General features: G+C 42.0%; 4 protein-coding genes across 11 annotated transcripts; 3 read left to right on the forward strand and 1 right to left on the reverse strand.

Moving 5' to 3' along the window:
* Positions 1 to 20,021: 20,021 nt before the first annotated feature.
* LOC132379428 (inorganic pyrophosphatase-like) lies at positions 20,022 to 65,872 on the forward strand. Its single transcript, XM_059947283.1, has 11 exons — positions 20,022 to 20,179; positions 20,872 to 20,936; positions 22,481 to 22,534; positions 28,761 to 28,880; positions 30,025 to 30,111; positions 35,824 to 35,950; positions 42,599 to 42,726; positions 43,624 to 43,709; positions 55,195 to 55,264; positions 64,348 to 64,387; positions 65,503 to 65,872. The coding sequence occupies exons 1-11, from the start codon at positions 20,122 to 20,124 to the stop codon at positions 65,532 to 65,534; spliced, it is 867 nt and encodes a 288-aa protein (XP_059803266.1). The 5' UTR covers positions 20,022 to 20,121; the 3' UTR covers positions 65,535 to 65,872.
* Positions 65,873 to 69,805: 3,933 nt separating this feature from the next.
* Positions 69,806 to 134,693, reverse strand: slc25a16 (solute carrier family 25 member 16). 7 transcript variants are annotated; one of them, XM_059947281.1, is made up of 14 exons: positions 134,591 to 134,693; positions 120,129 to 120,213; positions 118,638 to 118,751; positions 116,891 to 116,983; positions 108,940 to 109,063; positions 106,151 to 106,268; positions 101,511 to 101,683; positions 96,244 to 96,377; positions 92,616 to 92,679; positions 89,661 to 89,782; positions 84,604 to 84,670; positions 84,028 to 84,190; positions 78,950 to 79,018; positions 69,806 to 70,855 (listed from the first exon to the last, which is right to left on the reverse strand). In XM_059947281.1, the coding sequence occupies exons 8-14, from the start codon at positions 96,304 to 96,306 to the stop codon at positions 70,699 to 70,701; spliced, it is 705 nt and encodes a 234-aa protein (XP_059803264.1). In that variant the 5' UTR covers positions 96,307 to 96,377; positions 101,511 to 101,683; positions 106,151 to 106,268; positions 108,940 to 109,063; positions 116,891 to 116,983; positions 118,638 to 118,751; positions 120,129 to 120,213; positions 134,591 to 134,693; the 3' UTR covers positions 69,806 to 70,698. The 7 variants fall into 7 exon arrangements, with proteins under 7 accessions (XP_059803264.1, XP_059803262.1, XP_059803261.1 ...); XM_059947279.1 differs by lacking the exons at positions 106,151 to 106,268; positions 108,940 to 109,063; XM_059947278.1 differs by lacking the exons at positions 101,511 to 101,683; positions 106,151 to 106,268.
* On the forward strand, positions 110,003 to 116,619 carry LOC132379800 (uncharacterized). Its single transcript, XM_059948084.1, has 3 exons — positions 110,003 to 110,073; positions 110,352 to 111,607; positions 116,596 to 116,619. The coding sequence occupies exons 2-3, from the start codon at positions 110,519 to 110,521 to the stop codon at positions 116,617 to 116,619; spliced, it is 1,113 nt and encodes a 370-aa protein (XP_059804067.1). The 5' UTR covers positions 110,003 to 110,073; positions 110,352 to 110,518.
* Positions 134,694 to 134,787: 94 nt separating the features above from the next.
* eif4e1c (eukaryotic translation initiation factor 4E family member 1c) lies at positions 134,788 to 211,076 on the forward strand. Of its 2 annotated transcripts, none has more exons than XM_059947284.1 (7): positions 134,788 to 134,988; positions 177,195 to 177,295; positions 182,225 to 182,320; positions 190,233 to 190,296; positions 198,624 to 198,737; positions 205,596 to 205,732; positions 209,468 to 211,076. In XM_059947284.1, exons 1-7 carry the CDS (start codon positions 134,941 to 134,943, stop codon positions 209,580 to 209,582), a joined length of 675 nt encoding a protein of 224 aa, XP_059803267.1. In that variant the 5' UTR covers positions 134,788 to 134,940; the 3' UTR covers positions 209,583 to 211,076. The 2 variants fall into 2 exon arrangements, with proteins under 2 accessions (XP_059803267.1, XP_059803268.1); XM_059947285.1 differs by lacking the exon at positions 134,788 to 134,988 and adding an exon at positions 173,456 to 173,596 and having other exon boundaries at positions 209,468 to 211,075.
* The last annotated feature ends 10,201 nt before the right edge of the window (positions 211,077 to 221,277 follow it).

The following is a 221,277-nucleotide window of genomic DNA, read 5'->3' on the forward strand; positions in this document are numbered from 1 at the left end:
AATATGACGGGAACGCACAAGGGAATTGTGGCTTTTCTGCAGAAATCACTGGACAGAAAGCTGCTGATTTTTCACTGCATCTTGCACCAAGAGGCACTGTGCGCTCAAACATTTCCTCCGGAATGCACAGAAGTAATGGATGTTGTCATTCAGATTGTCAATAAAATAATGGCAAAAAGTTTAAATCACCGTCAATTCCGTTTGTTACTGGACGAGCTGGAAAGCGCATATTCTGATCTCCTGCTGCACAACAAAGTCCGGTGGCTGTCCAGAGGGGAGGTGCTGAAACGCTTTGTCGCGTGTCTGGAAGAAGTGAAAACTTTCCTGGGCAGCAAAGGGCTGGAAAAGCTACACTTCATGGTAGACACGACAGTGCACCTGAACACGCTGAATACAGCTCTTCAGGGGAAAGGACGTACAGCCCTACACATGTTGGAGGATGTTTTGGCATTCGAGCGCAAGTTGACAGTGCTTGCCAGAGATTGACAGAAAGGCACTTTGTCTCACTTCCCCAATTTGAGAGAGTTCAAACAAGGTCACGACATGATAAGTTCGGAGTATTTACATTCTGCAATCATCGCAATGCAAACATCGTTTGGGAAACGCTTCTGTGAGTTCAGAGAGGAAAAAAAACACATTATCCTTCCCGGTCACTCCCCCAAGCATCGATTCATCTCTACTGAATACGACTGCATTGGCAGGTGTGAGTAAACCTGATCTTGAGATGGAACTGGCCGAAATAGCCGACAAAGACATATGGGTGTCCCAAGTTTAGACGCTTGACAGCAGACCTTGAAGATGTTGCCCGTCAGAAGGCCGTTCTTGCTCAGAATCACAAATGGAGTGATATTGAAAACCTCCCTAAACCGGACAAACTTGTGTTCGAAACATGGAATGCTATCCCTGACATTTATGTAAACATTAAAAAGTATGCGCTTGGAGTCCTGTCGATCTTTGGATCCACATATGTATGTGAGCAGGTGTTCTCCAACATGAACTTTATTAAAAACAAACATCGTGCACACCTCACAGATGACAGCTTGCGATCCTGTGTAAAGATGAAGGTGACGTCATACAGCCCTGATGTGCAGATGCTGTGCGCTGAGGTCCAGGAGCAGAAATCCCATTAACCAAGTATGATACATATTTTAATTGCCTATTATTTTAGGAATATTCATATTTTTTCATTGTTTAGTGAAATAGTCCTTTTATTTTTCAGGTTGACAGCTGGCTGATGTTATTTTTGGTTTGCTGCTGGCGGAAAATTTAAGTTCAGCGTTTTTCATAAATACAAGAAGAACTCAAATAGACATTGAGTATTTTACTTAAAAGTAACCTTCAACCCAACGTCTTTTTTTCGGAGTTCAAAATGTTTTTGTTGCATGCAGAAATGTAATTTCGTTTTCTCTGCAGGAGTTCATCAATTTCATAAATGCAACACATTATAGTGTTTATACATAGCATAAAGGCAAAAAAAACGTTGTATGCAGTGTTATTTCATTTTAAATGTCAAACGGGTTTTGCGGCTCCCAGTGTTTTCTTTTCTGTGGGAAACGGGTCCATATGGCTCTTTCAGTGGTAAAGGTTGCTGACCCCTGCCCTAGACGAACACGAGCTGGGAGAGCCTGAGGATCACACAATCTACTGAAATACATTCAGCAATACCCCTCCTATCTATGATAGAAGTTTTCCTCTCATTCCGAAACTTGGAACAGGCCATCATAAGGGGGCCTGAGGGGATATTGGTGTGCATCATTGCAGACGAAATCGATGGAGGCAGAGTATAGGTCAACAGGAGCCCAAGAGCGCTCCAAGCCATGATGGGAGGTAGGAATAGGAACAAAGGAATCGAGTTTACTGAGGAGGGCAGAATTCTGTTGAGAGGCTGACCAGGCGGTCCTGGAATCAGAAATAAAATCACCTGGCACTCTTAACAGCTGCCTGTACACCAACTCAGCCACAGACGACTGCAATTCCTCCTTTGGAGCGACCCTGAGCCCCAGCAGGACCCGGCAAGGGAGACGATTAGGGCAACACTCATCCTTCAGGAAAACCTCAGAGCAGTGTTTAAGGAGTGGTGAAACTGCTGGCATAAGCCATTGGACTGTAGGTGATACGCCATTGTGTGACGTAGCTTAACGCCAAGGTTCTGGGCCATGGTCTGATGAGTATTGGGGAGCGTGGTCAAAGAAGATATCAGATGGGGTGCCAAACCGAGCAACCCAGGTGGTGATGAACGCCTGAGCCACGTCTGTGGCAATTGTCGATGCTAGGGGGACAACCTCTGGCCAGTTGATGGTCCAGTACTCCGTGGGAAGGAGGTGCATGACATTGTGGGACAGGGAAAGTCGAACCATCACTCAGGGACCTCAAATGATGCCAAGGGTACCCAAACATAATGGTTCATTATCACCCACTAACACTCAACGCAGGCTTCATTCCAATCACACATGTCCTTTCTAAGGCCGTGCCACACAAAGGTGCAAGCATTTTCTGTGAAGCTTTCCGGCCCAGGTGCGAGAGGCCGTGAATGGAGTTAAAACCAGTCACCTCCAGAAACTGGTTGAGATATCGCACAGGAGAGAAACCCCAGCTTCTCCATACTTAATGTCAGCCACCATAGGCCTGTGACTGCTGTTCAGAGGGCCTGGACCACTGGGTCAGTAGCTTTGTCGGTTGCCGTGCCGACATAGTCAACCCCTATGGGTATGGCCTCAGCAGCTGGCCATTAGAGGCAAGCAGTCTTGACATTATTTTTCCCCTTGATATGTTGTATATCAGTTGTGAACTCTGATATGTAGGCCAGGTAGCATTGTTGCTATGCAGACCAAGGGTCTGATGTTTTGGCCATCGCGTGCATGAAGGGTTTGTGGTCAATGAACACTGTGAAATGGCAACCCTCTTAAAGGAAACAGAAATAGCAGACAGCCAGATAGATACCTAGAAGCTGACAATCAAACATGCCTTACTTCCTTTCGGGGGGGAGGTTGGAGCTGCCAGCTTAATAAGGCGGGCGGCTGCCACACTTCTCCAACCAATTGTTCATGCACAGCACCCTCAGCATGGTCTGAAGCATCAGCAGTAATGGCTATAGGTGTGTTGGGAGCGAGAGCAGGAGTTGCATCATTTTGGAAAGAGCAAACACGAGGAAATCTGCGGATGCTGGAAATTCAAACAATACACACAAAATGCTGGTGGAACACAGCAGGCCAGGCAGCATCTATAAGGAGAAGCACTGTAGACGTTTCGGGCCAAGACCCTTCGTCAGGACTTTCACTTTCGAAAGAGCTCGTTTGGTGTCATCAAATGCTCTGGCCATGTCCACTGACCAGTCAAGCACATGATAAGGGTATACCCTATACAGGGGAAGCACAAGTTCAGCAGCTTGCAGAATGAAGCAGTGATAGAAATTCACCATGCTTAAAAACTCCTGTAGTTTTTTAGTAGTGTAGGGTGGTGGGAAATCTATAATCGCAGCTACATTTGATAGGAGGGGTTTTGCACCTCCTGTGGCAATGTGGTGGCTGAGAAAGTCAATGGTTAACAGCCCAAGCTGGCATTTAACAGGATTAATAATCAACCTGTGTTGAATTAAATGCTCCAAAAGCATGTAGCGATGTGATATGTGTTCAGATTTGGATGCACTGGTGACAAGTATGTCATCCAGGTAAACAAAGAAAATCTAAGTCTTTTAATACAGAGTCCATCAGGCATTGGAAAGTCTGGGTTGCAGTTTTTAGCCCAAACGGCACACACAGAAATGCAAAAGGGCCAAACAGGGTTATTAGAGCCATTTTGGGAATGTCCTCCGAGCACGCAGTCACCTGATGGTAGCTCCTAACTAACTCAACTTTAGAAAAAATCAACTTTCTGGCTAAATGTGCCAAAAAGTCTTGAATATGAGGGATCAGGTAACAATTAGGCATGATGACCTTGTTAAGGTGCCTGTAATCATCACATGGGTGACAATCACCATCATACTTGGGGAACCTGTGGAGGGGTGAAGGCCAAGGACAATTTGACCAGCAATCAAAGCCAAGTCTTTCCTTGTTGGGGGAACTTTGCCTTCGCAGTTGCCAGCTTTTCAGGGTCCTGTCTATGCACACAGGCATGGGCTGGTGGCCAGTTGTGGAGATGTGATGCTCAACCCCATGATTTGCAATTGTAGTTGAGAATGTGGATTTGGTGAGGTTTGGGAATTCACCCAGCAGTCGAGTGAACTCACATGTGGTGGTGCCTGTGCTTGATAGAGCCATTGCCACTTTGCCTTCTGCCAGTCAGCCAGTCTTCTGTCCACGTGTCTTTTCTGTAACACGACAGGCTCTGAACTTGCTGCCTCGTGCAGCAGTTTGTCAAAAGTCTTCTGAAATGCCAAGAAAGCAACATCTTTCTTTTCAATCTTTTTATTATTATTATTAATACCAACATAATAAGATTGATACATGGATAATGGGATTACAAACATACACATTTCAACTGAACATGAAAGAATACATAAGCAATAGTTACAGTACAAATGAGTCTTCCCAAATCATGGATGATACAAGTAACAAATAAACAAGGCAAACCTAGGTATATCATAATATATATTAAAAAAACAGAAAAAAGAAAAAGAAAAAAATTATGCAAGAAAAACTAATCTAACAATCTAATAACTAATAAGGAAAAAAACAAAAAAAGAAAAAAGGGAAAAAAATGAAAAAAGGGCTGTTTATAATATCTAACAAAAATACAAAATCATCAGTGTCATCAACTCCGATCCTCTCAATATATGTAAAATCAAAACTGGATAAGCAAATAGGCTTGGAACAGGGTCACATTACATCATATGAAAATATTGAATAAATGGTCTCCATATCTTTTCAAATTTAATAGAAGTATCAAATACAATACTACTAATTTTTTCTAAATTTAGACATAACATAGTTTGAGAAAACCAATGAAATACAGTAGGAGGATTAATTTCTTTCCAATTTAACAAAATAGATCTTCTAGCCATTAATGTAAGAAATGCAATCATTTGACAAGCAGAAGAGGATAATGGACTGAGTCCATCATTGGTAAACCAAAAATTGCAGTAATAGGATGAGGTTGTAAATCAATGTTCAATACCGTGGAAATAATATCAAAAATGTCTTTCCAATATTTTTTCAAAAGCGGACAAGACCAGAACATATGAGTTAAAGACGCTATCTCAGAATGACATCTGTCACAAATAGGATTTATATAGGAATAAAAATGAGCCAATTTATCCTTGGACATATGAGCCCTATGCACAACCTTAAACTGTACTAATGAATGTTTAGCACATATAGATGATGAATTAACTATTTGAAGAATTTTATCCCAATTCTCAATAGGGATAGTAAGGTTAAGTTCTCTTTCCCAATCATTTTTAATCTTATAGAAGGGCTCTGAATTATATTGTATATCTTCATTATTATATATCTTCATAATTATATTGTAAAGTTTTGATATTAGCCCTTTCTGAGAAGGATTTCATTCAAACAAATTCTCCAAAATACCTGAAGACACAAGATTTGGAAAGGTAGGAAGTACAGTATTTAAGAAATTCCTAATCTGTAAATATCTAAAAAAATGAAATCTAGGCAAATTATATTTATTAGATAATTGTTCAAAAGACATAAAACAATTATCCAAAAATAAATCAGAAAATCGTAGTAATCCTTTAGTCTTTCAAGCTGAAGAAGCTTGGTCTATAATAGAAGGATAAAAAAAGCAATTGGATACAATAGGAATATTTAAAACAAACTGAGTCAACCCAAAAAATTTCCGAAATTGAAACCATATATGTAAAGTATGTATACGTAAGTAGAAAGAGCAAAGGGAAGAGAAGACCCTAAAATAAAACCCAATGAAAATCCTTGTACAGATTTAATTTCCAGGTTCACCCAATGAGAAGAAAGCAACATCTACCGTCATTATCTACTCCTTTGTCTGTCTTGCCTGTTAATTCTTCAAAGATTTTATGTGTTGTATATCATGGTGCTGAGTGTTTTGGAATTAAATACTTGGTTGTGCAACTTAAATCTAAGGACATATATCCAAATGAATAACAAAACAACCACATAGTCAAAATGAGCTTTTCCAATACAATGCAAAATGCATACATTGGTAGTTTTTCCAAAAACACTATGTGGGAACATGCTTTAAACAGCTGTATTTTAAGTATTATATGGTGCTGAATGGTTTGGAATTATAGACTTGGTTGTTTGAGATGAGAGATCCAAAAGAGCAACCCCACTGCAAAATGCAAACATCGTCACTTTCTTCAAAAACACTGTGTGGCATCTTTTTTTAAAAAAAAAGGTATCTCTATTTTATGCATCTCATGGTGTTCTGTGTTTAGGAATCATCTATTTGATTGCGCAGCTTAAGTCTTAGAAGGAAGATCCAGTATGTTTTACAGGCAGCTAACCAGAAAAGGCTGCAACACCATGTGAGGTTGAATATCTTCAGAAAATCCAAGTAAGCAACATTCACTGACTCCTTTGTCCATCCTGCCTGTTATTTCTTCAAATAATTCTAACAGATTTGTCAGGCAAGATTTTCCCTTAAGCAAACCATGTTCACTTTAGCCTGTTTCATCTTGTGCCTTTGAGTACCCTAAACCCTCATCCTTGGTAATGGACAGTAACATTTTGCCAATCATAAACAAAGAAGTACAAGATCATAGCAAGGTAATGAGGTCTAGAGTCCATCTTATCAGACACAAGGTCAGTTCAATTGTCCGATATCAGAAGACGTCCTTGACCCTGGTGGTATGTGCATTAGCATTTTCTGCATGATGGTTGAGGGAGGGGCGAAAAGAGAAAATCCAGGGTGGCTGTGGTTTTTGATTATGCTGGCCACTTTACTGAGGCAGGGCGAAATATGTGGAGTGGAGGGTGGTTCCTGTGAGATGCTGAGCTGTGCCCAATCTCCCCGCAATTTCTTAAAGTCACATGCAGAGCAGTTGCCATACCAAACCATTAGGCATCCAGTCAGAATGCTTTCTATGGTGCATTGATTAGAATTGGTAAGGGTTGATAGGAACATGCCAAATTTCTTCAGCCTCCAGTAGAGTAGAGGCACTGAGAGCTTTTTGGGCCATGACAGCAAAGTGGTTGGACCAGGGGAGGCCATTAACGAAGTTCATGTCTAGGAACTTGAAGCTCTCAGTTCTCTCAACTCAACTCCTTTGATGTACACAGGAGCTAGCAAGCTCTTAAATGAAAAATTCTCATAATGCTGCAATAACTGTACAATAACTCTCAATGATTCTGCAATAGCTAAACTTGGGCATGCAAGCCGTAATTTCCAAACTTGCAATTGGCAGAACTGTGGCCTGCAAACAAGGCAGTGACATAAGCAGATTGGTGGAATGGGCAAAGGTGTGAATTGTAACTAATTGAATTAAAGATGAAGATAAGTGAGATGCAGTTTGGTAGTGTGAGTGAGGACAGCCAATATAGAATGAAGGATACTGTTTTAAAAGAGTACAGAACTTAATGGGCAACACGCAAAAAAATGCTGGAGGAAATCAGCAGATCAGGCAGCAACTGTGGACAGAAATGAACAGATGATGTTTTGGGCTGAGCTCCTTTATGATGCTGACTTCATTTCCCTGCCAGACCTGCTGAGTTTCTCCAGCACTTTGTGTATGTTGCTCCATCTTTTCACCATCTGCAGAATCCCTTGAGTTTTTGCAAGGCTAAAGAGACCAGAATTATGCAGGGCAGGTTGAGAAAGCAATTATTAAGATATACATAATTCAGGGCTTTATTGTTTGGGACATAGAAAATACCCCAAACTCGTGGTTTGAAAGAAAGTAGACAACTTTGCAATATGGTTGAGCGGAACTAAATAGAGTTAAGGTTTACAACAAGATGACTATTTCTGAGTGATTCAGAATCTTCTTTTACGTAAAGCCAGACCGGAAGAGGCAAGAATCCAGCAGGTCTTCTGACTGTCCCAGTTGCCACAGAATGGCTATCATTACAATGAGGCAGTGTAGGAGTGTAGAGGTGAGACTTTGGCTAGACAGGCTAAAGTGAGGAGACACGGTGAGTGGGTGTGTAGGGAAGATTCAGTTACTTACAGGTTAATCAGTGACCTTTGTCAGAGTAGATGAAATAGCAGTCATGGAAGAGGAATGCTCCTGCCGGAAGGAACCCCACCGCCTCCCTGAAGAATGTATCTCTAGGAAGTGCTTTCATCTGCAGCTCCTGACAAGACTGGCTGAAAGAACCGGAAATGGACTTGGTTGAACTCAGGATCATCTGTGATTTGGAGGATTTCATAGATAAGAGCTTTAGTGAGGTGGTCACAGCTCAGATCACAACTACAGATAGTTGGGTGATCGGCAGGAGAAGTGGGGATATCAGGCAGACAGACAAGGGTTTCCCCCTCACTAACAGGTTGTATGCTGTCGGAGAGAGGGTTACATCTGACGGGTCAGCACCAGTAGCAGGGTGTAGTTGCATGAGGGACAGGACTAGGAGCTAAATGTTCCTGGATTTCGTTATTTTAGGCATGGTAGAGAGTAGGTCGGTTGGTGGGGTGGAGATACTTCTCAACCAAAGGAGGTGTAAGGTGCGCCTTCCCTCCACTATCCTGCAGGTCACCCTTGGGCAAGGTGTAGCACCTGTTTAGCCCCACCAGTCAGAGTCACATGTAGCCATGGGAGCAGGAGGTGGATGGTTGTATGAACTGCTGGTGCATATCACAGTTCCTGATGCCAGGCAGACGATCTCCCTCCACCTCACCAGGGATAGGGTTCCTCTTATCCTCATCTACCTCCCCAGTAGCCTCTGTGTCCAGCACATATTTCTCCGTAACTTCTGCCATATCCAACGGGATCCCACCTCCAAGCACATTTTTCCCTCTCCCCCAATTTCCGCTTTCCGCAGGGATCGCTCCCTGTGCAACTCCCTTGTCCATTCATCCCTCCCCACTGATCTCTCTCCTGGTACTTATCCTTGCAAGCAGAACAAGTGCCACACCTGCCCCTATGCCTCCTCCCTCACTATCATCCGGGTCACAAACAGTCCTTCTAGGTGAGGCAACACTTCACCTGTGAGTCTGTTGGGGTCATATACTTGGTCCGGTGGCCTCCTGTATATCGGTGAGACTTGATGTAGTTCAAGAGATTGATTCACTGAGTGCCTATGCTCCATCTGCCAGAAAAAGCGGGATCTCCCAGTGGCTAGCCACTTCAATTCTTCTTCCCATTCCCATTTCGATATGTCAGTCCATGACCTCCTTTACTTCTTAAGGATTCGGTGGTAGGTCACCCTCGTCAGTCCCAAAACAAAGGTCAATGGGCAACCTCAGCTCGAGCCCTAACATCAGATAATATGGCGAGTACCCAGTAGCTTCATTTTGTGTACAGTAGTAACAGTGAACCAGATGTGCAATATGTTGACTCCACCGACTTCTTGCTGATCTCCAGGGTCCCGGGCATGTCTAGCAAGGTCTGATTAAACCCCTCAGGCTGGGGATCACCCTGCTGGTGATAGGGCGTGGTCCTCGACTTCTCAACTCCAAGCATGCCCAGTAACTCATAAATGAGTCTGCTCTCGAAGTCCCGTCCCTGGTCACCATGTATCCACCTGGGGAGGCCATAATAAATGAAATACTTCTCCCATAACACTTTTGCCTCTGTAGTCGCCCTCTGATTCTTGGTAGGAAAAGCCTGAACATATCCGGTGCTGTGGTCCGTGATGACTAAGACATTCGCCTTGTTGCTGGCATCGGATTCTATGGACAGGGAATCCATACACACCAGGTCCAGGGGCCCCACGCTCTGCAAATGGGACAAAGGAGCTGCCTGCGTAGACAGTGTCTTCTGCTGTAAACATTAAATGCATGACTTGCAGTATTCTTCAACCTCCAACTTCATTTGGGGCCAGTAAAACTGGTCTCTGAGCAATCCATAGATCTTGTCCACCCCCAAATGTCCAGAATCATCATGAAGTGACTTCAACGCCATCCTCTGATACTTCTCAGTCAGAACCAGCTGGCAACGCCGAGGTCGGTCTGGGGTGACGTGACCCGGTATAAGATCTGGTTCTTCAACTCCAAGGCCATTCTTTCAGTAATGGAGGCACTGAAACATGTTTCGACTTCTCTGCCTGAGCCACATCTCCCTTGTCAACCACGGACCAAATAGCGTCAATGCCCGGATCATCTCGCTGAGCAGCTGCCACCTCCCCAGAACTCAATTCCGGTAACAGGTTTCTCTTCAGAGCAGTCAGGTTACAGTAAACATGGGGTATGGCATCATCAGAAGCCCCCAATTGATCCACTGTTCAATCCGGCCTCTCCTTTTCCTCTGCCTACACGGTGATGGCAAACTGACACATGGCCTTCGCCCCGGGGCAGGAACGCTCTCCCACTCCTCATCCCTGACCAGTCCCTCATGCCCCCGTCAGGACAAAGCATCAGCATCAATGTTCCTGCTTCCCAGCCAGTACTTCAGGCTGAAATCATAGGCAGACAACGCTGCCAACCACCCATGGCCTGTGGCATCTAGTTTCACCGAGGTCAGGATATAAGTTAGTGGGTTGTTGTCTGTCCTCAACTCAAACTTGGCCCCGTAGAGATAGTCACTCAGCTTATCCACCACCGCCCATTTCAATGCCAGGAATTCCAATTTGTGTGTGGGATAGTTTCTTTTGGAGGACGACGAACTCTGGCTGACAACGCCATGAGCCTCAATCCAGTGCCCTGATCCTGATACAGGACTGGATTGGACCAGATTTTAAATTTTAAATTTTAAATTTTAAATTCCAATACTAAACCCTCTCGGCTGGCATCTGTGTGGAGCACATGGGGCTCCACAAAAGACAGCACGGGCGCCTGCATCAGCAATTCCTTCAGTGAATGAAAAGCCTCCTCATCCCACCTCTGTCCAAAGGGCTCCAACAGTTTTAGATATTCTCCACCCTCCTGCCCTTTCTCCCCCCTCCCTTTCTTCCCCAAGGGAGGGTAACCGCACAGAAGCTGATTCAAGGGGTGACTCACTTTGGCATAGCCCTTCACGAATCTCTGATAATAACCACAGAACCCAAGGAACGAGCACAGAGCGCTCACCGTCCGGGCCCTTGGCCACGTGGTCACCACTTCTATCTTAGCCAGGTCTGTAGCTACTCCATTCCATGAGACTATGTGTCCGACATAGCTATCAGATGTTTGGCAGAACTGGCACTTGTTCAGGGCAAGTTTTAACCCTTCTGCTTTCAGGCAGACGAGCACCGTCAGTTTCCTCGCTTCATGTTCTTTCAAGGTGGATCCAAATACTATGAGGTCATCCAAATACAACAAGACCTCAAGCAAGTTCATTTCCCCCACCGTCTTCTCCATGACCCACTGGAAGGTTGCAGGGGCTCACAAAATGCTCTGGGGCATCCTTTTGAACTGGAAGAATCCCAGGGGACATATAAATGCCGTCTTCTCTTTGTCGGCCTCCCTCATCGGGATCTGGTAATATCCACTCCTCAAACCCAGCACACTAAACCACTTTGCACCACTCAGACAGGCCAGCACGTCTTTGTATACTGGTCTTTGTATACTGCGCCTGTTCAGAGCCCTATAGTCCACGCACATGCTTACCTTCTTCTTCCGGGCCACTACTATTGGGAACGCATAGGGGCTTTGAGACTCACTGATGATCCCAGCTTCCTTCAACTTACACAAATGCCGCCGCACGTCATCCATGTCTGCGGGGCCAGTCGCCGTGATCTCTCTTTGAATGGGGTGTCCTCGGTCTCCCGGATAGTGTGACGAGTGCTCTTGGGACAACCCACATCAAACTTGTCAGTGGAAAAGACACCTTCCAGCTTCAACATTTTCTCTACTAACCTCCTTTTCCAGCCTGGCGACACCAGGGAGCCCCGAAGTTGAACGACTCAGCGGTCAACTTTCCCCCCTTTTCCAATAGTTTCTCCCCGGGGCCTCTAGACATTACTGTCCCCAGGAACAAATGCATCAGGGGCATCCCCCGCTTGAAGATGACCTCCCTCTTCGTACTGTTCCTGACGATCACTACCATCCTACTCAACTGTACAACCAAGGGCTGCAATTCGCGCCTCGCCAGTACCCCAGCAGGAAATCCCAACTCCCCCTCATGGTTTTCTGGAGCGTACACTAAGAGGGCTTCGCCCTCAGGCACTCTGGAAAATTTGGGGGTTCCCATCACTCTCGCTACTTCCCCGGGCCGTATCACCGTTGGCTTTGACTGGGTGAACCACACAGTCCCTCATTTAAGTTCGGTATCTGGTCCAATGCAGCCACACACTCCCTCAAAAGCAGCTCAAAACACTCAGTGCACGGACAATTTCCCCAAAAAGCTCTCACCTGCCTTCTCCTTGCAGGCCCCCATGAGACTCCTCACCAGAATTGAAACGCCGCCCGTCTGAACAGCACCACTGTATCAAGAACCTCGGACACTCCTGTGGTGAACTACATATACCTGTCTGGACACGCCCCCCCCCCCCCCCCCTGCTGACTGCTCCTGTGGCTCCTCCCACAGACCCCGGTATAAAGGCGATCAAGGCCTGAGCCCGGCCTCTCTGTCTCCATGATGAAGTATGGTGGTCACTCACTGCTTGTTCCTTCTCCCAGTCAATAAAAGCCAATATCTCGCCTTTACGTCTCAGAGTGAGTTATTGATGGTGCATCAACTCCCACATCGGCCTCCGAGAACTCCTGTTTCACTGACAAACAACCGTCGTATGAATAATCACCTGCACTGATACCCCAAATCTCCAGTGCCCTGAATGGTGTCAAGGGTAAATGCTTCAGATACCAGTTGTAAAATGAACAGTACAGTAACTTGACCTGTGACCTGGTGTCGTATGGCTTTAGCATATATTCCCTCTATTCATAGCAACATACTGGAGCGTGGTTGCACTAAGCCTTCAGGAATAGGGTCTTCTGCTTTCGGGAGTTCCTTGGTACAATGCTGGAAACGTGTTCCCCCAAAGACACCAGGCTATTCCCTCACCAGGTCTCCTCTAAGTTTCCTGACACCTTTCCCTGCTTAGAAACCCGGGGGGCTCGCTCTCCGAGGGGCTTCCGGCTGCTCACATTCCTACTGGAAATGTCTCTCTTCCCCACAGTTATGGCACACACTACCGGCTGCCCCTCTTCTTGTGGAACCCTGGCCACCTGCAGCCCTCTGCACGGACCATCCCCTGGGGGGGCCCTCTCTACCAATCCTATCATACAGAGGGTCCACACCCGCCGTGAACCCCTGGGACATCTCAGCTCTCAGCTCTGCCACCATCTCCTTTACCATTTCCCGGGTGGGTCAGCCCCAGTCACTTCACCACAAAGGGTAAATACCGAGGACAGTACCCTGCTGATGGGTTCCTCTCGCGCTCCCAACGTGTTCTCCTCCCACACCTCTCTGATCAGCTGAACAAATGAGAGAGGGGGCGCATTTTACAGAACTGTCGGAGACCCTAAGCAATCATGTTCTGGGGCAGGGCGCCCTTGGCTATCTAGTCCATTGTTAAATTACCCACCTCAGCTGCCCGAATGACCACCTGCCCCCCCCCCTGGTGCCACATACAATTTAGCCGTTTCCCTTGCCGAAAAATGTACGTAGAAAGCTTCTCCCCTTCTCCTGTTCTGAACCTCCCCCCCATGAGATCCAGTGGGCTCCCTGTCGTACCAAAAGCTCTCTCTAATGCATCTAGATACTCAGCAAGGGGAGCAGAGGGCTGGTTATCTGTCACAGTTCTTACTACATCAGCCACCAACCCCCTCAAACTTTCAATGAATCTCTGTTGCTTTTCGTCATCAGAGCACTGCCACTCATCTAACAACTGAGAGGTCTGCTCCACCCAGGTCTCATACTCCTCTCCCCCTTGGGGGTGGGCGTTATTCCAGAGAAAATCCTTAGCTTCCGGCGGGTCCCTCTGCCTGTGCACTGGGCCACTTATTCACCAGGGAGGTAAGGGCTGATGCCAACTCAGAACCCTCACTCCTCACTGGGGGACGGGGACTAATTAAACTTTCCAAATCCCACCACTCTTTCCCCTCACTCCTCAGAAACAAGAGAACCCCGTCTTTGAAATCTGCGCCCCCAACTGCGGGCAACTCAGCTTGTGACCCAGACTGCTGGGCTCCCTTCTCCTCCTCCCTGACACTATGGACAGGCTATGGCCTCGCCTCACCTGGGTCACCGATAGAAGCTGGCAGTCCCACCACCGTTATGTCAGTACTGGTCTAAATTAAAACAAGGTCTGAGCCCACCATTTTATCAAACCTTCACGCTACGGTTTCAACTTTGCCAACAGCTTTAACCATACTCAAAAATCAAATTAACAATTCATCCAGGGTACGAATATCCACCCCACTCAACAAGCACGCATTAATTACTGGCAACCCCAAGGAGGCACGCCACTGCTCTACCCCAGCAGCGTGCATACCAGCACAGATTTAAACAGGGCAATCACACAGCAACCAATGGAATCAATCCCTGATGAGTCCCCACAAGCGTACCCCTCAGGCTCGCCCAGCTCGTGTTCATCTAGGGCAGGGGTCAGTAGCCTTTACCACTGAAAGAGCCATATGGACCCGCTTCCCACAGAAAAGAAAACACTGGGAGCCACAAAACCCGTTTGACATTTAAAATGAAATAACACTGCATACAACGGTTTTTTTGCCTTTATGCTATGTATAAACAAACTATAATGTTTTGCATTTATGAAATCAATGAACTCCTGCAGAGCAAATGAAATTACATTTCTGCATGCAACAAAAACATTTTGAACTCCGAAAAAAAGATGTTGGGTTGAAGGTTACTACATCATTAGCCTACCTTGGATCGAAAAATTTAAAAAAATCGCGCACTGGCGAGTGTCAGGCATTGGCAGTGGTGACGTATATTAATAGCGATAAAAACACGTTGTAGCAGTGTGCTACACGCAGCGCTAAAATAACGACACGGAGTGGGTAAACTGCAGTCAAAGATAACTTTATTCGAACTAAACAGCCTTGCTTTTAAGCCTCTCTCAACCTGCCCCCCCCCCCTTGGGCGCGGATGCTCCAAAAGACACATACTCACAAACCCCCGTAGGCTATCTCTCTTAGCCGGAATGGTGGCTAATTGTGAGCCGGTTCGGATGTGCCAGGAAATGGGTCGCCACAACGTTTTATTTAGATTGTACAAGATCACCATAATCTGCAAATTTAGAATTACATTTCAAAAACTAACAAACTAGCATAAAATACATTTTAATTAAATACTCATTTATTTTCCAAAGCCACAGGGAGCCGCAGCACAGAGTTGAAAGAGTCGCATGCGGCTCCAGAGCCGCGGGTTGCCGACCCCTGATCTAGGGAAACAGCCTTCGGCCCTGCCAAACTGAGAAGTCACATTTCTGTGGATGCTGTGTAATGTACCCCAGTTACAAACCCACAAGTTAAAATATCAGACAGTACACCATATGCAATTAAATGATTGAACTCTATTAATCTGAATATAGGGTTAATAATGAAAATTTTAAAAAGGGCCCAAGTCAAGTCAAAGTCACGTTGGAGCTCACTCAGTAGTCCTTCTTCCGCCATCGGTCTCCTCTGTGTGTCGCCGACCTTCGGACCCTCAGATCCCAGTCCACTCCGTCCGGTGGTCCACCAGCTCTCTCCACACGTGTCTTCCCTCTTCATCTCCCCACACGTGTCTTCCCTCTTCATCTCTCCTTGACAAAACACTGCAAAAAAACATCTTTCCAGATTCACAAGACACTGCAACAATCTCTCATTGACTAAGATGCATCCTGTTACCTCCAGTCATAACCCAAACATTGCTGCTACAGAGAAACCATTATATCAGGAGTGAACATTACAAAGAAGCCATTATATTAGCAGTGAAACTTTACAGCGCGTTACAATTGCTTTAAGCCGGTCCACCAAGAGTTGGAGAATTCCACTACCATGCCCTTGACGTCACGCCATGACCATGAGCATGTCAGTACACCTCTGGACCAGCCAGGACACCTGCTGTATCTCCACCCATGGAACACAGGACCTGAGTCTGGCATCTTGTCCGAGTTCCAGACAGGCTCATTATTCCAGTTTCAGTGAATTCTTGGGAGGGGCCGAGCAGGGTAATGTGAGGTGTAGGCTCATATGCTTAACTCACAACCACCAACATTGAGTTGGGATTCCATTTAAGAGACTGATGGTGTAATGACAGGAATTGTTTAGTGAGCTACAGTATGTTCTGTGTTTGAAGGACAATAAGGGAGGTGTTACTGTTTCCCTTAAACTTACAACACCTCTGTTGTTTTATCTGCAAAAACCTACACTTTATTTTATTCCTGTTTTCACTGATTTATGGCACCAATGGTAAAGCAAATACTTCTACCAGACAGTTCTTCCTCTCTAACCTTTTTCCTAGCTCCCTAAACTCTGTCTGGGGCATCTTCTCATAATTTTGTAAATGGTTTTTAAACCTCTGCTTAAACCATAAGAGAGGTAGGAGACAGGGAGAGGGAGAAGGAGAGGGAGAGGGAAAAGGAGAGGGAGAGAGAGAAGGGGCGGGAGAGGAAGAAGAAGAGGGGCAGAGGGGGAGGGGTGGAGGAGGAGAAAGGAAGGAGCAGGAGAGGGAGAGTGAAGGAGAGAGAATGAATTTGACTGAGGCTTTGACTGTGGAGGAGGAAGTTTGGTGAGGTGGGAGAAGCAAAGAAGAGTAACGACAGATGAGAGAACTGGGGAGGGTGAGGAAATGTGAAGAGCGTGTAAGATGGGAGGAAATGTGATTGCAATATTAAACTGTATGGAGGCTGAGAAGAGAGAGAGAGGATACTCAAAAGAGCTGAGAGGGAGGAGCGGGTAGGGAGCGGGGAAATGGGCAAAGGGAGGAGGACAAAGACGTGGAAGAAGGTCTGTGAGAACTGGGAAACAAACGTGTGTTATGGAGGGTCAGGAAGGATTGTGGAAGGAACAAAATATGGTTTTTGAGAAGGAAGAACTGTGGTCAAACTCTTGAAGAAGTGTCAGAGTAAGAATTCTAGGCATATGGATGGATAAAAAGCTGACGTGGAAGCATCATATCAGTGAAAAATATTGATAAATGTAAAGGAGCATTAAATATTCTCAGGTGTCTAAGTGGGTATTCTTGGGTTGCTACAAGGAAATCTTTGTTGACCATTTATTTTTGTTTGATTAAATCTGCGCTTGACAGATCTGTATGGGTTATGGATCAGCTTCATCTTCAACTTTAAAATGATCGGACGTGATACAAGCACAGGCTTTAAGCTGGTGTTGTGGTGCAGTAAGGTCATCCCCCTGCTTCGATTTTACTGGTTGAAATGGGGCAATTACCCTTACAATTGTGGAGGCTGAAGTTGATGATCACATATTGGATTAATTTGAGGGGCAAGGAAATGACCATCCTGTTGGAGGACTGTTGGGAACATCACAAGAAGTGTGATTTTAGTTTTGGGTGGCTGGGTTCTTATCACACTAGGATTAGGGTTTTGTTGGAGTATGCAATCTGTCCCACTGTAGCTTTCTCAGTAACCCCACCTTGGTTTTTGCAATGGTTTTGGTTGATTTTAGGTTACATGTTTTAATAAAGTCTAAGGATTCTGTTACACCTGAGAGTATGTTGTCCATCAATATATTAAGGCAAATTATTATGATATGTTAACTATTGTTACTGATGGATCAAAAGATAATTTAAGTGGGAATGTTGGTGTGGCTGCTTTGTGCCTGAATTACAGGTAACAATAAAGAATCATCTTACTAACCATTTATCAGTATACACAGCTGATTTGGCTGCCGTCATTTTGGGCACAGTGAGTGGAGGAAATTTGCCCTTGCAAAGTTGTAATTTGTTCAGTTTCCTTTTCATTTTGATGAGTCTTAAAACAGGCCGTTCTAGCAGTAGGTCAGATTTACTGTCGTAAACTCACCAAACTTTATTTCATATTCAAAGTATTGGTTTACATGCCTTCTTCTGATGGGTCCTTGCACATAGAGGTGCTGAAGGTAATGAGTGGGTTGATTGTTTAGCTAACAAAGCTGTTAAAACTTCAACAGTGGATTTATTTCTTCCACTAGCAAATCAGAAGTGAAGGGGTTGGTAGTATTAAGAATTATGGAGTTTAGGTAAGACGTGGGATAATGGGCATAAAGGGGAGACAGCTTTAAAGAATACATAAAACTGTTGGGTTTATGAGAAAAGGGTGTAAAACAAGGGAAGTATATTGACTCAACTTAGAATTGGGCATACTATGCTTAATTAGTCCTTATAGCTTGTTGGAAAATATCATTCTGGGTTGCGTAGGTATTGTCATCATCATTATTAAGCATATATTATTACCGTTTGAAGCATATAAGGTTGAAAGAAATCAAGCACAGGCTTCATTACAATCTTTTGGGATTAATAATTTTCATTTTAAAACTTTATTAAGTTATGGGTGTGACTTTAATTCACAGTATCGCCTTTCGCTACCTAAATAGGGCCTTTTGGGGTAATTTTGTTTTCATTTGAAATAGAAGGAGTAAATGTTCTATTTCCCAATTCTCTACACCACACTCTAATAATGTACTTTTAAGTTGGACTGCCAACTGCCATTAAAAGGCAAAAGAACAGTGAGGAGGTAGCGGGTTGAGACCTCTGTAAGCCTGTTCATCATTCTTAACATGGACCGCCCAACAGTGCGGCAGACGATTTTTTAAAAACTTTTTTTTATTTTTATTGAACACAAACAAAAACAGAAACACTAAACATTTGCTAACAAAGCCAGGGAATCACGCATAAGCAGCAACAAATATATAACTATTAACTTTAAGTATACAAATAAACAAGAAAATCCACTTTAAATACTGTTGGACAGAAGGAACTATATCTAAATGGAGTCACAAAACAGAAACATTTACAGAGATAACCCGAAACGTTGACAGATTTGTACAGTCTTTACAACTTTCTGGTTATGGGAAGTTTTCAGAGTATTTGAAGTCTGACGTAAAAAATATAAATGAAGGTTTCTTATTGCTGTATTTGCATTTATGGATATAAAAATTGCTGTAAATTAACAAAAGATTTATGATAAAGAAATGATCCCTATGAGATTTGGTATTATTAGTAAACCCAAATAAGACATTTTCAAAACAAAAAGTAAAATCCACATTAATATATTGATCTATAAATTGACAAACATCAACCCAAAATGTTTTAACATATTCACAGTCCCAGAACAGATGAAATAAATCCTCTGGATATAAACCACAAAAAGAACAGTTAGTTTCAATATCATAATTAAACCTTGCCAAATAAACATTGGTTGGATAATATCTATGTATAATTTTAAATGTAATTTCTCTAATTTTATTCCTCAATAAAAATTTATTAAGCCCCAAATATTCCTCCACCTCAGATTCCCAAGCGACTATTCCAAAAACTAACAGCCGTAGGAATAGAAGTAATGTCTTTTTGAAACAAACTTCTAATACCTTTATTATTTTTTTAAAAAGGACGGAGGAAATCAAATCTTTCCTACAGCTGTACTGGATGGATGCAAGTTGGGTAATTCAGCTACCAAATATGATGTTACACCAGAGGGAATTGCATCCATAACAACAGCAAATTCTTTTGGAGTCACAGGAAATTCAAAGGTGGATAAAAACTCAGTATAACTCAATGAATTAAATAACTGTTTAACTAACAAAATATTATTATCAAACCAATCTTTATAAAACAAAGATTTATTCTGATGAGCTGTGTTGTGGTTATACCAAATAAAGTAACTATGTAGAGAAAAATTGTGTTTGTAAATCAAAGACCAAGCTAAAAGTATCAGTTTATGAAATTGAAACACACGGACGATGCCAGCGCGGCGCCGGTGACGTCAGCAGAAGTGGGCGGTGTCGCCGGAAGTGGGCGGAGTCTGTGGGAAGCGGGCGGTGTCGCCGGAAGTGGGCGGAGTCTGTGGGAAGTGGGCGGTGACGGCGGAAGTGGGCGGAGTCGGTGGGAAGTGGGTGGTGTCGCCGGAAGTGGGCGGAGTCTATGGGAAGTGGGCGGTGTCGGCGGAAGTGAGCACAAAACCCAACGGTGAGCGCAGAGCGGATCGGAGCGGAGCGGAGACGTGAGCCGGCGCCATGTACCGGGTGGAGGAACGGGGCGGAGAGTACACCAGCTCCTACAAGCTGTATTTCCGTAGGTTTTGTAAAGCTGGGACACGGGGGATGGGAGGACGGAGCGGGGCCGGCTTGTGGAAGGAGGGTCATTGCCACGTACCGCGTGTACGAGTGTACATCAGCCCCTGCTGGCTGTATCTCAAACAAGGCGATGAGGGAATTGAGCCCATCAGGCAGCATCTATGGTGATGAAAATAGTCGCGCTGAGGCCCTTCATTGGGACTCGGCGCGAAATGTCGAATGTTTCCATCTCCATAAATGCTACCTGAACTGTGCTTCCCTCCAGCGTTTTGTACGTGTCATTCCGGATTTTGTGTGTATGGCAGACTATATATACCTCCGTAGGGTTGTAATGCAGCGCTCCGCTACACCTGCCCACTTTGGGCATCCATTGATGTTCAGCTGTGTGCAAGGGGACAGGGATGAGAGGGCGATTGAGGCACATGGGAACTGGGGGAGGGGAATGGAGAAGGCGCGAAGTGGGACGTGGAAGTTGGGAGGAGGACGGGTCGGTGCAGGGGGTGGGAGGGGGAGATTGGGAAGGAGGAGAGGAGCTAAGGGGAAGGGGGAAAAAGTGATGGAAGTGGGAGTCGAAGCAGGTTAGGGGTGAGAAACAGGTGAGTTGGAGAAAGGGGGGTATTTGGAGGCTGAGTGGTAAGGGGAAGAGGGACGGGAGCGGTCACTTACGATTCTGTGTTCTGTTATTTATAGGCAATGCTCAGGGTCAGATGATTTCTCCTTTCCATGATATCCCACTTTGGGCTTCAGAGTCACAGGTAGGACACCTGTGTGTTTTTGCTCATCTCTCCGTGTGTGTTCCTCTTCATCTGTCAAGTGTCACTTCGTGATGAACTCTGATTTTGCTTGGAAGGCAGGGTCTTCATTTTAGCTGGGTCTAAATCCTGATTCTCATGCCCCTACTACGTGGTGGGGGGTGCACGAGGCTTTAGGCTCAAGTAAAATAAGCATTACACTCAAGACTGGGTGTTATTTTCTGGCAGATATATCTTTCCTTCTCTGGACTTTTTATGGCAGACTTCTCAACATTGGCTTTTTTTGCCATGCTAACTATCACTGTTGGAGTAGAAATTTCCTAAATATTAAGAGTGAAGGTAGTACATCAGTTGTCCACTATTGATTCCATCCCTTTCTTGGCCCTTGATCCCTTCTCAAACACGCATTGTCTTCTGACAGTGATATAAACCTGCAGTTTAGGTCTCTTTATTTCAAAGCTTTCTAATGATATTTCACCTGTTGAGACTTCTAAAAGCAAAGATTATCCATTTGCTTCTCCACTGAGACCTTCCAGATGTTAAGCTCAAGCTAGAACAGGACGTGAAAGATGGTGTTGGCAGGAGATGAGTTGCAGGTTTATGATCTGATTCTATTTTTGTATTTTTTCTTATGAAATAGAAGGCCATGACAGAACAATCCCATTCCTTCACTGAAACCTAATTCTTTGTGCCCGTTATTTATTTAGCAATACAGCCCCTTCCTGCCCTTTGAGCCATGCCACCCAGCTGCCCTGTTGCATGATCATGGTACAACTTACAATGTCCAACTAATCTACGAATAGTGGGTCTTTGGGCTGTGGGAGGAAACCAGAGCACCAGAGAAGACCCACGCAAAGTATGAGGAGGAGGTACAAAGAGGATGCTGGGATTGAAGTTCAACACCCCAAGCTGTAACAGCGTTACGCTAACTGCTACGCTCCCCTTCATTATTTTTCCCTGTCATTTAGTGCCCCCTGATTTTTTCCCCCCACTTAGCACATACACCAAATAACCATCAGGTCTTTGAAATGTGACAGTAAAACTGAGCATGTGGGTGAGGTCCAGGGAGAATGGGAAAACTCCACAGACTGGACTGGATGTCACTGACTTTATACGTATAAAGACAGGCTACATTTGGCTTGAATACTGGCGACAAAGTTAACAGCTGCTTTTTTTTTATGGGCTGCAAGCCTTAAATATGCCACAGGGAGAGGAGGGGAAAGTTTAGTTCTTGGATTTTCCCAATCATGTTATAAGAACTTAAGAAATAGGCCATCTGGTCCATTGAGCCTGCTCTGCCATTCAATAAGATCGTGGCTGGTCTAGCCATGGATTCATCTCCACCTACCTGCCTTTTCCCCATAACCTTTAATTCCCTTGCTTCGATGTTTGATCATTACTAATCTTAAATACAGTCTGTTATTGAATTATTGCTGCAATTACTCTGATGACCTTTCATATGTGTATAAGGGCGTGTATGCGCTGGCAGGCCAAACGATAGGAATCTGATAGTGTTCATTAATGCGTAAATGTGAATTCACTTGCAGAATGTGTTTAACATGGTTGTGGAGGTTCCTCGCTGGACCAATGCAAAGATGGAGGTAATTCTTATTTCTGTCTATTAATAACTTCATTGTTAAATGATTTGTTACTTGCTTTCAATTTTAGTTATTTCTTAAAAGTTTCCAACATATTGAATAGATTATTTTTAAAAAGTTTGTCAAATGTGTTGCAAAAATTGATAATCTGGGTTTCAGCTTCATGGCAATCAGTAGCACACACCTTTTATTGGACATAAAAATGGGATCTTTTGTTACACTTGTACATTGACCTTGACTCAGTACACCTGTTGCCTTAATTGATCATTACGGAACAGTGATTAGGTTTTGATTATTGAAGTTGACTCACGCCACTTTCTGTCTGATGTAGTGAGATTTATATTCAGTTATTTTCTCCTGCGTTGATTGATGAGCTGAGTTGATTTGATGCCTTGGCACTCAAAATTGCGGGATTACGTATAAATCCTCTTTAACAGGTTGCATCAAAAAGTCATTGATTCAAATAAGATTTAAGAGGATTTGTGGATCTGCAATATTTAGTGGTAAGATATTGGGCTAGAATGTGTGACTTGTTGGCTGGCCCCTGACTATTGTAACTGTTAATGTTTGCTGTTAGATCTTACTGTAAGGTAGATTTTAAAGTCACTTGCCAAAGCTAACAACTGACTAGTTGCCAATGAAGCTGGGGGCACCTTGCCCTGTGGCTGGGAAATGAATCTGAGTTGTAAATGGTGACATGTGTAATACATTTGAACTTTGGCTTTTGCATTGGTTGGTAGCTTCGATCCCTGAGAAGCAGCAGGTAGGAAGGAGCAGGGGCTCTAATAGCACAGAGGTGTGATTCAAAAAAGATTGATGTAAAATCTTTTCCTGGAAACACAATATAATTGATTACACTTAAGGGAAAGTGAAAGGTTTTGATTCTATGTTGTTATTATGTTGATTAGTTGTTCTCGCTACTGATAAAGTCTCATGCTATTAAAGCATTAGAATACTGTATTCCTCACTGCATATTGCATCTACTGTAATGTGCTTGTTTCTAAGCAGCTATTATTATACTTCTCACTCTTATGGTTAATCTGCTCACCCGTGAGTCTAAAGTGAAGAGATTAACTGTAGGACTGTAAGATAGAGGAGCAGAATTAAGCCATTTGACCCATCCAGTCTGCTCAGCCATTTGGTCGTGGCTGATCCATTTCTCCCTCAGCCCAGTCTCCTGATTTCTCCCTATATATCTTCATGCCCTGGCTAATCAAGACACTATCAATCTGTAACTTAAATCTACTCAATGAATTAGGTTCCACAGCCACCTGTGGCTATGAATTCCACAGATTCACCACTCTGACTAAAGAGATTCGTCCTCATCTCCGTTTTAAATGGATGCCCCTCTATGCTGTGGCTGTGTTCTCTGGTCTTAGACTATCCCACCATAGGAAGCACCCTCTGTATTGAGGCCTTTCACATTCGATAGGCTTCAATGAGATCTCCATTCTTCTGAATTTCAGTGTGTACAGGCCCAGAGCCATCAATGATCATCTCATTCCCAGAATCACTTTTGTGAACCTCCTTTGAACCGTCTCCAATGTTAGCATGCCCCTTCTTCGATAAGTAGCTCAAAACTGAGAATCAAATGGGGCTGCCCCAGTGCCTTAACGTTATATCCTTTTATGTTCTAGACCTCTCAAAATGAATGCTGACATTGCATTTTCTTCCTCACCACTGACTCAATCTGCAAATTAACCTTTAGAGAATCCTGAACAAGGACTCCCAAGTCCCTTTGTACCTGGGATTTTTGAATTTCCTCTCCATTTAGAAAATAGTCTGTGCTTTTAATTATTCTATCAAGGTGCATGACCATAGACACACTGTCTTCCATCTGTTACTACTTCACCTATTCTCCTAATCTTAGTCCTTCTCTAGCCCCTCTGCTTTATCAACACTACCTGCCCCTCCAAATATCTTCATATTGTCTACAAATTTGTCCACAAAGCCATCAGTTACATCATCTAGATCATTGACATCATCATCAGGTGCCCTGCCCAGTTTGAGATTTGACTACCATAGCCACACACTCCTGTTTCGGGTCAAGTGGATCAATTCATTGGTATTCATTTCCAGTTCTCTGGCTGCTGTCTCCATCATTTGTCTTTGCCTTCCTTGCTTTCTTCCCTTCAATCTTTCCCATAACTACTATGCATTCTAACTCCTCTTTCCTAATCACATGTCCAATGAAGTTACGTTGCCTTTTCATCATCTCATACATTATTTCTCTTTTTGTGCTTGCACTGTTCATGACATCCTCATTAGATATTCGTTTCATCCATGATATTCTTTGCATCTTCCTCAAAAACCATATCTCCACTGCTTCAATTCGTTTCTTCATATTACTAGATATTGTCCAACATTCTGAGCCATATAACATAACTGAATAAACGTAACAACTCTGAGGTTGGTTGTCATGCCTAGTTTAGTGTTGGTCAGTATACTCTTCATTCTTGTAAAGGTGTCTTTGCCATCCCTGTTCTTTTGATGTCCATGTCGCACCTGCCATCTGATGTCACCCGCTTCCTAATTAGCAAAAATTCTGTACTTGGTTTATGCTTTCCCCGTTTATTCTCAGCCTGCATATAGGATTCCCTTTCTTTTTGGATATCAGGATACATTCTGTCTTTTTGCAATTGATAGATAGACCCATTTTTGCACTTCCTTCAACAACTATATCAATTGTTTTATAGATAGATACTTTATTCATCCCCAAGGGGAAATTCAACATTTTTCCAGTCCCATACACTTATTGTAGCAAAACTAATTACATACTCAGTATAAATATGATATGCATCTAAAATCACCCTCCCAAAAAGCATTAATAAATAGCTTTTTAAAAAGTTCTTAAATAGTTTACTAAAGTGCATTGAGTGGTAACTTAAGCTCAGTCCTAACCCCGGCACTTAACTTGTCTTGCCCCTGGTGGTTGAATTGTAGAGCCGAATGGCGTTGGGGAGTAATGATCTCTTCATCCTGTCTGAGGAGCATTGCATTGACAGCAACCTGCCGCAGAAGCTGCTTCTCTGTCTCTGGATGGTGCTGTGCAGAGGATGTTCAGGGTTTTCCATGATTGACCGTAGCCTACTCAGCGCCCTCCGCTCTGCCACCGATGTCATACTCTCCAGTTCTGTGCCCACGACAGAGCCCGCCTTCCTTACCAGCTTATTAAGACGTGAGGCGTCCCTCTTCTTAATGCTGCCTCCCCAGCACGCCACCACAAAGAAGAGGGCGCTCTCCACAACTGACCGATAGAACATCTTCAGCATCGCACTACAAACATTGAATGACGCCAGCCTTCTGAGGAAGTACAGTCGACTCTGTGCTTTCCTGCACAGGGCATCTGTGTTGGCAGTCCAGTCTAGCTTCTCGTCTAACTGCACTCCCAGATACTTGTAGGTCTTAACCTGCTCCACACATTCTCCATTAATGATCACTGGCTCCATATGAGGCCTAGGTCTCCTAAAGTCCACCACCATCTCCTTGGTCTTGGTGATATTGAGACGCAGGTAGTTTGAGTTGCACCATATCACAAAGTCCTGTATCAGTTTCCTATACTCTTCCTCCTGACCATTCCTGACACACCCCACTATGGCCGTGTCATCAGCGAACTTCTGCACATGGCAGGACTCCGAGTTATATTGGAAGTCTGATGTGTACAGGGTGAACAGGACCAGAGAGAGCACGGATCGAGAGTTCTTCCTCCATACTTGCAATTAACACAGTGTTATCCGCATGTCTGAAACTATTGATGTTTTCACCGCCAACTTTGATTCCCAAGATGTTTCTTATTTTTTGTAAATTGTTTCACTGTACACATTAAACAAATCAGGGGAGAAGACACACCCTTGTGCCTTTCTTGATTTTCGTAAACTGACTCACTTCCCCATCTATTCTTACAGTGGAAGTTTGTTCCCAGTACAGATTTCTGATTAGGCGGAGGTCTTTTGAACCTAGTTTCCTGTAATATTTCAAATAACTTCTTGTGCTTCTCTTTATCAAATGCTCTTGTGTAGTCAATAAAACAAACAAATCTTTTTGCACTTGATAGTATCCTTAACATCAATATAACGTTAAAAAAAGCGGCCCCACCACTGAAACACCACTAGTCATTGGCAGCCAACCAGAAAAGGGTCCCTTTATTCCCAGTCTTTGCCTCCTGCCAATCATCCAACACTCTAGCCATCTAATATCTTCCTGTAAAACCACGGGGTCTCAACTTTTTAAGCAGCCATGTGTGTCAAACCCTTTTTGAAAATCCAATTACACATCATCCACCAATTCTCCTTTGTCTATCCTACTTGTTGTTTCTTCCAGGAATTCTAACGGATTTGTTAGACAAGATTTTCCCTTAAGGAAATCATGCTGACTTCGGCCTATTTTTAAAGTGCATAATATTTATAAGATGCATGTAATCCAATGTACCTGCATGTGGTCTACATCCTTCCATTCCCTGTCTGTATAAATGCCTCGGAGCATGCTGATATATCTGCTTCCACTAACTATCCGGGCAGTGTGTTCCAGTCATAACTATCTGTTTAAAACAAAGATCATGCCATGTAAATGTCCTAATCTTTCCCTTCTCACCTTAAATCTATGCCTTCTAATTCTGGAGATTTCTGCCCTGTTGGAATGATTCCATCTACCCTGTCAATGCATCTCATCATTCTGTCAGGTTGCTCCTCAGCCTCCAAAGCTCTGGAGTAAACAATTCAAATATGTTGGTCCTCTCCTCCTATACTTCCTAATGCAGGTGTTACAAGGATTACCTCTTGTAATAATGATCAGAGTGACTCAGAGACTGTCTGTAATTAGCCACAAGTATCTTTATTGTCTAAACTAACGAGTATGTAAATTCATACACTGTGTACCTGTGTGCACACCTGCTAGGTATCCCTGATTCTTGGATAGTCAAAGAGTAGAAAAGGTAATACCCAGGTAATAAAGGAGCCTATGTTGACTAGGCATTCCTTGTAATCCTAATTCACTCTCTCCATGTGATCCATCGCTCACCCTTGTACCTGTGATGCTTATTCTTCGAAGTGTCTGCTTTTATATTCATTCCATACCAATTCAAGTGTGCATTTCAGTGTTATTGGCTGTTACATCATCCGAATGACCTTCAACACCTTTTTGGTAGCTCTGTTCCAAGCCAGCATCCATTTATTGCCCTTCTTTCACAAATGACAACTAGTAATTTATGGCTCTTTGCTCTCAATCAATAACCAACTCGAATCACTTATATGCAACCAAAGAACACCGTACAAATAAATTCTTATTTGGAAATGATCTCGAATCCAGCTGATTACGTGGAGCTTCATTGTGTCTACTTTACAGTACTAATCAAGCCAAGCAACTTCATTTTTCTATATGAAAGACACAGAGCTGTTCCACAAAATCCTTTTTGACCTCTTGGTAAGATCAAAGACAATTGGTCTGTGTGCTTCCACTCTCATTGATTCATTGGAATTCACTCAATTTTAGACTGTAATTTTTTCTGGCCAACACAGACAACATCCTGGTAAAGAACTGCTACAGGCTCTGCAAAACCTCTACATCCTTCCTGTAATGCAACGCCCATGCTCTAAATGTGAGCTAACCAAAGTTTTGTACGGCTGCAACATGTACTTCCTGACTTTAATTCTTAAGATTAGTGTCGTAGAAACACTAACTAAGAACACCAGAGTGACTTCGAGTTTCGTTTTAAGAGGTCATTAACATGATATCATGGAGAGTCTACAGCAGTCTCCACCACCACCAGAACTCTGAATTCTAGGTTATACAGAGCTCATTTATACTGCAAGACTAACAACTTCACATAACTTTGTTTGGCATCCCATAGTCAGTACAAGATCAATAATTTAAAACACGTCAATTATCTCTCAATGCGAGTCTAACAGTTCTTCCTGCTTCCTGTTATCAGGGCTCATAATTTACCCTAGAGGCATCCTCCCTCCTGGTTCCAGGGGCCTAGTATCTTATTAATTGGAATTCCTGGTACTGTGCTTATCATGCAAGCTTATTCTCAATACGTATCAGCAGTCTTAAGCCCAGCTGCTCCAGGGTGGTCACGTATCCCATCAGACACTAGTTTTAAACATTTCTGCCGCAATTAGATACAAGATTAAATTCTGTGGCTATTGATCATTGATTCCCCATAGAATTGCCTTTGTACTTTCAATTTCCTTAAAAGGGCAATGAAATTTAACTGAATTTTTGCTTTCAGATTGCAACAAAGGAACCATTGAATCCAATCAAACAAGATGTTAAAAAGGGGAAAATGCGATTCGTGGCAAATATTTTCCCCTATAAAGGATATATTTGGAACTATGGGGCTCTTCCACAGGTAAATGTGAAATTATTTTCTGTATATTTTACTTAATTCTCATGAGTCCACAATTTGCTTTAAGGTTCTGTCTTGTTGCAGATTACCCACTTTGATTTGAATTCTGTTTTAGAGTAGCTCGATCAGAAAATTGCTTATGTACTGCAAGGGTGAAAGCTGAATTAATTTTGAGAAGGTTAAGTGAATATTGCTGTATTAAAATAAAGTCAATTTGGGCAAGCAATTAAAGTTCCCTGACTCAATCGCATATCATCCCTGAGGTCTGACACGGTCGTTCTGTCAAAAACCTCAAAGAAGGTGGACGTGGTAGAACTTGCCATTCCTTGGAAAGACCCGAGGTGTTTGAACATAAGAAAGCCAAGTACCAGGAGCTGGTAGAGCAGTGACTCTGCTGGAAGGCACAGTGTGAGCCAAAGGAAGTGAGATGTAGAAGCTTTGTGAGCTGCTCGCTGTGTAGAACCTACTCTCTCCTTGGCGTTATGAGGGCTGCAAAGAAATCTATCAGGACCCTCACAGAGGCTGCTGAGTGAGCAATGGATCTAGAGGTGTGACCCATGGATCACAAGCCCGGGCCTGATCAAACCTGGCTGTGCCACCTGGATGAGTATATGTGACAATGAAAGACCCAAAACACCTGTTAACTCCAGGTTACATCACTGATAATGTGGCCCAATGCATCCTAGCGTGTATGTCAGCATTATTCTTTGTGAATACTGATGTGATTGTGCTTGTGTTATTGGTGATTGTTCTTCCACTGGTGAAAATTTATTTCTTCTTTAGTCATTCTTCCCCTCGTTACAGTTTTATAGAACCATTTTTGTTCACCTTCAGAGACCCCTGTTGTGTACTTCTGCAGGATCTGATGAAGAGTCTGGATCAGAAATGTCAACTGTTTATCCCCTCCCATAGATGCTGCCTGACTTGCTGAGTTCCTCCAGCATTTTGTATGCGTTGCCCAGGATTTCCTGCATTTGCAGAATCTCTTGTCTTGGGGTTAAATTAATTACTGGACAGGATAAGTAAATGGTCTGAAAGGAGTAATATGGTCAGAGGAAATTGTTGAGCTGTGTGAATGTTATAAACTATGATCAGTTAAGCCAGTAGTCCTGTATCTGTAACTCTCACTTTGCTTTTCTTTCTCCAGACATGGGAAGACCCTAACCATATTGATGACTTGACTCGATGTCGTGGAGACAATGATCCTATTGATGTCTGTGAAATTGGGACCAAAGTATGGCAGTTGTCTGGTGTTTGCGAATTACCTTCTGTTGTCTTTGTGGTTTTTCTCTACCGTCATTCCCATGTGTCTTTTTGATTCTGAGTGTTTTCCTTGACCGTTCTAAAGGGTACAGCATATTTTAGTCTTTGCTGTCTGTCTTTGATGCCCACTCCTCCAAACTTTTGGGGCAAAGTAATTAGATGGCAATCAGTCATAAAGCAACACTGCACAGATGTGGGTTCTTTGGCACAATTAGTCCAAGCTGCCCAGGATTCCCCCCCCAGCTAATCTAATTATATTAAGTTCAGACCAATCCATGTGCCTACGCAAGTGCTTCTTCAGTGCTGCCACCTCTGGCTGCTTCATCCATATACTGGTGTGAAAAAGTTGCTTCTCAGCTCCCTCTTAAATTTTTCCCTCACACCCCCTTTAACGCCTAGTTTTGGACCACTACCCTGGAGAAAATATTTGCCACCCACCATGCCTCCCATAATTTTAAACATTTCTAAGGTGTTACCCTTCATTCTGCTACATTCCAGGGGATAACACCTTGCTTGGCCAATTTCTCCCTGTATCTCAGGCCCTCTAGCCTTAACATCATCTTCTTTAGCTTCACTGCACTCTTTCCAGTTTAACCACATCTTCCCTATAACACAATGACCAAAGCTGGTCATAGCACAATTTGATTTTCCAAAATACATCACCTCGCAGTTATCTGTATTGAAATCCATTTTCCATTCCTTGGTTTCCTAACTGATAACAATTCCTCTGTAATCTGTGATGACCTTTACTATCAACGACACCTAATTTTGTCATCTGCCAGTTTACTTTTCCAGCATTGTGTATTCCCATCCAAATTATTTATATAAATAATGAATAACAAGGCAGGAACCTACAGGTAGATCTGAGGTTTTTGAGTTTGATTCTGCCAGTTAATGTTGGATACAGAGAGACAGTTCAGTGTAAGTCTGTGGGCAACAGGATGTAATCTTAGGCCACACCTTCACATTATTTACCTTCAGTATTAGCATTGGTTTAGGGACAGAGGGAATTTTCCACACTTTGATCATAAAATTACGCATGACCTAATTAGCTCAGGAAGGAAGTAATTGAAAATGTGAATTAGCAGTTCTGATGCTAGATAATGTTACAATTTTATAAATAGAAAATTTGTATTTGTTTACTTTTTTATATTTGATTCAGTTTTTCCTTGCTTTCCATTTATCTTTGCATTATTCTGTTTCCATCCTCTCTCTACAAAGAGTTGACACTAATCTCCTTCACAGCTAAAAGATAACATTAGAAGTGAGAGAAAAATCTTGGTGATTAAGGACGATGGACAGAGTCCAGAAGACATGCCAGTATATAGAACATAGAACAGTACAGCTCAAGAACAAGCCCTTCAGCCCACAATGTTGTTGTTCGTAAGCCCAGCATCCATACTGAGTATAGGCTGCCAACAGCAGCTCACCAGAGTCTTCTGTCCTGGGCCGATAGAAGGTTGATTGCCCATGTGGCTTCCACTTTTAACATATAACAATGCATCTTCTAGGCGAAGATTCTTCCTCTCCAAAGATGAGGTCTTTGGAGCCTCTGTTGGTGGTTCTGTAGTTCTGGGTTTTTGTGGGATGGTCCCTTTGTCCCCTTGTCCAGCCCTCCTTTCACAGTTGGGCTTGGGGGGTGGAGTTCCACAGTGTTGTGCTGAAACAATTAAATTAGTTATTGAAAAGTAACTAAACTAATTCCTTCTACCTATGCAATATCCATCTGCTTTCATTTCCCACATGTTTGTGTGCCTATCTAAGCACCTCTTAAAAGTCCCTAATATATCTGCCCCATAGAAACATCAGGATTTTATTTGGCGGGGAGGCCTACCACCCCACGCAGCACATTCCAGGCACCAAAAAAAACTTGCTTCTCACATCTCCTTTGGGTGTACTCTCCCACACTTTAAATACGTGTCCTCTGGTATTAGATATTTCAACTCTGGGGGAAAAAGATACTATTTGTGCCTGCCATAATCTTAACCTCAATCAGACATCCCCTATCCTTGGCTGCTCCAGAGAAAACAACCCAACCTTTATTTTTATTAGCATATACCTTCTAATCTAGGCAACATCCTGGTAAACCTCTTCTGCACCCTCTCCAAAGCCTTGAGATCCTTTCCAAAACTATATAATATTCCAAATGTAGTCTAACTAGAGTTTTATAAAACTGCAACATAACTTTATGACTTTTGGGCTCAGTGCCCCGACTACTCAAAGCAAGCATGCCATATGGGTCTTTAACCATCCTATCAACCTGTGTAGCCACTTCTAGGAAGCTATGAACTTGGACCCCAAGATCCCTCTACTCATCAGGTCTTTGCCTTAACAGTGTACTGTCTCTTTACATTTGACCTAACAAGATGTAACACTTCACACTTGCTGGGTTAAACTCTTTATCTGCCATATCTACAATTGATCTATGTATCGCTGTATCCTTTGCCAGACTAAAGCCACCAATTTTAATATCACCTGCAAATTTACTAACCCACCCATCTACATTTTCATCCAGGTCATTTATATACATCAAGAGCATCAGAGGCCACAGTACCCATCTATACTCATCCCAAGTACACACACTTGTGTTCATAATTTTCTGTGCTTATCATTCAGATATTCTTGTGCCACCACTTTCAAGAAATATGTTCCAAACTTCACTGATGGAGAAAGCCTTGCTGAAATCTGCTTGTGAAACACAATTAACTGATCTGAAAGCAGACGCTGGGGCAGCTACTGGGTATTGTGATAGTGTGGTAAACCATGGATTGCTGTTCATATTGACACTATTGACAATAGACAATAGGTGCAGAAGTAGACCATTCGGCCCTTCGAGCCTGCACTGCCATTTTGAGATCATGGCTGATCATCTACTATCAATACCTGGTTCCTGCCTTGTCCCCATATCCCTTGATTTCCCTATCCATAAGATACCTATCTAGCTCCTTCTTGAAAGCATCCAGAGAATTGGCCTCCACTGCCTTCTGAGGCAGTGCATTCCAGACCCCCACAACTCTCTGGGAGAAGACGCTTGTCCTAAATGACCTACCCCTTATTCTCAAACCATGCCCTCTGGTACTGGACTCTGGAATATATTTCCTGCCTCTATCTTGTCCAATCCCTTAATAATCTTATATGTTTCAATCAGATCCCCTCTCAATCTCCTTAATTCTAGCGTGTACAAGCCCAGTCTCTCTAACCTCTCTGCGTAAGACAGTCCAGACATCCCGAAAATTAACCTCGTGAATCTACGCTGCACTTCCTCTATAGCCAGGATGTCCTTCCTTAACCCTGGAGACCAAAACTGTACACAATACTCCAGGTGTGGTCTCACCAGGGCCCTGTACAAATGCAAGAGGATTTCCTTGCTCTTGTACTCAATTCCCTTTGTAATAACGGCCAACATTCCATTAGCCTTCTTCACTGCCTGCTGCACTTGCTCATTCACCTTCAGTGTCCGATGAACAAGGACTCCTAGATCTCTCTGTATTTCTCCCTTGCCTAACTCTACACCATTCAGATAATAATCTGCCTTCCTGTTCTTACTCCCAAAGTAGATAACCTCACACTTATTCACATTAAAAGTCATCTGCCAAGTATCTGCCCACTCACCCAGCCTATCCAAGTCACCCTGAATTCTCCTAACATCCTCATCACATGTGACACTGCCACCCAGCTTAGTATCATCAGCAAATTTGTTGATGTTATTCTCAATGCCTTCATCTAAATCATTGATGTAAATCATAAACAGCTGTGGTCCCGATACCGAGCCCCGTGGCACCCCACGTCACCACCTGCCATTCCGAGAAACACCCATTCACTGCTACCTATCTGCTTTCTATCTGCCAACCAGTTTTCTATCCATGTCAATGTCTTCTCTCCCCCCCCCCCCCCCCCAATGCCATTAGGTTTGATTTTACCTACCAATCTCCTATGTGGGACCTTATCAAATGCCTTCTGAAAATCGAGGTACACTACATCCACTGGATCTCCCTTGTCTAACTTCCTGGTTACATCCTCGAAAAACTCGAATAGATTAGTCAAGCATGATTTACCCTTGGTAAATCCATGCTAGCTTGGCCCAATCCTATCAGTGCTATCTAGATATGCCACTATTTCATCTTTAATAATGGACTCTAGCATCTTCCCCACTACTGATGTTAGGCTGACAGGTCGATAGTTCTCTGTTTTCTCCCTCCCTCCTTTCTTAAAAAGTGGGATAACATTAGCCATTCTCCAATCCTCAGGAACTGATCCGGAATCTAAGGAACATTGGAAAATGATTGCCAATGCATCCGCAATTTCCAGGGCCACCTCCCTAGGATGCAGACCATCTGGACCTGGGGATTTGTCAGCCTTCAGTCCCATCAGTCTACTCATCACCGTTTCCTTCCTAATGTCAATCTGTTTCATTTCCTCTGTTACCCTATGTCCTTGGCCCATCCATACATCTGGGAGATTGCTTATGTCTTCCTTAGTGAAGACAGATCTAAAGTACTTATTAAATTATTCTGCCATTTCTCTGTTTCCCATAACAATTTCACCCAATTCATTCTTCAAGGGCCCAACATTGTTCTTAACTATTCACATACCTAAAAAAGCTTTTGTTATTCTTCTTTATATTCCTGGCTAGCTTGAGTTCATACCTCATTTTTTCTCCCCGTATTGCCTTTTTAGTTAAGTTCTGTTCCTTAAAAATTTCCCAATCATCTGTCCTCCCACTCACCTTAGCTCTGTCATACTCTCATGTAGGACTGTAAGACATAGGAGCTGAATTAGGCTATTAAGCCCATTGAGTCTGCTCTGCCATTCCATCATGGCTGGTTTATTATTTGTCTCAACCCCATTCTCCTGCCTTCTCCCCATACAGTAACCTTTGATGCCCTGACTAATCAAAAACCTGTCAACTGCTGCTTTAACTATACCCAATGACTTGGTGTCCACAGCTCTCTGTGGCAATGATTTCCACAGGCTAAAGCAATTTCTCTTGACCTTAGTTCTGAAGGGACGTCCCTGTATTCTGAGGCTATGCCTCTCTCGTCCTGGACTCCCCAACTATCGAAAAATCCTCTCCATGCCCATTCTGTCTGGGCCTCTCGGTATTTGATAGGTTTTAATGAAATTCCTTCCTCATTCTTCTGAGCTCCAGCAAATACAGGCTGAGAACCATCAAACACTCCTCAGACGTTAACCCTGTTGTTCTCAGGATCATTCTCGTGAACTTCCAAATACCTTGAGGTTAGAAAGTAATTCTGAAATAAGAGATTGGTGTGCTGTGATTTTTTTGTCAAATCATCTTCCAAAGGCAATTGTCTGAATATTCTGCTGATCAGTTTAGTCCTTCCATCATTTGTTAGAGATGATGAGTCCAATCAGACTATACTCTGATACTTACATACCCAGATATTGTACACCCATTCCGTAGCAATCATTGTGGCCCTAATAAAATGTGGGATGATCCTCCAAGCACATGTAGATTGATTTTTGAATAGAGATTAAAAAATTGAAAAATTAGAAGCAACAGCTTACAAATGAGCATGGAATGAGGTAAAACTGCCATGATTTCTGAAATCTTCACAATTTATATTGAGTATATTTTAGCCGCATGAAAAAAAATGTTGACAGTGAAATGTTCTGGATGTAGCTTATAACAGTTTTAAGATTTTTTTAAATTTGGTTTCAGGTGTGTAAAAGAGGTGAGGTTATCCAGGTAAAAGTTCTGGGTATCCTGGCAATGATTGATGAAGGTGAAACTGACTGGAAGATTATTGCAATTAATACTGAAGATGCTGATGCAGATAAATTTAATAGTAAGTGTTTACAGACTTTAACTTGTGCATATTCATTTACTTAAATTCGGTTCAGAAATTTTTATATACCTTGTGTCCAAGGGAACTTAGCACAGTAAATCAGTTGTAAAATATTTCAAACAAAGGCTATATTTTCCTACACAACAATGAGTATTACAAAAGGTGAAATTGGGATGAATTGTTGGCCATGATTTTTGGGGACTGGTAGAATAGCTCAAAGTTTGAGGGATCGCACACTAAGAATAGTCAAAGAACACTACAGCACAAAAAATGCTTCTTCAGTCCATCTGGTCCATTTCGAACCATTAATCTGTCAAGTTCCATTGAACTGCACCTGGACCATAGCCCTCAGCACCCCTCCCATCCATGTACCAATCCAAATTTCTCTTGTATGTTGAAATCAAACCTGCTTTCACCACTTGTGCTGGCAGCTCATTCCACACACTCACCAACCTCTGAGTGCAGAAGTTCCCCTTAAATTTTGCATCTTCCACCCGTAACTTCTGACCTATAGTTGTAGTCTTACCCAACCTCAGTGAAAAAAGCTTCTTTGCATTTACCTTATTTATACCTCTCATAATTTTGTATACCTCTATCACATCTCCTCTCAATCTTATGCATTCTAGGGAATAACGTCCTAACTTGCAATCTTTCTTCATAATTCAGGTCCTCAAATCCTGGCAGCATACTCGTTATTTGCACTTTTTCAATCTTCCCTGTAGATGGGTGACAATACTGCAAATTAGGCCTCACCAACTTCTTAAACTACTTCAACATAATATCCCAACCCCTGTACTCAGTAGATTGATTTATGAAAGCCAGTGTGCCAAAAGCTTTCTTTAGGATACTATCTACCTGTGAAACCACTTTAAAGGAATTGTAGATCTGTATTCCCAGATCCCTCTGTTTTACTGAACTTTCAGTACCATAAAACTCACTGTGTAAGACCTAACCAGGTTTGTCCTCTCAAAGTGCAACACCTCACACTTGTCTGTATTAAATTCCATCTGCCATTTCTCAGCATTTTTTTCTTGTTGGTCCAGATCCTGCTGCAAGCTTTGAAAGTCTTCCTTGCTGTCCACTACACCCCCTAATTTCAGTGTCCAGTTCAGCATGTTATCATCTACATCATTAATATAGATGTCAAACGACATGGGACCCACATCACTAGTCAGAGAGACAGCCATCGACAACTACTCACTGGCTTCTGCAAATCCAATGTCTAATCCAATTTACTACCTCATCTTGAATGCCAAGCGACTGAATCTTCATGACCAACCTCCCACTTGGGACATTGTCAAAGGCCTTACTAAAGTCCATGTAGATCAGATCCATTGCCTTGCCTTCATTAACATTCCTGGTAGCTTCCTCAAATAACTAAGCTTGGTTAGACATTACTGGCCATTCACAAAGCCATGTTGACTTTCCCTAATCAGTCCTATCTACTTGTATATCTGATCTCTTAGAATACCTTCCAGTAACTTTCCCATTACTGATATTAGGCTCATTGGCCTATAATTTCCTGGCTTATTCTTAGAGCCTTTCTTAGAACAACAACTATCCTCCAATCCTCTAGCACTTCATCTTTGGCTATGGATATTCTAGATATCTCTGCTGGGGCCCCTTCAATTTCTGCACTAGTCTCCCACAGGATTGTCAGGCCCTAGTAATTTATCCATCCTAACTTGCCTCAAGTCTGCAAATACTTCCCTCTCTAATCTACATAGAGTTCATTGCCTGACAACTGTAGACTCTGTGTCTGTCTTCCAAGTAAACACAGATGCAAAAAAAAATTAAGATTACTACCATTTCTTTTGGCTTCGTACATAGATTATCACTGATCTTCCAGAGGACCAATTTTGTCCCTTATCTCTCAAAAACCTAAGTTCCTTAAACCTTTTATCCTTGCCTTTTATTCTTTTATTCTGACAGGAACATACAGCCTCTACTCTCAAAATTTTGAAGGCTTTCCATATACCAAGTACACCTTTTCCAGAGGACAACCTGACCAATCCACACTTATCAATTTTGATGGTATCAGAAAGCCAGATCCTTTCTGATACCATTAAAATTGCCCTTACTTCAATTTAGAATATCAACCCCAGGACTGGACCAGACCTATTCTTTTCCATAGTGTTCCCCTAAACAAAATTCTGTCACCTGCCCTGTCTCATTCCCTAATAGGTGATCTAGTATCGCGCTCTCTCTAGTTGGGACTTTTTTGTAGTTATTAAGGAAACTTTCTTGAATGTTTTTGACAAACCTTAAATTAAAAAAGAAATAAGGGGTAAACCATTAAGACTGAGTTGAGGAATTTCTTCACAGCATGCTATGAACCTGTTTAAATCTCTTACACAGAAAGTGGTTAAAGCCCAATGATTAAAATCTTTCAAGAAGTTTTGGGTATTTTATGGGTTAGAGGTAGGAGCTTGGTACAGGGCACTGAATTTGGATGATCAGCCATGATATTGAATAGTAAGATTCAACAGGGATGCCTAATCCTATGGTTCCTATTTTTCTATACATTGTTACTTCTTTTTATGCTGTATGTAAATGATTTAGATGATGGAATAGATGGCTTTGTTACCAAGTTTGCAGATGATATGAAGATTGGTGGAGGGGCAGGTAGTGTTGAGGAAATGGGTAGGATGCAGAAGAACTTGGATATATTAGGAGAATGGGCAAGAAAGTGGGAAATGAAGTATGTTGGAAAATGGATGGTCATGCACTTGAAGAAATAAATGTGCAGACTATTTTCTAAATGGGGAGAAAATCCAAGAATGTGAGACACACAGGGACTTGGGAATCCTTGTGCAGAACACCCTAGGGTTAACTTGCAGGTTGAGTCGGTGGTGAGGAAGGCAAATGCAATGTTGGCATTCATTTCAAAAGGTCTAGAATACAGGAGCAGGGATGTGATGCTGAGGCTTTATAAGACACTGGTGAGTCCTCACCTTGAATATTGTGAACAGTTTTGGACTCCTCATCTTAGAAGAGATGTGCTGGAATTGGAGAGGGTCCAGTGGAGGTTCACAATGATAATTCTAGCAATGAACGGGTTATCATACAAGGAGTGTTTGATGGCTCTGAGTCTGTACACACTGGAATTTAGAAGGATGAGGGGGATCTCAAATGTTGAAAAGCCTAGACAGAATAGATGTGGAAGGGATGTTTCCCATTGTGGGAGAGTCAAGGACAAGAGGGCACAGACTCAGGACAGAGGAGCACTCTTTCAAAACAGAGATGCGGAGAAATTTCTTTAGCCAGAGGGTAGTGAACTTGTTGCTACGTGCAGCTGTGGAGGCCAGGTCATTGGGTGTATTTAAGGCAGAGATTGATGGTTTCTTGATTGGACGTGGCATCAAAGGTTAAGGGGAGAAGGCTAGGGAATGGGGTTGAGAAGGTTGGGGGGGGGAAGAAGGATCAGCCATGATTGAATGACGGAGCAGACTCGATGGGCCAAATGGCCTAATTCTGCTCATATGTCTTATGGTTTCATATTCAGATCTACGTTGCTGCAAAGGCCAGCCTTTATTACTCATCTAATTATAATTGAAGGCTGTGGCTGGAAGTCTTCTAAAAAGAATATTTTCACAGTACTGACAGACGGAGAGTTTCAGGGTTAGATGCAGTAACCAAAAATAAGTACTTTAAGTGGATGCTTCAAGACTTGGAATGCCATCACCTGCAGATTTTCCTTTGTATTTGTTCACTCCTCGGTGAAAGAAGTCATCCGTTTGCAATGCTGTCAGTGGGGTTGAGCAAGTATCTTCAATTCAAGTTTAATTGTCATTCAACCATACGTAAATACAGCCAAATGGGACAGCATTTTCATTGCAAATAATATTCCAACCAGTGGTGGTGGGAATAAATATTTTGTGTAGTTGACTTCCCAACATGTCCCTGAGATGTGGGAAAAAACTGGAGCACGAGAGAGTGCCCCAGAGTCGGGTCTCTGACGTCGTGAGGCACTGGCACTACCTGCTACATTACCATGTGCCGCAGTTTTATTGTTCCTTATTTTAGGGTGCTTTTTTATTTTCTCTACTAAGCTGCATCACTTGAACTTTATTAATTTGCCTCTAAACTACTTCAAACTTGTTTAAACTGTTGCATATTTCCATAAAATGGTTGTTATCATCTTAAGACTTTGATGTGCCAAATGGCAGTGAACTTGTCCCATATAACTTGGACTCTGTACTTGTTAAGTACAGAGATTACTGATTCCATCTAACAACACATCTAAAAGTTTGGAAATTGCTTACAAAAATATTATTTCATTCCCAAAGAGGAACAGATTCAGGTTTTCCTGAACAATTTAGCATATAGTTGTAACACATTTGTGGTTTTACAGGGTCCTTCCCTTGTACAAGAAGTTGCATCTTGTGGCGGCCACCACTTCCTAGACCCACATCTGTACTGAAACCTGAAAATACCCACTTTCAGGAATCAAAGCGACTTGTACAACAACAAAAAAGCCAACTTTTAGTTAGCTGTTCTCTCACTATCACTTAATGACACAATGGGAAGTACTTGGAAATTAGCGTAGAATGTGCTGTTTGCAACACTGTCTCCCCATAACCATATAACCATATAACAATCACAGCACGGAAACAGGCCATCTTGGCCCTCCTAGTCCGTGCCGAACCCTTAATCTCACCTAGTCCCACCTACCCGCACTCAGCCCATAACCCTCCACTCCTTTCCTGTCCATATACCTATCCAATTTTACCTTAAATGACACAACTGAACTGGCCTCTACTACTTCTACAGGAAGCTCATTCCACACAGCTATCACTTTGAGTAAAGAAATACCCCCTCGTGTTTCCCTTAAACTTCTGCCCCCTAACTCTCAAATCATGTCCTCTAGTTTGAATCTCCCCTACTCTCAATGGAAACAGCCTGTTCACGTCAACTCTATCTATCCCTCTCAAAATTTTAAATACCTCGATCAAATCCCCCCTCAACCTTCTACGCTCCAATGAATAGAGACCTAACTTGTTCAACCTTTCTCTGTAACTTAATTGCTGAAACCCAGGTAACATCCTAGTAAATCGTCTCTGCACTCTCTCTAATTTATTGATATCTTTCCTATAATTCGGTGACCAGAACTGCACACAATATTCCAAATTTGGCCTTACCAATGCCTTGTACAACTTTAGCATTACATCCCAACTTCTGTACTCAATGCTTTGATTTATAAAGGCCAGCGTTCCAAAAGCCCTCTTCACCACCCTATCTACATGAGACTCCACTTTCAGGGAACTATGCACAGTTATTCCTAGATCTCTCTGTTCCTCTGCATTCCTCAATGCCCTACCATTTACTCTGTATGTTCTATTTGGATTATTCCTGCCAAAATGTAGAACCTCACACTTCTCAGCATTAAACTCCATCTGCCAACGTTCAGCCCATTCTTCTAACCGGCATAAATCTCCCTGCAAGCTTTGAAAATCCACCTCATTATCCACAACACCTCCTACCTTAGTATCATCGGCATACTTACTAATCCAATTTACCACCCCATCATCCAGATCATTTATGTATATTACAAACAACATTGGGCCCAAAACAGATCCCTGAGGCACCCCGCTAGTCACCGGCCTCCATCCCGATAAACAATTATCCACCACTACTCTCTGGCATCTCCCACCTAGCCACTGTTGAATCCATTTTATTACTCCAGCATTAATACCTAACGACTGAACCTTCTTAACTAACCTTCCATGTGGAACTTTGTCAAAGGCTTTGCTGAAGTCCATATAGACTACATCCACTGCCTTACCCTCGTCAACATTCCTCGTAACTTCTTCAAAAAATTCAATAAGGTTTGTCAAACATGACCTACCACGCACAAATCCATGCTGGCTACTTCTAATCAGATCCCGTCTATCCAGATAATTATAAATACTATCTCTAAGAATACTTTCCATTAATTTACCCACCACTGATGTCAAACTGACAGGTCTATAATTGCTAGGCTTCCTTCTAGAACCCTTTTTAAACAATGGAACCACATGAGCAATACGCCAATCCTCCGGCACAATCCCCGTTTCTAATGACATATTAAAGATCTCCGTCAGAGCTCTTGCTATTTCTACACAAACTTCCCTCAAGGTCCTGGGGAATATCCTGTCAGGACCGGAGATTTATCCACTTTTAAATTTCTTAAAAGCGCCAGTACCTCCACCTCTTTAATTGTCATAGGTTCCATAACTTCCTTACTTGTTTCCCACACCTTAGACAATTCAATATCCTTCTCCTTAGTGAACACCGAAGAGAAGAAATCATTCAAAATCTCTCCCATCTCCTTCGGTTCCACACATAGCTGACCACTCTGATTCTCTAAGGGGCCAATTTTATCCCTCACTATCCTCTTGCTTTTAATATAATTTAATACAGTTTTTAGCCAGTAATTACAGCAAAGGCTTCCTGTTGCAGTGGGGCATTTTTTAGAATCCTGTTTTATCACCTGAAAATTTGCACATCGTTCCACCTCTTCCCTGCTGTCTTATTCACAGTAGTTATCCTTACAAGAAATAGTAAAGCATTTTATTTTAATTCGATGTATTTTGTTCTCAGAACCCAGAAATATCCAAATTGCCATCTTTTTTGAATTTTCTGACTGATTTTTGTGATTATTCCTAGATATTGATGATGTGAGAAGGCTAAAGCCAGGCTATCTGGAGGCCACCGTTGACTGGTTCAAGCGATACAAGGTGCCTGATGGAAAACCCGAAAACCAGTTTGCATTCAATGGTGAATTCAAGGATAAGGTATTGTGTCAAACAGTGCATTTCACTCTGTTTCCGTATACATGTTATAAATAAAGCTAATTTTTTCTTTTATCTTTTAGTACTATTTTGAGTTAGCGCAATTTCCTGTGGTCTTTGCAGTCATTTAGCAATCTATGGCTTTCTTTCTATAAATCTTATGTATGTATTTGTTTTACTTTTGTCTTATCATTAACAATATTTACTCCTCTCCAGCCTGATGAGACCGCCTTTACTGGTGTGTATAATCAAATGGAGTTTCCTTTTCACTCAGTGATCCTTCCTGTGTGCTAATTTGGTAGTTCCCTATACTTATTAGTTAACTCTTGCATTCTTTTGCAACACACTAAATGCTGGAGCATGTCAGCACATAAGGAAGCATCTATGGGGGAAACAGAGTCAGAATTTCAGGGCGAGATGGGTTTTCTGTCAATTGAGCCTCATTAAGTTGTCATTGGAACTCATTGACATGATGCTATAAGTGATATTCCCTTTGTCTCCTCCATCCTATTGACATTTTCTCTGAAATTTCAAACTAATTTGTTTTTTCTATCCTAGTCACAGTGCTCCTTCCCAATTTTCTGATGCAAACGTTTACATTTCCCTTTCAGCAGTCAGATTTGTTAACTTCCCAGCGTTCATGTTTCTACTTATTCTCCAGCATCTTTATTTTAATTTTCATCACTATTCCAGAGTTGTTCTTGTACCTTCAGTAAACTCAAGGTCATCTGCCTTTAACATCTTTTAATTACCATTCACTGTGAATCTAAAGGGCAATGCCCCTTCAATGTTTGTAAGTAACGATATTTTAATCTGCACATAACCGCTCTGTGGCTTGATTGAAATTACTTTTTAAGTAAGTGTGTTAAAATTTATTAATGTAAGGATATCTACTTTCAGGACTTTGCCATTAAAGTGATCAAAGACACACACACATTTTGGGAAGCTTTGATAAAGAAAACATCCTCTGATGGAGAAATTAACTGGTAAATATCTTAATGATTAGTGATCAAATCTAAAGAATTAAATATGGGTTTGCTTATCATCAATCATTTTAAAGTGGCCTGACAGTGAAATACTGTGTGGGATGTGAGTATGTGTGACTCTATTGAGTCTGTGCATCAGTCTGTCTTCCATGTTAGAAATAGTTATTCTGGAATTACCATCATTGGATCTGGTGGATTGGTGATGTTGGATCTTTAAGTGCATCTGAGGAGTTGGTGAACTTGGACTGTAGGTTCATACGTTCCTTTCCACTCAGCAATCCCTCCAGCGAGCTATTTTTGCTAGTCCCATTTAATTGCTCCTGAGATAACTCTCACATTCTTTTGCAACATACAAATGCTGAAGCAACACAGCAAGACAGACGACATCTATGGAGGGATGCTTTTGGGGAAACAGAGAGGTGAATTAGGGTTTAGGGGTAGGGATGTAGGGGAATTAGAGATCAGGGCAGAGTCCAGGCCCCCCAATCCATGATATGTACATGTGATGGTGTATATTTGTGTACAGAAGTTGAGCCAGCAGCAAGGACTCAGGCTGGTTGGTGCCCCAGTCAGTGAGTCACCAGTAGGTTCTGGGATTCTAGGATTGGAGTTCCTTGCCACAGGAGGCATGAGGCCCAGTAACTCATAGGTACTTGAGCTGGCAAGACCAGAGTTAGAGGCCTAGTGTTCGGAGTTCCATGATGGGCGAGTCCTGGAGTTCAGGTTCTTATCCAGGGTCTGCATTCGTTATTTTCAAGGGATATTAGAAATTTGGTTCAGAAAAAGAGGAATGTCTACAATAGATATAGGCAGCATGGAGTAAAGGAATTGCTCAAGGAATATAAAGAATGTAAAAGGAATCTTAAGAAAGAGATTAGAAAAGCTAAAAGAAGATACGAGTTTGGTTTGGCAAATAAGGTGAAAGTAAATCCGAAAGGTTTCTACAGTTATATTAAAAGCAAGAGGATAGTGAGGGATAAAATTGGCCCCTTAGAGAATCAGAGTGGTCAGCTATGTGTGGAACCGAAGGAGATGGGAGAGATTTTGAATGATTTCTTCTCTTCGGTGTTCACTAAGGAGAAGGATATTGAATTGTCTGAGGTGTGGGAAACAAGTAAGGAAGTTATGGAACCTATGACAATTAAAGAGGTGGAGGTACTGGCGCTTTTAAGAAATTTAAAAGTGGATAAATCTCCGGGTCCTGACAGGATATTCCCCAGGACCTTGAGGGAAGTTTGTGTAGAAATAGCAAGAGCTCTGACGGAGATCTTTAATATGTCATTAGAAATGGGGATTGTGCCGGAGGATTGGCGTATTGCTCATGTGGTTCCATTGTTTAAAAAGGGTTCTAGAAGGAAGCCTAGCAATTATAGACCTGTCAGTTTGACATCAGTGGTGGGTAAATTAATGGAAAGTATTCTTAGAGATAGTATTTATAATTATCTGGATAGACGGGATCTGATTAGAAGTAGCCAGCATGGATTTGTGCGTGGTAGGTCATGTTTGACAAACCTTATTGAATTTTTTGAAGAAGTTACGAGGAATGTTGACGAGGGTAAGGCAGTGGATGTAGTCTATATGTACTTCAGCAAAGCCTTTGACAAAGTTCCACATGGAAGGTTAGTTAAGAAGGTTCAGTCGTTAGGTATTAATGCTGGAGTAATAAAATGGATTCAACAGTGGCTAGGTGGGAGATGCCAGAGAGTAGTGGTGGATAATTGTTTATCGGGATGGAGGCCGGTGACTAGCGGGGTGCCTCAGGGATCTGTTTTGGGCCCAATGTTGTTTGTAATATACATAAATGATCTGGATGATGGGGTGGTAAATTGGATTAGTAAGTATGCCGATGATACTAAGGTAGGAGGTGTTGTGGATAATGAGGTGGATTTTCAAAGCTTGCAGGGAGATTTATGCCGGTTAGAAGAATGGGCTGAATGTTGGCAGATGGAGTTTAATGCTGAGAAGTGTGAGGTTCTACATTTTGGCAGGAATAATCCAAATAGAACATACAGAGTAAATGGTAGGGCATTGAGGAATGCAGAGGAACAGAGAGATCTAGGAATAACTGTGCATAGTTCCCTGAAAGTGGAGTCTCATGTAGATAGGGTGGTGAAGAGGGCTTTTGGAACGCTGGCCTTTATAAATCAAAGCATTGAGTACAGAAGTTGGGATGTAATGCTAAAGTTGTACAAGGCATTGGTAAGGCCAAATTTGGAATATTGTGTGCAGTTCTGGTCACCAAATTATAGGAAAGATATCAATAAATTAGAGAGAGTGCAGAGATGATTTACTAGGATGTTACCTGGGTTTCAGCAATTAAGTTACAGAGAAAGGTTGAACAAGTTAGGTCTCTATTCATTGGAGCGTAGAAGGTTGAGGGGGGATTTGATCGAGGTATTTAAAATTTTGAGAGGGATAGATAGAGTTGACGTGAACAGGCTGTTTCCATTGAGAGTAGGGGAGATTCAAACTAGAGGACATGATTTGAGAGTTAGGGGGCAGAAGTTTAAGGGAAACACGAGGGGGGTATTTCTTTACTCAAAGAGTGATAGCTGTGTGGAATGAGCTTCCTGTAGAAGTAGTAGAGGCCAGTTCAGTTGTGTCATTTAAGGTAAAATTGGATAGGTATATGGACAGGAAAGTAGTGGAGGGTTATGGACTGAGTGCGGGTAGGTGGGACTAGGTGAGATCAAGAGTTCAGCACGGACTAGGAGGGCCGAGATGGCCTGTTTCCGTGCTGTGATTGTTATATGGTTATATTATATATGGTTATTTTAGCACGTCCTGGTATCAATGCCAAAAATTAAGACCAGAAGTTGATTCGAAGGTCGAGGCCTGATGGCCAAAGCCCTGAATCCACTGGAGTCCAAAGATTGCTGTCCTGGGGTTGCAGGACTGTGTGTGGGTGGAAAGAAGAATCTGGCTTGTTTTGCTGTTGTTGTTTTATTGTTTATTGTGTTCTGTGTTGTTCTGCTGACTATTGTGTTGTAATGTGTGGTGACACATATGGGCTGCCTCCAGCACATCCTTGGATGTGTTGTTAACACACATTATGCATTTCATCATATGTTTGTGTACATGTGATGTATAAATCTGAATCTGAAAATAATGTAGGAGTTGTGAGTTGCTGAGCTGGAAGTTGTGAATGGCAGGTCAGTCGTGTTCTCCGCCTCCAGCAAGGGGGGAGGGAGGGAAAAAACTAAATCTTAATTAGTGGGATTTCACTGATGTCACCTTACGAACCCTAACCCGTGCATTTTTGGAACGTGGCAGGAAGCCAAAGCACCCATTGAAACCCACACAGTCACGGGGAGAACGTACAAACTCCTGGATGATGGCAGAATTGAACCTGGATCACTGGTGCTATAATAGTGTTACACAAACTGTTGTTACCATGCCACCCCTAAGTGCATGTGGAAGGCACGTTCGCAAACATTTATATGCAGTAAAGTAATTAAGATAAATGCTGGGACCGGGTGTGAGTGTAGGGAAGTCCTGCCCCATCTGTATGTGGTATTGATGAGACAATACCCAAAGGCATTATGGTAATGTGCATTTAGCAAGTTAATCTGTAAAGGACTGGCACATTACACGAACTCAGTGATAGCACTACTATTTGCAGACCATAGAAGATACTGGTAAACCGTTTTTCAGACTAGAGGTCTGCTGTTAAAGTGTTGGGACCTTAGTTTTGATCCCTATATTAATAACCTGAACTTGGGTATACCTGCAAGATGTAATTTCTAAATTTGCCCATGGCTATATGATGAACTAAGGAGAGGATTGTGATAGACTGTAGCTAGATGGTGGAATGGGCAGATAAATGGTATCAAGTGTATTGATATTTCAGTGGAACAAAGGAAATTACAGTGGTATGAGAGAGGAACTGGCTCAAGTTGATTGGAAAAGTAAGCTAAATGGAGGGACGGTAGAGCAGAATTGGATGAAATTCCTACAAAAAGTAAGGAAAGTGCAGGAAAAATATATGCCAAGAAAAAAGAAAATCATGAATGGAAAAATGGCACAAATGTGGCTAACGAGAGAGGTAAGGCTAAAATAAAAGCAAAAGAGACAGTGTACAAGGAAGCAAAAATTAGCTGGGAAACTGAGGACTGGACGACTTTTAAAAACTTACAGAAGGAAACTAAGAAAGTCATTAGGAAAGAAAAGATGAATTATGAAAGAAAGTTGGCAATTAACATAAAAAAGGATACTAAGAGTTTTTTAAATATATGAAGAGTAAAAGAGTGAAACTGGTAGATATAGGACTGATTAAAAATGATGCTGGAGAAATTTATAATGGGTAACAGAGAGATGGCAGAGGAACTAAATGAGTATTTTGCATCAGACTTCACAGTGAAAGACATTAGCAACATGTCTGATAGCCAGAGGTCTCAGGGAATAGAACTAGGTACAGTCAAGATTACTAGAGAGAAAGTACTTGGGAAGCTAAATGGACTAAGATAGATAAGTCTCCCGGACCAGATGAGGTGCTCCCATGGGTTCTGAAGGAGGTGGCTTTGGAGATTGTGGAGGCATTAGAAATAATCTTCTAGGAATCAATAGACTCTGGCATGGTTCCAGAGTACTGTAATGTCACAAATGTAGTTCCACTGTTTAAGAAAGGAGGAAGGCAGCAAAAAGAAAATTACAGACCTATTAGTCTGACATCAGTAGTTGGAAAGTTATTGGAGTTGATCCTCAAGGACAAGATTATGAAATACCTCGAGATGCATGACAAGATAGGCCCAAGCCAGCATGGTTTCATAAAGGGAAGATCCTGCCTCACCAACCTATTGGAATTTTTTGAGGTAATCTCAAGTAAGATTGACAAGGGAGAGGCTGTGGATGTTGTGTTTTTGGATTTACAAAAGGCCTTCAATAAGGTGCCGCATAAGAGGCACCTTAATAAGATGAGAGCCCATGGAATTACAAGAAAGATATCGGAACGGGTGGAGCATTGACTGACAGGCAGAAAGCAAAGGGCAGGAATAAAGGGATCCTATTCTGGTTGGTTGTCAGGGGTCGGTGTTGGGGCTGCTTTTTACACTGTATATCGATGATTTAGATTATAGACTATAGTTGCAGAAGTAGACCATTCGGCCCTTCGAGCCTGCACCGCCATTTTGAGATTATGGCTGATCAACTACTATCAATACCCGGTTCCTGCCTTGTCCCCATATCCCTTGATTCCCCTATCCATAAGATACTTATCTAGCTCCTTCTTGAAAACATCCAGAGAATTGGCCTCCACTGCCTTCTGAGGCAGTGCATTTCAGACCCCCACAACTCTCTGGGAGAAGTTTTTCCTTAACTCTTGTCCTAAATGACCTACCCCTTATTCTCAAACCATGCCCTCTGGTACTGGACTCTGGAACATATTTCCTGCCTCTATCTTGTCCAATCCCTTAATAATCTTATATGTTTCAATCAGATCCCCTCTCAATCTCCTTAATTCTAGCGTGTACAAGCCCAGTCTCTCTCACCTCTCTGCGAAAGACAGTCCAGACATCCCGAAAATTAACCTCGTGAATCTACGCTGCACTTCCTCTATAGCCAGGATGTCCGTCCTTAACCCTGGAGACCAAAACTGTACACAATACTCCAGGTGTGGTCTCACCAGGGCCCTGTACAAATGCAAGAGGATTTCCTTGCTCTTGTACTCAATTCCCTTTGTAATAAAGGCTAACATTCCATTAGCCTTCTTCACTGCCTGCTGCACTTGCTCATTCACCTTCAGTGACTGATGAACAAGGACTCCTAGATCTCTTTGTATTTCTCCCTTACCTAACTCTACACCGTTCAGATAATAATCTGCCTTCCTGTTCTTACTCCCAAAGTAGATAACCTCACACTTATTCACATTAAACGTCATCTGCCAAGTATCTGTCCACTCACCCAGCCTATCCAAGTCACCCTGAATTCTCCTAACATCCTCATCACATGTGACACTGCCACCCAGCTTAGTATCATCAGCAAATTTGCTGATGTTATTTTCAATGCCTTCATCCAAATCGTTGACGTAAATTGTAAACAGCTGTGGTCCTAATACTGAGCCCTGTGGCACCACACTAGTCACCACCTGCCATTCCGAGAAACACCCATTCACCGCTACCCTTTGCTTTCTATCTGCCAACCAGTTTTCTATCCATGTCAATGTCTTCCCCCCGATGCCCTGAGCTTTGATTTTACCCACCAATCTCCTATGTGGGACCTTATCAAATGCCTTCTGAAAATCGAGGTACACTACATCCACTGGATCTCCCCCGTCTAACTTCCTGGTTACATCCTCGCAAAACTCCAACAGATTAGTCACGCATGATTTACTCTTGGTAAATCCATGCTGGCTCGGCCCAATCCTATCACTGCTATCTAGATATGCCACTATTTCATCCTTAATAATGGACTCCAGCATGTTCCCCACCAACGATGTCAGGCTGACAGGTCGATAGTTCCCTGTTTTCTCCCTCCTTCCTTTCTTAAAAAGTGGGATAATATTAGCCATTCTCCAATCCTCAGGAACTGATCCTGAATCTAAGGAACATTGGAAAATGATTACCAATGCATCCGCAATTTTCAGAGCCACCTCCTTTAGTACCCTAGGATGCAGACCATCTGGACCTGGGGATTTGTCAGCCTTCAGTCCCATCAGTCTTCTCATCACCGTTTCCTTCCTAATGTCAATCTGTTTCATTTCCTCTGTTACCCTATGTCCTTGGCCATCCAAACATCTGGGAATTGCTTGTGTCTTCCTTAGTGAAAACAGATCTAAAGTACTCATTAAATTCTTCTGCCACTTCTCTGTTTCCCATAACAATTTCACCCAATTCATTCTTCAAGGGCCCTTTTGCTATCTTCCTTTATATTCCTGGCTAGCTTGCGTTTGTGCCTCATTTTTTCTCCCCATATTGTCTTTTTAGTTAAGTTCTGTTGTTCCTTAAAAACTTCCCAATCATCTGTCCTCCCACTCACCTTAGCTCTGTCATACTTCCTTTTTTTTTAATGCTATGCAATCTCTGACTTCCTTTGTCAACCACTGTGGCCCCCCCCCCCTTTAAATCCTTCCTTCTCTGGGGGATGAACTGATTTTGCACCTTGTGCATTATTCCCAAGAATATCTGCCATTGCTGTTCCACTGTCTTTTCTGCTCGGCTATCCGTCCAGTCAACTTTGGCTAGCTCCTCCCTCGTGGCTCCATAGTTTCCCCTGTTCAACTGCAACACCGACACCTCTGAGCTGCCCTTATCCTTCTCAAATTGCAGATAAAAACTTATCATATTATGATCACTACCTCCTAATGGCTCCTTTACTGCAAGATAGCTTATCAAATCCTGTTCATTAAATCCAGAATAGTCTTGTCCCTTGTCGGCTCTCATACAAGCTGTTCCAAGAATGCACTCTACAAACTCCCTATCCTGTGGTCCAGCACCAACCTGATTCTCCCAGTTCACCTGCATGTTGAAATCCCCCATAACTACTGCAACATTACCTTTGCCACATGCCAATGTTAACTCCCTATTCAACTTGCACCCAATATCCATGCTACTGTTTGGTGGCCTGTAGACACCACCCATTTGGGTCCTTTTGACCTTACTGTTCTTCAATTCTATCCACACAGACTCTACTTCTCCTGACCCTATGTCCCTCCTTGCAAAGGACTGAATCTCATTCCTCACCAACAGGGCCACCCCACCCCCTCTGCCCACATTTCTATCCCTATGATAGCACGTATACCCTTGTACATTCATTTCCCAGGTCTGATCTCCCTGCAGCCATGTTTCTGTTATCCCAACAATATTATAGTTACCCATTCGCACCTGAGCTTCAAGCTCATCCGTCTTATTTCTGACACTTTGTGCATTCAGATATAGAATTTTTAGCCCATTTCTCCTCTGTTTGAATCGCTGCCTATTGTGCTTAACCCAGCTCCCCGAACTCCCATCGGGCTATATGCCCCTAGAATTTTGTTGTCCTTCCTAAATTTACTTATTCTTTCAACACATTTAACTCCATGTTCCATCAGACCATCCCTCTGTACATGTGTCCTCCTTATCACTTGTTTCGCCTCGCCTTTCTCTACTACACACTTAATTTTCCAGAACCATGTAGTCCCCACCTGTCCTTTATTCTTCCTCTCGCTATCCTCTCTCACATTCTGGATCATTCTGGATCCCCGCCCCCTGCAAATTTAGTTTAACCCCCCCCAAGAAGCACTAGCAAACTTCCCTGCAAGAATGTTAGTACCGCTCCAGTTCAGGTGTAAACCGTCTCTTCGGAACAGATCCCACCTTCCCTGGAACAGAGCCCAATTATCTACAAACCTGAAGCCCTTCCTCCTGCACCATCCTCTCAGCCACGTATTAATCTTTATAATCTTTCTGTTCCTTGCCTCACTCAGACGTGGCACAGGTAGCAATCCTGAGATTGTTACCCTGGAGGTCCTGCTCTTCAGCTTCGCACCTAACTCCCTGAACTCCCTACGCAGGACCCCCTCACTCATCCTACCCACGTCATTGGTCCCTACATGGACCACGACATCTGGATTCTTGCCCTCCCTCTCGAGAATAACCTGCACCCGATCTGAGATGTCTCAGACCCCGGCACCAGGGAAGCAACATACCATCTAAGACTCCCGATCTTCCCCACAAAATCTCCTATCCACCCCCCTGACTATAGAATCTCCTATCACTCCCGCTCTTTTCTCTTCCCTCCTCCCATTCCTAGTCGAGGGTCCAACCTCAGTGCCAGAGACAGGACCACTGCAACTTGTTCCTGGTAGGTCATCCCCACCAACAGTATCCAAAACAGCATACTTATTGTTGATGGGAACGGCCACAGGGGTGCTCCACTCTCTCTGTCTGCTCCCCCTGCCTCTCTTGACTGTCACCCATGTGCTTACCTCCTGATAACTCTTACCTATCTCTGCCTCTGCCTCCCGAATGATCCATAGTTCATCCAGCTCCTGCTCCAATTCCCTAACTCGGTCTGATAGGAGCTGCAGCTGGATGCATCAATTGCAGGTGTGGTCATCAGGGACAACTGTGTTGACCCTGACCTCCCACATACTGCATACGGAGCACACCACTGCTCTAACTGTCTCCCCCATTACCTGATCCTCGATTAGTCAGAATAAATGAAAAACGGGCTTCTTGCCGAAGTCCTCTTGCGCCGATTATGGATTAAATGGTTTTGTGGCTAAATTTGCGGATGACACCAAGATAGGTGGAGGAGCAGGAAGTGTTGAAGAAATGGAAAGGTTGCAGAGAGTCTTGGTCAGTTTAGGAGAGTGGGCAAAGAAATGGCAGATGAGATACAATGTTGAGAAATGTACAGTTGTACATTTTGGAAGAAGAAACAATCAGGCAGATTATTTAGATGGGGAGAAAATTCAAAAATCGAAAGTGCAAGGGGACTTGGGGGTCCTCGTGCAGGATACCCCAAAGGTTAACCACCAGGTTGGATTGGCAGTAAGGAAAGCGAATGCTATGTTGGCATTCATTTCAAGAGGAATAGTGTATAAGAGTGAGGAGGTGTTGATGAGGCTCTATGGGGCACTGGTGAGACCTCAATTGGAATACTGTGTGCATTTTTGGGCCCCCTATCTTAGAAGGGATGTACAGATGTTGGAGAGAGTTCAGAGAAGATTTACGAGGATGTTTCTTGAAATGCAGGGGCTAACATATGAGGAGTGTTTGTCGGCTCTTGGACTGTATTCATTATAGAAGAATGAGAGGTGATCTCATAGAAACATTTCATATGTTGAAAGGGTTGGATAGAGTAAATGTGGAAAGGCTGTTTCCCTTGGTGGGTGAGTCGTGGACAAGAGGCCACAGTCTTAGAATTAGAGGGTACCCATTTAAAACAGATGAGAAATTTTTTTAACCAGAGGGTCGTGGATTTATGGAATTCATTGCCACATACAGCTGTGGAGGCCGAATCATTGAGGGTGTTTAAGGAGGAGATTGGTAGGTATTGAGGGATACGGGGAAAAAGCCGGAAATTGGAACTAGACGGGAGAATAGTTTAGCTCATGGTGGAGTGGCGGAGCAGACTCGATGGGCTGAATGGCCTACTTCTGCTCCTTTGTCTAGTGATCTTGTGAAATGGCCAATCTAGTTTAATGTGGAGAAAGTTAAATATTACACTTTATTTCTCCCTCTTCTGTTTACCAATGCTAAGAAAAGGGTTTTTTTTTCCTAAAATGTTTGAGGAAAAAGACCTGGGAGTTTGTGAGAACATTTCATTGAAGTTGGTAGGGCAGGTTAAGAAAGTGGTTTGGAAAGTGTGTAATTCTGGGCTTTGTCAAAAGGCATATATAAAATGTGTGGGGAGGGCACGTTAGTCTTTGCAGAACACTGCTCTGTCCACAACCTGGGTATTATATTTGATTCTGGTCTTTACATTGTAACAAGGGTACAAAGGCAATAGGGAGGGTCCAGAAATTATTTATGAGAATGGTACATCTTGGAGGGTTAGCTGAGAGGCTGCACGCCACCCAACGGGCCACAGGGCCCAGAGCATGGGGTGACGGACTGCGTTCCACCCAACGCAGAGTTCGTTTTCTCTTTAAGGCCAAGGGGTGATTTGATGAAGAGTACGTAAAATGATGTGTCCAGATGGAGCGGGAGTTTGCTGCTTTTTGCAGAGGAATAAGGGCAAGAATTGATTTGTATAATTGTAAAGGGAAAGAAAGCCACGGGGAACATAGAGTGCATTATAGATGTGCCGGAGATTGTCTCCTGTGGCCTTCAAGGCAGAACTGGATAATGCATGAAGAAAATTAATTTCATAATCCATCTCTATCAGATTGATAGATCAATCTTATCCACCCATCTTTGTCCTATCTTTACAAATTTTCTTTGAGTTTATAGATCCTTGAATGTGGCAATACTTGATTAATTTGCTTAGGAAGGCATAAGGGATGTTGTTTTTTATTGTGTACTGAATACAAGAGCAGAGGTTGTCCCCCAACTTTATAGAACCTCCGTTTCATCTCAGCTGGAGTACTCTGTGCAGTTCTGCTCACCGTGCTGTGGGAAGGCTGGAGGTTCACTGGGCTGTTGCCTGGCATGGAGCAGTTCAGCTATGAGGATAGAGTGGAGAAGCTAGGTGTGGTTTCTCTGAAATGGAGGATTAAGCTGTATAATATTGAGTGTTATGGCTAGAGTAGTCTGCAAAATAAATTTTCCCTTTATCAGAGGTGAATAAAGCTAGAGGAAATAAGGGTAAGAAATTTAGAGGGGATCTTTGCCGTCCAGAAAGTGGTGAGTACTTGGACTGTACTGCCCAAGAGTCAGTGATTGTATTTGAGAAGTGTCTAGACAAACACTTGAATTTTCTAAGCTTAGAAGGCTATGGGTGAAGTGCTGGAAAATGGGATCGATACAGATTCAGCCTACTGGTCAGCATGTATGTGGTGGGGCTGAATTGTGAGTGACTGCTGTAAACTTTGTTCTGCTTACCAGATTCTCATTTCTCTTCCTAGTACAAACACAACTGTATCTGGAAGTCCCTTCATGTGTTCTGAAACAGATGCTACTGCTCGTATAGAAAATGTAAGTATACTGTTCAAAGCGATAATCTCCTGTTTGCTCTTGGATGTATACTGTTGAGAGGTACCTTGTAAACCCTATTGTATTGTATCCCTGTATCTCTGCCTCTTTACCTCCCTCTGCAACTGGTTATTTAGGAGACTAGTCAGTACAGATCTGAAATAACACTTCCTTCCGCGCTGACAATCAAGGCAAGCACACCTCAAGCATGTGTGCTTAACCTGTTACTCTACTCTCAGTCCTCAGTGAGGGATCAGCAATGAAAAGAGAAGGCAGCTTCAAGTTCCTGAGTGTTGACATCTGTGAAGATTTGTTCTGGACCTAACATAATAGCCTTCTTTGTTATTGCATCAATATTTCATTATAAATCTGAGGAGATTTGGTATGTCACCAAAAATTATGGCAAATTTCCATGGATGAGCCATGGAGATCATTCTGACTGATCACATCACCTTCCAGTATTGAGGCACCAATGCACAGGCTCAGAAAAATGCTGTGGATAGTTGTAAGTTCCATCATAGACACAAGCATTTCCAGCATCAGGGACATTTTCAAAAGGCAATGCCCCATAAAGGCAGCAGCCATCATAAGGACCCTTCACCATCCAGTACATGACCGCTTCTCTTTCCCTACTTACACACTCGATTCCCCTTAAATATTTCACCTTTTCCTTCACCCCATAATTTCAGCCAAACTCAGTGGAAAAGGCCAATCTATATCCCTCATAATTTTGTATACCTCCATCAAATCTCCACTAATTCTCATGTGGTACAGATAATAAATGTCCTAATCTATTCAAACTTCAGGTCCACAAGTCCCAGTAATAACATTGCAAATCTCTGTACTTTCAGTTGTATTAATCTTCCTTATAGGTAGGTGACCAGAACTGCACTTTTCACCAATACTTATACAATTTCAACATGCCAGTTCCTGCACTCAGTACTTAGATTTATGAAGACCAGTGTTTCAAAACCTTTCTAAACGACCATCTTCTCGTGACATCACTTTCACAGAACTGTGAATCTGTTCCCAGATCCCTTTGTTCTATTGCACAGGGAATGGGTATGGACTGTAAGTCCTACCCTAGTTTATACATTATTATCCTGGTCTTGATATAGATGACAAAAAAACAACAGACCCAGCACCAGTCCCTGCATCAGACCACTAATCACAGGCCTCCAGTCAGAGAGGCAACCATTACTACCACTCTCTGGCTTCTCCCACGAAGCCAATGGCCAATTCAGTTTACTTCTTCAACTGGATTGCCAGAGTGACTGAACTTTCTTGACCAACTTCCCATATCAGATCTTGTCAAAGGCCTTGCTAAAGTCCACGTAGGCAAAATCCACTGCCTTTATCAACTTTCCTGGTAACTTCCTCAAAAAAATATTAGATTGGTTAGACATGACCTACTATGTAAAAAGCTATGTTGCCTATCCCTAATCAGTCTCTATCAATCCAAATACTTGTATATATGCTTCCTTATAATACCTTCCAATAATTTATCCACTACTGATGTCAGACTCACTGGCCTATAATTTCCTGGCTTTGACCTTTTTTTGAATGACGGGGCAACGTTAATTAACCTCCGATCCTCTGGCACCTCACCTGTGGTTAAGGACATTTTAAATACTTCTACCTGGGTCCCTGCAATTTCTGTACTAGCCTCCCACAAGGTCCAAGGGTACAACTTAATCAAGCCCTGGTGACTTATCCACTGTAATTTGCCTCTGTTCTATTCACTTTGTGTCCATTTCCTGAGTAAATATAGATGCAAAAAATCCATTTAAGATCTTCCCGTCTCTTTTACCTTCATGCATAAAATGAACATGCTGATCTTCAAGTGGATCAATTTTGCAATTCTTTTGCTTTTAATATACCTGTGGAAACTCTTAGGATTCTTCTTTAGTGTGTCTGCTGGAGAAACCCCATGCCCATTAGCCCTCCTGATTTCCATTGTAAGTGTTCTCTTGTATTTCTTATACTCAAGTACCTCATTTGTTCCTAGCTGTCCATACCCATAGTACACCACCTCCTCCTTAGCCAGGGCCTCAATATCCCTCGAAAACCAAGGTTCCTAAACCTGTTATCCTTGCCTTCTTTTCTGACAGGAACATACAAGCTCGGTATTCTCAGAATTTCAGTTTTGAAGGCCTCCCACTTACCACACACACCTTTGTCGGAAAGCAACCTATCCCACTGCACACTTGTCAGGCCCTTTCTGATACCCGAGGACCAGTCCTATCCTCCATAAATATTGAAATTATATGGTATTTATAATTACCTCAAAACTAATGATCACTACATACAAAGTGTATGTTAAACTATATTATCTTACAGTTTCTGGCCTCACTAACACTTAGCTTGGGTAGCAATCCTGAGATCACCACCCTGGATGTCCTATTCTCTAACTTAGCACCTAATTCCCTGAACACACTCCGCAGGACATCATCACCTTTCCTGCCTGTGTCATTGTTAGCGATGTGAACCACAACCTCTGATTGCTGAACATCCTGCTTAATGCTACAGACTCAATCTGAGATGTCTCTGACCATGGCACCTGGAAGGCAACAAATCATTTGGGAATCTCAGTATTGCCCACAGAAACTCTTCCTTGTTCCCCCATCACTACTGCTTCCCTCCTCTTCTCCCTTCCCTTGTGATTCAGCCTCAATGCCAGAGAACTGACCTGTTGCTTTCCTCTGCTCGGTCACCCTTAATAATAGCCAAAGTGATGTACTCGCTATTGATGTACTAGCTGCCTATTACCTGCCCGTCTCCTGACGATCATGCAGTTACCTGTGTCATGCACTTTATGTGTAACTACCTCCCTGTATACTTTCAATCAGCCTTCCAAATGATCCAGAGTTCATCCAGCTTCAGCTCTCTAACGCGGTCTGTAAGAAGCTGTAGCTGGATGCAGTTCCCTGTAGTATGTACTGCCATAAAACATCAATCTCATGATGTATGTTAGTGACAATAAACCTAACTATGAATGTACCCAATGCAGAACAAGAGGCAGCTATTTGACATTTCAGTCAGAAGGTTTTGACATGAAAGGCCAGCACATATTGTGCAGTGTCAGTGAAGATCACTCAACATTGCTTCAGATTTAGTTATGGAGTGGAAATCACTGATGGAGCAACCGAAGATCAGGCCCAAAATAGTGTCTTGATGAACTTTAACAGTATCCTAGGGTTCAAATACGGTATGTACCTTCGGTAACCAACTTTTGTAAGAGGAATAAACTCACCTGGGCAAGTTTCTTTACATTGACTTCAATCTTAATAGTGTTCTCTCATGCTAAGTACATAGGATGCCTTTCACCTTTTGAAGTTCAGCTATTTCACACACATCTTGACATCAAGATGGTATTGACTTAAGTGTGGTTATAAAGTTGTAAAGCTGAAATTTGTGAGAATCAATAATTCTCTTCAGAATCAAATTTATGACAGAAGTGATCGGAACCTCAGGAGGTGGTGGAGACAAATGATCTTCTTGCCATTTCTAGATAACAATGATTATAAATATCAAACCATACCTTTAGTACTTGCATGTTTGGCTTCTCTAACACAGGTTTGAGATGTTAATGAAATTTCTGTGTAATTGTCCAACATCGCTTACAACGGGAAGTGGCTGACTATGGAGATTTATCCAATTGACCTGAGGAATGCTTAGTCATTTTAACACTCATTGCTGTTGTGCATTCATATAGTCTTGAGTTGCAGCTTCAAAATAGTGCTTTGTGGCGACCCACTAACCAGCGCACTCGAACCGGCTCACAAAGTGGCGCGCGCTGGCATTGAGGCCGGTTCCAAAAAGGGCGCCAAGTCTGCTTCACCAACAAGGGGAAAAGCCCGTGCGCGGGACGGGACTGTAAATACAGTATTCCCGCCCGGGGAGGGCGGGATCAGGAAGGCTTTAAAGCGAGGCCGCGAAGTTTGAATAAATCTCTTTTGCAACTGCAGTTCACCGACTCCATGTCGTTATTGCAGCGCTGCGTGTAGCACACCGCTACAATTGGTGACTCTGACGGCCCAAACAATATTTGGGCCGAAGATGAACGACGCCACATCTGTTCATGCAGTTTCGTTAAAACTGTCAAGCAAAATTTTGGACACTGCGATCTCACCTATGGTTCCAGCAAGCAGAAGCCCAGTTCCACATTCAGCAGATAACCTCGGATGCCACACGTTACTACTACGTGGTGAGCTCCCTGGACCAGGAAACAGCGGCCCAGGTTGAGGAGTTCATACAGTCACCCCCAGTGGATGGCAAATACACAGAATTCAAAGCCCTGCTCATAAGGACTTTAGGGCTCTCACGGTGCGAGCGAGCTGCCCGCTTACAGCAACCGGATGGTTTGGGGGACAGGCCACCGTCGGCTTTGATGAACGAGATGCTCTCCCTGGCCGGAGGTCACAAGCCCTGCCTCATGTTTGAGCAGGCATTCCTGGAGCAGCTGCCTGAAGACATACGCCTGCTGCTGTCCGACGCGGATTTCAGCGACCCCCAGAAAGTGGTGGCCCGGGCGCACGTGCTGTGGAAAGCCAAGAAGGAGAGTGGGGTGTCCGTCGCACAGATCACCAGGGCACGCTCCCAGCAGCAAACCAGACCAGGCCCAGCCACAGAGCCTGCTAACCCCAGAGGCAGGGGTGAGGAGGCCAATGAACGGTGGTGCTTCTACCACCAGCGGGGGTGTCACCGCATTCACGGACCACAAACCTCTTACCTTTGCGTTCACGAAAGCATCAGACCCCTGGTCGTCCCGCCAGCACCGCCATCTGTCCTATATCTCCGAATACATGACGGATGTCCGGCATGTCTCATGAAAGGACAATGTCGTGGCGGACGCACTCTCCCGCCCTAACATCCAAGCCCTGTCCCAGGGGGTAGACTATGAAGCACTGGCGGAGGCGCAGCAGGCAGATGAGGAGATCCATAGCTACAGGTCTGCAGTCTCCAGTTTGCAGCTCCAGGGCCTCCCCGTAGGCTCAGGTGAGAGGACCCTACTCTGATGTCGCCACTGGCCAACCCCGCCCTGTCGTTCCGGCAGCTTGGTGGCGGCGCATTTTCGACTCCATCCACAACTTAGCGCACCCCTCCATCAGGACAACCGTCTGGATGGTGGCCAACAGGTTCATTTGGCACGGACTCCGCAAGCAGGTCAGTGAATGGGCCGAAACGTGCATGCACTGCCAGACAGCCAAGGTGCAGCGGCACACCAAAGCTCTGCCGCAGCAATTCCACCCCACCTACCGGCGTTTCGACCACATTCATGTGGATATCATGGGCCCCTGCCAGTGTCACGAGGAGCGCGGCACCTCCTGACTATTGTGGACCGGTTCACAAGATGGCCAGAGGCGGTCCCGCTCACCGACACCACCTCTGAATCTTGTGCCTGGGCACTGATTGCCACCTGGGTATCTCACTTTGGTGTACCGGCCCACATTACCTCTGACAGAGGCGCCCAGTTCACCTCCAGCCTGTGGTCAGCTATAGCCAGCCTTATGGGGACACAGCTGCACCACACCACTGCCTACCACCCACAGTCGAACGGCCTAGTGGAGCGTTTCCACCGTCACCTGAAGTTGGATCTCATGGCCCGCCTCAAGGGGCCTAACTGGATGGACGAGCTTTCCTGGGTCCTGCTTGGAATCCGCACAACGCCCAAAGAAGTTCTGAACGCCTCGTCGGCCGAGTTGGTGTAAAGTGCACCCCTGCTCGTCCTAGGAGAGTTCATACCAGTCCCAAGGGGGCAAGAGGAAGAACCCGCAGCAGTCCTGGGCAGACTACGCAAGAGGCTCGGTAACCTAGCCCCCATACCCACTTAACAGCATGGGCAGAACCCGACCTGCGTACCCAAAGACCTGCAAAACTGTAAGTTCATTATTGTACGACAAGGCGGACATCAGGCACCGCTACAGCAGCCCTACAAGGGGCCGTTTACAGTGATTCAGAAACAACGGGTCCACATTTGTACCGGACATTGGGGGGAAAGAGGAGGTTTTCACGGTGGACCGACTCAAACCAGCCCATGTGGACTTGGCGCAGCCGGAAGAGATTCCGGCACTGCAGCGCAGAGGCAGACCTCCCAAACAGAGTCCGACCCAGACTGTGGACATTGGGTGTATCGCTGGTTCTGGGGGGGGTTATGTGGCGACCCACTTCCCAGCGCACTCGAACCGGCTCACAAAGTGGCGCACGCCGGCATTGAGGCCGGTCCTAAAAGGGGCGCCAAGTCTGCTTCACCAGCAAGGGAAAAGCCCGTGCGCGGGATGGGACTGTGAATATGCACCCCCTACAGCATTCCCGCCTGGGGAGGGCAGGATCAGGAAGGCTTTATAGCGAGGCCGCGAAGTTTAAATAAATTTCTTTTGCAACTGCAGCTCACCGACTCCGTGTCGTTATTACAGCGCTGCGTGTAGCACACCGCTACAGCTTCACTTTTAAATGTGCTGCTCTTGGCAGACTATAGTTTGATTAGAATCGATTGTTCATTGAGACGATATGAATCATCCTTTCGAATTGTATTATGGACACCTCAGTAGTCCACTAGAGTTGGAGAACAAATACATAGGGAAGTCGTAGATAAGAATGATTAAGATAATGAAAGGCATGTACATTACAACATCAAATGCATTGCTTTGTGTCAATGATCAACTCAGTCTGAGGATAGCACTGTTTCTAGCACCAACATAGCATGCCCACAACTCACTAACCCTATCCAAATGTCCCCTTATTGACAACCCAGTTGATAATTACCGGTGCTGTGAAGCAATTGAGCTAACTGCTACACTACTATGATAGGTTTTTAAAGTAGGTGACTTCCATCTTATTGACTGGGACTGTCATACTGCAAAGGGTCCAGAATTAAATGCGTCCAGAAAAGTTTTCTCAATTAATGTGTAGATGGCCCTACTAGGGATGGAGCAACACTTCGCTTAGTGGTAGAACATTTGTAGAACTGAGACCTTATTACTATTAGCTTTCACATAACTATGGGAAAAGATAGTACTGGTGCAGAAGTTCTAGATCGAGGCAAGGAAAATTTTGACACATTTGATAGGAACTTGCAAAGTTTGATGGGCTATCCCACTTTTTTTAAAAACTTCCCACTGCTACATGTTTTTTTTGCCTGCAAGCAACCTCTCCCATTCAACCTTTGCAAGCTCCTATCTAATGCCTTAAACTTTCCATGTCCCCAATTAGAAACTTAATTTGTGGACCATCTTTTTCTATACAAGAGCTTTCCTACGGACACTTCAGCTTGTATTATTTATCTGTAGATTGAGTGTTGCCCCCTCTTTTGTACAGCCATGTACATATTATTTGAAAAAAAAGCCTGGACACATTTAATAAATTCTACCTATTGAAACTATGGCAGTCCAGTCAACGTAAGAGGATTTGAAATTGCATATTACCTTAACCTTATTCTTACAGATTTATGATCTTCCTGCATGATAGTTCCTTTAATACCTGTTGAATATTGCATTTCCAGCTAAGGATAGTTCCACCCTCGCTGGTCAATCCCTTACTATCTAAGAGTGAACATGATATTCTGCCTAATAAAAAATGCAATCCTCCCCTTACCTCCACCTCTTTCATGTTATAGCATGTGTGTACCCTGCAACATCTAGTTGACAACCTACCCCGTTCCTCAACAATGTTTCCAGTATGGCTGGAATATCCCAGTCTCATCTTTCAATCCATGCCCTGAGTTCCCCTGCCTTACCTGATGCTCTTGTGCAGTTTATCAGTCATTCCTTGCCCCCTATCCTGTCTACAGAACTTGGTCACTTTAACATTTGTACTTCCCTCAACTATCCCATCTCTCACCTGCATACCAGCCTAGTTTAATCCCTCCTAAGTAACACCTGCGAATCTCCCCAACAAGGTATTGGTTCGGATGCACTAGAGGTGAACCCAATGATCCATATACCTAAAGCCCTCCCTCCAGTACCTGCTCTTTAGCTTCACGTATAATTGAACTATCTTCTGTTCCTTGTCTCATTGTCTTGTGGCATGGAGAGTAATCCTGAGATTGCAACCCTAGAGGCTCTACAGAACTTTCTTTTAGGGCCTCATCTCTCTTCCTGCCCGTATGTTTGGATTAAGAAAGGATTTCATGACATGCCAGTTTTATTAAACTTGATTCTGGTACCAGACTGCACCATGACATTTAGCTGTTCACCCTCTCTTTTCAGAGTTCTGTGCTTAGTCAGACATCAGGAAGGCAACGCACCATTCCAGAGTTCCACTTGCAGTCATAGAAATTCCCTGTTGCTGTCCTGGACTTTGCCCTGCCCTGCTTTGTATCCTTCCTCACTACCACAAACAGTATGCAATTTGGTATTTTTGTTTAAGGAAATAACCACAGGAGATTCCTGTGCCACTTGCCTGCCTCTCCTGTTTGTCAGCTATTTATGTGCCTGATCCTTTGAGATACACATTTTTCATTGAACTGTCTGTCCCTTGCCATCTACAATTCCTTAATCTAGCTATCCTTGCCTTTCACCCTTACAGAAACACATTGGGCCTGAAGTCTCATTTCCCACCCACAAGCATCCTTTTCAGGGTCATGTCTTGTTCTATTGAAATCAGTTATCCTGCAAATTCATGTTAAATCTGGAGCATCCTTATCCCCCTTCATAACCGTCTTGAAACTTAATTTGGGACACTCCCCAAATTGCTCACCCATTTCCACTTCCACTTCTCCTCTACTAGCATCATCTCCCAAAACGGGGCTGGGGGAGATTTAATATTTAGAATTCAAGAAGGCTTTTGATTATGAAAAACTTCAAGTTGCAAGATCAGTATTTAAGACAAACAGCAGAAGAGCAAGTAGAAGGGAAGTGGGGTGTAACCATTGTTTTATTTGATATTGCCACAATTTGAAACAAACTACCTGAAAGGAAGCAATGTTTATTATTTTCAAAGGGTAACTACATTCACACTACACAGATTTGGGTGGAACAATATGTGAGTTATGATAGTTCTTTCAAAGACCAAGTGGCAGTTGTTTATCTTGTTCTGTTACATGTTGTGGGACTCTTGATTAAGATTTCTGTACTTATTTCATGCAGTTACCAGAATGTGGATCAGGTGATTCGGCGTCAGTGGATGGTAAGTGTTAACTGAATTCTGTCAAAATAGTTGGCTTCAGCTTGAACTTTCTACAGTGCACTCCTGGCAAATTGAGCAACTATTAGAAACATTAAAATCCTAAAATCTGCATAATTTTTAATTTGCCAGATCAAGAATAAATTCACTTATGGTCGCAGGTAAAACTTCACATGCTATTACTGATTCAAGAGATAGGGCATTATTTGTAGAGAGAGGAGCATTAAGATTTGCTGAAAATTGAGGTGAAATATCTTGCTCTATGCATGGATGATTTCTGACATTTTAGATCTCTTTATAGATTTGTATTTTATTTCCAGTATTTTACTTATGTATTTTCTTTAATGCTGGGCATATCAGAATCGGGCTTATATCACTGTCTGATCAGATGTGGCATTGTTGGTCAAGTCAGCAATTTGTTGCCCATTCTTAAATGTCCTCGCCTGTCCACTTGAAGGCAGTTCAGAAAGTTTATATATACACAAACCTAAATATGGAAGTTGCACTCAGGCCATATTAGGTAAGGACAGATTTTCAGAAATGGGCAACTTTCAACTATGCAACCATTAATTCTTGATGCAGTTCTGCAGTGATGCTTGGTTTGAGGTTGTTAATGTTAAAAATGAGCCAGGAAATTTCAGGTGAGAAAGTCATTAGAGGGATGGGATCTACCTGCATTTTAAAAGGACTGATTAGGGATAATCAGCAAAACTTTTTGCATGGGAAATCTGAAATTTAATGGAGTATCTTCAAGATTGAGGGAATGGTGGTAGCAAATGTTGTCTACATGCACTTCAGTCTTTTTTAAGATCCTGTATGTTGGGCTGATGTGAAAGGTTAGATCACATGGGATCTAGGATGAACTAGACATTTTGATGAAAAACTGACTTGTTGAAAGTAAGAGTGATTGTGAATGGTTGTTATTCATATTGAATGCCTGTGCCCAATGGTGTGGCACAGGCATTACTGCTGAATCCACTGCTCTTTTTCATTTATATTAATGATCTGGATGACAATCTTAATGTGGTTAGTAGATTTGCACCACTGGCTGTGTTAATTGATAAATAAGGTTCTCTGTAATTATGCTCCATGTTCATTTGGTCTTTGTTTCTCTGCAGTGAACAACTGGTGGTTTGAGAAAAAGAAATGAGTGAAGAACTTATTGCTGCTGTAATCCAAATTATTCACCTGCTATGTTATCTCTAACCATATAACAATCACAGCACGGAAACAGGCCATCTCGGCCCTCCTAGTCCGTGCCGAACTCTTAATCTCACCTAGTCCCACCTACCCCGCACTCAGCCCATAACCCTCCACTCCTTTCCTGTCCATATACCTATCCAATTTTACCTTAACTGACACAACTGAACTGGCCTCTACTACTTCTACCAGAGCGTTGAAGGAAATGTGAAGATGACTACTAAGTGTACATCTGTGATGAGTAGTATTTTGATATTTTAATTGCCCAATAAATATTCATGATCTGTCTGTTTGTTTTATCTGTTATTACTCGAGATCCACAATGGATTATGGTCAGGAGGTTCTAGCTGTTAAGGATACATTTAGAACATCTCAAGCATATTCCTCACATACCCTATGCATGGATATGTGACCTCTCAGACCATGTCTACAGCACCTCACAAACCTCAATAACTTCTACCATTGAGCAGCAGGTGTGTGGAAACCATTAGTGGCTCTAAACTCTGAAATTGTCATTTTAACAGATTGTGCAGTATTATCAACAGTTCAGAAAGACATACCCTAAGTCATACTTTCCTCTCTTATAAGATTCCATCTTTGGCTCTTTATCATCACTACCTCTTTAACCCAGCTTCTGTCATTATTTCCACAATCCACTTCTACATTATCAATCACTGGCTTGCTCTTACTCTGCCACTTCCAACATTTTATAGTGCACATTGCCACTCTTTCAATCTAAAATGTCAGCTACCCATTTCCCTTCATAGATGTAGCCTCTCTCACTGAGTTCCTTCAGTATCTTCTACATTGCTCTAGATCCAGCATCTGCATTCTCATGTCCCATGTACATATCCAAATCACTTAAATAATGAGTAACAGTGCCCAACACTGACTCTGGGGCACCCTGATAATCACAGGTATCTTGACCTTTAGCCATCACCATCTACTTTTATCATTGAGCCAATTCTGATCCACCTCACCAGCTCCCCCTTCCAGATGAGCCTGCTAGCTGGACTTTGCAAACGCTTTCTAAACTCCAAACAGACATCATCCCCTGCACTACCTTCATTCATCCCCTAATTGTCTCTTCAAAAAAACTCAAGATTCATCAGACATAACTTTGCCTACACAAAACCGCATTGACTATCAAAGTGACGTAAATCTTGTCTCTCCGGTAACTTCCCCATAAATGAAGTTGAGTTCACTGGGCGGTGGTTCTCTTGTTTGTCCTTGCTACCCTTCAAGGATAATGGAACAAAATTAACCACCCTCCAGTATTTTGGAACTTGACTAATGGCTCACAACAAAGCAAAGATCTCTACAAGGTTTCTGCAATATCTGCTGGCCTCCCATGTGACTGGGATGTGCATTAGACAAATCCTCTGGATTTGTCATAGTTTGAGTTAAAGACTGCAACTACCTCCTCTATTGCAATATTTATATCATATAAATATTGCCTCAGTACTTATTACCCTCATTTCTTTGCATTCCATGATGCTCTCCTTATTGATATTGAAAATCTCAACCATCTCCAGCGGCTAACACATCAGCAGCACTAATGGTATTTAAGAGGACCTTTTTAGTTTGTCTCCAAAATACACCGGTTAAGGCCACTGCCAACACACCTGCAACCTCTCACTACAGAGCAAGAATTTGAGCTCTTTGGCCTAATAAGTCTATGCCAACCATGGAACCCACCTATGTTCTTACATACCCGAAAGGTTACTCCTCCTCAACCTAATCCTTTGATTGCTCTTTTTGGCAGCTCCGGAGAGGGGGGACACACACCTAAGTCGGACCAAACGTCGTATACTGTCTTTTGCCTCTCTCTTGGCCAGGCGTGCAGTCTTGCTCAGGTAGGGGAATGCTGCCCTGCCCACCCATGCTCAGTGGCTTAGGGACATCATGTCCAGTCTATACCTTGAGAAGACTCATTATTCAACTCTCAATTCAGACATAAAGTTCCAAAAGTTGTGGGGACCCTTTCTTGAATATTTTCAGAATTCCCAGCCAAACTAAAGGTTCATCCCTACTTCCTTTCCTCTGCACATAACTCCCTGACTTTCAGCAATCTCCAGTAAAATTCTATGAACTCAGACGTGTAAACATACAGCAGTTTATGTGTTAGGAAAATACACCTCTGTACCAATGCAGTTCTGTGGGGACAAGGGTTCTGTTTAACCCTTTTTGCTAATGCAATGATGGCTTGGAGTTGGGAATTGGAAGGGTAGGTTGGGGCAGGGAGGCAACCAAAGCATGCTTGTACTATGGGCGCAACTCTTTCATAGATGTGAATTGTATATTTCTTAAGTACTGCACAAACCTCCTTTGTACTATGCTTTCTTGATTTTAAAAAAACAATAAAAATATTGCTGAGAAAGGTTGCTCCTCAGCCTTCCATGCTCGAGAGAGAAGATCCAGTCTATCCAATCTCAAAAGCAGCCCTCATCCCCACCCTCTGGTAAGGTAAGTAAGATTAAATTTGTCACATGCACATCAAACATAAGTGAATGATCTACACAGTCCAAGATGTGCTAGGTACTGTGCAAATGTCGCTATCTTCCAGATACAACTTAGTGTGCCCACATCTTTGGATATATCTTTTGGGCTTGTTATATCTTCGGAATTTTGGATGAAAGCAGAGTACCTGGAGTAAACCCATGCAATCATAGGGAGCACATACAAATTCCTTATAGACAAAGGTGGGAATAGAACCTGCATCTTACAGTTGGCTGGGAGAGTCCAGTACCAGAGGGCATGGTTTGAGAATAAGGGGTAGGTCATTTAGGACAAGAGTTAAGGAAAAACTTCTCCCAGAGAGTTGTGGGGGTCTGGAATGCACTGCCTCGGAAGATAGTGGAGGCCAATTCTCTGGATGCTTTCAAGAAGGAGCTAGATAGGTATCTTATGGATAGGGGAATCAAGGGATATGGGGACAAGGCAGGAACCGGGTATTGATAGTAGTTGATCAGCCATGATCTCAAACTGGCGGTGCAGGCTCGAAGGGCCGAATAGTCTACTTCTGCACCGATTGTCTATTGGCGCTGTAAACCGTTACACCATATTGCCCACATTTACTCTTACCATCCACCTTATCTATGGCTTTCATAGTTTTAAACCTTTCTATAAGGTTACCCCTCATTTTTCTACATGCAAATAAAAAATACCTAGCCTAAACAACCTCTCCTCATAATTCAGGCCCTCCAATCCTGGCAACATTTTCATGATCTCTGCATTCTTCCTAGCATAGAGGAGACCAAAACTCCGGGGCATAGATTTAGCATGGGGGGGGGGGGGAGAGGATTTAAAGGAGACCTGAGGGACAACTTTTTCTGTAGACAGGATGGTGGTATATGGAATGAGCTGCCAGAGGAAGTGTTTGAGGCAGGTACAAGTTTCATTTAGGAAGTAATTGTTAGGTCCATATAGGGGCAAGGCTTAAGAGGGATATGGGTAGAACATAGGAAATTGGGACTAGCTGGGTGGGCACTGTGGTTGGTGTGGACTGGTTGGGCTGAAGGGCCTATATCTATTTTATATTGCTGCATGATTCTAAATTAGACAAGCCTTAAACTGAACAGATGTTAAAGTAGATAGGGGTGGTAACAGAGTAGCATGCTTGTGTTTATTGATCAAGGCACTGGATACAAAAGTTTTGACATATTACAACTGTACCACCTTTCAATAGGAAGGATGTCATGAAGCTAGAAAGGGCACAATAAGGTTCAAAAGGATGTTGGTGGGAGCTGAGTGGGCATTGTGATTGGTGTAGATTGGATAGGCCAAAGGGCCTATATTCATGCTATATTGCTCCATGAGAGATTAAGGGACAATTGGAGAAACTGGGCACAGAAGACTGAGGAGTGATCTTATAGAGGTATACAAAAACAAGAGGGACACAGACAGTGAGCAGGGACGCAGGGCTAGAGAGAAAAAAGTGAGAGACATAAGGAGCAACATTTAAAAGATATTTGGATAACTTTGGAGGGATATGGCCCAAATGGTACTAGCTCAGGTTTTTATTTGCATGGGTGAGTTTGGTTAAGGGACATGTTTATGAGCCATTTCTGATACCTTTGCAAATAGAAATGGATAATAATGACCCAGCCATTGCTGCTGTGAACCAGTAGAACGTTACTAGAATTGATTTCTGAAAATTATGTGTATGATTTTCTGCCTTCAGTTAATCTAAGCAAATACAAAGGACCAACATCAAGGGCATTTCCACAAACACTGACAAGGATTTACTGCAGCTGAAGATTACAATGAATAAATAGGTAGAAACAGAATTCTGTGACCTTGGTGTATTAAACATGCATAAGAGTTTTGTGCCAGATTCCGCGCCAATCTTGTACCTAGGCAATGATGAGATATATTGCGGACTTTTTAACTGCCATCTTATTTCCAAACCTAGTGTAAGGTACTCCTAGATTTTATACTGAAGTCATAGTTTTTCCTCAATTATCTGTTGATGGAGGCAATGGGCACAGCATTGTCCAAAGTGACCATTTCATGAATACTTCATTTTATGTCAAACAGCTTGAGCTGTACTTTCCAAGTCAATGATTTGTCCACAAATGCAGTGAAATCTGAAATCAGTATATACAGCAGATCTTTTCCTCAAGGTGGCTTAAAGGAGTGCTCCCTCTGAGTTGAATACAGCAGCTTCTGCCAGATCTGATTGTCATATCTCAGTTACATGTTCCAAACGTAAGTATGGAGCCGATTCACAACTGGGTCAAGAGATATAGCCAATTGTTTGAGAGGCTGAATTTCAGCTCCACAAGAGAATCAAATTCAACAGTCTTTGCTGACACTTCATTGTAGTACATGACAGTGCAGCACAGTCAAAGATGACATCCATCAGATGATAGTTTAATCAAGATCTATCTCCTTTCTTGGATTGGGATAGAAGAACCAATGGCGTAACTTTGGAGAACTGCCAAAGTAAAATTTTGGTCAAAGCACACTGATGATTATCAACCCTAATCACAATCACTTAATTAAATACATTGAATTTTAGTCTCCACGTATGGTTAGAACAGTCCTCACAGGGAAGTAATTTCATCACTGACATACAGGGTTGTGATGATGAAGTCAGTCTTGCAACGTCCTTAGTTCAGATGAAGAATTTGTCTCATTATTTCATAGGTAGTAAATGCCACGGCCTGAGATGGGATACAGCGAATATAATTTAGAGAAAGCCCCCGGTATAGGCCCTTCCGTATACCATGTTCCTTGTAGACATACCTCAGGGTCTTGCACATTGTTCTGAAAAAGATAATTAAAAAAACGAGATCACTACCATGCAACCACACATTTATCCCCTCACCAAAATGACTGTTGATTATAAAATTTGAATTAGCTTTAGGAATGCTAAGGGCAGATGTAGCTAGATTATGGAAAGGAACAAAAACAGGGATATATCATATTGTGGGTGACTTCAAGTTCACAACACACACCACAGAGATGGGGCAGAGTTTGTCCAAGAGGGTTTCCCTGAAATAGTATGTACTGTAGGTTGTCCAAGTAAAGGGAGGCAAACTGCATCTTGTACTGGGAAATATGCCTGGACAGGTGATTGACCTTCCAGTGGGTGAACACTTGGGAAACTGTGATCATGACTCCTTAACCAATGAATAAGGATATGAGTGTTCCTTGCAGGAAAGTATTAAGGAAGAGTTTTTATGAACAAATCCACATCTAATACATGGAAGAATCAGTTTGTTGCAAGACGGAAGAACAAGAATGGTAAGACACAGGAAACTTGGGTGATGAAAGAGGAAGCTGGTCAGGAAGACTAATCAAACAAGGCAATTAAGGAATAGAAAGGAACCAGCAGAGACCAATAAGAGCTAAATGTCTTAAAAATTCTTTACTGAGTAGGATTTAAGATAATCCCAAAGCATTCGGTACATACTTTAAGAGCAAGAGGATAACTAGGAAGAGGGCAAGACTACTTGAGGATAAGAAAGCAATGTGCTTGGGGATGGAGAATCTGAGTGAGATCCTAAATTATCAATATTTACCAAGAAGGATGCAGAGGACAGCGGCAGCTCATTCCACACTCTCACAACCATCTGAGTGAAGAAGATTCCCCTCATGTTACCCTTAAACTTTTCACCTTTCACCATTAACCATTGACTTCTGGTTGTAGTCCCAAGCAATCTTACTGGAAAAAACCTGCTTGCATTTACCCTATTTTACCCCTCATAATTTTGTATATCTCTATCAAATCTCCTCTTAATCTTCTATGTTCCAAGGAATAAAGTCCTAACCTATTCAATCTTTCCTTATAACTCAGGTCCTCCATAGCTGGCAACATCCTTGTAAATTTTCTCTGTGCTCTTTCAACCTTATTGACATCTTCCTTGAAGACAAGTGACCAAAACTGCACACAATATTCCATATTAGGGCTCAACATCTTATAGAATATCAAAGTTACATTCTATCTCCTGTACTCAATACTTTGGTTTATGTAGCTCAATGTGCCAAAAGCTTTCTCTACAATCCTATCCACCTGTTACGTCACTTTCAGTGAATTATAAACCTGTATTTCCAGATCCCTTTGTTCTACTACATTCCACAGTGCCTTACAGTCCACTGACCTACCCTGGTTGGTCTTACTGAAGTGCAACACTTCACGCTTGTCTGCATTAAATTGCATCTGCCATTTTTTTCCAGCTGTTCTAGATCCCTCTGCAAGCCACAATAGCCTTCCTTACTGTCCACTACACACAAACTCTTGATGTCATCCGCAAATTTGCTGATCCAGTTAACCACATTATCATCTAGATTATTGATATAGATGGCGAACAACAATGGATTAGGCACCAATCCCTGCAGCACCCCACAAGTCACAGGACTCCAGAGAGGCAACTATCTACAAACACTCTCTGGCTTCTCCCACAAAGCCAATGTCTAATCCAATTTACCACCTCATCCTGAATGCCAATGGGCTACACCTTCTTGACCAGCCTCCCACGCGGGAACCTTGTCAGATCCCTTTCTAAAGTCCGTGTACTTTATTGCCTTGCCTCCATTAACTTTACTGGGAACTTCCTCGAAAAACTCTAAAAGATTGGTTGGACATGACCTACTGCACATGAAGCCATGCTGACTATCCTGAATCAGTTCATGTCTATCCAAATACTCACATATCCACTCTTTTACAATACCTTCCAATAACTTTCCCACAACTGATGTCAGACTCAACAGCCTATTAATTCCTTGGTTTATGTTTAGAACTTTTCTTATGGCTATCCGCCAATCCCCTGGTACCTCTCCCGTCTCTATGGATGATTTAAATATTTCTGTTAGAGCCCCAGCAATTGCTGCACTTGCTTCCTACAGGGTCTAAGAGAACTCCTTGTCAGGCCCTGAGAACAAAGTACTACAGTACAGTCCTTCAGCTCCTGATGTTGTACCAAACTAATTAGCATCTTACTAAGCTAATCCATTTACCCTATCCAACATCTGTATTCCTCATACTCTGGACATTCTTGTGCCTAAGAGCTTCTTAAACACCTCCACTACTTCCCTTAGAAGCTCATTTTAGGCACCTGCCATGCACATTTAGCCCACACATTTCCTTTGAACTTGCCCCTCTCACTGTAAATACATGTCTTCTAGTATTAAACAATTTGACCCCGAGAAAAAGACACTGTCGGTTCTCTGTCTATTCCTCTCAAAATCTTATAAGATCTTAAGATGTCATTAGAAACGGGGATTGTGCCGCAGGATTGGCGTATTGCTCATGTGGTTCCATTGTTTAAAAAGGGTTCTAGAAGTAAGCCTAGCAATTATAGACCTGTCAGTTTGACATCAGTGGTGGGTAAATTAATGGAAAGTATTCTTAGAGATAGTATTAATAATTATCTGGATAGACAGGATCTGATTAGGAGTAGCCAGCATGGATTTGTGCGTGGAATGTCATGTTTGACAAACCTTATTGAATTTTTTGAAGAAGTTACGAGGAATGTTGACGAGGGTCAGGCAGTGGATGTAGTCTATATGGACTTCAGCAAAGCCTTTGACAAAGTTCCACATGGAAAGTTAGTTAAGAAGGTTCAGTCGTTAGGTATTAATGCTGGAGTAATAAAATAGATTCAACAGTGGCTAGATGGGAGATGCCAGAGAGTAGTGGTGGATAATTGTTTATCGGGATGGAGGCCGGTGACTAGCGGGGTGCCTCAGGGATCTGTTTTGGGCCCAATGTTGTTTGTAATATACATAAATGATCTGGATGATGGGGTGGTAAATTGGATTAGTAAGTATGCCGATGATACTAGGGTAGGAGGTGTTGTGGATAATAAGGTGGGTTTTCAAAGCTTGCAGGGAGATTTATGCCGGTTAGAAGAATGGGCTGAACGTTGGCAGATGGAGTTTAATGCTGAGAAGTGTGAGGTTCTACATTTTGGCAGGAATAATCCAAATAGAATATACAGGGTAAATGGTAGGGCATTGAGGAATGCAGAGGAACAGAGAGATCTAGGAATAACAGTGTATAGTTCCCTGAAGGTGGAGTCTCATGTAGATAGGGTGGTGAAGAAGGCTTTTGGAACGCTGGCCTTTATAAATCAGAGCATTGAGTACAGAAGTTGGAATGTAATGTTAAAATTGTACAAGGCATTGGTAAGGCCAAATTTAGAATATTGTGTGCAGTTCTGGTCACCGAATTATAGGAAAGATATCAATAAATTAGAGAGAGTACAGAGACGATTTACTAGGATGTTACCTGGGTTTCAGCACTTAAGTTACAGAGAAAGGTTGAACAAGTTAGGCCTCTATTCATTGGAGCGCAGGTTGAGGGGGGATTTGATTGAGGTATTTAAAATTTTGAGAGGGATTTTGAGTTGACGTGAATAGGCTGTTTCCATTGAGAGTAGGGGAGATTCAAACGAGAGGACATGATTTGAGAGTTAGGGGGCAGAAGTTTAAGGGAAACACGAGGGGGTATTTCTTTACTCAGAGAGTGATAGCTGTGTGGAATGAGCTTCCTGTAGAAGTAGTAGAGGCCAGTTCAGCTGTGTCATTTAAGGTAAAATTGGATAGGTATATGGACAGGAAAGGAGTAGAGGGTTATGGGCTGAGTGCGGGTAGGTGGGACTAGGTGAGATTAAGAGTTCGGCACGGACTAGGAGGGCCGAGATGGCCTGTTTCTGTGCTGTGATTGTTATATGGTTTTTTATATGATCCAAATAGATCTCCTCTCAGCCTGTGCCACTCCAGAGAAAACAACCCAAGTTTGTTCACCCTCTCCTTATAGCACATTCCCTTTGATTCAGGCAGTATCTTGGTAAATCTCTTCCGCATTTTGAAGCTGGAACTGGATGAACTCCGGATCATTTGGGAGGCTGAGGGGGTGATAAGTAGGACATATAGAGAGGCAGTTACACACAAGGTGCAGAACACAGGAAACTGGTTAACAGTCAGGAAGGGAAAAGGGGTTAAGCAGCCAGCCCAGAGTACCCCTGTGGCTATCCTCCTCAACAGCATGTTTGGTTACTTTGGATACTGTTGGGAGGGATGACTGAGCAGGGGAAGTCACAGTAGTCAGGTCTCTGGCACTGAGTCTGCCTCTGTGACTCAGAAAGGAAGGGGGGAGAAGAGGCAAGCTGTGGTGATAGGGGATTCATTAGATAGGGGAGCAGAAAGGAGATTCTGAAGGTGAGAAGGAGATTCCTGGATGCCATGTTGCCTCCTGGACTCCAGGGTTTGGGAGATCTTGGCTTGAGTCCTCAGCATTCTTAAACGGGAAGGTGAACAGACTGAGGTCGTGCTCCATGTAGGTACCAATGGCATAGGTAAGAAGAGTGACAAAGTTTCTACAAAGGGAGTTTGGGGAGCTGGGTGCTACGTTAAAGGGCAGGGCCTCCAGGTTTGTGATCTTAGGAAAGCTATCTGTACCTGCTAGTGAGGCCAGAAATAGGATTATACATTTTAACATGTGGCTAAGGAGTTGGTGTAGGAGAGTGGGCATAAGGTTCTTGGATCATTGAGTTCTCTTCCAGGGAAGGTAGGATATGCACAGAAGAGATGGCTTGCTCATGAACTGAAAGGGGACCAAGCTTCCACACAAGAAGCTGTGCTGGTGCTGCATGGTTCAGTTTAAACTAGAGTTGCAGGAGGATTGGAAGAAGAGTGCCAGAACAGTTGGTGGAGAGGTTGTGGAAACAGATGTTGGTAAGACCTTAGACAAAGTCAGGAATCAGAAGATTGAGCATGGTGCGACTAGTCTTCTGAGCTGGATATGTTTCAAAGCAAGAAGTATTGTAGGAAAGGAGGATAAGCTCGGCATGGATCAATACCTGAAATTATGATACTGCAGTCATTCGTGAGACCTGGTTGCAGGAGGGGCAGGACTGGCAGTTCAGTACTCTGGGGTTCTGTTGTTTTAGATGCGACAGAATGGGGGGGTAGTTAAAGGAAGGGGGATGGCGTTACTAGTCAGGGAAAATGTCATGACAGTGCTCCATCAGGACAGTCTGGAGAACTCGTCTAGTGAGGCATTATGGATGGAATGGAGAAATAAAGAAAGGTATGACTACGTTAAGGGGCTATATTACAGAATACCCAAAAGTCCGAAGGATTTAGAGGAACAAGAGATTGCAGACTTGCAAGAAACACAAGGTTGATATAGTAGGTGACTTTAACTTCCCACATTTTGACTGGGACTCCCAAACTGTAAAAGGACTAGATGGGATAGTTTGTCAAATGTATTCAGGAAAGTTTCCTTAATCAGCATGTAGAAATCCCACAAGAGAGGTGTGCGATACTTGATCTGCTATTAAGGAATGAAACAGCAGGTGACATATTTGTGTAGGGAAGCTCTGCATCTAGTGATTACACTGCCATTGGTTTCAAAGTAAATGTTCAAAAAGATAGGACCACAGATCGAGATTCTAAATTGGAGAAAAGGCCTATTTTGATGGTATCAGAAATGAACTAGCAAGTGTGGATTGGGACAGGCTGTTTTCTGGCAGAAGTGTCTTTGGTAAGTGGGAAGCCTTCAAAAGTGAAATTTTGAGTATACAAAGCCTTTATGTACCTGTCAGAATAAAAGGCAAAGATAACAAGTGTTTTTAACAGATACTGAGGATCTGGTTAAGAGAAAAAGATGTACAGCAAGTATAGGCAGGTAGAAACAAATGAAGTATTATGGACTATAAGAAATTCACATGCATGAGGAAATCTGCAGATGCTGGAAATTCAAGCAACACACACAAAATGCTGGTGGAACACAGCAGGCCAGGCAGCTTCTATAGGAAGAAGTACAGTCAAAGTTTTAGGCCGAGACCCTTCGTCAGGACTAACTGAAAGAAAAGACTGTAAGAGATTTCAAAGTAGAAGGGGGAGGGGGAAATCTGAAATGATAGAAGACAGGAGGGGGAGGGGTGAAGCTAAGAGTTGGAAAGGTGATTGGCAAAGGGGTACAGAGCTGGAGAAGGAAAGAATCATGGGATGGGAGGCCTAGGGAGGAAAAAAAGGGGGAGGGGAGCACCAGAGGGAGATGGGGAACAGGCAGTGATGGGCAGAGAGAAAAAAAAGGAGGGGCATTAACGGAAGTTAGAGAAATCAATGTTCATGCCATCAGGTTGGAGGCTACCCAGACAGAATATAAGGTGTTGTTCCTCCAACCTGAGTGTGGCTTCATCTTGACAGTAGAGGAGGCCATGGATAGACATATCAGAATGGGAATGGGATGTGGAATTATAATGTGTGGCCACTGGGAGATCCTGCTTTCTCTGGCGGACAGAGTGTAGGTATTCAACGAAATGGTCTCCCAGCCTGCGTCCGGTCTCACCAATATATAAAAAGCCGCATCGGGAGCACTGGACGTTCACAGGTGAAGTGTCGCCTCACCTGGAAGGACTATCTGGGGCCCTGAATGGTGGTGAGGGAGGAAGTGTAAGGGCAGGTGTAGCACTTGTTCTGCTTACAAGGATAAGTACCAGGAGGGAGATCAGTGGAAAGGGATGGGAGGGACGAAGGGACAAGGGAGTCGCGTAGGGAGCGATCCCTACGGAAAGCGGGGGGGGGGAGGGAAAGATGTGCTTGGTAGTGGGATCCCGTTGGAGGTGGCGGAAATTACGGAGAATTTTATGTTGGACCTACAGGCTTGTGGGGTGGTAGGTGAGGACAAGGGGAACCCTATCCTAAGTGGGGTTGCAGGCAGATGGGGTGAGAGCAGATGTGCATGAAATAGGAGAGATGCGTTTGAGAGCAGAGTTGATGGTGGAGGAAGGGAAGCCCCTTTGTTTAAAAAAGGAAGACATCTTCTTCGTCCTGGAATGAAAAGCCTCATCCTGAGAGCAGATGCGACGGAGAGGGAGGAATTGCGAGAAGGGGATGGCATTTTTGCAAGAGACAGGGTGGGAAGAGGAATGGTCCAGGTAGCTATGAGACTCAGTGGGCTTATAATAGATATCAGTAGGTAAGCCGTCTCCAGAGATGGAGACAGAAAGATCAAGAAAACTCCAAGCCTATACAGGTATTCGTTCCCCTCTTTTCCTTCACTATATCGATGACTGTGTTGGCGCTGTTTCCTGCACGCATGCTGAGCTCGTTGACTTCATTAACTTTGCCTCCAACTTTTACCCTGCCCTCAAATTTACCTGGTCCATTTCCAACACCTCCCTCCCCTTTCTTGATCTTTCTGTCTCCATCTCTGGAGACGGCTTATCTACTGATATCTACTATAAGCCCACTGACTCTCACTATGCTGTAGTACTTTGTTCTCAGATACATTAAGTTAAAGACTATTGGATCAAGAAATGCGTCTTCATCTTGCAAAAGAAAAATTGGATGTTTTGAAAAGGGTAAGCAACTGTATGATAAAGTTGAGCTTAATTGAACAGGGTTAAGTGTTACAATGAAATAAGCATTCCTGGTGATTCAGTTATATTTTACATAATTTAGAAACACATTTAGAAGTTACATTAAGATAAAAGCCACTAAATCAAACAATCCTTTCTCATATTGAAAATGCGATATTGGGTGTTCTGAAAAAGGCAGGCATCTTTGTAATTTGGCTGAGCCCCAAAACTAGCTATGTGTTACAGAGAAATAAATACTTCCAAGTGATACAAAATCATTCTTTACATATAAAGCATAGCTTGAAAATACATAGGTTTTTTAAGGGAAATCCTGTCTAGCAATTTTTTGTACTTTGGTGTAATATCCTTTCAATGCTCATAGACATTAAAACTACTCATTATAGCATTCAAATTATTTCAGCCAATGATTTGGATGTACTTCAACTTTGTAAAAATCATCTTACAACAGTGCAGAGAGGAAAAACATGAATTTCTATTTTCCTGCTGTTACCTAAAGCATCTTTTTTTTACATTCAAAAGCACTTACACATATTTTTCAGACTCAGTCAAAATGGAGCCTAACTGCATTCGCCGTCGAGCCACATCTAGTGGATATCTGCAAACACATACATTCCTAATTACAGCAACAAATAATTCTGTTGATTATATAAGAAATGAGCAGTATATAGTTTTATAACCTACATACAACATCAAGCGGCACTGTAGTGTAGTGGTTAGCCCAACGCTTTACAGTATACTCTCACTTCTTTTTCTCAACATATATCTGAAGAACCTCTTTTATATGTTAGCTAACTTGCCTTCATATTTAATCTTTTCTCTCCTTATTGCTGTTTTAGTTGCCCTCTGTTGGTTTTAAAAAGCTTTCCAAACCTCTAACTTCCCACTAATTTTTGCTATATTATATGATCTCTCTTTTGTTTTTATGCTGTCTTGACTAACCTTGTCAGCCACGGTTGCCTCACCCTCCCTTCAGAATAGTTCTTCTCAAGAATGAATCTAACTTGCATCTTCCAAATTGTTCCCAAAACTTCAGCTACTGCTATTCTGCTGTCACCCCTGCTAATGTTCCCTTCCAATCAATTTTGGCTTGCTCCTCTCTTCTGCCTCTGTAGCTCCACTTTAATACTAATACATCTGATTTTTAGCTTTTCCCTCTCAAACTGCTGGGTGAATTCTTTCATGAATACTGTCTCCTAAGGATTCCTTAAGCATCCTAATCAAACCTTTCAATTTTGCCTTCATTTTACTCTAAGTTAAATTATTATCCCTTTATAAACCTTTTTATTGTTTTCTTTATTCTAGAGACTTTTGTAACCTCTCCTATAGTCTCCTTCCCACTTACTTTAACTTCCAAACTGTTGAACTCATCCCCACCAAATATTTAGTTTAACAACACACTTTAACCCATTCCATTGACTGCCATTTTACTCAATCAACTGCCTATCCTTCCTCAGTTTCACTACACACTGCTTCTACCTGTATACCAACTTCTCCATCTCCTGTCATATCACTCTGGTTCCCATCGCTTTGCCAAATTAGTTTAAACCCACCCTAACAGCGCTAGCAATCCTGCCTGCAAGGATATCGGTTCCTTCATTCAGGTGTAACTCCCACCCCCTCCTTTTTATATAGTCAGAACAGATCCCAATGTGACAGAAATGTGAAACTCAGCCCCCTGCACCAGCTCCTCAGCCATGCATTCATCTGCTACATCACCCTTTTCTTACCCTCAAATAGCATGTGGCACAGGCAGCAATCCAGAGATTGCTATACTAGAGGTCCTCTTTTCAGCTTTCCACCTAACTCCCTATCTTCCCTCATCCATTTTCCTACCCATGTCGATGGCACCAATATGTCCCACAACTTATGGCTGCTTATTCTCCCCCTTTATAATTCTGTGAACCAGATTTAAGACATCCCTGATCCTGGTACATGAGAGGCAACATACCATCCGGGTGTCTCTTTCACATCCACAGAATCTCCCTGCCTGCTCCTCTGATCAATTGAATCTTCTAATACCACTGCAGTCTTCTTCACTCACAACCACCCCTGCCACTTCCGTTCTGAGGCAGAGCTGGGCTCAATGCAAGAGACCTGGTCACTGTAGCTTTCCCCTGGTAGATTCTCTCTCTCCCCCTCCCCCCCCCACAACAGTATCCAAAGTGGCATACTTATTATTGTAGGACAGCCACGGAGGTACTCTGCACTGGCCGATATTCCCTTCCCTCTGTTGACCATCACTCAGCCTCCTGCAACTTTAGGGTGACTACCTCCCTGTAGCTTGAATCTATCACCTCGTCATTCTATCACATTAGCTGAAGGCCATCCAGCTGCAGCTTGTTAATCCACATTCCTGCTGTAATGTAATGATCGGTATGGATAGCATGCAAAACCAGATTTTTTCATTGTACATCTGTACATGGGATAATAATACACAAAGTCTCCAGGAAAGTGTGTTGCCTCCCTGGTGTCAGGTTTTAGAAGGCGCTGGTGGAACAGCAATGACTTGCTGATAGCGAACAAAAAAATATATAAATTACTGTATGAAACATACTTTTCATTGGACATGATCATTGCAATCAATAGCCTGTAAGTTCCCTTTTGGAGCTGAGCTTTTGAACTGCCTGTACAACCTGGCATTTTTGCAGTGTGAACTGAAATCTCAAAGGTGCGGGACAGTTGCGAAATGGCAGGTAAGGGCTGAATTGAGGTGGTGCAGCCTAGATCTGAGAGCAGGAAGAAGCCAATATTTGCTTATTGTTGGAGCAGACTTGGAGGCAATTCGATGCAGCAGAACTGAGGCAAAGCGAGCAGAGGCAAGTCAGAGTTGAAGCAGTGGGGCCTGTGCCCAGGTCTGAGAGAGAAGTATGACCGGAGGTTTGCTGATTTAAGTGCAGGCCAAATTGAAAAGGTCAATGTGTTGGTGCCAGAGGCAAGGGATGGGCCAATGTTTAACTCGCTGCTCTGTGAGGTTTACTCATCTGTACGCAGAATAAGTCTGTGGCCTATAATTAACAGGCTCCTGGATGAACTGCAGTGATGACTGGCTTCACGAATGTGGACTCACTTTTGTGAACTTCAGTTCTGAATGTTATTTGCTTAACCTTTATTATTTGCATGATTTGTTTGTTTTTCTGCCCAGTTGGTGGTGGACAGTCTTTTTTACATTCAAAGATTCAAAGTACATTTATGATCCAAGAACGCATACTTGTTTGCTTACAGGCAGTCACAAAGCAAGAAACCCAAAAGAACTTAAGTTTAAAAAAATAAAAATAAAAGACCAACACCCTATGTACAACAGAAAAGGATTTTAAAAAACACAAATCGTGCAAATAATTAAAGCCAGCAATAACATTCCAAACCAAATTGATTTCTTATATCCGAACCCTGGAGTAGGCCCAAAGCCTCACTTATTAGTTCATCATACTAGCGGGCACACAGCACAGCAGCTGGGGCTGTCTTCATAGGCTCATCACCAGGGAGAGAGGAGTGACCAATGCAGAGAGCGAGTGAAATCTGCTCTTGCCTCAGATCCTGATACCCTCCCTGTCTTTTCAGTCCATCTAGGCTGGCGTTTAAATTGTCCAAACAATGGATCATACCTCGCATTGTACCCGAGAAACACTGCAGCAAAAGGGTCCAGTGCCCTGGAGGGAAGAGTAAACATTGTGGAGAGCGAGTGAAGTAGGCTCTTGCCTCCCATCTGGCCAGTGTTTAAATTATCTAAACAGTGGATCATGCCTCGCACTAGGACCCTGCCAATGCAAAGAGCTTGGGGTCTAGACTATACCGCCCAGCGACTTGCTCTGGGCCCAGACTTCGCCACCCAGCACAAGCTGTTCTCAAGCCCTTCAAATTAACTTGGCACCCAGAGCTATACAACCTCACACCCAGCACAGTTGGTAGGGCATTGGAAATCCTCTGTCCTGGTCCCGACTTTTCCTCTAGGTATCTAGAATGATCAAAACTCCACTACCCTGCCCCCAACTTCTCTCCAAATGGCTCACTCCATCTGCATCAATAAATAGATCCTTAGGCCCATCTAGCCCACACCAAAACCATTTAACCTGCCTATTCCCATTGACCATAGCCCTACTATCCATATACCTATCCAAACTTCTCTTAAAACATTGAAATCGAGCTCACATGGACCACTTGTTTTGGCAGCTTGTTCCACACTCTCACAACCCTCTCAGTGAAGAAGTTTTCTCTCATATTTCCCTTAAATTTCTCAGCTTTCACCCTTAATCCATGACCTCACCCAACCTCAGTTGTAGTCTCACCCAACCTCAGAGAAAAAAGCCTGTTTGCTTTATCCATACCCCTCATAATTTTGTTATTCTCTAAGAAAAATCTCCTCTCAATCATCTATGTTCTAACGAATCTTTCCCCACAACACCGGTCCTCCAGAGCCAGCAACATCCTCGTAAATTTTCTAATGAAGGGTCTCAGCCCAAAACGTCGATGATTTACTCTTTTCCATAGATGCTGCCTGGCCTGCTGAGTTCCTGCAGCATTTTGTGTGTGTTCCTTGTAAATTTTCTCTACACTTTTTCAACCTTGTTTACATCTATCCTGTAGGTAGGTGACCAAAACTGCACACAATACTCCAAATTAGGCCTCACCAACATCTTATACAACTTCAATACAATATCCCATCTTCTATACTCAATAAATTGACTTATGAAGGCCAATGTGCCAAAATCTTTCTCTATGACCCTGTCTACCTGCGATGCCACTTACAACAAATTAGGTACATGTATTCCCAGATCCCTTTGTTCTATCACACTCCTTGGTGCCCTGCCATTCACTATGTAAGACCTACCCTGGTTGTACCAACCAAAGTGCAACACCTTGCATTTGTCTGCATTAAACTTATACTGCCATCTTTTAGCCTATTTTTCCAACTGATGCAGATCCCTCTGCAAGCCACAAAAGCCTCACTCACTGGCCACAACTCCCCCAACTTTGGTGTCATCTGCAAGGGCAGAATTTCCCGTTCCTTTGCTGTACTGTTCTGTATTCAGTGTTCTACAATTACTAATCGTGAAGTATTTCTACTTTAAATGAACTTAAGTGCTATCATGAAAGGCTGGATAAACTTGGGTTATTTTCTCTGGAGCGCCAGAGGCTGAGGGGAGATCTGAGCGATTTGTAAGATTATGAGAGGCATAGATAGAGTAGACAGGGAGTATCTGTTTCCCAGGTTTAAAATGTTTAATACCAGAGGGGATGCACTGAAAGTAAGAGGGGGTAGGCTCAAGAGGGATGTGAATAGTACTTTTTTTACTCGGAGTGGTGGCTGTCTGGAATGCACTGCCTGGTACAGTGGTACAGGCAAATACATCAAAAGCTTTTAAGAAACATTTGGATAGGCACATAAATGTAGGGAAGATGGGGGGATATGCACATTGTGAACTAGGAGGGATTAGTGTTGGGTGTTTTTAATTTGCTTTTTAGTTGGTTTGGCACAACACTGTGGGCCAATTGGCCTGTTCCTAGGCTGTACTCTTCTATGTTCTCTATATGAAACTGCCTTAGTACAGTTTGATACCTTTCTCTACCCTCTTTTGCCATATCTATGAAGATGCAAAGAAAACTTACGATACTGTTTGAGCAATCGCTCCTGCTGTTCCACCACACACCAAATTCACATGGGGTTTTAATACCAAAACATTGGGATTATCAGAAGAAGGTTTTCCTAGCAACTCAGGGGCATGGCTGAGTCCAATGCTCTTCAACGTGCCAAATGTGAAGAAGGAAATTCCTGTAAATAATATTAATAATACAAAATAAATGACTGGAATAAGTAAGATCAACAATGCTGTTGATCATCAGTGAAGACAGATGCAAAATACTTATTTAGTTTGTTTGCCATTTTCTTGTCCCTCATTACTACCTCTCCAGTGTAACTGGTCCAACATCTACTCTTGCCTCTTTCGTCCTCCTTACATATCTGAAAGTCTTTTGGTGTCCTCTCAGATATTATTGGCTAGCTTACCTTCATATTTCATCTTTACCCCCCTTATGGCTATTTCAGTTGCCTTCTGTTGTTCACTAAAAAATTGAGAGTATTTACCAAATTCATCATAACTCATTACCAGTTACAATCCAGTCGACTACTTACCCTTCCAAATATAAGCTAAATGAGAAAAGATTTATGTCAAATCTATAGATTACCTGCATAAGGAGCCATGCCAATGATAGTAGGAGTTAGGCCTCTATAAAACCCTCGAAATCCTCCTTCCTTAGAAGCAAACAGAAAGAAAACAAAACTTTAATAAAATAACAATGCAACTTCTTGCTACCATTTTACCATGAGTTAACACCTAAGGGAGAGTTAACAGGTTTAACTCTTGGGACTGCCCAGAAATCCAACAAAATGAGCTAAATTCATAGTCATAGTTATAGTCATAGAAAAATACAGCACAGAAACATGCCCTTCAACCCATCTAGTCCATGCCAACGCATTTAAACTGCCTAGAATCAATGACCAGCACCCGGACCATAGCCCTCCATCCCCCTACCATCCATGTGCCTATCCAAACTTCCCTTAACGTTGAAACTGAGCTGGCATGCACTACTTATGCAGGCAGCTCATTCCACTCTCACGATCCTCTCTATAAAGAAGTTTCCTCTCACCTTCTCCTTAAAACTTTTCACCTTTCACTCTTAACCCATGATCTTTAATTGTAGTCCGACCCAACCTCAGTGGAAAAAGCCTGCTTGCATTTACCTTATCTATAACCCCTCATAATTTTGTAAACTTCTAACAAATCACCCCTCAATCTTCAACATTCCAGGGAATAAGGTCCTAACCTATTAAATCTTTCCTTATAACTCGAGTCCTTCAGGCTCACCAACATCCTTGTAAATTTTCTTTATAGACTCTTTCAACCTTATTTACATATTTCATGTAGGTAGATTACCAAAACTGCACACAAACTCCAAATTAGGCCTCACCAATGTCTTATAAAACTTCAACATGACATCCCATCTCCTGTACACAATACTTTGATTTAGGAAGACCAATGTGCCAAAAGCTTTCTTCACAATGTTATCTACCTGTTCCTCCACTTTCAATGAACTATGGACCTATATTCCCAGATCCCTTTGTTCTACCGCACTCCTCAGTGCCCTGCCGTTCACTGAGTAAGACACAGATAGATGGATACTTAAATGAACCCATGGGAAATTACAGTGTCACAGTAGCATAACAAGTACACAGATATAAATATTAAAAGAGAAATGTGTACTGGAAATGCCATAATACAACCTTAAATCTAGAGTAGCCTCCAACCTGATAGCATGAATTCCTCAATGGCAAACTGCTCACTGCAAGCCCTAATCTGGTTTATCCTCCCAAAGTGCAACACTTCACACTTGTCTGCATTAAACTCCACCTGCCACTTTTCAACCCATTTTTCCAGCTGGTCCAGATCCCACTGCAAGTTTTGGCAGCCTTCCTCACTGTTCACTCTGACCCCAATCTTGGTGTCATCTGCAAACTTGCTGATCCAGTTTACCACATTATCATCCAGATTGTCGATGCAGTTGACCCAGTACTAATCCCTGTGGCACAGCACTCATTACATGCCTCCAGTCAGAGAGCCAACTATCTACTATTACTCTCTGGCTTCTTATGTGAAGCCACTGTCTATTCCAGATATTGTAAAAGAATTAGGGGCAACATTATAGGCATTTTTTTTAATTATGAGAAATGTAGATAAGGTGGACAGTAACAGTCTTTTCTCTACGGTAGAGGAGTCTAAAACTAGGCAGCTCAAAATTAGAATGAGGGAGAAAAGATTTAAAAGGGACCTGTGGGACAACTTTTCTTAGAGGGTGGCAAGTATGTGGAAAGAGCTGCTGGAGGAATTGGTTGAGATAGGTATAATAGTATAATTTTTTAAAAAGTTGCCGATAGGTATCTGCAAGGATATGAGCTGAACAAAGGAAATTAAGGCTAGCTAGGGGTTAGCAGGGACTTGCTGGACCAAAGAGTCCATATCCATGCTGTACAGCTCTGCAACTCTTTAATTAGTACAGCTAAATTAACAGGCCAAATACCTATTATTGTGCTGCTCCTTTATATGATTTAAATTATTTTATACAAGATCTGTCAGATGTAGACCATTTTAGTTACCACAAGAATTCACCACTGTCCTTACAGTGGGTGTCTACATTCCCCTTAGTGCTAATGCTAAAGAGCTGTATGGGGCTATTAGCAAACTGCAGAACGCACACCCTGATGGACTGTTAATTGTTGCCAGAGATTCTGACCAATCAAACCTCAAGTCAGTGCTCCCCAAATTCCATCAGTATGTGGACTTTGCAATGAGAGGGGAGAACGCGTTGGACCTTGTTTACACAAAATCCCCGACGCATACTGGCGGAGCCCCGCCCCCACCTCAGTTACTCAGACCACATCTCTGTTATGCTAATCCCAGAATTCAGACTGCTCGTCAGGTGCTCCAGACCAGTTCTGAAGCAGAGGAAAAGCTGGCCAGCAGGAGCCATCTCTGCTCTTCAAAACTGCTTTGAGTACACTGACTGGCACATGTTCAGGGAGGCTGTAACCGATGGCAACTCTACCAACTTAGAGGAGTACACGGCATCAGTGACTAGCTACAATCAGCAAGTGCATCGATGATGTCACTGTGTCCAAGACCATCACTACACACTCCAAGCAGAAGCCATGGATGACCACAGAGGTGTGTGCGTTGCTGAGGACCCATGACTCCGCCTTCAGAGCAGGCAACAAGGCAGCCCTAACAATAGTGAGGGCCAACCTGTCTCGGGCCATCAGAGAGGCAAAGCATGCACACGCCCAGCGAATCCACAGCCACTTCCAGGACAGCGGCGACATGCGGCACATGTGAAAGGGCATTCAGGACATCATCAACTACAGGACAGCATCACCCGACTGTGCGGATGATGCCTCCCTCCCAGATGCGCTGAACAACTTCTACGCTCTTTTTGAGGCGGAAACGATGTGGCAGCGAGGAAGTCCACACCTCCTCCAAATGACCAGGTGCTGTGTCTCACCATGGCAGATGTGAGGAGAACCCTGTGCAGGGTCAACCCATGGAAGGCTGATGGACCAGACAATATTCTTGGCAAAGTGCTTAAGAGTATGTGCAGACCAACTAGCAGATGTTCTCAATGACATCTTCAATATCTCTCTGAGCAGTGCTCTAGTTCCAACGTGCTTCAAGGCCGCCACCATCGTCCCTGTGCCGAAGAAGTCTTCAGTGTCCTGCCTCAATGACTACTGCCCCGTTGCACTCACATCCATCATCATGAAGTGTTTCAAGAGGCTCGTCATGAGGCACATCAAGACCCTGTTGCCCCTCTCACTGGACCCCATGCAGTTCATGTACTGTCCCAACAGTTCAACAGACAACGCCATTGCCATCACCCTCCACCTGGCCCTAACCCACCTGGACAAAAAAGACACGTACTTTCGAATGCTGTTCATCTACTTCAGTTCAGCATTCAACACAATCATTCCTCAGAAACTGATTGGAAAGCTGAGCCTGCTGGGACTGAACACCTCCTTCTGCAACTGGATACTAGACTTCCTGACTGGGAGACCTCAGTCAGTCCGGATCAGAAGCAGCATCTCCAACACTGAGCACGGGGGCCCCACAGGGCTGTGTGCTCAGTCCACTGCTGTTCATTCTGCTGACCCATGACTGTGCTGCAACACACAGCTCGAATCACATCATCAAGTTTGCCAATGACACAACCGTAGTGGATCTCATCAGCAAGAACGATGAGTCAGTATAGAGAAAGGAGGTGCAGCGGCTAACAGACTGGTGCAGAGCCAAAAAACCTGTCTCTGAATGTGAACAAAAGAGATGGCTTTTGACTTCAGGAGGACACGGAGTGACCACTCTCCTCCGCTGAACATCGACGGCTCCTCGGTAGAGATCATTAAGAGCACCAAATTTCTTGGTGTTCACCTGGTGGAGAATCTCACCTGGTCCCTCAACACCAGCTCCATAGCAAAGAAACCCAGCAGCATCTCTACTTTCTGTGAAGGCTGAGGCAAGTCCATGTCCCACCCCCCCCCCCCCCCCCACCTCATCCTCATCACATTCTACAGATGTAGTATTGAGAGCATCCTGAGCAGCTGCATCACTGCCTGGTTTGGAAATTGCACCATCTTGGATCGCAAGACCCTGCAGTGGACAGTGAGGTCAGCCGAGAAGATCATCAGGGTCTCTCTTCCTGCCATTATAGACATTTACACTACATGCTGCATCTGCAAAGCAAACAGCATTATGAAGGACCCCACGCACCCCTCATACAAACTCTTCTCCCTCCTGCCATCTGGGAAAAGGCACCAAAGTATTCGGGCTCTCACGACCAGACTATGTAACAGTTTCTTCCCCCAAGCCATCAGACTCCTCAATACCCAGAGTCTGGACTGACACCAACTTACTGCCCTCTAACTGTGCCTACTGTCTTGTTTATTATTTATTGTAATGCCTGCACTGTTTTGTGCACTTTATGCAGTCCTGGTTAGGTCTGTAGTCTAGTGTAGTTTTTTCTGGTTTTTTTTACATAGTTCAGTGTAGTTTTTGTTCTGTTTCATGTAGCACCATGGTCCTGAAAAACATTGTTTCATTTTTACTGTGTACTGTACCAGCAGTTATGGTCAAAATTACAATAAAAAGTGACTTGACTTGATCTCTAACATTGTTAGAGTTGTTATGTTCAGCCCACTACATCCACTCCAATCAAGTACCAATCTAAATTAATCCCATTTACCAGTCCATATCTTTCAATATTCACTTTATGTTACTGAACATGAACCATAGCACTTGAGAGACAACACATCAACTGATATTACATGTGATCACAGAAAGTTTTAACTGCATCCCACATTGCTATATAAGTACTGAATTAACCATCATCTCTTCTGCTCTATCATTTCTATTTCAATACTTTACAACTGAAGAAAGATTACAAGATTGCAGAGTCTTTGGAATGGGAAGTCTGTGAAAAATCCTCCACAGAACATGGATGAAACTCAGTTCAGTTATCATTGAACTGAACTTTACACAGAAAGATGGAAACGTGTTCTTTATAGCAATCACATAACAACTGAAAAACACTAACGTATAAACATTATATGAATGAATATACACTTAATTCTTTAAGAACTATCACAATTACAAGTTCTTAAGGCAGTCCTACCTAGTATGGCCAAAACATTCAATACACACCTGTGTATAAATAACTCTGAAAGCATCAATGATTCCAGTGTATTTGTGCTCCCCTTTGACCTGAAATGCCAGACGTGCTCGAATCATGTCCAGTGGATAAGTGCATATTACAGCAGTAATCCCTGTAAGAAACCACTATTTATTGTTCATAATTCACTGGAGCTCAGTAAAACACCAACATGTGAAAACATGATATAGTCAACAATAGCAGTGCATTAACTATTACATACAAAGTGAAATCCAGCTTTCTATCCTAAAATAGCTACCTGTAAAATAAATTGATCTCCCATCACACTTTAATCTTCAATGCCCATTTGTATTAACTTAAGAAGATGAATACCAGCAGTTAATTGGCCTGTTCCACCATTCAGTAAGGTCATGATTAATCTAATCTTGGCCTCAATACCATTTTCTTATTCTCTCCCCATACTTCTTGGCTGGCTTGTAGTTCAACTAACTACTCAGTACTTAGATTCCATCTCCATAGCTGTCTGGGGTACAGAATTCCAAAGATTCATGGCTCTCCCAGAGAGAAAAAATCCTCCATCACCTATTATTCTGAAATCATACCATCAAGATAGCTCCACCTAGGAAACATCCTCACTCAATCAATCTCCCTTATAATCTTTTATGTTTCAATGAAACACCATTGATTTTTGCAAACCCCAATGAGTATCAGAGAGCAAAACTTATTTACCCGCACCTTCCAAGTATTTAATATGTATTGCCAAGAATAGCAAAGGTTTATTCATTTTGGAACAACACCCTTTCATCTAAGAGCCCTTACAGATCATTTGCCTGGCTGGGAGAGATACAGCTTTATCGTGACTGGGCCAAATTCTATATTTCCTTTTTAAAAGCCCAGTAGTATCTTCTCTACACGGAGTATAATCATTTAAGGAGATAGCTCTCAACAACTTTTTGAGAGCACTGGATCAAGCATCACCAGTAAACCTACAATCAATGAACATAAGGGAAAGGAAAAGTTGCAATCTGAAAGCTCACCAAGAATTATTTGCAAAACCAACCCAGACTTCAATAAAGTATCATTCTGAAGTGTCACAGATTACATTAAAATCTGATGAAGAGCAGCAAAGCTACAGGTAGCCTAGTATCACTTGGGATAAATGTGACTGATAAAAGTCGATTTGTGGATGTTGTCTAAATAGATTTTAGTAATATGCTTGAAAATATTTCCTCTGGGAAGCTCATCCAAAAGACTGAGATTCAAGGGACCCACAGTGAATTGGCTTGGCCATAAAAGACAGTGGGTAATGATCAACAGAATTTATTCTGGCAGTAAGTCTGTGACTAGCTGTGTTCCATGTGGATCCATAATGGGACCTCACTGTATGTGACATATTAAATGACCTGGATAGAAATATAGATGGTGGGTTAATGATGTTGCAGATGATAGAAGTATTGCTGGTGTTGGTGGATAATGGAAAAGATGGGCAAAGGATACTAGGAATATAGATCAGTGGCAGATACATACTAATAGATGGCAGTTGGAATTTAACCCAGTCAAATGTGAAGTGTTGTACCTTGAGAGATCAAATGGCAAAACCCTTTACAGTATTGATGAGCAGAGGGTTCTTAGGGTCCTATTTCATAGCTCCCTGAAAGTGGATCCACAGGCTGACAGTGTGGTAAAAAAGGCATATGGCATGCTTGCCTTTAATAGTCAGGGCGTTCAGTTCAAAAGTCAAGAAGTTATGTTGTAGCTTTATACAACTGCATCTGGAGTACTGCATCCAGTTCTGGCCACCCCATTATAGGAAGGATGTGGAGGATTTGGAGAGGGTCCAGAAAAGGTTTAATGAGATCTGCCTGGATTAGAGGGCATGTACTATACAGAGGTTGGACAAACTTGGGTTGTTTTCTCTAGAGCGGTGGAGCCTGAGGGAAGATCAGAAAGAGGTTTATTAGATTATGAGGAATAGATTGAATAGACAGATAGTATATTTCACCAGGGTTGAAATGTCTAATACAAAAGGGCATGCAATAAGAGGTAAGTTCAAAGGAGACGTGCAGGACAATTATTTTCATATAGAGTGGTGAGTATCTGGAATGTGCTGCCTAGAGTGGTGATGGAGGCAAATACATTAGGGGGATTAATTAAGCTCTTAAATAGGCAAGTGAATGTCCATGAAATGGAAATATATGGACATCTTGTAGGCAGAGCGATTATTTAAGTTGAGCATTTGATCATTAATTTAATTAGTTTGTCACTACACTGTGAGCCAAAGGACTTGTTACTATGTTGTACTGTTCCATGTTTTATGACTGGCACCTCGTATAACACTAAATCACTCTGTCCACCTGAATACTAGAGTGTTTGCAAAATTCAATTCAAAAACCAGCAACCCACCATTACTTTATCAGTAGCACCAGCCAATTACCATGAATTCCATCACTCATGACAAGGAGAACAGTAATAACTGTACCTTAAACCATCTCGAAATAACATATAATTCTGACTCATAAATTTAATGTTATTCTTCCATTGTCTAAGACCAGGAAAATGTGAGATTGTATCAACTTGGAAATATGATACTATTCCTTCTTTCTCCATAGATCAGAATACCAGCATTCCATTTACCACAGCACTCTGAGCACTTCAACTCACAGTCATCAAAAAGGCCAACCCAAGTAGGGATGAGCAATAAAGATCTCCTGCCTAGCCATATCTAACTTACAAAAAACATGAAATTAAAACATTATAGAGACAATGAAAGAATGTGTTGTGGTGACGTGAATTCTGGTCCAAATGGTGGGATGATTCAAGACGACACATATTCCTTCAACCTACCAATTGAGAATATTTAAAAACAGATCCATGTGATTCATGAAAATATTCATTTCAAACTTCTAGATTTAGAAACAAGATCTATGGAAATGTCTGAACGATTCTTTACAGAAGTTAACATATGAAATTCAAAAGGAAATATATACCTGCCATGGATCCAGCCATTAATCGGTGAACATGTCCAGCAATACCTAGTTTGCTGATTAAAATCTATACAAAACAAAGATCCGTTTATTCATAGTTTTAAATACAAATCCCATCCCAATTTCTACCAAATGTATTACTGGAGCAATAGTGCAAAATGGCATTCTTAGTCAAAATGAGTATCAAATACATTGAGAAGTGTTGTGTACCATCAGATACCCAGTACTTTGTGATTGTTGAGATATCAAAAGAACCAACACTGATTCACAACACTATATCCAACAAATTGAGAAACATTTGATGAAGTGGAAGGCTGTCTGTTCACAGAAAGACTTGCCGTACTGCAGATGTCATAGCATAGTGACTAATTACTGAACTAGTACGTGGAGACCAGGACCACTAACCTGGAGATAGAAGGAAATTTAAATTCAAATATATTTAAATAAAAATCGACATTAAAAAACAAGGATCATTAAATAGCAATAAAATCTCAGCTATCTTGAACAGAGATTTGAAAGGGTCAAAACAATATGACCCTAGACGTTTCTCATTCATTGAATCATACAACTTCAAAACAGGCCATTCAGCCCAACTCATCCATGAACCTTCCAAATGAACCCCATAACCTAGCATTTGGTCCACAGACCTCTGCTCCTAAATGATTCAAATATTTATCTCTAGACCTAACCGTGGTCAGTGACCTAGATAGAGTTGATATAGAGAAGATTTTTCTTTGGTGGGGGAGTCGAGGACCAGAGGGCACAGAATAGAATAGACGGACATCGCTTTACAGTGGAGATGAGGAGGAATTTCATTAGCCAGATGGTGGTGAACTGGTGGAACTCATTGGCACAGGCAGCTGTGGAGACCAGGTCATTGGGTGTACTTAAGGCAGACGTTGATAGTTTCTTGATTAATCAGGGTTGAAAGCTTACAGGACAAAAACAGGAGATAGGGGTTGAGTGGGAAACAGATCAACCATGATGAAATGGCCAAACAGATTTGATGGACCAAATGGCCTAATTCTGCTCCTACATCTTACAGTTTTGTTCCATTTACCCACAGTTTTCTGTGTGAAAAATTGCCCCTCAGGTTCCTTTAAATCTTTCCCATTTTCTCTATTCCTTGGTGTTCAAATTGCACGTAACACTCCAACACTGTCTCATCAACTTGTACAATTGCAACATGACATCACAGATCGTATTTTATACCCTGACAAATGAAGACGACAAGTGTGCCAAAAGTCACCATCCTGTCTACCTGTATTGCCACCCATTGGGAATTACGTAGCTTCACCCCCAAGTCTCTTCTACAACATTTGCCAGGGCACTAATATTTACTACATAAGCCCTGCTCTGTTTTAACTTATCAAAATGCAATATAATTATCCAATTTAAAATTTATCTTTCCAGATATATAAAGAATAAACGAGAGATAATAGTGGGCATCAGGCCACTGGAAAGTTAGTAATGCAAGACAAAGAAATAGCAGACAAATTCAGTAAGTATTTTGTATCTTCACTGACCAGCAGTTTCCCAGCAATTCAAGAAGCAATGCCAGCAAGTCACAGGGCGGACGGAGGTGAGTGTAGTTGCTACTATTAAGGAGAAGGTGCTTGATAAGCTGAAAGGCAAGTCACCTGCACCAGACAGACCCGGGGTTCTGAAAGAGGTAGCTGAACAGATTGTGGGAGGTATTAGTAATGATCTTTCAAGAATTACTAGATTCTGTAATGGTTCAGGAGGATTCTTCAAAAAGGCAAGAAGGCAAATGACAGGAAATTATAGGCCAGTTCACCTGACTGGGAAGAAATTAGGAGTCATTTATTAAGGATGAGGTTTCAGGGTTCTTAGAGGCACAAGAAAAAATAGGTCAAAGTCAGCATGATTTCCTTAAGGAGAAATCCAGCATGACAAATCTGTTTGAATTATTTGGGGAAATAACAGGCAAGATAAACAAAGGAGACAGTTGATGTTGTTTACTTGAATTTTCAGGAGGCCTTTACAAAGTGCCCCACATGAGGCTTCTAAACAAAATAAGAGCCCATGGTATTGCAGGATAGAAACCAGCATGGACAGAAGATTGGCTGATGGGCAGGAAGCAAAGAGTGGGAATAAAGGAGGCCTTTTCTGGTTGACTGCCAGTATCCATGGTGCTCCACACATGGCAGTGTAATTGAATTTTTTTTTTCTGGCCTACTGAGATCTTCCAGCATTTTGTGTGTGTTGGTTAAATGTTTTGATTTATTTATGAAAAATAAAACTTTTCACATTATATACCAATGACTTGGATGATGGAATTGATGGCTTTGTGGCCAAGCTTGTGGAGAATAAAAAGATAAGTGGAAGGGCAAGAAGTGTTGAGAAAGCAGGGAGTCTGCAGAAGGACTTAGACAGATTAGGGCAAAGAAGTGGTAGATGTAATACAGAATAGGGAGAGTATAGTCATCCACTTTGGTAAAAGAAATAAAGGCATAGACCATTTTTTAAACAAAGTGCATATTCAAAAATCAGAGGTGCAAAGGGACATGCGAGTCACTTGCAGGTTGAGTTTGTGGTCAGAAAGGCAAACGCAATATTCACATTCATTTCAAAAGGACTAGAATATAAAAGCAAGGATGTAAGGCTGAGACTTTATAAGGCACTGGTCACAAAGTATTTTGAGCAGATTTAGTCCCTTTATCTAAGAAAAAATGTGCTGGATTGGAGACGGTCCAGGGGAGGTTCTCACAAATGAAAGACTAACCATATGAGAAATGTTTGATAGCTCTGGGACTATACACACTGAGGTTTAGAAAGGGATCTCATTGAAGCCTATTCAATACTGAAAGGAATGTGGAGATTGGAGATGTTTCCTATAATGGGGGAGTCTAGAACCAGAGCACATAACATCAGAATAGAAGGACATAGTTTTAGAACAGAAATTAAGAAAATTTCTCCAGCCAGAGAGTGATGAATCTATGGAATTCACTGCCACATGTGGCTATAGAGGCCAAATCATTGGGTATATTTAAAGCAGAGTTTGACAGGTTCTTGATTGGTCAGGGTGTCAAAGGTTATGGGAAGAAGGCAGAAGAATTGAGTTGAGAGGTATAATAAATCAGCTATGATGGAGTGATGGAGCAGATTCGATGGGCCAAATGGCCTAATTCTGCTGATATATCTTCTGGTCATCTATCAGTTGTTGACCTGGTTCCTTAGTTCATCCGGGTCCCACTATAATCTTAGACAACCTTGCTCACTGTCCACTACACCACCAACTTTGCTGTCATCTGCAAACTTAACAATATTGCCATCCGAATCATTACACACATGACAAATAACAACAGCCCAACATTAATTCCTGGTCTCAAACCTCCAATCTGAATAACAGCTCTCCGTGACACCCTTCTGACTTCTTACCCAAGCCATTTTTGTACTTCATACTATGAATAAGATCTAACCTTCCAGGCCAGCCCACCATGCAGGACACCGATAGATTCTGGAGGTGGAGGGCTTATATAACAAAACTCTCTGCATCTGGATGTAGTAAATAACAGGGTGAGGGAATGGCAGGAAATGAGTCCACAGAGGTCAACAGAGCCAGCAAGAGTTGGCTCAAAATCATTACTATTGAGACAACTGATTTTACCTTTCTGTATCTGTCGAAGGCTGTGAATTGAATGGCACCATATGGAAAGATCCTGACCATCATTGCTCCATTACCTTTGTACAATCCAAGAAAGCCTTCTTTCTTTGGTACAGCACAGAGAGTAGAGAAAACTCCTGAAAAGAAAATCACAGCCATTAAAAATTGAAGGGTTTTTATGTGTGTTACAAATTACCAAGCCCCCTGAGAGATACTCAGTTTTTCTCCCCAGGTTAACAGTGAGGAAACAGGGCTCTACCGCTGAACACATAATTCAATGGCAAACTGATAGATTTGGCTTCTGAATCTACTCTAATAAGACTTAAATTTACAGGTTCTGCAAAGGCCAACAAGATCCTACAAATTCACATTGGCCAGGCTAACATAGAGTTATACAGAACAGAATTAAACCCTTTGATCCATTTCATCTATGCTAACCAAGCAGCCTCTGCAACTAATCCCATGACTGTGTTTGGCCTATAATCCTACAAAACCTTTCCTATGCATGTATCTTTGTAAATGCCTTTTAAATTTTGCAATTGCCCCTGCCTTGTTTCATATTATTGCTTCACATACCAGCCACTTCTGTCTAAAAAAAACTTACCCCTCATACAGTATAGAATGCCATTCAATACTATTATATATTTTCTATAGTATATGGCAAGCATAGCTTCATACAGTACTCCAAGTGTGGTCTCACCAACAAAGTGCAGGAAAAGTATTTTATTTACAGAGTGGTGGGTATATGGGACACCCTCCAGGTGGCAGTGGAGGCAGACACATTAGGGGCATTTATAAACTCTTAAACGGGCACATAGAACACCGAAAGGTACAGCACAGGAACAGGCCATTTTGACCCACAATATTATGCTGAACTAATTAAATTAGTGATCAAATAGCCAACTAATATCTTCTTCCTACACAATGTCCATATCCTTCCATTTTGCTCACATTCATGTGCCTATCACTTTCAGGGAAGTATGTATTTGCATCCCTGTGACTTTCTGTTCTACAACACTCCCCAGAGCCTTGATATTCCTGCCATGGTTTAATTCGCCAAAATTCATCGCATCCATTTATAAAGAAAGAGTTAAATGTGATTCCTCCCTGGTATATGCTAAAATAAAATGTAAGTCTGTAAGACAAAACAATATTGGCTTGGGGTGGAATCATTTTGAGAAAGTACAGTTCACAGTAATGTTTTGAGAAAATTAAGGGAGGGCAAATCTACAGACATAATAGTTTGTCTGGAGAAGATAGATCATCGTGCAGGTACCAAATGTATGGGAAGTACTAGTTTAAGGGGTTTTGAAGGATATAAAAAGGAGCAACTATTTTCTGAGAGAGGAAAGGAAAAAGAAAAGAGGAGGGTGAGAGAGAGGTGGAGAATCATCTCTTAGGACTAGTGTTAGTGCTAAAGTTAAATAGTGTTAAGTATGTTGAGAGTGTGAGAGAGTGCTGCATGAAAGTTTATTGGCATTCTACAGATAGGCTAGTTTAGTGAATGATAAGTATTAATTTGTTTTCTGTACTGCTGCTTCATTAACGATTTGTTTTTCCTTCTGTATAGCATGTTTTATATAATTTCTTGGGGTTAACATATGCAGTGTCTCCTTTATTTGCAAATATATACACATTGGGCAAAGATGAAGGATAATGACCTGGATCCTGTCAATGTGAGAGGATATTGGCCAAGGAAGGAGGGAAGGAGTGGACTTCTGATAGCTGTGATAATTATATATATATAGAAGGGCTTGAGAATCTCTCACCAAGGTATGAGCAGAACTTCATGTCTGACAAACAGCACCACAATGACACAGGGAGATGGCAAGATGACAGAGGAGGAAAGAATGACTAGAGTGTGGAAGACTAAAAGCTATTTATTAATGCTTTTTGGGAGGGTGATTTTAGATGCATATCATATTTATACTGTTAAATACTGTATGTAATTAGTTTTTGCTACAATAAGTGTATGGGACACTGGAAAAATGTTGAATTTCCCCTTGGGGATGAATAAAGTATCTATCTATCTAAAGGGAGTAGCATGTGGAATAAGTATGTACAACTAATGACTTGTTCCCTCTCTCTACATGAAGTCTTAGTAATAATCAGATGGGGAATAACAATGATGACCCTACAGATTTATTCTCACATGTTAATAAGGGTCTCTCCCTCTGTGGTAACTGGACAACAAGTCATACCTTAGCACACTGTAGATGAAGGAATTGCTATGCTTTGAGCTATAATTACACATATAGGCATTTACTGTAGAATGGGGTGGGATGGCCTGGATGAAGAGATATTGAATCAGGGATATACAAACAGGATGGTTCAAAATGGCCCTCAGCATCTACCTTGGGATTGCCAGTGGGATAATTCAACAGGATAGAAGCACTAAGGCAGAATGACAAAGGAAAAACAAGAATCAAAGTCTTCAAGTCAAAAGGAAGGAAGGGAAAGCAATAAAATAATACAGGCATCAGTCCGCCACTATCTCACAAGGAGGTGTTTAAGCCCTGTTAAAGGAAGGAATGATTAAGCAAAGATTGATGGTTTGCCTATGGGAATCATGTATGCCTTATCAAAACATCACTGTGATATTAAGGAGATTGAGCCTAGTGCCCCTCCCTTGAAAGGAGAATCCATCACACAGGCTGAGATGCAGAGAATGATGGACATCAGGGGCACAAGAGTTGATCCGGAATGGCTCAAAGTCCTCTCCACAACCTCTCTCAAAGAGAAGGTCCCTGAGCAGACAGAATTATGAAGCTTCCTCACTGGGCGACTCGAAACCTTAAGTAGCTAACATTGCATACTCATCCTGACAGAAATGTGGCTCCAGGACACCACTCCAGACACAGCTAGAACGTCTAATCTCTTTTCAAATAACAGTAATGCTGCAAACTCTGGCAAAGCCCACAAAGGAAGTCTTTGTATCTACATTAACAACTAGAGTGCAAATGCCTCAGTAGTAACAGCCACTGCTCAATGCAGATAGTCTTTAATGGTGAAGTGCAGGCCCTTCTACTTACTGAGGAAATTCACTGCCATTATGATTATTGCCGTTTACATCCCCCATGCTAGTGCTGAGGAAGCACCATAAGAGCTCTATGGTGCCATCTGTGACCTTGAAGTCACTCACTCTGATGGTTTATTTATTGTTGCTGGTGACTTCAATCATGCCAACTTAAAAACAGACCTGCCAAAGTTCTTCCAGCATGTCAATTTTGCAACTAGGACAGAATATATTAGACCTGGTTATATCAATGTTTCTGGAGCCTACAAGGCTGCCCCCACCTCCCCTCAGATACTCAGACCACATATCCATGTTGTTAATCTCTACACTGGGTAAATGAATCAAACCAGTTCACAGGGAGATCAGAAGCTGGCCAGAAAGTGCCACCTCAGCACTGCAGGACCCCAATTCCATCCTATCCCACCCAGAAAATGATGCCTCATATGTCAGGATTTAGTTCAGCGACCAGCTCGGCATTTAACATGATTATCCCTTGAGGCTGGTGGGCAACTATCCTCACTGGGACTCAACACCCTGCTCTGTAACTGGATCTTGGTCTTCTTGATGGAAAGACCCCAGTCAGTCTGAGTTGGCAGCAACATCTCAAGCTCCTTCATGCTGATCACTGGTGCCTCCCAGGCTGTGTGCTCAGCCCGCTGCTGTTCAAACTGTTGACTAACGATTACACTGCCAGATCCAGCTCAAAATGCATCAAGTTCGCTACAGTGGTTGGCCTCATCAGCAACAATTATGAGTTGCATAGAGAGAGGATGGAGAGAAGCTTGTCAAATGGGGTAAGAGTCTGAGTCTCAATGTGGACAAGACAAAAGAGATGATTGTGGATTTCAGGGAAGCACAGGCAGAGCACTCTCCATTGCACATCAATGGCTCTGCCGCAGAGAGAGTGAAGAGCAAAGTTCCTTGGTGTGCACATAAGAGACGATATAACCTGGAGCCTAACCACCTCCTCACTAGTCAGGGAAGGCACAGCAGTGTCAATGCTTTCCAAGGAGTTTGAATCACGTAAGGCTCCTAAGTCTGTGTTCTAACAACTTTCTAAAGGAGCACCATTAAGATTGTCCTGTTTGGCTGCATCATAGAGGTATGGAAGCTACAAGACAAAGGAATGCAAGACTCTACAGAGGATAGTAAAAACTGCCAAGACCATAATTTCCTCCAGTTTGTGACATTTACTATGAGTATTGAAGACAAAATGCCCGAATCATTGAAGATCATACCACCTATCCCATAATCTCTTGGACCCACTACCATCAGGAAGGAGGTACAGAAGCATCAAGACTAGGACTGACAGATTGGGTAGCAGCTTCTTTCCTCAGGCTGTGAGGCTAATGAATAAGCTGCCACCACTGACGTCAACGAACTGTTTACTTGTGCTGCACACGACATGCATCTTGAATTATAATTTATTAACTTATTTATGGTAATATTTTATGTGCTGTGTGTGATATATGCTCTGCGAGTGCACCTTGGTCTGGAAGAACGTTGTTTCATTTGTACAGTCAAATGACAATAAATTTGAACTTGACTGCACAGAGGTAGAAACAAGCAAAGTTGTATGTATGTAATATTTCAGGAATATTTGAGTAATACAGTCAGTGCTCCTTATCTGCGGGTTCCGCATGCGCGAATTCAATCAACCGCTAATTGTGAAAACCCGGAAGTGCTCTTCCAGCACTTGTTGTTCGAGCATGTACAGACTTTTTTTCTTGTCATTATTTCCTAAACAATGCAGTATAACAACCATTTTACACAGCATTTACATTGTATTAGGTATTATAAGTAATCTAGAGATGATTTAAAATATACGGGAGGATGTGCATGGGTTATCATGCATCAGGATCAAAAAAAAAATCGGAAGTTCTCTAAGTAAGTCGGAACAGGTACATCCAGTATTATTTAGCGTCAGTTAGTCAAGCGTTTGTCTTAGTATATAGTATATATTTTACCTTTCTATGCATATAAAACACTTAAGAACATATGTTTCAGTGCTGGGCTTGGGAACGGAATTTTCCCAGTTTGATCCAGAGACAGACCACTTCTGAGCGCGCTCTCCACTGTGCCGGGTTGAAGTGGAGGATCAAGAATCCAAAACCCAATAATTAAACCTCTGCGTTGCTTAGTAATAATTGTAGCTATCATCCAGGCAGGGTCTTTCTCACTTTTATCCTTTAAAATTTTTCCGATCGTTGACCGACATAGCCTAATGCTTTTCCAATGACCAATGGCGTTTCACCTCTTTCCAAACGCTTTATTATTTCCACTTTATTTTCAATTGTGATCGTGATTATTTTTGTGGACAGAAACACTGCGTATTCAGAGCTCTGGTGCCGGTTCCTAATATCCACTGCATTGAGACAGGTAGAATAAGGGACTTGAGCATCTGCGAGGGGTCCCGGAACCAATCACCTGTGGATAAGGAGGGTGGACTATAATGTAAAAATATTGTTTGATTCAGCATTCTTTGTTGTTTACATAACATGTTGTGGGTTATATGTAGAAGTACATAAATAGCATACATAATTATGTGATCGTGTCACGCATGAGCACCACACTTAAAATAAAAACCAAACTAAATGTACATGGGTTATCCGCTAGGCTTCTTCTGTCTTTTCCTTGCAATTAGGTTTTATGTTCTGGAGTTACAAAACATAACAGTGGTGATGAGGAAGTTTTAAAAGAAGCTGAGATAACTACCTACCTAACTGTTGAAGTGCAGTGAGACATTAGTTTTTAAAAAAACAGTAGTACTTTTTCTTCAGAGCACCATAATTTCTTCACAAAAGGAAAGACTATCAAGTTAAAAAGATGGCAGAAAATGGACAAATTCACGAACTCATAAAAAGTGAGTTGCTTTTTTTTGTGTGTGCCATACTCTACCAGAGCCTCAGCGACCACTTTTTTTTCAAAGTGGTTGTCTTGGAGGAAAGATTCTGTGAGTGGTCCCCAACGTCCTTCTCACAGCGCAGTGATTTTTTTTTACAAGGCCAAGTTGCGAGCTTGACATTCAACCTGGCCCAGATGGAAAGTGGGTCTGGGAGCGGCCCAACTGGATTCGAACTCGGAAGCCTTCGCTCCAGAGTCTGGCGCTGATGTCACTGTGCCACCAGCCGGCCTAAAAAAAGTGAGTATCTTGTGATAATCATAAATTTAGAAAAAAGCAGAAATGGCTGGCAACATCGGAAAGATAGATGCGTTTGATTGCACAACAGCTAAGTGGTTCGTGTATACTGAACAAATCGAGTGATATTTTGAAACAAATGAAATAGCCAATGAGAAGCGTGCGTCAGTTTTGCTAAGTGTATTGGGTTTAAAGGCATACAATTTCCTTACAAGTTTGACTGCTCCAACCAAACCAGCTGAAATGAGCCTTGCTGATATGAAAGTAATGCAGGAATATTTGGAACCAAAACCACTGTTGATTGCAGAACACTTTCAGTTTCATAATCAGTATCAAATGGAAGAGGAGTCCGTTTCAGTATATGTGGCTGAACTGAAGAGATTACCTGAGTATTGCAGGTTTGATAATGGGCTGAATGATGCACTGAAAGATTGTTTAATTTGTAAAGTCTTACAAGAAAGCATTCAAAAATTGTCTTAACTGATGCACAACTTACATTAAAAAGAACTGTGGAAATAGCTGTTATCAATGGAAACAGCAGACAGAGGTGTTATTGAATTACAGTCAGGAAAGAAAGTGTGCGTGCACAAAATTGCAACTCTTAACAGAAACTGGCCTGGCTAAGGAAATTGTGTTATCATTGTGGCAGGGGCTCATATACATCAGACCGATGCAGATTTAATAGACAATAGGTGCAGAAGTAGACCATTCAGCCCCTCGAGTCTGCACCGCCATTCTGAGATCATGGCTGATCATTCACTATCAATACCCAGTCCCTACCTTGTCCCCATATCCCTTGATTCCCCTATCCATCAGATATCTATCTAGCTCCTTCTTGAAAGCATCCAGAGAATTGGCCTCCACTGTCTTCCGAGGCAGTGCATTCCACACCTCCACAACTCTCTGGGAGAAGAAGCTCTTCCTCAACTCTGTTTTAAATAACTGACCTCTTATTCTCAATCCATGCCCTCTGGTACTGGACTCTCCCAACATCTGGAACATATTTCCTGCCTCAATCCTATCAAATCCTTTAATTATCTTAAACGTTTCAATCAGATCCCCTCTCAATCTCCTCGATTCCAGCATGTACAAGCCCAATCTCTCCAATCTCTCTGCGTAAGACAGCCCTGCCATCCCAGGAATCAACCTAGTGAATCTACGCTGCACTTCCTCAATTGCCAGAATGTCCTTCCTTAAACCTGGAGACCAAAACTGTACACAATATTCCAGGTGTGGTCTCACCAGGGCCCTGTACAAATGCAAAAGGACATCCTTGCTCTTGTACTCAATTCCCCTTGTAACAAAGGCCAACATTCCATTTGCCCTCTTCACTGCCTGTTGCACTTGCTCATTCACCTTCATTGACTGGTGAACTAGGACTCCTAGGTCTCTTTGCATTTCCCCCTTACCTAACTCTACACCGTTCAGACAATACTCTGCCCTCTTGTTCCTGCTTCCAAAGTGGATAACTTCACATTTATTCACATTGAATGACATCTGCCAAGTATCTGCCCACTCACCCAGCCTATCCAAGTCTCCCTGTATTCTCCTAACGTCGTCTTCGCATGTCACACTGCCACCCAGTTTAGTCTCGTCAGCAAACTTGCTGATATAGTTTTCAATGCCCTCATCTAAATCGTTGACATAAATCGTAAAGAGCTGTGGACCCAATACAGAGCCCTGTGGTACCCCACTAGTCACCTCCAGCCAGTCCGAGAAACACCCATTCACTGCTACCCTTGGCTTTCTATCTGCCAACCAGTTTCCTATCCATGTTGAAACCCTGCCCCCAATGCCATGACCTCTGATTTTACTCACCAATCTCCTATGTGGTACCTTATCGAATGCCTTCTGAAAATCTAGGTACAGAACATCCACTGGCTTACCCTCGTCTAACATCCTTGTTATACCCTCAAAAAACTCCAACAGATTAGTCAAGCATGATTTGCCCTTGGTAAATCCATGCTGGCTCGGCCTAATCCTATTTCTGCCATCAAGATGTGTCACTATTTCGTCCTTAATAATGGACTCAAGCATCTTCCCCACGACCGACGTTAGGCTAACAGGGCAATAGTTCTCCGTTTTCTCCTTCCCTCCCTTCTTGAAAAGTGGGATAACATTAGCCACTCTCCAATCTTCAGGAACTGATCCTGAATCTAAGGAACATTGGAAAATGATTACCGATGCATCCACAATTTCCTGAGCCACCTCTTTTAGAACCTTCGGATGCAGACCATCTGGACCCGGGGATTTATTAGCCTTCAGTCCTACCAGTCTACTCATCACAGTTTCTTTCCTAATGTCAATCTGTCTCAATTCCTCTGATATCTTATGACCCTGGCCCATCCATACATCTGGGAGATTGCTTGTGTCCTCCCTGGTGAAGACAGATCTAAAGTACGCATTAAATTCTGTTGCCATTTCCCTGTTTCCCATAACAATTTCTCCCAATTCATTCTTCAAGGGGCCAACAATGTTCTTAACTATCGTCTTTCTCTTCACAGCTAAAAAAACTTACAGAAAATGCAACAAAGACACACAAAAAGAGCGTTTTGGCCACACCAAAAACAAACAGACTGCACAGAGAAGAGAAAAAGTCAAGGTGAAGATTCAAAAAGAGCAGTAATCTGCATGCTGTTGAAGAAAAATCAAATAATGATGAGAGTGACACCTGAATGGGTAGCTTCAAGATTTATAATGTGGAAGTAAACAATAGACAAGCAATATGGCTTACACCAAAAGTGAACAGCAAATTAGTTAAAATGGAATTAGACTGGCTCGGCTGTTCAATTCAAAAGTTCCATTTAATATCAGAGAAATGTACGCAATACATATCCTGAAATTCTTGTTCTTCGCATTCCAAAAAATGAGTTTGAATGGAATTTCAAAGGCACTAAACTGAAGCCTGCAGATATCTAGCTAAGAACTTATACAGGAGAAAAGATAATTCTTGTGGGAATGACATTTGTAACAACGAAACGCAACAGCCAACAAGCCACATTAGGCTTGTATGTGGTAAAAACAGGAGGCCCAGTAATGTAGGTTCATGAGTGGCTGGGATAACAACAACTTGATTGGACATCCATCCACTATTTGCATATAATAAGTCAGCTGAAAGCAAGTTAAGAAAGGTACTATTTGATGCCACAACAGTGTTCAAAGGTAGCATCAAAAACTCAAAACAAGGGTAAAATAGTGCTAAATGAAAATGCTACAGCCAAGTTTTACAAAGCCTGTCCAGTTCCTTATACCATTCATACTAAAATAGCTAGTGAGCAAGATTGCATGGAAGCTGAAGGACTATGGACAAAGCCAGTGGTCTCGGTAGCCAAGAAGAATGGGCCTGTCAGGATCGGTGGTGATTTTAAGGGCACCATCAACCCAATACTGAAAGTAGATCAAGACCTTTTGCCTAGGATAGGACTTAGCAAGCAAAACGGACTTAGCTGAGGCCTACCTACAAATGGAGATAAAAGAGCCCAAGATGTTTCTCACCATAAACACTCACAAAGGGTTTTATCGCTTTAATGGGCTTATTTTTGGAGTAGTATCTGGATCTGCATGCGGGCAAAAAACTATGGACCAGGTGCTGCAAGGTTGTCCAGGCACACAGTATTACCTGGATGACATCACTGTTACCAGTAAGGAGGACAAGGAACACATCCAAAATCGTAAGTCAGTGTTATAAAGATTAGATAATTATAGGCTCAGAGCACAACACAAAGTGTTAATTCTTTAAACCAAGCATAACTTACTGTGTGGGGGATGTCCCAAGGCCAAAGGACATCACAGTTGGGGTCCTTTTTAGAATCTGGCAATTACTACAAGTTCCCACCAAACCTGGCTGCTGTGCTCCACCCATTGAAGTCATTACTATAGATCAGGAAGAAATGGCAATGAACAAAACAGTGTCAAGTGGCCTTCTAAAAGGTAAAGGAAACTACTCACACATTACAATCCACATTGTCCAGTGAAGCTTGCCAACTAGATGCCAACACATCTAGAAGAAAGGTGTCCCTAGCTGTCAGAACCACTTCTTGTAGTCCTACAGTAATTCCTACAACCACCATGGAGGAGGCCCCAGAACCTGAGATCAGTTCACAGTCAAGCACAGTGATTCCCCTTGTCGGGAAAGTCATTATCTCACAATAGTAAGAAAGCCTCCACAGCTATTAAATCTTTAGGCCTGAATGGGGCAACTTTAAAATTTACTATGCTGTGGATGTCTACATATATGTTGAGATGCATTCTACAATGAGTTGGAGTCTATTGTTAAGCAAAGAGTACTGTGTATTTAAAATTACAGTAACATTGTAAATATATAGTCTAATTAAGAATTCTTTGTTTACATAATGGCATCATACGGGCACACCTCAATTAAAGCCAAAAACAAAACTAAACATACACTAGTTATCTCCTTGGCTCCCACCTTTTCCTTGCAATTAGTTTTTATGTTTTGGAGTTACAAAACAACACAATGGATTAATGCTTTGTTGGACAGAGCATTCCATTACAAATGGAAACACTGATCAATATCAGGAGCCTCCGGTGTAAAGAGAGGATTTAGGAGGCAACATAGTAAAAGAACGGCATGATTTCCTCGGGAATGCAACAGGATTGACTTTTCGGGATAGACTGTGAATGGAGCCCAAAATACCATTAGCTGTGTTACCCAAAAGCATAATTGTGATAAATGTGCTTCAGGGACAATCAGTTGAGACTAAACTGGGAAAATTTACATTTACCATTTAAAAGTAACTGTCCTAGTGGCATTAATGAAGTGGGAACCTCTTACAATACTGCCACCTGGTGTCATAGCTTGTGTGAAACATTATCAGATACCAGGAGGACATTTGTCAGTCACCATAGAAGAGTTAAATTAAGGTGTGATCAGGCATGCAACCTGAGTATAACAGTCCTGTTTGGCTAATAAAGAAATCCAACAGCAGCTGGAAGATAATAGTTGATTGGGTCACCAGCTACACAGTTCTGTAGTGTGACATCTCAAAGCATCGAAGTTCAGGTTCAATTCCAGCATCCTCTGAAAGAAAGTTTGCATGTTCTTTGTATGCATGTGGGTTTTCTCCAGGTATTTCAATTTCCTCCCACAGTCCAAAGATGTACTGGTTAGAAGGTTAACTGGTCATTGTAAATTATCTTGTGATTAGGCCAAGGTTAAATTGCTGAGTTGCTGGGCGGCGCAGCTCAGTGGGACGGAATAGACTGATGCGTGCTGTATCTCTATAAATAAAATAAAAATAAACGTGTTCCTCCATTAACTGCTGCTGTCGCAGATATGTCTGAAGGAGATAAGTGCCATGCCTGGTTTACAGACAGCTTCAGTTGTTGGAAAGATGGTGTCCCAGAAAGCACAGCAGCTGCACTGAACCCAGTCACAGAAACAGGTTTGCAGAAGCTGGGAAGGGTGGTTCCAGCCAAAGTGTTGAACTGGTGGCAGTCACCTTTATCACTGCAGTGTGAAACAGATCAGCTTCACATACACACAGACTCTTGGGAAGTGACAAACAGAATGGCTGAGTGGATGACAGGAGAGGAACAGGCGAATACAGGGGGCCAGCCACTCTGCAAACAGATCTGGGGAGTAGCCCAACAAATGAAGATTACTGTTTCCTAAGTAGACATCCAGAAAGACTCCTGTCTACCACCTTTAATAATAAAGTGGACCAGTCGGCATGAATAAATCAGACTAACTCACCAGAATCCCATGTGAAGGGACATTGGGCTCATGACATGACTAGTCATTCTGGCATGCATGGTACAATCGAATGAACTAAACAACAAGATATACAACCACCAGTGGACACAACTAAGGAAGCTGTTACTGCGTATTTATCAGCAGGTTAAAAGAAGAGCTCTCCCAGAGAAATTGACTGCCCACATTAAAAGGAGGACTGGTCCTGCCCAGCTATGGCAGATTGATTACAATGGGCCCCCGTCACAGCAGCAATAATTTAAATACTTGCTCATAATAGTTGACAAGTATTCAGCCCCATTAATAACAGCTTTGTGTACAAAAGCTGACCAAGATCGTACACTAAAGCAAGGTTTCCCAACCATTTTTATGTCATGGATCCGTACCATTAACTGAGGGGTCCATGGATCTCAGGTTATGAACCCCTATTCTAAAGGGATTGCAGAAATTAATAAGTTATTATTGGGTCTCATTTCTTGGGACAAGCTAACCCTAACCCAAATTCATTGGGGGTGTCACATTTCCTACTAATCCCAAGCATCAGGGCTGGTTGAAAGGATAAATGAACTTTTAAAACAACATTAATTTATAGCACCAACTCACACCTTACAGAGGTGGCTGACTATACTATCTCAAGCCTTGTACAACCTGGATAACAGAACTTTTCCCCCAAGGATCACTGATGAGCAGAATGATCAAGTGTACCCCAGAACCCAAAGTGGAAACAGGCACTGTAGAAAAGGCTCCCATGATAGGAGGGAAAATACGGGAGCATATTGCAAATCTACCTGTTTGCAAGAGATGGTAGTAAATGGAGATAGTATCACTTACTCTTCCAAAAGTCACACATATTCACCGATCCTCAGTAGACCCCAGCACCTTGCTCCACCAAATCACAGTTCCCCCACCAGGTCGAATCCTTCGACCAGCTCTCTCCATTGTCTCTCTTCATCTCCTGCCGAACAACAAAACAACCCCAGACCAACCTTAGTGTCCCTCACAAAATCTCCCAGTTCTTCCACCCTAATTGGATGATACACATTCCTAGGTATCCCTCATCTTCAAAAATAACCCAACAGGCTGAAACAGACTGAATACTTTTTCCCAAGGCCCTGTATAGGCAAGAAAAGTGATTAGATTCTGGAAAGAGAATTTAGGGAGCTAGATAGGAAGCTGAAAAGCAGGACGTCATGGTTGCTGCCTGTGCCATACAACAGGAGGGTAAGAATAGGGAGAATTGGCAAATGAATGTGTGGTTGAGGAATTAGTGTAGGGGTCAGAGTTTCAGATTTGTGGATCATTGGGATCTCTTCTGGGGAAGGTAAGATCTGCACAAAATGTATACCATACACCTGAATGTGAGGAGGACTATTATCCTTATGGGCAACCCCTCATATGGCAATAGATATACTGAGGAACAGATCAGGAGGCAGATTTTGAAAAGGTGAAAAATGTAGGCCTTCAACTTCCCTGATAATAACTGGCACATCCTTAGTGCAAAAGATATAGATGTGGCATGGTGTAGACAAGCCATACTGTATCTCGTATTAGGCAACGAAATTGGTCAGTCGATAGATCTCTCAACAGGTGAGCATTTTAAGATAGCGACCACAACTTCCTGACATTTACCATAGCCTTGGACAGGGATAGGAGCAGATTGTATGGGAAAGTATTTAATTAGAAGAGGGTGAACTATGACTGTGCTGTCTTTACGACAGTTATTTAGTTTATAATATTTTCGTTTAGTAATTCATTCAATAGTATTTTCTAGTTAGAATTAGAAGTGTTTAAAGTGTATTCATTGCATGTAAAATATATCGGCATGCGATGACGTCACATCCAGTTTCGCCGCGTCTTGTGGGAAAACACCGGTTTGAAATTAGCGCGAGGGTGGGGGCTTTCCACGAGGCTCACCTGAGCACAAGCAGTTTTGCAGGCATGAGAAATCACAGTGAGAGCAACGCTGTAAGTTAATAGATAATCGATATATTGAACTAAGATGTTAATGCTGATCCTGTTAGAGGTAACGACGGTAGATAATGTTTATGCTTTCGTTAGTTAAAGAGTCGCGGATAGTTTGCATGGAAGTGTATTTAAAGTAGTCAATGGAGCAGGTAAACTCTCCCTGTATACTGCACCTTAGTGTAATGTAGTTATAGTCACCTTTGCAAGTATTTACACTTGAAATGTGATATTAAGTAAGGAACAAATACTGTATCAATCTTGTATTGTTTTATCAACAGTTTTCACCATATGTTAATGTGAAGAGTGAACAGTAAATGGTTAATCTTACTGCGATCTGGTTCTTATTAACTGTGGTTTATCCGGACGTTAAATTCGGCGTTTCGTTACACCCGAAGGAGAACGTGACAGTGAAAAAGCGGCATTATCAGGTGTTTCAAGTGCTGCAATGTCAGCTCAATCCAGCATCAAGTCGACGCCGCCCAGCGACAAGGGCAGTAAACCGACATCAAGTAAGCCCACCCGGGCGTTATCAGGTGTTCCAAGTGCTGCAATGTCAGCTCGATCCGGGATCAAGTCGATGGCGCCCAGCGACAAGGGCAGTAGAACGACATCAAGTAAGTCCGCACAGGCAAGAGCCAAGGCAGAAGCCGCCAAGGTGCGACTGCATTACGCCAGACAAGAAGCAGTTTTGAAAATGAAACTGGCCACCAGAGAAGCCGAAATCCAGAAAGAAAAGGCTGCCAGAGAAGCCGAAATCCAGAAAGAAAGGGCCGCCAGACAAAGAGAAGAGGCTGCCAGAGAAGCCGAAATCCAAAGAGAAGAGGCTGCCAGAGAAGCCGAAATCCAGAAAGAAAGGGCCGCCAGAGAAGCCGAAATCCAGAAAGAAAGGGCCGCCCGAGAAGCCGAAATCCAGTTGGAAATGGCAAAAATATCGACAGAGTTGCAAGTGCTGCAGCTAGAAAGAGAAGAAGCTGCTGCCATGGCGGAAGCAAAGTACATAGAAGAAGCTGAAGGGTCGCGTGATCTGACCGCAGCAAGATCTACTTTAGAAAGGACCAGACTGGAACGCACAAGCGACTATGTACAATCTCAAATAGACAGGCAGGCTCGTCTCCCCTCTCCATACGTATTCGATAACTTCCCCAGCTACGAGGAACCTCAGAGAGTCACGATTGCATCACATCCATACGAGGAAGGAAATTTACCCTCACGGCTCCGTGATGAAGTCAAGAATGAAAGAACCGACAACGCTCCTTCACCCCCACAACAGGACGGCGGGGAGGGAGAGGTTCACTCCAGGACAACAATTGTCAGCTCGAACTGTACAGAAGTTTGCGGTCAAACTCAGTCAAGCCGTTCTTGTTCCGAGATCTGCCTCACTGAGGTGTACCCTAAAGAAGCACAACAAGACATTACCAAGCGTAAAGTAACCGACGAGACGCTAGGTCAGTCAGTTTTCGTTCAAACCGAGCACGGAAACAAACTTGCACAATCAGCTCAAGATACCATTTCTTTAAAAACCAAAGACACCAAGGTCTTCAGAGATGAAGCAAATAATGGGGTCGCCCCATTGACTTTCAGAGAACCACGCCAGCGCTCACCAGATAACAAAGAGCAGGCAGTCAAACGGTTCACGTCCTTACGGAAAACCCGGAAAAGGAAACCTGAGATGCAGCAACGCACCCGATTGGCCCACGAGGTACTGTGCACCCTAATGGCAGAGGTCACAGCCATTATAAACGCACAATCATTCCTACCTGTGTCTTCTGACCCAGAAAACCCCTTTATACTTTCGCCATCAACGCTCCTTACGCAGAAGGCAGGAGCACCTCCTCCACCAGGAGACTTCTCAGACAAGGATTTGTACACAAAACAATGGAGACAAGTCCAGGCTCTGGCAAATCAGTTCTGGCCCCGCTGGAGACAGAAATATCTACACTCGTTGCAACAGAGACGTAAGTGGACAGAACCCCGCAGGAATCTTCAAGTTGGAGACTTAGTCCTGCTCAGGGACAAGCAGATCACCCGCAACAGCTGGCCAATGGCCAGAATCACTGCTACATTCCCTAGCGAGGATGGACATGTCAGGAAGATCGAATTGAAGACTACCGACCAAGGCGATGTGAAAATTTACCAAGGGCCAGTTACAGAAGTTATTCTACTTCTACCCAATGACTGATTAAGAGACTAAGTTTTGTACTCTGCTCATTGTGACCTTACGAAGGTCAAGCGGGGAGTGTGCTGTCTTTACGACAGTTATTTAGTTTATAATATTTTCGCTTAGTAATTCATTCAATAGTATTTTCTAGTTAGAATTAGAAGTGTTTAAAGTGTATTCATTGCATGTAAAATATATCGGCATGCGATGACGTCACATCCGGTTTCGCCGTGTCTTGTGGGAAAACACCGGTTTGAAATTAGCGCGAGGGTGGGGGCTTTCCACGAGGCTCACCTGAGCACAAGCAGTTTTGCAGGCATGAGAAATCACAGTGAGAGCAACGCTGTAAGTTAATAGATAATCGATATATTGAACTAAGATGTTAATGCTGATCCTGTTAGAGGTAACGACGGTAGATAATGTTTATGCTTTCGTTAGTTAAAGAGTCGCGGATAGTTTGCATGGAAGTGTATTTAAAGTAGTCAATGGAGCAGGTAAACTCTCCCTGTATACTGCACCTTAGTGTAATGTAGTTATAGTCACCTTTGCAAGTATTTACACTTGAAATGTGATATTAAGTAAGGAACAAATACTGTATCAATCTTGTATTGTTTTATCAACAGTTTTCACCATATGTTAATGTGAAGAGTGAACAGTAAATGGTTAATCTTACTGCGATCTGGTTCTTATTAACTGTGGTTTATCCGGACGTTAAATTCGGCGTTTCGTTACACCCGAAGGAGAACGTGACAATGACGCTATAAATCAGGAATTTTAAAGTATAAATTGTGAACAAATGTACTCGGAAATGAGCAATGGAAATGTGGAGGTTGTTTAGGGAGCACTTGCATGATGTTCTGCATAGGTTATCACATTGAGACAGAGAAAGGATGGTAGTATAAAGGAACTATGATTGACAGGAGATGTAGAAAATCTTGTCAAGAGGAAGACGGGGCTCTAGAAAGTTGCAAGCTAGCCGGGAAAGAGCTTAAGAACAGACTTAGGAAAGTGAGAAGGAGATATGAGAAGGCCTTGAGGAGGAGGATTAAGGAAAAACAAAAAGCATTCTACATGTACATGAAGAACAAGAGAATGACTAAATAAGGTAGGATAAATCAGGGATAAAAGAGGAAACATGCCTCAAGTTGGAGGCTGTAGTCCTTCAGAATAGTTTGCTTCAGTATTCACCAGCAAGAGGGACTTGAAAAATGGGCTGACAGTGTAAATCAGGCTATATTCTGGAAAGTCAACATTAGGAAACATGATATGTTAGAACTTCTGAAAAACATTAAGATAACTAAGTTCCCAGCACCAATGGGATATCCACAGATTGCCACAAGAAGCATGGGAAGAGATTGCTGTACCCTTGCTGATGACCTCTGCGCCTGTCTGGTGACAAGAGGAGCACCAGATGATTGGAGGGTGGCAACTGTTATTCCCTTTTTCAAGAAAGGATGTAGAGATAATCCTGGGTAATAAACAAATGAGTTTTATGTCACTGGTGGGAAAACTATATGAGAGGATTCTTGGAAACAAGTTTTATAAGCATTTGGAGAAGCATAGTCTGATTAGGGATATTCAACATGGCTCTGTGAAGAGCCTGACTGAATTCTTTGAGGAAGTGACAAAACAAATTGATGAAGGTTGGAGTGGATGTGGTCTTTTTTTTTCCTCAGCAATATTTTTATTGTTTTTTTAAATCAAGAAAGCATAGTACAAAGGAGGTTTGTGTGGTACATAAGAAATGTACAATTCACATCTATGAAAGAGATGCACCCATAGTACAATCATGCTTTGGTTGCCTCCCTGCCCTGACCTACCCCTCCCAATTCCCATCTCCAACCATCATTGTATTAGCAAAAAGAGTTAAATAGAACCTTTATCCCCACAGAGCTGCATTGATACACAGGTGTATTTTGCTAACACATAAACTGCTGTATGTTTACATATCTGAGTTCGTAGAATTTTACCGGAGAACACTAAAAGGCTGTTATAAATTAATTTCAGCAAGACAGACATACAGTGTCTATAAAAAGTATTCACCCCCACCCCCTGGAAACTTTCATATTGTACTGTTTTACAACATTGAATCACAGTGGATTTAGTTTGGCCTTTTTTTGACACCAATCAACAGAAAAAGACTCTTTCGTGTCAAAGAGAAAACAGATCTCTACAAAGTGAACTAAATTAACTACAAATATAAAACACAAAATAATTGATTGCATAAGTATTCACTCCCTTCAGTATGACACGCCAAATCATGACTGAGGAACAGCTTCTACCCCAGAGCTGTGGCCTCCATCACACCACTCCCACGGAACAATGACTGAAACTGTGAGTACACACATGGACTTAAATACTTGTACTAACGACACTTTGTGCATTACTGTGATATTCTGGTGCTGCTGCAACTTATTTTCTTCTACTTATCTATTTAATATTGTTTTTCTATTACTGTCTTGTTTTCATCTACTGCTTTATTTAATTGCCTGAGAGGAAGCCAAACAGAGTTTCATTGTACCTATGTATAATGACAATAAAGATCATTCAATTCAATTCAATCATCACTGGTGTAGCCAATTGTTTTTTGAGGTCACATAATTAGTTCAATGGCAATCACTGTGTGCAGTTAAGGTGTTTCAATTGATCACAGTTAAAAATACATCTGTATCTGGAAGGTCCAACTGCTGGTGAGTCAGTATCCTGGCAAACACTACACCATGAAGGCAAAAGGACATTCCAAGCAACTCCACGCAAAGGTTATTGAAAAGCACAAGTCATGAGATGGATACAAGAAAATTTCCAAGTCACTGAATACTCATTGGAGTACAGTTAATTCATTCATCAAGAAAGGGAAAGAATATGGCACAGTTGTAAATTTGCCTAGAGCAGGCCATCCTCAAAAACTGAGTGAAACTGAGTGACTGTGTGAGAATGGAATAGTGAAGGAGGCCACCAAGAGACAACTCTGGAGGAGTCTAGCTTTGGTGGCTGAGATGGGAGCGACTGCACATATAATTGCTATTGCCCAGGTGCTTCAACAGTTACAGTTTTATGGGAGAGAGGCAAAGAGAAAGCCACTGTTGAAAAAAAAACTCGCATGAAATCTCGACTAGAGTTTGCCAGAGGCATCTGGGAGGCTCCAAAGTCAGCTGCAAGAAGGTTCTATGGTCTGATGAAACCAGTATTGAGCTTTTCAACCATGTGTAAGCCATATATCGCACATCATCAAAAACACACCATCCCTATTGTGAAGTACAGTGGTGGCTGCAGCATGCTGTGAGGATGCTTCACTGCAGCAGGCCCTGGAAGGCTTGTGAAGATATAGGACAAAATGAATGCAGCAAAATACAAGGAAATCCTGGAGGAAAACCAAGTCACAAGAGAACTGCGACTTGGGAGATTTGTTTCCCAGCAAGACAATGACCCCCAAGCATAAAGCCAAAGCTACTCAGGAATGGTTTAAAAACAAAGCCTGGAGTGGCCAAGTCAGAGTGCAGAACCCAATCCAATTTGAGAATTTGTGGCTGGACTTTAAAAGGGCTGTTCACTCATGATCCCCATGCAATCTGACAGAGCCTGAGCAGTTTTGTAAAAAAGAGACAAAATTGCAGTCCAGATGTTCAAAGCTGATGGAGACCTATTCACACAGTCTTAAAGCTGTAACTGCTGCCAAAGGTGCATCTTCTAATTACTGACTTGAAGGAGGTGAATACTTATGCAATCAATTATCTTGTGTTTTATATTTGTAATTAATTTCAATCATTTTGTAGGGATCTGTTTTAACTTTGACACAAAAGTCTTTTTCTGTTGATCTGTGTCAAAAATAGCCAAATTAAATCCACTGTAATTCAATGTTGTAAAACAGTAAAACATCAAAACTACCGGGGGGGGGGGGGGGGGAGAATACTTTTTATAGGCAATGTACATGGCAGTCCAGGAGTTTAACTGGCTCTTCCACAACAGGTTGGCAGCATGGAGCATCTTTACCAAAAGATGTGTAAGGCACTCCTTCCCTCTGCAAGCCTGCAAGTCACTACTGGGTAAGGTATAGCACCTGCTTAGTCCTCCAGTCAGGGTCACATGAAGTCATGAAAGCAGGCGGTGGATGGTCAAATGAGCAACCAGTGCATATCTCAAGTCCTGGTTAAACAACCACTGACACCAGGCAGACAATCTCTGAAGTACTGGAGTCACCTGGTTTGTAAAGACACCACGCAGAAGGTGGTAATGGCAACCTACTTCTATGAAAAATAATTGCCAAGAACAATCATGATCATGGATAGGGAGGAGTGTGAGGGCGGCAACATAGGGGGTGAAGAGGGTGTCTTCTTCACAGGTAATGATCCGTTGTTACTTCTCAGATTAGGACAGATGGAAGACTATGATTGCCCACATCATACAACACAGCACATAATGATGATGATAATAGATTAGGATCTTCCCCAGGTGAAGAGCTCATAGTTGCCTGATACTTGCCTTCTAGTATCAAAGTTGCAAGTGCCCATTTAGAGAAGATCCACCAGAATGTAAAGCACACTACATCTTCACAATTTTTAAACTCAACTCAAACATCAGTAGCATCTAAGTGATATTACTCCAAATTGCAGTATTACACATTCTAACAAGCAGATGGAACGCATTTTTAAAATTAATTACCAAGGTGATTATAGTGAGGATTGTGCGCCTGTAGTAAAATCTTCACTCTGTCCAATGGGGCGATTGTTGACTTTGCACAGCATCCTGCAACACCTATGCAAAACAAAAATATTAAATATCCACATACAATTTGCAAAGGTATATGAAACATGCACATAACAGGTTTGTTGACAACAGTGCTGAAACTAACCAATGCCTAGTTCAGGTGTGTGGGTTAAAGGCCCACTAGCTAAGTTTTGTTTTTTGAGATACAGCGCAGAACAGGACCTTCCAGTCCACCAAGTCTCAATGCCCAAAATGCAAAGTAGCAGCAAATTTCCCCCATGGCCCAAATCAATAAACTTGGGAAATCAATAAGACAACTTAGAGACCTGGTCAAGAGGCAAGGCAGAACAGGATATGATCATAACACACATGGAAGCAGACAGTCCCATCGGGTGATATCATTTAATGAGAAATAAACAATTCACGGAGATAGAGGTATATCAGTGCAATTGCTTAGAACTCAAAGGATTCACAGGCAGCAACTGGAAAGGGTATTTCCACCCCACTGCCAAAAAATGCAAACAAGTGAACAATAGGGCATTGAGAAGTGTGACAGAACAGAGGGATCTGGGAATACAGGTCCATAATTTATTGAAAGTGGTGTCACAGATAGATAGGTTCATAAAGAGTGCTTCTGGCACATTGGCCTTCATAAATCAAAGTATTTATGAAGATGAAGATGGGATGTTATGTTGAAGTTGTATAAGACATTGGTGAGGCATAATTTGGAGCATTGTGTGCAGCTTTGGTCACATATCCACAGGAAGGATGTAAATAAGATTGAAAGAGTACAGAGAAAATTTACGAGGATATTGCCGGTCTGTAAGACCTAAGCTGTACAGAAAGACTGAATAGGTTAAGACTTTATTCCATGGAATGTAGAACATTGAGGAGATTTGAGAGAGGTATACAAAGTTATGAGGGGTATAGATAGGGTAAATGCAAGCAAGCTTTTTCCACAGCGGTTGGGTCGCACTATAACCAGAGGTCATGGGTTAAAGGTGAAAGGTAAAAAGATTAAGGGGAACACAAGGGGACACTTCATCACTTAGAGGGCTGTGAGAGTGTGGAACAAGCTAGCAGCAATAGTGGTATATGCAAGGTCATTTAAGAGAAGTTTGGACAGTTAATATTAAGAACATCAATGGAGGACTAAAGAGATCTGGATGCCAAGGGTACAAATAACTAAATATTAATAAAAATATAATTGAGAGTTTTGGCATGTGTCAAAAGAAAGCCACTATAATCAAAATATATTACTACCGCCACATTCAATCTGGAAAAGCATTTCACTTCTGACACTGCTCAAGGAGAACAGTTTGAACCTTCCTCAAATTATGTTAACTTACCTTATCAGGGTTGAGAGTGACCAGGATATTGGGATTGCAATGTTGAAAGGCATTTATCCTATTGAATTCCTTCAATATTTTAAATATAGTCATCTCTTTCAATGGAATAATCCAAAAATGAGAATCAAAAAGAATTTTTTCTTCCCACATGAATTGCAACAGTGAAGGGAAATTTGTCTTCCAAAACCTTATAGACATTGTTTTAAGGAACAATGTCAAATGATTTTTGTTGTGAAGATTTGAAAGGAAATAGAGCGATGATGAGTGAATATTTTGCTGGAGTAGGTCAATGGTGACTTCTATTACTAAAATACTTCAAAAACCATAAACCATTTATTCAGAATTATAGTTACCTCCTGCTATGAAAGAGCGGAGCCAGAAATAGTTTTGATGAGCAGGAACGTGAGTCTTGGTTTTGCCAGGAATGGATGATTCAGTTGTCATGACTCGTGTTTCAGACATTTAAACTGCAGTGCAAAACGAGAAAAGAAGTTTTAGTTTATTTAGAGGTACAGCACAGAACAAACCCATCTGGCTCAATGAGCCATACGGCCCAACAAACCACCTATTTAACAATAGTCTAATCACATGACAATTTATAATGACCAATTAGCCCACTAACTGGTACATCCTTGGACTGTGGAGGAAACCCAAGCGGTCACAGGGAGAACATACAAACTCCTTATAAACAATGCTGGTTAAGCAAAATTTATTTGATAGATACCATACAAAATGTCACCATTGTTTCTTCATATTTCTGACCTAATTTTAACACATTGAGAATCTTATTTATTTATTCATTTTCCAAGATCAAGGACAAGGCCAGCATTTCTTGCCTATCCTTTAAAGATGTTGGTTTGCTCCAACCTTGAACTTCCGATATCCTTATGGTAAAGATATCAACAGTACTTTTAAGAAAGGAATTCCAGGATTTAAATACAGCAAAGAAAGAACAGCAATAAACTTCTGCGGTATACTATTCGAAGGGGGATGTTTAGGTAGGATTTGTGTGTGCCTGGCACTTATAACCTATTTGATGGTAAACGTCATGGTCTTGGGAAATGTTTCAGAGGATTCTTGATGAATAACAGTACTGCATTTTAAAAATGATGTACTCTGCAGCCGATAGACATGCACAAGTTCTGATGCCAGAATAAGTGTTCGATGTGATTGATGGGTACAAACATGCATATTGCTTTGTTCTGGATGGTACTGAAATTCTTGATAGGTGTTGGAACTGCATTCATACTGAGAATATTCCACAACTCTTCTCTACTGTGTAAATAATGGCTTCAAGACGCTTGGGTACAAGTCACTCTCAACAGGATATCCAGCTCCTGAACTGTTCTTGTAGCCATAGTATTTATGTAGCTAGTCAACGATGATCCCCCCCCCCCCCCCCACCAGATATTGACAGAAAAGAATCTGACAATAGTAATGCCAATAGATGCTGCGGCACATGGGTTGACTCTCAGTATTGTAGCACCAATGGAAATGATAACTGCCAATTATTAGTTTATGCCTGAATACTGTCTAGGTCACATTACACACAGAAATAAAAAAAACTATTCCATTTGCTAAGGAGTTGCAAGCGGAAATTAACTTTTTGAAATCATCAGCAAACATCTCCAAAGCTGGCCTTTAGGATGCCAAGAAGATCACAGATAAAACACAACAGTACAGTCGGCATAGCCCCACAAAGCCTCTGCAGTATAATTCTGGGGCTGGAATAACAACTCCAACCATTAGTATTTTCCCCATTGTGCTGACCTTTACTGAGTCTCTTTGAAGGCTCATTCAAACAAGTTCTGCTTAGATATCAAATGCAGTCACTTTCATCTCACCTCTGAAATCCAACATGGCTTTGGGTGAAGCCTTAGTCCTTCTGGATGTTGAGGTCATGGGTTGGGAAGGCACTTCGGTGAAGAACTGCAATGGATTTTATAAATAATGAATAAGAACCATCTACTTGATTGCACTGTCAACATCACCTTTCATCACTTTTCTGGTTGAGAAGAAAGTGAGTGAGCAGTAATATGATCAATTAGATATGTCCTCTTATTTAAATTAATGCTGGATACTGAAGCAATTTTGCTCATAGTTGGATAGATACCAGTTTTCTAATTATACAGGAACAGCTTGACGAAAACAATGATAGTTTTGGAGTGCGGGCTTCAGTTCTGCAGCTAGAACACCTTATAGACTCAAAGTCATCATTGTAACCAATGCCTCAGCATTCCTTGATATTACATGGATTGAAGTAAATTGTTCAATGACTGGCTTGTGGTGATGGGAGTCAGAAGAAGTAGAACACAGAAACAGATCTTTCAGCGCACAACTTCCATGTTAAACTTTCAGCCCATTTATTTCAATCGTATTCACCTGCATTTTATCTATATCCTTCAATGCATTACCCATTTAAGTGTTGGTCAAGTTGCCACTTTAATGTGCTGATAATATCTAATTACACCACTTCCTCTAGCAGAACCTTCCAGATATCAAACATATCATATAAAATAAAATTTTCTCCTAAAACCTACTTTGTCTCACGTTAAACCTTCCACGGGGAAAAAGATTTTAACCATCTACCCTAGTGGATTCACTATTTCTACCAGCCATTTATTTAAAACCTTATAATACAGATCATGAGGTCTGGTTAGGTATCGTCTCTGAGTCCCATTAATTTCTCCAGTACTAACTTTTCTAATAACACTAATTTCTTTGAGTTTGTCATTCACTTTGAACCTGTAGTTCTTGAGTATTTCAAGGTTTTTGTGCTTCTTCTATGAAGACCAATATAAAAATATTAATTTCTCTGTCCTTGCAACTTGGCATAATTACTTCAGTAACAAGGAACCATGTTAGTTTTACACAATTTCCCCTATGCTTTTATGTTCTTTGCCAGACTATTGCTTTATCCTACTTTCACTGCCCTAATCAATGATTCGGTCCTCATTTAATCGAGTTCTAAAGAACTGACAAAACGTTGTATCTTTAGTACATGGCTTAGTGCCAAATGTTGTTTACCGAGCTAATGTAAATTCTTTAGATTACTACTTTATGGTAACATACAAATACGTATGTCACCCAAGACACACTCAAATTTCTACAGATGTACTATGGAGAGCATTCTTTTTTTTATTAATTTTTTTAATGCATTTTCTACAACACTACAAATTTAAAAAACCCAAAACAAAGTAGAAAATTAGTACAGTGTAAGATAAACATACAATAGTAATATAATACAAAATAAGATAATTGAGAAAGCACCCAAATTGAAGTCATGTAAAGTTAGTATCCTCCCCAAGCCCAACAAAAACTCCAGACCAACCAAAACAAAATGTAGAAAATATAAATCAGAACATTCAAACCCCCAAAACTGTAAATACACTTGAAAACAGAAGATAATAATGCCTACTACTAAAAAAAAGAGCTGAAAGGGACTGAAAAAAAAACTTAAGAGGAAAATTATGAAAATACTCAAAAGGTCCCCTGACCTTATGAAACTTTATATCCCAATTAAGAATTGAATAATGGATTTTTTCAAGGTCTAAACAGGACATGATATCGTTAAGCCATTGAGCATGCGTGGGCGGGGCAACATCTCTCCATCTAAAGAGGATTAGATGTCTAGCCAGGAGAGAAGCAAAAGACAATATTCAACACTTAATCGAACTCAAGCGTATATCTGTCTCACCCAAGAAACCAAACAGACCAATTAAAGGGTTAGGTTCTAAGTGGTGATTCAGAATACAGGATAAAGTTATAAAATTTATCTTTCCAAAATTTCTCTAAGCTAGGACAGGTCCAGTACATATGAATAAGAGAAGCCTCGCCACTTTTGCATTTATCACAAAGAGGACTAATATTAGGGTAAAATCAAGATAATTTAGACTTGGACATATGTGCTCTATGAACAATCTTAAACTGTAAAAGGCAATGGCGAGGACAAAGAGAGGTTGAATTAACCGATTTGAGAATCGAGTCCCAAATGTCATCAGATAAAGGGATATTTAAGTCATGCTCCCAAGCCATTCTAATTTTATCCACAGGGACACGCTGTAAGGATACTAATTTATCACGGATAAATGATATTAAGCCTTTACCCAGTGGATTAATAGAAAGAAATAAACCCATAGCATTTTTCTCGGGCATTTCAGGGAAGTTGGGAATTAAAGGATTGATAAAGTGTCAGATTCGGAGATATCTAAAGAAATGGGCATTAGGCAGATTGAACTTAGCAGAGAGCTGTTGAAAGGATGCGAAGTGATTATCGATAAAAAGATCTTCAAAATGTCTAATGCCCTTCCTATACCAATCATAGAATGTTGAATCATACATAGTAGGTAAAAAAAAAAGATTATTATGTAAGATAGGACTGGAAAGGGAAAAACCATAAAAACCATAAAATTTCCTAAACTGGGCCCATATTCGCAAAGTATGTTTAACAAGAGGATTAACAATTAGTCTAGACAAACTACTAGGGAGTGCAGAACCAAGAAGTGCAGAAATAGATAGATCTTTAGTGGAATTCATCTCCATTGCTACCCAACTAGGGCACTCAGATTGGCTATGAAAAAAAGACCAAAAGATAGTGCAACGAATGTTAGCTGCCCAGTAGTATAAACGAAAATTAGGTAAGGCCATGCCACCCTCTTTTTTAGATTTTTAAAGATAAACTTTATTAATTCTAGAATGCTTATTCTTCCATAGATAGGACAAAATAATAGTCTAAGGAATCAAAAAAGGTTTTAGAAATAAAAATTGGGATAGATTGAAATAAATATAAAAATTTAGGGAGAATGTACATTTTAACAACATTAATACAACCTACCAAGGACATAGATAGAGGTGACCATTATGACAGACTGTTTTGTAGTGTATAAAACATTGGCAAAATTTTCACAAAAAAGATCTTTAAACTTCCTTGTAACTGTAATACCAAGGTAAGTAAATTGATTATGAACTATTTTAAAGGGGAGGTCACGGAATGCTAATACTTATGCTTCTTTATTAATTGGGAAAAGTTCACTCTTATGTAAATTAAGTTTATAGCCAGAAAACTGGCTAAATTGATCAAGAAGTGAAAACATTGGAGGTAAGGATGTGGACGGATTTGAAAGAAAAAGTAATAGATCACCAGCATAAAGAGAAACTTTATGCTCAACACTTCCCCTCCAAGTCCCAGTCAATTCAGGACAGCTTCGGAATGCTTTCGCCAGAGCTTCTACAGCCAAATCAAAAAGAAAGGGACTTAAAGGGCATCCTTGATGGGTGCCATGTTTTTGGTTAAATAACTGGGATTGCTGAGGATTAGTCAAAACAGAGGTGGCAGGACAGATACAGCAATTTGATCCAAGAGATAAAACTTTGACCGAAGTCAAATTTTTCTAAAACCGCAGAGGTAGTTCCAGTCTATACGATCAAATGCTTTCTCCGCATCGAGAGAAATAACGCATTCAGGAATCCCAGTTGAAGGTGAATATAAAATATTAAATAAATGCCGTATGTTTAAAAAAGGAAGAGTTTTTAATAAAATAAGTTTAATCATCAATAGAGGGTATAACAATTTCTAATCTATGAGCCAAGACTTTGGCCAAGATTTTAACATCAACATTAAGCAAAGAGATCGGCCTGTACGAGGAACGCTCTGTTGGGTCTTTACCCTTTTTAAATAAAAGAATAATACATGCCTCATTAAATGAGGGTGGCAACTTACCATAGTTAAACGAGTCAGATAGTACTGAGAGTAACTGAGGAGAAAAGAGTGAAGAGAATGATTTATAAAATTCTACAGGGAACCCATCAGGTCCAGGAGATTTACCTGAAGACAGTGCAGAAATTGCAAAAGATATTTCTTCTGATGATATAGGCTCATTAAGTTTAGCTTTAAAATCAGATGAAAGCGAAGGAATATTCAGTATTTAAGAAAAGATGAACAGAAATACTCTCATTCAGAGATTCAGAGGAATAAAGCTGAGAGTAAAAATTTTTATGTACGTCATTGATTTCTGAGTGATCCGATGTAATATCCCCGTTCTCCTTCCGGATCTTTGTGATATGTTGTTTAGCTTTAGAACGCCTCAACTGATTAACTAGATATTTACCAGATTTGTCACCGTGAATATAAAAGCGACTCTTACTTTCAAGAAGTTGACGTTCAACAGGTTGAGTAGAAAGAAGGTCAAATTTATTTTGAAGTTCTACACGCTTCTTATATAATTCAGGGTTATTAGTTTGAGCATACAATTGATCTAATTCATAAATCTGATTAATTAGGTCTAATCGATCTATACAGGACTCTCTATTAAGATTTGCTGTATATGACATTATTTGACCCCTCAAATATGCTTTCATGGCATCCCAATCTGGGATGACATTTCAGATGATATATTAGTGTTTTAAAAAAAAGTTACCTGATCCTTAATAAATTTTAGAAAATCATCGTCCGATAATAAAGTCAGGTTAAAACGCCAATGTTTATTCCTCTGAGGGAGACCAGGAAAATTTAGAGACAAAGTAATTGGAGCATGATCAGAAATCAGTATACTCTGATAGTCACAAGAATGGACAAATGAAATAAGTTGATTACCAATTAAAAAATAGTCAATTCTAGTAAAGGTATGGTGAACATGTGGAAAAAAAGGAATAATCTCTCTCAGTAGGATGAAGGAAAACACCATATATCAGAGATACCATAATTAGAAAGAAAAGAGTGAATAGCTAAAGCAGATTTAGTAGGTGATCTAGTAACAGGGGATGATCGATCCAAATTGGGATCTAACCAGCAATTAAAGTCGCCAGTGTAAGAGAATATGAATTTAAATATGGTAGTGAGGAGAAAAAAAAGTTCAAAAAAATTAACATCGTCAAAATTGGGTGCATACAGGTTTGCTAGTACAACTTTAGTATTATATAATTTACCAGAAATGATAATAAAACAGCCATTTGTGTCAGATATCTTATTATGTTCAAAAGGAATATTTGAATTAATAAGGATGGAAACGCCCCCCCCTAGCTTTGGCCAGGAAGGATGAATGAAAATGCTGACCCACCCACTTTGACAAAAGCCGAGAATTATCAAAACTACGAATATGAGTTTCTTGAAGGAAAGCAATGTCAGCTTTGAGTTGCTTAATATGGGAGAAGACCTTCCTTCTTTTAACAGGATGATTCAACCCTTTACATTCCAGCTCACAAATTTAAGTGTATTAACCATTATCAATTGTTAGTACATAAAAGGTAGTAAGCATATATAAAATCAAACATTGCAATAACAGTCTGGGAGCAAAGATATAAACATAAATCAGTAAAATCAGGGCAGAAAAATGTCCTGAATAACAAGGGAAAACAGAAAAAACAGTAAATAGTGTTGGAACTTGAGAACCCACCCCACCCTTGCAACCCAAAACTAGATGGCTGCCCAGAAAAGCAACTAGCTCTACAAAAAAAATGTTACCCCAAAAATAACTTCCAGTTCCGTATCATTGACATAGGCTCCATATAGATAATATAGCAAATACAAGCTAATTTATGCACTAGAGAGCAAAATTACAAATAGGAACAACTTCGTCAGAAAAGGTATAAAACTTAATACCAAAAAAGTCAAAAAAAAACTAACCTACCCGCGAGAAACTATGAAAAATTTAAAGAAAAAAATAAAAGGGGGAGGGAAAAGGGGAAATTATAAATTTAAAGAGAATACATATCAGCCATTTAAAAAAAAAGCAGATCTTATACCATAAATCAACAGGGAGGCCTTCAATAATAAACTCTAAGCCTCCAAAACAAATTAAGACCAATTGTAGTTCTCTATAGTTAAAGTTATTCAGAAGTAGAATTACACAAGTGTTATGATCCCAGCCCCCTCCTTTGTGAGAATCGCAAGAGCACTAGTTGAGGTGGGGGGGGGTGGGGTCAATAGACCCAGGAAGTGGGAGAGAGAGAGAGAGACATGCTGAATAGACACAGGAAGTGGGAGAGAGAGAGACTTGCAGAGTACCGTGTTCCACCGGGATGCAAAATAAGGCGACATTGACTATTGTCTCATGGAGACCACGTGTAAAGCCCTCGGGCAAAGTGGGCTGGTTGAGAGAGAGATTGCATCATCCCAATCTGATTGACACCTGTGACCCCTTGAGGAAGTATAAAGGAGGGTCGGGGGGGGGGGGAGCCCCTTCAGACGCACCAAGAAGACACGAGAGTGATCCCATCGTAGTGGGAAGCCATCTTGAAGGAAGCCACGTGCGTTAGATTCCGGGATTGGAATCTGTGGCTGGAATCACGGAAAACCGCTTTTAACTAACATCTGGGGGGGGGGGAGCCCGCTCCCCTGATTCAACGGATGCTTCATAAAGACCCGGCAAGTTTTTCCTTTTCTCACCAATCTCTCTCTCTCTCTGTCGCAACACGTGAAACCCAGCGATTCCCAAAAGGCTGAAGCCTGCAGACTTCTGAGTGACTTTTATATTTCCAACGGACAATATATCATCCCCTAGACAACAGTAGAGCTCATTTCTTAATGATGATTATTACTATACCCGCGCTTTAGATTGAGTATTGACGACGTGCATTATCTGAATGTTTGTATTAACCTTACTTTTGTGCCCCTTTATAAATAAAAACGTTTGAAAATAGTGACATCAGACTTCAACGGACCTCTCTATCTTTGCTGGTAAGTGATCCAATTACGGGATACGTAACACAAGTAAAGTCTGAAGTCCGCAGGGAAACATTAAATTTAAATCATCTATTTAAGAAAATCGCGCCAAATCCAGGGAGAGACTAACTAGAACCCTTAGAATCTGAATTATTCAAGTAGAATCTGAGTTCGCAAAAAAAAACTTTAATTCAAGAAGTACTTATCAGCCATTTTATAAAATCAAACCGGGTCCGAAGAAGCCAAGATGGCTGGAAGATTTCCAAGAAACAACTCAGTCTCCTTCACTGACTTAAATCACTTATATTCTCCAGTAGTAAACGTAATTCGAAGATCGGCTGGGTTACGAAGAGAAGATTTGAATCCATGATCAAAAAGCACTTTCATTACGCCTTTGAACTCAGCACTCATCTTCAGAACCTGGGGAGCATAATCTTCCACGAAACAAATAGTTGTGTTTTGAAAAGTCAAAGTACCTCTATGGCGTGCCTCCATAATCAAACGGTTTTTCACATGATATCGATGAAAACATAAAATAATTGGCCGTGGTCTAGAACCCAAAATGACGCGAGGAACATAAATCCTGTGAGCCCTTTCTAGCTCAGGTGTAGTCGGGAGAAATTCTTTCCCGAAAATCTCACAGAGAAAAGAAGAAAAAAATTCAACAGAAGAACCCTTTTTGGTGGCCTCTGGCAAACCGAGAATTCGCAGATTGCAGCGTCTGCTCCGATTTTCGAGATCCGCCATTTTGGAAGTAAGTTTACTGTTTTTTACCATTAGGTTGGAGCAGAGAGTTTCCAGATGTTGAACATGGCATTCTAAATCTTCAGAGGTTAGGTCGGGGGTCGGCAACCCGCGGCTCCGGAGCCGCATGTGGCTCTTTCACGTCTGTGCTGCGGCTCCCTGTTGCTTTGGGAAATAATTGGTTGTGGCGACCCATTTCCTGGCACATCCGAACCGACTCACAATTAGATAGCCTACGGGGGTTTGCGAGCACAGAGCTTTGGAGCCTCTGCGCCATGGGGGGCAGGTTGAGGGAGGCTTAAAAGTGAGGCTGAAGATTTCGAATAAAGTTTTTTCCTTCGACTGCAGTTACCGACTCCGTGTCGTAATTTTAGCGCTGCGTGTAGCACACCGCTACATGGTCAGTATTTAATTAAAATGTATTTTATGTTAGTTTGTTAGTTTTTGAAATGTAAATCTAAATTTGAAGATTATGGTGATCTTGTACAATCTAAATAAGACTTTGTGGCGACCCATTTCCTGACACATCCGAACCGGCTCACAATTAGCCAGCGTTCAGGCTAAGGGAGATAGCCTACGGGGGTTTGTGAGTACGTGTCTTTTGCAGCATCCGCGCCCATGGGGGGGCGGGTTGAGGGAGGCTTAAAAGCAAGGCTGTTTAGTTCAAATAAAGCTATCTTTGACTGCAGTTTACTGACTGCGTGTAGCACACCGCTACAACGTGTTTTTATCGCTGGCTGTCCAGAGGGGAGGTGCTGAAACGCTTTGTCGCGTGTCTGGAAGAAGTGAAAACTTTCCTGGGCAGCAAAGGGCTCACCTTTCCTGAGCTGGAACAGCCAGAGTGGCTGGAAAAGCTACACTTCATGGTAGACATGACAGCGCACCTGAACACGCTGAACACAGCTCTTCAGGGGTAAGGACGTACAGCCCTGCACATGTTGGAGGATGTTTTGGCATTCAAGCGCAAGTTGACAGTGCTTGCCAGAGATTTACAGAAAGGCACATTGTCTCACTTCCCCAATTTGAGAGAGTTCAAAAAAGGTCACGACATGATAAATTCGGAGTATTTACATTCTGCAATCATCGCAATGCAAACATCGTTTGGGAAACGCTTCTGCGAGTTCAGAGAGGAAAAAAAACACATTATCCTTCCCCGTCACTCCCCTAAGCATCGATCCATCCCTACTGAATACGACTGCATTGTCAGGTGTGAGTCAACCTGACCAAGTATGATAAATATTTTAATTGCCTATTATTTTACGTATATTCATATGTTTTCATTGTTCAGTGAAATAGTCCTTTTATTTTTCAGGTTGACAGCTGGCTGACGTTATTTTTGGTTTGCTGCTGGCGGCAAATTTAAGTTTGGCGTTTTTCATAAATACAAGAAGGACTCAAATAGACGTTGAGTATTTTACTTAAAAGTAACCTTCAACCCAACGTCTTTTTTTTCGGAGGTCAAAATGTTTTTGTTGCATGCAGAAATGTAATTTCGTTTTCTCTGCAGGAGTTCATCAATTTCATAAATGCAACACATTATAGTTTGTTTATACATAGCATAAAGGCAAAACAAAACGTTGTATGCAGTGTTATTTCATTTTAAATGTCAAACGGGTTTTGCGGCTCCCAGTGTTTTCTTTTCTGTGGGAAACGGGTCCAAGTGGCTCTTTCAGTGGTAAAGGTTGCTGACCCCTGGGTTAGGTCAATGCGAGATAGATGTTCAGCATGGTCATCCACTCTGGCATTAATCTGATCCAAATTTGATTCCAGCTCACGGATAGAAGCTCTAAATTCAGTCTTGATATCCGTTAGAGTGTCTTGTCAATGCTGTTCCAGGATAGACAGAATCTCAGCCAACAGAGCCAGCCGTGGAAGTTTCTTTTTTCCCGAGTTTAGTACTTTTTGTCGTCATTATAAGATAGACGTATTCTCAGGCAGATAAAAGAAAGCAAATAAAATAACGAACTAAGGTTTAAAAAGGGAGACACATAGTGCGAAAATAGGAAGTATAACAGAGCAAAAGTTTGAAGCGACTAAACAATCACCATCTTACCGGAAGTCCCAGAGAGCATTCTAACTGATTACATCAGCGCCTGGTATGGAGGGGTCACTGCACACAATCCAGAAATTTGTAAACTTAGCCAGCTCCATCAAGGACCCTTGCCTCCCCAGTATCAAGGACCTTGTCAAAAGGCAATGCCTCAAAAAGGCAGAATCTACCATTAAAGACTCTCATCACCCAAGACATGCCCTCTTCTCATTCCTACCATCAAGGAGGAGGTATAGAAGCCTAAAGACGCACACTCAACATTTTAGCTGCAGCTTCTTCCCTACCTCCATCAGATTTCTAAGTAGACAATGAATCCATGTACACTACCTCACATTTTTTCTGGTTTTTGCACCCCTTATTTAATTTATATATATATATCTTCATGCACATACATAGAGCGTGCATGTGTATACACGTACATATAGATGTTTGCTTATACATACATATATTTCGTACTGCAATTTATAGATTTTTTATTATGCATTGCAATGTGCTGCTGCCACAAAACAAACTTCACAACATATGCCAGTGATATTAAACTGATTCTAATAACGCAAGACCATTAAAAAGCAATCCAAAGTAAAATTATGTAATTAGAACAAATCCAAATATTAACAGGATGAGAACTGATCTGACCCAAGTAATTTGGAAGCAAGTATCAACAGGCAAAACTTCTTTGAGAAAGTGCTAGTTCAGTTACAGTTGAGGCATATTTCCATCAGGGGCTAAATAACCAAACCCAAATGATGAAACAGAAAGGCAACGCAAAATGGGATGCTAATACTCGCACAGGAGAGAAAAAGGGCCTTCAGAACACCATGACCATGCTGACCTGTACATCCATCAATACTAATCTCATTTGTCTACATTAGGGCAGATGTCTGCCAGCCTATTTAAGTAACGGTCGAAATGCCTCTTACACATAGATATGGTAGTGTCTGATTCTAACACATTACAAATATAAACAAATCTCTGTTTTAATAAACACACCTTTCAGATCCCCTTTAATACTTTTTATTCTTGCCTTAAACCTATGGCCTCTGGTTTTGGATGCCCTTATCATGGGAAAAAGATTTTAACTATCAAAGCAGATGTGTTGGGCAAACTTTAGGAGGGCAGTCAAGGGTAGAAGTACAAATAAAAGGAAAAGGAATTAAGAGCAACTGAAAAGACACATTTTATACAGCAACTCATTGAACTCTGTTCTGCAATGTCTGCAAATGAGGTAAAGGATAGTCTTCAAGAGGAAACTGAATAAATGTATAAGGAGGAAAATCTTACAAATGGTTCAGAGAAAGGACTGGTAGGTGGAACTAGAACACGGATATGACAGGCCAAATGATGTTGCAAACCTATGATGTTGCAAACATTCCATCAATCTATAATCAGGAATTGCAAAAGCACCGGGTTGTCAAATATGATGTCGCAATAACATTATTGTATAACCAGCATCAAAGGCTTGTATTAGGAAATGGAATTAATAGTCAAAGTCCATTTGTTACGGGCAATTAATTGAAGTACATAAAAAGGATTGGGATTCAGATCCCGATTGAAATAAATGCACTGCCAGCTGCAATAGACAACACCAAAGATTAATTACAGTTCCCTCAAGTGCAAATTCTCTCTAGTTAAACAGCAAGCAAAGACCCACACAGATGACTTCTGCCAGATCAACAACATGCCTTGGGATTGCTGCTGCTCTATGAGTTACAACATAGAACAGTACCATGCAGAAAGGTCTTTTGGCCCATGATATCCAGAGCAAATTTTGTAAATTTAGTTTACAAAATTCAGCTAAATCTCTCCTGTCTACACATGATCTATTTCCCCATTTCCTGCATAATTAAGTATTTTTATCTAAAAACCTCTTGAACAAAATTGTATTTGCTCCCAACATTACCCAGCAACCCATTCCAGCACCTACTCTATAAAATAAAAACCTGCATCTCCCTTAAACTTTCCCATTCTCAACATAAATGCACTATCATCTCTAGTATTGGACAATTCCACCCTGAAAAAAAAATTCTGACTGCCTACCCTAATTATGCCTCTCATTATTGTATAAACTTCTATTGATTCTCCTTAAATTACAAGGACTTAATTTATTGACATTTGTTTTGACAGTGTCTGATTTGGGGAAATCGGCATCGATTGTGCATGGAAAATCATATTTCTTGGAGTTCTTCAAGGAGGTAACTACAAGTAGGTGAGAGTCAGGGCAGTGCATGTTCACTTTAGCAAGATCTTTTACAAGGTCCCTGATGGCATGCTGGTCTCAAAAATTAAATAACATGGGATTCAGGAGAGAGTAAATTGGATTAATAATTGATTAATAAGAAGGTGGTGATAGTTGGGGGTTCTTGTTCAGTCTGGTGTCCAGTAGTGTGCAGCAGGGGTTGGTGCTGGGACCTTTGTTAATTTAATTTATATAAACCACTGAATGTGAATGTACAAGAATAGTTTGCAAATTTGCAGATGATACTAAAATTTGGATCAGTTGGGCATGAGAGCAAATGGCTTTCAATACATCTAAATATGAGGTACTGCATTTTGTTATGTTGAAGTTGTACGAGATATTGGTGAGGCCTAATTTTGGAGAATTATATGCAGGTCTAATTAGGCACCTGCCTAATGGAAAATTATCAATAAGATTGAAGGAATATAGGGAAATTTTACATGTATATTGCTGAGACAAAGTTCTGAGTTATTAGGAAAGATTAAATAGTTTAGGGCATTATCCCTAGAATGCATAACATTGAAGGCAGATGTAAAAGTGCTATACAAAATTGAGGGTTAAATGCAAGCAAGCCTTTTCCACTGAAGTTGGAAGAGACTAGAGCTAGAGGTTGTGGGTTAAAGATAAGAGATGAAATGTTTAAGGTGAACATGGGGAAATTTTTCACTTGAAGGGTGGTGACAGTGTGAGCAGAAGCGAAGTTTAGATAAGTACATGGATGGGAGGAGTATGGAAGGCTATAGTGCAACTGGATGGGACTAGGCAGAATAACAGTTTGGTACAAATTAGAGCCCATTTCTATGCTGCAGTACTCTATCAAACCAGGGTAGGATTTGTACAGTGAATGTCAGGGTCCTGGGGAGTGTTATGGAAGAGAGATCTTGGAATGCGAAGAAGAGTTCACTGAAAGCAGATTCAGGTGGTGGTGAAGGCATTTGGCTTTCATCAATCAAGGCAATGAGTATGGGAGTGTCAATATAGAACTGGGTATATTGTGACCAATTATTCATTGTCTTGTTAGAAAACATCACTGTGTGTGTGTGGGTTTTGTCATAATGATGAAACAGTTGGAACACATTCTTGCAAGGTTGAAAGAAAGCAAATGCAGACTGCACGACTATCTTTGGGGGTTGATAGTTTTCATTTGAAAATTTTAACAAGTTATGGAAGTGATTAATTTAATTCACAATATTGTCTTTCATTTACAATCACTAAGGCTTCTGGGGGTAATTTAGTTTTCATTTGATAAAGAAATAGAGGGGGTTTGTTTCCCAATTCTCTAAACCACATTCCGGTCCAGTTGGTGGTGGTAATGTACTTTTAAGATGGACTCTCAACTGCTATTAAAAGTCAGTAGCAGTATGGGCGTTGGGAAAATTTAATTGCTAATATACAAGATGAGGGCAAGGCCAAATTTGGGAATACTGTGTATAGTTTTAATCAATGCTATACAAACATTATAGAACTAGGACGTGCAGAATGTTGCCTAGATTTGGGGGGGGGGGGGTGGTCTGAGTTACAAGGAGAGGATGCAGACTAGAACTTTATTCCCTGGAACATTGGCAATTGATGGATGACCTGATAAAAGTATAGAAGATCATGAGGGGCATAACATCCATTCCACTGGTCTGCCAAAACCTCCATGACTAGAATTTAAGTATTTGTAACCAGGGAAGAACCTGGCAGCTCATTTTCCCTATTCTATGAACTCTCCCCTGGATTCTTCCACTCACCTGCATACTAGGAAACAATTTACAGCTTCGATTTAACTGACCAACCCACACAAATTTCAGTTGTGGAAGAAAACTTAAGGATCCAGACAGCTGGAGAGTGTTGAATTTATTACCACAGGCAGCTACAGAGGCCAGGTCATTGGGTGTATTTATGGCAGAAGTTGATAGGTTCTTGACTGGACAAGGCATCAAAGGTTACCAGGAGAAGGCTGGAGAGTGGGGAAAAATGGATTGATGGCGAGCAGACTCGATGGGTCAAATGGCCTTATTCTGCTCCTATGTCTTATGGAACCCATGGGATCACCTGAAGAATCTGAAGTGGTTGTCACCGCTCTTATCTGTGCCAGTCTTCCCCGAGATGGCGCCATCAGACAGAAAGCCACAGTGAAGCAAGTTCCACTTCATTTCCTCAAATTACACAGTATGCTGCATCTCCACGCAGATTTTAAAATAAATGCCCTGAAAGTATTCTACATTCAGATGCACGAATATGTAGGTGCTGCTGCAAATGACGACTGTGTACAATGATAATCCTGCACACGTTAATCACAAAAAAAGTTAAACCTAAAATCGAGCTCAATCTATAAGCATATTTATCCCCAGAAACTTTACATAGGTGTCATTGAGATGGGCTACAAACCATTTGATTTCAGCCACCCTACCTACTGTCCTGCACCCTTCCGGAAAGGTCACCACCGACCCTGAGGTTATTGGCATTGCTACCACAATACCCCCAATCCCCCATAACCCTTGCGATACCCTCCGCCATCTGTATGGGCGGGGGCAGGTGCTGGATAAAACTTGTTCAGTTCCTTCACCGCCTACCCTACCCTGCGCAGCCCAGTCTCCAGCCACGGTTTGCTTCCCCCGCCGTCGCCATTTACTTGCGTTCCCGCCGCTCGCTTGCTCCCCTCGGCGTCAGTCGGCCTCGCGCGGCTGCGGTCTGCTAGAGAAAGGCGCTACATCCGGGCCATGCGCACGCACTGACGCAACAACCAGCCAATCACCAGAGGAAATGACCGGGCTTCTGCCCTCAGACAGGCTGAGTTAGTGGTGGGACCCGTCATGGACGGACGGGCAGTGTTGAGGCAAACAGGAGAGTCAATTTTTCAGTAACCGGCTCAACGGCATTCACCTGAACTAAGTCCGTACACAAAACCTTTCGGTCCTGACAAATGCTCCCATCACTAACCTTTTTTCAATATTTGACGCAAGAGCATATTCTCTTGATTCTATGCCTCACAACTCGAGAATGGAAATATCAAAAACCAGAGGGCTTCAGGTGAGAGGGGGAAAGTTTAAATATATGCGAGGTAAGATTTTTATATATACAAAACCTAAGTGCCTTGACTGCCGATGGAAGTCGAAAAAGCTAATATAGCAATCTTTAATTTAGGAAATGAACAGGCAGGGAACAGAGGGATCTTGGTTGACGGGGTTTTGGGTTGCAGTTTATCTAAGATTCAGGAAGGCATTTGGAAGTGGCGAGACTGGGTGCTGCTTAAAGAGAACCAGTGAACTAGTGTCGTGGTTTCTTGTGCCCCACAAACGACCAGGAGACGCAGATTCTTCAAGAAGTGTTAAACTTTAATTTGCAAATCAAAGCTGAGACAGTCAGTGAGCTAGTCACCGATTGCCCACCGATCCTTGTACATAGCATTTTTTATAGCAATCTCCTGGTTTAGTTGCTTTAGCATATCCAATCGGTCAACAGTTGCGTATCACCAGCACATCAGCTCCCGACTTCCCACTATTGTTTCTACCCATTAACTTAATCATGTTCTAATCTACTTTTTGGGCCACATGTTACCTCATCCCTGGCCACAGTTATCTCTTAGCTAGCCTCTCATTAACACACCATTATCTTCTTATTTGGCTACATTCTTAAGTTACTGATGTGTTCAATAGTACAGAGACAATACAGAGATTTCATTCTCCTACTAAATGGGATACATACAAAGCAAATACAAAGCTGACTACATAGTTTTGGTTACACAGCAAACAATGCAACTTTATACTCCAATATATCCCCTTTGAGACTTGTAGGGTTTCACACAGAAAAAGAAGACTAAGAGTCCGCGCACAAAAGCCCCAATAAACTCAAGCACTTATTCCCAAATCTCTGGTCAAACTATAATTTTCTGTGCCAAGACCTCAAAGTATTCTCTTTCTGTTACCCTGGGCCGCTGAGCCAAAAACCTGTCCCTTTGTACCTGAGACAGGGAAAAAAAACTCAGAAGCCCTTACAATCTACTCCCACACTGTCGTTTTGCTCTTGTTCATCCTGCAGGTGTTGTAGGCTGTAACAATACATCTTCGGTGCTTCTTTCTCCACTAAGCTTGTTTCAGTAATTGCCACGAGCATCGGAAATTGTTTGGTTGCAGCACGCACTACAAGAGACTTGAGACAAGGAAGAAAACAGCACAGCACAGCACAAGCGCACAGCTCAACAATACAATACTGACAGTTATTGCCATTTTAGTCAGCCATGCTCCCCATCCTCCAAGTCTACTTTCTAACCAGTTGAATAACTGATGTCCGACCCCTGCATTCTATTTAACTTCCTTTCTTAGACTTTTCAACTTATACATTGCCTTAGTAAACGATCCTTCTGGACTAGTGTTATTTGTTATAAAAGTACAGCACTTCTCTCCAAACATCACACAAACTCCTTTTTCTGCACAATCTCTCTACCTCTCTTTCCCCCTGTTTCCTCACTGGTCCCCTCTGCCCATAGCTCCTCTGTACCCTTCCTTGGGACTTACAGTCCTGTCTGGGCTGTTTGAATTTAGTCTGTTCCTGATAGGGCATTTGTGGGAATGCTCCTCCAAAGACGTTGATTATTGGCATGGGGTTTTCCGGCCCTTGTCTTACAGTATGATCGGTTCCTCCATATAGTGGTGCTTCATCCAGTTTGATGGCTGTACTCGGACCGGTGTTTGCTGGCAGCATCTTTTTGCTTTTCTCTTTTTCCTTCTTTTTGAGTTCTTCGAGCTGCATTTGTATTAACTTTCTTTGCACCTCTTACCTCCGTTTGTCTTTCCGGTATTTCTCAACCGCATGGACTACGTGGTCTCTAAATTCTTGTGGGGTCATTGACATCAGCCCAACCACCACTTTGGATTTTACTTGCAGAGGCATTGCATCCAAAATGCTATGTCAGAACAGTGTGGTGATAAATAAGCTATTTTCCACCTCTTGCTCAGTCTCCAGTCTCCACCTTTTCAACTGGTTTTCTACGTAGACTGCTGGGTTTTCAGTGTGTCCCAGTGGATCCCCCTTTAAGGCTTTGGGGTCCACTTTGGGTGGATAAAGCTTCCTGAGGATCTGCCATACCCTCTGCCTCACTCTGTCAAACCCGTCTCCATCAGTTCTCGGGTCATTCAAGTTTACTATGCCAGCCATTTCCATTAGTTCATTAAACTTGGAGGTTCCCATCAACCTTATCAATAGTGCCTTCAAATTTCCCATAGCCAATAATCGTCCTGCCATTTCTTCTTCAAAGGCTCTAATCCATTTCCCTGCTCCTTCATGCTAATTGGGCAGAGTGTTTTTCAGCCCTTCTAGGTCCTGGGATCCCCAAGGGATGTACTGCACTTGTCCTGATCTTTTAACTAACAACGGCATCATTCTTCCTCCTTCTTCCCACCTGCCCTGGCTCTCCTCCTCGCCTGACTCCCCATCTGTCTCAGGGTATGTCTTTACTGCCTCCCACACAAATTTCTCCAGGGTCCTCTTCCTCCCTCGGTCTCCCGGTGGAGTCCTTCCTTTCTGTCCTGATTCAATACTTGGTTGGCCGCTGGAGTATTTTTCGCATCTCCTCTGGCAATCCCCTCTCAGTAACTTATCTAGTTCTCTCTCTGCTTCCACAAGTCGCTTCCCTACCGTCTCCTTCTGCTCTTCTAGGCTTCTGCCTCCTACCTCTTCCCCACAAACTCTCGCATCCTCTTTCTCTCTACTTAACTCTTGCTCCTCCAATGCTTCACCTTCTCTTTCTTCCTGTCCGTGTCTGTACACCTGTGGCAGGGACTCCTCATGACCCTTACTCGTGCTTGATTCCCTTCTCTCGTGTTTCTCCAAGACTCTCGTCTCCTATCTTTTTTCCACTTCCTCTTGAATGCGTCAGCTCTTCCTGCCCTGATGAGCCACTTTCTTTTCTAGTCTCTTGATTTCTATGGTATAACCGATACTCCTCATACTCCTTTTCCTCTCTCAAGTATTTCATCCGTTCAATCTCTTCTTTCATTTCTCTCTTTGCTTGTTCCACCTTTGTCCTTTCTGCCTGTATCTCCTTCCATATCGCTGCTTTTTCCTTCTCGTATTGTCTTTTTTCCTCCTCATTATCCCAAACTTGTACTTCTCCCTGCATGTTTACTGTTCCCATCAGCAGGGGGCACTGCTTAGGGGTTCCATCCTCATTATAGGAAAGGGGCCTTTCTCTTTCTTTCACGTCCGGATACGGAGCTGAAGGCAGCTTCTCACTGTACCTTCCTCTCTCTCTCTCTCTCTCTCTCTCTCTCTCTCTCTCTAACAGGCTGTTTCTCCAGCACCTTAGTGTCTTCCTCGCTTGTAATCAATATTCTATCTGTCCTCAGCCTTTCTCCCTTCGTTCTGAAGAGTTTTAGCACTTCCATTTCTCGTTCTCTTTTTTGCCCTCTTCTTAGATTTATCTTTTGGTTTGTAATTTTTAATAAGTGCCTCCATTTCTTCGCACAAACTTACATCAAACGTTCCTTCTCTTGGCCATTTTGTGACCAGGTTTTTGGTTCTTTTTTCCCATTTTTCTGAAGCTTTTGTGATCTCATATTTATTTACTGGGATTTTTTTGCTCAGAATCTCTACTGCCGTTCCTTTACCTGTCATGTTGTTCTCTCTTTTTAAGGTATTTCAGAGATTCACAGTTCGTTTACTGGATAATATTACTTACTCTAATTCTATGCCTAGTCTATCGTCTATCTACCAGCGTTTTAAACTATATATTGGACTGTCCTTGTTTCCTATTCTGTTCTGCCTGTACAGACCTCTACTTAGAGCGGTATCCACAGAACTTTCTCTTTGCACCTTGTCTGTTCAGACCCTTATCTCTTAAGGCAGTATCCACAAGGATTTTCTCTATTTTTCCTTTCCCTGCCCATTCAGACCTTCGTTTCATACGAAGCAGTATCCACAGGGACTTACCAACACCATGTGGAATTTTTCTTCACTTAACTTCTTATTAACTTATTTGTACTTACCCTCACTGCAGTGTTCTTGATCAATCCTCTGAGCCTCCTGTTAACCCCCAATTTTGCCAGATTCTTTGGACCGGAGAGACCCTACGGCAGTGGTTCCACACTTCTGAGACTCCAAGACCTCCCCAAAACCAACAGAATTCTTAGTCCAAGTTGTCGCAAAAAGCGCTTACCTTTTGTTTGGGAGTACCCTTAATTCTGTTAGCCCTGTGGGGTTCCCTAGAAGACTAGGAAGTGTCCCCAATCTGCCGTTTCCTTTCCGTGGGTCTCTGTCCGATCTTGCCAACTACGCCAACTTTTGTCGTGGTTTCTTGTGCCCCACAAACGACTAGGAGACGCAGAAGATTCTTCAAGAAGTGTTAAACTTTAATTTGCAAATCGAAGCTGAGACAGTCAGTGAGCTAGTCACCAATTGCCCACCGATCCTTGTACATAGCATTTTTTATAGCAATCTCCTGGTTTAGTTGCATTAGCATATCCAATCGGTCAACAGTTGCGTATCACCAGCACATCAGCTCCCGACTTCCCACTATTGTTTCTACCCATTAACTTAATCATGTTCTAATCTACTTTTTGGGCCACATGTTACCTCATCCCTGGCCACAGTTATCTCTTAGCTAGCCTCTCATTAACACACCATTATCTTCTTATTTGGCTACATTCTTAAGTTACTGATGTGTTCAATAGTACAGAGACAATACAGAGATTTCATTCTCCTACTAAATGGGATACATACATAGCAAATACAAAGCTGACTACATAGTTTTGGTTACACAGCAAACAATGCAACTTTATACTCCAATACTTGCTGATCTAGTAAACAGAGTTAGGAAAGACTAGACTTTGAAAACCTCGATAGGATAGAGGTCTGTGGCAGCCCTGAAATCAAAGAGGCTAGTTGTACCAAGCTGTGAATACAGAACATTTCTGCACCATACCGGTCCTTCGGTCATGATGTTTCGACAGTTCAACCTACTTCAAAATCAATGTAACCATTTTCTCCCATATACCCCTTACTTTCTTTAATCCATAGGCCTAACTATCTCTTAAATGTTCCTAATGTATCTGCCCCGGAACATCTGGACAGCAAAGATCAGGATGCTCTTTATCGATTACAGCTCAGCATTCAATACCATCACTCCATCAAGACTGAGCAATAAACTTCAAGACCTGGGTCTCAGTACCCTCTTGTGCAATTGGGTCCTAGATGTCCTCACTTGCAGACACCAGTCAGTTGGATTGGCAAAAACATCTGCTTTGTAATCTCCATCAGCACAGGAGCACCACAGGGGCATGTGCTTAGTCCCCTGCTCTATTCCTTTACGGTGACTGTGTGGCTAAGTACACATCATATACAATCTTGCTGATGACACCACTGTTGTGGGCTGTTTCAAAGATAGTGATGAATCAAAATACAGGAGGGAGATTGAAAAGTTGACTGAGTGCTGTAATAACAACAACCTCTCACTCAATGTCAATAAGACCGAGTAACTGATTGTCGATTCAGGAGAGGGAAACTAGAGGAAACTGAACCAGTACTCAGAGATGGAGAGAGTAAGTAACATTAAATTCCTGGGTGTCACTATCACAGAAGATAGTTTTGTTCTGGACCCATTATGTAAATATAAGTGCAAAGAAAGTACGACAGTGCCTCTACTTCTTCAGGAGTCTGCAGAGATTCAGCATGTCATCAAAAACCTTGACAAACTTCTATAGATGTGTGGTGGAAAGTGTGCTGACTGTTTGCATTATGGCCTGGTATGGGAACATTGATGCCTTTGAGTGGAAAATCATACAAAAGGTAGTGGATTTAGCCCAGTACATCATGGGTAAAGCCCCCTACATGGCACATTGCCATAGAAAAGCAGCATCCATCATCAAAGATCCTAATCACCCAGGCCATGCTCTTTTCTCACAGCTGCCATCGGGGAGAAGATACAAATGCCTCAGGACTGGCACCACCAGGTTCAAGAACAATTACTACAGGCTCTTGAACAAAAGGAGATAACTACACTCATTCTATTTCAGGTGTTCCCACAACCAGAGGTCTCACATTAAGGACTCTATCTTGTGATTTCATATTTGTCATTTATTGCTATTTATTTATATTTGCATTTGAACAGTTTGTTGTTCATTGATTCTGTTTACAGTTTCTGTTCTATAGATTTGCTAAGTATGTCGCAGGAAGAAGAATTTGGGGGTTTATGTAGTGACGTGTAGATACTCTTGTCAGAAACACACTGAGTCTCAGCAATTTGCAGAACGGTAAACTTTATTTTTCGAGTCTGCAGCGTCGGACCCAACCAGCTCCTGCTAGATTGAGTGCCGAATTACACTTTGCACAGTTTTTTATACCCTACTTGTTTACGATTTTGTGAGTTGCACCCATGTGAGGTGCAGACATTCTTCCTTAATCTCATTACAAAATTACAAATGTGACTACCCTTTGGCCCACTTATCAGCCTCAGCGCATTAACACCGTTATTGTTCAACCGTTAAGCATGTCTTCCCGTTACCTGTATCGCTTCTTTAATCAGCAAGCTATTGTTTCATCCTGATTTTGCAAATTGGTTTATACGTTGCCCTGCAAGTTGCTTTGCACGTTCTTTCTGTGTCAGCACATTCTAAATGGACTCCTTAAGAATCATTTCTCTCAACTCTGATGAAAAATTTTATTTTGAACTTTGCCTCTACCACCACCCCTGATGTTCCAAGCACCTACCAGTTACTGTATATAAAAAAAAGACCTACATTGGATATCCAAACATTGTAAAGATACGCCCCCATGTATTAACCATTTCTGCCCTGGGGAAAGTCTCTGGCTATCCACTCTGTCTTGTACACCTCTGTCAAGTCACCTCTCCTTCTTCACTTCAAAGGGAAAACGCTAGCTTACTCAACCTATCTAGGCATCATTCTGCTGTATCTCCTCTGCACCCTCTCTAAAACTTCCACATCTTTCCTATAATGAGAATCAGAATCAGGTTTAATATCACTGGCATGTGTCGTGAAATTTGTTGTATGTGTCAGCAGTACATTGCAATTATATCTGTGAATTACAGTAAGAAATATACACATAGTTGTTAAATAAGTAGTGCAAAAAAAGAGGGTGAGGTAGTGTTCATGGGTTCAATATCCATTCAGAAACCTGATGGCAGAGGGGAAGAAGCTATTCCTGAATAAATGTCAGTGAGTCCCTTCAGGCTCCTGTACCACCTCCCTGATGGTAGCAATGAGAAGAGAGCAGGTCCTTTGTGATGGAGGACCTAAATGATGGATGTTGCCTTTTTGAGGCATTGCTCCTTGAAGATGTCCTGAATGCTGGTGAGCTAGTGCCTATGATGGAGATGAATGAGTTAACAACTTTCTGCAACTTATTTTGATTCTGTGGTGCCCCCTCTCCTCCTCATATCAGATGGTGATACAGCCAGCTAAATTGCTTTCCATAGCAAATTTTGTAGAAATTTGTTAGCATCTTTAGTGACATACTAAATTTCCTCAAACTCCTAATGAAATATAGCTGCTGACATGGTTTTTGTAACTGCATCGATATGTTGGGCTGAGAGATGTTGACACCCAGGAACTTGAAATTGTTCACTTGTTCCACTTCTGATCCCTCGATGAGAACTGGTTTGTGTTCCCTCATCTTGCCCCTTCTGAAATCCTCAGTCAATTCTTTGGTCTTCTGTTTAGTGAAAGATTGTTCTGCAATACCACTTAACTAGCTGATATATCCCGCTCCTGTACACCTTCTTGTCACCATCTGAAATTCTGCCAACAATACTTGTGTCAGATTTAAAGATGGCATTTGAGTTATGCCTAACCACACAGTCATGGGTGTAGAGAGTGGAATAATGGGCTATGCACACATTTTTGAGGTGCGCCTGTGTTGATTATCAGCAAAGTAGAGGTGTTATTTCCGATCCATACAGACTGTGATCTTCTGGTGAGAAAGTCGAGGATCCAGTTGCAGCGGGAGGTACAGAGGCCTAGGTTCTAGAGCTTTTTGATCAGACCTGAGGAATTATTGCAATAAGCGCTGAGCTGCAGTCAATAAAGAGCAGCCTAACATACTGTAAGTATTAATATTGTCCAGGTGGTCCAAGGCTACATGAAGAGCTAATGAGATCACATCCACTGTAGACCCATTGTGGAGATAGGCAAATTGCAGTGGGTACAATGAGGCAACCAGAACTGAACACAGTACCCCAAGTGTGGTCTAAACAAAATTTTATAGAGCTACAACATTACCTTGAGGCTCCTGCTCAATCCCCTCAATAAAAGCCAACAAACTTTCTTAACCACCGTATCAACTCCAGTCATGACGAAGGGTCTCGGCCCGAAACGTTGACAGTGCTTCTCCCTATAGATGCTGCCTGGCCTGCTGCGTTCCACCAGCATTTTTGTGTGTGTTGTTGTTTGAATTTCCAGCATCTGCAGATTTCCTCGTGTTTGCGCTTTATCAATTTGTGCTGCTACTTTGAGGACGTGAACCATATGTTCCTCCACACTATTAAAAATCCTGCCGTTGTATCTGCCTTCAATTTCAACCTTCCAAAGTGAATCACTTCACACTTTTCTAGATTGAACTACATCTGCCACTTCTCAGCCCAGCTCTGCATCCTGTCAAGGTCCCATTGTAACCTGCAACAAATCTCCACACTATCCACAACACCACCAATCTTCGTGTCATCTGCACATTTACTAATCCACTTCCAAATCCAATTCATTTATAAAAATCACTAAGAGCAGTGGTCCTAGAACAGATCCCTGCAGAACACCACAAGTCATTGCTCTTCAAGCACAATATACTGTATCTACTATCACTATCTTTTTTCTTTGGGCAGGCCGATTCTGTATCCACAGAGCCAAGTTTCCCTGTATCCCATACCACCTGACCTTCTGAATGAGCCTATCATGGGGAAATGCTCCACCATCCACTGCTCTGCTTTTATCAACATGTTTTGTCACTTCCTCAAAGAGTTCAATCAGCCTGATGAGGTATGAACTGCCCCTCACAAAACCATGTTGACTGTACTCTATTGAGTATGTTTCTCCAAATACGCGTAAAGTTTTCCACTGACAGGAGTCACTGGTCTATAACTCCCAGGGTTATCTTTATTACTTTTCTGGAACAAAGGAATAACATTTTTCATCCTCCAGTCCTCTGGCATTACATGTGAGGATGTAAAGGTCGTTGCTAAAGATGCAGGCAATCTCTTCCCTCACTTCCCGTAATAACCTGGGGCACATCCTGCCTGGCCCCAGGGATCTGTGGGTCCCAGAGTTTCTCAACCTAGGGGTCCATGGACCCCTTGCTTAATGGTATTGGTCCCTAACATAAGAAAGGTTAGGAACCCCTGATCTATCTTAAACCTTTTCAAAAGTTCCAACACATCCTCTTTCTTAAAGTTAACTGGTTCTAGTGTATCAGCCTGTTCTACATTGACCTCACGCTCGTCAAGTTTCCTCTCATTGGTGAATATTGACTGTAGAAGCCATAACTCTATTTTCTGTCTATAGGAGCCTTTTATCTATTTTCTGTTTGTATTGTATTTTATGGTGCACTCATTATGGTATTCTGTCATGTTAGTTGGGATGTGGTAGAAGCAAGTAAGTATTCATGCTTTGTCTTAGTTAATTGTTAAGTTTAGTCTGTTGCAGAGGGGTTGTGCCATGGGGAATGATATTTTTGTTGGCCGCTAATTCTGATATTGCAGTTTTTGCTTACTTATGCCAAATTGGATCAATATTAGACCGCTTATTATGCTATTATACTGCTTAGTATCACTAGTATTGCTATTAGACCATTGTATTGCTAATTTATTTTTGTTAGTTTTTAATTGCTACTAGATGATTTGTCTTTGCTGGTTTTGTAATAAAGGATCAAATGTACCTTTTTCGATTTGGAAATTTGGTATTTGGAAGCATGTCATACAGTGTCAAAAACAATCGTTCAGCAGTTTTGGTTTGTTTTCAAATAAGTGCTACATTTTGTCAAAAAAACTATTAGTTGTACCAAAAGAACACCAGTCTATGGCAAAGGATTGCCTTGGATCTCTTAGCAAAACTGGAGCAGCTTGCAGCAAGTAAGCAACCTTTTGTTGATTCATGCTGCATATTTGTGGTTTGAACACAGTTTTAAATGCTCAGCAATGCCAGTCTATTGGGGCCTGCTGCTCAATTGTGTGGTATTTGCCTAAGGGTTCATCACTTTGTTATACTGAACTGCTAACGTTTGAATTGAGGGCAGATTGTTTGTTGCCTATGTTTATTGAATTGTATATCGTCAGTGCTAAGTGAACAAAGAGTTACTTTTGCATCACACAACCAGAGAATGTAACATGAGTATATCAAAGTATGGAACTAATGCCAATGACCCTGGAGTCAGGGGCTTGTAAAAGAGAAATTAAATCTAAGGCTAGTCTAATGATAAGCCAAATGTGGAACAAATGTGAACAAAATTTAAGGTTTAATGCCATCAATTAATGACTTTATGAAAATTAAAGAAAATGCCTTTCCAGTGCAACCTCATCTTAATGACTTGGCCAATCTGTGAAGCTGTTACTAATTACTTCCCAAAGTCGAGCAGCAAAGACAAAATGGATGTTTTTCAAGCATTGATGGTACATTCATAAGGGATGTGAAACAGTGGTTGTGTGGCGACCCATTTCCTGGCGTATCCGAACCGACTCACAATTAGATAGCCTACGGGGGTTTGCGAGCACAGAGCTTTGGAGCCTCTGCGCCATGGGGGGCCGGTTGACAGAGGCTTAAAAGTGAGGCTGAAGTTTTCGAATAAAGTTTTTTCCTTCGACTGCAGTTACCGACTCCGTGTCGTAATTTTAGCGCTGCGTGTAGCACACCGCTACAGTTGAATCAAACATGTTCTAATGAAGGTCAATTGCTGCAACAAGCAAAAATGTGCCTCAGACAATGTTTCTCAAATTCCAAGGCATGTTTTGACTATGCATAGAGCAGGTGATCAACATGCAACCAAACAACAATGTGTCTAGTGCTTGAAGTTCTGTTGAAGAAAATCTTCAGTTTCTAATACCTCCTCTTCATGCATTGAATCTGAGACTGATTTGGTTGCATTAACTGCATGTTCACAGTTGTTCATAGGTTCATTTATTATCAAAGTATGTATGCAATATACAACTGAGATTTTTCTTCTTCAGATAGCCGTGAAACAAAGAAAATCATGGAAGTAAGTTTAAAGAGAAATAGTAAACCCACCTCTCAGAAAAAAGGCAACTCCAACATCACCCCCACAAGCCCCCTCCCCTGCACAAAACACAACAAGAACATTGGCCCCCAACCCTCTCTCCTCCACATGAAATGTAACAAGAACATCGACTCCAAACCTCCCTTCCCCCTGCACAGAAAAATATGAGAAAGAATGGGAGACAACTCAGAATAAAAAAACCTTAAGACTGAAAATTTTCCAAATCCATAACATAGAACCTTGGTAACATCCTCCAACATCGTGGAAAGAGAGAGACAAAACTCGAGCGCAGCTGCCTACACTCCGGGCACCGCAATAAGCCACAAAGGCTCCTGCTGCAGCAGAGGGATCAAAAAGAAGATAGTCAGCACTGAACCCTCACTCGCCTTCCGCATTTGCTTCAATGTTTAAATCTTCCTCATCGCTTTAAACGGCAAATAATGGAAGCCTTAATTGGCAAAATGGAGTCAATCATCAGCTCGTACCCCATCTCAAAGTTTCTTCGCCTTGTGGACTTGAGGGTTCAAGCTCAAGCTTGTGCTGCTTCCCAGAACCTTCTCAGTGACTGCAAAGTGGTGGATCACTCAATCAATTACCAAACTGTAAATTGTAGGCTCTGTCAGTTCCAGAAACACATTTGATATGAAAAACAGAGTGAAGGACAAACATGCGCTGGAAGAACAAGAGGAACAGCTTTGGAAAAGAAAGGAGCAACTTAAGGTGCAGGAAGAAACAGGGCTTCAAGTATAGCGAGTGCTAAGAAGTGCTCCAGGAGGATAATCCTTTGATGTGAATTCTTATAATGATAGGGCACAGATGAAAACAAAAATATTCAATGTCAATGTGATTCATTTGTTCCTCAAGTGTCTGTGAAACATGAGCTGTCAGACCCCCACATGGTTGTTCAGGGTGTTTACTCTCAGCCTGCACTAATGAGGCACTCTGAACCCATGTCATATTCAACAGCTCAAAGGCTCAATGGGATATTCACATATAACATGGAAACACTCGTTTCAAAGGATAGATGTCAAAAAAGTATCATTGATATTATGAGGAAGCAAAATTAAATAATAGCCTTATTGAAACAGTAACACATTTTATCTTTGCCTAAAAGAGAGATTCAAATCTTCAATGGCAATCCATTGCAGTATCATGCATTCATGGAGGGTTTGAAAACAGTGTTCAAGGCAGGACTGACAGTTATAGAGACTCGCTCTAATGCTTTGAACACCTGGAAATCAACCTAGGGAACTTGACAAAAGGTGCCAGCATGTTGATCCTAGGAAAGGATATGTAAAAGCTAAGGTTTTACTACAGGAACATTTTGGTAATGAACAGAAAATTGCATCCACCTACATGCAAAAGGCTCTTTCTTGGCATCTATTAAATCTGAAGGTGTGAAAGCTGTTAAAGACCACAGTCCTTTTCTTCGAGTCTGTTTGAATCCCATGGAAGAATTGTAGTATATGTGTGAGCTGGACATGCCTGCTCATATGTCAATTGTCATTACGAAATTGCCGTATATGTTTAGGGATAAATGAGGAAATCAACAACGTCAGATTACTTTCACTGACATTGTTGATTTTATTGAAAGGCTATTAAAGATTGCTACACATCCAAAGTTTTTGAGAATATATGAAGGATGCAATATCACAGGCAATGAGCAAAAGTATGAACAAAACTAAATTACAATTTCATTCTAAACTAAAGGAAGCAGCTTTGCCAATATTGTGGCCACTCAGAAATAAAGATGAAACTGAATCTGTAACTAATGGAAGGGAAATGGTCTCAGCAGCCAAAAAGGATTGTTTGTTCTGTTAGGGTAAACACACATTGGATTCGCGCCCTCAGCTGGAGGAAATGGCTCATAGTGAGAAGATTGCCTTCCTAAACAAAAATGTTGTCTGCTTTGGCTGTTTGTGTACTGGATACATCAGCAAGGATTGCAGTAAGTGACTTTCTTGCAAGATATGTAGTGGCAAACATCCCAACATACTTCATATTCACTCTTAACAAAAATGGTGCAGAATCAAAACAAGCCATGAAAGAATCAGACACAGCAATAAGTAGTGCCCTGGTATCCATTGTGCTTACAGGGGCTGGTGATCATGATTGTGAACTTTCCATAGTTCTAGTACAGGTGAAGTCTAAGGGTAACAAGAGCGTGGTTACTTATGCTTTCCGAGACTGAGGAAGCATAGCAGTGTTCTGCACAGTGAGCCTCATGAACAAGCCCAACCTCACAGGAAAAAGGACACGCATTCTCTTACACACCATGGGTCAAGAGAAGATTGTGAGTAGCTTCATTGTTTCACAATTGGAAGTGGCTTGCTTAGATAGTGAAAATTATTGTGAACTACCTGACATCTATAAGTAGGAAAGTACGCCTGTTCACAAAGGGATTATTCCATGACAGAGGGATCTCCAGGGATAGTCTCACCTGAACCGTGTCCATTTCCCAGAAATTGAGCTGCTGATTGGGACAAATGTACCTGAAGCACTGAAGTTGTCACAAGTGACCCAATTAGAACAATGTTGGGTTGCACTGTGAGTGGAGATAATGCTGATGGAAGAGACTCTGCACAGCCAGAGCTGACAGTTAATAGGATCTCAGTTTTGAACTTGGATGATCTTTGGCAGCAGTAGTTTAAGGTAGACTTCCCTGGATGCGGTCAGGATGAACAACATGGAAGAGAAGATCACAAGTTCATAGACCTGGTTGCAAATTCTGCAGAATTGGTGGATAGCTACTACCAGATTAGTTTACCTTTGAGAAAGAAGAAAGTTAACATGCCAAATAATAGGAAGATTGATGAATACAGTGCTCCAAATACAAGGAAGAGATTTAAGAAAGATTTGTCACTTCACACCTCCCCCTCCTGGTTTTACCTATCACCTTATGTTTCTTCTTTCCCTCACCGCCCCCCCCCCCACCTTCTTACTCTGACTCCTCTTTCTCTATTCCTGATGAAGGGTCTTGCTCGACATTTCGACTGTACTCTTTCCCTTAGATGCTGCCTGGCCTGCTGAGTTCCTGCAGCATTTTGTGTGTGTTGCCAAGACATGACCTCTCAGTTGCACAGTGCTTCTATCTTGGAAAAAATCTAGGGTAGCTCAAATGAAGAAAGTTTCCATCTCTCATGGAGCTCACTGCTGCTACAATAGCAAGCTCTATGGACAAATTGTGGAGGAAGGAGTTAGTTGCATGTGCAGATTCATGACTCACCTTCTTTGGACTGATAGTACTTATATGCAGAAGTATATCAAGAATGAAACTTCCAGGTTCCAGATCTTCATTGCAAACAGAATTTCAGAAATTCTTAACGTCTCATAGCCATCTCAATAGAGGTATGCAAGCAGTTCAAGTAAACTGACAGAAGTGGTATCTAAATTGGTTGAGGGTGAAGGCATTCCTGAAGAATGAAACGGCTGTCAGGGACTCGAGCAACACACACAAAATGCTGGTGGAACGCAGCAAGCCAGGCAGCATCTATGGGAAGAAGTACAGTTGATGTTTCAGGCCAAGACCCTTCATCAGGTATCTTCTTCAGCCTGATAGAGAATGGCCAGTGAATTCCGATTGTTCTGGAGAATTCCTACTAGATGATCCAGAAGTCAGAGGAGTCAAGTGTTACAATGAATGCCATGCAAATTAAAGAGTAGTTGGATGTGGTAACCTATATAATCCGTTACTTGTTGTCTTGGCAACACACACAAAATGCTGGAGGAACTCAGCAGGCCAGGCAGCATCAATGGGAAAGAGTACAGTCGAAATGTCGAGCGAGACTCTTCATCAGGAATAAATAAAGAGAAGAGGAGTCAGAGTAAAAAGGTGGGGGGGTGAGGGAAAGAAGAAACATAAGATGATAGGTGAAACCAGGAGAACTGGGAAGTTAATTTGTGAAAGGTACAGTGCTGGAGAAGGGGAAATCTGAGAGGACAGAGGCCATGGAAGAAAGAAAAAGGGGAGACCACCAGGGAGGTGATCGGCAGGTGAGATAAGGTGAGAGAGAAATGGGAACAGGAATGGCGAGGGGGGGGTATATCTGGAACTTCAAGATATTTATCCCATCAGGTTGGTGGTTACTCAGATGGAGTATAAGGTGTTGCTCCTACAACCTGAGTGTGGACTCATTGCAACAGTAGAGGAGTCCATGGACTGACATTTCGGAATGGGAATAGGAAGTGGAATTAAAATGGGTGGCCGCTAGGAGATCCCGCTTTTTCTGGCAGGTGGAGCATAGGTGCTTGGTGAAGCAATGTCCCAATTTATTTTGGGTCTCACCGATATGCAGGAGGCCACACTGGGAGCACCGGATGCAATAGATTACCCTTTTCTTAATTCCATGGCCTTCTGTCCTCTCCTATTGGATTCCCTCTTCTCCAGCCCTGTATCTTTTTCACCAATCAACTTCCTAGCTCTTTACTTCACCTCTCCCCACACCACCCCAGTTTCACCTTCTTACTCTGACTCATCATTTTTCCTCCAGTCCTGATGAAGGGTCTCAGCCTGAAACATCAACTATACTCTTTTGCCTAGATGCTGTCTGGCCTACTGAGTTCCTCCAGCATTTTGTCTGTGTTGCTTGGATTTCCAGCATCTGTAGGTTTTCTTTTGTTCAAGACTTGTTATCTTGGAGCCATATGAGAAAGGCAGTGGCCCGGATTCTTATATTTAAAAACCTGCTCTTGTTTCATAATTGGAAGGGAAAGCAATTGAGCATCTCTCTTGCTCAGTCTGACATAAATGAAAAACAACAATGGCATTCTTAGGAGGGAAAGACTGAAAAAGCGAAAGGTCAAATTGGATGAGGTTGCCTCTTGGTGAAAATCTTTGAGAGGCTGAAGTGGAGATCATTGGGTTTTGTCAAAGAAAGATTTCTTTCAAAGAAAGAAAGAAAAAAAAGCCATATTTTCAAGCTCAATCCAGTACTTTAAGATGGTGTCCTTATAGTGGATGCTTTAGCAGGGTGGCCATGCCTGAGGAGTCTAAACTTATGCTGGCAAAGGATCTGCACACCATCCCAGACTTTAAAGCTAAATGCAATGGAGTTTCCAACATCGCTGCCTCTCTCCCAGATGAGCTAAATCTTTTTTTATGCTCAGTTGGATGTTGCCAATACTGAAACCCTGAAGAGAGCCACTGATGCAATCTGCTGCTTGGTCATCTCTGAGGCTAAAGTACGCAGGTATTTCCAACAAGTGGACAGTCACAAGGCTGGGGGACCAGACGGCATCCCAGGGCAGGTACTCAGAGTGTGCGCAGCACAACTGGTAGGTGAGTTTACAGACATTTTTAACCTCTCCCTCTCCCAGTGTAGAGTGCCCTTCAGGTTAAAAACATCTATCATTGTTTCTGTACCCAAAAAGACCAAGGTAACACGTCTGAACGACTGGCATCCTGTCACAGTCACTTCAATAATAAGCAAATGCTTTGGAGAGCTGGTCAAGGACTAGATCTGCAGCTTGCTGCCACCCACACTGGACCCTCTGCAATTCACCTACCGACAAAACCGACCAACAGATGACACAATAGCCATAGCTCTACACACCATCCTTATACACCTGGAGAAGGATGCTTATATGAGAATGCTGTTCTTGGATGACAGTTCTTGGACATCAATGGATCTGGGATTGAGAGGGTGAACAGCTTTAAGTTCCCCAGCATAAACATTACCAAAGATCTCACATGGTCTGTACATTCTGGCTGTGTGCCTCTTTCACCTCAGATGGTTGAAGAAGTTTGGTATGGGCCCCTAAATCCCAAGAACTTTCTACAGGGGCACAATTCAGAGCATCACTGTCTGGTATAGGAAGTGTACTTCCCTCAATCGCAGGACTCTGCAGAGAGTGGTGTGGACAGCCCAGCGCATCTGTAGATATGAAATTCCCACTATTCAGGACATTTACAATGACAGGTGTGTAAAAAGGGCCCGAAGGATCATTGAGGACCTGAGTCACCCAAACCACAAACTGTTCCAGCTGCTACCATCTGGGAAATGGTACCGCAGCATAAAAGCCAGGACCAACAGGCTCTGGGACAGCTTCTTCCACCAGGCCATCAGACTGATTAGCTCATGCTGACACAACTTTATTTCTATGTTATATTCACTGTCCTATTGTACATAATATTTATTGTAAATTACTATAAATTGCACATTGCACATTTTGACAGACGCAACATAAAGGTTTTTACTCCTCACATATGTGAAGGATATAAGTAATAAAGTCAATTCATTTCATATCTCAGACATCATTCTGAGGTGTGTACATCATGGAGAAACACGGGAGAGATTGATCTGGTCTGTGTGAAAGCTCCTCAATTCCACAATGAATGTACAGAATGTTGACTAAGAGGGTTTCCATACAGTCCTCTGTGAAACATGGCATCAAATTAGTAGAGCATCCTCTGATCCCAATGATTTGGAAGCACTTACACCCAACCATCTGTTGCATCTGAAGACCTCACCATCATTATCACCAGGAGAGTTCTGTATGAAAGACATTTATGCTCATCATAGATGGAAGCAGGCTCAATACATGTAAAACATGTTTTGGAAACAGTGGGTCAAGGAGTATTTACCACCGCTACAGGGGTGTCAGAAATAGTCAGGTACAAAGCACAGTTTCCTCCCAGGAGACATTGTGCATGTAGTTGACACAGTGCCTTGAAGCTCATGGATCATAGGAAGAGTCATTCAAGTCTTTTCAGACAGGATAATTTGTGCAGCAAGTGCGCATCAAGACCAAGACCAGCTGTGTGGACAAGGCAATAATCAAGATCTGTCAAGTTCTGGAAGCTCCATGACTGACTTGACAGAGTGGTGATAAAGACCGCTCTGTACTGGGCCAAGTGCTAGTAACCCCCCCCCCCCCCATGGTTTCTTTACATTTGCTTAGTTAGAACAGCAGAAATGCCAGGCAGGAAAGTGGAAAGATAGGGAGGCATTCAGTGTCCCTGACAGCTACACCTACAAGAAGTTCATCCAGCTGCAACTTCTAACAATACAAGTTATGGAGCTGGAACTGGATGAACTCCAGATCATTCAGGAGGCTGAAGGTGTAATGGATGGGACATATAAAGAGGTAGTTACATGCAAGGTCCAGTGCACAGGAAACTGGGTGACAGTCAAGAAGGGGAAAGGAGTTAAGCCAGTGCAGAGTACCCCTGTGGCCATCTCACTCAGTAGCAGCTATATCAACACTGGTGGAACTCAGCAGGCCAGGCAGCATCTATGGAAAAGAGTGAACAGTTGACGTTTCAGCTGGAGACCCTTCATCATAGTCAGACATTGTACTTGTAGGTGATGACACAGTGCCTTGAAACTCCTGGATCATAGGAAGAGTCAATCAAGTCTTTCCATGTTGAGTTTTTTTGAGGAAGTTATCAGGAAAGTGGACGAAGGCAAAGAAGTGGATGTTGTCTACATGGATTTTACTAAGGTATTTGACAAGGTTCAACATGGGTTGGTCAAGAAGTTTCAGTCACTTAGCATTCAAAATTAGGTAGTAAATTGGATTAGACATTGGCTTTGTGGGAGAAGCCAGGGAGTAATAGTAGATGGTTGCCTTTCTGCTCTCTGACTGGAAGCCTGCAGTGAGTGGTATGCAACAGGGATCAGCGCTAGGTTCTTTGTTGTTTGTCATCTATATCAAGGATCTGGATTATAATGAAGTTAACTGGTTCAGCTAATTTGCAGATAACGCCATGATTGGGGGTGTAGTGGACAGTGAGGAAAGTTATCGTGGCTTGGCTTGCAGAGGGATCTGCAACAGCTGGAAAAATGGGCTGAAAAATGAAAATCATTGCAGACAAGTGTGAGGTTTTGTAAATGAAACACACTGGAGATATGTCACTGATATGAAGTACATGAAATATGTACAAGGAAATTGAATATTATGACATGAAGAGCTGTGTTTATATGCTGATAATTCTATTTAAAGGAGTGAGTACACAACTTGCATATAACTAAGTATTGGAACAGATAGGGAGTTGATCAAGGAGTTAGGAACAACTAGAGTGGGGGGGGAGGGAGAGAGAGAGAGATTTACAGGAGTGGATCTCAGGAGCAATATTGGAGTGATTAAAACTGGAGCCAAGATTTACAAGATTGGAGGATTGGAAATTGGGGTGTGAAGTAGAGTATAGGGGGAAAAGGCAATATATTTTGCAACCCCAAGTAAGGACTTCAAAACTAAGATACGATATTTAAATTTGAGAACGTGTATACATGGGAGCTAGCAAACAATGTACATGCTCTGCCTTAACCAACTTAAAGGGGAAAAAAAATCACTAATGACATAAATTATAATCAGATTCTGACTAATAAATATATTGCCATTTGTAAACAATCATAACCCTTATTGTTTAAATACAAAACCTCAAACCACACCACCCAGTACAAAGGATTAAAATAATCCTACATTATAAGAGGATTACTTTAAGAAAACCCTTCCGCATCACAATGCAGCAATATTTTACCAAGTGGCACTAATTGTCTGGTCAAGTAAAAAAAACAATACCGCTCGCTGTTACGAACCCCCGTAACTGGGTCACTTACCAGCAAAGATAGAGAGGTCCGTTGAAGTCTGATGGTACTATTTTTAAAAGTATTTATTGATAAAGGGGCACAAAAATAAGATTAATGCAAACATACAGATAATATACTTTGTCAATACTAAATCTAAAAGCGCAGGTATAATAATAACCAATAAGAAATAGCTCTATCGTTGTCTAGGGGTTAATGTATCGTCCGATGGAAATATAAAAGTCACTGTTAGTTCTTTCAAGCTGCAGCATTTTGGGTTTTAGAGAGAGACAGTTTAAACTTGCCCAGTTTTTTATGATGCCAATCCGTGGTGTCGGGGAGTTGGTTTCCCCTTTGGTAGCTAAAAGCTGTTTTCCGTGTTACAAGCCACTAGTCCCAAGCAACGGAACTGAACGCACGTGGCCTCCTTCAAAATGGCTTCCCGTTATCACGGGAGTGCTAGCGTTTCTTCTGGTGCGTCTGAGGGGCTGTTCCCACAGACCTTCTTTTATTCTGACTCGCAGGGTCGTAGATGTCAATCAGGTTGGGGGTGATGCAATCTCTCCCTCAACCAGCCCACTTTGCCTGAGGGCGTCCACGTAGTACATTCTCCAATCCACAAAATTCGCCTTCCGGAGACAATGGCCATGTCCCGTAGCTTTACATCGCCGGGTGAACAAGACATTCCGCACGTCTCTCTTTCATTCTCCTGGGCCCCCTGACCCAACCCAACAGTGATCTTGCAATTCTCACAAAGGAGGGGGTTGCAGGCATAACATCGTTCAGTACTCAAGCTGATTTTGAGCTTACCACCATCCATTGGATTTGGAAACAAAACAGTTCACCTTCAAGAACTTTGTGTAAATGAGCGGATGCAGTTGTACATGTGGAACATTCTATATCTACACATGCTGTGCAACCAGGTTCAGCATTCTCAGTGCAGTGCACTTGGAATTTACATACTATGGATCTGCATATGTCCCAAAGTTGACACATTTGAAAGCAATAATCAGGTATGGTTTGATTTTGGAAGTGCCTATCCCCTATTTATTGAGAACCTTATATTGTGTCCCTGAGAACACATAAGTCCATGAACTCTAGACCAGCCTTTTTCAAACTTTTTGCCCTGGAGGAACCCTTGAAATAATTTTCAGGTCTCAGCGAACCCCTGCATAAAAATTATTATAGCTTCAGCTCGCAGTATGTTAGCATGATCAGCAAGTTGTAGATACAAGAATCCAAAAACAATTGTCAATGCTCTTGAGTAAAGAATGAATTTTTAGCCAGCCTTTCTTGAAAAAAACCAGATAGTTAAGCTTAGTATACTTTTCTTTCCCTTTCATAAATTTTAAAAACTCATAAGGCAAACATAATAAATTTCTGTTAAATAACTGGCTTAAGTCAAAATGGGATTTAATTTTTCTAAAGGTAAGCTCGATAAATTTAAATAAAGGTTATAAATTGATTCAATTAATGCTATTTACAATATGAATATTTATTGACAATGTTGAATAGTAAAGTTACTAAACACTGTAAGCCAAACCAAGATGAATAAAAATATGCAAGACTTTGAAAAACATTTTCTTACTAAGTGACATGATCAGGCTCAAATATAGGCCTAGTATGTGACATCCATGCTTGTTTTTTTACTCAAGTCAAGTCAAGTCACTTTTATTGTCATTTCGACCATAAATGCTGGTACAGTACATAGTAAAAATGAGACAATGTTTTTTCAGGACCATGGTGTTACATGACACAGTACAAAAACTAGACTGAACTACGTAAAAAAAATACAACACAGAGAGAAAAAAACAACTACACTAGACTACAGACCTACCCAGGACTGCATAAAGTGCACAAAACAGTGCAGTCATTACAATAAATAATAAACAAGACAATAGGCACAATACAGGGCAGTAATTTGGTATCAGTCCAGGCTCTGGGTATTGCGGAGTCTGATAGCTTGGGGGAAGAAACTGTTACATAGTCTGGTCGTGAGAGCCCAAATGCTTCAGTGCCTTTTCCCAGATGGCAGGAGGGAGAAGAGTTTGTATGAGGGGTGCGTGGGGTCCTTCATAATGCTGTTTGCCTTGCGAATGCAGCGTGTAGTGTAAATGTCCGTGATGGCAGGAAGAGAGACCCCGATGATCTTCTCAGCTGACCTCACTATCCGCTGCAGGGTCTTGCGATCCGAGATGGTGCAATTTCCGAACCAGGCAGTGATGCAGCTGCTCAGGATGCTCTCAATACAACCCCTGTAGAATGTAATGAGGATAGTGGATGGGAGATGGACTTCCCTCAGCCTTCGCTGAGAAAAGTCTTCCTCTGCTAAGCCACTGGATTTCTGTATGGAGCAGGAAATTGCTGTGCTCTTTCTCTAGGTTTATACAGTTTTAAAAAAAATTCTCAAGTGAACTGGTCTTTGTTTAATAAAGTTAACTATTTTTGTAGCATAATCAGAACCTTTTTCATTCAATCTCCAAGAGTTTTTGAGGTCAGCACCTCTCTGAAGAAAGCAGTGTGCTGTAACAACATCAGGATTTTCTCTTTTTTTAAAAAAGGAGAAAGTAAACCTCTCATGGAGCTAACCATTGTTGGGGCACCATCAGTACAGATGCCAACATAGTTAAATTGAATTTAATTGATCTTATTACTTACATCCTTCATATACATGAGTAGTAAAAATCTTTATATTATGTCTCTGATCGAATGTGCAATTATTGTAATTTGTAATAAATATTATGTACAACAGGATAGGCAATATAACATAGAAATACAGTTGCGTCAGCATGAATTAATTAGCCTGATGGCCTGGTGGAAGAAGCCGTCTAGGAGCCTGTAGGTCCTGGCAATTATGCTGGGGTACCGTTTCCCAGAAGGTAGCAGCTGAAACAGTTTGTGGATGAATTGACTTGGGACCCAATGATCTTCAGAACATTTTTATATACCTGTCTTTGTAAATTCCCTGAATAGTGGGAAGTTCACATCTACAGATGTGCTGGGCTGTCTGCACCACTCTCTGCAGAGTCCTGCGATTGAGGGAGGTACAGTTCCCATACCAGGCAGTGATGTAGCCAGTCAGGGTGCTTTCAATTGTGCGTCTGTAGAAAGTTCTTAGAATTGGGGGGCATACCAAACTTCTTCAACTATCTTGAGGTGAAAGAGACGCTGTTGTGCTTTTTTCACCACACAGCCAGTATGTATTTCTTGGTGATGTTTATGCTGAAGAACTTTCTCTTAGACAGACTTTTCGTTTTGTTACAAACCCCGTAACTGGGTCACTTACCAGCAAAGATAGAGACGTCCGTTGAAGTCTGATGATACTATTTTTAACAGTATTTATTAGTAAAAATACACAAAAATAATATCAATGCAAATATACAGATAATATATGTCGTCAATACTAAATCTAAAAGTGTGGGTATAATAATAATAATCAATAAGAAATAAGCTCTATCGTTGTCTAGGGGATAATGAATTGTCCAATGTAAATATAAAGTTCGTTCTGTTCATGCAGGCTACATCCTTTGGGGACCGCTGTGTTGCAATTTGTTGGAGAGAGAGAGAGATTTGGAGAAAAACTTGCCGGCTTTCCTTTATGATTTTGATCCGTCAGGAGTCTCTTTGTCGTGGCCATTCACTTGTGGCCTCTCCTTTAGCTAAACCGTTCTTCTGTGATGAGCCTGCCACCCCGGTAAGGGAGGACGCACATGAGCTCTCACCAGCGTTCGCTATAAAACGCTTTCACGGGATTTCTAGCGTTTCTCCTGGTGCACCTAAAGGGGTTGTTCCCCAGACCCCCCTTATCCTTACTCACAGGGTCTCAGATGTCTCTCAGGTTGGGATGATGCAATCCCTCAACCAGACCACTCTGGTTGTCCCCTGAGGAGTTTCAATGAATAGTACAGTACTCAATACACAATTCCGTCTCCAAGAGACAATGGCCGTTATCAGTGGTTCTGTCCCGATGATGTCAGGACACATTCCAAACCTTGTGTATTCTGGATGTCTCTCTCTCATTTCCTGGGTCTCAGACCCGAAATGATAGCGAATCTTGCGATTCTCAAAAAGGAGGGAGTGACTTTGTACCCTTCGGCCCCTCAGATTTGCTTCACATTCGTAACACCCCCTTCCTTCAAAGCGTTTTTACCATCGGTAAAAACAAAGTAATACAGAGTCTTACAGGATTTTAGAATCTAACACAATACAAGAGTTTTTTTTTCACTACAGAGTAATACAGTTATACATTCAATTCAGCATCTAAACAGTTAACGATTACATTGTCACTTCCTTTAATATCTCAATATCTTGTACCTTAATAAAATCTTTTAGCATCAGACTCCAATTTAATAACCACCTATTTTTATTTCTTTCCTTCAGCAAACAAAAACTAAAGAGTTGTGATCTTAGCTTACGTGTATACTACAAAAGTTCATGCAAATACTAATCTTTATTTTACTTTCAAACTTAACAGTCAATCTTCCATGGGGTTGTCTTTATTAGTTACGTGCTTTGTCGAAATCCCTTAAAACCGGATCCTGTTAATTAAAGTGGCATCCCGTCAACCCTCGCCCCCTTTCCTGTTAACTCCCATGTGGTTAACTTGTATACCAGTGTGGAATAGGCCTTTGCATGCTCCTTTCATAGGAGTTATCTGATCAACAATGTTTTCCAAACTTAGTCCATTTGCTGAATTTCCACACAATTCTTTATTTTTAAGCAAGTCGTTAGTTTTATCTTTAGGACCTTTCATTCTATTAGTTTTCAGTTTAAGATCTGCAAGTGATCCCTCTTTGTCCAAACAGCATTTCAAATTCTGCCTCTTCACTGCAAACTCTTGAATAACAATAGCGTGTGGGGCACCTTTACATTCCAAATCAAACTGTAATTGATTCGCAGGCACCGCGTTACCAGGCCATTGTCCCTTCAGCCTGGTTACTGCTTCTGACACTAATCCAGACTTTAAATTTTCTTCATTCAATTTAGGAACTACACTTTTCCCTTTTCCTTCAATAATAATATTCACCTCACCACCTTTTATCTCCTCACTAACTTTTAACACATCTTCGAACATAACAACTGGGAATTCTCACTTCCCACTAGTACCAAGGTTAACCCTTTCTTCACTGAACCAAGTCCATCTGACCCACAAGGACTGCATTCCTTTTCAACTGAATCAAATACCTCAGACTTTTCCTGAGTTCCATTACTAGGTTCAGTACCACGTGCATCCACATCTTGAACACACTCAAGCGGAACATCTGCCTCTTCCAGGCTTTCAATACCCGTCCCCTTTTCAAATTCTAAGTTCCCCTGATCGTCCCAGTTACTCTCTGGGTAACTCCCTTCTGGAGTAAACTCAACCCCGCGGGCTGAAACAACCTCATCTGCTAACCCAGCAGACTTCTTCAAGGTAATGGCATCCTTTTCATCTAGGACTGCCCTCATTTCATTATCGGGAACACATTTAAAATTTTCAACTTCTTCAATCAGTTCTGTCAAACCAGACAGATCATCCATGGACCTTCTAACAGCCTTAACTGTTTCTCATTTTTACTCCTTGCCTCTATAAATTTCCTCCTGGCTAAAGGTAGGTCTACCTCCTCTCCCTTACTCTCTTTCACCTCCCTATTCTCCGTTTTACCACCCTCTAACCCCTCTTGGTACAAGGTTGGTAAAAACATCTCAGCCAAATCGATACTGGCCTCATTCTCAGCTGCCTTTCTCGACATGCTGCGAGTGGTCGCACATGCAGGATAGATCTTGGAATCTAGGGGTGGGTCCTCAACACTTACAGGCTTGCTCGTCAGCTCCATGGCCGACCAAACTTCACCATCAGCTAAATCGTTACCCAGAAGGATGTCTACGTCAGTTCTCGGAAATTCTGATCGCACCCCTATTTCAACTGGTCCAGATACCAGCTCACAATTTATAATGATCCTATGCAAAGGCACCGCTTCTGTCCCTTTTCCTATGCCTCTCAAAGCTACCTCTCCAGTCTTGGGACTGAAATCTAGTACTGTACTGTGAATCAATGACAGCTCAGCTCCAGTGTCTCTCCAGATCCGCACTGGAACTGGTGTGTCTCCCTCTTTCACAGACACGGTTCCTTCTGAAATAAATGTCTCAGGCCCCTCTTGTATTCTGACTACCTGGGGCTTTCTCGTCAATTTACTGATCACCACAATACATCCTGTAGGGATTGCTGCTTTCCCTTTTCCTGTCTCCTTCCTCGGAGCAAGGCACTTAGATGCAATATGACCCACTTTTCCACAATTAAAACAGGTCAAGCCAGGACCCCTCCTGCCATCTTGCCTTTCCTCTTCCATATTTTTACCACTAGCTCCCGGCTGGATCTCTGCCTCAGCTGGCAGGCTTTCTCTACCGTTCCCACGGTCTTTCTGGTAACTCTTATTCGAGGAAAACTTTGTCTTGTGGGTTAGGGCATATTCATCTGCGAACCTAGCAAATTCAGATATGGACTTACTCGGTTTCTCATTCAAGTACATCCGGATATCATCCGAAACACAACCTTTAAATTCCTCAATCAGAATTAACTCCCTTAAATGCCAAAAATCTTCTTCCACCATTTCTGCTGCATACCAACGATCCAAGAGCACAGCACACCCTTCTCATAGGCAAACTCTGCATACGTCTGATTCCACCCTTTCTTTAAATTTCTGAACTTTTGGCTGTAGGCCTCAGGTACCAATTCATAGGCCCGAAGAATGGCCTCTTTTACTCCCTCATAATTCTCAGACTCCTCCTCCTCCATGGACAACGCCGCATACGCCCATTGTGCCTTCCCTTTTAACACACTTTAACAACACCACCCACTGATCTCTGGGCCACTTCTGACTCATTGCCACCTTTTCAAAATGCAAGAAATAACTATCAACATCCGTCTCCTCGAATGGAGGTACTAACCTAAACTCCCTACTAATATTAAATCTCTCCTCTCGGTCTGGCCCTTGAGCTCTTCGCTCTTGCCTGAACTTCTCCATGTCCAACTCATGATGCCTCTGTTTCTCCTTCTCCTCATACTCCCTCTCCTTTTCGGCCCTTTCCTTCTCTTTTTCAAATGCTTCCAGCTGTTTTAACTTAATTTCATGCTCCCTCTGCTTTTCGACTTTTTCCTGCTCCCTCTTCACCTCTAACTCCTTTAGCTGGAGCTCATGCTCCCTTTGCTTTTCCGCTCTTTCTTTTTCCTTTTCGGCTGCTTCCAGCTGTTTTAACTTAATTTCATGCTCCAACCTTGATTTTTCCAACTCTAACTGAGCCGTCCCACTAGCTGGTACCTTTTCAGGGATATTTTCCAATACCTCAGCCGAAAACACATTCTTCACAATATAATACTGAGTTATGGCCCTCCGCACCTCCCGCTTTTTCACTGACAACCTCACCTCTGCGAGATTTAGTCCTTTTGCAATATTTATCAAGTCCAACTTTGTGGCAGCCTCTAGCGGATACATCATGGACCCAGGCACCTGGGAGGCAACATATCATCCTGGTGTCTTTTTTTGTAGCCACAGAATCTGCTTTCTGTCCCCCTAACAATCGAGTCCCCTATAATACCACACTGCCTGATTTTATCCTTCCCTGTCGAGGCTTAGATTCAGCTACAGTGCCACCAGTGTGGCTGCTGCTGCTGTGATCTAATGAGTCATCCTGCCCAGCAGTATCCACAGGGGTATACTTGTTGCAGAGGGGAATGGCCATAGGGCATTGACTACTTAATCCCCTTACCTCTCCTGGTGGTCAGCCATCTACTGTCTGAATCCTGTACTCTGGGTGTGACCACCTCTTTAAAAGTTTTGTATATAATATCTTCAGCCTCCTGAATGATCCTGAATATATCCAACTTCAGCTCTATCTTTTGATCCGGTCAGTCAGGCACTGAAGTTGAATGCACTTTTCTGCACATGTAGTCATCAGGGAAACCATTAAGTATGCCAAATTCCCACATCTGACAGGAGGAATATTCCACCCTGACTACTCCATACCAAAAAAGTAAACTATTTGCCTCTTCTTAACTGTGCCTTCGCCTTTTCAACCAAACCCTTCACACTCTATCACCACCTCACTCTGACAATGGCCACTCCGCTTGAGCCTGCCCTTTTTTTTATTTACAGCTGAGGTTAGGTCTCTGATGCTGACATTTTCCATGAAAAACACAAAATGCTGGCAGAATTCAGCAGGCTAGACAGCATCTATGGGAGGAGGTAATAACGACGTTTCGGGCCAAAACCCTTCATCAGGAGTGAAGTAACATGGGATGGTCGAGGGAGGATAAGAAGTGGGGGGAGGGATAAAGTAGAGAGCTGGGAAGTGATAGGCTGGAGGGAAATGGGCTGGGGGGGGGAAGGTGGAGAATTATGGGAAATAATGGAAAAGAATGGTAAGAATTATGGGAAAGAATGGTAGGGCTGGGGGGAGAGATTATAGTAGGGGGGAAAAGAAAGCGAAAGAGAGCCAGACTAAAATAATAGATAGGGATGGGAGTAAGGGTGGGGAGCAGGCTACCTAGGCGGGAGATAAGGTATTGCTCCATCAACCTGCGTGTGGCCTCATCTTGACGGTAGAGGAGGCCATGGACAGACATGTCGGAGTGGGAGTGGTCTGTGGAATTGAAGTGTGTGGCCATAGGGAGATCCCGCCACTGCTGGAGGACCGATTGCCGGTGTTCGGGATACCTTATCTCCCGCCTAGGTAGCCTCCTTCCTGCCGGCATGGATTTCTCATATTTCTCCACCTTCCCCCTCGCCCATTTCCCTCCAGCCTATCACTTCCCAGCTCTCTACTTTATCCCTCCCCCAACACCCATAGATGCTGTCTGGCCTGCTGAGTTCTGCCAGCATTTTGTATTTTTTATTTATTTCCAGCATCTGCAGATTCATTCATGTTGCCTGACATCTTCCATGCTTGCCTTGCCCAAATCTGCTCCTTTTATCCTATCTCCTGACCTCCGTAGGGCTCTGACCCAATACATACTCCTCTTGCCTGAGCTGCCAAAGAAAGTCTTCCACCTTGTGTTTATTGTTACAGTTTTTAAAACTGTCATAACTTGAAAAAATAAGTGTAAATATGTTGAAGCTCTACAATGTTTCAAAGTAAAGGTTGTGCCATGGTCATTATTTATTAACACAGAATTAATTACAGGGTATTTCACAATTATACTAACCTAGATTTCAAAATTATATTAATATTATATTTTTAAACATCTAGTTGTGTGATGCGACAACAAAGGCTACATGCATGGGAGTATTTCAATTACTTCATGGCCACACCCCCACAGCTTAAAGGGAACAATGTTGTGGTTTCACTCTGGGCTCAAGTGTGTCCTGATCCCCAAAACACTAAGTGTCATTTTCTCCAGGCTATCTACTACTTTGTTTTGAGCTCCCAGACTGAATCTATACAAAGTCTTTCACTTTGTATAGAGCAGGGTTTCTCAACCGGAGTTCTGCAAGAGGTCACTATGGGTTCCATGAGATTTTGTGATTTAAAAATAAACATTGTTTTTCGAACTTCATGCAATGTGCGATGCTAGCGCTCACAGTGGTGGGCAGTGACCAAGCAGTCCTGTTTGCAGTCTTATTAGAGGTCTCTCAGCCCATATGGCAGTGCGTAGCAGGACCGTATTTATTTGGTCGAGTCCATTCTTAGTTTTTGACATGAGATAAGGGAGGCCGATGATTAGTAGTGAGCACTGTAAGGATGCTTTAACTACAAATCACAGCTTATATGACATGTAAAGGTGCTGATTATTTTAAAAGGCTATTGGAATCTCAAAACAAACAGAGTAAAACTCTTGTTAATAGTCACAGTCAGTAAAAGGATTCAGGAAGGAAGCTATTTAGTAGCAGAACTTATTACCCAGAAAAAGAAAAGTCACACAGTTGGTGTGAAGCTGATAATGCCAGCATGTAAAATTATAGTGGGAAAAATGCTAGGACAAGATGCAGTTTGAGAAATTGAAAAGGTTTCATTCTCAAACGGTACAATAAATCAACGTATTGATGACATGTCACATGATGTTGAAGAAGTTTTGTATAATAAACTGAGAAACAACAGCTTCTCTATCCAGTTTGATGAGTCAACAGATTTCACCAATAATGTCATGTTGTAGCATTTGTAAGATTTGTAAATGATTGTGAAATTCAAGAAAACAGTTTCTGTTGCAAAGAGCTGCCTAAAACAAGCAAAGCCAAGATATCCAATACTTAATGTCTTGTCTTCATATCTGGAAACTGTTACGAATGTGAAGCAACTCTGAGGGGCCAAAGGGTACAAAGTCAGAGTGTTTGCAGGATATTCTCAAGGGGAAGGGGAAACATCCAGAGGTCATGGTGCATATTGGCACCAAAAACATAGGCGGAAAAGGGGAAGAGATCTCACGCAGAGAGAATATAGAGTTAGGAAAGAGGCTGAAGAGAAGGACCTCCAAGGTTATAATCTCTGGATTAATGTGCATCAGTACCATCACTGAGCCCAAGCATGTGCTAAGCAATAGCAAAGACACAGACCAAAGTTACCCCAAAGGTTTTGCATTTCATCTGAAATTTGACAAACCACAGGAAGGTAGGAATCAGTGATTCATGTACCAGGTTTTGGAGTTTTAGAAAAGATAGAGGAGGAGGTAAAAGAAGGTGTAGAGTAGCACTACTAATCAGGGACAATATCACAACTGAACTCAAAGGAGACATAATGGCGGGGTCAGGCACTGAGTCCATTAGGGTAGAACTCAGGAATAGAAGAGGTGATGGGATTATACTACAGGCTTCTAATAGCCACCAAGACATTGAGGAACGGTTATGTAATCAGATTACGCAAATGTGCAAAAATAATAGGGTTGTTGTCATTGGGGATTTCAACTTCCCTAATATAAACTGGGACATTCTTAGTGTAACGGGTTTAGATAGGGCAAAATGTGTTAAGTGTATCAAGGAAGGTTTCTTAAATCAATACGTGGACAGTCCGATGAGAGGAAGGGCCATATTGGTCCTGGTTTTGGTTAATGAGCTCGGTGAGGTGACTGACCATTCAGTGGATGAACAGTTAGGGAACAGTGATCACAACTCCTTAACTTTCAGAATAGCTATAGAGAAGGATAGGTATCGTCCTTGTGGGAGAGTTTTAAATTGTAAGGGCAAATTACAGAGGCATTAAGCAGAAACTAAGAAGCATTAATTGGGAACACTTTTCTCTGGCAAGTCCACATCAGACATGTGGGGGGTGTTTAAAGATCAATTGCACAGAGTACAGGAAAGTTACATTCCTGTTAGAAGGAAGGATGGGGATGGAAAGGTAAGAGAACCTTGGATGTCCAGAGATGATGAATTTAGTCAAGAAAAAGGAAAAGAGTGGAAAGCTTTGGAAGTCAGGATCAAATTGAGCACATGAGGATTATAAAGAAGCCAGAAAATAACTAAAGGAGGGAATTAGAAAAGGCAGGAGGGACCACAAAAAGACAAACGAGAAAATCTGCGGATGCTGGAAATCTGAGCAACACACACAAAATGTTAGAGGAGCTCAGCAGGCTGGGCAGCATCTATGGAAAAAAGTACAGCTGATGTTTCAAATGTTGCCTGGCCTGCTGAGACCCTCTAGCAATTTGTATGAGGCCATGAAAAATCTTTGGCAAGTAGGATTAAGGTGAATCCCAAGGCATTTTATACATACATCAAGAGTAAAAGGATAACTATGGAGAGGGAGAGACTAAGAATAAAGAGTGTAACATTTGCCTTTAGAGAGTGAGATACTTAATGAGTACTTTGCTTCAGTATTTACCAAGGTAAAGAATGTGAAGGACTAGCAGATCAGTGATGCATGTTTAAATATGTTAGAGCAGTTAGAGGTCAAGAAGGAGGAAATCTTCGTCCTCCTAAGGAGTATTAATGAGGATAAATCCCCAGGGCCTGATGGAACTTACCCCAGGTTATTGAAGGAGACAAGAAACAATATTGCTGTACCGTTGACCAGTATTCTCTCTAGCCACAGGCAAAAACCCGGAGGACTGGCAAGTTGCTAATGCTGTAACTTTATTTAAAAAGGGAAGAAGGGAAAATTCTGGGAACTAGAGACCGCTGAGTCTCACATCAGTTGCAGGGAAATAGCTAGAGAAAATTCTTAGGGATAGGATATATGAGCATTTGGTGCCCTATGGCCTAATTAAGGAGAGCCAGCAAGGCTTTGTGTGTGGCAGGCCATGCCTTATCAACTTGATTGAATTATTTGACAAGGTGGTAAGAGAGATTGATGAGGGTAGGGCAGTGGATGTTACCTACATGGATTTTATTAAGACGTTTGTCTAAGTCTCTCATGGGAGGCTAATCCAGAAGATTAAGATGCATGGGATCCACGACGAATTTGCTGTTTGGATTCAGAACTGGTTTGCTCATAGAAGACAGAGGATAGAAGGGACATATTCGAGCTAGAGGTCTGTTATTAGTGGAGTTCTTCAGGAATATGTGCTGGGACCTCTGCTGTTTGTACTGTATATAAGTGACATGGATGAAAATATAGATAGGTAGATCAGTAATTTTGTGGATGATGCCAAGAGTGGTGGAGTTGTGGATAGTGTAAAAGACTGGCAAAGAAAACAGCATGACATAGACCAGTCACAGATATGGGCTGAGAAATGGCAGTTGGAGTTTAACCCAGATAACTGTGAGGTGTTGCACTGCTGGTAGACCAAATGCAAGGAGATAATATGCTGTTAAGGGCAACATGTTGCTGAACAGAGAGATCTTGGGTTCTAAGTTTATAGCTCTTTGAAAGTGGCTACACAGGTTGATAAGGCGATTAAGAAGGCTTATGGAATGCTTGCTTTTATTAGTCAGATTCAGATTCAGTTTATTGTCGTTTAAAAACCACAAATGCAATGCAGTTAAAAAATGAGACAATGTTCCTCCAGAATGATATCACAAAAACATATGACAAAACAGACTACACCAGAAAATCCACATAACGTTTGGCAATCCCCAATCCAGAGTCTGGAGAGGCTGCTGCGTATTAATATCGCGCTACCATCTTAGCACGTCCCAGAAAGGAGCTCCAATCCCACCAGACAAAACAAGACCAAAAGCTAAAGCTACAAGACCTGCACAAAACTACATAGTTACAACATATCGTTACAACAGTGCAAACAATAGCATAATTGATAAAAAAAAAACAGACCATGGGCACAGTAAAAGTAGTCCAAAGATGTTAAAAGCCTATAAGTTCAAAAGAAACCACCACACAGTTTCCACAAGTCCTCAGGGTCCTTGATAGATTTGTCATCCCACGCTGGCAGCAGAAGGGAATACCCCCGCTATGGACTTCCACGGCGCCGCCGGACTCAGCCTCACAGATGCGGCACAACAATGAAAGCTCCGTTGAACCCAGCCTCACAGACACGGCACACAGTGAAAGCGCTCCGACCACAGCGGACTCCGAGTCCGCTGTACCTCCGAGCCTCCAACCATCCCCTCCGGCACAGCTTCTCCGAGCACCATCCTCTGCCGACCGTATTAAGACGCCCCCCGCCAACAGCCATTGGCAATGCGACCCTGAGGACTGGGGGCCTGTTCTTCCCAGCGGAGACCTGGACCTCTCAGCAGCAGCAGCAATGAAGAAGGTCTCCTGGAGATTTCCAGATGTTCCTCCGTGCTCCCATGTCCGTTTTTCATCCGATTATGATTGCGCACGGCACCCCGCTTCACAAATAACAGATAATCAACTCCGGAGTCGAGGCATTGAGTTCAAAAGTCAGGTTATGGTACAACCTTATAAAACAATGGCTGGGCCACATCTGGAGTATTGCCTACAGTTCTGTGTCACACCACTATAGGAAGGAGGTTGAGGCTTTGAAGAGGGTGCAGAAGAGATTCTCCCAAATGCTGCCTGAATTAGAGGGCATGTGCTATTACAAGAGGCTGGATAAACTTGGGTTGTTTTCTCTGGAGCATCAGAAGCTGAGGGGGAAGATCTGACAGTGGTTTACAAGATTATGAGAGGCATAGAGTGGACAGGGAGTATCTGTTTCCCAGAGCTGAAATGTCTAATTAACACCAGAGGGCATGCATTGAAGCTGAGAGGGGGTAGGGTTCAAGAGGAATGTGAGGGTCAAGTTTTTTGCTCAGAGTGGTGTATGCCTGAAATGTGCTGTCTGGTGTAGTGCTAGAGGCAAATACATTAGAGGCTTTTAAGAGACATTTAGATAGGCACTTGGATATGTTAAAAGAATCACTCCTTATAATAATGATCAGTGAGGCACAGAGAATCTGTATTTACCAACAAGTAACTTTTATTGTTTCATCTAAAAAGCACATGGGCTCACAAATATCTACTTGTGTGCAACCTACTAGAGTCCCTGACACTCCATGAACAGTCAATGAAGAGAAAAGGTATTACCTGGGAAAGGAGTCTACAATGTCTACGGGCACTCTTTGTGGTTCCAATTGCCACATGTTCGTGGGGACCTTCTTACCCACAATGGTTGGTTGCTGGAGAGTTATCACTCTTGTGTATTTGGAGCTCCTGAGTTTTATTCTGTTCCTCATCAATTGATCTCCATCCCATTGGCTCAAGGTCAGCTGACCTACCTGGGTCCTCTTTTTACTAGCCATTGTACAGGGCTACAACCAACGTTGTTTCATGGTTCTGCCCACCCCAGCCTTGTGCATTTGTGTCTTTCAACTCTGACTGGTTCAAACCAGTTAAATGAGGCAACCCAGACCAAGTCTAACAAGATTACAAATTGCATCTTTGGTGGGTCTGGCATTTTATGTAATAAGTAGATATTCCTCCGAGAATGGTCTCAGATTTATTGCTCTGATTAGACTGACCCGGAATCAAGAATCAGTCATCCACACTAGACTGGATAAATCTGTAACTAAAGCTTTTTCTCTTCGTTTTGGCCCTCTGTCCACACTGAAACGGTGTTTTCCTCCACCGAAAATGGAGCTTTTCTAAAATGCTCTGCACAGTGTGTAAATCTGAAAATGCTGACTGGGCAGTGTAGTGTGTACAGGGTAACCGGAGCTTTTTAAAAAGACTGTCATGACATGCTGGAACAGATGATGGTGGCAGCGTGGCATTTCATTGTTTGCTTGAACTAAGAGGAGGAAATGGAAATAGTATACCGTTTCTTCTTCGCTTGTTTTCCATAACTATGTCCTGCACGTGTGCCCAGTAGAAGGAGGTTTGCCCAAATACCTGTTTTAATGTGGACGGAGATATTTTCAGAAACGCCTGGTGTGAACACCTATCATTTTTTCACGACACCGGCATTTTCAAAATTAACTAGCTCAGTGTGGATGTAGCCTCAGAGTCCACACCTTTTAAATAACAAATAGCTACTTGATTTGAGAATGGTCTCAGGTTTAGCAGATTACCTGAAGCTTCCTGTGTCCACATTCAGCTGCTCTAATTAGATTATCTAAGAGCAAAGATCATTTCAGAGTCCACAAAATGGATGGGGGGGTGGTAGGTGTGGGAAACAAAGACAACTGGCTCTTCTGCTTCCCCTGTACTTGATCATATTGTACAGTCGGCCCTCCTTATCCACGAGTTCCACATGCGCGAATTCTGAAATCAGATATATGTCATGAAATTAGTTTTGCTGCTGTACAGTGCAATACATTAAAATTACTATAAGTTATGATAAGAAATATATAAAAATAAATAGTGCAAAAAGTGAAGTATTTTCATGGTCTGTTCAGAAATCTGATAGTGGAGGTGAAGAATTTGTTTTTAAAACATAGGGTCTTCAGGTTCCTGTACCTTCCCATTGATGGTAGTAATGAGAAGAGGGCATGTCCTTGATGGTGGGGTCCTTAATACATTAGCATTTCCCCCTCTGTTTTCTGCGTTACTCCATTTATCCTATCCATCCTTTCACATTCTCTGCAATTTAAAATACATTTATCTCAGCTTCCCATCCTGACGTAAAGTCTCGAGCATGAAAATGAATTCTGTTTTTTTTCTACAGATGTAGTTCTATTTTAGACTTCTAGAACCTGCAGGTTTTTGTTATTTCCAATGACACAATAAACACGAGATATGTAAAAAAATTGTAATGCTGTTGTGGCATAGGATCTTGAGAAATACATGGGAGAACCTTTCAGCACTGCGGGCGGAAGTTCCCACTTGCTTCAAAAAGGCAACCATTATACCAATGTCTACGAAGAATAATGTGAGCTGCCTTGATGACTATTGCCCGGTAGCACTCACATCTACAATGTTGGTCTTGACTAGACTGAACTCCTGTCTCAGCAAGGACCTGGACCCATTGCAATTTACCTACTGCCACAATAAGTCAATGGCAGGTGCAATCTCAATGGCTCTCCACACAGCTTTAGACCACCTAGACAATACAAACACCTATGCCAGGATGCTGTTCATCGTCTATAGCTCGGCATTTAATAACATCATTCCCACAGTTCTGATTGAGAAATTGCAGAACCTGGGCCTCTGTACCTTCCTCTGCAATTAGATCCTTGACTTCCTAACAGGAAGACCACAATCTGTGGGGATTGGTGATAACATATCCTCCTCGCTGATGATCAGCACTGGTGCACTTCAAGGTGTGTGCTTAGTCCACTGCTCTACTCTCTATATACACATGACTGTGTAGCTAGGCATAGCTCAAATACCATTGACAAATTTGCTGATGATACAATCATTGTTGGTAGAATCTCAGGTGGTGACGAGAGGGCATACAAGAGTGGGATATGCCAGGAGTGGTGCCGCAGCAACAACCTGGTACTCAACGTCAGTAAGATGAAAGAGCTGATTGTGGACTTCAGGAAGGGTAAGACGAAGGAACACATACCAGTCCTCATAGTGGGGTCAGAAGTGGAGTGTGAGCAGTTTCAAGTTCCTGGGTATCAAGATCTCTGAGGATCTAACCTGGTCCCAACATATTGATGCAATTATAAAGAAGGCAAGGCAGCGGCTATATTTTACTAGGAGTTTGAAGAGATTTGGCATGTCAACAAATACACCCGAAAACTTCTATAAATGCACCATGGAGAGCATTCTGACAGGCTGCATCACTTTCTGGATGGGGGGGGGGGGCTACTGCACAGGGCTGAAAGAAGCTGCAGAGGGTTGTAAATCTAGTCAGTTCCATCTTGTGTACTAGCCTACAAAGTACCCAGGGCATCTTCAGGGAGCAGTGTCTCAGAAAGGCAGATTCCATTATTAAGGACCTCCAGCACCCAGGCATGCCTTTTCTCACTGTTACCATCAGGTAGGAGGTACAGACGCCTGAAGGCACACACTCAGCAATTCAGGAACAGCTTTTTCCCCTCTGCCATCCAATTTCTAAATGGACATTGAACCCTTGGACACTACCTCACTAAGGAGCTGGTGGTGGACCTGAGGAGGGCTAAGGCACCGGTGACCCGTGTTTCCATCCATGGGGTCAGTGTGGACATGGTGGAGGATTACAAATACCTGGGGATACAAATTGACAATAAACTGGACTAGTCAAAGAACACTGAGGCTATCTACAAGAAGGGTCAGAGCCGTCTCTATTTCCTGAGGAGACTGAGGTCCTTTAACATCTGCCAGATGATGCTGAGGTTGTTCTACGAGTCTGTGGTGGCCTGTGCTATCATGTTTGCTGTTGTGTGCTGGGGCAGCAGGCTGAGGGTAGCAGACACCAACAAAATCAACAAACTCATTCGTAAGGCCAGTGATGTTGTGGGGGTGGAACTGGACTCTCTGATCGTAGTGTCTGAAAAGAGGACGCAGTCCAAGTTGCATGCCATGTTGGACAATGTCTCCCATCCACTCCATAATGTACTGGTTAGGCACAAGAGTACATTCAGCCAGAGACTCATTCCACCGAGATGCAACACTGAGCATCATAGGAAGTTATTCCTACCTATGGCCATCAAACTTTACAACTCCTCCCTCAGAGTGTCAGACACTTTGAGCTAATAGGCTGGTGCTGGACTAATTTCCACTTGGCATGATTAACTTATTATTATTTAATTATTCATGGTTTTATATTGCTATATTTCTACACTATTCTTGGTTGCTGCGACTGTAACGAAACCCAGTTTCCCTCGGGATCAATAAAGTATGTCTGACTGTCTGTTTTTTAATATACTGTTTATCTATTCTTACATGATTTTTAATCAATTCAATATATGTATACTGTAATTGATTCGCTTATTTATTTATTATTATTCTGTTTATGTAATTTTTTCTTCTATATTATGTATTGCATTGAACGGCTGCTGCTAAGTTAACAAATTTCACGTCACATGCTGGTGATAATAAACCTGATTCTGACAAGTGTTGCGCGCGTTTGTGTGCGTGTGCGTGTGCGTGTGTGTGTGTGTGTGTGTGTGTGTGTGTGGGTGGGGGGGGGGTAGTTCTTCTTAAAATACGGCTGTGAAATCTAGGTAAAGATTATACTCGGCAGAGCTGAGATTTCATCACACACACGGTAGGTTTGACAACTCAGGACACGACTTTTTTTGTATATTGTGATGTACCTGAATGAACTAGGCTACGGTTGGTACATACTTCAAAGAATACCGGGATAAGATTCTGTAGTAATTTTGAAAAGTCCACAGAAATTCATTGAATTTTACAGGAATAAGAAAAGGATCTGTCACTTGACGGTCAGGGTGGAATGGTTACTTTTGACGTTGGTCACTGAGATTTTAAGAGACCACGTGTGCAGAGGCAAACCGAATCCCCAGGGACGCTCTGATTGACAGCTTGCCGACTGCCCGGACTTGCTCCGTTTTAAAATCAACCAGCAACACAGCACGTGATTCAGTTGCCCCAAGGCCGCTCGCTGATTGGCGAATAAGCGCGGGTGGAGAGCGTGCAGAGGGAGGGATTGCGGTCAGAGCAAGATGGCGACTGCGGAGCCGGTAGCGGCCTCGGAGCCGGTGAGAAGGGAAAAGGGTTCGGCAGGGTTGGGGAAATATCAAATCGGGTCCGGGCTGCTCGCTCACTGTTTATTTGCTTGAAGTGGGTGTTCAGTTACGTCTATGGTTTCCCAAAGAGTAGTTTAGCTAAATCATGACTTGGTGTGGACTCAGGTAACCAGCATGGCGTGCGGTTTGTGCGGTTCTCTGAAGTGAAACGCAAAGCTCCATGCGGAGATATTATTCCTTTTACTTTTCGAGGAGTTAGATGTATAGTAACATTGGGCCTGGAGATGTCATGAACTCGAGGAAGGGAGGCATTGTGATTTAGCGAGGTGTGGTGGTGGGAAGGGGAACGGGGATTGGGGTGGATCGCAGGGCAGGTAGCAGAGGGAGACTTTGCTAGGTTCGTGTGTGGAGGGGGGGTTGGGTAGAATGATGGAGATATTGGATGGACGGTGGGCGGGGATAGGATGTGGGAAGGCTATTTCGAACTGGCTGGACTGAGATTGTGGAGAGTGGGGAGGGAGTCGAGAAAGATTGGGTGGGGAGTGGGCGTGGGAAAGACGGTTTTGGGCCCTTTGAGGGGGGGACAGTTCTAGGACTGGTGGAAGTGCGGAGCGGGTGGGGTTTTTTGATTTGTTCGGAGAGTGCAATGGGTGCGGGAAAGCAGGATTTTGGGCTGACAGGAGACTAGTGTGTTTGGGTTGGTGGTATTGGGCAGATAGCAGATTTCCGTATGTATGGAAAATGGGGGGGGGGGAGTGTGGATTTTGGGTTACTGGGAAAGTGGTAATACTGGAAGAGGTATTGGGAGAAAAGGGGGAGTGTTAGGCTATCTGGAAGGGATATATACAGAGGCTACAGGATAAGGGAAAGTTGGGCCAATGAAGGTTTGGGATGTTTAAAGTGAATTTTTACAGTAGGTGAAAGGGTGGGGTTGTGATGCAGAGTGGTTGTAAAGGTTTTGGGTTTTGAGGAAAATGTGTGGGAAGTGGGAATCATTCATAGGGGAGATTGGGGGGCTTAACAGGTTTACTCTTTTCCATAGATGCTGCCTGGCCTGCAGCATTAATTCCTCCAACAGTCTGTGTGTTTTGCTTTGTCATCAGGATGTTGCCTGGATTAGAGTTTTATCTATTATAAGGAAAGGCTGGTCAAATGTGGACTGTTTTCTTGGAAGCTTTGAAAGCTGGGACCACTGCGATAAAAGTATATAAAATTATGAGAGCATATTTTTTGTGCTCTGATATTTAATGCATAGGTGGCCCTTTTGTCCAAAGTGGAAATGCCAAATACTAGAGTGCATGACTTTAAATTGAGAGGGGGGAAGTTTTTAAAAAACTGTTTTGTGCCTAAATCATGATGCTAGGGGAAGTGTTGGAAGCAGATAACAATGTTTAGGAAGCATTTAGAAAGTGTACATCAAAGGGCAAGGAATAGAAGGATATAGACATGTGGAGTAGCTTTTATAGTGATTGGCACAATGTAGAATATGTCAAAGCCAACATGTAGACTGCAAGTTTTAATACTTCATTCAAAGCTGAGCTTAGTATTGCACATCCCTTTTTCTCATTTCTTCATTTTGACCACATCTGTTCTCAAGATGAGGCTTTCTGCCTTTTGTCATTTCCATCAACTGCGCTAAGAATTCATGCTGAGCTACATCTTTTCCTCCTTACCTATTTGTCTTGTGCAGAGACCACTCCTTGGTCCACATTTCCTTATAACTGCAGGGGATGCAACACCACTTGCATTTCTTTCCCTTGCATCATCCTGTATCAGATAACTGATTTCCAGTGCACCTGTATTCTGACTGCAATTCTGACCCAAGTTCCCAGTTTCAAATCTCCTTCCCTTTCCCCACTGATAAGTCAGGGTAAATCCAAAAAAAAACCCAGAAAAACAGGTGCTCAAATTCCACTGAGTAGTCTACAGCTCAATAGTACGAACATTTAATTTTGTATTTTCAGGTTACACACACTCCTTGTGCTCCTTTCTAGACTCCTCCATCACCCAGTTTCTTCTCAAAGGCATGGATGCTGTGGGACAAAAGCTTCTATGCTGTACCACTCAATGGCTATGCTATTTCAGTACACAGTGGTGCAACTGTAGCATCAGAACTTTTTATGTGTGTCCTTATTGGACAAGTAACATATTACCTTATTGTTTCCTGGACTAGCAATATTTTAGAAGGTCTTGACCCTGAGTCACAGGACTGAAATCTGGAACCAAAAAAGAAAGCTGCTGGAAGAACTTCCATGCAAATCTTTACAGCTTTGTATGTTTAAGAAAATCCTCAATGTTCCTTTGTTAATATTTTTGAATTACCTCCCCTCTTGTAGCTCAGTAACATTTTTTTGCCTCCTTTTAGGAAAGTGCTAATAAAAATGTGTTGTGCTTGTCAGTACTTCAACCTTGGTTCTGCAATGGTGATGCAATCTAGAAGGTGCCAAAACCTGAAATCCTTGCCTGACAAATGTTTCAAGATACCTTTGAAGAAGGCCTCTGATAAGATGACACAAAAGTTGCTGCTAAACAAGAGCTCATGGTGTTAGCGGAAAGATGACAGCATTGATAGAAGATTGGCTGACTAGCAGAGTATGGAGATATAAGGGTCTTTTTCAGAAAGGCTGCTGGTGTCTTGGAGTTCCACAGGGATAATTTTCACTTTTATCTGGATGAAGGAATTACGGGCATTGTGGTCAGGTTTGAAGATAATACAAAGATAAATGGATGGGCTGGTAGTGCTGTGGAGGCATGATGTCTGCAGAAAGACTGGAGCAACTTAGGTTGAGGAAGTGGCAATTAGAATACAGTATAAAGAAGTGTTGAGTCATACACTATTTTCTAAATGGGGAAAGAATTTTGAAATGGAGGTAAAAGGGACTTGGGAATTTCCTTAAGTTAACTTGCAAACTGAGATGGTAGTAATGAAGACAAATGCAGTGTTGGCAATCATTTTGAGGGAATATACTACAGAGGCATTATAAGATGTTGATCAGCCAACATTTGAAGCATTGGGAGCAATTTTGGGCCCTGTATTGGAAGAAAAATGTGCAGCCCTAGAATGGGTGCAGAGGTTTACATGAATGAAGGACTTGATGTGTGAGGAGCACTTGATGTTTCTGGGTCTGTACTCAATAGTGTTCAGAAGGGGGGAAAACCCCTACAGGATAATGAAAGGCTTAGATCAAGTGGACATGGAGAGTTTCTTTTCTTTTGTACAAGAATCTAGAGGCACAGCCTCAGAATAAAGAGTCGTCTTTTTAGAACTGATACAAGGGATTTCTTCAGCCTTTTTCCAGGTGCTGAATCTGTGCAATTCGTTGCTATCGAGGTCAAGTCATTGAGAATACCTAGGGCAGAAATTGAAAAATTCTTGATTGCAGTGTTACAGGGAGAATGGGATTGAGAAACAAATATTAGTGAAGATTGAACAGCAAAGCAAACTTAATGGTCCAAATGTCCTAATTCTGCTTGTATTCCAGTGGTGAGACGGTTAACTGGATCCTCTGCATAAACATGTTGAAGCATGTTTTTGTAGCTTTGAGTCTCAGTTTTGTTTAAAAGATAGTAAAGCTTATGTAGGATGCTCAGTTCTGTATTTATTTTACAGCAAGAAATAACTGAAGTACTGGAAACTGATAGAGCAACACCAGATGCGTGCTCAGAAAATGCAACCCAAGATCAATATCTGAAACATCCTCTACAGAACAGGTCAGTTAATGTACATCAAGATAAAATAAGCAAGGTGGGAATTGTAATACCTAGGGATTTGTAACTTTCTGTCACTTTTGGGAAGTGCAAATAGGTCTGAGTATCTGAGAGGAATTTTAAATTTTCAATCAAGTTAGCTTCAAGTTCCATTTCAGATGTTAGAGTTTAAATATATCAAAATTCCTAAGGATTGTCAAGGTTGATGACTTAAATTGAGGTTCACCTTCCTCAAAACTTGGATTTAAAAGATCTTGGATCATGTCATAGGGCTGAATGGCCTAATCCTGCTTCTCTGTGTTTGCCTAGCCATTCCATCATAGCTGATTTGCTTTTCCCCCTCAACCCCATTCTCCTGCCTTCTCCCTGTAACCTTTGATACTCTTACTAAATCAAGAACATATCAACCTTTGCTTTAAATATACTCTGGGACTGGCCTCCACAGCTACCTCTGGTAATAGATTCCACACATTCATTACTTTCTGGGTAAAGAAATTATTCCCCATTAATCTTCTAAATGAGCATTCTATTCTGAGGCTGTATCCTCTGGTCCTAGACTCTCCCACTTTTGGAAACATCTTCTCCCATGTCCACTCAATATTCGATAGGTTATAATGAGATACCTCTTCTAAACACCAGCATGTGCAGGGCAGCAAACACACTTCATAAGTTAACCCTTTCATTCATGGGATCATTCTTGTAGACCTTCACTGGACCCTCTCCAATGCCCGCACTTCCTTTCTTAGATATGGGCCCAAAACTGCTCACAGTATTCCAAATGTGGTCTGATGAATGCCTTATAAAACCTCATCATTATATCTTTGCTTTTATATTCTAGTCTTCTAGAAATTAATGCTAAAATTGTTTGCCTTCCTTACTACTGACTCAATTTGCAAATTTATCTTTACACCATCCTTCACTGGAACTCCCAAGTTCCTTTGAAGCCCAGTCTGCTCCTTATTTAGAAAAGCCTATGCCTTTATTCTTTCTACCAAGGTGCATGACCATACAATTTTCTGCACTGTATTCCACCTGCTACTTTGTCCATTCTCCCAATTTGTCTTAGTCCTCCTTCAGACACCCTGCTTCCTCAACACCACTTGCCTCTCCACCTATTTTTGTATTGGCCACGAAACCATAAATTCCATCTTCCAGATCATTAACGTGAGAAGTACTGGAACACCCCGGTCATTGACAGCCAACCTTTAAAGGCTCTTTTCAGTTTCACTCTTTACCTTCTGCCAGTCAACGAATCTCCTATCTCGACTGTCTTCTATATAATGCCATGGGCTCTTGTTTAGCAGCCATGGCTTTTGTCAAAGTAAGCATCCACTTATTCTCCTTTGTCTATTCTGCTTGTTATTTAAATTCCAACTGATCTGTCAGACAAGAATTCCCCTCAAGGAAACAATGCTGACTTCAGCCTAAAGTGTTAATGGATGCTTAACATCTTGCCAACCATTGAAGTTCAGATAACTAGTCTACAATTCCCGATCTTTGCTCTTTTTCACTTTAAAGAGTGGATTGATATTTGTGATTTTCCACTTCTCTGGAACCATTTCAAATCAAATGATTCTTCAAAAATCACTACCAGGTCCTCTACAACCTCTTTAGCTACCTCTTTCAGTCTCTAGGGTATATTCTATTTCTGGTTCTACTCTGTAGAACTGAATGAGTACTACAAAATAGAAATAGTAGATAAGTAGAAATACTTGTATTTCTTATTCTATGCTTAAATTAGTTCACAAAGACACGTACCACACATTATGCTAGTTGTGCTCCAAACCTCTGCATACTGTCATTTTTTTAAGTAAATGAGTGATCATATTAATAAGTGAACACTATAATGAAGAAATTCTACACTGACAGCAGCTGATCTTCATATTGTAATGCTGTTTGTCTAGTTACTGGATTAATGAGAAATTAATCCCAATTTTTTCGAGGAAATAACAAACAGAATAGACAAAAGGAGAATAAGTGGATGCCTAGTTTGATAAAAGCCTCTGATAAGGTGCCAAGGCTGCTGAACAAGAATCCATGTAATTACACAGAAGATGCTAGTAAAGATAGAAGATACATTGATTGGCAGTTTGAGTTTTGAGAAATGTGTGTGGTACTAAGGTAAGCAGGAAAAGATTTGTGGTGCAATAGGGCAGTTTGTATGTCATGTTTATTAACTATTTAGATTTGAATGTCGAAGGTTAGCCTTTGCAGATGTCATGAAAATATTTGATGTTGATTGTGGGCAGTATGTTTATGATATTAAGTCAATTGGTAAGGTGAGCAGATCAATGGCAAATGGGATTTAATTCTGATAGGTGCTAGGGGATATCCACAATGGTAGGGCCTGAAGGAGGATTGTAGAATGGAAGGATCTTTGAAGTTTGCAACATTGTAATATAAGGTGATGGAGAAAGTGTATCAGATGCTTGCTTTCATTAGCTGGGGCATTGAATATAAGAACAGGTACATCTTTATTATATGCCACAATTGAAATAGAGAGTGCAAAGGATATTTAGCAGGTTAACACCTGAAATGGAGCACATCACTGGATAGATTAGATTTATTTTGCTTTTGGAGCAAAGGTGGTTTAAAGGGTTTCTGATTGTGGTATACAAAATTAAGGAGCATAGAATGGGTAAATATAGAAACATAGAAAATAGGTGCAGGAGTAGGCCATTCGGCCCTTTGAGCCTGCACCAGCATTCAGATCCAACTCGGAACCCTGTACCTGCTTTCTCTCCATACCCCCGATCCCTTTAGCCACAAAGGCCATATCTAACTTCCTCTTAAATATAGCCAATGAACCGGCCTCAACTGTTTCCTGCAACAGAGAATTCCACAGATTCACCACTCTCTGTGTGAAGAAATTTTTCCTCATCTCGGTCCTAAAAGGCTTCCCCTTTATCCTTAAACTGTGACCCCTCGTTCTGGACTTCCCCAACATCAGGAACAATCTTCCTGCATCTAGCCTGTCCAATCACTTTAGAATTTTATACGTTTCAATAAGATCCCCCCTCAATCTTCTAAATTCCAGTGAGTATAAGCCTAGTCGATCCAGTCTTTCTTCATATGAAAGTCCTGCCATCCCAGGAATCAATCTAGTGAACCTTCTCTGTACTCCCTCTATGGCAAGAATGTCTTTCCTCAGATTAGGGGATCAAAACTGCACACAATATTCTAGGTGGGGTCTCACCAAGGCCTTGTACAACTGCAGTAGAACCTCCCTGCTCCTGTACTCAAATCCTTTTGCTATGAATGCCAACATACCATTTGCCTTTTTCACCGCCTGCTGTACCTGCATGCCCACCTTCAATGACTGGTGTACAATTACACCCAGGTCTCGTTGCATCTCCCCTTTTCCTAATTGGCCACAGTTCAGACAATATTCTGTTTTCCTGTTCTTGCAACCAAAGTGGATAACCTCACATTTATCCACATTAAATAGCATCTGCCATGAATTTGTCCACTTACCTAACCTATCCAAGTCGCCCTGCATCCTCCTCACAGCTAACACCATCGCCCAACTTCGTGTCATCCGCAAACTTGGAGATGCTGCATTTAATTGCCTCGTCTAAATCATTAATATATATTGTAAACAACTGGGGTCCCAGCACTGGGCCTTGCGGTACCCCACGAGTCACTGCCTGCCATTCTGAAAAGGTCCCGTTTACTCCCACTCTTTGCTTCCTGTCTGCAAACCAATTCTCTATCCACATCAATACCATACCCCCAATACCGTGTGCTTTAAGTTTGCCCACTAATCTCCTGTGTGGGACCTTGTCAAAAGCCTTTTGAAAATCTAAATATACCACATCCACTGGCTCTCCCCTATCCAGTCTACTAGTTACATCTTCAAAAAATTCTATAAGATTCGTCAGACATGATTTTCCTTTCACAAATCCATGCTGACTTTGTCCGATGATTTCACCTCTTTCCAAATGTGCTGTTATTACATCTTTGATAACCGACTCTAGCATTTTCCCCACCACCGATGATAGTAAAGTTTTCTCCATAAAAAGAGACCAAAATCAGAGGATGTGTGTTTAAGGTAAATTTAGAGAGAATCTGATTGTTTTCATGAAACTCATTGTAATCTGTAATCCACTGGCTGAATATAGTGGGATCAAGTGTTAGTAGATTGTATTGTTGGTGTGGCTATAGGGCCAAATTCCATGCTGTATGAATGTTGGCCAAGTAGTTGTGGGGCACTTCTTGATTAATTCTGCAAAATACTGAAATGTGTAAAATTTTAGTATAAATGGGATTTTTAAACTTTTAATATTCTTTAATGCTGAATGATGACAACGTTGACCGGGGCCTGAGAGGCCAGCGTCGGGCATTTTCATGCCTTACAAGGTGCGGAACGAAAGACTGTGGCACACCACTCCTCACACAGACATTTTGCAGTATTTTTCTTTATTTTACGAGGTCGGGTTGTGAGCTCAACACTCAACCTGGCATGGGAATTGCCGGACGGGATTTGATCCCGGGAACCTCTGTTCTGGAAGTTGGTGCTGATGTCAATGTGCCACCAGCAGACCAATGCTGAAATACTGAAACTGCTGTAATATTGTAATTTTGGTACATAGTTTTGACAGCAAGTATTGGTGCAAGAAGTACTGTATAATCAAATTGGTGCTTGGTCAGTTCTCCACCTCTGGCTCATAAGCATTGCAAGAATGGTTTTTTTGACACATCTTTGAACTTGTATTTCAATATGTTGTATCTAACAGTATTTTCATAGTTGGAAGTTTTTTAAATTATAAAAACTGAGTGTGCCACAGGATTGACAGCATTTAGAAGATTAACCTATCAAGGATGTTAATTAGTGTAGAGTAGAACACAAGTTCAAGATCATTTCTAATTCACAATATTAAGCCTGTGCTTTAGTTCATTTGATAAGTTCACTACTTATGTTTTGTATTATAGGTGGGCACTGTGGTATTTTAAAAATGACAAGTCCAAGAGTTGGACAGAAAACTTGCGACTTATCGCTAAGTTTGATACAGTTGAAGACTTCTGGGCGTAAGTATTTGCTTTGTGAACTCTGGGTGGTGTGCTTTACCTTAAAATTTTTGTAGAAGGCATGAAGTTATGCCACTTCTTCCTCCAGGCTTCTCCCTTCCTTACCAGTCCTGATGAAGGGTCTCTATCCAAAATATCATCTGTTTATTCCCCTCCATATATGCTGTTTGACCTGTTGAGTTCTTTTCAGCATTGTGTGTGTTGGTTATAGAATGAAATTCAAGGGAGAGATCCCATTCCTTACTGAATTAATAAAATGATGCACTTGTGGTGGATATTGTTATAAAAATGCTGGAACTTGGGTCAAAAGTAAACATTTAGATTGATCTTTTATTAGAACTGGGGATAAGTCTAGTAGCATTTAACATGGAGAAAGGTATGTTGAAAGAAAGAACAAAAGAGAAAGACTGATGAGATGGCAGAAAGGAAAGATTAAATTACAAATGGATAGTGCAAGGTGAACAAGAAGGTTTGTGAGTTGTTTTGGAAAATCATAATTAGGTAAATTGGAATAGTCTCCTAGATATTATGTTTGTACTGGCAAACTTCAAATGCTGGTTTAGTAGCATTGGGCTCATGCTAACAAACTGAAGAAAGAATGCCACTGTATCCAATACATTTTGATAAGTGCAGATACAGGTGCCCTCATGTACAGGGATCTTACACTGATTTTCTGTATTACCAGCCATATAATTTGTGTATGTGTTTTAAAAAAATGCAAATTGAACTAAGAAGCTAAGTGTTTATATATTTTTTCACAAATTCTTTAAGGGCCAATTTCTGTGACCCGAACAGTCATATTACAGGAATTGCCTGCAGAATTTTCTCCCTATTGATTAACTTGGTCTGATGTGCTAAAGAAATTTTAAGAAGAATAAGGTAAAGTATTATAAAAGACACATTTTTGTGTAGGTTGCAGAGAAATTGGATATATCACTTGTACAATTCCTGACAGGATTGATGGAAATCTTCATTTTTGGAAGAGATAAAGAAAGAAACCATGGACCTGAAATAAATAGCTCAAAATTTGCTGTGGATAAACTGTTCCCGTTTGTGGAAATTTACAAATATGGACAGATGAAAGGGGATAAAGAACATGGATAAGAAAAAACAAACACAGAATATGTTGGAAATTTTCAGGAAGTCCACGGTAGGGAAAATGATCGCCATTAGTCAGTGCAGCCTCACAATGCAGAATTGCAGAATCACTATTTACAGAAATGGGCTACATGAGGTGCAGGACTGGTAGCTAAATGTTACAGGTTTTATAGGCAGGATAGAGGTGGAGAAAAGAGGTGTGGAGGCTTGGGGAGGATTTGCAATTCTGATGGAGAACATCCCAAAGTAGCTCAATGAGATTACTATAGGGATCATCCAGTGAGGCTTTATGGGTGGAGGTGAGAAATAAGGGGATTGTATGAAAGGCTCTCTAATAGGCAATAGGAATTAGAGGAACAAATGTGCAGGGAGATTGCAGAAGAGTTAGAGTTGTTATTGTGGGGGATTTTAACTTTTTTAAATATAGACCGAGACTGCCTGAACGTAGGTGAAGTGAAAGTTATTGTGTTCAGGAAAGTTTCCTCAGACAATATATAAAAAACCTTTCCTAAGAAAAGGGCAAAAATTAGGAAAAGACAAGTGATTGAGGTGTCAGAGGGAAACACGGTGGATTTTGTGACTAGAGTTATAGCAGAAGAGGAGAAGAAAGTCTTAAAACATATGAAGGTAGATAAATCAACAGGGGTCCATCAGTATATACAAGAGTACTACGGGAAAGTAAAGAAGGAATTGGAGGAATCCTGTAAAAGTGCATCATTGTTAGCAAAGGTAAAATGCCAGATGACTGGATAGTGGCTAATGTGCCTTTAATGGCTACAGAGGAAGAACCTGGGAACTATAGGCTAGTCTTTGGTAATAATTAACATGACAATCTCTGTAGTAGGCAAGTTAATCTAGGCAATTTTCAGGGATAAAATGTACATGTGTGTAGAAAAGCAGGCAGTCAGCAAGCCTTTGTGGGGGTGAGATCATGTTTTGTGAACTTAAATTCATTGACATGACCAAGAGGGTTGATGTGGGAAAATAGTGGACATAATAATCTATATGGACCTCATTAAGACCTTTAAGGTTCTATGTTGTCTGACAGAGAAAGTTAGATTGCGTAGGATCCAAGAAATGCATGCTAATTGAATATACAGTTCCCTTGATGGAGAAAGAGGGTGATGATGGAAGGTTATTTTACAGACTGGAGACCTGTGACAAGTGGAGTGCCAAAGGTAATTGCTAGGACTGTTGTTACCTGTTATTATCAATGATTGGCTGAGAATGTACAATGTATGTTCAGTAAGTCTGTAAATGACACTAAGATGGTATAGTGGACAAAGAAGAAAATTATTTTAAAAATTCAGGGATTTTATTCAGCTGAATAACTTTAGAAACATAGAAAACCTACAGCACAATCCAGGTCTTTTGGCCCACAAAGCTGTACTGGACATGTCCTTACCTTAGAAATTACCTAGGGTTACCCAAGCCCTCTATTTTTCTGAGCTCCATGTACAGGAGTCTCTTAAAAGACCCTATTGTATCTGCCTCTACCACCGTCGCCTGCAGCCCATTCCACACATTCACTACTCTCAAAACTTACCCCTGACATCTCCTCTGTACATACTTACAAGCACCTTAAAACTGTGCCATTTCAACCCTGGGAAAAGCCTCTGACTATCCACACAATCAACACCTGTCGTCATCTTATATACATCTATCAGGTCATCTCTAATCCTCTGTTGCTTCAAGGGAAAAAGGCTGTGTTCACTTAACCTATTTTCATAAGGCATGCTCCCTAATCCAGGCAACATCCTTATAAGTCTCCTCTGCACTCTTCCTGTAGTGAGGCAACAAGAACTGAGCACAGTACTCCATGTGGGGTCTGACCAGGGTCCTCTATAACTACAACATTAACTCTCGGCTCCTAAACTCAATCTCATGATTGATGGAGGCCAGTGCAATGTATGCTTTCTTAACCACAGTGTCAACCTGCGCAGCTGCTTTGAGTGTCCTATGGACTCGAACCCCAAGATCTCTCTGATCCTCCACGTTGCCAAGAGTCTTACCATTAGTACTATATTCTGCCATCATATTTGACCTACCAAAATGAACCACCTCACACTTACCTGGGTTGCACTCCATCTCCCACTTCTCGGCCCAGTTTTGCATCATATTAATGTCCCACTTTAACCTTTGACAGTCCTCTACACTATCCACAACACCCCCAACCTTGGTATCATCAGCAAATTTACTAACCCATCATTCCACTTCCCCATCCAGGTCATTTATAAAAATCACAAAGAGTAGGGGTCCCAGAACAGATCCCTGAGGCATACCACTGGTGACCGATCTCCATGCAAAATACAACCTGTCTACAACCACTCTTTGTCTTCTGTGGGCAAGCTTGTTCTGGATCCACAAGACAATGTCCCCTTGGATCCCATGCCTCCTTACTTTCTCAATAACCCTTGCATGGGGTACCTTTTCAAATGCCTTGCTGAAATCCACATACACTACTTCTACTGCTCTACCTTCGTCAATGGTTGTCACATCCTGAAAATATTTGATCAGCCTTGTAAGACACGACCTGCCTTTGACAAAGCCATGCTGACTATTCCTAATCATATTGTGCCTCTCCAAATGTTCATAAATCCTGCCCCTTAGGATCTTCTTCATCAACTTACCAACCACTGAAGTAAGACTCACTGGTGTGTAATTTCCTGGGCTATCTCTACTCCCTTTTTTGAACAATATCTGCAACCCTCCAATCCTCTGGAACCTCTCCCGTCCTCATTGATATTGCAACGATCATCACCAGAGGCTTAGCAATCTCCTCCCTCACCTTCCACAGTAGCCTGGCGTACATCTCGTCCAGTCCCGGTGACTTATCCAACTTGATGCTTTCCAAAACCTCCAGCACATTCTCTTTCTTAATATCTACATGCTGAAGCTTTTCAGTCCGCTGTAAGTCTATATCAACAATCCCTATAATCAACAAGATCTTTTTCTGTAGTGAATACTGAAATAAAGTATTCATTAAGTACCTCTGCTGTCTCCTCCAGTTCCATACACACTTTTTCACTGTCACACTTGATTGGTCCTGTTCTTTCATGTCTTATCCCCTTGCTGTTCACATACTTGTAGAATGCCTTGGGGTTTTTCTTAATCCTGTCTGCCAAGGGCTTCTCATGGCCCCTTCTGGCTCTCCTGATTTCTTTCTTAAGGTTCTTCCTGCTACCCTCATGATCTTCCATTACCTAGCTTTTTTTGAACCTATCATAAGCTCTTCTTTTTTTCTTGACTAGATTAACAACAGCCTTTGTACAGCACAGTTCCTGTACCCTACCATCCTTTCCCTGTCTCATTGGAACGTACCTATGCAGAACTCCACGCAAATATCCCCTGAGCATTTGCTATATTTCTTGTGTACATTTCCCTGAGAACATCTGTTCACAATTTATGCTTCCAAGTTCCTGCCTGATAGCCTCATATTTTCCCTTATTCCAATTAAATGCTTTCCTAACTTGTCTGTTCCTATCCCTCTCCAATACTGTGTTAAAGGAGATAGAATTGTGATCACAGAAGATTTGAGGAGTGTAATTTAAGGGCAAGGTGTAGCAGTTTAGAAGGGTAGTGGGGAGGTTGGACAGGCTAGGACTTTATTCCATAGAGCATAGGAGAGAGGGAGGTGATCTTATAGAGGTGTGTAAAGTCACAAGGGGTAAACGTAGGGGGCATACACTCTGTCTTTTGCCCAGAGTTGGAATATCAAGAACCAGAGGGCATAGGTTTATGGGGAAAGATGAGAGATTTAGCTGGAGCTAGAGGAACAAGCATAAAAAGCTGAAGGAAAATGCTCCAGTCTACCTGGAGGCATCTGAGGGAATAGGCAGTTGACTTTTCAGGCCAAGGCCCTTCATGATGAGAAAGGAAGGGTTCATAAGCCAGAAAATGAAGAGAAATCGATTTTCATGCCATCAGGTTGGAGGCTAGCCAGATGAAATATGAGAGACACTTAGCAAACTTTACTCAAAGGGTAGCGGACTGAGCTGCCAGAGGAAGTGGTTACAGCAGGTACAATAACACTTTTTGGCAAAACAGTTGAACAAGTTCATGGATTGGAAAGTTTAGAAGATTCTGGGTGAAACATGGGGATTCACTTTGATGGGGAATCTTGTCATGGAACATTTGGGCTGAAGGGTCTGTTTCCATGCTCTGTAACTATTGACTAGAAGACACAAGGTAAAAGGGGGAAAGATTTAATAAGAACCTGAGGGACAACTTTTTCATTCTGAATTTGGTCGCTATATAGAAGGAGCTGCCTGGGGAAGTGGTTGAAATAGATGCATAAACAATATTTGAAAAACACTTCGATATATACATGGATAGAAAACACTTAGAGGGATATGGTCCAATCATAGATAAATGGGATAGGCATCTTTTCATGATCAACTAGTTGGGCTAGGGCCTGTTTCCACGACAGTCTCTAATTGGGTCTGTAGCCCTTTGACAGATATACAAGTAATTTCTCAGGAAAAAAGGTGGGAACGAATCTTACATCACTTTTGCTGCAGATCTTGTGGGCCAAGAAGTGTTTTGTACTCTTGCCCACAATCCACAAACCTGTCTGTCCAATTTTCTGCCTACTCCTGCCTTGATGAATGTGTGTCCAGGTACCTTGATTCTTTTTTCTCCCCTTGGGATCAGTATTTCCCACGTGCATCTGTGACACTTCACATGTGTTTGATCTTCTCACAGCTTTTAATCCCTGGCCCTGATTGTCTCATTTTCACCATGGGTCCAGTTTCTATGCACTTCTATACCCCATCAAGAATGCCTTAAAGCTCTCCACTTCTTTCTCAACAGCAGACCCAATCAGTTTCCCCCTCTGGCAGAACTGGTCCTCAGAATCAACAATTTTTCCTTTTAGCTTCTTCCATTTTCTTCATGTACAAGGTGTAACCATAGACACATGCATGGGTCCCTGCTATGCCTGCTTTTTCGTTGGTTGGCTGTTCCACTTAGTTAATGTTCACTGCCTTTCCTGGCTGTCCTCCACAACTTTCTGTGTTACATTCACAACTGCATTGGTGCTGCTACATGCACACATGCTATGCTCGTCCATCTCATCAACTTTGCCTCCAGCATCCACCCTCCCTTTAAAATTCACTTGGTCCATTCCCCCTTCTATCCCCCTTCAACCCATCTTCCTGCTGCCTTAACAGGGATAGAATTCCTCTTGTCATCACTATTCACCCCATGAGCCGTCGCATCCAGCACATCATTATCCACAACTTCTGTCACCTTAAACAGGACCCTACCACCCAACACATCTTTACTTCCCACTTTCCACAGAAATCACTCCCTCTGAGATTTCCTTATCCATTCATCCCTCACTAATCTCCCTGTTGACACTTATCCCTGTAAGAAGAGCAGTGCACACGTCTCCTATTCATCTCCTCCCTCAGCTCCATTCAGGCCCCAAACGTCTTTCCAGGTGAGATAGCACTTCACCTGTGAATCTGCTGGAGTGATCTCCTGTATCTGGTTGTCCTGATGTCACCTCCTGTACATTGAGGCACATTTTGTTGAGCACCTTCACTTCATCTGCAAAAAGCAGGATTTCCTGGTGACCAGCCATTTTAATCCCAGTCCCCATTCCCATTCTGACATGCTCTCTTCTACTGACACAATGAGGCACGCACCCTCATATTTCGTCTGGATAGCCTCCAACCTGATTCCATGAATATCAATTTCTTCACATTCTGGTAAATATTTCCCCCCCCCACCTTCAAGACCCTTCTCTGGCTTCTGTCTTGTCTCATTTTACCTGCCTATCACCTTCCTCTGGTGTCCCTCCTCCTTCCCTAGTGCTGATGAAGGATCTTGGCCCAAAACGTCAACTGTTTACTCTTTTCCAATGATGCCGCCTAGCCTGCTGAGTTTCTCCAACATTTTGTGTGTGTTCCCTTGGATTTCCAGCATCTGTAGATTTTTTTTTGGATCTGCACAATCTCTTGTGTTTGTGTTCTTGTACTGATGAATTGGTATAGCTTAATGGGTGCAGTTATCAGCACATGAAGCTACCAGGCAAGTGTTATGTTGTTAATGATGAGACTTGGCCAACAGATTAGGCTTGAGCATGTAAGAAGGAACAAAACTGAAAAATGGTCGCTAGCCAAAGTGGATCAGGGCGTATCTTTGGAATTAGCAAGTTATATTTTACATGAGAAATTCTTCAAATACAAGAAACAAGTCTATTTAGAACAGACCATTTGGTTACCCACCATGATATCAATGTATCTAATCTCATCTCCTTAACTTGGTTTGTATTCCTCTGTTGCTCTATTCCCTGCCTGTTCATGTTACATTCACACATGGCAGATGGGAAAAGATACTATGGTGTATAATTTGCAGCTGTGGGGTTTTAGCATGTTATGGGTAAATGAACTAATGCAGTACTTTGAAATGTACCTTTGAATATTTGAAAATAATTTGAAATTTCTGAATTGTACAGGGGTGAAGGAAGGGATCTGAATATTGGATTGTTAGTAATTTTGTGCTCTTTTGGGCTGGAATTAGTTACTTGGTAGTTGATTCACTGAAACCATGAATGCAACCACATTGAAAGCCAATAAGTCTTGAAAAGTGAATCCAGATGTATATTGTAAGAGGGATGGAAGGTGCATCCAAAGGCAAGATGTTTTTACAAGTCCCTCAGGCCTCAACACATGCAAGTCTGGGATGTAATTGAAGCCATTGCTCCACCCTGTAACATTTGACATGAGTGCCACTGTTTTTGTCACAAGTTTTAGAGGTACATTTTAGAATTTGTGCTTTAAATGTGGTCTTGTTTCCCTTTCTACAGATTATATAATCATATACAACAACCAAGTAAACTGCTGTTTGGGTGTGATTATTGTTTGTTTAAGGTAAGTTAAAATATGGCAGTTGGGTCATTTTTGATGTGTTGATTATGGTCTGGGTGAAATTTTAAGGTTTGAACTGTAAAAGGAGATGAAGGATGTGAATAGGATGAAGTACAAGCAGAAAATGTTGGCTGGATGGGTGGGAGGGAGGACTCAAGTCTTGATGAAGCGTCTTGGCCCAAAGCGTTAACTGTTTTCTCTTTGCTAAGCATGCTGCCTGGCCTGCTGAGCTCCTCCAGCGTTTTGTGTGTGCTGCTTTGGATTTCCAGCATCTGCAGATTTTCTCGTGTTTCTGAAGTCTGATATCTGTGGAAGAGGAAAGGGTTAACATTTCAGATCTGTGACCCTTTGTCAGAACTAGAAAAGAGATCCAACTAGATTTTCTAGGAAGGAAGATGGAGTAGGGATGTGTTGAGAACAAATGGAGTCTGATAGGATGAGTTGAAATTGCTTAATGAGGACACTACAGTGCATCAAGTTACCAGGTCTATGAAAAGAGGTCTTAGTGGTAAGATGGTTACACCTGACCACAGGCTATGCATACATGTAGGATGAGGGGAAATAAAATGAATAATATTCAAAGCTAAATAAGCTAGGCAACATATTTGGATAAAGAAATTAATATTTCAAATGAGTGAGCAGTTTTCAGACCTGAAAAAAGGAGATAAGTTAGCCACGGTACAACATGGATGGTAGCACAGCACGGGAATAGACCATTCAGCCCATATGTCAATGCCAAATGTAATGGCAATGTAACTAATTCCAACATTTGCATGTGGTCCACTTCCCTCTCTTCCCTACTGTTCGCTTATCTGAATATACTTAAACCCTACTATGGTATCTGATTTTCCCCCTCTTCCCTTGGCAGTACTTTCCAGGCAGCAAAACTATGTGTATAGGGGGAAAATTTGCTTTGCACATCTCCTTTAAACCTTCCTCCTCTGTGAGAGCAAACTCTGTCAAAGTGAATTTTATTCTCTATCAAATTTTTGGTGATTTCTGTCGGGGTTGATTTCCATAACCTGAATGGCTGTAACCCAGAGTTGCCCATACACAAAGCATTTATTCCTCGAAAGATGGAATTATTGCACAAATAACAAATCAGTAGGTATAATCTATCCGCGAATGCAGAAACAGACATAAGCTACTGCTGATGCTGGAAATCTTGAGCAAAACACACAAGTGCTTGGGGAACTCAGCAGGTTAGGCAGCATCTATGGAGGGGAATAAACAGTAAACATTTCTGGGCAATCCTCTTCATCAGGATTGGAGCAGAAGCCTGAATAAGGAGGTGGTGGGGAGAAGAAGCTGACAGATGCTCGAGGAGACCAGGTTACAGGAATGGATGGTGAAGGAGGGTGGGGGTGAAGTAAGAAGTTGGAAGGTAATGGGTGGAATATTGAAAAGGGTGAAGAAGGAATCAATAGAAGAGGACGGTGGATCATAGGAGAAAGGGATGAAGAGGGGCATCCAAAGGTGGAGATTAGCAGGAGAGAAGAGGTAAGAGGGGAATCAGAATGGTGAATGAAAAAAGAGGAAGAAATTACAAGAAGTTAGAGAAGTTGATGTTTATGCCATCAAGTTGGAGGCCACCAGGCAGAATAAGGTATTGCTCCTTCAACCTGAATGTAGCCTCATTATGGCAATAGAAGAGCCGTGGATAGACATGTCAGAATAGGAAATCAAATTGAAATGTGTGGCCACCGAGATGTCCTCCTTTTGTGCTGTTCATCTGGTTGAAGTGGTTCCTCAATCCACATCAGATCTTTTCCGATATAGGGGATGCCACATATGCAGTGAATAACCCTGACAAGCTCACAGGTGGAGTCTCAACACACCTGGAAGAACTGTTTGGGGCTCTGAATTGTGAGGGAGAAGGTGTCTGGGAACATGTAATTCTTGTCCTACTTGCAGGGATAAGTGCCAGGAGGGAGTTTGGTGGGGATGGATGAGCAGACAGGGAGACATACTAGAGAGTGATTGCTGCAGAACATGGAGGAAGGAAAGGTGTGCTTAGTGGTGCTAGATGTTGTGCTAGATAATAAGGTTTGTGGGTGGTAGGCAAGGACAAATGATTGTGGCAGAAGGATGGGGGGAGGGTTTTGTGAGAAATGGAAGAGATGTGGGTTAGGGCAGCATCAGTAATGGAAAGGAAACCCTGTTCTTAGTAAAAGGACATCTTGTATTTTCAAAAAAGAAAAGCCTCATCTTGAGAACAGATGTGAAGGTGGAGGAGCTAAGAAAAGGCAATAGTTTTGAAGATGATAGGGTGGGAAGAGGTTAAAGAGATCACAGTGCCTTAAATTTTTAAGAAGGCTATGAATAAAGATCACTATGGATCTTGCAGGAGAGTACGATAATGGGACATGACAAATCATGAGTTTATTAAGCAAGAACTGGGGAGAATTGATGGGGAACAATTGTTTTTGGGCAAGTTCACCTCTAATAAGAAGTTGGTTAAAAAACGTGAAGAGAATTGGAGGAGCCAGGAGGGGTCATGGAAAGTCCTTGGCAAAGCAGGGTTTAAAAAGAATATTAAGGCATTCTATACATCAAGAGCAAGAGGATTACTTTGCACCTGTATTCCCCAAGGAGAAGAACATAGAGGATCACAATATCAATGTAGACCATACTAATATATTGAGATAATGGAGGAAGCAGTGTTGCCTCTTAAAGAACATTAAGGTGGATAAAAGTCCCTAGGGCCCAATGGCATATACTCAGCTTATTAAGAGGCAACAAATGGGACTTCTGGGGCAACAACCAAAATCTTCATGTCATCTCAGGCCATAGGCAAGGTCCTAGAACATTGGTAAGTAACTAAAGTTCAGGAAAGGAAATACTGATAATTCTGCTAATTTTTGACTGGTAAGTCTCATGTCGCTGCTGGGAGTGGGGTGGATATTGGGGAAAAATACTAGGAATAAGATTTGGAAAAAAAACATGGCCTAATTAGAGGCAATCAGCATGTCTTTGTGCTGGGCAAGTTGTGTGTTACGAACTTGACTGAGGTTTTTTTAAGGAGATGATGAAAGTGGTAAGTCAGAGCCATGGAAGTTTGTATGATTGACAAGATCCCTCATGATAGGCTCATCCAGAAGATTGAGGTGCATAGGATCAATGGTGACGTGGATGTTTGGATTCAGAGTTGGCTTGTCCATAGAAATAGAGGATAGTGATCAAGGGCATTTATTCTGGCTGGAGGTGCGTGTTTAATTGTTTACAGCAGGGATCTGTATTGTGACTTCTACTGTTTATGATAAGTGACTTGGAAGAACATGTTGGGTGAATTATTAAGTTCACATATGATACTAAGATAGTTGTGGATTATATTGTATCAACAATTACTTAAAGTACTATATACCGCCTATATGTAGCAGTATATAGTTCATTTGCAGACACGGGCAGAAAAATGGCTGATGGAGCTTACTAGTAAAATCAGATAGTGCATCTTGAAAGAACAGTAGGACCCTTAAATGTTAATGTACAGAGGAATCTGGGGTTCTAAGTCTATAGTTCTCTAAAAGTGACTGCGCAGGGTAATATGGTGGTATATGGTATGCCTACCTTTCCTGGTTGAGACATTGAGTTCAAGAGTCAGGAAGTTGTATTGCAACTTTATAAAACAGTGGTTACAGTACATCTGGAGTATTGCATTCATTTCTGGTCAACCCTTTATGGAAGGATGTAGTAGCTTTGGGGAGGATGCAGAATAGGTTTACCAGGATGCTACCTGGGCTAGAAAGCATGCACAATAAGGACTGACCTCTTTGCATTCTTACTGAAAGTGCAGTGAAGTTTCCATTTCCCCTTCCCTCCCCCCCCCCCAGTTTTGAAAGGCGTCTCTGTTAATCATCTGAAATAAAATGAAAACTCTGGAATTGTCATTATTGGTCTGTTCAAGCCCACCTTTTCCCTTCTAACATTTGCTGGCAAAATTTAGGGTCGATGGACAGAAGTGATCGTTCTGGAACAGACATTACTTGTACTTACTTTCCTGAAACTGATTCTGTATCCGGAAGCAAGGCTCAATCCTGTTGCAATAGAAACGTAGAAAACCTACAGCACGATACAGACCCTTTGGCCCACAAAGCTGTGCCAAACATGTCCTTACCTTAGAACTACCTAGGCTTACCCATAGCCCTCTTTTTTTCTAAGCTCCCTGTATCAATCAAGGAGTCTGTTAAAAGACCCTATTGTAACCGCCTCTACCACCGCTGCTGGCAGCCCATTCCACACACTCACCACTCTTCGTGTAATAAAAAAAAACCAAGCAAACTTACCCATGACATCTGTGACATCTCCTCTGTACCTACTTCCAAGCACCTTAAACTATGCCCTCTTGTGCTAACCATTTCAGCTCTGCAGAAAAAGCCTCTGACTATCCACACGATCAATGCCTCTCATCATCTTATATACCTCTATCAGGAGTCCTCTCATCCTCTGTTGCTCCAAGGAGAAATGGCTGAGTTCATTCAACCTATTCTCATAAGGCATGCTCCCCAATCCAGGCAACATCCTTGTAAATCTCCTCTGAACCCTTTCTATGATTTCCACGTCCTTCCTGTAGTGAGGCAACAAGAACTGAGCACAGTACTCCCAAGTGGGGTTTGACCAGGGTCCTCTATAGCTACAACATTACCTCTTGGCTCTTAAACTCAATCCCATGATTGATGGAGGCCAATGCAATGTATGCTTTCTTAACCACAGTGTCAACCTGCGCAGCAGCTTTGAGTGTCCTATGGACTCGGACCCCAAGATCCTTCTGATCCTCCACACTGCCAAGAGTCTTACCATTAATACTATATACTGCCATTATTTCTGACCTACCAAAATTAACCACCTCACTCTTATGGGTTGAATTCCATCTGCCACTTCTCAGCCCAGTTTTGCATCTATCAATGTCCCACTGTAACCTCTGACAACCCTCCATGCTATCCACAACACCTCCAACCTTGGTATCATCAGCAAATTTACTAACCCATCATTCCACTTCCCCATCCAGATCATTTATAGAAATCACAAAGAGTAGGGGTCCCAGAACAAATCCCTGAAACACACCACTGGTAACCGATCTCCATGCAGAATACAACCTGTCTACAACCACTCTTTGCCTTCTGTGGGCAAGCCAGTTCTGGATCCACAAAGCAATGTCCCCTTGGAACCTATGCCTCCTTACTTTCTCAATAAGCCTTTCATGGGGTACCATGTCAAATGCCTTGCTGAAATCCATATACACTATATCTACTGTTCATCAATGTGTTTAGTCACATCCTCAAAAAAATTCACTCAGGCTCATAAGGCACGACCTGCCTTTGACAAAGCCATGCTGACTATTCCTAATCATATTATGCCTCTCCAAATGTTCATAAATCCTGCCTCTCAGGATCTTCTTCATCAACTTACCAACCACTGAAGTAAGACTCACTGGTCTATAATTTCCTGGGCTATCTCTACTCCCTTTCTTGAATAATGGAAAAACATCCGTATCCCTCCAATCCTCCGGAACCTCTCCCATCTTCATTGATGATGCAAACATCATCGCCAAAGGTTTAGCTATCTCCCTTGCTTCCCACAGTAGCCTGGGGTACATCATGTCCGATCCCGGTGACTTATCCAACTTAATGCTTCCCAAAAGCTCTAGCACATCTTCTTCCTTAATATGTACATGCTCAAGCTTTTCTGTCTGCTGCAAGACATCCCTACAATCGCCAAGATTCTTTTCCATAGTGAATACTGAAGCAAGTATTCATTAAGTACCTCTGCTATCTCCTCTAATTCCATTCACACTTTTTCCACTGTCAGACTTGATTGGTCCTATTCTCTCACGTCTTAACCTCTTGCTCTTCACATACTTGTAGAATGCCTTGGGGTTTTCCGTAATCCTGCCCACCAAGGCCTTCTCATGACCCCTTCTGGATTCTAATTTCATTCTTAGGCTCCTTCCTGCTAGTTTTATAATCTTAAGGTCTCTATCATTGGTTAGTTTTTTTTAACTTTCATAAGCTCTTTTCTTCTTGACTAGATTTACAACAGCCTTTGTACAGCACAGTTCCTGTACCCTACCATTCTTTCCGTCTCATTGGAACATACCTACACAGAACCCCACTCAAATATCTCCTGAACATTTGCCACATTCTACCGTAAGTTTCCCTGAGAACATCTGTTATCAATTTATGCTTCCAAGTTCCTGCCTGATAGCCTCATATTTCCCCTTATTCTAGTTAAACACTTTCCTAACTTGTCTGTTCCTATCCCTCTCCAATGCTGTGGTAAAGAAGATAGAATTGTGATCACTATCTCCAAAATGCTCTCCCACTGAGAAACCTGACACCTGAGCAGGTTCATTTCCCAATACCAGATCAAGTACAGCCTCTTCCCTTGTAGGCTTATCTACATATTGTTTCAAGAAACCTTCCTGAACATACATAACAAACGCCATCCCATCTAAGCCCCTCAATCTAGGGAAATGCCAATCAATATTTGGGAAATTAAAATCTCCCACCACAACAACCCTGTTGTTATTACTCCTTTCCAGGATCTGTCTGCCTATCTGCTCCTCTGTGCTCCTGTTACTATTGGGTTATTGACCCCTTCCTATTCCTAATTTCCACCCAGATAGTCTCCATAGACAACCCTTCCATGACTTAATCCTTTCCTGCAGCCATGACACTATCTCTGATCAAAAGTGCCACACCCCCTCCCCTGTCCTTTCTGAAACATGTAAAGCCTGGCACTTGAAGTAGCCATTCCTGCCCCTGCACCATCCAAGTCTCTATAATGGCCACAACATCATAGCTCCCAAGTGCTGATCCACAATCTAAGTTCATCCGTTTTATTCATAATACTCCTCGCATTAAAATACACATCTCAAACCTTCAGTCTGAGTGCATCCCTTTCTATCACCTGCCTATCGTTTTTTTCGTACTGTCTCCAAGCTTTCTCTATTTGTGAGCAGCCAACCTCCCTTTCCTCCATCACTTCAGTTTGGTTCCCACTTTTTTCCCACATCAGTTCTAGTTTAATCTTTCCCCAATAGCCTTTGCAAACCTCCCTGCCAGGATATTGGTCCCCCTCAGATTAAAGTGCAACCTGTCCTTTTTATACGGGTCACACCTGCCCCAGAAGGGGTCCCAATGATCCAGAAATCTGAATCCTTGCCCCTGCTCCATTCCCTCAGCCACGTATTTATCCTCCACCTCATTCTATTCCTATACTCACTGTTACGTGGCACAGGCAATAATCCCGAGATGAGGTCCTGCTTCTCAACTTCCTTCCTAACTCCCTATCTGTTTTCAGGACCTCCTCCCTTTTCCTACCTATGTCATTGGTACCAATATGTACCACGACCTCTGTGGCTGTTCTCCTTCCCACTTCAAGATATCATGGACGCCATCAGAAACATCCCAGACCCTGGCAGCTGGGAGACAAACTACCATATGTGTTTATTTCCTGCATCCACAGAATCGCCTATCTGACCCACTAACTATAGAGTCACCTATCACTGCTGCATCCTCTTGCTTTCCCTACCCTTCTGAGCCACAGGGCCAGACTCTGTGCCAGAGGTGCGACCATTGTTGCTTCCCCCCAGGTAGGCTTGTCTCCCCTAACAGTACTCAAACAGGAGTACTTATTGTTAAGGAGGGCAGCCACTGGAGTACTCTCTAGCATCTGCTTCTTGCCCTTCCCTCTCCTGACTGTTACCCACTTGTCTGTCTCCCCAGGCCCCAGAGTGACTAACTGCCTATAGCTCCTCTTTATCATCTCCTCACTCTCCCTGACCAGACGAAGGTTATCGAGCTGTATCTCTGGTTCCCTAACGCAGTCCCTAAGGAGCTGCAGCTCAACGCACCTAGTGCAGGTGCGGCCGTCTGGGAGGCTGCGAGTCTCCAGGACCTCCCACATCCGACATTGAGCACAGAAAACCAGCCTCTCACCCATACCACACATACTTTCTGTCTGTATTCTAAACAGATAACCTACCTCATCTCGAACCTTCTGTCTCCCACTACTCCCTCGCCCACTCTATAAACTGTCTTCTTTTTAAGCATTTCCTGCTGTTCTCACTGGCTGACCTCCACACATTTGTGTAGTCGTGCCCGATTCAAACCACTGAAGAAGTAACCAGAAGAAAGGAGTTAACCATTTAGCATGGGATCTGGTGTGGGGTGCAAGGAGATATTGGCAAGAATTGGGTCTCTGTGGGATGAATATGCTGTGAACGAAAGGCAAAAGTAGTTGTCTGAGGAATGGGGATGATGTCATACAATTTTTCATGATATTTGATAAAGCTGTATTTTGGATGAATCTAATACACTATATCTTAACAGGATGGTATTAAACCAATGTGGGAAGATGACAAGAATAAAAAAGGTGGAAGATGGCTAATGACGCTTAACAAGCAACAGAGGCACAATGATCTGGATCGATACTGGCTGGAAACAGTAACTGCATTTCTCCTTTATTGTGCATAATTAAGACACTCTGGGTTCCAAGTTCTGAATGTAGCTGCAGTATGGATTTTATAAGCTGATAATTCCATCCAACTTAGTGCTGCAAAAGGTCAGCCGCAGTCTTAGTGGTATGGAATACTGCAGCATAGAAACTGGCTGTTTACATTGACTGTTCTGTGCTTGGCCTACTTTTCATTTGATTCCAATGATACATCTTACATATGTAGCTTATTCTAAAGGGTGTCTACTCTTCTCATCAAATCTTCATACAGGTTCCACATTATATCCACTCAAACATAAAAAGTCAAAACGAGTAGGCTCTTGAATATGCTCCACCATTTGATAAGATCATTTGATCTGATTATTAACCTCACATTTTCTCAGGCAAACTCCTTAACCTTCAATCTCCCCCAAAAATTAATGCTGTCTTGAATGAAGCACCATCTGCAACTGACAGAAATTATTCATTTTGTTATACCGAGACCATGCCCCTTAGTTCTCAGTTGGTCTCCATTAGAGCATCAATCATGACAGGACCTCTCTAATGTTTCAATGACATCTTCTGTCTCCAGAGTCCATTCTAGCTGAGGAATCCATTGTATCTCTTTACCCCATAACTTTATTCTCTTGTGTGACCATCAACTTCCCTTTAATTTTTTGTTTATGACTTGTCACCTGGGTAGTTTATAGTAGCCAATTAATGTGCATGCATTGGGATTTTAGACGAAGCTGGAACACACAAATGGTGATGGAGAGAATGTGCAAACCCAGGTCTCTGGAGCTGCTGCTGTACAATCCTGTCACCATAAAACGAGCTTTTGTTTGTTTATTTAGAGATACGGAGCGGAGTGGAATGGACCCTTCTGGCCCAGCAATCCACATATTTCTCTCTTCAGCTGTCCATCTATTTTCGATGATAACTGAGGCCTGGGCAAGGTTGTAAGGAAGACCTGCAGTTGCCCATGCTGCAAGTCTCCCCTCTCCACGCCACCGATGTTGTCCAAGGGGAGGGCATTAGGACCCATACAGTCTGGCACCGGTGTCATCGCAGAGCAATGTGTGGTTAAGTGCCTTGCTCAAGGACGCAACACGCTGCCTCAGCTAAGGCTCGAACTAGTGACCTTCAGATCACTAGACTGATGCCTTAGCCACTTGGCCACATGCCACACACACAGTCCAAATCCACCTATTTAACATTAGCTTAGTCACAGGATGGTTTACCATACCAATTTGGACTGTGGGAGAAAACTTTTCATCTGAACTTGCTTTCAAGAATGAAAGCAAAGCTCTGCAGAGTTAACTAGAAGTGCTCTTTCCATACAGCAAGACTTTGAGAGGATGGTCATGACTAGACTGAACTCCTGCCTCAGCAAGGACCTGGACCCACTGTAATTTGCCTATTGCCACAATAGGTCAATGGCAGATGCAATCTCAATGGCTCTTCACACAGCCTTAGACCCCCTGGACAATACAAACACCAATGTCAAGAACTCAGCATTTAACACCATCATTCACACAGTCGTGATTGAGAAGTTACAGAACCTGGCCTCTGTACCACCTCCTGCAATTGGATCCTCGACTTCCTAACCGGAAGACCACAATCTCTGTGGATTGCTGATAATATCTTGCTGACAAATCAACACTGGTGCATCTCGGGTGTGTGCTTAGCCCACTGCTCTACTCTCTCTATAACCCACAACTCTGTGACTAGGGATAGCTCAAATGCCATCTATAAATTTGCTGATGATACAACCATTGTTGGTAAATTCTCAGATGGAGATGAGAGGACATATAGGAGTGCAATATACGAACTAGTGGATGGTGTTGCAGTGGCACTCAACAGGAGTAAAACGAAATAAATGATTGTGGACTTCAGGAAGGGTAAGATGAAGGAGCACATTCCAATCCTCATAGAAGGATCAGATGTAGAGAGAATGAGCAGTTTCAAGTTCCTGGGTGTCAAGATCTCTGCGGACCTAACCTGGTCCCAACATGTAGATGCAGTTATAAAGAAGGCAAGACAGCGTCCACTTCATTAGGAGTTTGAAGAGATTTGGTATAACAAATACACTCAAGAACTTCAATAGATGTACCATGGAGAGCATTCTGACAGGCTGTATCAATGTGAGGGTAGGGGGATTGCTACTGCATAGGACTGAAAGAAGCTGCAGAGGGTTGTAAATTTAGTTGGCTCCATCTTGGGTACTAGCCTACAAAAGTACCGAGGACATTGTCAATGAGTGGTGTCTCAAAAAGTCAGTGTCCATTATTAAGGACCTCCAGCACCTAGGGCACTCCCTTTTCTCACAATTACCATCAAGTAAGAGGTACAGAAGCCTGAATACACACGCTCAGCAATTCAGGAACAACTTCTTCCTCTCTGCCATATGGTTCCTAAATGGACATTTAACCCGTTATTTCTGTTGTTTTTGCACAAATTTTAATTGATTTACCTTTTTTTTCTTCTATATTATATATTGCATTGAACTGCTGCTAAATTAACAAATTCCACGTTACATGCTGAACTTGTATACCAATGTTTCTTGTATGAAAATGATCTGATCTCTGAACAACAATGTTCAATGGCCTTCTCAACTTCATCAAATTCACAGACAAGGTGGATTATATTGCAGTCTTCTAGACTGACCTACATTGCTGAGGCTAGGTGGGAACTCTTGGATACCTCTTGAAAAGGAACCCACTCAGGAGCATCAGGCCATTGTCACTGGTATCTTTGCCAACCTTATTGCCTCTGGGGTTCTCCCATCCACTGGCATCAACCTCAGTTCCCTTACCTGGCACTCCTCATTTCTATCTCCTACCCAAGATCCACAACACTGGCTTTCCACCTAGGGTCATTGTTTATGCCTGCTCCTGCTCCACTGAACTCTTGTCTGCATACCTTACCTCAATTTTATCGTTCCTGGATCAATCCTTAACCAGCTATATCCATGACATTTAACATGCTCTTGATTTCTTCAACCACTTTCAGTTTCCTTGTCCTGATTGCATCATTTTCAGAATGGATGTCCAGTCCCTGTACACATCCATCCCCCATCACAGAGGCCTCAAAGCACTCTGCTTCTTTCTAGACAAGAGACCTAAACGGCTCCCCTCCACCACCACCCTCCTCTGTCTAGAAAAGTTGGCCCTCATATTCAAGTATTTTGTTTGCCTCCTCCTACTTTCTCCAAACCCAAGGTGTAGCCATGTGCAGCTAAATGTTCCAAGTCTTCACTGGTAATGCTACCCAACTCTTAACAACTGCATTGGTGCTGTTTCATGCACCCATGCTGAGTTCGTTAATTTCACCAACTTTGCACCTAGCTTCCACTCTGCCCTCAAATTTACTTGGTCCATCTCTGACCCCTTTCTGCCCTTTCTTGGTCCCTTTGTCTCCATCTCTGGAAACAGACTGTTTACTGATATCTTTTATTAGTAAAACTAACTCGCACAGCTAACTTGAATATACAGTTGCAAGAAAAAGTTTGTGAACCCTTCTAAGCTTCAGATGTCAGACCGCTATCCTGACATTCTGCTGTAAAATGACTTCATACTACTTGGAATTCATTGTTTCCTCAACAATCGCAAGTTGTCCCAGCCCTGAGGCAGCAAAGCAGCTTCAAACCATGATGCTCCTTCCACTATGCTTCATAGTTGGGATGAAGTTTTGGTGTAGGTATGCATTGCCCTTTTCCCTCCAAACATAATGATGTGCATTTCTGCCAAAAAGTTCTACTTTTGTCTCATCTTCCACATAACATTGTGGAACATCCAAGTGGTCTTTTGCAAACTTGAAGTGCAGCAGCTTTTTTTTCCTTTAGAGAGCAATGATTTCCTCTGAGGTATCCTTCCATGAACACCATTCTTTTTCAGTGTTTTTCTTATAGTGGATGTATGAACAGGGACTTCAACAAGTTCTAGAGATTTCTGCAGGTCTTTAGCTGTTAACCTTAGGTTCTTTTTCACTTCTTCAGTGTTGCACGTTGTGCTCTTGGTGTGATCTTTGCAGGATGCCCATTCCTTGGGAGAGTAACAACAGTACTGAGTTTTCTCCTTTTGCAGACTATTTCTCTTACTGTGGTCTGATGAACACTCAGGTCTTTGAAAATGCTTTTTTTGCCATTTCCAGTTTGATGCATTTCTACAATTCTTGTAAGGTCCTCAAAGTTGTTTTGATTGATGCAAGGTGCACATAAGCAGATCTTTCTGGAGAAGAGCAGGCTCTTTCAGTAACCTGACCTGGTGCCATTTTATTTTTAAGGGCAGGGCACCTCTGCAACCTTGAATCTCATCTCATTGATTGGAACACCTGATTCCAAATAGATTTTGTAGAAGGCGTTGCCCTAGAGGTTCACATAATTTGAACCTAGACTGTGATTGTTTAAGTGGCGTACTCTGTATTGACAAAATGGTACAATTGTTTGTGTCATTAATTTAGGCAGATTGTCTTATTATTGTGGCAGATGAATAATTGATTTGACTTTATTACTTACATCCTTCATATACATGAGTAAAAATCTTTGTCTAAATGTGCAATTTATAGTAATTTATAATAAATAGTATGTACAACAAGACGGTCAATATAGTATAGAAATAAAGTTGTCAGGATGAATTAATCAGTCTGATGGCCTGGTGGAAGAATCTGTCCTGGAGCCTGTTGGGCCTGGCTTTTATGCTGTAGTACCATTACCCTGATGGTAGCAGCTGGAACAGTTCGTGGCTTGTGTGACTCGGGTTCCCAGTGATCCTTCGGGCCCTTTTTACATACCTGTCTTTGTAAACGCCCTGAATAATGGGATGTTCACATCCTCAGATATGCTGGGCTCTCCGCACCATTCTCTGCAGAGACCTGCGATTGAGGGAAGTATAGTTCCCATACCAGACAGTGATGCAGCCAGTCAGAATGCTCTTAATTGTGTCCCTGTGGAAAGTTCTTAGGATTTGGGGCCCATACCAAACTTCCTCAACTGTCTGAGGTGAAAGAGGCACTGTTGTGCCTTTTTCACTACACAGCCGGCATGTGCAGACCACATGAAATCCTCAGTGATGTTTATGCTGGGGATCTTAAAGTTGTTCGCCCTCTCAACCTCTCGACTTCCCATCCACCCTCACCCTATCCTTTCTACCATAACAGGGATAAAACTTTCCTTGCCTTTGCCTAATCCTCCTACCATACTACCACTAAACACATCTTCTCTCTCCCATTCTTTAGGCTGAGGCCCTTCATCAGGACTGAAAAGGAAGGGAGAAGGCAGAATCAGGTGGTTGGGAGGGGGGGAAGGGTGTGATGAAGTGAAATTCTTTCCACAGGGATCACTCTCTCCCTGCCTCCCCACTGATCCTCCTCCTGGCACTTACCTCTTCAAGCAGAGCAAGTACTACCCCTGCACCTTCACCACCTTCCTCACCATCATTCATGGCCCTAAACAGTCCTTCCAGATGAGGAAACACTTAATCGGGAAGTCTGGGATTATATCCTGTATTCATTGCTCCAGGTATGGCCTCATCTACACTGGTGAGACCAGACACAAATTGGGGAAGCACTTTTTTGAGCATCTTTGCTCCACCCACAGCAGGTATGATTTGCCAGAGGCCTCCCATCTTAATTCCAATTCCCATTCTGTCATGTCAGTCCATAACCTCCTCAACTGCCATGATGAAGCTACTCTCAGGCTGAATGAGCAACATCTTGTATTTCATCTGGGTAGGCTCCAACCTGGTGTCATAAACATGGATGTCTCTAACTTTTGGTAATTTCTCCCCTTCCCTTTCTCTTTATCTATTCTCAATTCTGACACCTTTCCTCACCTATCAACTCCCTCTGGTGCCCTCTTCCTCTTTTTTTTTTGCATGGTCCACTCTCCTCTCCTATAAGATTCATCCTTCAGCCCTTTACCTTTTTCACCTGCCAGCTTTTCACTTCATCTCTTCCCCACCACCTTTCACACCCCAGCTTGTACACCTTCTGCAACTCCCCACCACTACACCACCTGATTCTACCTTCTCCCTTCCTTTTCAATCCTGATGAAGGGTCTCAGCCTGACATGTCAACTGTTTATACCTCTCCACAGATGTTTCCTGACCTGATTTCCTCCAGCATTTTTGTTACTCTGGATTTCAAGTATCTACACAATCACTTGTTTATCATCAGTCTCCTGCTGCTTTAAACTGAATATTATAAAATTGGTTTCTTGCATCATGAATATGATTGTAAACTGTTCGGACCTCAACACTTATGGCACCCCATTTCTATAGTTTTCCTGTTTTCATTCTGAGCCCTTATCTTGTCCAGTAAGCTTTTATTACACAAAAGTGTGTGTAAATCCAAAACTGCCCATTTTTAATTATAAGACTCATGACAAGTCATTTAATCAGTGACTGGACAGGGTCTGGCAAACGTAACATGGGAGCATTTTCTTGAAAGTAAATCTGCATTTGGGAAGTGAGTTTTTAAAATTTTAAACAAAGTTCAAGGGTGAAATGTTTCTGTGAGAGTGCCAGGCAAAGACAGCATATCCTTGGTGTTAAGAAACTGAATATTCTTGTTTGAAAGGAACAGGATGCCTTTTAGGAATATAGGAAATTTAAGAAAGATACTTACAAAATAAAACTAGGAAGGCGAAGGGGATTATGAAATATTACTGGCAGATATTATTAAGAGAAGTAAAAGGCATTTAAGTATATTAAAAGCAATAGCATAACTTGGGGAAATGGGAACCATTGGAAACCATAGAAGCCATAAAATGGGGATAGGTCTTTATCTGTGTTGTTCAAGGAGAATGGTCTTTGGGAGTTATTGGATAAACCTTAATTTTGTGTTGTAATTTTTTTTGTTCCTTGTGCCAGCTTTTGTGTCTGATTGGTGAGGCCTTTGAGTATAGTGACGAGGTTTGTGGAGCTGTTGTAAACGTCAGACCAAAAGGCGACAAAATAGCAATCTGGACAGAAAACTGCCAAAACAGAGAAGCAGTGGTTTCTATAGGGTAAGTGCTAGTGTCAAAGTTTTCAATGTTAAAAGTTGAACTATTCTGAATCATACTGATTTTAGTTTAATTTCTTACCTTTTGTGTATTGGGACTTCACAAATTGTGTATAATTAACTCAATGTAAATGTATTGAAATTTTCATTACGCTCCAAATCAAAAGTTTTTAATAGGTCATTGGGCAGATTTATTTCAATGGTTGGTGGAATGTGAGGACAAATTGAAGGGGAAATGGGAATTAAGGAGTTATGAAGGGCAATCATGAGCACTAACTGGATGGCTAACCAATCCCTTTCCTGATGTGACTGCTCCATAATAATTTGCGATGTTTTCAACACTGCTTTGCTGTTATAAGATTCTATAATACACAAATCCACAAATTACTCTTGTATAACTATTCTATATAATAGAATATTATAGAATACAGTAGTTCGATTTAATATATAGAAATCCCTAGCAGATGTGATAACAATATTTATGAGGCATTTAGTGCAAAGACATAAACAGACAAAGGATTGAAGGATATATGCCACATCTAGGCAGAAATGTAGTACTTTAAATTGAGATCATGGTTGGCACAGATATTGTGAGTCAAAGGGGCTGTTCCTGTTATATGACTCAGTGACCCAGTTCTCCAGAAGGCAAGTCAGTTGCCATATTTACTTCTTGTTCATCGGGAGTTCTTCAGAATCTTCCTGGAGTAAAGCTTGTTTGTTTTTCTTTTCCTTGGCCATGTTCTCTCTCACTGGAGGTCAGGTTACAGATGCACTCGTTATGATTAAAGAATTAGCTTTATTTGTGACCTGAACATCAAAACATTCAGAGAAATGCATTGTTTACTTCAACAACCAAGAAGATGTGTTGGGGGCAGCTTGCAAGTGTTGCTATGCTTCCAGTGCCAATGTAGCCTGCCCAGAAGTTGCTAACAGTATCTTTTAGAATGTGTGAGGAAATCGGATCACCCAGAGGAAAGCCATGCGAATGCACAAGTTCCTTACAGACAGCGGTGGAAATTGAACCGATCGTTGGTGCTGTAAAGCATTGTGCTAGTTGCTAAGTTACCTTGCTGTCCTTTGAACCAGTGCCTCTCTGGGACACAGTTGAGTGAAATATTTTCTCTTCTTTGTCCTGGGACCTTGCCAAGGCAGATTTGACTAGAATTTTGAACGGTAGTGTAACTGTTAGTGAGGTATTATTACAGTTTGGGGTGATGGAGTTCAGGGTTTAATTCCAATGTCATCTGTAAAGAGTCTGTATGCTTGGGTTTTCTCTGGGTTCTCCAATTTCCTCCCACAGTCTAAAGACATACTGGTCATTGGGTTAATTGGTTATTGTAAATTATCCTGTGATTAGTTTATGGTTGGATCAGCAGTTGCTGGGCAGTGTGACTCGAACGGCCTATTCCACGCTGTATCTCTAAGTAAGAAGCCTGAACCCACCTGTTCATTTCCCTACATAGACACTGTCTGATCGGCTAAGTTCCTCCATTTCTCCAGCATTTTTTGTATTACTTTCTAAATGGATGAATTTGAAAGGTATTGGCATTTAGAAGTCCTGGTTTCCTTGTACACAGATCATGTGCAGGGATCCAGTAATTAATCAATAAGCTAAACAATGAGGGCTTTTATTGCAAGAGGACATGGAAGACAAGAGTAACAACATCAAGTTGCAATTAAATAGGCATATTTGAGATTACACAATGTTACAGGTCAATGTAACTGGAAGGATATACATATGGTAGGAGTGCAACAAAGGTTCATGGAGTTGTTGCCTAGGTGGGAACGATTGTTTTGTGATGAGAGATTTAATGGTCAGCACATCAAGAATTTAATGAGGGATTATTGCTTTGAAATGTATCAAATACTTCTGGACTTGACAGTGAATTCCCCAGTGCAGTCAATATAAAGCATTGGGAGATTACCTCAAAGGAAGTAATACCATGTGTCAGTGAGGATTGAAATAGGAAGATGGCTCTGATGAATGTATGCTGAGGAACTAGTGCAGGGGGCAGTGATTCAAGATCTTGAGTCATTAGGATCTTTTCTGGGTTGTAGGTGACCTGTACAAAAGAGGGGCATTACACCTGAACTGGAGGGGGATCAATATCAGGGAGATTTTCTAGTACTACTTAGGCTTTAAACTAGATTGATGGGAGAAGGGTACCCCTGAGAAATAGTGGCAGATGATTAAATGGGTCATAATGTGCCAGTCAGTGAGAACCAGTTTAATTGCCAGGAAAGACAGAAGAACAGTAAGGGGAGTGGAAAGACCATTGGTGTAAATTACATTTATTTCAATGCAAGAGGCTTGACAGGTAACATAAATGAATTCAGGATGTGGATTAATTCCAGGAACTTAGTATATCATAGCCATAAAGGACCATGGGAGAAGAAGGGTAAAACTGGCAGCTCAGTGTTCTAGGATATAGATGCTACCGGTGTAACAGGTGTGCAGATAAAAAGGGGAGTTGCATTCCTGTTGAGAGGATAGCAGCCATTAAATATATATTCTTGGGGAATTATCCTGCAAGTTCATTTGGGTAAGGCTGAGAAATGATGGGGGTGGTTTCCGTAACTTAGCAGGATTTGGAGGAGCTGATATGTAGAAAGATTACAGCTAGTTATAAATGTAATGGAGTAGTGTTAGGCATTTTAACTTCCCTAATATAGGCTGTTACACCATTGTGTAAAAACTTGGAGTGGAATTTGTGAAATGTGTCCAATAAAATTTTCTTTGATCAATCTGTTGAAGTATCTACTAGGGGGGTACATCACAATAACTCTTCCTGGGAAATTAGGTTGGATGCAAGTGTCCGTGAGTGTTTTGTGTACAATTACCATATCAGTTTTTAAATAGTTATGAAGAAGGACATGACTGGTTCACAGGTCAAGCTTCTGAACTTGGGCAAAATATTTGGGCTAATAGGTGAGATCATTCAGTGGTTGATTGGACATGATTGTTTGAAGTGAAAGGTGTGTCTGCTAAGTGGGAGGCTTTTAAAAATATGATGTTAAGAGCTGAGGGCCATTATATTCCTGTTAGGGCAGAGAGCAATACTGGCAAGTTTCAGAAACCCTGCTTAAGTACAGATACTGAGACCCTGGTTAAGCAAAAGAAGGGAGCATATGTTGCACATGAGCAGATGGGAACTGGTGAATGGGACTAAGATTGCTGGACAATACAGTTGTCATGGATAAGTTAGGCTGAAGGGCCCATTCTGTTTTGTATGACTCTAAACATTCTACAGGTGGCGATCAGTTTCCAAGCTTAATGGATCACCATTCAGAATCCCTGTAAGAAATTGCTTCATTACTGAGTGTATTCAAAAAGAATTGAAAGGTCATAGGATATTGTTAGAATTAAGAGTTGAGGTTAATACAAGGAAGTGGTACCAAGATAAAACAAGTTAATTCTATTGAATGTCAGTGCAAGCATGAGGGCTGAATGGTTTTCTAATCCTTCAGCTGCTGTAGAGGAGCACCAGCTCAAGAATGGGAAAACAGCTACTGTACTATGTCCAATTGAGAGGAGGGAAAAATCTGGAAATTTAGAAAGGCAGATCTCACCCAAAATCATGTGAAATTTGATGAAACACATCATCTGAAAGTGTTCCTTCTAGTGAGTCATTGATTTATCTCCCAATATTTGTTTTGCATGGGACATATTTTAGGTGACAGTGGTATTTCAGATTTTGACTTGATATTAACTTTTGTACTTTATAAACATGTTTTACAGGCATTTGTACAAAGAACGCCTAGGACTGTCTTTGAAAACTCTTATTGGGTACCAGTCACATGATGATACTTCTAGCAAAAGTGGATCTACAACAAAGAATCTATTTTCAGTTTAAGAACAGTCTTAAATGCAACAAACTTAAGATTCATCTGCTAATTGTGTTAAAATAACAAACTTTGGATCGATCAATATATACTTGGAACAAGCGAAGCAGAGCGTGCCATGTTCTGGGATTATCTTGCTGCTGATTGAATTTGGTTTCTATTGGCAAGTGAAAGGAGAATGCAAAAAGCCTTAATAATAGGTCTATAGAATTCTTCTCATTTTCTACGTCTCAAATTCAACAGTAATGGATGAACCGACTTTTCAGTTTTAACTGCAATTTCTACCTTTAACAGAAGTTGCCAGCTGCTTGGTGTGTACAAATTACATTGCTCACTTCAGTACAAAGGGCAAAGTCCAATAAGTACTTTTCTAATATTTGGCAAGACTTCTGGCATGTTGAGACCTATCTAGAATTTTGGTTGGTGAAGCTGAGAGCAGTGTGTTTGTGTGCAACAAACAATAAACAACAAAATACTTATTCCCATAGCAATACACATTTATATGGTTGTGTCGTTTTTACAAATGGCATGTTCTCGAGTAAAGTATTCATTAAGTAATGGCACTCTGCATGGAAACAAGTGCAATCTAACATAGCCACATTCATAGTATTGCTTAAAGGACATGTATTTGTACTAGGGTGAGATTATTCCAAATCTGCCTCAACCTAGTATAAATGTGGGTGAAGTTGTAGTATACTACATTGGTGAGCCAGTGTGAGAAATGACTAGCTGCTTCTTGAAGATGGATCTGAATGCACATTGGAAGCCAATGGGAATGTACTGTTCATTTTATCCCCCGGTTTTTTTTCATGGCCGCGTTAAACTATTTGAAATAATATAAACAGAGTAAGAACTGGCAAAAGTGGAAAAACTATACTTAAACCTTTAAGATTTCAAATTGAATTCCAAGACTTGTAGACTGAAAGATATGGGGGCTAACCCATATTAGTTTCTAGATGATAACACCACAATTTCTTCCTTAATTCACTTGCCCTGTACTTCCAAATGCTCATAAATCTTTTCCCTAAGTATTCTGTCCAGTAACTGACTTGTTTTCCTTTGCCCTGATGTGCTTTCTGTGCCTGTTTAAATTTTGTTTTGAAAAGACTGCTTTATTTCAATTTTGATACAATTCCCACAACATTCCCACATCTATTCAATCTCCAGCCCTAATTTTCATCACTGTTGCATTGCATTTTGAGATGAACATGATTGCATGCAGGACGATTCCTTGGATAATATTTTCTAAACTATTTACATTTCTAAGAATTACTGTGAATTTAATTTGAAAGTTTTGAAAGGACTTTAACAGTTATCATTTGAGATTCATTGGATTTGTATAGCTTTTCACAGTAGATGAAATCAGAATTAGGGATATTGCTGAAGAACAGGAAATTAGATGCTTTTAATATTCTCTGGTATTTTCTCATTTGGTATTATGCATTGTGTGAATTCCAGAACCTGGTAATAAATGGCAACAATGGAAATATTCATGAATTATTTTGCTGCTGTGAGGTATTGCATCTCTCCTTTAAATGAATTATCAAGAACATTGAACAATATACAGTATAAGAAGGGGCCTTTTGGCCCATGATGTTGTGTCAACAATTAAATTAGTGATCAAAAGGCTAATTGAACAAATCTCCTCAGTCTACACAATTTCTATATCCCTCCAATTTTCTCACAATCATGTCCCTTAAAAGTTCCTAATGTACAGTATCAGCCTCTACCACCACACCAGGCGGTGTACACCATTCTCTTAAATAAACTTGCCCCTCACATCTTTAAAATTAAGTCTTCTCATCTTTAATGTATGTCCTTCGGTATTAGATATTTCAACCCTGGGGAAAGATATCTGTTCACTCTATCTTTGCCTCTGCCTCTGCCTCTCATAATTTTTTAAACCTCTATCAGATCTTCCCTCAGCCTGTATTGCTCCAGACAAAACAACCAAAGTCTATCAAACCTTTTGTTGTAGCACGTGCTCTCTAGGTAGCATTCTGGTAAACCTCTTCTGCATCATTCCAAAGCTTGGAATCTTTTCTATAATGGGGCAACCAGAACTATGAAGTACTCCAGATGTGGCCAAACTAAGTTTATAAAGCTGCAGCGTAACTTCCTGACTTTTGAACTCAGTGCCTTTACTAAAAGGCACGTAAGCAAAACATTTGCCGCCTTAACCACCCTATCAAACTGTGTAGTCACTTTTAGAGAGTTATGACCTTTGACCCCAAGCTCCCTCTGCTCATCACTTATGTGTCTTGCCCTTAGTGTACTGGTTCTTTATATTTGACCTACCAAGATGCAGCACTTTATATTTGGCCAGGTTAAATCTGCTATTTCTCCACCCATTTCTGCAACTGATCTATATTTTGCTGATCTATCCCAGTTGAACAGCCTATCCACAACACCACCAATCTTGGTATCATCTGCAAACTTACTAAACCACCCATCTATGTACACTTTTATCCAGGTCACTTATGTACATAACAAACAGCAGAGGACCCAGTACAGAACCCTATTGGATCGCTGTCTTTGTTAGAATTAAGTCCCTTCAAATACCATCCTGTCTTTTATGGGCATGGCAGTTTTGAGTCCAATTCACCATTGAACCATGAATCTTAATCATCTAGATTAGTCTCCTATGATGGATTGTGTCAAATGGCTTACTAAAATCCACAGCTCTACCTTCATCAATTACCCTCGTCACCTCACAAAACTCGTTAGTAAGACACGACTCGCCATGCTGGCTCTCCTTAATTATGTCATGGTTTTCCAAATGCTCATAAATCGTATCCGTAAGTATTCTCTCCAGTAACTGACGTGAGACTCACCTGTCAAGGTTTCTAGGATTATCCCTGATTCCCTTGAACAATGGAACACTAGTTACTTGCCAGTGGTTGGGGTGGAACAAAGTATTGCTCAAAGCCCCAGCAATCTCTTTACTTGCCTCTCAATAACCTGGGATATACCATTGGGCACTAGGGACATAATGCTCTTTTAGAGACCCAACGCTACCTCCTTTACTTTGAATTACCATAGCATATTAATATTTTTGGCATTTGCCTCTGTGTCCTCAGTAAATTCTGATTTTAAAAATGCTCATCAAGGATCTCACCAATATCCTTTGTATCAAAGCAAAATTTCCCACCCTCTCCCTAGTTATAAGACTAAGACATAGGAGCAGAATTAGGCTATTTGGCCCACTCAGACTGACTGTCATTCTGTCATGGTTTATTTTTGCCATTCTCCTGCCTTCTCCCCATAACCTTTACTATCCTGACTAATCAAGAACCTATTAACCTTGCTTTAAGTATACCTAGTGACTTGGCCTTCACACTCATCTGCAGCAATGAATTACACAGATTCACTAGTCTCTGATTAAAGAAGCTCCTCCTCACCTCCATTCTAAATGGATGTCCCTCTATTATGAGGTTGTGCCCTCTGGTTCTAGACTTTCCAACTACAGGAAACATTCCACGTCCACTCTATATATAGGCCTTTCAATATCTGCTGGATGTCAATGAGAACCCCCCCCCCCCCCATTCTTGTAAACTCCAGTTGAACACAGGCTCAGAGCCTTTAAACATTCATAATACATTAATCCTGTCATTTCTGGAATCATTGTGAACCTTCTCTGGATCCTCTCATGCAGCACATGCTTTATTAGATAAGGGGCCCAAAACCGCTTAAATACCCAAATATTACATGTAATCTGACTAATGCCTTATAAAGCCTCAGCAATACATCAAAGTATATTAAAAAAATATACTTGTCCACTTAAAATGAATGCTAATGTTGCATTTTCCTTACTACCAACTCAACCTGCATGAGAACTCCCAAGTTCCTTTGCACCTCTAATTTCTGCTTTTTTCCCTGTTTAGAAAGTAGTTTACACCTTATTCCTTCTACCAAAGTGCACAGCCACATATTTCCCTACACTGTACTCCATTTTCCACTTATCTGCCCATTCTAATTAGTTAGAGCTGTTGGGGAGGATTTAAACTAAATTGGCTGGGATTTGGGCCTCAAGATAGGATCTACCCATATAGACTCAGTGGATATGCCTTCCATTATGTCCCCTCTGCTTGCAGCTGTGATATTGTCCCTAATTAATACTGCAACTCTTATGCTTACTCCCTTAACCCCTTCCCTTATCTTTTCTAAAACTTCAAAACCCTAGGACATTAAGCACTGATTCCTGTCCCTCTCTCAACCAAGTCTCTGTAATGGCCACAACATCATCATTTCATGTACTGATCCATGCTCTAAGTTTGTCACCTTCACCCATCACTGTCACTCTTCAAACTAATCCATTCTATTGCATCTATTACTTTGCACTTGTCTGCCTTTGCAGGCCCTGACGTTGGTCTTCCTATGCATCCCTCCATTTTTTGACACACTGTCTTGGTTTCCATCCCCCTGGTAAACTAGTTTAAACCTTACAGAGTAGGTACTGATCAGATGTGGTTTGCAGCTCCGCTGCCTTGAGGCTATTCCTACTCATGGGACAGGCTTGGAGAGGAAACTCCCAAGGGGAAGTTATGGAGTTGGATTCCCAAAAGCAGTCCTACATTGAATTTAATGCTGACTGGCAACTCCTGCGATGTTGCTGGTACCAAAGTGCATCAGTCTCTGTGTTCCTTTGGGTTCATCAGCTATATGGAGAGGGGGAGCTTGCTACATAGGCAACAGCTTGCCCTCCATATCGTACTGCCCAGGCCTGCATATCTAGACAGCTAGGACTCAATCTCCATGGTCAAATCTGACCAACGGAGGCTTTAGACTGCCCTAGCGAACCTCCTAGTCAAGTCAAGTCACTTTTTATTGTCATTTCGACCATAATTGCTGGTACAGTACACAGTAAAAAAGATGTTTTTCAGGACCATGGTGCCACATGAAACAATACAAAAACTACACTGAACAACGTAAAACAACACAAAAACTACACTAGACTACAGACATACCCAGGACTGCATAAAGTTCACAAAACAGTGCAGGCATTACAATAAATAATAAGACAATAGGCACAGTAGAGGGCAGTAAGTTGGTGTCAGTCCAGGCTCTGGGTATTGAGTAGTCTGGTTGCTTGGGGGAAGAAACTGTTACATAGTCTGGTCGTGAGAGCCTGAATGCTTCAGTGCCTTTTCCCAGATGGTAGGAGGGAGAAGAGTTTGTATGAGGGGTGCATGGGGTCCTTAATAATGCTGTTTGCTTTGCGGATGCAGTGTGTGGTGTAAATGTCTAATGGCTGGAAGAGAGACCCCGATGATTTCAGCTGACCTCACTATCCGCTGCAGGGTCTTGTGATCCGAGATGGCGCAATTTCCGAGCCAGGCAGTGATGCAGTTGCTCAGGATGCTCTCAATACAACCTCTGTAGAATGTGGTGCGGATGGGGGGTGGGAGATGAACTTTCCTCAGCCTTCGCAGAAAGTAGAGACACTGCTGGGGTTTCTTTACTATGGAGCTGGTGTTGAGGGACCAGGTGAGATTCTCCGCCAGGTGAACACCAAGAAATTTGGTGCTCTTAATGATCTCTACCGAGGAGCTGCTGATGTTCAGAGATTGGTTCTCCTCATAGTTTAGGTGTAACCCATTCCTCTTGTGCAGGTTACCCCTGCCTCAGAAGAGCTTCCAGTGATTTAAGAACTTGAAACCATAACCCCTGCACTAGTTCCTCAGCCATTCATTCATCTGTACGATTAACTAGTTCCTGCCCTGACTAGCATGTGATACTGGGAGTATTCCAGAGCTTCCTACCTTGGAGGTCTTGCTCTTAAGCCTCTTTCCTAACTCTCTATAGTCTGTACAGGACCTCCTCCCACTTTCTACCTATGTAATTGATGCCAATCTGAACCACCTCTGGCTGCTCATTTTCCCCTTGTGAACATTCTGCAGCTGCTCTGAGATGTCCTAGACCTCAGCACCTGGAGGGCAACACACTCAACTTGTAGAACATAGAAAATACAGCACTAAAGTAATCTCTTTGGTCCATGATACCAAACTAACCAAGTCCCATCTGCCCACACATAGTTTATATCCCTCTGTTCCTTATCTGTTCACACACCAGCCTAAATGACTCTTAAATATTGCTATTTTATCTGCTTCTAATACACTTTGTAAATCAGTGCCAGAAACCTGACTGTTGTTGAATGCCTCTGCTCGGTCAGCTGCCCTGTGATCTCAAATGTGCAGAATGTCCAGACTGGCCCCAATCACTTTTTTCAAATCTCACTCCTACAATGCACAAGCCAACAGCTCCTCACAATCTGATCTGACCTGTGCCTCAGTTTTTCTGACTAGAGCTTCAACGTATGTTGTCGTCCAGCATTTCCTACTCCTGCTAGCATAGCCTTCACTCTAACAGGAATGTACCTTTCTTGATCCCTAGCTCGTTTTTAAAAGTCTCCCAATTGCCAGATGTCCCTTTGCCTGCAAGCATCCTACTCCAATCAACTTCAGCTAGTTCCTGTTTAATATGGTAAAAATTTTCTTTGTCCCAATTTAGAACTTTTAACTTGTGCACTAGGTTTGACTCTTTCTATAGCTAATTTAAGGTCAATAGAATGATGTTCGCTGGTCCCAAACTGACTCCATAGTCGCCTACCTTGCCATATTTTCCAAGGGTGGGTCAAAATTTGCTCTTTTCCTTTATCTAGCCTATATATTGCCTAAGCCAAACTGCTGTAAACACAGCAGTTTTAGCATGATGACAGTCCCAGTCTACATTAGGAAAGTTAAAACCTCCTGTGAACAACCCCTTTATTCTTGCAACTTTCTGAAATCACTTTCAGCATATTTGTTTCACTAATTCCCAGTGACTATTAGGTAGCCTATAGTACAATCCCAACAAGGTGACCTTTTCCTTATTTCTCAGCTCCACCATAAAGCCTCACTGGATGATCTTTTAGTAATTCTATCTCAGATGGTCATCACCAATGACAACTTCCATTCTTTCTTCAATCACTCCTTATTTGTGCACAAGGAGAATAGCATGTCCCCTGTTGCCACACTGTTCTGAAGTTTGAACAAAGAAATGGCACTACTATACAGAAGTTAACTAATTATATAAAGATGTTAATCAAATAGCAACTTCGTGCACTTCTGAATACTATCATTTACAAATTCAAGTGTGAATCATATGTATTTCATTTTCAATAACCAATTAAATCTATGTATTAAAGGCCAATACTACTTGAGAGTTAGTAAACAGTCCAGTAGTAAGTAGTGCCCTAGAATTCTTCAGTTGTGTCTTTATCTTGTCCGAGTATGCTCGGTGACCTTGGGTCCTGGCTTAAGTAGAAAGGCTGTACAAAAGTTAGACTTTCAAGGGCCATGTTAAATCTGGATAACTGCCCTAACTGATACCTTGCTGTCAGTTTATCATCCTGACTGTTGCCTTCATGAATTTCGACACGTAGAAATCTGCACCCTGTTCTGTCTGCACACCATTTAAATGCTTTGCTGCCCTGATGTTCTCCTTAATTGGAAGTGCAGCTCCCACTCTTTCCTCTGCATCCGCCACTTCCTGTAAGGAGTTTGTACATTCTCACTGTAACCGCAAGGGCTTCCTCCGGGTGCTCTGGTTTCCTCCCACAGTCCAAAGATGTACCGGTGGTAGATTAATTGATCATTGTAAATTGTCCCATGATTAGGCTAAGATTAAATTGAGGGATTGCTGGATGATGTGCCTTGAACAACCTGAAGGGCCTATTCCACACTGTAGCCCAATAAATAAATCTTAACTGTATCATCAGTAACCTGGAACATTTTAGCTGTCCCTTCCTTAGCCATGTCCCCACAATTTCTATAATATACCAGCCTAATGTAGCTATCCATACTCTGAATTCTTATCTGTCTTACCTGTCAGGCCTTTTTCATAGAAATGAATGCAACTTAATGCAACAGATTTTCCTCTCTCCCTGACATGCTGCCACCTGTCTTGTCTACTGACCTTCCAGCCTCCCATCTACTTCACTGTGGATTTGGATCCCCTCACCCAACTCGATTAAAGTCTCCACAGTAGCACTGGAAAATGTGTTTGCCAGGATATCAGTTCTCCCTGCAGTTCAGATGCATTTCTTTCCTCTTGTACAGTTTACTTCTATCCCAGGACAGATCCCAATGGCATAAAATGTTGAAATGCTGCCCCCTGCGTGAACTCTTCAGCATTTGTCTGCCATATCCTATTCTTGCTCTCACTGCACATGGCACACACTGAGTAATCCAGATTATTAACCCTATCCCTTTTTCTACCTATGTCATTTTTGTCAGTGTGCACAATGACTTCTGGCTGCTCACCCTACCCTGGAGAATGTTCAGCAATGGCTCAGAAATATCCTTGATCCTCACACTAGGGAGGTCACTCACCATCCTAGAGATATAAGAATCTGTGATATAACAATCTCTTGTCTGCTCCCAAAACTATCAAGGGTCCTATCTCTAATCCTGTTTGGCCTTCCCCTCTCCCAAGGGTAGGAGAGTTTAAAATCTACCCTTGTTAGGTCTATAACTGACCAGAAATTAAAGTATACACAATGTGGTTACAGGAGCTAGGAATCCTCCGGTGAGTAAAAACCTGTCAACCATCTACATGGCTCAAGGCCAGAACGTGATAGAATACTCTCCACTTGATTGGATAAGCGCACTTTCAACCGCATGACATTAAAACCTACTTGGGCACTCCATCCACAATCATTCACTCACTCCACCACCACAGTAGCAACAGTTTGTACCGTCTACAGGATGCCCCAGAGTAACTCACCATCCAAGCTCATGACCTCTTCTAGCTAGAAGAGCAAGGGAGCACCACCATCTGGTTTCTCGCCATTCTGACTTGGAAGCATTTTCACTTTGCTTCACCATCACCAGACAAAATAGAGGAACACTTCCCAGCATCTCAACAAACCTCAAGGCTGGCAGCAGCTCACCACCACTTTCTCAAGGGTATACAGGGATAGACAATTAAATGCTGACTCAGCCAGTGAAAACCATTTCCCTCAAATGAACATTAAAGAAAAATACCCCAAGTCTGGTTTGCTGACTTGCTTTTGAAGATAATTTAGATTGCTATCTAAGTAGCCCCAGTGTTCTTGAAAAGAAAAAGTTGGGGCCAGAGGCGAGAGTTTGGCTGGTTCTCTTCGCTGTTCTGCGATGTTTACCCCGCTCTGTGCTAAACTGAGTCTGAGGCAATGGCTGGCTCCAGGTGCTCCGGGCTTTGTGTCTGAGGACTCAGTTTCATTCTAAGTGCTATTTGCTTACTTTATTGTTTGCATGGTGTGTTTATTTTTCTCTCTGCACATTGGGTATTTGTCTTTTTTTAATGGCTTCTTTTGGGGTTCTTGCTTTGTGGCTTCCTGTAACTATATAAATCGCAAGGTTGTATAGTATATACATACTTTGATCATAAATGTGTGTTGAACTTTGGACTTTTTGGGCGAGAGGTAGCAGGAAACATATATAAGTTAAGTAAAAGTGCTGAGTCCAAAGAAATGGGAGATAACGTATATGGAGCCAATGTAATAGGAAACTGTGGAGAATTCCAGAGTCCTCACCAACCAAGTGTGCAGGAAATGTGTTCTCCTACAGGTCCTGACTGACTGTATTGTGCAGCTGTGGAAGCAGCTGTAAGGCTGAAGGCAGTGTGGATAACATGTTTAACAGATTAGTCGTTCTGCAGACTATGTCTGCACGGGTGGACAGTGGTGTATTACTGCCAGAAAGAGTTGAAGGCACACACAGATAGTAAAACAGCAGGTTCAATACTATTGTGGGTGGGTACGGAAAAATAACAACACCTAAGTTTGTGGCATTGCTAATGGCTGTGAGGAAGAGAGGAAAGTGTTGAACTATAGTGATAGGGGGACAGACTGATATTTCTGTGACTGTGAACAAGATTTAGATGCTGCATTGCCTGTCTAGTGCCAACATATTCTGGGGGGGTGGGGGTGGATGAACAGCCAGTTGTGATGCATATGGATCTCAATGTTATAGGTAGAAAAATGGTGAGACCTTGGAATGTGAGCTTGGAGAGTTAGATATTAGATCAAATAGCAGGACTCACTGGACTATTTCTACTATTGCATTCTCCTGAGTATGAGAACGAGGAAATATAGTGAGACAATAGACAATAGGTGCAGAAGTAGACCATTCAGCCCTTCGAGCCTGCACCACCATTTTGAGATCATGGCTGATCATCTACTATCAATACCCGGTTCCTGCCTTGTCCCCATATCCCTTGATTCCCCTATCCATAAGATGCCTATCTAGCTCCTTCTTGAAAGCATCCAGAGAATTGGCCTCCACTGCCTTCCGAGGCAGTGCATTCCAGACCCCCACAACCCTCTGGGAGAAGAAGTTTTTCCTTAACTCTGTCCTAAATGTCCTACCCCTTATTCTCAAACCATGTCCTCTGGTACTGGACTCTCACAGCATCTGGAACATATTTCCTGCCTCTATCTTGTCCAATCCCTTAATAATCTTATATGTTTCAATCAGATCCCCTCTCAATCTCCTTAATTCCAGCATGTACAAGCCCAGTCTCTCTAACCTCTGCGTAAAACAGTCCAGACATCCCAGGAATTAACCTCATGAATGTGTAACACTGAAGCCTGAAGTCAGGCGAATGTGTAACACTAGGGGGTAGACACACTGAATTTAAAGGGAAAATAGCATGGTGAATGCTTCAGTCAGGGAAGATGATGAATTTGGTAGTGCTAATGAAGGCTGGGAGTTCTGTATTGAGAGAGTTGAACTGTATTGACGTGAACAACATGGAGGAGAGAAAGAAAGCCCCTACACTTCTTAGCTTAATGGGCCCAAGAACGTACAGTCTCTTATACAACTCAGTAACCCCTGCAAAGCCAGCAAGCAAGATATTCAATGAAATTGTTACAACTTTACAAAATCACTTGAGCCCTAAACCGCTGATAATAGCTGAGAGGTTTAGGAACCAGTCAAAAGATGAAAGCCTTTCTGAATACATTGCAGAACAGTGCAAACTTTCCCAGTACTGTAACTTCAGAGACAGAGTTTCTGATGCATTAAAGGACAGACTTGTATGTGACATGCATAATCAAAGCACTCAAACGAGGCTGCAGGCAGAAAGAGATCTAACCTTGGGACAGGCATTGACCATTGCAATATCATTAGAGACTGCAGCAAAGGATGCAGCAGAACTACAGAAAATGAGGTTAGAATGTGAAATGCCCAAAATATCCCTGAATGGTGCAAAAAGTCAGAGGCTATTCATGTGGCAAATCCTCCCATTATGCAAATGACTCGGTTCAAAGAAAAAAAGTGTCACAGACAAGGTCACGTAGAGAGAATGTACAAGAAAGACTAAAAACACAACCTAGCAAAAAGTCTCAAACACAAAACTAATGCATAAAATGAACCAAATGTAAAACAGAATCAGACAACCTAGAGTTTGACAAAGGTGAACTGTTATGCCTAGAACTGCAGTGTATAACTGAAGCAGATCACAAAATCATCTGGATCACAATAGATGTGTCTGGTATAAAACTGAACATGGAAGTGGATACAGGGTCAGCTTTGTCCATAATTTCAGAGGCTAACTGTTTCCTAAGATACCATTAGAGAAGTTCTCAGTGATGCTAAAGACTTACGCAGGCAAAAAAGTGTCCCCCAAAGTCAAACTGAAAGCAAATGTGACATATGGGGCCAAGCACAGCAGTTAGAGCTT

The sequence above is a fragment of the Hypanus sabinus genome, chromosome 22 (genome assembly GCF_030144855.1).
Source record: "Hypanus sabinus isolate sHypSab1 chromosome 22, sHypSab1.hap1, whole genome shotgun sequence".
Lineage (NCBI taxonomy): Eukaryota > Metazoa > Chordata > Chondrichthyes > Myliobatiformes > Dasyatidae > Hypanus > Hypanus sabinus.

Excerpts from the sequence above, each read along its gene's own strand:
- LOC132379428 (XM_059947283.1), top strand. The coding sequence starts at position 20,122 with ATGTACCGGGTGGAGGAACGGGGCGGAGAGTACACCAGCTCCTACAAG. Across the intron at positions 20,180-20,871 it reads CTCCTACAAGCTGTATTTCC|GCAATGCTCAGGGTCAGATG; the intron begins GTAGGTTTTGTA and ends TGTTATTTATAG. Across the intron at positions 55,265-64,347 it reads CTACTGCTCGTATAGAAAAT|TTACCAGAATGTGGATCAGG; the intron begins GTAAGTATACTG and ends TATTTCATGCAG.
- LOC132379800 (XM_059948084.1), top strand. The coding sequence starts at position 110,519 with ATGTCAGCTCAATCCAGCATCAAGTCGACGCCGCCCAGCGACAAGGGC. Across the intron at positions 111,608-116,595 it reads TAAAAACCAAAGACACCAAG|ATTAGGACAGATGGAAGACT; the intron begins GTCTTCAGAGAT and ends GTTACTTCTCAG.
- eif4e1c (XM_059947284.1), top strand. The coding sequence starts at position 134,941 with ATGCCTCACAACTCGAGAATGGAAATATCAAAAACCAGAGGGCTTCAG. Across the intron at positions 177,296-182,224 it reads AAACATCCTCTACAGAACAG|GTGGGCACTGTGGTATTTTA; the intron begins GTCAGTTAATGT and ends TTTGTATTATAG. Across the intron at positions 205,733-209,467 it reads GAAGCAGTGGTTTCTATAGG|GCATTTGTACAAAGAACGCC; the intron begins GTAAGTGCTAGT and ends CATGTTTTACAG.
- slc25a16 (XM_059947275.1), bottom strand. The coding sequence starts at position 118,746 with ATGTCTGAAACACGAGTCATGACAACTGAATCATCCATTCCTGGCAAA. Across the intron at positions 116,984-118,637 it reads CCGCTCTTTCATAGCAGGAG|GTGTTGCAGGATGCTGTGCA; the intron begins GTAACTATAATT and ends TGTTTTGCATAG. Across the intron at positions 79,019-84,027 it reads GCGATTGCTCAAACAGTATC|ATATCCACTAGATGTGGCTC; the intron begins GTAAGTTTTCTT and ends ATGTGTTTGCAG.